Source organism: Aythya ferina, assembly GCF_964211825.1.
Source record: "Aythya ferina genome assembly, chromosome: 21".
Taxonomy (NCBI): Eukaryota; Metazoa; Chordata; class Aves; order Anseriformes; family Anatidae; genus Aythya; species Aythya ferina.
In genome coordinates this window covers 4959003-5200643 of record NC_140319.1, presented here as the reverse complement: position 1 = coordinate 5200643, position 241641 = coordinate 4959003, and the positions used below count along the sequence as shown (strand labels likewise).

General features: G+C 48.2%; 9 protein-coding genes and 3 long non-coding RNA genes across 25 annotated transcripts; 5 read left to right on the top strand and 7 right to left on the bottom strand.

Annotated features, from left to right (window-relative positions):
- Positions 1-1254: 1254 nt before the first annotated feature.
- On the bottom strand, positions 1255-9902 carry UBE2J2 (ubiquitin conjugating enzyme E2 J2). Its single transcript, XM_084494981.1, has 7 exons — positions 9702-9902; positions 8097-8227; positions 7836-7876; positions 6887-6989; positions 6638-6776; positions 6071-6151; positions 1255-4617 (listed from the first exon to the last, which is right to left on the bottom strand). The coding sequence occupies exons 2-7, from the start codon at positions 8225-8227 to the stop codon at positions 4333-4335; spliced, it is 780 nt and encodes a 259-aa protein (XP_084351107.1). The 5' UTR covers positions 9702-9902; the 3' UTR covers positions 1255-4332.
- An 11381-nt stretch (positions 9903-21283) lies between these two features.
- SCNN1D (sodium channel epithelial 1 subunit delta) lies at positions 21284-44248 on the top strand. Of its 3 annotated transcripts, none has more exons than XM_084494973.1 (13): positions 21284-22108; positions 28555-28889; positions 29718-29970; positions 31402-31595; positions 32738-32841; positions 33258-33421; positions 33935-34033; positions 34619-34736; positions 34898-34976; positions 35304-35361; positions 36131-36186; positions 36486-36561; positions 36800-44248. In XM_084494973.1, exons 2-13 carry the CDS (start codon positions 28570-28572, stop codon positions 37211-37213), a joined length of 1935 nt encoding a protein of 644 aa, XP_084351099.1. In that variant the 5' UTR covers positions 21284-22108; positions 28555-28569; the 3' UTR covers positions 37214-44248. The 3 variants fall into 3 exon arrangements, with proteins under 3 accessions (XP_084351099.1, XP_084351100.1, XP_084351101.1); XM_084494974.1 differs by lacking the exon at positions 21284-22108 and adding an exon at positions 25038-25418; XM_084494975.1 differs by lacking the exon at positions 21284-22108 and adding an exon at positions 27602-27709.
- LOC311422189 lies at positions 22907-30281 on the bottom strand. Of its 2 annotated transcripts, none has more exons than XR_014685213.1 (3): positions 30084-30281; positions 27551-27631; positions 22907-23885 (listed from the first exon to the last, which is right to left on the bottom strand). It is a non-coding gene; the product is annotated as an uncharacterized lncRNA (long non-coding RNA). The 2 variants fall into 2 exon arrangements; XR_014685214.1 differs by having other exon boundaries at positions 22907-23800.
- ACAP3 (ArfGAP with coiled-coil, ankyrin repeat and PH domains 3) lies at positions 40331-108220 on the bottom strand. 4 transcript variants are annotated; one of them, XM_084494969.1, is made up of 24 exons: positions 108075-108220; positions 80988-81045; positions 78559-78678; positions 78015-78068; positions 69682-69740; positions 67802-67985; positions 66535-66579; positions 66002-66097; positions 65586-65660; positions 57335-57447; positions 54652-54703; positions 54120-54220; positions 53599-53710; positions 53045-53253; positions 52062-52131; positions 51853-51947; positions 51229-51443; positions 50424-50528; positions 49873-49974; positions 47042-47134; positions 46654-46874; positions 46409-46518; positions 46059-46169; positions 40331-45969 (listed from the first exon to the last, which is right to left on the bottom strand). In XM_084494969.1, the coding sequence occupies exons 1-24, from the start codon at positions 108119-108121 to the stop codon at positions 45822-45824; spliced, it is 2595 nt and encodes an 864-aa protein (XP_084351095.1). In that variant the 5' UTR covers positions 108122-108220; the 3' UTR covers positions 40331-45821. The 4 variants fall into 4 exon arrangements, with proteins under 4 accessions (XP_084351095.1, XP_084351096.1, XP_084351097.1 ...); XM_084494970.1 differs by lacking the exon at positions 49873-49974 and having other exon boundaries at positions 47042-47146; XM_084494971.1 differs by lacking the exon at positions 49873-49974 and having other exon boundaries at positions 47042-47143.
- A 2869-nt stretch (positions 108221-111089) lies between these two features.
- Positions 111090-134486, top strand: PUSL1 (pseudouridine synthase like 1). 2 transcript variants are annotated; one of them, XM_084494966.1, is made up of 8 exons: positions 111094-111298; positions 112520-112577; positions 117511-117698; positions 125464-125613; positions 126675-126848; positions 131637-131691; positions 133888-134050; positions 134345-134486. In XM_084494966.1, exons 1-8 carry the CDS (start codon positions 111240-111242, stop codon positions 134374-134376), a joined length of 879 nt encoding a protein of 292 aa, XP_084351092.1. In that variant the 5' UTR covers positions 111094-111239; the 3' UTR covers positions 134377-134486. The 2 variants fall into 2 exon arrangements, with proteins under 2 accessions (XP_084351093.1, XP_084351092.1); XM_084494967.1 differs by lacking the exon at positions 126675-126848 and having other exon boundaries at positions 111090-111298.
- On the bottom strand, positions 113215-115668 carry LOC311422184. Its single transcript, XR_014685212.1, has 2 exons — positions 114254-115668; positions 113215-114118 (listed from the first exon to the last, which is right to left on the bottom strand). It is a non-coding gene; the product is annotated as an uncharacterized lncRNA (long non-coding RNA).
- LOC311422183 lies at positions 125564-128302 on the bottom strand. The gene is made up of 2 exons (XR_014685211.1): positions 128232-128302; positions 125564-127851 (listed from the first exon to the last, which is right to left on the bottom strand). It is a non-coding gene; the product is annotated as an uncharacterized lncRNA (long non-coding RNA).
- On the top strand, positions 134426-142551 carry LOC311422179 (lysophosphatidic acid receptor 6-like). Of its 5 annotated transcripts, none has more exons than XM_084494963.1 (6): positions 134426-134560; positions 135378-135580; positions 135751-135843; positions 136298-136442; positions 138812-140089; positions 140875-142551. In XM_084494963.1, exon 5 carries the CDS (start codon positions 139018-139020, stop codon positions 140077-140079), a length of 1062 nt encoding a protein of 353 aa, XP_084351089.1. In that variant the 5' UTR covers positions 134426-134560; positions 135378-135580; positions 135751-135843; positions 136298-136442; positions 138812-139017; the 3' UTR covers positions 140080-140089; positions 140875-142551. The 5 variants fall into 5 exon arrangements, with proteins under 5 accessions (XP_084351089.1, XP_084351090.1, XP_084351087.1 ...); XM_084494964.1 differs by lacking the exon at positions 134426-134560 and adding an exon at positions 134586-134826; XM_084494961.1 differs by lacking the exon at positions 134426-134560 and adding an exon at positions 134586-134826 and having other exon boundaries at positions 134972-135580.
- INTS11 (integrator complex subunit 11) lies at positions 142458-150977 on the bottom strand. The gene is made up of 17 exons (XM_084494959.1): positions 150807-150977; positions 150375-150472; positions 149732-149805; positions 149246-149474; positions 149031-149129; positions 148898-148932; positions 148057-148195; positions 147102-147166; positions 146353-146542; positions 145957-146040; positions 145764-145853; positions 145025-145187; positions 144750-144857; positions 144043-144104; positions 143813-143955; positions 143149-143278; positions 142458-142644 (listed from the first exon to the last, which is right to left on the bottom strand). Exons 1-17 carry the CDS (start codon positions 150832-150834, stop codon positions 142579-142581), a joined length of 1803 nt encoding a protein of 600 aa, XP_084351085.1. The 5' UTR covers positions 150835-150977; the 3' UTR covers positions 142458-142578.
- On the top strand, positions 150976-152884 carry CPTP (ceramide-1-phosphate transfer protein). Its single transcript, XM_084494968.1, has 2 exons — positions 150976-151286; positions 151382-152884. The coding sequence occupies exons 1-2, from the start codon at positions 151165-151167 to the stop codon at positions 151902-151904; spliced, it is 645 nt and encodes a 214-aa protein (XP_084351094.1). The 5' UTR covers positions 150976-151164; the 3' UTR covers positions 151905-152884.
- A 2206-nt stretch (positions 152885-155090) lies between these two features.
- Positions 155091-161831, top strand: TAS1R3 (taste 1 receptor member 3). Its single transcript, XM_084494955.1, has 5 exons — positions 155091-155718; positions 156474-157253; positions 157497-157700; positions 157997-158117; positions 158641-161831. Exons 1-5 carry the CDS (start codon positions 155452-155454, stop codon positions 159564-159566), a joined length of 2298 nt encoding a protein of 765 aa, XP_084351081.1. The 5' UTR covers positions 155091-155451; the 3' UTR covers positions 159567-161831.
- Positions 161832-163111: 1280 nt separating this feature from the next.
- On the bottom strand, positions 163112-239560 carry DVL1 (dishevelled segment polarity protein 1). Of its 3 annotated transcripts, XM_084494958.1 has the most exons (16): positions 239074-239560; positions 210000-210069; positions 203256-203377; positions 198055-198167; positions 187816-187954; positions 182315-182408; positions 181220-181289; positions 180241-180380; positions 179829-179905; positions 179276-179343; positions 177513-177662; positions 172792-172923; positions 172396-172563; positions 171666-171872; positions 170332-170378; positions 167739-167871 (listed from the first exon to the last, which is right to left on the bottom strand). In XM_084494958.1, the coding sequence occupies exons 1-15, from the start codon at positions 239241-239243 to the stop codon at positions 170368-170370; spliced, it is 1731 nt and encodes a 576-aa protein (XP_084351084.1). In that variant the 5' UTR covers positions 239244-239560; the 3' UTR covers positions 167739-167871; positions 170332-170367. The 3 variants fall into 3 exon arrangements, with proteins under 3 accessions (XP_084351082.1, XP_084351083.1, XP_084351084.1); XM_084494956.1 differs by lacking the exon at positions 170332-170378 and having other exon boundaries at positions 163112-167871; XM_084494957.1 differs by lacking the exon at positions 170332-170378 and having other exon boundaries at positions 163112-167871; positions 177585-177662.
- Positions 239561-241641: the final 2081 nt, after the last annotated feature.

Sequence of the window (241641 nt, the reverse complement as noted above, 5' to 3'; positions counted from 1 at the left end):
GGAAAGGAAACTGAACAGTCAGGCAAGAAACTTGTGACTAGCGCTTCCAATCTCTACTTATGCAATTTGCCTTTTACTCAAAATAGTTCCACCTTCCCTAACTATGCTAAGAATAATATCCAAAAGGCAAAAGCTGGGATTTTCCCTGAATTGCCTGTTATAGATAAGGAACAATGCCTACGCCTTGGTGCAGAGATTTTGTTTTAAGGCAGTGCAGTAGTAGGCACATTACCATTCATCGACACACACAACGGCTTGATAAGCAGATAAAGCCTAGAGTACTCCTGTGATAGATCCCTTAGATATAAATTTGGCTTCCCAACCTGTTATAAACCCAAGCTGTCGATTGGGGTAATATACAACAGCTGCTAGAACAAACCTAAATACAACAGCAGGCAAAAGAGCAGTTTGGAATCAAAGAGCTCATGGGCACTTCAGTTGCCTTCTGCAAAACACTCGAGCTGAGCTGACTGGATGCTGTTTCAGCTCTTCATTAGGATCTTTCGTGCTCTCCCCACCAAACACACTCGCTCACAGCCATCCAGCCGCCTCTTACTCAAGGCGAAGATGGAATTACTGCCCCATCTTGTGGCAAAGCCATGGAAACGACAGGAGGATAGAAAAGTCAATAATACCCAACATTTCTTGGGGGTTCTTCAGAGTGACCCATGTGTGAAATAAGGTTGCTGGTGCAAGGTTTTATATTCCACAAATAAAAGGATCCTAATAAACCCTAACAAATCATCTTTGTTGCCCAGAAAACATGCCCCACAAGACTTTTTGATAACATGGGTGCTTTACTTTCAATAGTCTCCCTTCTGTGTGTGTGTTTGCCTCTGTGCAGGTGATCTTTCCACTGAAAACACAATTTTTCTACTTTAAAAAGAAAGATCTAGCTTCTGCGGGACAACAATTAAAAACAAAAAAGTGGAAAAGCATTTTAAAGAGTAGCTCCTACATACTTCAGAGTAGCTTCTGAAAACAGGTACAGCATCAGTAACAGCTGTGATGTATTACAGGACAAATACCTATCTGCAGAAGAACTGCACTACCCAACACAAGAGCAAAAAAGTTGCTACCTGTCGGTCTTTTTGTAGGTGTTTTACTACAGATACAATGGGTACCAAGGAAAAGAATCTGGAGGTAGGGGAGGAGCAGTTTTACCACAGTTTTTTTTGCTTTTTATTCCACGTATATCCAGTTCGATTCTTCAAATGATCCCTTTGCCAAGAACAGTCCCACAAAAACTTCACATTTTGTCATGAATGTTTATTATGAACAAACAACTTTACAATGCAGTCATTTCTACTCCTCAGTACATGCTTGAAGTGAGGTAATTCCTGTGACCTTGACATCTTGAGGGGGAAAAAGTTAAGACTACACACAAATCCAGGATTTTTAGAGTCATGAGATCTTTAAAGGCTACCGTTGAGATGTCTTACGATTCAAGTTGCAAAAATTCCCTATCGTCTGTGTAGAACAATCTTACAGGAATCTATGAAATTGCAGCATGAAAGTGAAGGGCCAGACATTTGTTCCAATATCATATACTGAGGGACAGCTTTTAGTTTCTTTATATTAATTAATGCACTGCTTCAGGGCATGATAACATTTTTGCATGGCAAAGAATGGTTTACTCCATCTACTGACTTTGGTAACAAAAAGATCAGATACTGCATACTATTAGAAACGCTTTAAAAAAAAAAAAAAAAAACACAAAACATTATAAACTACACAAAAGGGAATAAATCTTCTGTTACCAAAGGCAAGGAGCAAGGACATGTATTGAAATCTTGTAAAGCCATAGGTGCAAGGGGGCAGTCAGCTGTTGGGTGCCGTTTGTTGAAAGCCAGGAACCGTCAAGTCTCTCTCTGAATCCAGGGTACTGAAGAGAAACTGCATTTGGAAGGTAAAGTTCAGGTTTTCTGTAGTTGTTTTTAAATACAGCCAATTCTCATAAAAAAAATGCAGCATCTCCAGGGTTTGACCAAAGTTTTTGTTTCCAATTGTGGCACTTATTAAAGAGACCCACCTTCAGATGCTCAGGTGTAGTTTAAGGCCAACTTCTTGCCGCATAATGAGCTGTGTTGTAAGAAATCAACCTCTCATTTTACTAGTTCTTTTACCTTGGCTAAGTACTCTTAACAAAAGATGCAAAGACACCATGCCCAAGGTCTCCTTGCCTTTGTCTTCAGTTATGTGGACAAAAGACCTTCCGTAAGATAAACACAGATAACCATTTATAAGCTTTTGTCTATAGGCGACGTCAACGGTTAAAAAAAGGCATTGTGAGAACACAAACATGTTTGACTGATACTAGGATCTATGAGACAGAACAGCCTCAGCTAAAGGTCCGTATGCTTTGAGGGAAAAAAAAATAAAATCACTCCAACAAGCTGTCTTGAAAGTCCTATCACTGCAGGAAAGACATGACATTCCCCCTTCCTTCACAGCACGCCCCCAGACTGACAGAACATTATTGTTTCTACAGACACATACAGTTGGTGCTTCTCTTTTAACAAGAGCTGATTAAGCACATACAAGAGGCAAATTAAAGAATAGTTATAAATAAGATCTGGTAAAACCACAAAATCAAAGATTTATAAATACATTTTAAAAATCAACCTTTTCCACATTCCATCCTCTCCTTCCCTTCCTTACCTCAGTAAGATCTGCTTTAAGATTTCTTTAGTATAAAGCTGTTCTGCTAGCTCTGATAATTCCTACCTATTGCAGAGAATTGGTCACATTTATTGATGCTCTAAGCTGCATGGCTCATGGGTTTACCATATGTTTTTGCTTACAGTTCAAGATACCAAGGAGAAGCAGAGAGAGAACAAGTCTGAAAGGGAAAATAAAAGTTTCAAAAATTCTTAAATACATGAGGTAATATTTATTGGGCTCTTCACAATATCTAGAAGACTACACGGTTAGAGGCAGAGCTTTTTACCCTATCACTTTTGACAGTTTGCTGTACCATGAACAGTGAGTGCACTCTTCCCAGATGACTAGACATCGCTGCCAATTTTTAAAGGCACAGTATGTTTGCCTCTGATAAATCAAAGCACTTCGATAAAACTAAGCAGGAGAAAAAAAAAAAAGCAAACTAAGTTGAAGTAACTTCAGACTTTCAAACTACACTTGCAGCTTCAGTGTTTACGCACAACCCTGTATTCTCATGAACAAACATCAATGTTGCAATCATCTGAAGGGGAACGGAGAGGAACTTGGATCTACAAGCCAAAAGCTTCTAGAAACTTAGATAAATTAGTAGGGTTTGGACTTTGTGGGTTTTTGTTTGTTTTGCTTTTTTTTGGCCAATTTTCAACTAAGCAAGCAGAACTACTGCTAAGGGTTTACTTCAGCTAATGACACTTTAGGCTAATTCAGCTTGTGCTGAAGAAGCTCATTTGTTATTCAGACACATTTGACTTTGTAACTTCACAAGGGCTAGGTTTACTCCATTTACCAAAACCCAGGAATTCCAGAGATTTTCTCAATACACAATCAGCTCTCCATTGGTCTGTGCATTTTTATTATTTTTTCAACAGTGGCACCTTGTGATCAAAACAAAGTATTACAGTTTTAAAATATAATATCTCCCAGAATGGAAATCCCTAAGTGAACAAATACAAAACAGTACTGGACATCTGTATTCCCACTAAAGACTGATTCAAACACTTTTTCTGGCTATTCATTCCTAAAGTCTGATAACTGCACTTCTTGTAGCCCAAATAAAACCTTCAATTACACTGTGATAATTTAGACGACAAATTTAACACACATGGTGTTATTTTCCCACTCATCTAATCACTACTGACTAGATATGCAATGATGTCCGTCCTATTAAAAAAAAAGAAACCAGCCATCTTCTGTAGTAAATGTTCACATTAACCAAATCCTTACCGAGTCCATGTTTTCTCCACTTGACTCATTTTGCATCCTGTACAGACTCTTTGCTAACGAAACTAAAATGATATGCATCAAGTGTTAAATTTTAAAAATTGTTCAATGAAGTAAAAAGCCTTATTTGCTTAAGATTTTCAAATCTCAAATAACAGATGGAGAAGTGCTAGAAAAATCAAAGCACTAGAAATGTTAGTGTTTCATCAATAATGCTTTGACTTAACAGGATCTGTGAGCAGAACGTCTTTTAGTTTTCTGACTAACTGAACGTACTCCATTTCCCAAACAGAACCCATGAGCCAACCAAGGTTTCACCTGCAACTTGGTAACACAAATGTTTATCCCAGTGTCAAAAGTCAGATGCCCAAAGAGTCCCACTCACTCTGCAACTACCTCTAATTTGGTCTTGGATTTCTTTTATTCTCCTCATTCTTGCGCTATGCTTCTCAGTACATACTTGACTGTGTAGGCAAAGGCTGCAAAACCAACTATAACAAACAAGTTCGCCAAAGCTCCACCTAAGAGTCCATGGTTACGATTGGCCTGCTGGAGGCCTGGATGATTGGCAGGTGCCAGCGGAACGTGCCCGTTAAGAAGGGGTATTCCATTCTGACCATAGTGTGCTTCCCCGTCAGGGACAACATCTGGTAAAGGGAGGGATGGAGGTCTGTTGTTGAGCTCTTCTTGTGCTTTCTGTTTTTGTTTAATCTCCTGGAGGGGAAAAAAAAAAAAAAAGTCTGCAAATTAAAGTAGTGAAACTTTTAGGTGTTTTGAACAGATTACAGTAGCCAAGTTCTTACATAACTTTAGGAAAAGGATATGGTACATTTCCTCATATTGTAGATCTTTCAAGCTAAATTAACTGCGCTACATTTGTACAGTCTCCTCAACTTCCTCCAAAATGACCTACTTCAGTAATTGACGCTAGCGATCATTTGTCCAAGTTTATTTTTAGTCCACCTGTACATCTGCTAGAAGCTTTTTTCAGAAAAGAGAAATTCTTGCATCAACAGCCTTGCATGTCCAGCTTATTCTGAACACAAGATACTAAAAAATTGAAGAAGGAAATCATAGAGGTTTAGTAAAATTAAGACTATAAGTATTATATGTTAAAAATCTGCCTGTACTTGGAACAGCAGTTATCGATGAACATCACATTAAAAAAAAATTAAAAAAACAATCTTTCTGATGATTTAGGTTCTACCAAAACATGACCTCATGACTTCAGGTATCTCCAACAAAAACACATCTCTCCCCCACTTAAGAAAACGTCTGGAAAAGGGTCTTCTACATCTTTTCCTCGTTTTTAGAGTATGTATTCTTTGTACAGTAATTAAGACTTGCAATTTGACAGAATTTGTACCACACAACAGAGTTTGCCTGACATAATACATTTTATCCTCAGAATTCCAAGCGACAGTGAGCATCAGCATTTTTATAGTTTAATGGTGGGCTCATGAAACAGTCTCTCACAGGACCTGTTCCCTTCATGTGGTATCCAGAAAGTTAACCTTCAAAGTCTGAACAGTAGGCTGAAAGAACTGAATTCCCTCACTAAGAAGTTACATGAAGGAATCACGTTGAGACAGGAGAGAACAAAGGAAGACCCTTCATTCTTAACAGATAAGACCTTTCAAAACCAAGAACCACGAGTGGAAATTAGCTAGTGAATCCAAAAGGTGTCAATGAAGTAAGACTTCTTCTACACACTTCAGTTGTTACCTGTAGCTGAAGATACAAACTGCCCATCAATATACCCAGAGGGTTAGTGTTGTGCAAGGAAGATACACGTCCTGATAAGATGTCACTCATTCTCAGAACTTGAACAGGAAGAACATAATGACCTCTGATTGTAAAGGTCTATTAAAAAAAAACATCTGGGACAATGAGGGACCAAGTCCAGATATACAAAGATCAGTCCTACCTCAATTCAACATAGTGTATAATTCTAAAATATTGGCAACACAACCCTACCTGCTGTGTGTGCAGCTCAGTCAACATTCAAGCTTTTAATTCTTAGACCTTGCAAAAGTGCCTTTTAAAAGGCTTCCAAGGTTGACAAATGTAGCCAGTGTCTTGGAAGAGTCCTAAACAACTAGTTAGATTTTCAACTTCTGTGTAGATTTATCGAAAAACAAATTACTGCATGAATGGATTTCCTTACCTCCACCACTTCAGGGAAGAGCTCACAGAAGACTTTATCTTTTAAATTAAATGCTAAGCTTTGTGCAGCGAGTTGTCTTTTCTGTGGAGGAAAACAAGAGTTAGCAGCAGTACCATACAAGCAAAGTTAACACACTTTAATGCTGCACCTGGTTACTTCCCACAAGAATGGTGCAAACCACTAGTCAACTAGTTTCTAACATTTACAACTTTATACCTGTCAGTATTATTCACTGTAACACACATTTCTAAACTCAACCCGCGTTCTCATGCCTTCATTTTATGGGATTAGTGTTCTGTACTGGTGTGCCTGCTTGGCAGATATTTCTAACGGAGAATTTAAAGCATACTTTTTAGCAAAAAGGACTTGAAATTTTCTTCAAAACCCTCCCCCCGTCCTCACACTTCCTAAAACTGACTTGATTCGACTGCCCATCACCTGTAGCTGACCACAATATATTTCTTCCATAGACATCAAAACATCAGCTATCGCTGTTGTGGTAACTTCGAGGTCACGTTCAACCTTTCCTCAACTGGCAGAAGGTACATGACACAATCTGGAGCTTACTGTGAACTCTGAAGTCTCTATGCTGCCCAGTGTGGGGCCCTTTTCCACCATAAAACTAAGAAGGCCCGTCAAGATCGTTGAGACTGACCAAGCTGGATTCCATGTATCAGGGTGGAAATCAGTGATTGAAAGACATAACCTTCAAAAATATAAGACAGAATGTGTTTATTTTTGCCATTAAAATGATTACACGTTATACGTATTGCTAAAACAGTGTTAATTGCTTAAGTGTTAGAAGAAAATCCTTACCTTGTATTACACTTAAACCTTCCATTAGGTGTAATCATATAAATACTAGGAGGTTTAAAAGGAAATTCTCTGGGGAATATTAGTTTCCCATGATAATAGCCACCTGCATTACATAAAGAGATGAATTACTTATTTTGCATGAAGATGAAGCCCTAAGCTACTCAACCTGGGCCAAATACAACCCTTTACCTTACTCCTTCACCCCCTCTCACTAGAGACCGAGTTCATTATCCTGTGCCTCTAAACACAGGAATACTGATCCACACCTGCAGTAAATTTACTTTGAAGGCTATTCCCTGACATGCATATCACAATCAGTACTTTCTCTTTTCAGGTCCCTAATATGTTTAAGGAATATCAGCCCAAGTGTATTTAATACAATATAAATGCATCAGTTTCCCACCAACATAACCAACCACAAATGAAGCCCTGTCAAGAATCTGACTTTTGAAAGCGTTTTGCAAAAGGCTGCAGAAGTTAATTAATGCAGCTTTTTTTGTTCCCCACTTTCTCTAGAAAAATTCATAGAGAATACAAGCCTCAGCTCAGTAAGAGCTGCTTGTATGGTAGCAGACAAATAAATCCCATTCAAAAAATTCCATTCTTGTTTCATTTCTTAGGATTTTTTAAAATTATTTTGACTATCATGATACCTAAAGCAAGCTATCTGCTCCAAGACCTTAGTAATTACTTAACAGAAACTCATCTCCCTTCAATTTAACACAAACATGGTTTCGCTAGCACCCTCAACAACTGAAAAATTAAGTCAGTTGTATCCCTAACTCTTTTCAACAACCTATCATGCACGTCAGATAGATTTGAAACTGTATTTACAGTTTTAGAGCTATTAACCATAGTTATACTTTGCCCATTCAAAACAGCCATGCAATTACTCAAACACGCCAATCACAGCGTAAACTACACGCGCGTTTTCACGACGTGCTTTTACCTTCATAGGGAGTCATTTCAGGTCCCCGGACAACATAGTGCCTAAGAGAAAAAGAAATTAAAGCAGGGTGAGAGCCAGCATACAATCAGCCATCCATTTCTCTAGAGAAATGAAGAGCTGTATCACTTCAAAACAGTTTCATGCGCCACCTCCCAAAACCAAGATTCCCATACAATCTGGAGGAGTAAGGGAGTCAGACTTGACGACCTGGAAAGTCTTGTTCTCTCCACAAGTGTGTGAACAGTTCATTCTAGTTCTTACCATTCAAGGATATTAGATGGGAGGGGTTCTGCACATATATAAGGCACTGGATCTTTCTTAATTCGAAGGTAATCTTGTTTAAGTCTCTGTGTTGCTGTCGTTGGTGCTCTCTTATTACTGTTGTTGCTCATCTAGTTTTCAAAAAAAAATAAAAAAATAAACACAGTCTTAATAGGTGTAGAGCTATTACGTTTCACTGAAGCTCCAGATTTCTGGAAAATCTAGAGTATTTTTAAATATAATTACCATAACTGTTAAGTAGCAGCTTAACCAACTAACACATTCCCAAAAGACTCCATACATCATCCAAGCTGGAAGATGCTCCTTCCAGGAAACTGCTGCGTAAATGTATAAGCAGCAAACAGCCACCAAGAGAACAAGCTGCCCCACAGAACGCACGTGCACTGTTAATAACCATTTCTGTGTTTAGGCTGACCATGCGCCATTAAGATAATTTTTTTAAAGGGCTTAGTCCTTTGGACTAATTCATTTTCCAATTTAGTTTGAGTATCTATTATGTGAAACTATTCACGGTTTAAATTCATTTGCTCTTTCTACCACATCCAGTTATTTAAAATAATAACAAACAAGAAAACACCATAATTGCATTAATGACTTTGGGGTGAGGAAATTTAAGTTAAACCTGCTCAGGATTCAGTTAAATTTACAGAAGGGAACTTCAGGCACAGGTTATTCTCTTCCAGACAAAAACCTCACCCAAAATCAGACAAGTCAGTGTGAAGAATGGAAACTCCATGCTGTTTTCAAAACAAAGAAAGTATTACCCCTTACAGGGCATCTACAGAACACACAGCAATTAATAACTGCCATTTAGCTTGCTTTCCCTCAGAGAACAAGTGACTTCTTTACACGTCGAAATTCAGAAGAAAATGAAAGATTTTAGAAGCAGTTTGTACAAAAAGACAATGCTCACGTGATAGCAGCATCTGACTCCAAAAGTATGTGAAATGCCTTTGAACCTTCTTATTCCTTCACTTCAATAAGATAGCCAAATACATTTCTTGAGAAGTGGTATTTATGTCACTAGCAACAACCACATGTGGTCAAATACGCAGACCTTCCTCAAAATAACCCCGCTTAACCCATTTTTTGTTAAAATCATTGTACACCATTTAAACACACGGTAGCTTTCCTTGAAAGAAGTTGCACGTGCTTTTAAGTCACCTGCCTTTAAATCAAAATATTAATTCTTCTCTAAAGAAGTTTACTTCAGAAGTTTACGGTTCACTTTGTATTTTTTTAACTGAAGGAAAAAAATCATTCTGCAGCCTTGCAACAGTGCCCCTCGCTACGGACTGCGAGAAAACACACTGAAACCTCTCCTGACACAGAGTTATCGAGGTTTTGATAACCCTCAGGGGATTATCTAAGAGAATATTTATATTTAAAACGCGAAACCGAACAGGAACGCTTACAGCAGCCAGAAATCTCCCCGAGGAAGAGGAGAAGGAGGAAGGGGACCCCCGGGCTGCCCTCAGCGTGCTGCCCACAGCCCCCGCGGCCCAGCTGGGGGCCGGGCAGGGGGCGAGGGGCGAGGCCCGGGGACAGGGGGCGGCCGGGCCCCTCTCTCAGGCCCCCACTCACCTCTCCTCGCTACGGCAGCCCCCTCCAGCGCCCGGACGCGGCCCGGCGGCCAAGCGAGGGAGGCCGGGAGCGGCTGGGGGGCGGCGGGCAGGGCCGGGCAGGGCCGGGCAGGGCCGGGCAGGAGGGGCCGGGCAGGGCCGCGACCCCCGCGCCTCCCGCTGCGGAGCGACCGCGGCTCCCAGCCAAGATGGCGGCCCGGCGCAGTGCTGCCGGCCGCTTCCGGGAAGGAGCCGCCCTGCTTCCGGGGTGAACGGACGTCACGTCCGGGCGGCTGGCTGCCCTCACCACCTCCCTCCCGCCCCGTCATGGCGGCCGCGGGGGTGCAGGCGGGGGCGTGCTGGGCTCTGCGTTGCCCTCTGGGTTCTCTCCCGGCCAAAATCACCTCTAAGCGGTCATGGAAGTTGACTGCAGCGGAAAGAACCGTGGCAAAAGCACTGCAGTGTATTATGACATGGACGTTCAGCCTTTATGGCTTCATGTGAAATTGTGTTTAGGGGGAAACTCGGGGTTGTCTCGACTTTTGTTGCCTGCGCTGCTTGTGTTGTGCCACACGGCTCCCAAATCGCAGAATCACTAAAGTTGGAAAAGCCTTCCAAGGTCGTCTGATCCAACCATCCCCTACCAGCAATGTCACCACTACCCCATGTCCCCAAGCACCACGTCCAACCTTTCCTTAAACACCCCCAGGGACGGTTCCAGTGCCTGACTGCTCTTTAGTATCTTCACTATTTTAATCTTCTTTAAATCCATCAAATGTGTAAGTGCCAACTCATTAGTGGCCAGTCGGTACACAGCCAGTATTTCTGTTCCAAGACTACCCACGGCCCCATAAAAACAGCAAAACGTTTTATATCATACTGTATATAATCATTTGTTGCCTCAATAATGTTTAAGAAGAGCAAAACAAATAATTCCTTTATAGTTAGGCCAAATGTGATAAAAACTGAATGGGTATTACCTCTTTGTTAATTTAGGATCACACATCCAGGTCATCTCATGTGTAATCACAGAAGTCTTGCTCCACTGGAGTAAATGCAGAGCTCTTTTGGGTCTTCAGCCCTTACTTAGCTCGCTGTCCGCTGTCAGATTTGATGGTTTAAAAAAAAAAAAAAAAGAAAAAAAAAGAAAAAGAAAAAAAGAATTAACAGCAGTGATTTGAATCCAGCTCTAAACTGAGTTTCAGATATATTGAATTGGAATACTTGTAATTCCTATTGTATTTGTTCACACACAAAAACCTCCATGCAAATAAAAATAACTCTTAAAAATAAGAAATGACCTACTTTGGGTTAACATTTAATGTTACAGCACACTAGTTGTCACCGATACACTGAATTGTATCTCAATGTAGAGGAATTTTCTGCTCAATCCACTGCTTTTCTTTCAAGGCTTTTGAAATTTTACACCCAGATAATGTTTCTGAAAGGGAATTCATAGGCAAAACCCCATGATTGCAATAAAGGCCAGAATTTTTCCTTATGTTCCAGGAGATGCAGGCATCTTCCACATGGATAGAAACTGGAGTTTCCAGTTCTCTGTACCTGAGAATTTCTCATCCGTACCCAACAGAGGGCAGTGGTAGCCCACACTTTTTTTAAGCTCTTAGTTCCTTTTTATTGTATGAGCTGTTTTCTAGGGTTGCACTCTACATATGGGTGTGTGGAGGTTAGTCAACAGCAAGAAGGAAAAATACAAACAAATGGCTGTGATGTCAGTACCGATGGCTGAAAACCAAATTTGGAACCATCTATACATGTTAAACTTAACTTTGTTTGTACAGACTGGGGATTGCAAAATATTGTGTCCTTGTGAAATATCTCACTTGAGTATATCTGCCCTTGTTTAGTGGGAGTACTTGGTTTTCATTTATTTTCTACGCATTGAGGCAGAGCTGTTGTGCCAAGTGACTGTCGTATTAGACCCCAGAGACAGCTACAATCGTGCAGCAAACTGGAGTGGTGTATGGACGCACAGGGCCACACACAGAGATGTAGCAATTCTTGTTATTTAAACATCAAACATCAAGAACAAATATTTTTTCCACAATAAGGAAAAGAGACCTTTGGGGAAAAAAGTAAAATAAAATCTGAAATCTGAAAATCATAAAGAGAGAAACTAACCAAGGAAAAGTATTTTCTGTTTGCTGGGAGGAAACAAAATTTTCATTTCACAGTAGTTTCATTTGAACTGTATAGTATGTCCCATGATTAGCTCATATTCCATCCACAATAAACAGATTTTTTTATACGTGAACTGTTCACATGTCCCACCTATGGCCTTGTCAAAACTTTCTGGGAGTCTTTTAGTTAAGTTTATCAGAGTGTACCCTTTTCTTTGAACTTGATTTAGGTACACTGAAATGCTTCATGGAAAAAAAAAAAAAAGTCTTTCTTCAAATGAGGTAATATTTGATCTGCTTTGTTTTAATTTCTTACACTAACTCATTGTTATATCTAATCTGAGCTCAGAGTTTACAAATGTTTAAAGGTTTTTGAAGAACAGAAGGAACTCTATTATAAACTATTAAAGATGAAAAACACTGTATAATTGCAAGGTATTATTAGAATACAGTATTAGCCTAAACATATTCAACCTAATAAATTCCCCATGGCAACTCATTCAGTATAATATGTACCTAGCTTTATACCTTCTGACCTGGAGATAATCACCTTTTTTTTTTCCTTCCCTCTGTCACACCATTTTATCTTTTTTAAGATTTCACAGAACTATTACTAAGTCATTTAAGTCTAGAGATGTGAGAAACATGAACCTGAAGACTGTAAGAAAGGCTCCAGGATGCTGGGGGATTTGAAATGATGTGTTTATTTCTCTGTCATTCTCTCTAATGTTTCCCAGCCCAAAAGTATTTCATGCATAAGTCTGTTGTCATTAACATTCCATTCATCTGCCTGGTATGTTATTCTCAGCACTAATGATAGCATAGAATGAGACTTCTCTCTCAGAGTAGTTTCATTCTTTCTTCCCAGTTGTTTTCGAAAATGCAAATGAATCACATCCTAGAATTTCTGCAAAGCAACTTTGGTGCACTGCTGTCATGTCTTGAAGGCATGTTTTAAAGCTAGGCTGGGAAAGTCAGGTTTAAAATACCGTTCCAAGATTCTGTTTTTAAATCAGTAAGTGCGCCAAATAAGTACATACTGCTAAATTAACTTTGAAAGTGATTAAGTCAAGTTGAGATTGTTGATAGAAAATACCGTGTATTTGTATTTTTGTAGAAATACACTATCTCGTGAAGGCTGGAATCAAGCAAAAACGCATGGGCTGTTAAAGGACATGAAAACATCTTCATGTGCTTGTGATAGATTCTCTCTTTATACCTATTGATGTCTTCAAGGGCCCAAGTCTAGATGGGTCTGAGGTGGGATACGTCCAGCTGGGGCTGTATGTGTTCCTGGTGTTGTAGCAGCCAGATATGGACTTTCAGAGTCTGCTGCAACTTCAGAACAAATTGTTGTTCAAAATATGTTTTTAACTTGTTACCATCTGAATCTTCTGTCATGGGTCTTTTCCTCTTAATGTCAATTTTTAGATTAGTTAGTATTATGCTATTCCCACTTCCCCCATTGCCATTCATTGATATGGCAACTGATTGAAGTTTCTGAGAGCACAGACCTTTTGCATTAGTCTTTTAAAATATGGAGCTGTCTGATTTTCTCACTGCAGAAAAAAAAAAAATCCTTTTGTTGTAATCAGAAGAAAAGCATTGCAAATTTTCAGGTCAGATAGAAATTCAGAAGTCAGAATTCAGAGAACTGATCTCTGTTCTATTCGTAGGTGCTTTTGGGCATGCAGGCTCTCTAAGCGTCACTTTCTTGTCCTGTCTCACATGGGCTGAGCTATGTTTCCTCACGATAATGTGTGTGTGTGTGTGCGATGGTGGATTTAGAACATTCCCCAGGAAAGTTACAAGGCTGAACAATTTTGAATTGCAGAATTTTGAGGAGCTGCTGTCTTCAGATGATTTCTGAGCAGTTCAATGAGTAATGAAAATAATTACCTTACCACCATCACCACCAAGCCCCCATATCACTTTATACCAATTTTCTGGGAATAGGTGTAAAAGATTCATCTCTAGTAGATGACATTAAATGTACAATTCAAAGTGTACCCAAACTCTTTTGTGTGAAAAAGGAAACTTCTGACATTTCTCAATCTCATATAAACATGGAAATTCACCAAAAAAAAAAAAAAAAAGACACCACACCTATTTGAAATTGTCATCATCTTCTTCTGCCATCAGCTTGGAGCAAGCACTAACTAAGCTCAGCCCAAACCACCATAGACACAATAATGAAGAATGACATCAGAGGATTCTAAGTCCTGTTGCTCGCCCTCTTCCAGATCTATTTCTTAAGTCACTTTAAGTACTCCTTTAAGGTTCACATTTACAGTAGAAAGTTTCTGCTTTACTAGCTAATCACGTTCCAGAAGAAGAAATACAGTTGTGGGAAGAAAGATTTCAATTCCAGTGGTGTTTCATCACTGAGCTGTGTGACCTGAAGCAAATTGCTTCAGTTCTGGTTTTGATTCCTGTCACCCTGCATCTTGCGTGGTCATTTGTACTAGAACATTAACCTTGTAGGACTGCAGAGAGTAAGTCCTTTGCCTCATTTTCTCCCTCACATGAAAGTACTTTGTGCACTACTGCATGCTTGCAGTCAAATGAGTATTTGGAGGCTGACTTTGGTGGATGAAGAAATAATTTGAAAAAGAAAAGGCACCCAGAGGAATGCAGTGAGGGGTGATTAATGTTCACATGTACTCAAATGCAGTCTTGCCCAGTAAACGTGGCAACGCTGTGGCTGCTGACCCTCTCTCTGTTCAGATTATCTGCAAAGACGGAGAAGGCTTGGAACAACAGCCATGTCTCAAGGCTGCTCAGAACTGAGGATGCTGATGAGACAGAAAGTCTAGTGTCTCAGAAAGATGTTTGCTACATCCACAGAGAAGCAGTTTCCCCAAGTCCTGTTACCAACAGCTATGTTACAGTGGGGTCAGGAGAGGTCCTAACTGCATAACTCATATGTACTCAGTGGGCAGATTTTTCCTTTACATACCACAAGGGTTGACCATTGAACCCACTGCTGCTTCAGAAAACCAAGATAGGTCTCTTTGGTTGAGCAGGGAAAAAGCCAGGAGCCTTTACTTCTGCCCTGAACACAAAGAACAACCCCCCAGGCCCTTTACTGGTTTTGCCCTCTCTATGGCCCATGGAACTGAAAGATCAGCCAGTTATAATGTGCTTTTTTACCCTACACATTTGTGTAATGAGTTCCCTTACTTGTATCACAGTGACACCCCGAATCTATGCATTTTGTTTGCTGTATAAAGCGACTGCTAAATAACACCACATAAATATTTTAGAGCTACAAAGGCAGAGTTTGCTAACCGCGAGGACCTTACTGCCTACCGGCAGGAGATGCATTGAAGAAATCATTGCCCAGTGAATCACTGGAAGGGTGTGGTGGCCTCTCATTCCTCCCAGGACAGGGGGCCTCAGGGAACAGAAGGTGCTGGGCAGACCCTGGCAGGTTGCTCCATAGTGAAAGGTAGGGCCAAGATTCAGAGCAAGCCGAAGTCACAGAGATCAGTGAAGAAGGCAGCTCAGGAGTGGTATGTCCAAGCAGGAGAGGTTTGGGTTTGGGCAGAGAGGCAAGGAGCCTGGATGGACTGCAGAAGAAGAGGAAAAAAAAAATGGGGAAAAACACTGTCATCTGAAGCATCTTAGAGTTTTGGGTTTGTACTGTTTAAGCACTAATAAATATTGCTGAACTGTACATAATCTTGACTTTTTAAACTTTCTTCTTTCTTGGGTAATGCAGAAATTTTACATGTCTTTTTTTCTTTTTTTTTTTGGCTTTCACAAAATAAATTTGGAATTCTGCCTGTTAAAGGCAGAGAATATTTGCTGTTCAATCTGAAGTCTACACCACTCCATCAACTCCAACTGCAGTTGTAACTACCCGCGTACAGATGGGAACTATGATATTGAGAAACTAAATCACTAGCCCAGGGTCACATCTGTAACAAAGCACTAACCTATCATGTTTTGCACAATCTGAGCTTGCATTTAAACCAAGAGATATCCTTAAGGAAGGATCCATCACGTCTTTTTTTGTAAGAGTACAGGATGTTAATGCAAACGTCTTGGCCAGATTCCGTTCAAGTAATTGCGTTCTACCTTCCTGAATTCCCCTCTAATTTCAAGTGCATATGAGATGCCTCACTTCCAGGTCTAAGCTATGACCAATGTCATTTGCATCAAAACATCTTGCTGCTGTCCCATCTAAATGTGGTTCCACTTCATTGATGGAAGAAATTATGTCTGTAGGGGTTTTTGGTTTGGCTTCCTCATAAAGTGCTGCCAAGTTGACACTGTTAATCTTTGGTCCAAAGGCAATTTAGAGGTGTTGAGTGTTTATTTGTTTTTCTTGTTTTAGTCCTTTGTCCTCTGAGGGATTTTATTGCTTTAACTACCATACTTGCATTTACTGAACGAAGTTGTCCTATTTACTTTAGCTACGGGTAATTCCTTGGTTATAAAGGGGTAACTTTCCTTCAGTGAATGTTTTGTCACTATAGGTAGTGCATTCTGCTTCATAGTATTACAGAAGTACAGTGTATTATTATCTGCTAGACTATCATTTTGTAGAATTGCCAGAATCTTTTGATTCCCTAGGAAACTGATCCCCATCATTTTCTTTTGACAGGGAACTGATAACTTGTCCATAAATAACTTCAACATGAATAATTATCTTGAGCTTCAGATAAGGGCTGTGATGGTTCCCGGGTATCACTGATGCATTGTTGATCATGTGGCAATTGTTCTATTACTTTGAAGCTCCATTTTTCTTCTACAAAGAAAGGTTAAGTTTATTTATCTGCCTTTAGTGGAAGCATGCATGCTTAATCATTTGGTGAGTGTCACACATTTCGAGCTGTCTGGATTAAAGGTTCTGCATCAGCAAGTGCCAAATGTGAATCATAATCTTTGTTTTCCATAATCACTGCTGTTATGATAATGATCGACGTTGTTCATTTATAGGTCAGATGAATATTTCCAGGCATCATACTTCTGTTGGCTTTTGCTTCTTTTTCTACAGGCTAAATTTGAGAGGCAGCAGGCAATCAGATGGCCTTAGCTGACCCAAATAAAATAACAAGCAATTTAGCCTGAGCACCACTGTTGGAATCCCCGATAAACTTGCTGAACCCAGAGCTTTTTTTCCTTTTGATTTCCTCTCCTGCCTGGCTAAGGCCAGGAGTGACCTCCTTCCTGATGATTGGCATGGAATTATTTCTACTTGGAAAATAATTCTGGCATGTTTCTGAGTCAGAAAGAGGAAAGGTCAGTCCTCTTCCTTGTTTATTCCCCTGATAAGGAGTCCCATCACCAGAATTCTCTTCCCGTTTACCTCCCTACCCTGTGCTTCCCCAGTAATTGGCACACAGCTATCAGTGGCCATATGCGTGGCCTTGTAATGACATCACCCGTAGACACACAGACAAACACTGCGACATACCAGTTTCTCCTTACTGTTCATCACTTTCACTCCAAGCCTTTCACTGCTTCTGCGTGCTCCTCTTTGGCATTTGACATTTGTATGATTGCACTGCTCTTTGTATCCAAAGCACAGCATGCCTAGTATTAGAATTAGAATTATGTTATTAAGCTATTACCTTGCAAGATGGATGTATGCCTTCAAAAGCCATTATAATGGCTGTGGTTTCATTACTGCTGAACTTCCTTTAAAGTTAGGTAACCTGTACAGATAACTATTCTTCAGAGATGGTTTGGAATTGTGTAGCAAGTTTTTGTGTCTAAACATTTTTCCTTACTCATTTAAAATAGTAATTTACTCCTACAGGAAGGATTCTGGCTGAGCTGCCAGGGTTTTGTTTTCCTCGTTAGACACATAATGAGCCTCATTGAACGGTTTGATTTGCTAAATTTCTTCAGCAAATATGCCTCTGCCTTGACCTAGAGGAATTGCCTCCAGTGCCATCAGGCCTTTTAATAAGGAAGTGTCCCCTGCTTTGTACAGCTTGCTAAGCAGCACAGACCACCTGGTAAACGTGGAGAAGCCAATTCAGTGTAGATAAACAGCTCACTTACTGATGCAAGCTTTGGTAGATGCAGCAGCATTGTAAGAAGGCATCTCTGAAGAGGAGAGAATCTGTTTAGAACTGCTGGTACAAACCATGCTTAGGATTTATGTCTGCCAGCATGGACTCAGGGCAACTTAAAAATAAGTATACGTAAGGCATTATCAGAAATAAGATAGCAAGGCAGCATGATTTCCTGTAGCACACAGAATAACAGAATGTCATCCCATCTCACAGTCTACACTGAATATTCATGACAAAGTGTCCTAGGGAGTCTTCCCCTGAGGGGTGCTCAGGGCATATTCTGAAGTCTGTGACAGATCAAAGTTAACCTGCCCTTGCTCATCATAGCAGCAAAAAATACAATCTTACCCTCTTTGTAGTCCAATATTGCATTTCATGTGTAACAGATATATATAGCATATGATATTCTTGAACAAAGAACTGACCTAACTGCAGTAGGGAAGCAGGGGATGCCTTGAACAGAGTTTCACAGGTAACTGCTGCTGATCTATCAAGTCAAAGACAATGTTTAGACTATTGATGGAACAGAATATGAAGCTGATGTTTGTTGCCAAAACCTGCTGGAAGACACCAGACAAAAGTGCCAGAGGTAACGAAGAGAATCGGGGTATTTTATCTTCAGACACTTTTCAAAATTAAGTAATAAAAAAGGCATTACTTACATTGTTGGCCTCACTGTCAGTCCTTGTGTGATGAGTGAATGATTGTGTCCTGTCAAAGGGGAGAGAGAATTTGAGAAAAAGTTATTATGTAAAGGAGATAAGCCCACACAATGTACATTCACTTCTGTTCTTGATCTGTAGATCTCAGTGCTACAAATGGGTCTAGAAGTGAAGATAATCTCTGGATCTCGATCCATCTCGCTGATGAAGTGAGAAGAAAGTGTATTAAGCAACGAGCACTGCATGGAGCTCATCAATGAGGCTGGAAGCTAAAGGCCCAGAGATATGGGGTCTGATGCAGGGAGCACCCCTTGCACATTTTCAGAAAATATCTGCAGGACCACTAAATGCACAAAGATTTTTTTGGCCTTTTGTCTAATACAGAAGTAAAGATTTTCTTAAAACACTGGATGAGATCTAGGAATACATCTTAAAAAACATGTTTAAATACTCCAGCATGACTACTACCCATCCTGTTGCAATTAACAAGCAGTATCAAAGCAATAGTCATCCCCATGCTTACATGGCAGCTTACATCACCAAAGCTTTATACAAACACCAATTAGCGCTCTAAACAATGCTGCCAAGTGTCATTACGTTTGTTGCAGAGGTGAGGCAATCCAAGAGGCAAAAAGATTTGCCCACGACTGCCCAGAGAAGAGAAAAGTTCAAAAGTTTAAGGCTTTCAGATCGGTATTTCTTTATCATGCTGTGGCAGACTCTGCCCTCGTCTGTGGGTGGAGTGACATCTTCACAGCCATTATTTTTTGCAGTCCTGGTAGTTAAAGAAATAAATAACTTCTTGTTGCATTTGTTTTATTAGTATTTTCTGAAAGCATGCTGGATACTGGACAGAACACCCTTGGCAAGCAAAGAGCCTCCACGAAAATTTAGTTTTTGAGCAAATGGTTGTGAAGTGTCTGGAGGCTTCTGCCTTTAGGTGGGTTTTGTACAGAGCTGCTGGGGTAAACTCCATGCCAGTTTAGCTCCTTTTGGTTTCAAAAGACTCCTGGTCTGACTTTTGGGGGCTGTCTGTGGACTTCTCCGGAGGTTTTCTGTTAGCACTGACCAGACAGGTCAGACCAGGAGTATTTGGGCTGTTCAGGTGGACTGTTCGCTCCGCATTACTCACGGTTACGTACGGGCTGTCAGAGTCACGTGGCAGCATTTCTACTCCTTGATTGGCAGGTAAAGCTTTCCTGAGCATGAAAAAAATGAAAAACAAATGATTAATAGCAAATCTTCGGGCTTACCAGTTAAATACAGTGCTTTCCATATGAATAAGCACACCCTAAGCATGGCAGCAAACAGAGCCAGGGCGCACAGACATTCACGGCTCACCCCATCTTCTGCAAGTCTCAATGAATCAAAAATAAGTCATCTACGTGACCTTTACATTAATCTAGCGTTTTGTGTTGCTTTTGACATCATTGTAAGGTTAGAAAATTATCTGGTTTTCAAAGCTGTGTCTTCTCTTCATCCGTAACGCCTCCTGAGAGGATTTTGCCTGAATTCTGAGGGTTGTTATTGAGCTTTTTAAAGTTTTCAGTGCCCGTAGCCTGTTTGTACATTTGCCACTGGGGCACCAGCTCTATGACATTGCAGCAACTCAGGCACAGCCAGACCTGTTCTTTAGGAGGCTGAAGGAATCCGTCGGAGGCTGCTGCTGGAAAATACAGTATTTAACCCAAAAGCAGCCATCTGCAGAGGTATGACAGCTGCCACAGCCACTTATGTAATAGCTAGTTTCAGTTACTGATTTGCTAATGACTGTTTTGCCCTTGCGCAGTTTGTTCCAAGTTTCTTCATTCCCCTCCTTCCTAGCTGCCATACTGTGGTGCCTCTTCTTCTTGTCCACATCGCTTCCAGCTCCCAGTAGGAAAGCCTGAATTTGCTGGATGGAATAACCCCCAGGAACTGCTAACGCATTGCATTGCAGTCTCTGTCCTCGGTACCAAGAGGAATAGGGACCACGGGGGGAGATCTGCATTCCCGTTCCCAGAAGACAGGAGCCAGAGGTGCCATCTGCCACCCTCTCCAGGAGCTTGGACAACTGCTCAGGGAGATTTGGCGTTTGGGTGTGATGGAGATACGGGGTCTGTGATTGCAAGGCGGCTGCATCGCTTATGTCCTCAGAGCAAGAAGTTCTTACTGATGTCCTACAGCCTCTGCCAGTCCTAATTGCCTCAGCATTCCTACAGATCCTGCGTCTGAGCTGGAGGAGGATAAAAAGTCCACCGGCAAGCAGGATTTCACCGGCCTGTCAACCTTCGAAATGGCTGAGGGGTAGGCAGGTCCCAACAGGTGGAACAGCATCTCTGAAGGCCTGTGACTAAAGAACGAGGAGAGCAGAGAACAGGAAGGAAAAGAAAGAGCAGGTACTATCCCAGAGGGATGACAGGAGCAGCTACAGACATCTTACTCAGACAGGTGAGTGAGTAGAAATGAATGCTTGGTCATACTGGGAGCGAGCAGGATTTTGCTTCTGAAGCTGCATTTTTGACTGTAAGCGCCTCTGGTGGAGGCTTAATGAAAAGCAAGGTTTACGTGGGGCCTTTTCATAACGAGGGGTGTAATTAGGGAACGTTTAAATGGCTGGTGACTAGCAGAACACGCATGTGCTCGCTGCTCTGACTTCTGGGTTTTGTAGGGATGTTCCAGCTAGCTTCAGCCTTGCTAACTCAGGCACTACTGGTGACAAAACCGGAGCACCAGGGAGCTCAGCACAGGTTAAGGAGCACTCACCTACTGCCTTGAGCAGGTTTGGCAGCCTCTGCAGCACTTGACGCTGCCTTGGCTGGATGCAAACCAGCGCAGAAGGGAAGCTGAGGTACGCCAATGCTATTCTGTTCCTGCAGGCAGAGCTCACTGTGGTTTCGAGATATAGATCCCCTCAGCCACTGCTCAAAGCATCACACAGGTAAAACAATGAACACTGGGGTTCTCTGAAGAGATTTTGGTGAATAGAGAGCTTCAGTTGAAATACCCAGAGGTGAGGAAAGCATCTGAAAAACAGGGTCAGTATGGGAACATTCGGGGCAGGATCAGGAGACATTAAGCAATATTCAAAAGCTCTCCAGGGCAGGGACTGCCATTGTTCTGCCTCTTGCGTGGGGCTGGACAAGCTGTCAGCACTCCCATAATATCTCCGAGCACTGCTCCCTTATCCAGGAGGGCAGCAGAGACCAATTTTGTGTCCAGAAAGGAAGACAACGTGCTTCTGCCTAGGAAGAGCCAGGAGCAAAGGCAGGAGGCAGAGCCCAGTGCGTGCCAGCTCAAGCCCATACGCGGCGCAGCCAACCAAGAAGACAAGGAGGAAATGCTGGGAGTTTCCTTCTGCTAGAGTTGCCCACAGGAGTTTGTCCGCCCGTGAGTGGGAGGAGGAATAGACTGGCTCGTCCAGTGGCCATGAAGAAAGCCTTCTGAGGGAGTTTCCACAAAACAGGAGGAGGCAAGTCACACTGATCCCGGCGTGGGGAAAGCCGGGTTGGTATGCCGGGTCCTCTGCAATGAGGGAAAATGTGGGAAGATGGCTTGAGAGAGTACCTGGGGCACTCCAGGATATCAAACACCACCCATGCAGGAGCAAGTGACGTGAGTAAAGCCTGATTCTCTAAAAAAATCAAGATGAACTTTAGACTTACAAAGCCTGCTGGAGGCAGGAGGGTGCAGGATCTGCTCTGGCACCCTCCTGCTCCCAGAGGACACGGGTGCCAGGGGCTGCTTTGCTCAGCTGAGGCTGAAGATTGGGGCAGGGAAAGCAGTGGGAATCTCTGCCAGACACAGGCGAGTTCAGGAAAAAGAACAGAAAGTAATGAAACACTTAAGTGTGAGAGAGCACAGTAATATGAAACAAGTGCAGCAAGGGAGAAAGTTAATAACTGAAGGACGGTTTGTGCAGTTAGTGGACAGCAAATTACAGTGAAGTTTGCAGCATGGTGTGGCAGCAAGGAGAGCTGCTAGGAGCAGGGGGGTTGGATCCATCATTTCAGTTTGCTGGTTTATTTTATGCCTCTCAGCTCAAGCAGCTTTCGGCCAACTGGGGAAGTCCGTGACCAAGCTGTTGGAGTGTCCTCAGGTTCCTATGGGAGGACAGCTCCAGGTTGGCTTCTCTGAGCTGTGGGGTCACAGCAAAGTACCTTGGGGAGGGATCAAGGGGGGGTCATTTCCATGATTAAGGAAAGCACTCACACCCGTGTGCTCAGACCTCACTGCAACTCCTTGCTCTTACAAGTTCAGACACTGTGGCATGTCATTCCAGATATTTAAAGTGAAGGTGGACAGTGCTATTTGAGCTCTGGAGGGCCGGCCAGACACAGCAGGAGGGACTCAAGCTAGAGATCATTACTACACTCCCCTGTTCAATCTCTGAGACTTTACTATTAATATATATATATTTTAATCTTTTATTTATTTTTACAACTCCGGCCTGTAACAGCACATCTAGTAAGGGGCAGTTTCCCCCCCAAAATGCTCTGCATGCTGGCTGCTAGCTGCACAGTTCATCTGCTTGTATCTAACAAGGGCAATGAGAGGGGTTTACTCGACAGAGAACAAAAATTCCAGCACCAGCTGTCAGGAAATATTCAAAAATAAACAAAAAAATCATCCAAGTGTAGATTTCTGTAAGTGCCTAAGTCCATTCCACAAGGACCATCAATTCACTGATTATCTCCCCTGTCCACGTGAAATAGCTGCAGTCTCTCTCTGCCTGCAGGACATTCTTTGTACCTCTTGTGTTACTCCGAGCGGGTGCTGATACGGAGATAGGCACGTATTCAAGGGCTCCTTCTGTGTGGTCTCATTTTCACTCCTGTTTCAGCAATCCACGAGATGGGTGCAGAACCAAGGGTTGGGAGCATGGAGTTGGGCAGTAGCTATAACACCTCAAGCAAAGCCCAACCTCGCAAAGGGGTGGTGAGCACACACGTTCTCCTTCCCTCTTACAGCATACAAGCACTAACAGATTTTCTGTCCCACTGGAAGTAATTACAGCATAGTCTTTCTCTGCAGCACTAAAGGACTGCGTCACGAGTGTTATTTACAGTATCTATTTCTGGATTTCGGATAGAAACACCAACTTTGAACCAGCCCAAGAATTTTCTTCCCTTCTGCCTGCAGTGCAGGTCATGGGATGACAAATGAGTGAGGGCAAACAGAAAGGGCCTCTTGCTCGAGGGACAGCCGTGTCTGCACATCCAGTTCTTCGTTTCCTGCAGGAAAATCTCATGGCTGGCTCAGAAGGCATTGTTCGGATGTGCGGCCAGGCAATCCCTACACCGAGGCCTGCAGCCATAATGAAGCAACAGAATTTGCCTTGTGCGCTCGTTGTGCAATAATTTCATTGTCAAGGATTTATTGTTGCCTTTTGCTATTACACAATATAAAAGGAGAGAAAGAAGGGTGGGGGACGAATAAATGAAGATGACAGAAGTAGGTTTTCAGTGTTCAGAGATTTTTAACGAGAATTTAACGGCTTCATCAATCAGTGACAAGTGGCTCTATTGTAACTGTTAACTTCAGAGCCAACTAGATTTCTTTTTAATTTCAAGTTTGCTTTTTACACCCTAAAGTACTGGCTTTTTCAAAATCTAAAACATTTTCCAAATGGTTTTGCGAAATTTCCTTTTAGTACGGAAGAGGGCAAAGACATTAATAGCAGCTGTTTAATTCTTTTAGAACATTCTCTTAACATTGAGATGAATGTTTTTAATGTTATGTTTTTCTAAAATCGAACCCACACAAAACAATTGTTAAAAATGTAAAGAGACCATACAAGGATTTAAATTAATCAAAAACAGGAGTATTTTCTCAGTCTTTCCTGATCCTTGTCTCCCTTTTTGAATTCAATTTCACAAGAAATTTCAAATTATCTTTTATTTTGCAGCTAAAAGTATCTCACAATTTCCAATGTAACAGAAAACCCATTTACTAGGTGATTTTGAAAGGCAGGCAGAAGCTCCGCAGGTCAAATTTGGAGCTCTAAACATTATCCATATCCAGAGTATTTGATATTTTATAACAAGCTCCTTGCAAAACCAACCCAGAGCTGTCTTCCAGCTGGGCAGATGTCAGTATTAATTATGCAAGTAAATCAAGGGGTTTTGTTTGTTTTAGGAAGTTTCAGAATACCAAATAATTTTACTAAAGACTTTTACAAGTCTTAACTAAGCGGTATTACAAAAGCAGGTGTCCTGTTTTAAATCAATTATCATGATTGATAGCTCAGATTGAGTCCATTCAAGTCCCACCATCCAAAGAGCTGAGTTTTTGACAGATGTGGGAGAACCCACTACAGGTGAGCAATAGTTTTGGAGAAGCAGGAAGAAATCCACTGCCACGTGCGCCTTACACAGACCGGGTAGCTGATCATTTCAGATTACACCTAGGTATGTAATTCCTGAAGCACACATATAGAAACCCTAATGGCTTCAATTACTAGTGATCATGCAAGCCTCCGGAAACCATGGAAAGAAGGCAGAAAGCTCATTCCTTGATAGGGAAGCTCAGAGCAGGAAGAACCTTCCAGCTTCCATGACTACTTCACTAGATATTTATAGAAATTATGGCTAAAAAACTGTTCTGGCCATTAAAAAAAAGGATCACCCCCATCCCCCCCAGTCATACCAACCTTAACTCAAGTGTAACCTTAATGTTAACTTGTTTGTCCAGTTCATTCACTTCCTATTATTCCCTGGATCATGCTTTGAATAATTCCCATGATTTGTTTTTTAAGACCTGCCCCTTTTGATGTCATCAATTTGATCCATATAGGCTGGATAGCTCCAGCATATCTTCAGTTAGAAAAGGCAGCCAAAGCTTGGGACCGAGACTTGTCTTCTGTCCAGGAAAAAGCTGAAGGCCGAGTTTAGTGCCTACTCTGAAACATAGAGCTCCTGCCAAGGTACAGTAGAGATGTTTTTGGAATTTGGACTTTGTTGTTTTACTCTGTTTCTGTATAGATGTATGATTTATTTATAGATACAGATATATACAAGGTTAAATGTTTGACTACATGATGTGCGTGTAGGTGTTTAATGTGCTGAGCATTGCGTTGCTGTGATAACAGATGAACATATACCTGTCTGCCATTGCTTTCTCACTTCCACAGGCTCTATAACCTGCAGCCACTCTCCAGGCACTTACCACAGACAAGACAGTCAACTGTTCACTGTTTTGTTAAGTCCTTGACTGCAATTGCAATGGTAAATGAATTAGTGGTAGGCTCGCCTGGGAAACCGGTGGAGAGAGGATGTTCTGTTGCCTGTACATGTGCATTTTGAAAGATTGCCATAAGGTTTTCCACTTTAGCTACTTTAAGAATGTTTTCAAATGGTATGAACTAGCTAGCCATAGCCTCAAGAGCCAAATCAGAATCTGTAGGAACTGCACTGCCCCTGAAAGCTATGGTTTGAAAGCTTACAGTTTGGTTTTTGTTTGTTTGTTTGTTTTGTTTTTTTAAGATTCCAAGTTATACATAGAAAAAGTGACAGATTTACCATTCATTTTTGGTAAATATTACCTTTAATTCTTTTTCTCATTAGAGCAAAGATTAGTAGTAAGATTATTACAGTAACAAATTTAATTTTCCCATTTTAGTCTCACAGTTTTCATTTCCACCTTAAACCACGGTAAGTATTCAAGGGCTCATCCAATATATTTCTTAAAATACACTGTAGACTTGTTTTCATTTATTTTTATTCAAATAAAATTAGAAAGAAAATATTGAATAAGATAAAGGTTGAACGCATAATTTAGCCTAAAAATTTCATCTAACAAAAAACGTGTAGCAATTAGTGGTAGCAAGACTACCATGGATTCATTTCTAGTTTGCCACAGATAATCCTTTTGACCAAAGAAGCACTCAGATGGAAGCCTTCAGCTGTAATTCTGGCTGGTAAAATTTGTAGCTAGTGACTCAAAACTATGGCTCTGGGTAGTCTATGGGGGAATAGCAGATCAACCATATCAGCACAATGCAAAAACACAGTATTTCCCTGTAGCAAAAGGGGAAATTCTCATCTCCCACTTCAGTTCTTTATAACGCATTCTTTTAATTGTTCATGCCTTTTATATTTATATATGTCACTTTGCTTGAGCTTTCTGTATTTGTTCACAAGTATTTTAAGAAAACTGAAAAATAATGTCATGATTAATTTTAACGCATACAGCAGATTCATATGCCCTTGAGTGAATTTTGTGTTATTATTGTGAAATGATAGCTCAGAAAATACAAACATGGATCTGTCACGGTCTTTGGGGAAAATAACTGGTAATAAGCAGGGTTTCCTTGTCAGATAATACACTTGTGTGCTGTTTGTCATAAAGCTGATCTGATGCACAGCTTTCTGAAGTGCAATCCAGTATTACATGATTATTCCTAATCTTTCTGACGTGAAAAATACACAGAAGGGACTTTCTTAACAGCTTAAGATGGTATTTCATTTGAAGCATCCTAGTCCAAGAACCTTTGAGATAAAACTGTGTTTTGAAACGGAGAGGTCTACTTGAGGATGAAGGCACTGAAGGTCAGGGCATCAGCGTTTATCAGCAGACCTGGGGTACTCTCACTGGCTCCTCAGGCTGAGACAACCCCAAACACTTCGGACCCTTCACTGAGATCTTGGGTCTTGAGTATTTGTTTCACTATTGCAGAGCCCACTTTGAACCATGCTTTAGTTATTTGTGTGCGCATTTCTTGACTTCAAACTCTGTTAACAGTGTACTTAACAGATTGTTATTTGGAGTTAAGGTTGGAGCGAAGTGTTGCAATCAGCAAAAACTTCTCTTAATAGCATAATAAGCAGGGTGATTCATAGTGTGCTGTCATGTTGGAAACTCACATATTACAGGACTTGATGTCATGTTCACTAAGTGGAAGTATGTCAACATAAATCCTATGTCCAAGCCGGTACTGAAACCTGGGAAGATTCCATCAGTCCATGCTGACTAAAGCACACGAGCATAAATAACATTCACTTTCATCAGCAGAAATTCTGAGATAATCTAGCGTAGCATAACAGACTTTTTACTTACCATGACGAAGCAGATGTGGATTTTGATTTCCAGTTATGCCACTCTTGGATGATGTTCAATTTCTGTTCCTCATTTTCACACCTGTAAAATAGAGATAAAGAGAAGACCCCCTTTATGAAGAGATTTGTAGATTCTTGGAAGAAAGTATTTATGTAAGAGGTAATGGCAAAATTTCTAATGGCAGTAATTAATGTTACTGTGGTCTTCAGAAACAACCGAAGAGCATTTAATTTTAAGTAGGAGCTGCAATGCTCTATCCACATCCCAATTTGGTTAATTCCCTCTGTGGTTTCAGCTGAGGAGTTTCCCTCCACTTCCTTTCCTGAAGATCTGATTGTACTCATTTGAACTATGAAATACGTACTGTATTTCATCTCGGAAGTGGCTGTATTTCAGGAATAGCAGACATTAATCCCATTCACTTCCACTCTACAGAATGTCAGACCATGCAATAGTTCAAAACCAGTCCTAATTTCTCCCTTCCACACACTTGAAAGCTGGATTTATCCTTTGATTCCCTGACATAAGGATGAAGCCATACTGCTCATTCTGAGACAATTTCAAGCTTCCTAGCCCAGCATGTTTCACCAGCAATTTACTTATATTAAGGAATTAGTTGCATGTCAATTAATAAATGGGAGTAGATTTTTCAGAATTAAGTGTTGGTCCTCAGTATTCTTAGAAAGAAGCAAGCTGCACACTGCTTTGGCTGAAGACTTCTCAGCAGCTTGGGTATTAGTCACATTAACTTTGCATATCCACACTAACAGAGATGTCATAGTGCGTGTGATAAAATCACTTGAAGGTACTTAGGCAGCAGCATGCAGAACATTTGAGTTTTGCTACTCCCTGATATTCAAACTCGGTGAAGAGGGACAAAGGCCAGCTCATAGCTGTTTTCAGCTTTTTGCTAATAAACTCATTCACACCCTGTTTGAACAGGTCCACAGATCAACCGTGGTCTTTCTCACAAGCTATTATTTTCTTTCCTTCTTGTTGAACAGAAACAGACCTAAAGGATGGAGCAGGAAGTGGCAAGAGAGGAGGAAGAGAGAAAAGAAGGCTTGATCGAGTTCTATGATTCCTTCAAGGACATGTTTGAGTTCTTCTGCAAGAACACCACAATCCATGGCACCATCCGCCTTGTGTGCTCGGACAGCAACAAGATGAAAACAGCTTTTTGGACTCTGCTTTTACTTGCCAGCTTCGGCATGTTGTACTGGCAATTTGCACTTATGTTCAGTCAGTACTGGGCCTACCCGGTTGTCCTGACCATGTCCATGCATTCCGAGCCCAAGATGTTTCCAGCAATCACTATCTGCAATCTGGACCCATACAGGTAACGTGTTTTTTCCCCTTGGCTATAACCCTGTCTTTAGTTACAAGGGCCTAGAAGGTGACTGAGTGAAGCCTGGAGGAGCTTTGCTGCTGATCCAGGCAGGGTGGGCAGTAGAAAGGCCCCGTGAGATGCAGAAGGATTTATTTCCAAACTGGTTTTCAGACCAGATCTTGTTTGGAATTGGGCAACAGTACGTAGCTGTTTATCTGATGCACTGATTCAGGATCAGGAGAACTCTGCCTTGACACCTGGTTCGAGTGCTAACTGATTTCATGCTTTGATAAAAATAGTCCTTCCCCAAAATACATAGTTACTGCATGTATTTATTCATAGCTAAATCACAGATCACTAGAGTGACGCACACTAATGCTGACTCTGCCCCTTTTTTTTGTTCAGACGAAGGACTTTAACGAAACAATAAACCTTCCGTTGAAGTCTTTCGGAGTATGTTTGTCAAACAAGGCTCATACAGTAGTGGCAATTTATCAAGATGTTGAAGGAATTGTGTAATTTCCTCAGAAACAATTAAGTAATTGGCTGACAGGAGGGCCTGTTTGTGCAGCTGATGTTGCACGACAGCAAACTTTGAGGTTTTCAGTGGAGGACCCAGAAACTGGAAATGCAGCTGCTGGAGTTCCTAATAAATTAACTCAATGAAATTAGACATGCTGAGCACAGCAGCACAACTGATACCTTTTCTCAGGCAGACATCAAGGTCTGCAGAGACCAGGAGAACAGCATTTTATAGTTACTATGAGGCACATTAAGTGCTTTTGTCTCAAAGCAGCATAAATATTCACACCTAGCAAATGTTTCTGGTCCTCACAGATTTGAGCTGGTCAGTGAACACTTGGTTCAGTTGGATCGCATGGCAGAGGAATCTATTGCTTTTCTATATGGCATCAACACAACAGCCAGCTTGTTCCACATGAACGAGAAAAACATCCACATGAGAGACTTGTCAAGCACAGGAAACCTCAGCAGATCCAGCTTCAAACTGAGCCAAAACTTCTCACTACTGAGAACAACTGAGCTCAACAATAAGACAGGAAAGAGACAGTCCCACGTGGGCTTCAGGCTGGTAAGTGTATGTCATCTTAAAGATATGAATCTGTTCCCAAAAAGGGCAGATTTAGAGAGAAGCCAAGGCCAGCAGGGCAGGGACATCTCTTACAGGGCCCCATCACACCTTACCTGAGTGAGAAGAGCGCAAAGACGATGGCCAGCTTTGACCAAAATCCAGCTCATGGCTGAGATCCCAGTGATGAGGCAGGTTCGAGGTCAGGAGGCTTGTCCACAGGTCAGGGTCTGGGTCAACAAGGCCCGTGATGAGTCAGGGACATAGCTGTGGTCTCAATAGAGACCAGCAGTCCTATAGCATCCCCCAAAAAGGGCCTGAAGGCCCCAAGCTGAGCTTAAATGGGCTCCTGGCCCCAGGTGGAGGCCCCAGGTGAGGCTGCTCAGGGCTGTTAAAGTCTATAGGGACATTCAGGGCCCTGACAGAGATCTCACCAGGTACATTCAACAAGTCAGTGAAAAAAATAAGTAGTTTTAGTGCTGTGTAATGACAGCTTGGAGGATATTTGAGGAGGAGTCCATCCCTATATCATCATCATTTTGTGCTGATTGCCATGGTTCTTGTCAAGTGAAGCAATAAAAACTTCAGTGGCCTTACACAACTCACCCACCTGTAAAATCCCTCTGGCAGAAATGAATTTAGTACAGAAAGGTAGCAGTAGGCTGTGGGAATCATTGTACCCCTTTCTAAAATGATACAAAACATCTACACTTAGCAGGTGAGCCCAGAAATAACAGAGAATGAAGAGCCCATCTAAAACAACAAGAATTTCCTCAGTGTCTAAATGCTGTGGTACTGGGGCACTAGAATTGTCACGGATAACACAAGACATGACAATAAATAATCAAGACAATGAATACCATAAATGGGTATTTGTTACTTTGGTGAATAACATGAATGCTTCAACTCCTTCATCTCATGAACAGAATTAGCACAGACCTAAGAGCAACAGCTCTGAGAGAGAAATTGATGTGGCTTGAAAGGCCAGCAATTTTTGCCTGATGATTATCGCCCTGCCCTCTCCTGAGGTCCTTCACCAAGCACACTTTCACCAGAACCTGTGGGTGTTCACCTGTCTAAGGCCTGAGTAAGAACAAAGAAAGCGTCTCAGGACTTGGTCCATGATTCATGGGTTGTAAAGAATTCCTACCACCCCTCTCCTTCTTTCTCCTGACGTACTTGAGTTTGCTCCTCTGCTCTCATCTGTCTCTTTTCCCCACTGAGACCACTGAGATGAAGGAGCACACCTAATCTAGTCTCAGGGAGAGAAGGTGCTTATCACATAACTAAAGTGCTCAGACACTTCATTTTCTGGAAAAATAGGGGTTCCCCACAAAGGCAATGTGTGGCATTGCCTTTGCCCCCTGATCTCTGTCACCCTCAAGCTGTCATGGCCTGGTTATGCTGAATGGTTCCTCTCTTCTTTTTTCCCAGTGCAATGCCACAGGTGGGAACTGCTTTTACAAGACCTATTCATCTGGGATGGATGCAATTCTTGAATGGTACAGGTTTCACTACATGAATATCATGTCCCAGCTGCCGGTTATAATCAACATCTCTGATCACGAGGAGCAGATAGAAGATATGGTCTACTCCTGCCAGTATGATGGGGAGCCCTGCAGGCCCAGGTATGTTGCTTCCTGAGGTGCTGACTGCGATTTCAGCAAAACTCAAGGACTTGAAACTGAGCCTGTAGGGTGAGGCATCGCATCTCGTGGCAAACTGCCAGACTCAGCTCTTGGTGGAGACCTGACTCAAAGAAAGAGCCGCCTCTCGTGATGAAAGAACAGAGCTAGGAACCTAGAAACTGGCGTTGCCCCATGAGTTGCCTCTATGATTGGTAGTGAGTGTATTAGGCTGTCAAAAAAGCCTAAGGGAAATTCAGCAGGAACTGAGACTTCACTACTACAGGGATGTGCTGACTGTATTGGATGATAATATATAGTGAATGATTGCCTGCATGGGTGGAAAGGAGCGTAAAAGTGGGGACTGTTTTTACTGGAACAACAAAAAGTGGGGAGAGAAGGGGAAGAATAAGGCTCTCATTGCTCTTACCATGTGACTTGGCCCTTGAGCACAAGGATTGCTCTTAACCTTTATGCCAGGAGGACTCAGGTAATGCCAACAGGGTCAGATGGTCTTTCTGCACCCAAAGTGGGCCTGCTGCCTAGCACAAAAGCGAAGTTATAGTTTCTAATTTCTTCATGCCTATGGCTGACTTGGCCACGGAAGTTCATCATGACCCTAAGTGGTATAAGTTTTGAGTGTACAAGGAGAGAGAAGCTCTTTGTCTTAGTGATTGGATGCCCCATCCCCGGGAGTTTTTAAGGACAGGTTGGATGGGGCTTTGAGCAACCTGATCTAGTGGGAGGTGTCCCTGCCCATGGCAGGGGAGTTGGAATTAGATAAACTTTAAGGTGCCTTCCCACCCAAACCATTCTGTGATTCTGTGTTCAGAACACAGAATTGGTCTCGTGTTTCAGCCTGCCTGGATTTTGGGACAGGCAGGAAACAACTGAAACTGTCTGGTAGAAGGAAACACAGGTCAGATCTCTGAATTTGACTCCTGTATTTGCCACTCTGGCTGTAACCTGCAAGCAGTGAATCTCTGAGCAGCTAATTTTTCCTGTTTTTTTGGTGAATTAGTAATTCTTTCCTATAAGCACCCCTGTACATACACACACACCCTATACACAAAACACATGCTTTGTAGAAATAAAGGCATTCTTACACTTGTAATAACACCTATCAAAATCTCTCTTGGTTTCAGTGACTATGTTCACTTTCACCACCCAGTCTTCGGAAGCTGCTACACTTTTAACAGCAAGGGAACAGACTCCTTTTGGACAGCAACAAAACCAGGAATTCCTTATGGTATGTTACTTGACAAAGGGTGGGATGAGGTAAAGTGAACGTAATTTGACTATGGATTAAATATCTGTCTTCTATAAATGTCTTACTGATACATAGCCCTCCCTTCTAGTCTGGTAGCACGAATTATGTGCTGTATTTGGTGCTTCACTAGCCACAAGTATATGATGGCCGTATCAGCTAGTTACATAACTATAGCACACAGAATGATGTCCCAGGTTTCAGGCAGAACATTATTACAGTTTTGGAGTAGGCTGGTGCAACAGCTACCCGACCATTCACCAGGTCTCTAAGGAAAACCAGTGCATCTTCTGTGAGCTAAGAGCAATTTCATCAGTGCTGAGAATTCAAGACGTGGTGACGTTCCTATTTCAACCCCAAATAAATTGTTACAAGCTTCCCTTTTCTGTGGTTTACAGGACTTTCCCTTATCCTGCGAGCAGAGCAGAAGGATCACATCCCACTCCTGTCTACAGTAGCAGGTGTGAAAGTGATGATACACAACCACAATCAGACACCATTCCTTGAGCACGAAGGCTTTGACATCAGACCAGGCATTGCAACCACCATAGGCATTCAGCAGGTTAGTCACTTGCTCAAGAGCATTATTTCTTTTCCTTCTGATGGCAGAAAGTTGCGAGGAGACGAACTCTGACTGACTCACACAATGGGCTTGTGAGGCTCTGTTGTTCACTTCTTTGACTCTACATGTAAGCCCATTTTCTTTCTTCACTGTGCTCAGGTTCCCATAGGTAAAACAAAATTATTCCAACTGTACTAGTGACCTTTTGGTCCTCAGTACATTGGGAAGACTGAATTGTTTTTACACTGAGGCTCCTACACCTTGGTGTACCTCCACACAAGGGGCTTCATGTGCCTATAAGAATGAGAACAAACATCCAAAAGTGATTGGGTTATGTTGATGTGATGAGTTACTGCTTGTCAGCTGAGCCATAGTGACTGACCAAATATATATATATATAAGCTTACTTTCTGTCCTTGATATATATGGTGCTCCATACAGTTAAGTTTAGATGGTAATGGCTAGGGCCAATTAAAGCTTCTAATCACTCAGGCCTCTTTTCTGTGTCCACAGGATGAGGTGAATCGCCTGGGTGGCAATTATGGGAAATGCACGACTGATGGCAGTGATGTGAATGTTAAACTCCTGTACAACAACTCCTACACCCTGCAGGTATTGTCAGAGTGGCTGGCTGAGGCCCCAGCTTACTCAGAGCAGATAAATACCAAAAAATCCATAACTTACTCTCCAGAGAGCTTTTACAAATCAGTAGGATCACTGCTGGAGATAACAGTGATTTATGCCATCCAAAAGTAGCTCACAAACATGGTGTTAGAGCTGGGAATGTGTTTCACTGAGCAGGGGATACTGGGGCTCTCCCCTCCTTGTGGCACAGGGGAGATGAGGCAGTGAACCAGCCAAGGCTGGGAGGTCCTGTTCAGGGAGGATGTTCTTGGGCCATCAGGTTTTTGATTTTGTAAGTAGTTGCTCCTGGCTGTGGATGCTTGGGCTGTTTAACTGAGATGTTACAGGACATAATCAGAAAGAGATCTGTCTCACTGGGTTCCATGATGTTCTCAGAAGGAAAGTCGTGGAGTGAAAAGTGAAAAAAAACCTTTTGCCTCAGCTTGCCCTAGTAATGGCTGGCATCTTTTTTGCAGTCATGAAATCTGTACATCTCCTAGCAGCTGCACACAATGGTCTGAAGGTTTGGGGAATTTCTGTCTTACCCATTTTTTTATAATTATTTTTTTCCAGGCTTGTCTGCATTCCTGCTTTCAGCACATAATGGTTCGAAAATGTGGCTGTGGCTATTACTACTACCCACTGCCTCCCGGTGCTGAGTACTGTAACTACAACAAGCAACCTGCGTGGGGTAAGAGCAAAACACTTCTGTCCTGTCCTTGCCAGCAGGGAACGCCTCCCTGGCACAGTCACAGCTTACACGGCTCCTTAGATTGCTGCCCTTCCACTCTGTAGATGCCTTCCATTTCCTGAGGAAATGTCTGAGTGTGTTTCTCTCATTTTTTCCACCAGGTCACTGCTTTTACCAGCTTTACAACAGACTCAGAAATCATCACCTGAATTGTTTTGACCAGTGCCCCAAGCCTTGCCGGTAGGTCACAAGAGCAGAGCACAATAAGTGCCAGCATTCAAAATAGAAAGAGAGAATTTTAAAGCAAAATATCAAATACCTTGGTTTTGACCACATCAAAGAGGAGTTCCGGGATTTTCAAACTGTTCTAGTTTTTTTTTCCCAATCCAAACAGTTCTCAGCCAACCTCTGGTTTTGTTTTCTAAGCTGATTTACAAAGCTTTTTCCAGGGTCCTCAAGATCAGCTCCTAGTATTTCTGCTTTGGGCAAGCAGTTGGCTTGTTGAACTCCTTCACTTTTAAACGCCAAGAGTTGTAGTGATTATAATCTCCATTTTTATCTTAACAGGGAATCGCTGTACAAGGTGTCTGCTGGGACAGCTAAATGGCCATCAGCAAAGTCTCAGGTAACCCATACAGACAATGGCTTAGTTTAGAGGTGAAGCTGTATCTAGTATGTTTGCGGACACATTAAGGATGAACACAAAGACCTGGGCAGCAGCAAAGGAAGAGGCAAATAAAGCAAAGTAGTCCAAGACCTGAGCACAGTGTAATGCCTCCATAGCTGAGATGTCAGACTGAGAGTCTGGAGAGGCAAATTCAGCTCCAGTTCTGATCCAAATTTCCTTGTGACCTGAAAAAAATTCAGCTCACTGCCTGAGTTCCCACCTCCAAAACGGTGATAAGGACTTTCTGCTTCCAGTGGGTGTTGTGGTATAATCACTCACGCGTTGCTGTTTGTGAGATCCTGCAGGCTGCAATGGAAACTCTGTGAGTCAGTAGATGACCTCTTGCTATTTCTTATGCTCTAATGCTAAATGGGCATTCAGGCTGTATGACCAGGTAATTAATTCATGTGAAATAGATTACAATCAGGTGTAAATGCAGCCAATACATTTTTAAAAAGGAAGTGATTTAGTGGGGTTGCCATTAAAGGCGGAATTTAAGAATCAAAATATTAAATACACCTAAAATATCAGTGTGTATCCCCTTGCTGTCTGGTAAATATAGATAGCTATTACTCCACAGCTACTACCATATGCCATTAACCAATTAACTACATCCTTTTTCATTATTAGCAATACCCATTTTATTGCTTATGAAATCTACCTTTACACAATATTAAACACACCAAAATTCAGAAGATTGCCAGTAACATACATGTATCTGTTGCAGGACTGGATCCGCCAAGCTCTAAGGCATCAGAATGGATATAACTCTACTAGCAACAGGTTAGTTACTGAGAAAGGTATTATTAAAATTGTGGATTATCTTCATCCTTAGAGAACTCTAGAGGACAAGAGAAAAATGCACAGGTTCCTCCGATAAATATGCCATCTTTCCTCACAACACTGTAAGACAGTCATTTCTGTAACCTTTTTCTAACCTGATTTCCCAAGCTAATGTTAAACTCAGGAGGAAAGCTTGAGCAAGTGGGGAAACTTACAGTTAGCCCACTAACTAACTTAGCCCACTAACTAACTTAGCTAGGTGTGGGCACCTTGCTAACTGTTCCTTTTCTCCAACGCAGGAAGGACATCGCCAAGGTGACTATCTTCTACAAGCAGCTCTACTACCAGTCTGTGAACGAGTCTCCTTTACTCTCAGTAGGTTGCACTAGATCAGCTCAAAACATTTTTACCTCTTATTAATTATCGTGTGCTGTGTATGGTTGGAGGGAGGATTATTTACAGCCCCCAGGATGGGTGGGATTTCTTCTTGAGGAATAAACTTGAAAATTTCATAGTTTACACAGTCACACAGATGACAAATAGCTGACAGATCTGCTGGTAACATGCAATAATTCCGTGTTTGGTAAATGTGGTCTTTTGATCCTTTCCACAGGATAATTTGCTTCTGTCCAGCATGGGAAGCCAATGGAGTCTCTGGTTTGGATCCTCAGTGTTATCTGTAGTGGAAATGTTTGAGCTGCTCATAGACACACTGGTCTTGTCTCTCCTCTTCTGCTATCAGAGGGTCTGGTCAAGGAAGACATTAGAAGTAGCTCGCACTCCTTCCATCCCTAACATGAGCTTGACCCTAGAAAACTACCGTGTTGTGCAAGAAGAAGCTGGCAAAGGGGCTGATCCTGCTCATACTCACCCTTCTGGAGTGACTATTGCCATGGACAGCAACAGTGACCTGCATCTTCACCCCCTCTCCAGCAAAGTGGAGATGCCAGAGAGCCACCCAGATGTGGTGCTTAATGGATTTAGATATATGAAGGACAGCTCTTTGGAAACGGAGCTAAATCACTAAGGCTTGTGTGCCCAGAGGAGTGGGAGACGTGGAGCTCCCTAATGCTCAGGTGCCATCAGAAAGGCTGCAAACAGAAATGTTCTGGATCCACCATCTGTGAGCACCGAAACACCACACTGGGAGCTTAGGAATCTTCCAGCTGCTACGGGTTCGTTATTAAACCATCCGTGTGTCCTGGATACAGGCATCATGCGATGTTCTTTTGTTCTTAATGAGTATCTGGGGAGGGGAGAACTCTACTTCTGCTCTCTGGGCAGTCATCCTGTCCTCATAAAAGCCTATTCATAGCTTCTAACTTTTAAACCCTTATGAGGAAATCAGCCTGTGGCATTAGACAAGCCCATCTGCATTTCACAAATATACTCAAGAGGAAAGTCAGCCTGCCTTCTAATGGACAGACTTCCAGTGGAGGCTAAGGAGTGTGTGCTCTTACCAGCCAGCAGTGCCTTGAGGATGGCAGAGGATGCAGTAACAAGAGCCTGCCCTGATCACAGCTTCGCCTTCAAGACACCTCTGTCCTTGTCCTACTGCTGTTGCATTTTGAGCACCATGCACAGAATGCTTTCAGACTGAGCCCGGATTATTTCAAGCGAGACTCGCTGTCATAGAGGAGAGGAATTAGAAGAAACGGGGTCAATGACTTTTTTCTGTCACAGAAGAAGCATCTGAATTATTTAGAAGATCAAAACAATGCTGCATTTTTACTGCAGCCAATTTGTAAACAGAGCTGTTTTAATGTTAATATTTGACAGTAACTTATGTGTACATAAAATAACATATTTATTTTTGATGATGACATTTGCACAGAAGCGTTTTAGTCTGTTACAATCTTGTTATGACTTTCTGCAGAAGACAAGAATTGACAAACAATCAACGAGCTTTGTTTTGTAACTTTTTTTTTTTTTTTTTTTTTTTTACATAATAAAGTGCTCTGAGTACAGACCATGACTGGAGATTTAGTTTGGTTTTCTTTTTGCTGCTCTGAAATGCGAAGGTCTCTCGTTGTGCCACAGCGCAGCGTCCTGTGACTGGGGCCAACGGGCTTGGTGCTGGCTTTCTGGAGAAGCCAGGGTGAACATGAGGGGATTTACTCATTGTCTTTGGCTTCTGCTTTGGCAGCCAGACCTCTGAGTGCCTGTTTGGGGCCGGTACAACACCAGTCCCCCTGTCCTGGAACAAAACACCCACCCGCTGAAGGGCACTATCAGGTAATAACAACTCCCCGTGGCAGCTGATGCAAGGCCCAGCCCAAAGCCTCAGGGAAGGCAAAGGGTTCAGGTGTCCCAGCCGTGGCTCTGTGACCAAACCTCCCTTGATGCAGGAAAGGTTTCAGATTTACCCTGCAATTCCAGAGATAATTAGGCACCCGCATCCCATTAGTGACATCTGTGCTCGTACATTGGCTGCCCGATGTTCTAGGACAATTTCTGCCACCGTTTCTGAGCTCGTTTTCACCTGGCGATGAACCCCTGTAGCCGCAGGGGACAAGATAAGGGAGAGATCCAGAGATCCCAGGCACTCACCTCCAGCGGTGTGGCCACCTGGAGGCTCTCAGAGATCTTTTGTGCCTCTGGCTGCCAGCAGACATGGCCTGGAGAGCGCCTGGGAGGGCAGGCCCAGGGCTGCTAGGAGCTGCATAGCTCCGAGGCACGGCGTCTGTCATCAGCACAGCGATGCAGAAAGTGTTTCTGCAGCCGTGTCCTTGCTGCAGGAGGAGAGGACGGGTCCCTCTGTGGGTCAGGAACTCCTTCCCCACACCGGTGTCCTCCCCAGCTCCTGGGTGGGCACTGCAGGCCATGAGGGTTGGCTCCTTCACCGTATGGAAAGTGCAGGCCCAAAGGGCCTCAAGAATGACTCCCTTCAGGCTTCTGCCATGGCCATTACCACCAGCCAGGCTGTAACCAGGGCCTGTTGATTTTCAGGCACAGAAATGCTGAGGAAAGGCCCGATTTTGTGCCTGCCACGCAGCCATCTTGGCCAACCTGGGCCTTCCGATTCCTTCTGTTCCCCCTAAGCAAAAGCGGACTCCTGTGTGCTCCCTTCCTGGGGAAGGAAAGCTCTTCTTCTCGAGTTATGAGGAGAAAATTGTCACTGTAAAGGCTCACTGAGGCTCCTCTCTCCCAGCACATGGCAACACTCAGACCTGACTCCACTTATATGAATCCTGCTACAGGGTGAAGTATTAGCCCTGGATTTTTAAGATACTTGAGCATTTAATCCACAGTCAGTAACGAAGGAGAAAGGCAGTCTTTTGCAGCTCTGGACTTCAGTAATTACCTTTTGGTCTTCCGTGTATTTATCCTTGTGAGGCTTGTATCTCTGTACAGTGTCCATTTTAGACAAGAAAGAGAAATGCAGTAAGAAAAAAAGGATGGCACAAGAAAAGGGCAGGCAGCGGGCCAAGTCTCTCTAAACCCCTGTGCTTATAATTTTGCTGCAAGACCATGCAGCTCTTCCATAAGTGCCTTAAATGACTGCAGTGCTCCTGGTTTCAAGGTGTCCTTCCTATTTAAGTCCTTTATCAAGTTCATGAGCCTACCCTGATCCATTAATTTCTATTTATAGGGATCTGATTGTCCCTCCACAGGAAAACACGAAGCTCTTAACAGCACTTCTTTATTCTGTACCTGTTTTCCATGCTTGGTATAATAGAAATCATGAGGCCAGGCCACTCTTTCTTTTCTTTTTATTTTTCTGCCACAGGCACATGGGATAAGAGAAACCCAGAGGGAAGGATTGCAGTGATACAGGGGAACGAGCAGTCCATGTGCAGAATGCAGATTTTTCACCTAGTGCAAGGTCTCCTTTCACAGGGCAGTCAGCAGCAGAGCTCGTAGCACAGCGAGCAGCGACCGACCCAGGTACTCGGAAGAGAATTAGGGGTGATGTGAGCCTGTCACCTTCCCCCAGTCTTCTTCCCAAGCATCCTGAAATCACATTAAAACGTGGAAACCCAACAAAAAGCAGAGCAGTTACACGGCATTCTCTTCACTGACATAAGATTCAAGCTGTGGGGTGCAGTGGGAAAGGAAAACAGGTTAAAAGAGATGGTGTTCTAGGTCCAGTTAATACGGGCAACAAGGCAAGAAACCGTACATAAATAAATCAAGCCAGAAGAAGAGGAGGGAAAGAGTTCATCTAGATTTTTATTAACAGTGTTTCAAGAGACAATAGAAGAGAAGGGAGGAAAAAAAGGCAGACACCACAGCAACAGTTTTAAAATTGTACAAAGGTAATAACATACAGAATATCTGGTTCCATAGTTACAGTCAGTACAGGCTGTGTAGGGAAAGGGGGACTTAAAAAACGTGTTACAAAGTTGTACTGAAAGCAGGCAAGTGAAGGAGGTTAATAGGTTACAGCGTATTTACAGCAAGTGCCAGTCCCTGGTGCAGCAGCCCAGCCGTTCGGCGTGTATAGGAGCCGTGTTAATCAACCACACGTAGCAGCTTTCACTTGGCTGAAGAACTTTCTCTCCGTGCTGTTTAGATAGGAAGGTACGGGAGCCTCGGCCAGCAAGAGGCTGGCTGGGCTGTCTCGTCCCAAAGGCTCCCAGCCCAGGCTGTGTCACCCTGCCCTAGGAAAAGGCTCGCTCGCCCTCTGTGATCCAGCAGCCCCAGGTGTCACACCGAGGGCTCCAAGGGTGGGGAACTCACCCTGATGTTCCTGTGCTGATGGAGGGATGGGATGGATGGAAGCGACTGAGACAGGTCTACAGCTCCACGGACAACCTGAAGGCAACCCCCTGGCCGCTTCCAGCGTGTCTGCAAGTGGAGCAGGAGGACACAAACTCAATGTGCTCCTCCACGGCCATCGCTGCGAGCCAGGATGGTTGTGGAGGGATGCTCCTGCTTCAGCCTCTCCAGCCATCTCAGCTCCTGCACTAGGAACACACAAGGTCCTCCTCGTGCCCTGAAAACCATCATGGCTCCCACCTCTACCCCTCTTTCCCTCCCCGTAACTATTTGCCTGCCCTTTCCTCCCACTACCACGTGCGAGGTACATACCCCAGTCCAAATTCCCTACAAGGCAGAGGAGCCAGCAGGCAGACTGCGATATGAATCACATTCCTATGGAAACAGCACTGTATATTTTGGAATCTCAAAAAAAAAATAATAAATAAAGTTCTTTCAAACTCCCACTCTCCCTTCTGCTCGGTCCCTCCTTGCCCACCCTTCTCCACACATCAGCACCAAATGCTCTCGCACGCAGGCACACTCACACCGACGTTTGTCATCAGCAAACCAAGTGTTTAAAAATCACATCGAGTCCCTTTGCTCTGTTTTGTCTTTGGTTGAAAGCAATAATGCTCGGGCAGCGAGGAGAGAGGAGCAGGGGCAGGGGCAGCCCAGCAGCAGCAGAGGACAGCCGCGGTAGGGCCGCTGGACCATCGCTTAGCAGTGCATTTCTTTTGGAGGTCCTGGTTTTCTCTTGCATAAATAATGGCCATTTGTGCTGGTCTGAGATGTTATTGATCTATTTTATGCTGATCACAGCCTCAGCTTGGCTTTAAACAAAAAGGGTTTGACACCAGGTGATCCAATTCCAAAGAGTTTCACAGTGCAGAGAGCATCTCAGAGACCACAACATTAAAAACACCCAAGGCACCCCTCGATGGCACGGGGGGATCATTTCAACTTGCCAGCAACTTTTAGTTGTCCCATGGGGAATCAGAGACAGGTGCCTCTAAGACTCAAACCCAGCCTACCTGTCCAGGCACTCGGTTACAGGGTTTGGGTCAACTCAAACAAAAGCTAGTACAGGCATGGAAATATTCACCCAGGTCTCAAAAACTCAAAAGATGACAGAATCTGCAGGGCTGGGGTAAGGGTTTGGGTCCTTTTGCGTTTGGACAATGCCTGGCATGTTGCTTTCGAGACAAAGGCAAAGCCTCTCACCTTATCCGTGGTTGCAGCCAAGTTACTGGCACAGTTACAACCTTTGCACGCTTTGAAAAAGAAAGAAGGAGGAGTTTTGGCATTCGGTATTTCAAATGAGATTGTACAACACAAATCCAGCTGTACTAGGAGAAAAAAAAAAAATGAGTGTTCAGATCTAGCCTTCCCTGTAGCCCAGCTGGCCATTTATTTTGCTGAAAACAAAGTTTATGTCCAACTTCCCCACTCCCCCCCTCCAAAGCTCTAGGCACGCACACACACACGCCCCCATCTAATAAATCAAACACAAACCAGTGAGAAGTGCCTCTCCTTAGCATTTTTTCCTGGAGAACCTTTTTTTTTGTTGTTTTAGAAACTGCAGGATGTACTAAAGTGGTTGATTATATTACAAACTTGAGGCATTTCATGCCTCGTCATCTGTATAATGAAAAGAGAAGAGAAAAAGGGGGGGTGGGGAAGGGGGAAGAGGAGAGCTGTGGGGGAAAAAAAAGGCAGGTTTTGAAAAATATTCCCTAACAATGCTACAAAAAAATCCTGACATTAAATACAGACAAACTGTATTGAATAAAAATTGCACTAGTCCTCTGGGCACATCAATAATAAATTAAATACTTAACAATTCCACTGATTAAAAAAGACAGCACAAAATCCATAACAAAAGAACATAAAACCCCCCAATACTGTATGTAGGAAAAGTGCACAAAGTTGCTTTATACATTGAATCTAAATAAAGTACCAATACATGTTAAATAAATTGTCTTGCAAGACACTGCTTTTTGCATCAGTATTTACACACGCTTCAACTTCATGTACTTCAGCAGTAAGTCTGAGCTTCACTGGACCTGTCTGTACCCGGTTCTTGTTTTGTTCTCATCAGTCACTCATGCCGACTGTGAAATAAAATGACCCGAAGTGGAAGCCACGTCTCCAGTCCTCCTTGGCTTACAGAAAGGATCAGGCCTATTCCTAACTTCCCCTAGAAGCTGGGAAACCGACTGGGGTGTTTTAAGTTGCTGTGCATGTGAAAAATGTTGCTAGATGATGATCGTGCTGAAGATCCTTAACAGAGCAGGACCGTGGTGGTGGTGAGACATCTGCTCCACTGCCACGATCTCTGAAGTACCCTGGAAGATTGAGAACTCAAGGGGAACCACATCAGCTCTGACAAATGTCTCAACAGATGCAGGAAGCATAAAATGGGCTGGGATTATCGAAGAGAATTCATCGCAGAGGGTCTCCCAGTTCCTGACCCAGGCGGCAAAGCTGCTTCTTGGCTGCATGCTGGTCCCTGTCCTGTCCTGAGCGCTCAAGCACTGATCTGGATGCCAGGGGGTGATCTAACCATGCACGGTGCTGCCCTGCTGAAGGGCTCAGCCAGGCACTGATTGCAGAGCAAGCAGGCTCAGCTCACGAGGAGGGCGGCCAACAAAGCAGTGACAGCAGCAAAAGGCAGCACTGCTCCGAGGAGGAGCCCCTGTAACCTCGGGGTGACTTGGACCAGGAAGAAAAGCAGCGCAAAGGATGAAAGTTTCAGAGCAGGCATTGAGCAGCTGAGAAAGGAGAAAGCCAGTTTGCTGGGTACAGAGCCTGGTCCTCGAGGCAGGACGGGTGGAATGATGGAGAAGATGCAGCGAAAGGCATTGCCAGGGGTGAAAAGGCTGATAGGGCCAATAATATAATCATTAATTCTTTAAACAGTGGTGGAAGGAGATGGTTTGTGGCTTAGGGAAGAAAGGAAGGCCCTGGGACTGGATTCTGCACCGCCACTGAGCTGCAGCACTTCCAGCACGGTCACTGGGACTATTTCGGGCTCACAGCAGACACCTGGAACTGAGCTCAGAACTTGGCACTGGGCATCCCGCAGCTTCAGGAGAAAACAGGAATGAGAAAGCCACAAGAGAAAGATGGGATTCAAGCCCCAGAGTGCAGAGACTGAACTCTGTGATCTGTCTGCAGCAGGACGTGGGGCAGCACTTCCCGAGGGAAGCAGGGACGCTCCCTGGAACCGAGGGGACAACTACCAGAGCCCAAGGGGAGCTTCTTTTTCGTTCCACTTGCAGACACACGGGTGTACTCTGAGCGCTGTAGGATCAGTCTGAGGGCACTATCTCAAGCGAGGAGCTGGGTTGTGCTGGCAACTGAGGACAGAAGTAAACCCGCAAAGGTTTGACCCCCCCCAAGGGCTGCAGCAAGACACCAGCCCGTTTACAAAGAAAGGAAGTCAAAGAGTGGATGAAAAAGAGCATGATTGTGTCTCACTGCCGATGTAATGCAGGAGGACGGGGAGCTCTGCCTGGTATTTGTGTTCCTCGTGAGATCCCGACCCCTTCAGGACTATCTGTAAGGCACGATGGCCCAAGCCCAGAGCCAGCAGCTGAATACCAGCTGTGGGCTGCCGCCCACGAGTCCTGAAAACTTCTGATGCCAACAGCAGTCTGAGGGCGTTCTGAAGTGGCTCTTGCAGGAGCACATCTCAGCGTGGCACCCAAGTTCCCAATCATCTCTGCAGGGCTACTGTAGCAGGACCCCATAACAGACCATAAACACCAGCAACAAAGTGCTCTGAGTAGAAACACATTCCCCCGCTCCAGCAAAGAATAATACCAGAAAAAGGAAAGAAAAAAAATAAGGTTCTGCTGGTCGTTGGAACTGGGAAACGCCGAAGTCCCCGGGTCAGCTGCTGAGATGCCCTACTCACATGCTTCAGCATGCGGGGTGAGCACAGAGGGATACACATGCAGGTAGGAGTCTCCTTCACAGAGACACTGAGTCAGAAATACGGTGACCAGGAACCAAACCAAATTGCATCGTGCAGCCAGCCAGCTTGGCAGTGGCAGTTGGACTTGGCTTTTCTTCCCTGACAGAAAAGCCCATCGCCAGCGACAAGCTTCTCCCAGCCTCAAAAAAAAGTTAGCATTGCTGCTTCACACCACGGGCAGAGCACATCCCGGCCCAGGAAGCAGGTGAGCTATGGCTTTGACCAGCTAACCACCAAGGCCAAAAAAAGGGGAGCGTGGCTGGTAATAGTCCTGAGAGCAAGTGAGGTGGGTAGCCATGGCTCTCAATTCTACCCCTTCTGTTGTGCAGCGAAGCATCTGCCCCACGAAACAGCCTGTTCCCGACTTAGAGGTTGCATTTGAGTTTTCTAAACTGGCCCCAGCAGCTCCCAGATGCTGCAGAGTCCCAGGAGAGAGCAGGCTGCTGGTCGCACTGCCAGGAGAGGGCTCCCCATCAGAATCCCTTCCAAACGGCTCAGACGAGAATTCAGCGCGTGGTGACTGCACCGAAACAGAGACAAGAGAGGTTCGTCTGATCCTAGTGTTGGCGGGCTTCTCCTGGTGATAGAGGGTTTCCTTTTCTTCTTTCTCTTTTTTTTTTTTTTTTTTAATTTTTTTTTCTTTTTGTTTTGTTTTGTTTAATGCTAAACTCTTCTCCCATACTTTTCACTCACTCGAGTCCACACGCCATGGTCTGTGGTTATGCCCTAAGAATCTCCTACACAAAACCAACCATCCAGTAGTCAAGCATGAGAACTTGATGCTAGCAGGAAAGATCCCTCCTCCTTCCTGCATGCATCTCAACCTATAGGCGCAGGCATCAAAAACAGACCAATCTGCAAGAAACACCAATATACCAAGGATGGGGCTCTCGGGGCTTCCAGGAATCCGGCCCCACTTCAAGACTGCAAAGGGGAGGTGGGGGAGTTGTCACTAACACTCATCTATGTTAAGGCTGATGAACTCTTGTATACACTTCCTGTACTGGAGCTCAGTAGGGCTGTTGCTGGGATATTGACCTGGTTGTCCGAAGGGGCCCTCTGCTTCTCGCATTTCCTCATTCATTCGAGCCAAACGCAGCCTAGAGCGAAACAGAGAAAGCAAAGGGGGAGAGGTTTGGCTTCCTTCCTGCTACTTGCAGGCAGAAAGGAGGGTCCTTGCGGCACTTACAAGGTAACGATGTCTGCGTTGGCCGCCTGGACTGCGATACTTAGCGGGTCCTGCCCGTCACTGTCCACTGCGTGCTGGTTCGCCCCTCGCTTGAGGAACAAGCAGACCTGGCTGCAGAAGAGGAGAAAAGGCCATCAGCAGAAATCCCAGCTCCACGCTGGAGTGGGCACAGAGCACAGTCCCCCCACGGGCAGTCACAGCTCTCCTTGCTTGGGCAGATTCCCCTCTGAACTGCTGTTTGGGATGGAAATCCACCCAAAAACCAGCTCCCCTTCCCATCCCATGACTTTGTGGCAACTCAGAAGCTTCAGCCCAGGGTGATGGAGCAAGCTGGCATGCAAAGGACTTACCCAGTGTGCCCCAGGTACGTGGCATGGTGCAAGGGAGCCCGGCCTCGGCTGTCTCTTTGGTTAACATCTGCCCCGTTCTGCAGCAGGAATTCACAGGCTATCAAGGAGCCCTGGCAAAGCAAAGAGGAATTTTATTTTCAAACTCACCCTGCCGTACCAAGCACATACCTGCCTGCGAGCTGCCTATTGTCAGCGTGCTCCAAACTGGAGTCAAGGCCACCCATTCCCAAACAAGCACAACATACCCCCATCACGGCTTGAATCAGAGGAGTTTTGTTTTCATCTTCATCGTTCACCCAGTTGACTTCAGCACCATGAGCCAGGGCTTCTGCCATGAGCGGCAGGTTTCGGGCTTGTGCCGCCTTGTAGACCAACAAGCCAGGGTGCAGCTCCCGCAGGTCCTCCAAATCTGATGCCTCCTGCTCAATCTCTGCTTCACCGCTGGACTCCTCTGATACCTCGCACTCTGAGGGGGAAAAAGGGATGCCGAAACATGACCCAAAAGCTCGGCATTTCCATTTTTCTATATTTCCCATTGGTTTTGGTACACAAAATAGTCTTGGCCATCCCTCCTGCCTTGGCTCTAGCTGCTCCCCATGCCACCTCCATCACCAGCCTCTCTGTGGCACCCACCTTCCTCCGTCACGCTGTCCACCACGGAGCCAAACACCAGGATATCCGTGCTGCCGTCCGTGCTTCCCCCGAGCCCGCTGTCACTGCTCAGACCTGCAGGGCCAACAGAAGACAAACCAAGGCCATTTTAATACCCGGGCACTCCGGTACCAGGCACAGCTGAGACCACAAGGGAAAAAGGGCTGCGCAGAACGTCACACACACATTGCACCGGGCGCTGCTGGCAAGGGAGAGGGCGCTGCTACCCCATTTAGCCCCACTCAGTAAAACTGCCCAAGGAAAAACTGCAAAGCCTTATGGTGTCCATGTCCCCACGCTGCCCTTCATGCAGGGATACTCCAACATTGCCATGGCACTTTGGGCTGTTGAGGACAGCACTTGCTGCAATCCATGAGGGACGCCGTGACGTAGACTGGAGCAGAGCAGCAGCAGAGACAGCTTTGCAGCAGGTTACGCAGTGTCGTTAGCAAATAGAGACACCCCTCTGCTTTTACCACTAATAAGCTTAATTTCCACTCTCATCTGAGCTTTCTCCAAAGTTTTTCTGTTGTCACTGGGGCATTTGCAAAATGCATTGCCCTTGGAGTAGATTATTGACCACGAATGGGCCAAATAATATCAATAATATTTATCTCAAGCCAAACTCTTAAAGCATCTGTTCACTTATTCACCTTTTTTCCTCTTTATAGTCCTTCCCACCTTCCCTGGTGAATGTTACAAGGCAGCTGATTACATGTAAGTGGAGTCAGAAGACAGGAGACAACTTGTCCAAGGACACACTGTGCAAAGTGACTGAGCAATTCTACAGTTTGGATCCAAAAGCAGTCAAGAAAATGACGGAAGGGAAGGAAAAAGCAGTGTTGGCAGTGCCCCTGCAGAAGGTGTTGGGACATCACCTTCATCCTGAGGGATGCCTTGTCCTTGGGAACACTGGCTGGGCTCTACATCCAGCCAGTCACTGCTCCTACCTTTAAGCAAAATCCTTTCTAAATCCTTTTTTGGTTAAAACTGGTGGAAAAAAAAACAGCAAAGAAAAAAATCTCAGTCAAATCATAACAAACATTTGGGGCCAGATTCTTATACAATGCATTAGTGTAGATCCACTTTTGTAATCAGATCTACACTCCCACCTTCTGGGTATCCACCCCCACACAAGAACAGGCTGGTGGCTGAATCTGCAGCCTCCAATATTTTGTTAGTGCTCTTTGCGTGGTGTCATTATTACACTGATTGACAATTAACTATAGGTCGTTTTTCAGAGTAACTGCTGTGTTTTGCATAGAGCGATGAGTAATTTCCTTAGCACGCCTCAGGAAGCTGTGCCTTCTGATCTCCTGCTTGTTTAAGAGAAAGAATGAGTTATTTGGAGCGGTGTGTTAATTACTGTCAATCCACCGTTGATTATCTTATCATGCACTCACGCTCAGGGTACACGAGGTGTCCTAATCACCTCCAAAAAGGAGCCCAAATTCTCTTCTGGCATAAAAAACAAAACATTCATAATACTAATGGCAATAGCATCATCCAGAGCCGGGCTTGGACGCAGACGAGCAGCCAGCCTTTACCCTGCTAGTATATTTGCTCATGCCATGGACAAACACATGTTCCTGTCCCAGTTAATTACTGGGCAAAAGCTTTCAATGTCACTGATCTGTACAAAGCTGCTTGGCAGAACTATACAAGAAACTAGAGAGCAGACTCAAGACAGAGTCCCTTGGCCACGGATCAAGCAGCAAAGAAACTCCTGTCACATGAATTTGATGGATTTTTCTGGACTTATGCTTTCTGTTATTCAGATTCATTCACTCAGGAATTTTGGAGACTGTCCAGTTTTGAAACAGCTTTTGCAAGTAGTGAGTAATCACCAGATTAGTTTTACAGATAGGACTGAGGAACTTCTTGGCTTGGTGAATGCAGCTCCCAGGAAAGGCTTAGAGCAGCACACATCATGCCTGTCCTTTTTGGATTTGCTGATGTTATTCCCAAAATAATTTGGGAAAATTATTGCTGTTTTTTTGTAGATAGCAAACAATCCTTGGTGAGACCATGCTTTCCACTACAGCAGCACAAGTGAAGAGTGATTCCAATGAGTTACATGGCACTACACTAGATTTACATCAAAGCAAGAACGGAGGATCTGGCTCATAGCACATGAACATTAATGTGTCAAATTGCCAGTGCTGCTCCCACTGAATCAGTGCTAAAGCTCCTATTTTCTTCCACAGGCCCCAGATAAGGCTGCTGAACTCTGAAGTCCTACACTCAAACTATTGTTTCTGCTTGACTAATAGTGCTGAATTCCTTGAAACTGGGACAGCCTGTAAGGCACTGACTCAGACAAGCATTAAAGCACCTGTTTCATTGACTTCAAGAGGTAAAATGCACTTGTACAAAGGGCTGCGATTTTCTGCTGGGCTGACACAGGACCTTCAACTATCGTACGAGCTTCTGAATAACGTGAAGTGGCTGAGTTGTTTTAAAAAGTTACTACTCCTCATCAGAGTATAACAGGCCATGCTCCTGGTCTGTGACAGATGCAGGGCGTTTGAGGTCAACACCTCTTACATCCCATTTGCCACGTGCTGCCCACATGTGCAGGCTTGGATCCTTCATCTGAGAGAGTTGTTCCTTTCAGATGCAGCAACTTGACTGCAGGAAGCCTCACGATGCTTTTTAGCCTTTCAAAAGCCTGCCCGCCTGCCTTCCCCGGGTCATTTACGTGCTCCAGTTGTTTGGCTGCAAGAAAATACAGAGCTGCCTCTGATGTTTGGTTTGGAACAAGTAAAATTTGGGCGTCTCTTTTGCTGCTAGCTGCCAGAGCGTCACCTTACCTCCGTCCAGGAGGAACGGCGTACCGCTCCCACCGGGACCAATGCCACTGCCACTCCATGGGCCACCTGTTAGCGGATGCTGCATAGAGATGTGGCTGGCACCTAGAGGAAGGTGGACGGAATATGAGGGGAGTTCATCGTCACAAAACACAAAAAGAAAAATTGTCCGCAGTAACGCTTGCTAAAAAAAAGGGGGGAAAAAAAAGGAAAAGCCGAAACTCAACCCAGAAAAGGACGATGGGACGCACAGTCTGGGAGTAAAAGATGTGGGGAAAAAAATCCCATCCACCAGAATACAAACACCGGGGACTGACTGATAGGATATTAAAATAATAAGTGCAATAAAAAGAGTGATGGGTTGGAGTTGGTGCAAGTAACTCCCCATCACTCTTCTGAGACATTTACCCAAGGTGTGTGTGGTTTGGTCAGCTGCCTGCCTCTCTAGGGAGGCCGATACCTTGCCTCAAGTCTGATGCCATGCACACGCCCTAGAACAGCTGGGAGGTAAAGGGTGCCAGAAGCAGGGGCACTTTGTCTTTCTTTGTACTTACTGCGTGGGCCAGAGCCAGCACCAGTGTCGAAGTAGGAGAAGAGAGAGTCCAGTTCATCAGGGCAGAAGAGGGAATCTCGACGGAACTTCCTCTCCAGCGTGGCTGCTGTTTTACAGAGAGATTTTGAAGTCCATGGTCAATAACAGGCAGATGAACAACTGCAAAGTCCCACAGCTGTATTTACCCGGGCTGAACTTGCATATCCCAGAGTTTTTCAGTGCCATAACCATGCTCACATACAGCACCAAAACACAACCACCATAGCTGGTGCTAACACTGCAGACCAAGTCATACAAGAGCATTTTGAGCAGCCAGAAGCCTTCATAAATGTGGCCTCCATTACAGACCAGGTAGGTAAAATTAAACGGATTTGCGTCTTTCTTTTGTTAAAAAGCAGGAAGTTGGAATACAAAGGAAGGCAAAGACAGCTTAGAAGTTGCTAGATCACCCTGATAGAAAAGATCATAGAACCATAGCATGGCTTGTTTTGGAAAGGACCTTAAAAATCACGTTTCAAACCCGCTGACATGGGATACCTTCCATTAGCTCAGGTTGCCCAAAGCCCCATCCAACCTGGCCTTGAAAGATCACTTCCGTTAGTCAGAAGAACTTCCTCAAACACATGGGAAGTGTTAGGAAATGACTAAAGATCTGCATCAAGGTTTGTGCAAAAGCACTTTTGCTTATACCCCCAGCAGGCTGCAGAGCCCGGAGATGCAGGGCCACGTGTTATGGCAGCTGTGCCCACACCTACGGAGTGGTGGCCAGGCCAACACAGCTCTGTCTGGGGCAGGGAAGTTCCCACCTGATGACAACATGGCTGGCGACGCGTTGCCTGCTTCGTGGCGGTACTTCCTACGAGCTGTGGGTGCTTTCGTGGCACTGTTGTGCCTCTGGCACTTCTTCACACACCAGCGTCGAGGTTTCCGCTCGTTTTCTGCCAGAGCCTCCCCGTTTGGCAGCTTCTTCAGGAATTTCTTTTCCACGTACTTCACCTTGATCCAGGCTTCTTTGTCCTGCCTAAGAGAAGAACAGCATAAAGCTGTGCACAGGGCCACAAAATTCACCTAAAGCAAACAGCCACAAGAAGATAAGGCTGCTACGGGTCGTTTTCTCAACCTGGCTTTGAGTCCTAAAAGCCACCGAGGCCTGAATGGAGCAGAAAAATGTTCTCAAATCTAAAAATATTTCAAAATTTTCAAAGCATAGCTGAGGAACGCAGCATGTGGCTAAGAGTGGAAAGGGATGTTCAGCCCCAGCCCACATCACATGCCAGCCTTCCCCAAGCCATTTGCACCACAAGGAAGAGAGTTTGGGCCCCACTGAATGCCAGACCCACTCAGTCTGACTTTCCAGAGAGCTGAGGGGCTGGTGTAGGTGGATACCTCCCCACGGGGCTGTAAGGACCAGGGCACGCGCTCAGACTCACCTGGAGCTCCCTGCTGTGGGTTTCTTAAGTCCCAGCTCTTCACACTGCGCCTCGTAAATCTGGTTCATGGTGCTGTTCCCCAGCTCACACATCAGCTGCAATACAACAGGGAGGGAATGAAATGCTCAGGTGAGGAGTTACCTCTGCCACCAAGAGGCCCTCCACGCCCACCATTTGTCCAAGTCCTGGTGTCAGAAGCCACCACTCACTTTCAGTAACTCTGGCTCCCAGGAGTCCAGCGTGAGAGATCGGACTTTGGAGCAGTGAACGCCCAGACTCCTATTTATCCAAAAGAAAGAAAAACAAAATGGTTACATGCCTCAAAACAGATCACTTATCACAAGATGAGCAATATAAATCCAATTCCTATGTATTCATCTACACAGACATAACTGTAGCACAAAAGCTTGATAAAAAAATCCCCTGCCACAACATTATTCACATTAAAAAGGTATTCTTCTGTACTATTTGTTTCTGAAACATTCTGTTTCACTTTCCTTGTCTTTAGACCCCTAACGAGAAGGGTTTCCCTACTTGAGGTGCACACTACTAGTGTGTCTGATGGCTCAATACTAATAGAAACAGGTCAGTTTGCTGGTGGAAGCATTGCTCAGGGTTGCAGTTATGTGCGTGTTCATGGGTGCAGCTATCTGTCATTTTAGGCTCAGGAAACAGGTGGAATTGCAACGCATGGGAAGTGAAGAATGAGAGAGTGTGGCAGTTAATTTCTCAGCTCTATAACACAAATGCAGTACAGCAGGAAAAAACAGCCAGGCTTCCTGTTTCAACAGCTCAATTTTTCACAAGTGCTAAAAGTGGACTGTGTAAATTAATCTTTTTTTCTGCCTTCTAAAGCTGTGTGAACTTAATTAGCTGACGTCTGTGAAATGCTTTGCAAGCAAGAGCTAAATATCACTACAGCCGAATTATTCAGGCTGTTTCCTGATGTACTTCGAGCTAGACTCTGCACTTTTGCTACGTGGGCTGCCAACCTCAACTACAGCAGCTGTGTGGGAAGTACAGGGCTTGGGCTGCACACAGAGCTGTACCTGCACACGAGCACTGCAGCAAGCAACTGTCTGAATCCATCTGTACCAACATCATTCAGTTATAACCCGTGCTCCACCTTTATTCTAGGAGCTTGAAATCTATGCCCCTGGCTGGTGCCACAGAGCACACGCGTGCACAGTACCTGTGGATGCCAGAGCACTCGATGCACAGCAGGATGCCCAGGTTGATGCTGGCCCAGCGGGGATCTGGCTGACCGCAGTCACAGCACTGGTCGTTCCCAGGGATGCTCTGCACCCTCTGCAAGATGGTCTCCCCTTTCACATTGCGCTCCCGCGAGTCGGTAGCGGAATCAATGCTGCTCGTTGATGGGGAAGCAGTCCGGTCCAGTCTCTGCAGGGAACAAAAAGGGGTCTAGGGTCTGCAAGGAAGGAATTGGAGCTTTGCAGTGCGTCCTCTCAATGCCTCTGCAATATCTGAAGGGGAATGAGCTGGTGCTAGTCCAGGAAAGGAAAGGATAGGGCCTCATTAATCGCTTAGTGCTACGAGAGAGTGCTTCACCCCATCCCTGCTCTGGGAATGCAGCTCATTATCATTGTTGCCTATCAGTTAGGACAGCCAGCAGCTTGCTGCCATGGTCCAAATGTTCACTCACCCACACTGGACCTGTCACAGCCCAAAAGCCCACTGCTAGGGCCCTGAGACACCATTAGGGACCTTCCTTGACCCCTCACTCACTTCAATGTAGTAGCTGTCAGGACTCTCCCGGTATGCAGAAGCAATGCTGGCTTGAACAGCCTGAATCCAGGCCTGACGCAGCTTCTCTGAGTCAGCCTGCAACATGCAGCTCCTGCAAGAGAAAGGAAAGAGTTGGAAGAACAAAAAGAGTGCGTGTTTTGGTCAAAACTGTCCTGCTTCATCCACAGCACAACCTTTCCAATGGGGTCAGCACCTTAATTTGGCAGACACAGTGGCAAAAATTAATCCTACACGCTCGCACTGTCAGAGGTGCTCCCTCTTCCAAGTCTCCAGGCAGTTTTGGAAAGCTGAGCATTGCCACTTTCACAGTCTGTATATACATTAGGTCTGTGTGTCCCACATCTGGCTTGTGCTGGTATCTGATAAGCTTCATGGGGACTCTGGAGAATCCCAGCCAACACTGAATAACTCAGGGCAGCATTTGCTCAAATCGAATCTCCTGCAGTTCCACGCACACTCCAGCTGCCATAAGGATGACCCAGGGAATCCACCAAACTTACTTGGTAGGTGAGACGACCTCAAAGCAAAACCTCCTCTCTATGTCTTCACATGGCTTGACAGTACAAAGCCGCAGGTCTTCCACCACTACCGTGAGGACATCCTGAAAGGGAGAGAACAAGCAGCTTCGTCAGCTCCCTGAATCTGTCAGAATCGGGCTTCTCAGAACACTCCTCCCCAAACCCTGCTGGCTACCACATGCTGGGGCCAGAAAGAACTGAGCCAGCCCACCATGGGGAAGCTCCAGGACAACAGGAAGGGGCTGCACAGCACCAACGACTGGGACAACAAATGCATGCAGGGGCCAGCTGACTGGGGACGTCAACCTTCCTCCGTCGATCAGGGAGATTTAGACCACTGCAAACACCATCTGCTGCCACTTCGTTCTCAGCACCATCTAACTCTGGAGCATAACAGTGCCTGAATGGGCTTGCCATCCCTCTGAGCCAACCCCACGCTCCCCACCGTGGTGCAGAAGTCCCCAGGACACAAGGTGGCCAATCTGCCAGGGTCACCTGGGGAAGCCTCACTGACCTTTAGCTTTTTCTGGTACACCAGCTGGCTGTTTTGTATGGAGAACCACCTCCTGCAGGAAGACAGACAACAGGAGAAATGAACGGCAGAGCTCTACACGGGTGGTTTGTTCTGCAGCAGAACAAGATCTCTGCATTTAAGTCTGATTTATTCAAAGCAGCTGAAAACTAATGTCATAAACCCTTGCTTCTCCCGGTGCCCTCCCTCAGAGGATAAACAAAGGGTTTACAGCCTTAGGGAATGACTCCTGGCATCGAGATGCTGTGCCCTAGATATGTCAGTGTATATGAAGGAGGAAGCAAGGGCAGGAATAGGGCAGTCCATCTTGCTGCCTAGGATTACCGGGGCAGAAGCCTGTGTGTGCCCATCGACCCTGGTGCAGGCAGTAAATGCAGTGCCTGTGGGACACGGTGTGCTGCTTGGGGCTGGATGGACCTGGCACACTTGGTGTTTATCTTAAAGGCTGCACACCTGGCTGTTGGTATAGGATATGCTGAGTTCTCTGTAGCCACAACAGACTATGGGATGTCAAACTGGACGCCAAAGCTCCTGCTTGCTGCAGCTAGAGTAAGGACACGTGTGTTGGGAGGGAGCCTGCCTCCTTAGGGCCAGCTTTCCACTAAAATATAAGTGAGAGAAGGTCCATGTGATGCTGATAGCAGGGGTAAGTCCCTGGTGGCTTAATCTCCAGTGCTAAATCCAACCCCCCGAGCCATTTCCTCATCCCAAAACACAGCCTAAGGTTTAGCAACCTGATCCTCATCCCGGAGGGCAACGAAAACCATGGCCACCACCACCAGACCTCAGGAAGAAACATCTGAGTACAAAAAGCCAAAGAGCTTGCAGCAGGCTGTCATTTGAGCCTGTATCACGCTCGCTTTGCAAAGGAACTGGGTTCCCTAGGAAAATGAGATGAGACAGGATTCTCTTTCTTTCGTCACTGCTGAAACATTAAAGGGGGAGATAAAAGGCAACAGCAATAAAGGACTTGACATGTCTGCGGAGAAACGGGAAAATACAGGTAACTGGAGGCCATCCCACCTACGTGGGAGCCCCGTTTGACGAGCTCGTGTGGTTCTGCATCTCTGAGCTGCTGTGACAGTAACGATCTGTGCGCCAGGAGCAATGCTGCTGTCACACAAAGCAGAGCAGAAAGCTTCTCTTGGTTCTGCTCTCTGCTCTGCCACCCCAGGGCACACATTGCTGCCTCCTAACCTCAGCTGAACCGTGGATTTTGTTGTTTTCTGCCTGCCCCCTGCTCACGAGGGGGAGGCAGCACCGGTAAGCGGTGGAGTGACAGCAGGAGGGCGATGAGTAAGCGCCAGGAGCTGTGGCTAAGAGTGGGTGGGATGGAGGAGGCTGTGGGGAAGATACAGGCTGTGTATCACCAGGGTGTAGGAGGATACGGGGGAGGACAGCTCGGATTTGGGGGGCCTGGGAAAACTTGGAGCCCTTGCCACTAGCTGTACTTCAGACACCAAGAAAATTTGGAAGCCTCAGAGGATCACGTTCCCTCCAGGGTAAATGCCTTAGGGGGTGCCCCTTGAATTCACAGCCAGGTGGAGAAGAGAGCTGGGCAGAACTCTTCACCTCTTCCACAAGAACCAAGCTCTCGATGTACAGGTTGTGACACGAACCTGACACATTTCAGGATGACCTCCTCTGCACAGACACATGGCATGCAGTGAAAGCAACCGTGCACATCTAGGGACAGAGGCTGTAGTCTGCTTATGAAACACCAAGCAGGAAAATCCTAAAAGGCTGCTAAGATTTCACCTGCAATACCTTCCAGGCAAGCACTGAAATCAAACAGATGATGCACCAGGCCAGAGCTGCTGTTGTTGTTTCTGGTTCTTCCAACTGCAAGCTTAGTGCCGAAATGTCAGGGGATAAGAGCCTGAGAGGCAAAACCATACTGCTAAAATGTGACTGGACTCTCCTTAGTACTAGGGCAAGGCTTAGAGAGGACTCCCTGGTCTAACCAAGTCAGAGATCTCCAGTAATTGCAGATCTTTTCCCTGTGCAAACACAGGCAGTTTCTGCGCATCCCACAGACTGTTCGCTGAATCACTCGGTGTTTATTTATTCCAAAGTCTAATGACAGCATATTTCAAGCCTGCTGTGGCACATACTCTGAGTGTATCCCACAGCCAAGTTACCAGGTCTCATAATATTATATCATTTCTCTGTTAAGTGAGAGGAGGAAACGTGGGCCAAAAAGGCATCGATTTCTTGCATTAGAAACTCACTGGAAGGGTTGCACAACCCAATATGAAACCCAAAGACACTCTCGAGGGACACTAAACACATAAATATCGAACAAGGCAAGAACATGAAACCTTTGCTTCCACTTTCCCAAGGTCTCTGGCAGCTGTAGAGACTCCTAACTACTGAAGGAGCCATATGAGACTGGCATTCCTGGTGATCTATCAGATGAAATATTTATGAGCAATTAAGAGCAGGGCCAGTGCACAAAAAGCCATCTCAGCAGCACAGCTGATGTTCCCACTCTCATATCTCCCCCTCCCACAACTGACAGGTTTGATACTTGTGGCTCTTGAAAACCAGACACGTCCTGCTGTTCGATGTTCCTCTGAATTGTGATGAATTTAGTTTTCCTCTGGTATTAGCTGTCTTCAGAGCCTTGGCCCAGATATCAGGTGGACTACGAGTCGTTACTCACCGATTCCATGTTTTGAACGCATTGCTGGCTCTCTTGAAGAGGTAGCCTTCCATTACCACTCCATTTGGGGCATCGACGTTGAACTCCACCTTTGAGTCATCGTAGGAGAAGTCCTGCAAATAGAAAGAGACAGACTCTGTCCTGATCCAGACTCTTTCAAGACCCTGACATCCAGGCAGGGCTGTCTCTCACAGCACATCCTGGTGCCTCAGGGGGCTGCAGGTAGGAATTGTCCTCATTGCCCTAAGCTTATCTGTCCCGATTGCTTGGAGAACGTCCTATATGTGCTGTGTTTCCCACTCTAGTAGCTGGCAAGTAGAAAGGCAGGTAGCTTGTAATTGTGAGGATTAAAAGTTCCCAACCTTTTGGGGCAGCCTGCAATGGGAAGGTGATGGATGTGCTTTTCACCTGGCCACGCAACTCAGCGGTGCTGCTGTTGTACCTCTACGTGCAGGGGGCCAGAACAGAGCAAATCCCAACCTTCTCACACAAGGCAAGGCAGCACGATGGTTTCCAGAGAGTAAAGAAGACGGATCAATCCCATTTTCATTAGCTATCATCATCTGCCATCTCCAATCTGCACTCGCACGAGTCTCTCCGGTATGCCACCAGTCAGCGGCGATTTGTCAGGGCTGGCCCTGATTCACCACAGCCCTCGTGGACTCTGACAGCTGGCGAGCACGACACGGAGCAGGGAGCACAGCAGCTGCTCCCGCAGAACATGGGATTACCCTCCCTGGGCATCAATCTGCCTCCTTCCCCTGAGAAACCGGGTCGTGAAACCTGACTGCCCCCTAACCTGGGGAGCTGCGGCGCGTTTCTCTTCCCCCACCCATTTCCCGATGCATCCCACCCACACTTCCCTTTCTCTTGAGTTCAAGTATTTTTCCCTGTGTGGCTCGGTTCAAATACCAAGCAGAGCAAAGAGCAGCCCCATTAATGTGCATGCCTTCGAGCTCTGCAGACGAAGACCCCGGTGATGCTGCGTCGCTTGGCAACGCGCGCTCGGCCCTCATTAGGATGAGTTATTTGCACGTTCGTAGATGCCAGCTCGCCCGGGAGGTGTCATCAGAATAATACTGATGCAGGAGGAGGGGATGTAATGGGACAGGGCTGAGTCATGCCTCGGAAAGCCAGCGTGATGCCCAATTAGCACCGGGAACGCAGCTGGAAGGCACCCAATTAAACGAGCCTGCCCTGCCCCAAATTTTCTTGCTGTAAGAGGGTGATTCCCACGGGGGGGCTCTTCCACAGACGCCTTTCATGTTCGTATTGCGAACAAAGGCTAGAGGAAATCTGCCTCTAACCCGCGGCCGTTTGAGTGCGTGATTTCCATAGAGCTGCTCCAAAGCGAGACTTGCTAAATTTGGTGAGAATCTGCACAGGTCAATGATAAATCGTGCAAATACCCCCAAATAAGGACTTTGCTGGGAAGCACACAGCACAAAAACCCTTCCAAGGGCTTCTTAGAAATGACACCTGGTGGAAGGGATTTGTAAAAGCAGGGGTGAGGGTCTGAACACCTCCTGTGATCTCAGCTGCCCTTATGTAAGGGTGCTGCGTGGTGAGAGCAGGGGGAACAGATGGGCCACGTGCGTCAGAGTAAATCCACTGCAAGCCAGCGGAGTCCAGCCAGGTGTGGGTTTAACCTCGTGGAGCCTGCGTTGTGTTACCCCTCTCCACAGCCCATAGGGCTGAAGCAGAGGAGCTGAAGGCACGTGGAGCCATTCCTTGCCTTTGAGGGAACTCTGACCTGCACCAAACCCAGTTTTAGAAGGAATTAACCCCAAAACACCAAGCACACCCGCAGCTCATAGGAGGCAGAGCTATCTGGATGGTGCCCAAACCTAGCACCACATTGCTAGAAAGGCTGACTGGTGCTACATTACTTGGATGCTATTTCTCTCTCCCTTTTCCTCGTTGGTTAGGAAACATCCCCAGGCCAAATCCTGCACGTGTTTCTGCTGCTGCAATCCCTGAGCAACTCCGCTGAGGTCAACGCAGCCACTGCAGGGCAGCTGAGGGCAGGATGCCCGCCAGAGCTGTAAGCTGGATTTGTAAAGTAGGCTGAAGTCAAGGGAGAGCTGAGGAATAAGGAGCAGCCTGCCTCTTGTCCCTGGGCATCCTCAGGGGCAGTTTGCTCCAGTTCACTGCTCTCTGCTGAGGTCTTTGCTACCAGCTTATGCAGTGAAGGGCAAACTAAAGGAAAAGGGAAGGAAAAAAAATAAATCCAGCAATGATCCCCGATCAGTATTGGTTTTGCTTTCTCAGCCGGGCAAAGACTGAAAGCACAAGGTGCAGGAACAGCTCATATAGCCAAGAGGTAAAACCAAGGAGAAACTTCACAGCCTCTCGAGCCTTCCCAGCTGTGTCTGGGAGCTGCTGGTGAAGGAACGTGTCGCCCATTCCACAACAGCCAGCAACTTTCTGGGTTCAAACCTCACTTTAAAAGGCCTGACAAGCAGGGTAAGGGCACACAGGAAAGCTTTTTCTTGTGCCCCCTTTCCCTTCCCTGCTACGTGTGACACTAACACATGGTTTTCACAGACCTCCTTTCACCAATTTCTTCCCATCACCGCTGTGTGCACGGATCGGACGAGTCTGCTCTCAGTGGGTTTGGACCCATTTATTCAGTCTGCAATTAGCAGCTCATTGTCTCTGCTGCATGAAAAATGCTCGACATGGAAAAGGCTTCCTAGGACTGGGGTCTGCATGGCTTGGGTTACAACTGTGCGTGCGATTAGAAACAGCAGTGACACGTTGGATCCCACATTGGTTAAATAAATCCTTTCTCTCCCAAAACAAGAAACCGAATCTCTGCCATCATCTGCTTCCCCGTGTCATCCATTTCCAGTAAATCAAACCGGCCTGGCCTCGCTGGCCCTGTCACCCTGAGGTTGCACACACGGCTGCCCAGGAGCTGATATTCTTTTAGAAAGGATGCCACCACGGTTTCCACGGGAGCACGCCGACTGCTGCCGAAATGACAATGAATTAACAAATTCCAAGAGACACGGCCATAGGGATGTGAAAAAGGAATTAAGGGGGACACTCGAACCAGAAAACAAAATGAAAAACCCAACGCAGGCACAGCCACAAACGGATCCAGGAAAGAAAAAAAGAAAACCCTATTTAGAGGGCATCTCTTGCCCTTTTTTGCTGCAAACTCCCTCGTCCATCTGCACGCAGCATGCGCAGGGACTGCACGCTGCAGAGGGCAGCCAAGCTCTGCCCCTTGCTCCTGTGAAGCCAGCACTTCACGCAGAGAGATGCCTGGTCAGACTAAATACAGCTTCAGTGAGCAGCCTTACCACGAGGGGTGAAGATGCCCTCATCCCCCAGATATTTTTGGCAGGGGGATGTTTGCCAGGCAAGGAGCCCTGCCTCTGAGGCACCTGCTGCAGTAGGGAGGTCTCGTTTCTGCCCACCTGGTGCAGGTTTGCTCCAGTCCCAAAGGGCACAACACCTAGCTGAGAACAGAGAGAAGCTTTCTGTGAAACATCAGCTTCGTTACAGTTCTTTAAAATATTCTTATCATGGCAGTGGCCTTCCCTGAGGAGCCAGAGCATTAACACCTCACTGTACCACTTTGATGTAGACATCGTGACTGCGCTTCTCTGCATGTTTTGATTTTTAGTGATAGAAAAGCTCCCCAAACCAGGCAATCCCAACCAGTGGATCATCTCAGTACAGTAGAAGATACCCAGAGGAACACAGAGAAATAAACTCCACGGGATTTTATTTCCAATCAATACCATTGAAGACAACAGACAGCACGCGTGACAACTGCTCGCCTTCAGAGAAAACAAAGGCTTTACCCCAAAGTGCTTTCCTTCACTTGTTAGGTAACCAACGATGCTCACCATTTACCATTATGCACACCCGAGCGCAGAGAAGAGCTTCTCCCGAGGTAAGTGCAACGCTGCGTGCCTAGTTTGGCTCCCATGCTGAGCAGAACCTAATTCAGAGGAATATTCCCATTCCCCACGGAGGCACACGCCCCCTTCCACACAAACACTGCTGCACGCACATTCTGTTCTCTTCTGGTGCCTGACTGGATTTCAAGCCTCTCTCTATCTGGCTATTTTTACCCCTGTGTATACACAGCACAGCCCAAGGCACCCTCCGAAGCAGATGGAATTCGGAGGAGGGCTCCCCCACATGCATTCCCATTCTGCACAGCTTTTGTTCATTCCAGCAAAATCCCATTTACAGACCTTTTGTTTCTGGAGTTCCCTGATGCCAAACGATCCCCCTGCTCTGCAGCTTGCCAGCAGATGATGCTCAGAGATCCATGCCCTGCCCTTTTCCATCCCGCCAACAAAACCAAACACGTTTGCTCTCCTACAGCAACAAAGCTGTACTTGCTTTAGGGTCACATCAGCAAACACGCTCCTACAGGCAACCCTCCTTGCTCCCCCAAGGCAAAGCGCCCCCTAAACTTTCTCCCCAAGAACCAACCCTGTAGGAACCATCTCCTTACCAGGAGGTATTCAAGCCTGCTGAAAATCTTCATGATGCCAGCTGCCGGGGAGGTTCTGCAGGGAGCAGCTCTGTCCTCTCTCTCTCTCTCCTCTCTCTGCTCGCTCTCTAGAGTAGCATCTCTGCTAAGCACCGTGGGCTGGCAGGGAAGGAGGGATTTCTTTTTCAGCCCCTTCTCCTTTACCCCTCCTACTCCTTTTCGGGAGGCTGCGAGCTCTGCCGCTGGCTCCTGTCAAAGCGAGGGGCAGCAGGCGAAGGAAGCTGGCTGGCCCCTGGGGACCACCTGCTTGCCCCCTCCCCATGCCTCCTATTCACAGGCAATCAGCTTAGAGCAAGGGCTAATTACCATACAGCTGTCAGGGAGGCACAGGAGGGAGTGGGAGAAGCCAGGCAGCACAGAGCGGGGTTGACAGGAAGATGCTCCCCGCCTGTCCCCTGACCTTACCATGCTCCTCTGCCTTCAGCAGGGGCTGCTCCTGGGAGCAGGGCCACCTTTTGGGCCAGCAATTCCAGCCCTGCTCCGCTGCAGCCGTGAACTCGGGGTGCTGAAGTGCCAGATGGCCCCCGGGTTGTTATTTACCAGCTGGGCTAAATGAGGCAGAGAGCTCTGCCTTGGCACTCCTTCCTCCCTTGCCATGCAAACAGGCAGCAGAAGCACAATTGCTTTCTCTGCCAGGGATCGGGGAATAGGTATGAGGCTGCAAAGCAGCTTCTGTACAGCCCTGTGTTGTTCCACTTCCAGAGACCGGCAGTTTTGTTTAAGTGCCACCATTTCTTCCCCCTTTTCCCATCAGAAAAGCTTCCCAGGCTTGCGCTCTGGTGGTGTTTCACCTACATGGTCCAACCTGGACCAGCCCACGTGCCTTTGGGCATCCATCAGCTGAGCCCACGTGCAAACAAATGCATTATGTGTGTGATTTCAGACAGATCATCTCAATGCACAAGAAACACGGCCAATAACAGGACTCTCTCTACAGCCTTTTGCACAAATGTCTTCCAAAAAGCACTCCTTTCACACAAGCAGCCCATGCACACAGGAGAGAGGCACCCCTACCCTTCCCACTAAGCCTCTCTTCTCTTTGCACACCAGAAGGATAACTCAAATATTTATTGTAGCCCATAAAAATAGACTCATCCTTCCGCTAGTTTCATTGGCACCCTTTTTGTACAAGGGAGTGTTATTTTGCTATGCAGCGTGAAGCTGCAAGTGGAGCTCTTGAAGGCTTTGGAGCTGGAAAGGCAGAGAGGGCAGCAGTTAAAATGACAGCCAGAAGTGATAGCTGCCCTAGGAATCGACACAAAAGGAGGCAGATGCTGCATGCAGGAAGGTGGGGGAGAGGGAGGCATAAGAAAAGGCACCTGAATTCTGGTATCAAAGAAAATAGTTGAGATTGATGCTGTTTCCCTCCTTTTTTTTTGATTAAAAAAATAGAAGAGACCACTTTGTTAGGAATGTGGCTCTTAGCAGGCTGCCCTCACAAAGCTACCCGAAGGCAATTCAATGAGAAAAACTGTGCCATCAGACCCCAAGGAACACTCCAAACTGCATTTTTTACACTGGATTCCCTCCCTTTCTGCTGTACCTTGGCAGGCTGTTCAGGAAGACACCGGTTTGATTAAAAAAAGATGTTTCCCCCATTCCTCTATAGTTAAGTGCTACTAAATCCTTTTTTTTTTTTTTTTCCAAAGACCAGAGGATATCCCTGGGTTTGGACAGGCTGAGCAGGAAGACATGAATTCAGACGTGTGCTGTGCTCCCTTTGGAGATGGCGAGATGCTCAGCAGATGCAGGGTGCCACGCTCCACGGTGAGGAGCGACACCAGTGCAGCCAGAAAGCAGCCTCAAAACACATCCAGGCAGGAAGCTTTAAACCCTAAACTGCAGTAGGGATGTTCAGCTCTCTTGCAAGCCTATGCACACGGGGAGCCACAGCTCTACGCATACCTTATCTCGGTGAAAAATGATTGCTCCTTCTCCCTCTTGGAGCCCGACCCCGGCTTCATCTGCTGCTAGCCCATTGAAAGCCATGCAGTGGAAAGAGATTTAACCGAAATGCACGGCACCAGAGAGACCTTCCGCAGTCCCTCGAATGAAGTCATCACTCCTGCAGAGTCCCCAGGGGAAGGGAGAGGTCACAGATGGGTCTTCCCCTCCCTCAGAACACTTAACCGCAGGGAGCACATGCACAGGACGCTTCCCAGGGAATGCCTGTCATTAACTTTCAAATCCAGTTACGTTTCCATTTCATGCGTTATGACACTTTTGAGAGAGCATTAGAAGGGGAAAAATGGCCAGTTGCTTCCTTCCTGTTAAGGAGTATTGATCCACACAAGTACCTGCCCTGTACATTCATCGTTCCAGTAACAAGCCAGGTTTTAATTCATCCTGTCAGCTATCTACAGGCAGCTTGAATCTTTCGCCGTTCTTTGGCTTTGCTCTACCTCTCTAGCTCTTATTTCACTGCTAAAGGATTCTTTGCGAGTTAAAACCCTGGTAGGGCTTAAACTCTGGGTCTGAAAACGACAGCAAGCCATCAACGCCTTGGCAAGCATTTTTGTATTCCCCGAGGACGGCTTGGCTTCCCTTGGCTTCCCCAGCATTGCTGCTGTCATCTCCTGCGGGACAGCTTTTAAACAGACTTGAATGGAAAAGCTGCTGCAGCCCATCTCTCTCTGCAGAGGTTATGTTACATGATGCTGGCTAATGGACCAGGGAGCACACACGGGAGAAAGCAAATGCACAGCACGGAAAGCATCGCACACTTGTCATCCATCCACCACGACAAGTCAAACCCTTCCTACCCACACAGGACACAACGCCCCCCCTGCACAGTGCTCTGTGGGCTGGGGACCATCATTTTGTATTTTTACAAACGTTTGCATGTGTTGAAAGCCCGCCACTGCCCTCAGTTCGAAGCCTGTACAGCCAATTCTCCTCCCACCAGACCCACGGTCTTCAAAGATCCTAAGCACCAAAAATAAAGCCAAAAATGTGGCAGCCAAGCACGGCTGCCACGACTCTGAGTCAAGACCGACCATCACAGAGAACAGAGGAAACTGAAATCTTATTTCAGCACAGGATGGAAAACAACTTTGGTGAGAATGAAACCAAATTCACTTGAAACTGGGCTTTAAAATTACATTTCTAGTGTTTATGTTGCAGCACTATGTTGCAAGGTTTCTTTTTTTTTTTGGGTTTCAAAGGCTGGACTTTGTAAATATCCAGAGAAACAAAGTGCTAATTCTGAAAAATGAAGGTGCTGGAGGAAGGAAATTTGTGGTACTCACCTGCAGGAGGGTCTGCACGGGCAGGTCAGCAATCCATTAAGAGAAGGAAAATAAGAAAATCAATGTTACTACAAGGATTTGGGATCATTGCCTAGATGAATGGTCTGGAAAATCAGAGCCCACATTAGCCAAAGTTACCTCTCTTCTGAAAGCTACGACTTGTCTGATAATAGATCCTAGCAGCTTGCCAGATCATGGTGGTTATTCCCAATTATAGCAGCTGAATCACTTAGCAAGCAGTTAGGAGCAGACTTGCATAAAAGTTCGCTGCAGCGTGCTCCTCTCCCAGTAGCAGCACCGAGTCCTGCCCCCTCTCTCCCACAACCCTCCGCATCATTTCGGTGCAGCGTGAGCTTCGCTGTGAATGAAGAAAGGGCCCTGCAGCAAGCCCTGTCCGTGTGTGCCAAGGGAATGCAGCCGTGCATTTGTCTCCTGGGTGATTTAGGAGGGACTCTGGCCAGGACTCAGCCGCAGGACTCACCCTCTGCTGTATCAGCGCGTGCTTATGCTCCATCTCCCTCTTCTCCACTGCAGAGTCAATCACCAGCTGGTCGAGCTAAAGGTGGGGAGGAGGACACCAGGAAGTCAGGAAGGAGATTTACAAGCTGATGAATCCATTTCTGCTTCCCTGCTCTAGCGTTACACCAACCTTCCCCTTGTTGCAAGTCCCCACGAGAGGAGAAAAGTGTGTTGGGCTTCGTTTGGGTGCGCACTGCAAATAACTGCAGCTGTTGGCTGCTAACCACAGTGCTCAGCCCAGGGCACAGCTCAAACAAGCACAAGGCTTAGCACGATGCTCTGACCACACTCCCTGATTACCAGGTTCAGTAGCTGAACAGGAACAAGGACATCCTCTCAGGGCAGAGGGGAGAAAAGCCACAATTCCCTGCCTCTCACCTCTGTGGCAAGCTTCTTCATGTAGGGATCCAGTTCATGGAGAAGGCTGTAGCCCTGCTGGAAGAAGGTGTACTGGGCGTGCATGAAGGACAGCATCTGGAGAGAGGAACAAAAGCAAGGTCAGAACAGGCTCTGGGACAGTGTGAAGAGTCCTTATCCTTTATTTTCCATAAAACAGCCCCTCAAGGCACAGCTCTACCACTTTCCTATAGCAGCCTATCCCCTAGGTGACTCTCCCTCTTTCTTCCTCTCACAAATCCTTCCACAAGGCCATGCTTCCACTTGTTCTGAGCAGAAAGCACTACAAGCAGCATCCTTCCCCCCTGAAAGTCCCTTCCAGTTCTGGCCTGGGGAGTTCTGCTCTGCTCCTTCACCCTCCCCTCTCGTTAGCATCCCTGCAGCCTCCAAAACTGCCCCAGACAGCATCTCCGTGGCAGACCAAGGAGCTGGGATGCTGACCCGTGCAGCCTGGAATGGAGAGGGCTGCCTTTCCCTGAGACACTGAGAGCAGCCCCAGAAAACAGAGTCCTTACCGCATCCAGGATTTCAAACTTCTTCTTGGCCTGCAGGACGTTGATCTGTGAAGGGATCAAGATAAGACTCTCAGCATCAGCAGCATTAGGCAGTCCAACACGGGGATTTAAGCAGGAGCAACTTGTTGCAATGCCCCTAGCAGCAAACCGGACTAGTCAAGTACAGTTACAGAAAATTAGCTCCTGAAAAGGCAGTTCTTGCAAGCTCCAGGTGGAATGAAAAGTAAAAGAGCAGAGACATTTTCTGTTGGAGGCTCCTACTGACTGAGGTTCCTGCTGGCCCCATGGCTGTACACAGGCTGAAACCAGTGACCCCAGCGTGCCATTTGGCATCACACGGAGATGTTTAATCCACCAGGACACTGCTTTGATTTCCCTTAGCAGGCTGAGAGGCAGCGCTGTAGCACCCTGGGCTGATCCAATAACTATTGTGGAACCAGCCATGAAATTGTGGTACTCGTGGTGGGCCTATGTTCAGTGTGTGCACACCCTTTCCACACCCATTTTTCAGACAAAAGTGCCTGGCTGACTGCCAGAGCGTCTGTGCCATCAGGCACTGCCTGATGATCACACAGAGCCTGTTGGCAGATGGTCTCTGCTTGGTGCTGCGGGAGTGACAGCTAGTGGAGACACACACGGATCAATATTAACACAGTTTGGCTGCTCAATACGCCCACTGCCTGGAAGGACAGACCTGACACGAAGCCTGTGAATGATACAGAGAAAAATCCTTCACCATTTCAGGCGCAGCAAATCTCCCACTGGGAAGAGGAATTCAGTCTAGGGCAGTCTGTTTAATTCCTCTCACTGAAAAGTGAGGGAGATTTCCCTTCTCATCTATGCTGTAGCATTTTTAGGAAGGAGAACATCGACCTGTGGAGTCAGGTCAGTGCCGTGCAAAGGCAGAAACATGTATAAACACATTTCAGCATGGACTCGTAGCATAATATAGGTTGGAAGAGATCTCCAACAGAAGTTATCTGCACCCTGTGCACAGACAACTCCACCAGTGCCTGCAACTGGAGCAAACCTTGATGGCTTCACACTCCCTCACACACCAGTCCCATAGACTCTCTGGCCCCTGAGGACAGAGGGCGAAACGTCCCATGAATTAGCAACCCCAAACCCTTCTGAATGCAGATGTGAGACCCTTTTTGTCTCCTTCCACCTGTCAATGTCTTCGTTCCCTACAGCAGATTTAGCAGTTTGCCTGTGAGGTCTTGTTCTGCACTGCGAGGCGCAGACAGAGCCGTGGGCAGACACCAACCTGCAACACGTAGTCCAGGGCCAGGTGCCGAAAGCACTTTCTGGTTATGGTCAGGGTGCCCGTTGCCTCCTCCACTTCATGGGGCTTGTGCCGAGGTGCCTGGGCGTTCTTCACCAGCGAAATCTCCATGTCTTCTCGTACCTTGTCAAACTGCTTCTTGGTTTCCTTGAATTTCCGGACGTCACTGGAACCCAGAGAAGAGGAGATGGTGGGAATCATCGTTACAGAGCAGCCACAACACTGCTGGGACAGCAGAGCAGGGAGAGGCGAAGCCAGGTTCACTGCCATCACTCAGAGATCTTGCTTCAAGTGTCACTGGCATGTTAACGACCCCTCCAAGTGCCACTGTGTCTAGCTGGACTGACTCCAGACTAATTCTAGACAGTCTTCAGAGAAACTTGGCCAGGAAAGACACTGGGCTCTCCATGCTGCCTTCAAATCTTTAAGGAAATCCTCCAAGGACAGCATCCAGAAAGCCAGGCAAGACCACATCCAGCCCTACAGACAGCCCACGACTGCCCTTGGAATAAGCAGTGAACAGAATGGTTCAGAGCCTGCCTGTAAAAACTTCCTATTCCATGATGTGAAACAGAAGGAAACCGGCTACTTTTCAAATTCAGGGCGTTCAACAAGGGCAACCAGGCCATCCATGAGCATCTCTAGCTGATTCTGTCTTGTCTGACAAATTCCAGACATTGGACTTTTCCTTTTCCCCTTGTTTACTAGGCTCATTTAATAATATTTGCATATTATTTATAAAAATATAATTATAATTATAATTATATATAAAAATACATATAAATATATTGCTATAAATAATTTGCAAATATTATTAAACAATATTTCATATTTATGTATCGCCACACAAGGGAACAGTTCCCATTCTTCCTTTATTGCCATCAAAACGGTTCCAGGTGCCAAAATTATTTCCCCAACCCAGGGCAGGAGCAGTGCAGAGATCCAGGCGCCAGGCCTTGCAAGTGCAGAGGCTCAGGGGCACAAGTAGGGGAAAAAGTAAGTTGTAAAGATGCTAAAAGGATGGCAGCCCCAAACCGAAGGTGAAATTCCCCCTTCCGACTGCCAGCCTTAAGCAGATTAAATCTGAGCTCATCAGAGAAATGATTATAGAGAAAGCGGGGGCAGGGGGAGGGCTAGGGAAGAAGATGGGGCTGGGGAGCTGGGGGGTCAGCTGGGGGCCCCCCTGCACCAAACCAGCCAGCTGTGAGGGATTCGGTCAGTTCCCAGTTCCCATGGAAACCAGCTCCTGCTTAGCTGGAGGCCTGGGCTGCCTCTGACCTACATTCAGCTGATTTGGGATCCCTGCACGTGGCACCTGCCCCGGGGAGGAGATGCTCGCAGAGGAAGCGTTTAACGCAGTGCCGGTGAGGAAAGCTGAGACCCCATCAAAGGTCCAGGCTGTCCCCATCCCAACTGGGAGCACGCACTGGGTTAAGCCGCAGAGAAAATCCTGCATTTAACCTAAGGGAACAGATGCAGAGCTGGCCCTGCTCCGCACGGATCTGAGCTCTGGGAGGTGTTTCACCTCTAGGCTCAGGGAGGGGAAGCAGAGATGAGCTCTGCAGCTGAATTCTGCCAGGTTTTGGGATGCTGCTCTGATCTGCAGGTATCCTTCACGTCCTGCTTTAAATAGGACTTGGGAACAGGATAAATCCATCTGGTTGACAGCAGAGCAACCAAATTATATCACAGTGAGATGACAGCAACAGCCACCCCACCAAGAGGTCCTGTACTCTGCCCCTCCGTGTCTCTTTTGCCCCAAGCAGAGCCCTGGGGAGCTGGGCAGAGGTTGTGTTCGCTCCAGTGCACGCAGGAGAGGTGCGATAGAAGCTGCAGACCGAGCTGATAGGACTCATACTCACTCTTTCACAAAGTTGTGCAGCTGCTGCCGGACAGACCTCTGAGCCTGGTCAAACAGGATCTAAAAAAAAAGATTAAAAAAAAAAGGAAAAGTGAGTGTTTGTAGGAGCAGCTGCCTTCAGTCCGTTCTGAAGTCTCTCCCAAGCCCCAGATTTCTCAATTTGCCAGAGGAGGGCACTGTCACCCCTGGGAAGGAGACAGGAGCCACCTCTGAAGGTCCATCAGACCACACGCTGACGAGCATGGGTAAGAAGTCCAAGTATAAGGCACTAAAAGGGTTAGTTCCTACAAATCTTTTAAATTTTGTCTACCCCTCACCAAAAAAACGTGGGACCATTTCTCTACACCCTCTGCCCTTACCATCTCCAGACCTTCACGAGAAGTTCCCCGTTAGATGCCACAACAGCGGGCTCTGCTCAGCTCCCCCCTCTCCACGTCTCTGCTGGCCATGACTACAAGCAACTCCCTATTTCAGACCGGGCTTGGGATGCACAGCGTTTTGGCTAATTGGGAACAGAGGGCCAGGCTCCCAGACCACACACAGGGAGGGCACAGCATCCCAGGGTGACACGGAGAAGCCTTTGGGGCAGGCTGCAGCTAGCAAAAGTGGCCCACGGAGCGACAGGGACCCCGTTTCATCCCCCCAGCAGGAGCACAAGACCTGGGCACTGGCCCAAACCTGAAGGAAGCCCTGAAATATCAGTGCTGGGGTCTGGCATCGCAGCTGTTTGGCACGAGTAACCCTGGCTCCAGCTTAGCATCGTGTCCTGAGCAGCAGCTGAAGGGAGGACACACAGCAATGATTGTGCCTTTCTCATGAAAGGAGCGGCGCTTCCCAACCCAGCATTCGGCCTCGCTTCCTCTCCTTAAATGCCCAGAGCCCTAACATCCTCCATCCATCAGAGGCACCGGGAGGATGGTTCTGTCCATCCTTATTCTGTAGTTTGAGAAACTGTGACGGTTTCCTTGGGGAAGGGCTTTTTTTCCTGCCTTCACCCACTGGAGCACGGTCCATGCTCTCAGCCTGAGCAGTCTCCGCCCGTGACACCAGGACCTTACGAAACCACCAGGCTCATTCCTTCATCCATCCACAGATGCCCTCCCACCTAACATCTCCCACCAGGAGACGAGCAGGCCATGCTTTTGATGCTGTCCAGGTGTACCACTCCAGCACCGCCAGGGCTCAGCGGCTGCAGAGCCTCACGCGGATTCATCCCATGCAGCGCCGCAGCCAAGGACAAAGCAAGAAACACGCCAGGGCTGGCTGAGCATAAACAGCCAGGAACGGCCTCTAAATACGAACAGATGCAAAGCAAGGGGGAAAGAAAGGAAACCCAGAGACCACCCAGCTTTGCGTTTTTACACCAGTGTAAGTTATTCGCTCCTCTTGGCACCCGTTTGCCCTCCCAGGGTGCGCTCCAAGAGCCCTTGGCCCGCAACATTTCCCATGGAGCAGCTTCCCCGAGTGCCGTTTGTGCATCCACAACATTTCCCTCTGACCTGTTAACACCACAAAGGAATGGACAAACTGCAGGAAAACCTCCTGGCCTCCACCAGCACCTCCAGCTGGAGGCCTGCTGTCACTGGTTTCCACCAGGGTGAGCAGGGACAGAAGCATCCCGCGATACCAGCGCCCCTCTTATCGCTCCTTTCATTTCCCCAGGGGAATATCTGCAAGCAGGTCCTCCACCTGATTTCCAAGGCCAAACAGACGGGGCTTTAAGACCTAGAATTTCAAATATAAAACCACTCCTTGGCTGATTCTCCTCTCCCAGACGTACTTGGAACGAATCGTTTGGGTTAAGATTTTCCAGACCAAAAACCACCCCACCCTCTCTCGCAGCTTGCGGCAGGACACGAGAAGTCCAGCCCGTGACTCACGCACAGCTGGGCTCGGGGAGGGTCAGCACAGAAGAGGGGAGGTAACACAGCTCTCGCCCAGCACCGAGGGGCTGGGTCTTGCATTTCACTCCCCCAGCGTGAGCTTCTCAGGCAAGGGGATAAGAAATCCCATATTTGCAACTTCTTTTCCCCCGCCAAAATGACAGCAAGCTCAGGGGGCCAGGCTCGTGTTCCTGGAATTGCAAGCCTAAATCACGACACACAAGATGAGACACCCAAAGGGATGCTATTGCTATTTCCACGTTAATCCCAGCAGAGCCCACGAGAGGAGCTCCCAGCAGGCTCCAAGGCAAAGCAGGAGCTAAAAAGAAGGTGGGGGCACCGGGCTGGGGGCTGCTTCTCTCAGCACTTACAGCCCCGAAGCAGGACATCGCGGCTGCACAAGGGAATAGGGCTGTGGCAGAGAATGAAGCCATGCATTTATGGCAAGAATTGCCAAAGAGAAACATAAGCAGCAGGTCCGAGGCTAAGCTGGGAAGTCAGCCCGTACCTCAGGAGCTGGTGGCTGGGGAACCAGAGCCTGATCCTTTGGTCTGGTCTCAGGGCTGCTGACCCCAAAAGCGTCCCGCAAAACGGGGGCACTGCAGCGAGCAAGAGAAGGGTGGCAGCCGTGGCCGGGCTGGCAGAGCTCAGGGGGTTGTGGAGGGGGCTGTGGTTGTTGTCTGGCTCTCAGCATCTCCTGGGGAATGAACGTGACCCCATGCCACAGAAGCTGATCACCCAGAGTCCTTACAACAGCCTCCGACATCCCGATTCGGTGCTGCGATGGGAATAGCTTAAAGAGGCTGCATGCTCTGCTGCTGGGGGAACATCCCCTTCTCTTCCACCACCTCGCCTGCTGAAGAACTGCACAGAGGTTTTCCAGGCCCCAGGTGCTAACTCGGTCTGTCCTGAGTCCAGGGTGTGCCTGAGAGAGCTTTGGAAAAAGCACGTAACCAGCACTGCAGCTGCCTGAATCAAGCTCAGCGATGACATCTGCATTTTTCCCTGATTTCACATTCCCATAGTTTAATTCTCTTTCACTGCAGCTCTCGCAGCTGAATGTAGTAACCTACGGGGCAGATTTTGAGCATCCTCTGCCTGCCAAGGGATGCCTCAGTGCCTTTTATCCCAGGCTGGCTGTGTGGCTTGGTCCTACGCCTCCCGAGCGATGGCACACCCGATAAATGCCACCCGGGAAGAGCTTCCACCTGTGATGCCTCTGTAACACGGCTCGCTGGAGGCCGTGTGCTCTGGAAAACAACCACCAGCACCACCTCCGTCACGCCTGTGGGATGTCAACACAGCCTGCGCCCAGCTTCCCATCCAAGCTAAAGCTGAGTTGCTCTCAAAACAAGCTCAAAATGTCCAAGTTTTTCAGTTCAAAGGCTGCCAGGGATTCTGCAGCCACAAATGACTTCCCTTAGCGGGTAGCCTGATGCACCCGGCCCCTTCCCAAGTGTTATCCAAGTGCAGGTGGTGCTCTCCCAGCCCTGGGGAGCACGGGCAGGCTGGGAGCACTCTGCTTTCGCTTCCCCCATCCTTCCCCTGCCCTCCACCCACCTCTGCCTCCCTGACTCATCACAGCCTGGGTGGCTTTCCTTCTCGGCAGCAGGAAACACCTCCTGCACAGCCCGATCCCCCCTGCAAGCTGCTCCTGCTCCTGCTGGAGGATCCCCGTGCCCGGTGCTTTGGGGCAGGCAGGGATGCTCAGGTCTCAGCGGGGCTGCCTGGAGCGGTACCGGCGAGGGCAGCGCTCACATCGCATCTCCTGAGCTAAAAAAATACCTGGTGCTGCTGGAGAAGCGCTTCAGGGGCTCAGCCGGAGCCGTTTCACAACACCTTCACCCACCTCCTTTTGCTTTTCTTATCTGGCTGATCAGACAGAGAGGGGGAGCCGCATGGGAAGGAGCAAGAAGAAAGCGCGGGCAGGGAGGGATGGCAGGAAGCAGGCGCGGAGGCTGGCAGAGCCCTGCTGCCGGAGAGATTAAAGGGAAGGAGGCTTTGTAGGTGGGAGCTGCTGGAGGATTTTCAGTGTTTTGATTCCCACTGACTTATTTTTTCAGTGAAAAGTTTACTTTTTCCCCCTCTTTTTCCACTTTTTTTTGTTTTTAACCGACTCTAACGGCAAGGCATAACCCCGTCCCCACACGCGGCTCCCGTGTCCCACACGCTCTGTTTATCCCGCAGCGAGCCGTGTCAGTGCAGCCAGCCACATTACTTCATGCCCCTGATATGAAGACTGCTTTGGAATGTGGGCTGTTAACACAGAACGCCCCGAGATGCTTTTGCAAGGCCTTGAAATGGCCCAAGAGGCTTCACGGTATGAAACTGCTCTTGTGAATGGAGATGTGGCTGGGAGGATCCTGTTCGGGAGGCTCCTTCCACGTTTGCCTGCAATTCTGGCAGCGATTCCCTCAGTAAATCTTTCTCCCTGGTTCTGGTGACTCAGGCCTTTCCCCTGGGCTTGGGCTGCCCCTAGGAATTCCCCAGGACAACCTAGTCCAGAGGTATCCAGCGAGCATCTCCTCCCTGCTCCACGGGCTAGACGGCTGCCTCGAGGACAAAGACTCCACAAAAGACTCCCAACTCAGCACGGGAGTCCCACGTTCCTGAAATAGAAAGGAATTTTTCCCGTGTAAATAGCCAGGAGACCCTCAGGAAGGAAACGTGCCCCCTAAAGGAAGGCAAAACAACACCCCGAGACATCTGCTCCCGTTCCTTTCCGCCCCGAGGTGCTTTCATCCGAGGATGTGAGTAGAAAATCCTCCAGCTCACCAGCACACAGCCCCCAGCTCCTCCCTCCACGTAACAGCAATCAGGAATTAGCAGTAAAAACCCTCACGCCATCCCATTTCACATCGGATTTCACCTCCCCGGGGAAAGCCATTCCCCCAGGGCTGACCTGATGTGCCCAGGCTGTGCTGCAGACCCCAGTATTTCCTTCCAAGGCTCGTGCAGGGCGATGGGTTGGTGGCAAAGCTCCCTCTGTGGGGCAGAGCCACGCTTTGGTGCATCCCCACACTCCTGCCCGTGCATCACCTGCAGCCTCCTCTTCCTCAGCTCCTTGCAAGTGGGTGCTGACAGCTCTGAGTTACCCTTGTTGGGTCTCTCTCATCTCTCTTAATCCGGACAGCAAGCAGCAATCCACTCCAAGCCTATGGTTTAACACTTTTTGGCCATGGGGTGGAAACCCCCAGGGGTTTCTGCACTGCTGGAATTACAAACACCCCCAGCTGGCCTCACAAGAGAAGTCCAGGAGCCCAAAATTATAAGGGATTGCTCTGGACCTGGTGGCAATTTCAAGCTGCTTTACCTCCGGGGAGATCTCGTTAGGCTCAGCTACTTAATGACATCCATCAAACTCTGTAGGAAGAGGGAAAGCTGTTCTCTCCCAGCTAATAGCCTGGCAGATTATAAAGCTCTTCTGGGTTTTGGGGAGGGTGATAAGGAAGAAGGAGGCAAGCCCACAAACACACAGGGTTCGGAGCTGCGAGCACAGCGTCTGTCTGTAGACAAGCAAGGAGCTTTTCCAGCACGGGAGAGCTTGGCAAAGGCACAGTCACAATTTATTGACTGCCATGTGGTATGAAGCGAGGAGGAGGGCTCACGTGGGAGACCTCAGGCCCTGGAGCGAAATTCCAGTCCGTGCCACTCAGGCTCCTGAAAAAGGCCACGCTTCGCTCCGTGTGGGAATGATGCTGCGAGGCTCTGGCACCGCCGTCTGCCACCCACCGCTCCCACATCTCACCCGGGGAGCTGGGAAGGTGTTGCCTGTCACAGATCACCTCCAGCCCACGTGGGGAAGCTCTCCCGGCGGGGTGATGCGTTCCTGCATCCTTCAGCAGCCCAGCTGGGCCCCGTGCTGCACGGACCGTGCTTGGCGGCGAGTGCGGGGGAGTTGCTGCTCCGTGTCAGCTCCTCTCGTGTGGCTGAGCACAGCCTGAACCCCAGCACCTCTAATCTCAGGATTAAACCCGTCCTCTTCACCCTCCGTCTGCCTGCTTTCCTTGCTTTCACCCCTTTCTGTTTTTTTGGGGCAAAAAATCCACTACCTGAGGTGTTGTTTCACCTTTGGCAATCCTGGTATTTCCCTGGCACGTGTCAGCAGAGCCTCTGCGCGTCCTCCCAGCAGCTCCTCAGGGGCAGGCAAGCACCTGAAATGCTTTTTTGCACTGAGGCCCAAAGGTACAACAGCCCAGCTGAGCTTTCTGATTCCTGTACGTGCCTCGACGTGGCTCAGAGCACAAAAAAGGCACAGGACATCAACTCCAGCCCCTCTGAACTCAACCCGCTCTTTTGTCATTTGTCTCCAAAGGCTGCTTTGATGTTTTTCCCCTCTGTGCATTAAAAGAAAGGTGGAAATGTTGTGTGGGTTCATCCGCTGTGCTCAAGAGGATTTCATGCTTGGATTTTGCTGAACTGGAAGCAGGATATCTCCTGGCCCAGCGCTCTAGCAATAAAATTATAGAACAAGCTCTTTTTTTTTTTTTTTCAACCGATTTTTTGGGACATTTTCCCTTCTTTTTAACTTGTTCCAGTGGTACATACTGCCCTGGCCACGTGCCTAGATGAAGCACTGACAACTGCTTCAGAGCTGAGCTCCTCAGACACGGATGAGCCAAGACACACACACGCACACACACACACACAAAGGAGACGGCAGAAGGCCCTAAAAATAACTCTGCTAATTGAGCAGCCGTGGTCTGAGAGGGCGGAAGATGCAGCAGTCACTCCAAAGCCATTTCCTGGAGAGGGACTGACAGGAGATGCTCTCCAAAAGCTGGGGGAGGGAGGGTTGGAGCACGTTTCCCCTTCTCCCTGCAGCTGGTGGCAGGGAAATATCGCCTCTTACAGCCTTGCAGCGGGGAGCTCACCCCTTTGGAGCAGGGTGGGGTGCATGGGAAGGTTTACACGGCGTCAGCTGGGGATTTGGCAGCCCCGGGAAGAGTCCTTCTGCTTCTTAGTTGGCTGAGGCAAGAGCAATCCCCAAAGTGCCACTCTTGGCAGCGAGCAGGGATCCAGGGGAAGCCGCGCAGCTGGCGGCATCCAGAGCCTGCTGGCTGGGGCCGCTGCCTCCAGGCTGGGCCTTGCAGCTCCAAAACGATCCCGGGAACGGAGGGGTAAATGCTGGGGGGCTCACGTTCTCCGTGGTGGAAAGGCCTTACCTCTTCAGAGGGAAATTTAGAGAATTCAGGGAAGCAGGGTTTGACTTTTTCTGCTTGGGCATAATCAGCCCTTTGTGCTGATGCTCACTCTGGTTTCTTCAACCTCTCCTCCCCACCAGCACTGCTGTACAGCTCTTTGTTCCCACCTCTGACAATCCTAAGAGAGCCGCGTGTGCAGCACCTCTTCTCCCCTGGCATTTTTCACTAGGAGCCTGTCTTCCCACCTGCTGCAGGAAATAATTACGTGGGCTTGCTGCAGCTTCTCCTCCAGCTGCGCGGGGTTAGCCGGCATCCCAAACGCGAGCACCGTGCCTGATGCACTGCGACAGGGCTATCGTGGTGTGAAAGTGGGTCAGGCCAGCGCTGGCACCCTGAAGCTTCCTCGGCTTTAAAGCACTTGTGCTTTAAATTCTGACCGAGTTACAGCCTTAAAAACGGTGGTTCTGGCACGGAGCCACCACGGATGAAGAACCTTCCTCTTCCACGAGGCTTACAGATGCCGCGGCTGGACGGCTGGGGGGGGCAGCTTCTAACTCAGCCATTGTCTGGACGTTTCCTTCCTTTCATTTTACTGTGGCATTAATCTGTCCCATGCTGTCCTTAAGCACAGAGCTGCACACAGCTCCCCAAGTCTGCTCACGGCACCAGCTAACAAAGCAGCCCTTCACTTCCAGCCCATTCACAGCCTTGCCGGTGTCCAAGTGGCACAGATCTGAATGCCAGGCTCCAGAGCGTGTTCCACACCTGCAGCCAGCAGGCTGTGTGTGCAAGCTGTTCGTAGCTGAAGCCCTGAGTTACCAGAGCTCCTCAGGACCCTGCCTCATTACAAACCCTTGTGCTATCCTCAAAGAACAAGTCACCTGCGCTGCAGGACCTTGCGAGCTCGCACTTTCCTTCGATGCAGGGGTCTCCAGCCTCACCCCTCCATTACTGGCTGCACATCCTTGATCTGCAATGAACCAAAAGGCTCCCGTGCAAAACTGCACGTGTCCTTTCATTAAGCACCACCTGCTCTGCAAGCCTGTGGAAATCCAGTTTCCTAGAGCACAGGATGCACCGGTGTTGATCACCCATGAGCTCTGACAGGCTCACAGCTCATCCCTTTCAACACTGCTGCAAGAGGCAACATCTCCTGGCCCTCTGCAGCTCTCTTGGCTACCCAACGTGGCAAACACTGCCTTCACGGATCCCACCTTGGAAAGCCAACCACAGGAGAAAGCTCAGCAGGGCCTGGAGTGAGAGGCTGCCATCAGCACACAGAGAGATAAGAGGAGGTGCTGACTTACCATGTGGTAGTTGATCATTTCCTGCAGGCTGTCTCCAAATTTGTCCAGGCACTCCTGCAAAAGAAAGGTAAAGAGAACTGTCAGGGAACAGAAGCAGCTGCCCTGCATCCCCAGGGGCTCAGGGGGCTGTGAGGGACTCGCATGAAGCCGCTGAAGAGCCGCTCTGGCACTTGGCAAGGTGCTTCAATAAACAGCTGGCATGGAAGCCACAGGCTCCCCGTCCTTTCCAGGTTAGTGCTCAAACCACCACGCCAGTTGTTTCTTCCACAGGCTGGTTCCCTGTGCTTCCCAAATAACCGATGCTTACTGACCTAGATTGCAATTACTTTGCCAGCACTGCGGCTTCTTAAAAGCTCAGCTCTCCCTGCAGATGCTGAATGTCACCCTGAGCCTCAACACTGCACTGTCAGAGGACAACCTACTTTCCTCCTAATATAAAATCTCACGCCAAATGGCTTTTTAAACAGCACAAAGGTCTTGGACATACAGTCCAGGCACAGCACCACGAAGCTCAATACTCGCTCCATCCCGCAGGACGACTCACCGAGATCATTTCATCCTTCTTGCACTGCTGCGACAAGTCCCGGACTCCGCTGACAAAGTGCTTGTTTGTGGTGATGTAGGCCTTGCCTGCTTCAATCATCCCACTGCATAGCTTCACCAGCTGCACGAGGAGAGAGCAGAGAGGGAGGTGACACAAACCGCAGCCAGGCTGGGCTTCGTCTGCACCAGCACCGTGGCGCAGGACCTTCAGGACAAGATGCTGCTCACGTTACTGCTGTGGCTCCACAAGCAGCCCCGACGGCACGGGGCAGAAATGGGGATGTACATCTCATTTCTCAGGGTCTGTTGTGCTGTCAGACAGTCCTAGAAGGGGCCATGTTCTCAGGACATGGTGTTAACAGCAAGCCACGCGCTCCAGTTCCCATCACCACCCGTGTTATGACCCCAGTGAAGCTCCCTGGACCAAAACGGGGCAGCTTCCTCATTTTGGAAGGGCATGGGCATACGTCTCCAGAGAGCCCCGATTAACTTGTGATAATTTAACAGCTGCTGGGAACATTCCCAGACATCCTGGCCACCAAACTGCCTCCGCGGGCCTGGAACTGGCTGGAAAGGCTGCGGCACCCTGGCCTTTGGCACATCTCCGTTCAGCCAAAGCTGCTTGTAAAAGGTTAAGTGAAACAAGAGAAATCCATAAACCAAAGGCCCGAGAGACTTGCAACAATAAAGGATGACCACAGAGCTTTTTTTTTTTTTTAAATCATCACGGTTCCAGGCTTTTTATCCAAGCGAAAAACTTCAGCTACTGACAGGGACCAACACTTGGAACTGGAGTTTCCCATTCTCACAACCCAGGAGCTTGTAGGGCCGTTCATCTTACTAGGGATCGATGGCTTTAGGAATCTCCCCCTGGCAGCCAGCCTCACCCCAGGCTGGCGGTGAGGAGCGCTCAGGTTTGCCTTGACCTGATTTGGGCTCGGTGCTCTTTCCACGCAGCCACCAGGCTCTGGGGTGCGTGCTGAGTCACGTTTATACACGTGCATTGCAGAAGGAGCCTGTTGGCCTCTCCCTGCAGTCCCAGAAGGATTTAACTGAATGTATAAACACACACAAAGCCACGCAGGGTACGGCTGTGTACACGCAGGGTGTGCAGACCTGGCTCTTTCACACTCGCAGGCTCCCCTGTCCACGCAGCTTGACAGCAGAGCTCTGGCAGGCAGCAGACTCGCACTATCCCGTCCAAGCCCAGAGGAAGAGAGCGAATAGAGGCAGCTCCTGTCACATCTGGAGCCCAGATGGACACTAGGGGTTTGGACGGATCCTCTGGAAAGGAAATCCAGCTGATTCTGCAACGTGGCGGTTTCTACACTACCTCTGTGCAGCCACTTTGTGGCCAAGGCTGTGTTGCCGGTAGCTGAAGGCCACTCGGCACAAGCCCGCCTTGCAGTCGCGTTTCCTAGCTCTCGAAAAACTCCTGGAACATCAGAGAGCTGGGACAGCACCGCTAGGAAACGTGTCGGTGACATGGTAGGAAAAGCTGAAGTCACTCTAGCTGAGGAATAAATGGGTTTTATAGGACAGAGCTTGTGACTTCAACAGAGCCCGTTTTTCTGTCAGACACGGGATTTTTTCTCCCTTGCTAGCTTTGGGAAAGCTCACAGAGAAAAAGCCAGCAGCCCTTCTGGCTCCTCCTCCTCATTTCTCTGCTCTCATTGAGAAACGACTTGGCTGATGCCTCGGATGTCAGGACGAGCGGGGGCGGAGAAGCCACCAAAAAGCCTCCGGCTCCGATCCACGCCACCCCAGCACTCCCTGCCCTGCTGTCCCCTCGTCCTCAAAACCTTCGAAGCAAGGGACGCCCTTTGCCCAGCTCCCTGCAACATCTGCAGGATCCACCCTCACTGCGTCCCTCGCCACCGACGCCAGTCCCAGCAGCCAGAGGCTGAACACCGAGCCCACCCCACCTTCAGAGGATCTGTAATTAGCATTTCAGCCCAGCGCCCTTTCGTTATCTGCAGACCATAATTACGGATGTGCAGTCACACAGCAACAAGCCAGCACTGGGCACGATGGGCTAGAAAAGGAGGCAGGGAAAGGAGGGCAATACGATGTCAGGGAGGGCAACGAGGCCAGGAAACCAGGATGGGATTTCAGAGGCCAGGATTAAAATCTAATCACATCCAGTTGCAGTGATATTGTAATAAAATGAAGGGTTGGGCTGGGCAGTAGCAGTGTTAGGAGCCCAAGTCTTGGACCTCCTGTCCTGACAGCTTCGGCTATCACGAAGGAGCCCTGACAGGTGCCAGGCAGTAGAGGGAGACATGGTCCTGTGCACAAGCTCAGTGTGTTTCACATCAGTTTCCTGGCAGCCTGTGTTGGGCTCCCTTCTTCAGAGGAGGCTTTTGGGGCCATATTCCCAAGCAGGAACCCATCAGCCCCACTTCAAACCACCGTGGAGCTCCGTCTTACCTTGTCAAGCTTTGCTTCTATCTCCACCACATCTGTTTCCACTTCATCGATGGTCGCCCTGCAACGAGAGCAGCAAAAAGAAGTAATTAATTGCTTGCTTGTCATGACTGGGAGAGAAGCCAAGAAAAGGAAAGATCCGAGGGCCTGAGATGTGTGTTGGTGGCTGACGGGAGGAGGGGTTCACACGTCCCACTTTGTTTTTTTCCTGCTGCCCCGTAAGCTTGGGACTTACTCCTAGGAAGCAGGACCCCACCTGATGGAGAATGAATTCCTCGGGGCTGACACCAGGGATGGTGATGCTGTCTTCTGCCAGCGTCACGGAGGCATTCAGGTGTGCTGCAATAGCCTCCTTCTGATTCTGCAGGCACTGTTAATTGGCAGTAATTTGCCAGCCATTCATGGCAGGCCCAAACTGCTTGCCTCCCTACCACCAGAACAGATTTTCTGGGCTCTGATCATGCCTGAAGTGCAGCCACGCAGCAAGTTTTGTCCTCTGGGCCTCAGGAGCCACCACTCGGGCACAAACCCATCTCGGTCCTGCTGGCACTGAGCACCCCAAGCCCCTCTCCCACCCGTGGCTCTCCGGGCGCACACAGACAAATCTCCCCCACGATTATCCGCTCGGTTCTCCTTCCACATCACCGGGCAGCTGTGACAGCAAGAGGCTGGAGGGCTCCAGCTGCAAAGGTCACCGGCCTCCCTCCCCGAGTGAAATGTGGCCATCAGGCATCAAAAAAAACATTCCCGGCCTGAGCCGTGTGTCCGAAATGAGTTTCTTTGAGGCCAGCATCCAGAGCTGCTCGCTGCTGGGCAGCTCTTGCTTTAACCACCCAGCTGGTGATGTGGCGAGCCTCACAGCACCCCCTGCACCAAGGGTGTACAAACCCAATTCCTTAAGAATTAAGAGCAGCTTCTCAAGCTTGTGGGCTCGTAACTTTAAGTGTTGGTTCCCGAAATCTCACGCTCAGGCTTTGAAAAAATCCGGCACTGAGCGTTTGCCAGGTGAAAGGAGAGAGAGAGGGGAGAGAGGTGGTTTAGAGCCACGTGAATCAGTGCTGCTAGAGCAGCGAAAGGATAGGATGGTCACACACCAAAGGGAACAGCAAAAAGTCCCGGGGAGACACCGGAGGACACAGGAACCCCGCGCCTGGCGGTGTCTGCAGTCAGTAAGGGAGCGGGGAAGGCAGTGACTGTCCTCACTAAGCGATGTGCTTCCAAGAGAAAGGAGGAGAAGTCTGAGAAGAAAGCCCCAAAGGTCCCAAAGCTGGGGAAAAAAAAAAATCCTAAGTGGAAACTTGAAGCTGAGGGAGGGTTGAGGCCAGCAGCATGGCAGCTGCACACCCCTCACAAGCTTACACCTAAACCAGACCCGCACAGCACACTCAGCAACATCCACCCCAAGCACTCCTCAACAGGAAACGTTCCTAATACCTTCCACAGGTGAGTGCAGTCCCCATCTGCCAGCTACGAGGCAGCCGACGTTTCCTACGGGCCCGTGTAATCCGGGGGGCAGCGGGCAGCCAGCCTGTCCTCGCGCAGGAGCGGTGTGGAGCTCCTTCCCTAGCACCCGCGAGATCTTTGGCATTTTCAGACCAACGCCGCGTGAGAGAGCGGCTCTTCCACCCGTGAGCACCCTCCTGAGCTTCATGTGGCTCGTGAGCAGCTAGCTGACTGGGCTGTCCTGCGTCACGCACTAATTAGTGACAGCAGAGGCCGGCTGATGTCACGCGGCCACGGGCAGCGCGCTCCCTGCGCGCCTCGCAGCGACAGCACCACGGGAGCAGAGCCTCGCTGCTCCTCACCAGGAGGCTGAAGAGGAAGGCAGGGAGCTGTGCTGCTCCTAAATTACCTGGGATGTACCTCAGGGAGAGCACCAAAGCCCTGCCAGAGATGTGCAAGGAGAGGCTGGGGCTCTGCTCCCTGCGTCCAGGATTCATCTCGCCGAAGGCTGCTCGCTGCGGCTCAGCCCAAGCCAAGCAGCGGATCCAGCGCAAGCAGGCGAGGTTATCGATCACCGCTGAGTATCACAGAAGACAGCCCGGGATCTGCTTTCGTTCAGAAGTGCCGGATAGAAGAAATCCGGCTGCTGCCTACCAGCGGCTCCTCTGCTTCCTCTGGGTCTCTGAAGCCGCAGCGATACCACGGTGCTGGCCAGGAGCTGCCCCCCGGCCTGCTGTAGCTCTGAGGAAGCTGGCAAGAAAAGAAAAAGCCCCTCGAATGGTTCGGAAAAGGGCACTGCGGTCTGTGTATGCAGCAGAGGTCTTCTCGTTAGCTTGCAAATTGCAGCTGATTGATTATTGGTGGTGAGACGACTCTTTCGTTTTCAGTCCTGCTGCAGAATTCCTTCGAGCTGCACCCCAGCCTGCAGGGAGGTTCGCAGGACGACTGCCAGCTAATCCTAAAGAAAGATGTTTGACCGAGTACCTGCTCCCTCCGGAGGGAAGGCTGGGATGCCAGCGTGGCCCCAGCACAACCAATGCCCCCGGGATTTATCCCCAGAGTTCCTCACAGGCATAAAAGTGGCAGCTGGAGAGTGCTGGACAAAGAGGGGAGGACGTGAAGGGCACAGGAGGGAATGGGTTCTCCTGCAGACTGAAAAAGTAAGCAAAAAAATTAAAAAACCACCCTCTGCTTTTCCCCAGCTCTTCTCCCAAACTCTCTCCCAGGAGCAGCCTCCAGCCCCCCGGCAGGGAGCTGAGCGCCCTCCCTCGCATCAGCTGGGCCAAAACCGAAATCCTGGTGGCTCATTACGGGAGCACAGCCTCCCTCTTGCCCTCCCCGTGCCCAGGGCTCTGGCTACAATCGATCTGCTACCAGCTCTTTGAAAGCCCAGCCGAAAAAGCTGGGCTTTCTCTCTCCTAATGCGGTGCTCGAGCTTTATTGCCACACATATGGTTGCCCTATAGGAACGGCAGCTTGGCTGTGCCAGGGGCAAAGCTTTGGAGAGAAATGGAATAATTAAAGAGCTTCTTTCAGGCTTTTTTTTTTTCTTTCCCCCCCCCCCTTTCAGCTATTTTTGTTCTCTGGGTTTGGAAGTCGTGTGCCTTCATGCATCACCCTCTTACTGCCAGATTCAATTTTTCCACTCGGTTTCTCCTTGCTCCTTATAGCTGGACACAATAACCAGCAAAAAAAAAAAAGAGAGGAAGAGAGAAGAGAGAGAGAGATGGGTTTTCTGGGGTTGCTTTTCTTTCCAGGAAAGCAACAGCAGCCATTGTTTAATCTGCAGACATCAGCTCGAAGCTAATACAGCGAGGCAGCCTGGCAGCATGCTTCCTGCCAGAAGGTGGAGAGAGCATCTATAATTTACTCCCCATTTTTATCGGGCCCTAAGAAAAGGAGCGGCTATATTTGGCCTCCGTGTGGAGGAGGAAGGCATTTTGGGGTCTGGAATCCACGAAGGTACGAGCACAGTTGGCTGGGGCTAGGAGAGCGTGAAACTCGAGCTTTGTGTTTGCGGCGCGGGCTTGCTATAAAAGGTCCCGGGTGGCTGATGGCAAGGGCAGCGATCTCAGGGTCTGCACAGCTCCAGGGCTCTGACGGGGATCCAGAGGCATCACAGGAGGCACGGGGGGGCATTTGGCCATCCTTCCAGGGACGTGGTGGGAATGAAGGCCTTGGGGAGATGAGTTGTGAGGCAGATGAGCTGTTACGTGCAAGACAAGAGGGGCTCAGCCCTCAACCAAGAGCCCAATTCCCACCCTGCAGCGTCTCCTCTGCTGCACCTCCTCTTCTTGCCCTTGGACTTGAATTTGTGAGAAGCCAGGGTGGCAAAATCTGCCGCAGGTAACAGGTCTGGTTCCTTTGCACACCAACTCACCGAACTCCCCCCCCCCAAAAAAAAAAGCAACGTCCCCAGCACTGGGGCAGCTAAAAGCTGTGTGCAGTCACCTCCTGGCCGCGCGCCCTTGGCGTTTCCTGGTGCTGCGCTCCTCCTGCTGATGCTTTTCCAGGCCCTGGGCTATTTCCATCCTGCGGGAAGGGCAAACAACCCGCCAGCTCCTCTGCGAGCTGCCGAGTGCAAGCCCTTGCAGCTGCGGGGCCGAGGCTCGAGTTTCCTTGCTCCGAGAAAGCCGCGATCCCGATGCCCCCACCGCCCTGCGGGGTTTCCACGGGGGATTTTCCTTTGTGCTTTAGAGAAGCCGTTGGGGAGCGTGGTTTGCAGGCGACAAAAACCTCCCCCAGAAGCATTTGGGCATCCCCTAGGGAAAGGGATGCAAAATAATAATGATAATAGTACTAATAAACCTATCTGGCTAGAGAACAGGGTCGGAGGCCTGCCGACTCTGTTATTATCATTAGCTGCCACCTAAGGCAGCCCTTGGCTTCCCCATTGTGTGTGTGCACGTTGTGTGTGTGTGCACAACAAGAAGGACTCTCAAGACGGGGAAAAGAGCTAAAATGTAACTCTAAATCAGGCTGCAAGGCCCTACGCTGTGTGTCACCCGGTGCTGCTCAACACGGGCTCTCCAGAGCTCAGGACAGGCAAGGGGAACTCCTCGATGCCCTTCCCGATGGCCCCAGCATCGATGGAGGCCCCTTATCACCGACTCCACGCCCCCAGATCGCTAATCAGAGGCCGAGAAACAAATCCTTCCCTCCCTCCCGGGAGTGTTTGGAGGATTGATTGCATGGCGGTGGCGTAACGCTCAGAGCCAGGAGCTGTAGGTGTGCGGAGCAGCTATTAGTATTCATTAAATCTGACCGGGTTCTGCTTGAAATGCAGGGAAAGCGGTGTTTGCCTTGATGGGATTAGCTCTGCCCCTACCTAGACGAGGCTGGCTGGCACAGCCTCAAGCCTTTCTCCTTCAACTCCTTCCTCCAGGACCATCAGCAGCCTGGCAGGGTCACCAAGAGCTGCCAAGCTTCCCTCCAGAGGAGCACTGATTTTAAAACGAGTTTAAAACAAGCTGAGCGCGTGCCTCCAAGGAAAGGGGGCCCGCAGGAGAAGATGGGATGTTATGCTCCACCTCCACATCCTTGCCTTCTTGCAAGCCTTATTTCTGGAGGTTTAAACTGAGGTGAGGTAAAAGCCACGCACTGCTTACGGTGGGCACTCTTTGGGTTTATTTATTTGGGACGTGCTGCAGCCGTCGCGTGGCGAAATGCTGCTGTGGGTGACCCTGCAGCGAGGGCGTCGGTCTGGCTTCCTTTTGCTGGCTGGTACCTTAAGATGCAGAAAGGATAAAATAAGGAACCTGACAAAGACAGACAGCAGAGCTAGCCCAGCTCTAAAGCCAAGTCATTATCAGCCTCTTTAAACACCTCTCGGAAAGCTTCCGTGCTGCTGTGCCCTCTGGTACCCGCTGCTTTTCTGCCTTGCTTCAAAAAAAAGACGAATGCTTTGCATCTCCCAGCAGTGGGAGCAGCCAGCACCATGGCAACAGCTCCACGGTGACTGTGTCCATAGGAACCCTGCAACCGCACGGCTTCCAGCACAAAATGCAAGCTCCGTTTGCACGGCTTTGTGCATTCGCTCCTGGGACCGGTTGGGAGATAGATAAGAGGAGCCAAAGGGTTCTTAGGAATTGAGCAGAGCATGCAGGAAATGTGGGAGAGGCAAGGACCACGGAGCACTGAGGGTGGGTGGTGGCATTAAAAGGCAGCGCAGGGTCCCACCTCTGCTGGAGCGGGGGCTGGAGAAGGAGGAGAGTCTAGGGGAGATGCTTCCTCTAGGTGAGGTGCTTCTTCCAGGGTTGAGATGCTTCCTTGAGGTCAGATGCTTCCTCTAGGTGAGATGTTTCTTCAAGGTGAGGTGCTTCTTCTAGGTGAGAGGGGTCGATGAGCACGGTGCTGCCGGAGCCCGTCCCAGAGGGGTCTCTGCAGGGGCCGCAGAGCTGCCCCGGGTGAGCTCGAATGCTCCAGCAGTGCCAGCCCATCCTGAACCAACCCTGAAGACACAAACGGAGCCTCATGTGCTTCCCTGAACCTTATGGCTCGGCTGGGAACATCGAGGCACAGAACGGAGCTCAGCGTGCTGAACCCCACCAGGCAAACGAGCACAGTGCCCGCTGCGTGCTGGTCCCAGTCTGAAACTGGACTCGTGTGGGAAGTCAGCCTAGCCCTGGGCTGGGAATGGCAGGGACAATAATTTGGGGTCAAGTCGTACCTGAGGCTTTAGAGGCTCAGCGGGTGATGGCCGGGCTAGTGAGTGCTGCTGCCATCTGCTTCTCCTTGCTCCTTCTCCGTTAGCTCTCCAAACCAGCCCTCGGCCCCAGCTGGGCACACGTGGGCCAGGCACAGCCCCGTTGTGCTCTGCGTTTCGAAATCAGCAGCCACACGGCTTCCCAGCCCCGCTGAGTACCGATTTCCAATCAAACCACCCTGCGTGTGCCAATCCTCAGCTCCTGCTCTTCCACCCCTGCAGCCACCCTCATCAAAACCCCAGGCTCTGATGAGGGGGAGCCCAGGAGGAGCAGCGTGGATAACTGGAAGCTCTGCGTGCATCTGAGAGCGGGACCCACTGTGTTATTCTCCAGTTGCTGCCTGGGTTTCAGGTGGTGGAAAGGAGCCGATGTGCACAGCTCTGTCTCAGCGCACGGACAGGGCTGTCCTCAGCTGTCCCACCGGTCCCTCTTTCCTTCCAGAGAGGAGCCAACGCAGCTGATGTCCAGTCCCTCGGCCCTCAGAGTCTGTTTTCTTTCCTTTTGCAAGATCAGGACACGCTTTTGACCAAACTCTGCTGGGTGGAAGGAAGATCGATGACTTCAGAAACGTGTAACTTCTAGTTCAGAGCAGCGGCTCCTAAAGGAAAATGTTCATTTTTCTTCCTGCGGATCAACGGCGAAACTGCCTTCAGCAGCAGGATGGAGGCCGTGCAGATCCCATCCCTCTCATCCCTGGGGGGTTTCTGTTTCTCCTGGTGGTGGTTTGGACCCGGAGAAAGTGACAGTGAGGGAAATGCTCCTCCCTCAGCCCCAGAGCCTGCTGCTACTGCTCTTACCCATCCTTACCAAGCTTCTGAGCAGCCTCATTTCCTTCCCTGGGGGCTTCAGATGCTTGGGCAATGCAGTTTGTTCCCTACCCGCGTTGTGCACCACCCTTCCAGCGTCACGGCGAGCTCTTCCTGAAGCTGGAGCCGCGTGTCTGGGGAGATCACAGCACGAGGCTGGGCGTGAGGAGGCTGGGGACTGGGAGCAGGAGCCGGGGAGCCGGCACTCCTGGGTCACATCCTTACCTCCGGCAGTGCCTCGGCCCTCTCAGCACAAACAACTCGCTCCTTCCCTCGCTTGTCCCGTTTGGAAGAGGGTTCCAAAAAGCTTCCACAAGGAACTTCCCTTAATGACAGCTGCGCCCAAAGACCTTCAGATCAAAGATGCTGCGAGCAGATCGCTGATAACGTTTGCCGGAGATTTATTAACGCACCCCCAGCGACGGCAAGTCAATCGCCCTGCCGAGCAGAAATGCTTGCTACAGTGCAAACGCTGACCTAGATTTTGAGTAATTACGCTGGAAACTGGCACATGTGATGCTTCTGCTCTCTGGCTTTTAAGTCAGCAGCACTCAGGAGAATCAAGAGCTGCCTTTATTCAGAGCTCTCCCCTTCCCACGGCCACTCTGTGTTTCGTAGCGTCAGCAAGGCGAGCCCACAGATTTCTTTCTCTTATTCCACCCCAAACTGAGGTCTGCTGCTCGAGTGAAAGCAGATTGCTTGCTCCACGCAGAATGAGGTCTGAGACACCTGACAGACCTTCAGTTTCCACTGAACAACACACACCAGCAGCATCTTACCAGCTTGAGGGAGTCGCAGCGAGCAGCAGGATGTGAGATTCAGCGCCTGGATTCACTAACGGGCTGGCCTGTGAGCACCACTTGTCTTTTTACGTCCTTTACGTCCTTGTCTTTGGTCCACAGCTCCTGAGAAACCAGGGTTCTGCTCCCCAGAAGGGAGCCAAGCAGCAAGAGCTGCCCACCGAGCAAGCCACCGAGGCGGGTTAACATCAGGGCCTCCACTGACAAGGGCTTGGAGGCAAAATGCACCCCAGCTCCGACTTAAAGGTCACGCATACGCAAAGCCCTCGGGCAGGGGCTTGATTTTAGAGCTGCCTCTCACCCCCACCAAACTCAATGGGAGTTCAGGAGTGCTGAGCACACGCCGTGCCCCGCTTGGTGAGCTGGAGCAGCTTGCAGGAGTGAGGAAATGCCTTCGTGGAGCCAGTTGTGCTGGTACAGCCAGCAGGGCGAGCCAGGGCCGGAGATATGCCCAGCAAGGAGTTAAAGCGGGGAGGAAACGCTCGGGGCTGCCTCAGTGTCCCCAGCGGGGAGATGAAAGGGCTGGGGAGCCTCCTTCTGACATAGCAGGGATTAATCAAGGTTTTGGTTAGAAAACAAATCTGTCCTACACAAAATAACGCAGCCTTGCACCTGGCTGGTGGCTGTCTGGGCGGCAGGTAGACTCGGGGCTCACCATTTGCTAGAATTTCACAGAAAAAATGTTTTTGGGGAAAAAAAACACACCGCTGACAGATGTTAGTTAGGTGGATGCTGCTACGCCGCACGAGCCTTCTGCCTCGACCCAGAAATGGCCGGGCTGCAGATGCGTGCAAGATTTTGTTTAGTCTATCTCGGTTATTGCCGCGGAGCAAACTTGGTGTTACCCCTCCATATCCGCGCTCCCCCCCGCAGGCACGGCCTGGCCCTGCAGCCTCCTTGTCCCTCGCCGGGCTCAGAAGTGCTTAATAAGAGAGAGAAAAGGAGGGACGGTGGCAAGAGAGCCGCACGGAGCAACTCAAACATTGCATTTCAGCAGCAGCGGGTGTCCCCTCGCTGTGGTGGCAGTGACAGACAGCCCCCGACCCCCAAGCTCGAGCACCACGCACACTTTGGCCCTTGTTCCCACCGAGCTCAGGGCAGAGGAGCACACAGGAGTCATTCTCCCCCCTGCTCGCCGCGATGTCCCCAGCCCGCACCGAGGCTGAGCCTCGCCGCCCAGCTCCTCGCCCCGGCCTCGCTTTGCGCTGCTGGGCACGGCACCGGTTGTGCGAGGCCACGTCCCTTCCTGAGCCCCAAATCACCCCAAAATGCCCCGATTTCACAGCAGCACAGCCACGAGGGCACACGCCACGGCCCCGTGGCAGACGGGGCTCCAGCCAAACCCACCCTCGTGCCAGGGTCGCCTCGTGCCAGGCTGTGCCCCTGCCCCGTCGCACGGCACCGATTTGCTCGAGGCGCGACAGCGAGCTGCATGGAGAGGCCACGAAGGTCTCAGCTCGCCTTGTAGGAGCACACACGCCTCAAAACCACGGCTGGATGACGGCTGCTTTTCCAGAAACATTGCTACCGAGGCATGAAGACAGAGAAGGAAATAATCGCTCTGCTTATCCAGCGGTTTTGGGCCTCGGGGATATCAGCCCCGAAGCATTAAGGACCGAACCCTCCTCGCGGCCTCCATCAGCACAGAAATTGGGGCGACTTTCTGCCATTTCTGCCCTGCAGAGCACGCAGGGCTGCAGGAAATCAAACTGTTGCATGGCACAGAGCTTTTAGGGCTGAGAAACAAAACCTGCCCTTTGTGCTGGGGTAGCTGCTGTTCCTCCTCCTTGCTCGCTCTCCGTGCGTACGTATTTCCGTGTGCCTGCCTTTGGAACTGCAAGAGCTGAGCGGTTCTGGGAGGACAATGTCTGGAAAGGTTTCCTCCTAGTGCCAGAAGAAACAAACGTCTTACACGGGAGATATTGGCCGGGGGGCGTGGGGTTGCTTTTGGACTGGGTTCTGAATATCTTTTCGTTCCCCTCCTCCCACTCCCTTTTTCTTCTCTGATTCACAAGGAAACCACAAAGCAAACTCAGGCCTGAATGAGACTTGTTTTTGTGAATGTTCTGGCTTTCTGTTAGGACATTCGCTTCCACCCCCACTCTCCCAAACCCTCTCATTTCTACCAGCCCAATAAATTCAGCAAGCTTCCACCAGCGTGAACGCAACCAGAACCTGGCCTGGGGTTTAAGGACCACTGCAGGAGCCCCGGGAGTCACACCGACACCTGAAGGCAAACACAAATCCTCTCCTTTGGTCCGATGCTGCTTAACTTGGTTTAACTTAACCTCCACACATTCTTTCAACACCCTGACCTCGATGTGAGGACAGAGACATGACCACGAGCCCGGAGTCCGTCTGTTCACACCCTAATTAATTCCCTAACTGACAAAGACCGTAGGAAGAGCTCTGTCAGTCCCCATTTACAAGGTGTGAGCATTCGGCGTTGCAATAATCAGCAGGAAAGCCTGGAGAAACTTCTGACAAGCTCTGGATATAGCTGATGAGTTACCAAACGCTTCCTTTCCCTGCGAAGCAGGTTCTCCTGCTCGGGGCTGCGTAGGAGTGATCGCACATCAAAGCCTGCCGGCTGCGTTGCTTATGCAATCAGTAGGGCCAAGAGTTACCACGCTGCACCGCCGCCTTCCTGAAGCCTTCCATTAAACGTAGAGTTTTCTGGAGAAAAACGTCTTTTCTGAACGAACACCTTAGCATTACAGAGTGCTGATTTATCAGAGCAAAGCGTTTCGTGGGACAGTGTTGGGACCAGGAGCAGTCCATCGTGGAGGGAAGAGCTGCACTGACCTTTGCTGCCTCCGCGCCTTTGCAATCCAGCTCTGCTGCCTCTGAAGTTCCACGACGGGATCTGAACCCGGCTGGAAACGCAGTGATGGCTTCCAAATGACCAAAAAAAAAAGCCTTTGGAGATGCATGTCACAGGAGGGCTGCCCCGTGAATTGGCTCCGCGCTGCAGACCCACCTGGCGCACAAACAGGGCTGGCGACCGATTCCTGGAACAGGAGCTGGCAAGCACGAGGAGGATTTCACACCCTTCCTCCCGTGAATGGGGAAGAAGCATTCAATTAGGAGCCCTGCCTATTCCTTAATCATTTCCTTTGTGTGCGTGGTTATTAATATCTTCACATGCCGAGTCAGGCCACGGGCTATGTTTTTCTGCAGGCATTTTGGCTACTCCTTAATGCTTGCAAAACACACGCGGATGCCACACCCTCTGCAAAGCAGGGGAAGAGAAGGACACTCTGGTTGGCATTCCTTGCAGCAGCACCTGCATTCTGCAGGCACACAGAAACCCCTTGATATTTGAGGTTATACAATGCCATAGAAAAGAGCCCTTCATACCTGCAGTGAGTTTTAATAGGTGAGGCAGGTAAAGAGCAAGGGAAGGAAACCGAGGCACGGGAGCAGGAACGTGACCCAAGGAAGTCAAAGCAAAAGCACGGTGCCCAAACCAACAGCAGAATGAATCCTCCCGATCCCTCAGCACTCTGCACTGCCTGCCGGATACTTCCAAATCTCTGTAAAAAAATAAAAGGTGATGAACGAAAGCAAGTTAGAAGTAATATGTCTTGCCACGAAATTTGGGAAGGAAGCCAGATGTTCTCAAGCTGGTACATCATGGTCCCAGCAAGGAGCTTGCACACGCAGGGTGGCAAAATGATTCAGGCAACGCTGGGAAGAACCAAATTCCCTGCCTACCTTGCACCTACCACGTCTGGATTTGGGCCTGTAAGAAGGAAACGGGTGGAGAAATGATGGGTCTGAGGCCTCTGAGAGCAGGCAGGCTGTGTTCAGAGAGCCTGACCTACGCACAGCTCGTGGGGGAGCCTACAAAGATCCCCTTGGAAGTGTTCCCCGCACTGCCTCGAAAGGCCCAACGGGTCTGACAGATGAGGGCACGTCACGGTGAGATTGTGGGGTCCTGGATGAGCTGTCCCGGCCAGAGGCAGGCCCAGGAGCCAGGGTTCACGTGGGGAGGAGTGCCTGGCTTTCATTTGAGGCTGAGTCAAGGCCAAGCCACAGCCCTGGATTCTCAATCCCTGAGATCACGCAGGGCTGAGCTGCAAAACAACCGACAGAAACCTCGTCGAACCCGGTGACTGTGACACACCAACCGACCCAAACGACGCTCCGTTCGTCCTTCCATCTGACCCCGAACCAAAGGGGCTCTAATTCAGCACTTTGTGCCCCAAACCATCTCACCTCACCACCTAATGCTCCACCAGGGCTTTGGCCTCCACCTCAGACACCGGGACGAGCCAAGGGCGCTACGAAAACACCACGTGTTCCTGGAGGATGTGCAGCAATAACAGGCGCTATCCCGGTTTCTGTGTCCTTTATCTTTGTATTTCGGAGGCTCCCTTTGTGCGGTGAGTGCTTTGTTTGCAGCAGAAGGGCAGGTTGGTGCTGCTCGCTGGCCAAGTCTTCGCTGTGGCCTTTGCTCTATTTCGCAGCGGGTTTCTGCGCATTCAGACCGTCTAAAATAAAAAATCCTCTGCACGGAGAAAGGGATGGCTGCTCGTTGGGTTTGATGGCACAGACCCGGGGCTGTGCTCTTGCACAGACCACGAAAAGCTCCACGAAACCCAAGACCTGATGCTGCTGATCTGCGTTTCCCTTTCTGCTCACGAGTGACAGGGCAGAACGCCGCTCCTGCCTCGCATTCCTCCGAGCCCACAGGAAGCCGTAAATCAGACGAAAAGCATAACAGCCAGGGAGGACTCGCAAAAGGCCAGACACTAGGATGGGCCGAGGGGCTGGGGAAAGGGAGCAGGGAACCTGTCAAAGCGGCCCCAAAGCTAGTACTACCCCACGTCTCCACCTCAGCTGCTCCAAGGCATGGGATTGAGGGGAAATTGAGAGTCAGGGCACCTGAAGGTCTTCCCCTCCTTCAAGGAATACATCCATTTGTCTGTATTTATATCCTCCGTTGCTTTCCAACCCCTCTGTTGCTTCTCCTGTAATTGCAGAATAAGAACTAAAAACCTCTTACCAGGAGAGGGCTAAACCCTGCCAAGTGTCACCCTGAAGGGGAGCCGTGGGCTGGGACAAAAGGCTGAGAAGAGCCGGGGTTTGGAGGCAGTGAGCGGGTAGCACTGGGTCTGGGAGGCACAACTTGCTTTAGCTGTCGGTGTTTGCAGTCTGGGGTGCTCCGTGCAAAGCCACTGCGACCTTCAGGGACACGAGCACGATGGCTGTTGGCCTCCAAGAAGCCTGGCTCTGCTGGGAGCAGGACCACAGCGCTGCTGCCTGCCCCTCAGGGCAAGCAGAGACTTCTCCTGGCAGTGAAACAAGAAAAAAACAAAACAAAACCACCCCTGTTAAGCACAGCGAAACAATGCAGCCTCGGTGTCCTTTGCTGGCTTGTTGTGGGACTTTGGATGACACAGGAAACTGTGGTTGGCTCGGTTTAGCTTTGCAAAGAGCCTGCTACAGCTCTGCATCCTCGCTGAGCGACCTGGTGCGCAGCCAGGTCACGGGAAGCAAATTGCCTGGGACGCGTCCCCGGCTCCGCGATGGGACCAGGTGGGATGCTAATTCCACGCTCGGGTCTGATCCATTTGTGCAGTGCTGGCTGCTACCTGTTCCTGTAGCCACTTCGGTGCAGCCTGCAGCTGTTTTGCTCTCGGATCACCAGCTCCTGCCACACGCTAGCTGTGTTCTTCCTCTTGCTTCCCTCTTTGGCGAACCAGAGGGGTTTATTTCCTGCAGCCCTGCACATCTCCCTCTGGAAATCGCTGGCTCAGGGTGAGGTTTAAGCAGTGCCTTGAACAAGTGAGAGAAAACCTGGGTAAAAACAGATTATGCAAGGCACTCACATTTAAGTCGTTTTAAACGAACTGAATTGCTTTCATTACCTTATCCGAGGCTCGCGTTATGTTTTGTAAATAGCAATTCGTTTGCTGTCACTCGTGTGAACTGAGGAGCGTGGAGGGGATTTTGTTCAGCGTTCAAACGCATCTGTCTTCGGGATAAACTGTACCAATTGCTTAATGGAGAAAATGGCAAGAGAAGGGCTGTTTTTAGCGGGTTGAGTCTCCTATTTTTGTTCCGGGATAATGGAATAAGCTGTATTTCTAATCTTGAGTAAAATCTCTCTGCAGATGGCTTGAAGCATGATGCAGATGTGGAAGACCAGGGCAATGCCCTTTGATCCCAGGAGCAGGAGAGAGTTTTCTGCCCTAAAAAACAGAGGTAGGGCAGCAGAAGCTGTGCTGCTGTAAGTGAAACTGAAATGCTTACGAGATGCAGGCTCCTCGTCCCTCTCCTCCTTGCTTTACTCACACTTGGTTTACCCAAAGGCTCCACTGAAAAAATTCTTTGCCTTTTTGGGCTCAACGTCTGCTCCAACCCTTGAACTTGTCATCAAATCCACCAGCTCCAGCTCCTTTCTGCTGGAGAGCTGCAAGAAGCCGACTCAGCTCTGAGCTCCTTGCTGCACGGTGGGGTTTGTTGTACCCTCTGCTAAGAGCCAGCTCCTGCAGCCAGCACGTGCCACCAGCCCGCGGAGAAGAGCAGCCCGAGGTGGTCTCAGCCCAGCTTTCGAACGCTACAAGAACCTCTGAGAAATAAACAATTAAAATATGCATTAAGACGTGAAGAACAGCTTGCTCACATTTGGTTTTCACTGGGATGTGAGCACAAAGCACTGCCTGGCAGGGGGGATGTCGGGGCAGGCAGTTCCCATCAGAGTCAGATGGGGAGCACGGACAACAACAGCTCACTGTAAGCATTTTTCGGTCCTACACTTGAAAACCATGCAGTCACAGCATCCCAAATTCCCGATTTTGCCTGCTGGCGAACATAAATATTACTTGCAAATAAACACAGCGGAGAGCCAGAGCTGAGCCCTCACTTAAAGCTTTTCCCGTTAGTCTAAACTTCTTTTTTTTTTTTTTGTGCAGCCTTCCCTGCAGTTTTCTCGCTACAAACCTCCTGCAAAGAAAAAAAAAAAAAGATGTGGTGAAGATGGTGATGTACAGTTAAACGTGCTCGGTCACGACTCTTTACGCTTTGCTATGTTCAGGGCAACTGCAGCAGAGCGTGGCTTCATTCTCGTGTGGGGAATGGGATGGCTTTAACGGGACAAAGCTGTCAGTCCTCAGTTAGTTCTGCCGCCCCGTGAGTCGCTGGCATTAGGCACAGGTGGAAAAACGATCGGATATTCGCTGATGATGTTCCCTTTGATCTGGGGACGATTTCATTTCTGACTCATCTGGTATTCCCTGAAAATCTTGGCATTGATATGAAGAGTGCTGTGTCATCTCAGGCGAGCGTGACGCTTCTCTTCTGCTTTGGAGCTCGGGGGGGAATTTGTCACGAACATTTTTTGAGCTTGGTTCGCTCCCCGACCGTGGAAGGTTTGCCCTGCCTGGTAAGCGGGGAAACCAAAGGGGAATTTGTACCTTAATTACTTCCCAGCTTGGGCATTTGGTGGTGGCTGGGGATGTGTTTGGTGCTCTTGAGTGCACGGAATCCACCAGTATGTTCTGTTGCTTGCCTTTGACATGCCAACATGCAAGAAAAAAGGATGAACGCGTCGTTTTCCTGCACGTCTGCTGCCAACCCTCTGTCGTCGAAGCCCTCCTTTGGTTTACATTTATGTAAGATGTTTTCCTGGTATTCCGTGCTTTATTTTGGTGTCTTTTCAAGGAGGCTAGATGTGGATACCCAGTCCCTTCAAGCAGTTTCCAGTACGTCTCCTCATGGGTTCAGTGCCACTTAGCTGAGCTCTAGCTTTGGCAGTCATGCTCATCATGTTTTGTACATGTTTTGCACGACCAGCAAAGCATCCCATTCTTCATCTGAACCATGCAAAATGTCAGTTTATGGCTCTTATCCTTCCGCGGAGCGGCTGGAGGTGTATGTTTAGACAGAGTTTTGAAGCCAGATGAATAAGACTTCATATTTTGGTTGCACGGTGCTCCGCAAACTCGAAATTAGTGCAGTAATGTTTAGCAAAAACTGGCACTGTCTGTCTTCGAGAGCCAGACAATGACAGATGTGGCTTTAATGCACTCTGCTACGTATACACAAGGACAGGCTTCTTCCAGCACTGCTTCTCCTTCACGTTCAAAGGACCAAAATGCCTCTTAGTATTTAGGAACGTACCTGAGTTTATTGAGTACTTCTCCATTCATTGAATAACTGCTTCCTGGCAGCTGGTCTGAGCTCCTGGAGAACCGAGGCACTAAGCAACGCGATCTATCGGACCTGCTCTGAGAAGGGCATCAGATTAGATGACCTCCAGAGGTCTCTTCCAACCTAAATTACTCTGGGATTTAATGGCTTAAGGACGAAATCTCCCCTTAGCTCCTTTAATGCACTCCTTATGTAATGTATCTCATGATAATAGGTTTCCCCCTCAGCTTCCTTCCCTTTTGTAACCCGCAGCCAAGGGTTGGAGGAGACGGCAGCACCTTGAGCATCTGTCTCTCTTGCTCCAGCATCTGGCTTTTCCCCGTCCAGCCCTGCCTGATGTGCAGATGAGAACTCACACGTGAAGCAGAGAGGAAGCGCGGTGCAGGCGGCAGCTTTCTGCTCACCACTCGTCGTTCCCCCCCTGGGGGGGAAATGCTGGCTGCCGTTGCAGCAGCCCGTTTCCTACCTCTGCCCACAGTGCTCGGGCAGCTTCTGAAATGCTGAAACCAAAGGGAAGCAGCCCTGAGATGGCCCAGCACCTCCTTCCGATCCCGCTAGCAGCCCGCAGATGTCTGCTCAACCTCTGGTAAAACCCCCGGGGAACAGCTACTTCTCCGGGGCTCCACAGGCTGACAGTAAATCAAAAAAAAATAAATAAATAAATAAAAGCCACCACCCTACAGGCACAGGGGGTTCTCAGCTAACCTGGTTTGTTATCGGACACCTCCGTCCTGAGCTTGGTCGGTCACAAAGGAAGCCGTGTGGCTGCAGGGACAGGTAAGCACCTTCCCCTCATCACTTCTTACTAAAACAAGCACAAAAATTCCTTCCAGCTCGGACCTGGCACTTTCTGTCGCACAACTTGCCAACTCTGAGAGGCATCGACACCACCTTGAGCTCATGCTACAAAATTCTGCTCCTTTTCAGAGCACTGAGCACTCCCTGGCCAGTTCCCAGCCAGCAGGACAGGCGCTCATCCCAAGGATGGCAGAGGCCACGTAGGAGGCAGCCAAGCAGAGCCCCAGGTCATTTTTAGTGCCCACTCTCTCTGCAGCATCCTCCCTCCTTCTTAATTAGTCACCGAGGGGCTCTCACCAGGCATGAATGCAAGGAGAAATACCCCAGCCATGGAAGAATCCAAAGGTGGAAGCTGCTCTGTGGCAGTTACCTGAGGCTCTCTGTTTTGCAGCTTTGTTCTTCGTGCTGATGAGAGCTCAGCACCATTTCTGCTGACAGCCAGCAATGCTTCTGGCTGCCAGACGGAAGGATCTCTCCCTTTCTGTTCCGAATATTTGCTTTGCAGAAGCTGTCAGCTGCAAAACTGGTGAATATTCTTCTTCTTCAGCGTGCAGTAGATCGTAGCACCCGGTCTCTAATGCACTTTAGGAAAAGTAGAGGAAGAGAGACAACTTTTTGCACTGCCATCGGCACGGACAGCTGCCCTCCTGCAGGCCAGCGCTCTCCAGGCCCCTGCGAGCCTCTGGAGCTAGTTCTTCCATCTGGCAAGCTCCAGGAGCAGGACCCGAGTGAGATGCGTGCCCAGGGCCAGGCATGGTGATGACCAAGCGTCGGCCACCCTCAAGAAATCGTCAGGTCGGGCGTTTGCACTTCCCCATGAGGGATGGTTTCTGTCCTCACGCTTCGACTCAGCTCGCTGAGTGACTTCAGAGCAGCAGCGCCTTGTAATGCTCACCAGGAACCATTTCCGAGCGCATGGGTTAAGCTTTTGCAGTGCCAACATGGGAATTGCAGCACGACTGCGTACGGCATCCCGCCCTCCCCCAGCACTGCCCGCTCCTTGTTCCTTTTCTCTCCCCCTCCCCAGGGCCTTGGCTCTCCACGGAGCTCCCCAGCCCCTCCGCTCCCTTTGTCCCTGCCTGAAAGGCTTTTCCTGTGCTGCTGCCTGCCAAAGGCACCAGAGGTCTCGCCCTGGCTGGCAGCAGAATTGCTGGGGGCACCGAGGGAGGGTCCTCGCCCCTTGCTTCGCCCCGGAGAGCTGGGTGCTGCTGGCACCCACCAAATCTTTCCCGATGGCAGGACTTTTACCAGCTGCAGATTGCTTATCAGCTCCCCATGGACAATCCCACGTCCATGGGGTTTCAGCTAACAAATCGTCCTTGCAGGGAGGATCTCATCATCCTGCTGCGCACCCGATGCCGTCTTGGGCCATGCCCCGGAGATAAGGGAGGAAATTCCCCAGCCCACACAAAAAAAAAAACAAGCGTTGGGGGTGGAGGGAACCACCGGGCAGGAAATGGGGACCCAATGCTGCTTGGAGCAAAAAATTAATAGGTTCTCTGTGCCGGATCATGTGGTCCAGGCAAGGGAGAACAAAGTTGGCATTGTAGGGTCCAGGGCTCAGCAGCAGAAAAAGGATCGAGGCACAAAGTCAAGGGTCAGAACAACAGCGGGCAGCCCTGCAGGGCTCCCAGATACCCGTCCTCCATCCTTTCCCTCCGTGGGGACTGGAAATCCAGCTAGAAACCTCAAACCCCTCTTGGTTTCACCTTGCACATCCCATCTCATCCCATCAGCACTGCAGGTAGGGCAGAAATGTGGAGCACCAGAAGCGCAGGGAGAGGCCAGGCACCTTTTCAAAGGGCACTTCCCCAAATCCCATCTCCCCCGGGTGGGACAGAAACTGCTCTTTTACTGTCACCTTCCCAGGCTGCCCTATTAAAGCAGGAATAATCGCGGTGAGCACCAGCGAAGATTAAAGAGGAACCCAGAGGCAGCTTGGGTTGAGAGGAGCCTTTCCCAGCCACCACCTGACACGATTTATCGGCTTGGAGCCTGCCGGTGTCTCGGTGCCGTCGACTTTGCTGCTGTCCCGTGGCTTTTTTGTGCGTTATCTCTGCATGTGGGTGAGTCAGTGGGACAGCAAGAGCCAGTGTTTGTAGTCCCAGCTCCTCAGCTCCGCCTGGCCGCACTGCTTTCATGGTTTCATGATGCCCCAGGAGCACTCCAGGCAGGTGTCGCTCTCCAAATCCAGCTTGTTGCCTTCTCCTTTCCAGTGCTGGGCTCCGAAATGAGGGCAGCCTGCAGCCCCCGCAAGGAGGGGAGCCGGGAAGGGTGTGGGAAGGGGAAGGGGAAAGGGAAAGGGAAGAGGAAGGGGCCTTCTGCTGTGTCAGCGCTGTCCCCGCGGCCGTTTCCGACATCCTGGGGCTAGGTCGCGGGGTGGGGACAAATCCACATTTCCTGCCAAAATCTGGGTTTAGCGGGGAGGACAAAAGGGTGGCGTCCTGCAAAGAAACCGAGCGGTGGGAACCACATTGTCTCGGGGGTGCTGGAAGGGAGAGGGAACGGCCACGTCCTGCAAGGAGCTGCGGGAAGCCCACCTGAGCCCAGCAGGGCCGCAGCGATGCCCCGCGGGCATTCCCCTCACGTGCGTGGGCATAAAGGGACCTCAAAGCAAGCCCCGAGGGCATCCACTCGCATAATTCCCTTTGTCCTAGGAGCACCGACAGCCCCCCTTCAGCTGCTCCCCGTGCCCGTGGAGCCGCGCTTTGGGGAGCTATAAATATCTGTCGGATCTGCACGCGGAGGGAACTGTATTTTCGGCCCGCCGCTCGGCGATTCAGCAGACACAACCATATGTCTGTCTCCTCTGCGTGGCGTTAAATAAAGGCTGCCACAGCTGCTCGGATGCTGACAAAGGACTGCAAGCTGTAGATTTGGCTCCACGTGGCTCTGAGCGCCCGTCCGTGGCGGCCATTCAGCTCCGTTTCCCCCCCATAAAACATCCTCCTAGCAATGCACCCAGCCCCTGGACACGCTGTGCGTGCGCTCACAGCCGTGTTCATTTGTGTTGTTCCTCCTAACGAAGAGCAAGAAGCTCATTAAGCCTTGCTGCCGGGTGATGAAGCAGGGCGGGCACGCAGAGGAGGGGTCATCTCCCTCCCCGATATTGGATAATCCGTTTAGCCTGCGCCACTTCGTGCTTATTTAGGGGATGAACGAGCGCTGCGCTGCGGGGCGGGCCACCCGTGAGCTCTGACATCAGGCCACGAACGTGCTGCTTCGCCCCCGCGCCATCCCCCCCCATCGCTCATTTCACCCCAAAAAATTAAGCGTTGGCTAACCGCGTCGGGGCACGAGGTCGGAGCTGGGGCAATTTGGTATTTTCCTCGTTTGGGAGCTCGGGGGAGCGCTCGGCTCCTGCAGCAACACGTGCAGATTACTCACGGCTTCTTCGACCTGCGCCGGCGTTGGCTCACCTGGTTTGTCGGGGCAGATGCCTGCATGCCTGGGCTCTGCTCACCCGCACGGGGCCAGCGGCACAGCCAGTTTCCCCACCGCCTAGCTGCCATTGCAAAACCGATCGGGGATGATCAGCCCCGGCACAAACAGCCCCGAAAAGAGCCTTTTCTGAGCCCTCTGGAGGAGCACGGGCTCCAGCAGACCCTTCCCTCTTTCTGATGCCGGAGCAGAGGCAGGAACACCTTTTCCCTCTCTGCCAGCAGCCCGCACAAGGGGCAGAACATTACACACGATGCTTTTCCCATGGCTGGCCACGATGGGAGCTGTGCCTGGACGCGGTGAGGCTGCAGGAAATCAGCCTCCACCCTCCCGGGCCACAGGAATAATTATTATTCAGCATCCCAGCCCTGCTCCCAGCCCTCTGGGGTCCTCCAGGGAGCGGGGCTGGCAGCTCACACCGCAGCTGCTGTGCACACAATTCACCTCCAGGCAGATACACCACCCCCCGGGGCTGTGGTTAAGCCGTGGCCTCCATCCCCTTGGCCTGGGACCGAGACACATTTGCCCAGTGCTCTGACACCCAGGGCGTGCTGCAGCTCAAACTCCTGGCCTTGCTTCCAAGATCTTAACAGAGCAGGCTCGGCAGTGCCTCAAAGAAGAGGAAGAAGCAATTAGAGAGCTACTGGCAGGTAAAAACCCCAACCTTTTGTGCTGGCCAGGGTGCCTGCTTCCCCCTCGCCCTCCAAGCCCACAGTTGCAGGTCAAAGAGCTCGTGCTTCCTCTTCCTTCCCGCACAGAAGTTTGCACGGCGTGGAGTCAGCACCGAGCTGATTCTGCCTTCTTTTTTTTTTCCTGCTTTTTCTCCACCCAGTTTTGAAACAAGCCTTGCAGCAGGCAGGAACCCCCCGATCGTTCCGGGAGGAGCTAGCAACCTGTGCGTGCACCAAGCACTTGGGAGCCAAGAATCTCTACAAACGTCTGAAATCAGCACACAGCCCTGAGAGCTGCAAGCAAGCAGCACCTCGGCTCCAGGGATATACGACCTGTCCCCAAAATTTAACCACACGTGGACTGCAGGGCTGTTTCTAGGGCTCTTTTCTTCATCCCAGCTACCCGGACTCCCCAAGCCAGCAGCAGTCTGCTTTTTTAAGCAAAGCCAGTGCTGGGAAGCCAGAAAACCTCATGGTTGCATTGGCTTTCCTGCTGCAACAAATTAATGCTGTGGCTGAAATTTCAGTGTTATGAAAGCAGGGTTTAAAGAGACCGCCGCCTGCTCAGAAGAGCTTGGGATTGCAAAGCTCTTGGGCTCGCTTTACTTTCCTCCCTCCCTGTCCCTGCTCTTCCAGTGCCCCTGGAGAACAGGGCAGTGTAGGTGGCTTCGCGTCGTGATGTGTTTGGGAATTTTGGGCACCTCGAGGTGCAGCAATTAACGCTATCTTGTCCTACAAAGGCTCCAGGAAGACGCAAGCTGGTGGGGAAACCAGCTGTGGCAGCAGCCCCACGGATCTGCAGGAGGGCAGCCAGGCTGTGCACCACATACCCCAGCACCTCAGCTTCCTTCTCAGCTTCCCCAGCTTCAGCGGTGTGCGAGGCAAAGGACACGGAGCTATCCCTTGGCGCTGCAGCTCGCCGGCTGTGCACTCACACTCGTTCCAGCAGGAGCCACGCGGCCGTCCTTCGAGGGCCAGGACTGGAAGCTGGAGGCGCTGCGTGGTGCCAAGGCGACCTGCAAAGCTCGGCTCCTGACACGTGTGGCACTCTGCGAGGACGAAGGGATGGCTCTCCCACGGATCGGCCCAAGCGCACGGATTAGCTGGCATCAGCACCTCTCCGCCGCGTTACCTCTGGGGCTAATTCCCCCCTTCCACCACAGGCTGATTGCTCTTTTGTTTTGACCCCCTGTAGCAAGCTCTGCCAACCAACTTGCAGCCCTCTCATATTCCTTGTTACAGCCAGAGAGCTAGCAGCTGGGGAAACTCTGACCTCGGCTTTCTCGGTGGCTTTTGGCCATCCCAGGAGGCAAAGCCACTCTCAGCATGTGAGAGACAGAGCTCGCACCCGGCCAAACTTCCGTGGGATCACTCAGAGCTTGCTCCTCACACTTATCTCACGGCAAGCAGAAGGGCTGGGGAGAGAGAAAAATGTCAGAAGAGTGACTGCAGAGGTGATTTGCATTCCCCTGCAAAGCCACGCGCATCCCAGGCAGCAGAAGGACACGGAGAGGAACAGCTACCGAAAAGGAAAGCAACTTCCAGCTCCCACGCTGGTCTGTCAGACAACCAGAAACATTTCAGTTTGCAAACGTCCTCTCTAGGCACAGTCACACAGCAAAGCACGCTCCACGGGGGTCATTAAGCTAATAAAGACAATTTGCCAAATTATGGAATACCAAAATTCCCCTCGTCTGTGTGCTACACCATGAAATTTGTGAGCCCTATCTCCCAAGAGCAGGCTCAGATACCACATTTCAGACTCTAATGCTATCCACTGCAAGCTCCCAGCTTCTATCTTCTGCCAATTTTATCCTGGCAACCACACAAAAAAAAAAATTCCCTCGCTGATTTGGGGCGTTGGGATGAAGCCGTGGGGTTCCAGCTTCAGACCCTTGGCCCTTTGGGATACTCTGCTCGTGCCGTTCACAAGTCAAAGCTGCTCAGGAAACTGCCTGCCAAAAATCTGGCACGAAATACCACTTAGGACGCCAACCCAGATCTCAATTGAGTTCTCACCCCGGCAATTCTCCGCTCCCTGGGGATTCTCCCTGGCGATGACTGAATAAATGAATAACCACCTTCAGATCTGCCCGCACTAACGCCGGCTGGACTGCAGCTTTTCCTTAGCACTTCAGGATTCCCAAGGCAGCTGTGATGTCAGGGGGCCTCAAATCAAGGGAATTTTGCTCCCATATGCTACCACGAAGTCTCGCTGCGAGTGGAAAGCACCAGGCTGAGGCACAGATACTCGGGGGCTGGCCAGACACACGGACGGGTGAAACGGGGAGCGCATCTCACGGCTGCGAGAGGAAGCAACTCGACGCTGCCACCTCTGCTGTGACTCTTCCCTGCGCGTACTTCAGGCCCTGCGACTTCAGAAACGCAATGGCAAAGAGTGAGAAATGGAGTAAACAGATAAAGGCAGGAGTGATGATGGATACAGATTGATAGTATCTGCTCTCTCGTGCATGTAAGGCAGCGCTGATGGTAATTGTACTCATTAGGCTCCGATTCAAAGAGAAGCTCTCTGTGGGCGTTATCTTCTTGCAACTGCAGTCGGTAGCAGGGCTCTTGCTTACATAAGGAGCCTTGTGTAACAAAAAACAAGTCCAAATCAATGCCTGTGCTCTTTTTGCTCACCTGGGTTTAGTTAAGCAGAGGAAGTCTTTCAGTGGCCACTCTGGGTGTGATTTCAATTTGCGTTTAGGTGACTTCAACCAGTAAGGCTGGCTGCCATCAAGCTGCATGTCAGGGGTGTGCAGAGGCAATTAACACCAGCCGAAAATCACACAAGCTCTGAAGATCTTTCTGCAGAGGCCTTCACTGCCACATGCTCACACAGCACGGACGCCTTCAAACTGGTTACGCCAGCTCTAAGCTCCTCTAACTCAATCTGTTACCAGAGCCAGCAAGAACACTTTGAATAAGTGCTCTTAATTCTTCCCATTCTGTTTGAAACACCCTGGTGGGAGTTAGGAAGCCTTTTCTCAGTGCACTTGCTTTTCTTTCACTTTCTTTTCCTCTGGCACCTTTCAAGGAGCTGGAATTCCTTGCCTGAATTTCCCCCTGCCTACCGAGAGCCATGAGATCATGCAGGCAGTGCCCTCAGCCAGGGCATGGACCTGCTCTGGTGGAGCTTCTGCCTCACTGCCAGGTTTTCTGTCCCTCCCAAGAGGCACAGAGGTCCCTCGGTGGCCTGGCTGGATGCCCACGGGGTGCTGCTGCTGCTGGCTGGCCCCTCGGGTCACGGCAGCCACAGGAGGTCCTCACGAGAAGACGCCAGCGGCTGAGAGCACACGGAGCCCGCTGGATCCCCTGCCCTTGCAGCAATTAATAGTGTTGGTTAATAGCAACGGCACCGGCGGCGCTCGGTGAGGACATAACCGCTTATTTCCCTCCCCCGTGGGAATTACCACAGAGACATTTGGGGTTTCCTACCCGCAGAGCGCTGCAGCCAGGCCTGACCCCTGCGATTTGTTCCTCCCCTACCCTCATCCTCCCGAGTGCTCCTCGCACCCGGGTCCGGCGTCGATGTCCCCGGCTGTCCCCGAGCACCACGAGCATCTTTTCAGAGCCAGGAGGGGACAAAGCTGGGGGCACAGCTCAGGACCTTGCCCAAGGCCATCCGTTTCGCAAAATGTGCTCGTGGTAGCACAGCAAATCCACTCAGCACGGGGCTGGGCAGCAATGGGGTCATCGCTGCATCACCCCGAGGGCTGGAGCCAGGCAGAAACGGGTTCCTAGATTTCCCAGGCTACTGCTGCTAACCTGAGGGCTCCGGGGAGATGAAAGCCACGGCACGGCCGGGTTGCATTCAGATGTGCTGGAACTGGTCTTACAAGGTACTTACATTTGTTTACTGGAACAGCATCTACGTGTCTCTACAAGATGCCCAAGAGACGTCAGGTTCCCTGCCAGCCTGCAGACCTGCACGCAGCAAAGGGGTGGAAAAGGAAAGTTCCCTTCGCAGCAACTGGGCCCTGCGAAGTAGGAGGCTGGGCTGGATCGCTGCATGGCGACTGCTGCGTTGGGTGTTTTGAGGTGTGACTGGATCCGATTGCTAACGTAGACTTAGTTTGGTCACCTTATTATGGGATGCCTGATACAGAGTGTGTTTATTCTGTGTAATCGTTTGGTGTTTCTTTCTTTCCCCTCTGTACAACGACCCGGTCATCCCCAGGGCTCAGCACTGAGGGGAACGAGGCTCTTGCAAACCATGACACAAACTCTCCCGGCTGAGGACCGCGATGGGAAACCCGTTTCAGTTCTTGCCTCATCCCCAGAGCCTTCTCCTGGCAAGGGACAGGTCACTTTACCTGCTGCTGTCTCAGTCTCTGCTGAGGAGGTGGGCAATGTGCTACCTTTTCTCACCTCATTTCTATCTACATTTTTATATGGTGCTCATTTTGCATGGTATTTTAGGTTTTGATAGTTGTAAGCTTTTAGGGATGCATTAGTAAGCATCTCTGCCCTGCACTGGGAAGAGAGCCTGTCCCTGACACATCAACAAATAATTGTAACAGAACTAATTAAAGACTTGGGAGGAAGAAAAGTACAGCAGGAGACTAAACCCTGTACCCCTTGAGAAAGTCTGAAGAGCTGTATTTTGGTTTTGGTTTTGCTACAGGCCTGCAAATGTCAGTACTTTGTCACTGTTTCAAGTGGTAGTGGTTACAAATTCCCCTGCTACACACACTGCAGCCCTCCTGAACCCTCCAGGCTTCCTTCTGCAGCCTAATCTCTTGTTCTCCCTGTAGCAGGCAGACTGTGTCTAGCCATTGGGGAAATAGTTCATAATTCCGGGCTTAAATAACTGCCTTTTGATAAAGGTCCAGCGCAGCGCTCTGAGGGCTGGTTTGTTTTTACGGATGGAGCAGACAGAGCAGAATGATGCTGCCTGCATACTAAGAAACTTGGCCCCGAGCCCACGCGCGCGCACCAAAGGCAAAATAAATAAATAAACATCTCAATCAATCCTGACGTCAGCGGGAAAAGGGTCACTGCCATGTGGAACCAGACATCTGGACAGTGAAGTCACCGCGCTGGAAGGATGCCACCGAGCAGTTCACATGCTCGGCAGCACAATGGGGTAAGATGACAGTTAAAAAAAAAAAAAAAAGGAATAAATTCTGATTGATGCTGAGCGAGCACGGGTTTAAAGACGGAGCTTCATACCTCCTGCAAACCTGTCCGTGCGTCTCACTTCTTCCCCAGAAAAAGCTCCCAGGACAGCCGAATAAGACCAGCCCGTCACCTCCCACGGCACTGGCCTTTACACCTTCACAAACAGCTCTGGAGCAAGCAAGAGCAGGCTCTCAGCACTCAATTAAAATTAAAACGCGGGGAGGACCCTTCTCCCAGCCCTGCAGATCCCATAGCAGGGGGGAAATTCGCCCCACAGGCGGCACTTGCCCAGGTATTTGCGTTACCTGCAGCTGCACACAGCCACACGCAGGGCGATTGCTGGGAGTCGCCCCGGCACCAGGCCACCGCAGCCTTTTGTACGGAGCTCGCATTCCAGGAAATTATTTTTAAACGGGAGGAAAATGCAAAACCTTCCGCTTAATAAACAAAAGCGTTCGGAGAGGCTGCAACGAGACGCGGTCTGCGGAGAAGGGGAGCTCCCTTGGTACCTCTTACCCCTGCCCACACGTCCAAGCAACTTGCTTCTGCCGGCTATTGTCTCTTCCCTTCTGTCCCCAGCCAAGCAGGGGATGGGAAGCAGCAGATCTCCAGCTGTGGAAGCTGCCAGCTCCCTTTCCTAGCAGCAGCACACCCTGCCCCATCCCGACACCTCGCCAGGATGCTCCTGGCATCCGCACCCAGGCCGTGGAGGCTCCTCTCCAGCCGGGGGCATCGTTGTGAGCAGCCGATTTGAAGGCAGCGCTGCCAGGCTGGGGTCTTTGTGTTGGCAGAGCCCGGATCCCTCCTTCCAACCCGCTACAAAACCCCCCCACCCTCCGAGAGCTGCGGCTGGGAGCGCTCGGAAAATGTCCGCGGCTCCCCGGGCTCTCCTTGGGTGCTCGCTGGCTGCTCGCTGGGTGCTCCTTGGGTGCTCCCTGGCTGCTCCCAGGGGGGAGATGCCTCCAGCCGAGCTCCCCAGCGCTGTCCCCCGGCAGAAACCCGCTCCTCGGAGCGGCCCCGGCGGCGGCTCCGCATCCCCGGCGCGCCGAGCGCAGGGGTCCCCCCCCCTCTCCTTAATTTCATTTTTAGGGCGACGCCGCCTTCTCCCTCTCCACCAAACCCAAATCCTCGGGCTTACCGGAACCGGGGCGAGTCCTTGATGCACTCCTCGAACTCCACCGTCATCCTGGCTGCTCGGAGCTCAGCGGAGGAAGCGCATCGCCCGGCGGCGGCGCAGCAAGGCGCGGCTCAGCGCCCGCCCCCCCGCCGCCACCGGGAAGGGCCGGCCGGGGGGCTCCCGGGCAGCTCTACCAAAAGCCGGTCCCGGCTTTTTTGCAAAGCTCCCGGGGGTTTGCTCAACCCCAGGGGGGTTTGGCTACCTCCTAGGGGTTTGGCTACCGCCGGGGGGTTGCGCAGCTTGCGGGGGTTGCCCGCTTCCAGGGGGGTTGCGCAGCGCCCGGCTGCCAAACGCTTGGTTTCTCCCCGCTAAAGCCTTCCCAAAATCCCAGCCCCAAAAGGATTGGAGCCCTTCGCCAAGTTCGGCAGGCTCAGGGCTTGCCCATGTCCCTGGGCACCCCCTTGGGCCACCCTCTGGGTGAAAAATCTGTGCCTGCCACCCAGCCCGAGCCTCCCCTGCGGCAGCTGCACGCCCGCTCCCTCGGGTCCTACTGCTGGCCACCGAGTCGTGCTAATTCAGTGCTTAAACATCATTTCTGTCCAGAATGATCTTGATTTTTTACAAAAACATTCTGCTGAATCTCAAGAAATCCCCTATTTAAAATATCAGCTACCAAAGGGAACGTTTTCTCAGCTGAAGACTATACAAGCTGTAAGTCTTCCTATTTTTTTTCAAGGTTTCCTTATTTTTTCCCCAGCTTGGGACTCCAAACATATGCTGGAGATCTCCAAAGGACCAAATAGGCAGAAAACTACTAAAAAACTAAACAGCCAGCCAGAGGTGCAGCCCCCCAGCTGCACATAGGGTTTGCCACCACGTTGTGGGTGCTGCAGAAACAGATCGACCTGCACAGGATGCACGCAGCAATCCCGTACCAGGAGTGTCAAAAGGATTGGCACCGATCCTGTTACAGCTTAATCTAGTTTTTAATTTTCTGCACACCGTGGATTTGCTGCTGCCATCAGCCATGCAGGAAATCTGCAGCAACTCCGCCGAAGCCAATGTAATCACGCAACATCTGGGCTTGTGGGTCCATGGGAACAGATGACATTTGCTGCAGGACATGGCAATGTAATGTGGCATGGATAAATGAGACTAATTACAATGAGCTTAGTTTGGATCCTCCACCCATCGAGCACCGCACAGAGAACAGCATAAACTGCACCAGTCACTGCAAGTCTTGTAGGAATTTAAGGCTGGGAAGTCCCCAGAGTGCAAATCCCCGTGTTTTATGAAAATGCCTTCTGCGTAATATGGACCTGAGCTAAAACCAGAAGTGAAATGAACACTGTGGCCAGGCGTATCTGTCACAAAATGTCACATCGAGGCCTTACCTCAGCCACGGGCAGCGCCAGGATGAAATGAGATGAAGGAAGATGCTCAGTGCCATTTCCATACAGACTGCAGCTAAGACTCACCTCTAGGCCAGGCTCTCGTTCCTGTCTGAGCTCCCAGACCTGCTTGATTTGCCAGCCCCAGTCCGGAGTATTGGTGTGCGAATAAACGTCTGACATAGTTTAACACAAACCGGAGGGATCTGAGGAGCACAGAAGGCATCTGCTCGGCCGATCAGCTCGGTCCAGCATGGGCAAGGTGACCTCTTGTGGCCTCTGCTTTACCTTGTTTTCCATGAACGTCCACTCAATTCATTTTTTCTCTTCTCTGGCTCTTCCAGCACAGACGAAGGCATGTGGACATTTCTGCCCCTGTGTGCACGCACAGGCTCGGGGATTGGGAATTGCCATCCTCTTCAAAGCTGAGATTCATCAGTTTTGTTACAATGGAGCCTGGATGCCATTGTGAGAACTGAAAGCGCGCTGGATTTTTCCATTCAAAACAGATCGCGGATTTGTGCGAGGTGCCAGGGATTTTTCTGTCGCGCTGTTTTGCTCTTTCTTTATACTGCTAGGGTATTTACTGTGCATGCAGATGTCGCACCTCAGTATTTTATAAAGATGAATAAACATTTTAAAATACACAACACAGTCACGAAGAACATCTGCAGCCCCTGTTTATCACTGTCTTCCCCTATTTTTGTCACTGTAGCTGTAATTTACCCAAAGCAATGGTATCCTGAACACATCTTTTCATAGGCAGGCTGAAAAAGACAAACGCAGGCCTACCTGAAATGTCTGCATGGTTTTTTTTTTTTTTTTTTTTTTTTTTTTTTTTTTTTATGGGGATTTTGACACAGATATTGGCAGATTCGGGAACGGCTTCACACAGGGTGGGTTCAGAACATCAGAGCCATGGAGTCAACAATCCCACCCCAAAAATAACGCAGGGAAGGAGAGCATTGAGGACCAGTCACCAGGCCTCACCTTGTACACTTCTTGCCCCCTAAACCTTTCATTTTTCTGTGGGGGCTATTCCTTTTCTGGCACTTTTTTGACGTGCTTTGCTGACTCCTGGGGTGACCAAACCCCCCTGAACTATGCTCGGGAATAGCCCCAAGGGCTCAGCTTCCATCATCAGGCAACGAAAAGGAGACAAATAAATAAATAAAGTTCAGAAGGTTTCTAAAAAAGAAGCAAATAAATAAGAGAAGCTCTCTCAGACGGCTTCTGACAGCGAATGCTGAGGCAAACGAAGCCACTTAAGAAACGGCAGTCACTCTGTCCAAGCTGGAGAGCAGCTGAGCAGCCAAGGCGGAGGATTTCCGAGGGTTTATTCCCTCACCATCACCGCCTGGGCCCTCAGGGAGCCGCTCAGGGACTGAATTTCTCTGAATTTCTCTGAATTTCTCTGAATTTCCCCCTCGCTGCAGGGGGACGCGGGGCTGCAGCGCCCTGTGATGGCGGCCGCCTCCCGCCACAGCCTCGCTGAGGCGGCGCCGGGCGGCGGCGGCGGAGCATTGCCGAGCCCCGGCCGCTTTTCCCCGGCCCCTCGGCCGCTTTCGAGCAGCTCCGAGGCCTCAGCAAGGCCCGGGGCCGTTCCCTCAAGGCCCCGGTGGCGGAAGCGGGCGGTGCTGGGCGGGCCTGCCGGGGGGAAGCCGGCCGAGGAGGGGCGGTGAGGCCGGGCAGGGCGCCGGGGGAGCCCCCGGGGTCGCCTCGGTGCTGTGGCGGCGGCGGCGCCCCCCCCGGAGCCGGGAGCGGAGGGGAGAGCTTTTCCGGTGGCCCAGCGAGGATGGTTTCTCCCCCAACGCGATATTTAGTGTTTTTTCAGTACTTTGGCACTAAATATAGGTAGGTGCGGGCGCTGCCCCCGCGTGCTGCACGTGAAGCGGTGCCCGGGGAGCCCCGGGTGGGGATGGGGAGGCTGCAGGGAGGCGACTGAGGGGAAAAAAAAAAAAAAAGAGAGAATGAAAAAGAAAAAATAAAAAGAGTGCAAGAGTTTGGGGGAGCACTGAGGACATTTGGGGGAGTGCAGAGGTTTGGGGGAGAACAGTGAACTGGGGGAGAGCTGCTACACGTGCCAAGTCGGTGAGCATGGGCAGGGAATTGGGCTGCGCTTTTCTACTGCCACAGGTAAATATTAGAGGATGTTTCGGACAGGAAAAGCAGAAAATGGGCAAAGGGCAAACGTGAAAGGGCAGAGAGGAAGGTGAACGTGGGTACAAGTTGGTGGGAGTGCAGGTAATTACGTTTCCTGCGGTGTGGTTTGGGAGAGCCAGCGGTGTGGGGAGCTGGTTGCCCGCGCTGCCCTGGAGATGCAGGTGGAAAGCTCCTTGGTGGAGAAAGGGAGCTGGGACTGCCTTTCCCCAGGCCTTAAACATCCCACATACGTCGTTAGGCTTGTTTACATAAAAAAGAGTGTGTGGGAGAATTATTGCAGCCCCAGCTTGTGGAGTCGTGCCTATCTACATGAGGGTTTTCCAGAATAACACCACCATAAGCCAAAACCCACACTTCCCTTGCACAGCAGAGTTTGTCTCGTTGTGGGTACTGGCCTAAATTACCCTGCGTGGTTGCAGGTAGGCCAAGTTTGGCCTCAGGACATCTCTCTGCACTTCAGTGCCTTCTGTGAGTGGTTGTGACTCCTGCAACAGAGAAGGAAGCTCACCCCAAATCGTGTCTTCACATCCACAGGGCCTGCAAGAAAGGGTCCTACAACTCAGACCCTGAAAAATCTTTCCCTGCTGCAAACCCTTCTCTAGTGGAATTTGCCTGCCTCATCTTCTCAACCCATCAGAAGGACCAGTGCAGGAGGTAGCACTGGCAGGATGATTTTTGTGTCCAGTCACCTTTCCAGAATGCCACCGTTGCTCCTGTTTTCGTGTCCATTTTTCAAAGTGTTTTGTCCCTGCAAGTTGTGTAAAAAGATCTAGGTTGCTCGGCAGCAAGCAATTTGATAGTGAGTGCCCAGCATTAACTTCTGGATGTGGTGGACTCTGTGTTAAGGCATGGTGTAGAAAATGCAGGGTCGTGATATGTATCATTAACTATTGTATTTGTTTTGCTCTGCAGTGGGGTGATGGAAACTTCAGCTAACCAGTCAGGGATTGGAGTCCAGAACTGCTTGGAGGTATGTCCTTGTTAATCATATTGTCATTAAAATGAAACATGGTGTTGCCCAGGTCACGTTTGGGGCAACATTTGGCAGGCCAGGCCATGCCTGTGTATTAATAGCCAACATTTTCATGATTCTGTTCTCATTACCAGTCAGACTCTGTGGTCACAAACTGGAGCAGTGCTCCGTGCTGTGCCTGACTTTACTGGGTGATGGTTCTTGCATCGCCTCGCCAAGCAGCCCACAGAAGGAAAGTGTGATGAGTTAATAGCTTGAAGAGGAGTTCTCAGGATGTATTTGAATGGCTCCTTGCCTGAGACCATTGTGGAGAAAGTGTATAAATATTGTGCAGATCTTGAAAGAAGAGCCCCAAAGGACTTTCTATCTCATTTATCTAATCCTCTGAACCATCCAGCGTCTCAGCCCCAGGCGCCGGACTTTGGGTGAGCCCAGCAGTTGTTTTGCATTACCCAAGTCACTTTGTTTTAACAAGCAAATGGGTAGGATGGGTGATTAAAGGGGAAGAAAAAGAAAAAGATAAACTTATTTGGTGTTGTCTTTTCACAGTATCAGCATTTTGCTGGCCAGTTCTGGGATATGTGCTTTGCTTTCATGTGGTGGTATTGATGCTGGGCACTGCTGAGCAGGGCTGTGTCTATTAGAACCACATGAGATGTCTTAAAGCAAGTTTAATAGAAAACTTCTGGGGCCTGTAGGAATTTATCTTCCTTCCTCCATTTCTGTGCAGCCTTGAACTTCATAACACTCGTTTCCAAAGCCAGGAAGGCAACTGAAGGGAAGGGCAAGATTAAATCTGTAATGAGATCCTTATTCCATTCTATGTATGTTCAGACATTTGTTTTGTTTGCCATTAGAGGCAAGCAAATAACCTGTGAAGTGTAGGCTGTGTGTACCAACAGCTGGTGTCATTAGAAGTGGAGAGGACTGGTTTGTGAGGGTGTTCTGCAGTCCTCCAAGTGCCAAGGTAGAGCTGCTGAACCGTGGCTGATCCGGAGGCCTGTCTGTAACCCTCTGTCACCGTGTCTGTATCATACAGGACGTGCAGATGCCTGAAGGAGCTTTTTAATATCTCTTCGAGGCAGGCTTTGCAGCCAAATATATTTGGAGACAATATATTTGACTTGAAATACTTGGAAACCCAGCTTGCTTGCGGTGGGTCCAGAGCGGAATTCCAGACCTTGCTTTCCCAAATCAGGATGTTGGAGACCTGTGATTTGTCCCCCTGCAACGAGGAGGGCAGTGCACGTGCTGCAGGGCTCCGTGTTCTAGTCCCAATTCTTACAGATGCCCCTCCTGGAAAGGAAAATCTCCTGTGCAGCACCTTTTGCTGAAGTGAGCAGCTGCTGCTTGTGCTCACAGGCACCGTGTGTGAGGCCTGCTCGGATCTACAGAATGAAGTTCCTTTTCGTGTTGGGTTTGAAGCATCTCCTGAGCGTGCTGTTTCCCATTGTGCTGGTGAATGCTGCCCAAAACTAATCCTCCCACATGAAGCACTGCTTTGGCCAGCAGCCTTGTGCTAAGTCCAGATATTATTCCTCATGAAAGGAAGAGAGGGAGAACGAGAACATAGATGAACTCTGTGCTATGCAAAGCAGCTTTGGTACAACTTCCCTCTCTCAGTTAAGAAAAAAGGAGGAGGAAAGAAAGGAAAACTGACTCAGAAGTGTTACCTTCATTGCCTGTTTGCATAATCATTCCAGCAGCATGGAAGATTGCTTTGGAAACCTTTCCTTGCAGCAGGAGCCACTTTCTCAGCCTTTTCTTCTTGGCTTTCACTACATTTCTCTCTTCCTGTGAGAATGAATTAGGCTCTTAATTAGTTTCAGTTGACATAGCACCCCTTGAGTCAGCAGGGCTGCGATGACTTGCAACCAGAAGCTTGCACATTATTATTTATTAGAACCCAACAACTTATAAATTGTGCAGCATCCCTGGCAGTGCAATGCGATTCCTGTGTCTGTGCAGCTAAAACCACCGTGGATGTCTTCCACCGACGAAACCAATAAGCAATCCAGCTGCTGGGAAAGAGCAACACACACACATTTTTTCCAAAACATTCCTAACGCACGTCTTTCTCTCGAGCACACCCATCCTCAACTGATCTGTCAGGTTCCTTTCGTGGTTCCCAGATGCTCTGCAGGGGTCTTTGGTGGCTGAGCATCTTGAGCAGTTTTTTATTTAGACTTCAGGGAGAGAAGTGGGTGAACTTTTGCTTCCCAGCCATCGCCGGTGTATGTTAACAGGCCTGTTCTTCATCTCCCCTCTCCAGCATTTGTACGGGGGGGGGGGAAGAGAACAGAGCTGTGAATAATAATAGCAATCTGGAATGCGGATTTGTATCGTTCTGGCACACAACAATGGAAATTTCAGTAGGATTCAAAATATGGAAGTGCTTAGTGAATGAATCTGGTTAGCAGAACAGGCCTGCTAAATGCAAGTAATGCTTTCCCCTGCACCACTGCTGTGCAGGGCAGTACAGGTACAGAGGGACACCCAGGGATGCTTGTTGCTGCCCCAGGAACATGGTTGTCTGGAACAGTTCTGGCTCAGGAAGTAAAGGCAGGATGGAAGTGGGTGCAATCCAGCTCAGCAGGTGCCCAGCCAAGATTTCCGTGCCTGTCACCAAGCACCTGCTGAAGAGAAGGACACTTGCGTGCTGTCTGGCCTAAGGAAGGAAGCAGAGACCTGTGAATTTTGAGAAAACGAGAGGAGAACCCAGTTTCTTGATTCCTGCATCTCCTCTCCTGCCTTTTAGCATCCCTGGGATAAAATTGCTTAACTTCTGCCTCAGCTTCCCCCGCTGGAATCCAGAGCTGATGGATGGGACCTGAATTAACAGCAGCAATTTTTGAGTTCCTCAGGTGACAACCCTGCTGGTTTTAGCCATTTTATTTATTTTTTTTTTAAGGGCAGGAAAACCTGGTTGCCGTTCAAGCAGTTACTAAATGTAAATAACACACCTTCTTTTTGCAGCTCAGCGTGGGTTACATTGGCAGCTCAGGGCACACAGGAACCAGCAGAGGACCGTACCAGCTGCCTCCAGGCGCCCAGGCCCTCTGGATGGCACAGAGAGCAGACATACGTAGGTGAGGGGTCAGAAGGGAATTGCCTGTGACGAAATTCAGCAAGAAGTTTGCTCTGTAAGGAGATTATTTCTCTCTGTAAGGAGAAAAGCGTGCAGGAGAAGGGCAGCTGTGAAAGCACCCCACCATGGAGCTGCCTCTGTGGGTTCTGTTGCCAGAGCAGAGAAGCAACCAGATTCACCTCGGAGCCTGCAATCCTCTCCTCCTTCCCAGTCTGCTCTCCAAAAAGGCCCAACCCTTGCAGGCAGAGGAGAGATCCAGGGTTTTTGGTGTTCCCGTTACCCAGCTCTGTCTGGATGCAGTGCGGGGATCCAGAGTGCTGCATCCAAACTTCCCCGAGGCCATAGCAGGAAGAAAGGAGGATGTTCTCCCCTCTTCTCTCTTCCTCTGCCTCCTCTCAGCTCTCTTCCCACTGGCACTTTTGTGCCTGGCAGCAAAGGAGGGGGAGGCGAGGCCAGGGGAAGAGGAGCCTGCAAAACCCAAACATATCTGTGCAGAAACTTTGCTCTTAAAAGCAGCTTCTGCTCGAAGACAAATTGCTGAGGCACAAGCCAAGGTCTGCTGCAGAAAACTATTTGATTTCTGTCTGCTTCTCTCTGCTTAAGGGCGATAAATAAAGATTTTCATTGTTAATTGTAACCACATGTGAACTCCAAATAGAAGGATTAGGAAGGGGAAGAGGCTGGGGTCGTTTCTGTTCTGTTTCCCAGGCCTTCCTCTGCCGCTCAGTTACGTTTTTCCTTGCCTCCCTGTGCTTGTTAATGGTGTGTTTCTGAGAGCCCAGAATCCTGTCTGCTCAACTCGTAGGAATCTGGAAGGCATTTGTGAGTCAGCAATTCAAGCTTTATTGACTCTTGGTACCAAATTGAAATCTAATAAAGACCACTGCTGGGTTCACTGCTCAGGAGGGGAGATGGAAGAGCAGGAAATTTCTAGCCATTCATCTGCTTTTCTGCTTTTCTTTGTTTTCTGTTTTTCCCAGTCTTGCAGATATGCTTCATTCATAGACCCTAATAAATCACATCGGGTTTTCTGTCTCAGGGCCTGTCGTCGCAAAGACAAAAACTCTTTTGCAGCTCTGGTAACCTACTTCCCAACCTTGCTGTGTGCAAGACCTGCTGTGGTTTTAACGTTGTTTTAGGAAGTTACTGCAGTCCCAAGGTTTCTGACCCACCAGAGTTTGCCTTTGCCCCTTACCAAAACCCACCCTGCCTTTGCTAAATGTAGACCTGTCTGGGAAGACCCTGAAATATTTGGCAGCCGATTAACTGTTTAACTCCATTTTGTGTGCATTTTCTGACCATCTTAATTAGAAGACACTCTCTTAGGGACTGTAGAAGCAGGGAGTATCAGGAAGCTCTGTCCCGTGACCGCTGGTGGCGTGTGGTTGTCCTGTGGTTCTTTACACCTGCTGGGATGGCTCAGCATCAGCTCCTCCACTGCTGCTGTGTTTTATGAGAGCCGTGCCTTGATTCTTAGATCCATTTATATATCTCAGTGGGACGAATAACCGCGTCACATCAGTGCTGTGCTGCTTCTCGCCTGGTCCCCGGCTCCTCCTCCGCTCGTAACAACTAATGGAAGCGTGTTGCCTCCTGCAGCCCTGCTCCTGTCGGGGATGGAAAAGAAATCCTGCCTGCAGCAATAGCTGCACTATTTTACACCTTTCTGCTTAGCTGTGGGTTGCAGGGGTTGTGTCTGGGTGTGAATGGGTAACTCTCTGTCCTCTTTTCTACTCACCTAATGATATAAAGCAAAGGATGTGGAGATCCTGAGGACTGTGGTTAGCAAGGGGGAGGGCACTGCTTCTCCTGTTCATGGTCCTGTCTCACGTTGACTTGCAGAAGGCAGCACAGAACCTGAAGCCCGTTGTTCCCATCAAGTTCCACATCTCCAGCCGAACAGACAGTGGCGTTCATGCTCTCTGCAACGCTGCTCACCTCGACATCCAGCGGGCACCGGGGAAGCCAGCTTTTCAAGAGAGAGAGCTCATCCGTGGTCTAAATCACCACCTGAAGTCTGAACCAATCCGGTGAGTTAGTGGCAAGTCAAAGCCTTTTATTTCACCCTTGCTGGAGAAGAGGGAAATGCAGCAGTGATCTCCCATCTTCACTCACAAGATGTATTTTTTCCTGTTTTGTGTTGGCAAATCACTCCCATGCACGTCTCTCCGCTACTGCCAGACCGCTCGTACATTCAAGACTGCTGCTGTTATACTGTTGCTCTTAGGAGATCATCTATGCTGGCACCACTAAAACAAAAAATCCTGTGAGAGACGAGGGTCACCATGCGAGCAGTGAACCCACTGGGGTGACTTTCATTTTCCATGAGCCATACTTGAACTTTCGGTGATGCTTTATTCCCCAAACTCATTTTCTTTGCTTGCTGAACTAGCACCTAACAAAAGCTTGGCTGCAGCATCGCATCTGACTCATATCTGTGCAAAACGATGAAAAACAGACAAAACTGCTTTTAGTGTCAGCATTCTGCTCCTCCTTTCCATCGCCATCAACTTCTTTTCTTCCCAGCTAGACCACAGCCACCACATGACATGATTTAAAGAAGTTGCATGACAAGCTCCAGTTTAATATTTTTATAACAAAATTGGATTGGTTTTGCTCAATGGGATAGATAACCAGTCCTCCTTATCCTGTACCCAGCTGTAAATGACTCGGGAGAGCTGCATGTGAATTTAGTAAGGGGGTTGGCACAACAATTTACAGAGAACAGAACAGCTGCCATTTCTTTTTCCTATTTTCTTTTTTTTTTTTTCTTTCTTTCTGTTGGAGTTATTGCTTCTTCTTGCAAAATCTCAGAATGGACTTATTCTGCGTGAGACCCAGGTCTAAATGCCCACCCTCAAAGGCAAAGAATCAGCAGTTTTTGCCAGGAGCTTGCATCAATTAGATAAGCAATTGCTCTGCCTTGTGAATTTTTCAAAAGGTGGATTGAATTTAATTTTCTTTGCTTTCCTTTCCAAGCTGTCGTGCAGTTTCTCTGTCAGCTGCCAAACAGTTGCTGCATTCTTCCCCAAGCACGGGTGCGTTTTTATGGTTAAAGTGTAAATCGAATGGAATATTGGGGTTTTTAGGCTGAAAACCAAATCTGGGCTGGTGTTGTACAATCAACGTGCCATTTACTAGCAGCTGCTTTGCTGCTCTCTACTCTTTCTTGTGCTACTTTGTCTTATTTGCATGAACTGAAAACTGTTCCAGGCATGGACTGTCCCTTATGAGGAGTGTGGCAGGGAACTTCAGAGTGTTGTACGAGGAGGTGGGTGTTTTACAGGGACTCTTTGGGTGAGCAGCAGATGCAAGATGCCAGGTGGTAATTACTCAGAGGACCTGGCTGCTCCGTTTCACGTTACTGCTCTCTGGTGCCATCAACGTAAAGGAAGATTATGGAGACAAATTCCCCATGCCAGAACAAGAACCCAGGACAAAAAAGCAAATCCCTCCCCACCCCAGCGATGGGATTGCTGTAAGAGTAGTGGCATGACTGAAGCACCCTCCCCCTTCCCACTTCACCCAGCCTGCTTTATTTTCTAATCTCCTCTTTGTGAAACAGGGCCTGACCCAAATGCCAACGCAGCAAGGCCTGGGATTTGAGGGCTGACATCATACTTGCATCTGTCCTTCGTTTTGCAAGGGAGGGTTCCAGTTCTCCGTGGCCTGTGGAGCAGGGAACCCAGCTCTAGGTGTGCAGGCACTCAGACAATTTGGGGTCTGAGGGTAGGAGAGATGAATGATGATGTTTGTTTTCTCCCAGGAGGTCCTTCATGCGTGTCCCCCATGGCAGAGTGCGATGGTTTGGTTGGTTGAAGCTGTGTGCTCTCTGCAGAAGGTGTCGATCTGCAATTTAATCAGCTTCTGACTTTTTCAGAGCGTATTGCAAGCGCTCAAACCTTCACCTGAGGTAGGAGCCTGAGGAAAGCAATCCCAAGTTGCAGTCTTCTCTAACCTTGACTGCTCAGGTGGGTGTTCAGGCACCTCTGCAAGGCGTGTGCCTCTGCTTTTGGAAGCAGGGAATCAGATTGCCTGCCAGAGGTAGGCAGCTCACCCACGGATGTGACAGCAGCGAGGCATTGCAGCATCCCCTGAGGTACCACGGCGCTGCCGTGCTGGGCAGGCTCCAGTTAGGTTGCAGAAATGCTGCGTCTGCATCAGCAGCGTTAAGCAGCGCTTATCCCCCACCTCCAGACTTCTGCTGTGTCATGTCTAGAGGGCACATTAACCCCAGGGAAGGAATTCCAACGTATGCTGATGGTCACGAGTGCCTGAGATGGTGGTGACTCGGTACAAGATCCCACCTTGGTGCCCTCTGCCTGTGCCTGCAGCTCTCGTGGCCTCAGGACCGAGCTTTGCACCCTTTTCCTGCAGGGTTCCTGGAGGTGTGTGGCAGTGACGCTTTGCATTTATTTAGAAGTGGGACCTTTTCTCCGGGGGCTCTCAGCTCAGGGTGCCAGGAGCAGAAGCTGCAGCAGCTGGCTCGGAGCCTGCTGCCTTCCTTCAGCCCTGAACAAGCATCAGGGGAGCCATTGGAGGGTAAAGGGGAATTGTCAGTAAAATCCTTGGAATCTGAGCTCAGGAAGGAGGGGAGGAAGGCGCTGTAAAGGCCTCGTTGCTGGAGGCACGGAATTCCTGTTGGTGGCTGGGCGTTTCTTTGTTGTTGTTGCTTTAACCGAACTTTTCCCCCGAATACTTCCAGCTCCTCTCCAACCCCTTCAGAAGGGGTTTTGGGAGCAGCGTAAGGACCTCACCACTTGACAGTCCTACACCTACAAATCGAGTTACTTCTCCGGCCCCTTGAAGTAGCAGCTAGATTCCCTTGCATTGTGAGGACAAAAAAAAAAAAACAACAAAGGAAAATTTTGACAGAATACAAAGGAACATAAATGGTACAAAAGAAAACACAGGGCTGTGTGTGAACTACACTGCCCATTTGGAGGTGTCTCATTTGTTGGGATGAGTAAACACCTTTTTGCAACTTTGGTGGTTTGTCCATCCATTCAGACAGATTTGTGTTCTGGCCTCTCACTTGCCTGAATTGCCAAGCAAGTCTCTCTCACACGCTAGCCACGTTGCATGTTTAAATAATGCCTAGGAGGTACTATCCCTTGACAGCTTTCACCTTTGACATATATACAAAGAGTTTAATGCAGCTGCTGTGTAGGAGAGCTGGAGATGAATTCTTTTCAGACTGCAGCGTCTATTAAAAGATTCTGAAATAGAATTTGACTTCTGTGAGGTTTTGGGTATTATTTTTGCTCAGGCTGAAAACTAGGTCAGCATTTGCACACCCTGGGAGCTGAACACTTTATAGATGCCCTAGCAGTAAGAAGGAGCCTGAAGTAGGTCACGGTCCTGATGACCTTCCTTAAAACACTCAAACAATTGTTTGGGAGTCAAAGCTGGCTGATTTTCCAGCCAGAGGCTACCACTACCATAGGCTGTGCCGTGTGTCACCGGCTGCAGAATCTCAGCCTCTCTCCCCTGAGTTTAGGCTTGTAGCTTGTGGCTTGTCACATCCTCGAACCTTCTCGTCCTACCAGACCGTGGCACGTGTGTAGGGTTGCAGCTGAGGAGAAAATTTTTTAGCTGGCATCTTCAGAAGGAGGCAGCGGTGGGATCTCACAGATGGAAGAAGAGCTAACACCTGGCAGGGACATGCCAAGAGGTGGTGTCTCCTGCTAAATCCAGGCCAGCCCCTGTCAGGTAGGCAGGCTGAGGTTATCAGGGTGCAGGCAGCTCTGACTTCTCCCTCCTCCCTTGGGCTGAACCTCTTCAAAACCGTTCAGCTGCTTTCCATTAAGGAGCTTGGTGCCGGGCATGAGTCTTAAGTGCATGCAGCAGCCAGCCCCTCCCTCTGTAAATATTACTCTGCCAAGAAGAATTCTCTCCTAATGCTGGGGAGAAAGCTCAGCACTTTTATGTGGTTGCAAGCAGGGGGTGATGGAGAGAGACGTCTTTGTGAGAACTCGTTATTGTCGATAGAGCTTGGAAGGGAAACCAGATTCCAAGCCGGCTGGCGGTATCGTCAGCAGTAATGACCTTCTTTGTAGCCTTGCTGCAGACGGGGCTCCTCTATCAGCTGATCTGCCTTTAGATCTGTGCAGCGTATCTGAAAGGCTCTTGTCCACGGAGATCAGAGCGTATTCCGCAGGTGGGGCGACCTGAGGAGGATTTGCTATCACCTGGGCAGGATGGAGTGGCAGATTCACACCTTCTATTTCTGGTTCCAGTTCTGTAAGTACACCATCAAAGCTGTCTGGGTGGCAGCAAGACAGAGCTGGGATTCCTCCTACCTCCTGCAAAGAGACATTCACCTTCTGTTGTCAGAGGAGAGGGAGGGATGTCCTGCTGGAGGACACCTTTGTATTTCACACGTTGGTGTTTCTCCTGAGATGTCTTTGGTTGTGTTTTTTTTTTCCTTCTGACCCTTCTGCAATGTAGGCTCTGTCAAAAAAGCTGAAGAATGCTAAGAGTGTTTATTCACCAGCAGCCTTGCAAAAATTGGGATGTTAACAAGGCCTGAAACGTGGTATGCCTGAAGAACGGGTGGAATAAATACTGGGAAAACACTCCTAGCTTGAAAGAGCCTATGGTAGGAACTGCATCTGCTGGGAGAGTCAGGAGAGGATGCCTGCAGTGAGGAATCATGTGAGCATAAATGGGTTTTTCTGAAGGAAGCACTCTATCAGAGGGTATAAAAGGGCGCTTATTTAATAAAAATCACATAAGCGTTAACACGAGAAGCTCAAGGGAGATGAAATGCTTGTGGAGACATGTAGACAGAGGAAAATAAATGGAATACTTAATTATATTACTGTGTTTAGAAGAGGCTGGAGGTCCTAGGTTCAAACTCCATTACAGGCCTGGAGGATGTAGTTTGCATTTCTTCTGGGAGTTTATAGCAGTGGAGAGGTCTTTGGGCTTGTTATTGCAAATCTGTGTGCAGGCCTGCAGCTCAGCTTTAATTTCTTCTTCTGTGGCCTGAGCCTCTGCAGTCAAGGGGTATGAGCCAGAGGCACTTAGGCTGGCAGAAATCCCTGAAGCCCCAGCCTTTTGAAAGCAAATAAATAGGTTTGTCTGCTGCTTGCTCCCAAATGGTATCAATTTTTTTTTTTTGTCTGTTTTGGATCCCTTCTTCTCCACAGAGCCAGCTCCAAAACCAGGAGGGCACACGGCAGGAGAGCAGCCACCTTCTCACAAGGGGCATCCTCTAAAGGATGTCCCTGTTCGATGCTAATAGTGGTGTTGCCTTAGGGAAACCAGGTGATTTCTCCCAGTTTCTTTTAAAGAGGAGTCCAGCAGCCTTGCAAGCTCCTTTGATTAAATGCCCAGGGTCGCTGGAAAATGAGCAGACAGAACCATTCCCCAAAGCCATCTTTTCGTGTGAGATGTGAGGGTCCCCAGGAGCTCTCCTGCCTGCAGCATCCTGCTCTTTGCAGGCTTGCTGGTGCTGGGATGCTCCTTTCTTTTTGCTTTTGCAGCAAAGTCCTGTTTGTCTTGGAGGTTGTGGGGGGAGGCAGGAGGGAAGTGACCTACTTTCAACTATTTCCACCTGCTACAGTGAGCCGTGAAGCTGCCTTAAGAGGGAGCACAGAGGGTGCTGCTTCGGGCGTGCAGGTATCTGCTGTTGGGGTGTCCTTCCCACATGTGTGGGGTGCCACGGCTCTGCAAAAGGCTTGGGCTTTATCCTTGTGAGGGGTCACTCCCTGATGGCTGTTTTTGGGGTTTTAGTGCCATCCAAGTCCTGTCCATCTGGGTGTTGTGCACCACGAGAGCGATGCCAGCCCTGCTCGTGGGTAGCACAGCTAATGGGAAATGCAGAGGAAGCCCCAAGGATGTCAGATTGTGTTTTAGTGTTTGCAGATAGCCACTTGGCCCAAGAAAGGGATTCATTAGTGAGAAAAACAACAGTACCTGGGCCGTAAGTTCTCTCTTACGGGCTCATTAAGGCTGCCTGATTTCACATCTCCTCTTACCCACGTATCTTATAGGACTGGATCAGCTGCCAGTAGAAGTGGTTCCAGCCTGATGTCCCTTGATGTGTTTTTGCGATGGGTTTGACGAGCAAAACAGGAAGGTGGCTGTTTGCTCTCACCTCTCAGGGCACGAACATCCTTGTCACAAAGAAAAGCTGAAAACCTTTTGACTTTCTTCTACTTCTCTCTCTAGCAAAACTGGGGTTGAAATGTGCTCTGAGTATGCGCTGGTTTTTTGCCCCCAGGAAGATGCTGAAGCATCTGGATGAAATACAGCTCAGGTGATCTCAGCTCTCCCCAGTTTTCCTTGAAGGGATAATGGTTTGTGAGCCAGAGCACTATCAACGAATGATGAAATGCCGAGGGAGTGTGTGTTAAAATGCCTCTTGTATGGGACAAGGCTGCTGGGAGCTCCACGTGTGCCAGGGCAGAAAGAGGCAGGAAGGTCAGAGGGAGACATTTAGCTGAAAGGAAGCAATTTTGGAGAGGGAAGAGACATTTCTTGGTGGTAGCTGTGGCTGGGACATCTGGTTTTATCATCTACAAAGCTTCTCTTCCAGCTAAGTTGATGCTGTCCTGGAGACTTGAGGGCTAGACTCAGAGGGCTTTGGAAATATTACTGTTATGGTAAGCAGCCTTTTGAAGGCAGGCACAAACACACTGCCTGTCCTTTGAGTCAGTGCTTCACAGCTGCACGAGGGCAGTTCTGAGCCAAGCAAAGAGGTCTGGAAGAGCTCAGCAGCTTGGGAACGATGCTGCATTAATTAGTTCCTAGCTTGCCAGCCTAGAGCAGGGACAGAAGAAGCATTTCTTCGCCTGTCAGATTCGGCGTAGCAAATTCCCTTTATGGCTGTGCATTAAGGCAGTGAAATCTTTGAAAAAATGTTAGGTTTGAGCATGGCTGGGCGAGGGCCACAGGCACGGAGATGTTTTCTTCCAGGGCTTTAAGGAGACCGGCACTCTCCTTCTGTTTTGGTTGGCCTGGTAGGGAAGGTAGGGGATGAAAAGTCCAAAGGGAATGATTTCCACAGCTGCTTTGGTGCAGAGGATTAATTACGATTTTCTTTGTTCTTCTAGCGTAGTGGGGATACGGAAAAATTGGTAGGGGTTCTTGTGAAATACACACTTGACATTTGGAACAGCCACTGAAAGGCTCCCGACCTGTTGTGGTCGTGGTACAGCACAGCATAATGTCCTCCATATGTGAGATAGATTTCATCCCCAGGATCTTGGGAAACCTCAACCGTTGCCCTGCTTGTTTGTTTTCGGAGAACTTTCCCCCGAGTGATTCACATTCGTGCACGCAGATGAATGCCTCCAAAGAGCCAGCACGCACACGTGTGCCTTCAGCACCTAACGGGGTGGGAACAACGCGGCCCCCTCACCGTGCCATCCCCGAGAACAGGAACCCAAACGTGACATTCAGCTGAAGGGAAAAACTGTTGGCAGCTGAACTCGATTATTGGCTGGAAATTCAGGCCAGGATGCTCGGAGTCACACCGGTGAGATCGCTAGGAAGCGTGTGGGTTTCCAACAGCAGCAGCGTCTCCTGCAAAGACGACTCCCACAGCGTGCCAGCATTTATTTCAGGAGCTGTTGGGGTGTGTTAGAAGGGCACGGTGTCGGCAGACACCTGGGGCAGCCTCCGCTTGCACTTCTTGGGTAGCAGTCAGCTCTGTGATATTTGATCTTGTAAGTGCAGTTCCTCAAAGCATCCATTGCATGTCTCAATTCCAAACACGTGGAGACCAGCACAAGTTTGTGTGTTGGTTCGTGACGTTTCTGTCCATCCCTTTCTCTTTTCCACCAGCATTTTGAGTGCCCACCGAGTGACCAGTGACTTCCACGCACGCTTCTCGGCGCTGTCAAGAACCTACATCTACCGGCTGCTGTTGGGCTGCGCTCACTGGTCTGAAGTACCCGTGTTCGAAAGGGACCTGTGCTGGGCTCCTCCGGGGGGGTAAGTGGCTCCAGAAACCCTCCCCGGGCAGCTGCCCCAGCATTTGGGGAGGAGGTGATGTCCACGTGTAAGACCAGACCCCCAGTTCACACTGGAAAGGATTCTCTGTTGAAATCAGTGGAACTGCACTGAGTTACGGGTGGTGAGACCTGGGACTCAGAGCTCTTTTTGTGTTTTTTTTCTAATTCTTGGCCTGCTCCTGGTGATGGCTGCCTGTAGGCCAGCTTTCTCCTTCCCAATCTGGGCGCTTGTGTGTTTGAATAGTAAGTGAGAGCCCATGACTCTGAGCAGCCCTACGATAACAAACCGGTGTGTCTGGCTCAGCACTCGTGGAGTAGCCACTGAGTCATAACAAATTAGGGCTTGTATATGGAAGGGAAGAAAAACAAGTTCAGTGCCATTTAAAAACACTTAGGACACGATAAACAGCGGGCAAGGAAATAACAAACAAACCCCAGAAGAAAATTTGTAATTGTCTTTTAGATGAGGTTGTACTGAGACACATAAAAGTTCAAGAAAACTGGACTTTTTCACAACATTCTGGTTTCATTCACATCCAGTTTGCACACCCATTCCACTCCTATTATTTCCTAATTTCATCTTTTCAAAGGTTTGGAAAACCATCACAGTGTTTGACACTCTCTTTCCTGCCACCTTCCTTTTGAATTTGTAGGATACTGCAAAGGATTTTGGTTCTCTTGTCCTCCACTCTAGCCAACAGTTTGGACAGAGCTATTTTTAATTCAGTTGTTATTGAATTAAATTAAAGATCCTGCAGCACATCAGGATAAAGGTTTAGGAAGAAGTTTGGGCCTGCCAGCCCCTGACCTAGCCTGGGGTTTTTTTGAACACCATCAGACCTCCGGTCATTTGGCATCTTGCTTTGTGGTTTGGGCTGTTCCTGGAGAAACTCCTCTTGCAAAATGTCTTTCCTCAGTTCTGCAACATTAAATCTGCATGCTAGGTTTAAGCCTCTCATCAATTAATTAGACTTTGACGCACACAACGTACTTGGTCCCACTCAACGCTCCTCTCTCTTTGCTCTGCATGTTTAATTTCAGCTACCTGGATGTGCCTGCCATGCAGGATGCAGCACGGTTCCTGCTGGGAACCCACGACTTCAGCACTTTTCGCTCGCTGAACTCTGAAACACCCTTTCAGTCTCCGATCAGAACCATCCTCCAGGCAGAAATCCAACCCTCTTCTGGCTTCCTGGCTCACCACTATGAATCCAGGTGAGAACAGGGCCCCTGGCTGGGGGATTGCTCTGCCCAGCTGGTGCTTGCTTTGTCCCAAAAGCTGCTTTCCAGCTTTGTGTTGAGAACTGACCTCCTCCTCCTCCTGCATCACCTTCCCAGCCCTGGGTGGTGTCAGCAGGGCTCTGCCTGGTGACGGTATGGAAAGGACATTTCTTTCCCTCTCCTGCCCAATGTCCTCATGGAGAAAGCTGAGCAGGGCTGAGGGTGGAGGAGCTGGGCCAGTTGTTTGTGCAGGAAGGCAGGATGTTGTAAACTGATGTACAGAGCCAGGCACGGAGCAATCCTATGAGGTGCTTCCAGCATTTACGCTCGTTTTGGTTGCTAAAAGCCAGCCCAGCCAGGGGACAGGATTATTTTTTTCCTGTTTCTATCCTAGCTTTGCCTACGGGCTGCAAATAGGAGGGAATAAAAAAAAAAACACCACCTAACACCGAGGTCACAGCTGTAGCTCTGCAGATCCACGCAGTTCACACCAGCAGCTCCTGCCTCCTTCCCAGGGGATGTTGATGAAGGAAAACCAATATTTCTCAGTCAATACATAAACAACAGATTGTTGCGTGTCAGGTTCTTTCAGGACCAGGTCTTGCAAGTATTGAAATGAAGTGGCTGCATGTATTCTCTCTCTCCCTAGCAGAAAGTGAAGTTTTTTTCCCAGGAAGATCACGGGTACTTAGCATCTGAGCATGGCCCCTGCTTTCATGCCTCTTTCTTTCGGAGAAGTGCGGCCGTTGTGCTTCAGCTTGAGAGCAAAAGTTGCTATTGTCTGCCTCCAAACCACGTTTTCCTTGTTTCTGAGTAGAAAACCCTTTTCTTCATAGTTTTCCCTCCGGTAAATTTGAATACCTCCTGAGCCGGCTGCAACAGTGAGTGCCATGCTTCAAGCTTCAGCTGGGCCTCGCTGCAGTTTGCAAATAGCCCGCTCTTGTCTTCGACTGGCGTGTTTTGCCAGCAGCAGTGTGGGACAAAACCCAAAAGGGAGCTGCAAAAAACAGAGAGAGCTGTATGCTCCGAGCCTTTCAGTTCCTCCCAGTCTCCCTATTCAGGGTCAGGAAGAAAAAGGCATTTTGTCTGCTCCCTGCTTTCCCTGCTCGGTGCTGCTGCCTCTCAATACACAGCCGTGTTAAGGGGCACCCAGTTGGGTACAGCTCCCGCTGGTGCTCCCTGCTGGACAGGCACACGGGCAGCCAGCAGCAGCTCCTTCCTGCCTCCTTGAAGCACTGTCCCCAGGGGAAAAGGAGGGGAAGGCAGAAAAAGTAGGGGAAAATGGGGGCTGTCACCTGGCTGCGTTCCTGCTGCTCATTATTGGGTTGCCACTGCGGGATGGGGAACGTGGCCTCCATCCCTCTGGGGTGGTCATACCTAGGGGCACGAGTAACAGCCCAGGGCTTCACCCCCAGGCTCATCTTGTCCCTTGTGATGAGGAGCAGTGTGAGTGGCAGAGAAAACAAGGTGAGTATTAAGTAAAATAAGTTGTTAAGTCTCACCAAGGCCACCTGTGATTGCATAAGGGCCAGGTTACTTCCCCAATCCCGACCTGCTGTTGTCAATTGGCCAGTCAATGAGATTTGGCTCAGATCACCTTTTTTGTGCCTTCAATTTTCATGTAAAAAAATGAATTTGCCACTCCTTGCATAACTTGCTGCAGAAATCCATCCCACACAAGGCCAAAAACAACTCACGAGAGAGAAAGCAACCCTAAAAATTGGTTGAAAAGCAGCAAAGCTGTTGCTGATAGGGTATTTTTGCTTGGTGACACACGCAGCCGAGCTTGTGTTTTGTAACAAGGCGTTTTTATAGAAGTGTCGATATTGATTGATTTAACGAATGTTTAGGCTGACGAGGGTGGCTTCGAGAAGCCTCATTTCAACGTGTTTAAGTAGCACTTAATTAACAAAGCGTTACAAAGGAGGTATTAAACAATATAAACCAGTTTTCTGACCTCGAGAAAAATGCTCTGGGGTCAGCGTGGTTGCGGCAGGCTGGGTGGGTGGTTTTGGTCGGGTTGGGGTTTTTTACAGCATCCCAGTTCCTTCTGATCTGTAAAACACTCCCTGGGGGGACAGTTGCAGCCGTGGAGCTCGGAGTTTCTCTGCCCACTCTGCAAATAAGACAGCAAACGTGCCCGAGGTGCGTGTGTATTTCTCCCTGCAGGAGCAGCATGAGCCATCCCCGCAGTGAAAGGCTCTGATAGCATTAAAAGCTTATAAATAGATTTTTTTTCAAAGCCTAATCTGAGGAGCTTTATTTTCTCCTTCGGAGGGGAGAATCCGCAGCACGATAAACCACGGTCTCTTAGCGAAATAATGCAGCTTTTCATTGCCATTCTTCCTTTCCTTTCTGAACTTCACCCAATCTTCTGAATTGAGCGCTTGTCCGCCTAAAAGGCCGACTGTTCAAATGATTCCTTCCGTCAACCTCAGTTGCTCAGCAACAGTGGAAGTGGAGTCGCTGTTCCTGCCCTACAGAATGCCTCTGAATGCTAAGGATGTGCTGGGAGCCTTAGCCCCGTTCCTGGGCAGTGACTGCTGTCACCTGTTCGCGAGCTGAGCATGCATTATTCATGGCAAGGTGCTGCCTTCTGCTGCCAAGTGGAAAAGGCAGCCCGAGGTTTGGCTGGTAAGCAAAATTATCAGCCAGATTGACAAGGAAAAGAAAGTTTCCCTCCTAAAGAAAACCCCCTTGTTCTCTTTCACAGCCTCCGTGGTGTTTTTCCTGAGTATCTCGAGCTGCCTCTCACAGCTTGGTGGCCGCCAAGTGAGGAGAACCCTGGCTAGAGGCTGTGGGTGCAGTTTGGAGGGGGGGCTTTGCCCCTCTTTGGAAAAAAAACTGCCTCTTGTGCCTTGCTGGGGCTGAGCAGCACCGTGACCTCCACGTGCTGGGTCTGTGTGCACGTGCCTCGCGCCGCACGTGTCCGTGTGCCGCATACATCGTGCTGGAGGGAGAGCAAACCGCACGGAGGTGACACAGCATTGTCATTCCCCGACGTACAGAGGGAGCCGGGGGCAGAAGCCGCCTTTGCATTTGCCAACACACACAGCAGGGAGGGCGAAAAGCAGCGATTTATCTGTGAATCCTGAAAAAACAGCTCCTGGCCGCTCCCTACGGCGACAATTTCAGGATTTCTCTTCCTGCCAGCCCCGCTCCGACACCTCCCATCCCGTTGTCCCCGCTTCATCCTCCTCCTGCCCTTCCCAGAGCTCTCTCCCCTCCCAGGCCACGGGCAGCCCATGATGCCCAGGTGTCCCTAGTAAGCCCAGCCTGTCCTTGTGACCCCCCCAGGCAAATACCGTGTGGCTGTGCCCTCCCCGCAGCTGTGCCCAATTTTGCTGCCCCGTGGCGCAGGTACCGGGCTCACTGCGAGGAGGAGAGGAGAGTTCTGGGGTGCACAAGGTAAACTTGTGTCTTTTTGGTTTAGGAGTGCTGTGGGATGTAAGGAGGGCTTAAAAACTGTTCGTTAACTTAGCTTTTGTTGTCATTTTATTGTACTTCGATCCAAGTGGCTCCTGGTATTGCTTGATAGCGTGGAAGATTGGGAGTGCAGCTTCTGAAGCCCAAACCTGCTCGTTTTGGGGCTCCATTGGTACATCTGACATGTGGGGAAGTTCCTACGTGGCTGCCTAATGCCTGTATCAGATTTTTTTGTGTGTGTGTGAAGGAAGGAAATGTCAATGAAGCGTTGGGCTCGTTGGCTTTGGGAGAGTCCTCGCAGGGAGGTGTTTGCAGCAGCCCAAGGGCCCATCTGGCAGGCTGGGCCTTCAAATGCTGGAGCAGAAGTCGCGCTTACCAGCTTCTCCTTCATCTGAAGGCTTCAGATTTGTAGCTGAATTGTTGCTCCTTAATCTCCTTTTCCATCCTGGAGGTGTTCTTATCGATAACTGCCTTTTGTTCCAAATCCTGTTAGTTTAAACTGATTATTTTTTTTTATCGCGGGGAGCTTGGGTGCAGCTTAGCGGTGGCACTAAGCCATCACTTGCTGCTCTTAAACTCCCCTTTTAAATGCTTGAAATTCGGGTGAGGAAAATGTGATTTGTGCCCAGAGCATCCGGGGGCCTGAGTATGTTGCCGTGCTCCTGTCAAAGCTTCTCTCCCCACACAGCGTTGAGCAAAGACGGGGCCTCTGCCACGAGCAGGGCTGTTGGGACTTGAAGTTTTGGGGTGTTGGGGCCATGGGGTCATCCTGCCCGCCTTGGGGTATGCGGTGGGCTGGCCCTGACAGGCAGATTTGCCTACAGCAGCTGAATCCTGGCTGTCCCAGCAGGGCAGGAGCGAGCCTGAGGAAATGAATGACTGCCCCTGGCTTCCTGCAGCGCCTGCTTCACGTGGCCCTCTTCACCCTTGGGACAGCAAATCTGCTTTTCTCATCCGCTTGCATTGTTCCCTCTCTGACAAAGGTTTCTGCCTCCTTTATTTCTCACTATTGTTACTTCTCCCTTTCAGAACAATGATTTATTTTTTCCCCATTTCAGCCATAGCTGCCCTACGCAGTCGTCCCCAGCAGAGAAGCACGGCAGCCTTGGGGCTGGATGAGTTGTGCATCGAGTTGCTGGCTGCTTGCAATTTCAGCTTGGTTCTGCAGTTGAATTTTGCAAAGGAAGCTGCCTGCGGGTGGTTTTGCAGGTTCCTGATCTTTGAAGCAGGCCTGGAAGATCTCAGCTTCTTACTCACTCTGCTCGCTTGCATTCCGCTGCGGTTTGTACTTTTCTCGTGAGAAGGTCTCACGTCTGAGATGTGATTTTAAATGCTTGTTTTTGTTTCTTCCTTCAGGGGACTGGAGTTCTGGGAGTTGAAGTTCAAGAGCAAATCGTTTCTTTACCGGCAGGTACTGTTCAGCTCCGTGTTTGCCTCCAACATCCACAGGATCACTCTCGCTGTACCTTGGTCGTTTTTTTAGTGTCACATCCCTGTTCAGTGCCAGTTCTGTCAGGGCTTCGTGCCATACAGGGACCTGGCCTCAGAGAGGCGAGGCTCCACGTTTGCTGTTTGCCCCAGCAGAACCAGAACATCTCAGGCCTGTGTCTGAAAGGAGCAAAGTCACAGAACCGTGTGGGAGGGTGGAAAGTTTTTTTGTTTTCCACAACCTCCGTCCTTGCAGGCTGAGTGGTAAAACCAAGAGCCATATGTTCCTGCTCTGCCGCGTGGCACCGGGCCCAGCAAAGACCGCCTGGAATTTTACTTTCTGGCTTCAGAGCATGAAGCAGCCCTCGACGTAGCACAAAGGAGAGCTGGGCAGACCTGCTGCAGCGACGCAGGCACGGCTGCAGGATCTCTGTCATGCTGACTGGCCTCCCCTGGGATTCCTTTGAAATAACTCCCGTGGGGTTTTCGCTGCTGTCCTCAGGGGAGGTGGCTGTCCCCGCAGCTTCGTGGATCAGGAGCTGGCTGTTCCTGGCCTGGCCACGGTCACACTCTGGAGACAGAGTAGGCAAGAGGAGGACTTGTTTTTGGAGGAGAGAGGGGGTGTTTTGTGGGAACAGCGAGCAGCTATTTTTTATTCTGTTTTGACAAACCAAGTTCGTTTTTATCCTGTGCCAAGCGCTGCTCTGTAGGCTCTCTGACAGTGGGTGTCTGGATCTGAGCAGGGGAAGGACGACAACATGCTTGAGAAGGCTGGGTGTGCAGCAGGGATTTGCTTCATCAGATGCTCTGGTGACAAGGAGAAAAGGCTGCTAACCCATTTAATGCATTAGACTGGAAATGCAGCTTCGTGATGCTGTGCAGAAGGAAACAGCTACCAGCAGCACGGAGCCTGATGCCCTCTGCGAGCACAGCAGCAGCCTCGGTGCCAGCTGGCAGCCTGTCGGGGCAGCAGGAACAGGCTGTGCTTGGTGAGCTCGCCCTCTTCTACCTGGGCATCTGCTTCTGCGCTCTGTCACCGAGGGGGAACGAGGCTGGTTGTGTAGCTGCTGCCTGACGTGGTGCCATCCGGAGGCTTTTGTAAAAAGAAAAGGGTTAAAGAGCCTCAGGACCTGTGGGTGTTGCTTTTCCCTGCACGCAGGGCTAGCCGAGCCCGTGGTCATTTCAGCTGCCTGCCCTTAGTCTGCGTGTAGCTCACTGAGACATCAAAGCTGAAGGCACAGCATGCAATGACCTCTAGTGAGGGGTGGGTAAAACAACACATCAGGGATCTGTGCTGCTTCCCTGTGCCACCAGAACGGCCCAAAGGTGCGCTCCTGGCACAACCCCGTGCAGCAGGTGAGCAGGTGCCAAGTTTGTGCTAAGCCAAGGCTTGGAACTGCTGCAGGGAAGGGAAGCTGGGACATGCAGAGGTGTTCAGAACCCCACCTCGATGCCTTGGGGGCGTCGGGTGGGTTGTCTCACTCGGGGTGTTGGTTTTTTTTTCTTCTTTTACATTTTCGGCTTTTTTTTTTCTTTCCACGGTCCCCCCCACCTGGAAAGAGTTACGTATGTGTTAAGGAGCTGTGAACCCAGCAGGCATGTGTGAGCTTCCTGCCTCGGCCGGCCGCGTGGGTGCTGCTGCTGGCTCTGAAAGCAGCCGGCCCCTGCTCAGCTCTTCCCACGTGCGATGCGAGCGAGCCTCCCTCCCGGGCAGAGCAGTGGTGCTGGAGGTTGTGTTCCAGGCCCTCATCCCATCCTTTACAATGCCCACAGCTGTAGGGAGGGAAGAATTACAACAAGCAGAGTCATTTTGCCTGTTGTTTACCTTCCCTGCCACCAGCTTTGTCCCCAGAAGATGCTGTGGCAGCGCCCACTGCAGGCACAGGACCCGAGCTGCCTGTGCGATCCCTGCTCAGAGTGGAAAGAAATCCACCCCTGCGGGGTGACCACAGCTGCTGGGGCGTGCTCAGGGACTAGGAGCGTGGTGATTGGGATCCTGTGCTGTGATTGGGATCCACCAGTGGCATCTAAAAGAAGGGCCAAAGCATCCTTCGTGTGTCCTTAACGTCCATCTGGAGCAGGAGCAAAGCAGTGGCACTGGGAACAGCTGCCCATGGGGGGACAGTTGAGGAACCCCAGCAGAGGAAGGAACCTTCTCAGCCACGTTTTGTCTTTCCAGGTCCGCAGGATGGTTGGGGCTCTAGTGGCAGTCGGCCAGGGGAAGCTAACGCCTCGCCAGATAAAGGAGTTGCTGGAGCTAAGAGATGCACGGGCTCTTCCACCGCACGCCATGGCTCCGCCGGCTGGACTCTTCCTAAAATGCGTGGACTACAATGAAGCCGGTGGGTGACGTCCGGGAACGGCAGGTGGGGACTTTGTGGGAGGCAGGCCTGATGCCCAAGGGAGCAGAAATGCCCCCGTCCCCCTGGGGCTGACATCCCGTTTCTCTGCTGCTTGCTTTGTCGTAGCAGTGACCCTTCCTGCCGTCCCCCTTCCCCCTGCACATCCCCACAAACACCTCGCCAGCGGTGTGGAGGGAGCCCAGGCAGGGAAAGACCACAGATTTGAAGTGCTTCCCGTGCCATGTTTTCCCCTAAATCAATGGTTTTTATTTATTCTTTCATTTTTTTTCTCAGATTTGCACACAACAAGGGCCCCAGGAGAGTAGGAGCTGTGTCGGATACAAGTGTCTGAAGGACTGTCGGTGTGGAGGTGGCGCTGAGGTCTGCAGGGCACACAGTGTGGTGGTGGCTCAATAAACATCCCTGACTGCCCGCAGCCATCTGCCATCGTTTGTTCTCACTCTCCGAGACTGCCAAGGGGAAAGGAAGGACAACTTGGTTCTGCTTTCAGTTAACTGCTTTTTTGTCTTTTTTTTTTTTTTTTCCCTGTAATTCTGGTGCAGGCCCAGCGCTCAAACATGTGGGAGGAGCGGGGCTGCTCCCTGTCATTTGTTTTCTTCTGCGGTGTGTGTGCGGGGAGGATGCAGGCTGAGGACGGAGGCGGACGTCGCGTTTCCTTTCTGCCCCTCACCTCTGTCACCCTGCCTCTGAGCAGCACAGTGGAAGGGCCGAGGGCTGCTGCTTCACACAGTGCCTTACAGAAACCACCTCCGAAAGTACGAGCCGTTTCCTCCCCTCAGCTGTCACTCTTTCCTTGAACCACGGCGGCTTTCACAGCGCCCCACTACACTCAGTCACGTCTGCGCGGTTCGGATGTGACGGGCTTCAGAGGTCACCTCAAGCCAGTTTTGTCTGTAGCAGGAACGGAGCTGTCTCACCAAGGGAAATAGTCACAGCTGGGGCTGCAGGGCCTGGGGCAGTCATCGGGGTGGCTCGGCCCCATCGGGGGCTAACAGTAGCCAGAAGGTGGCTGCTGGAGCCCCGCTGGGCTCCGTTTGCTGGTTGCCACTCTTGAGTCTTCCCCAGCTGGTGCAGAGCATCCCGCGGTGCCCTGCGGGCTGTGGGGCCTCGTGCAGGGCAGGGGCAGAGGGAGCTGGTTTGTGAGTGGGCTGTGTCCTTTTCTGTTTGTTCTTTGGTTTTGTTGTGTTTGGGTGGTTTTTTTTTTGTGCCCAAGCAACAAAATGTGCGTTGGGTAATGTGCTTTGTGTTTTTTTTTAATCGTGAATGACACCAGAATTCTGTCTGTTTGGGTTCTAAAATGACTCAGAGTGGTGGGTTCCAGGAAAGAGGATGAAAGTCTTGACTTGTGAAGTTTCCAGAAGAAACGATACCTGATTCAAACACTGCCCTGCAGTGGAAGCAACGCACAGCTCGGATGCCTGGCACCACTATAATTAGTCTCTGCTTCATCCACGAGAGGAGAACTAGAGAAAGCCGAGCAGTTTGTCAGAGCAGACGGCCCTGTTAGTGGTAAGAGGACGTTTCTTTGTGTGGCAATTCAAAGTGATGCAGGCTCCTGCACTCGGGGAAATAAAGGAGGGAGAAATGCTGACAACTGAGTGAAAGATGACAGAGCCTCCATGCAGTTTTCACTCCCTCCCTGTGGAGGATGCTGACTCTTTGCTGATTTATTTGCTCAGGGACCGAGCCTCTGAAGTTCTGGCATCTTTGGGAAATCCGGGGTCTCTGCCACAGAGAGCTGAGGCTGCCCTGCTGCTGGTGTGCCCGTTCTGGTAAGGCCTCGCCAGGGGTCGGGGTGGGGTAACGTGCTGCAGGGCTTCTCACCACAAGCCGTGGAGCTCGCCCAGCTGCGCTCCAAACCCTGACGTGTGCCCACGTTTTCAGAACCCAGTTTGCCTGAAAGGGAATGGCAACTCACTCTTGTTCTTCTTCCCGGCGAGGGGAAGTGAGAGCACAGCCACCGGCCTGCGTCAGGGCCTCGCCTGGGCTGCAGCTCTGGTACCTGCTCCGGGGGGCAGGGAGTGACCGGGGGTGGCTTTGGGGCGCAGCTTGGGGCCCTAAATCCCCCTGCAGCAGGTAGGTGGAGAGAACCCCAGCACGCACCAGCGCTGGCCCCGTGCTGTGCCCTCAGCCCCGCTGTGTGTGGGAACGCTTTGCTAGAGGGATGACTGCCCGGGATGTCAGTGACGGCTTCTCATCTGCGCTTCCTGTGGTTTCTCTCTGCAGCTCCGCCGTGTGCCGGGCAGGGCAGGTTGCTCTGGTGTTAAAATTACACCGAAGAGCTGCGCGGTGACCTCGGAGCTGCAACTCTGGAGAAGCTTCACTCAACTGCAGCTTTTGCACAAGAGACGATGGCCTGAGCTGAGCGCTGGTAAGTTGCCTTTGCAGTTAAATTGATTGTGAGGCTTTACAGGGCAGAAGGCTGAAGCAGCCTTCACATTTCAGGTGTTAGGTGAGCTGCCTCCTACTGCAGGCTCAGGCACCACGGCGTTTTTTTAAGCTGCAGAAGAAAAGTACCTGCTGTTGAGTTTTCTGCAAATGTTTCCCATCTTTTGGTTCTGTTAAAAACCTGTTGTGCCCATGGGCTTATTTATCTAAGCCGGTTAAGTGAGCAACCCAGGCACAGCCTCCAGGCAGCAGGCTGGAGGTGGTGGTCACTGGCTGGCCCTGCAGTTAGCACAAAGAACAGCAGTGTTTTTTTGCTTCTTTTTTTCCTTAAATCCCAGAGCAACTGTTAAAAAAACAATCCAGAAGACTTTTAATTGAAATTAACATCGTAAAATGCAGTCCGTAGATACGTCTGTACAAACTGGAATGCTGAATCAGTTCTTTAGGGTCCATTGTTAATACTTGAGCGTTATGATCAGGGGTGTTTTGTGTTTTTTTTCCTTTTGTTGTTGTATTACCAATTGTTTTCAGTTGATTGGGTTTGGCCACACAATACAGGGTTAGTTCTGTCTTTCTGTTTGTTTGGCAGCGACACTTTAAAGCCAAACTCAGAAAAACTGTACTTGACTCAGAGTTGAAAGGGAAGAAAAGCTTTGTTTTTATAAGAATAATAGTCAAGGCAATGCACCCAAAATCCAGTGTAAACTTTCATGTATGCTTTGCTGTATTTCTGTAAATCAAGTAACTTTGTAGAGGAGCAGAGGTGCTTCTGGGTTGTCTAGAAGAAATATCAGAAGTAAAACAGGGAAAAAAAAATAATTTTTTTCAGGTGAAGCAAAGTTGGCATTGGAATTTGGTCAGACTCCTGGTTTTTAAAATTGTAGGTAAGGAAGTGGTACGGTGCTGTAAGAGATGAAATTGGCTCCATGCCTGCAAAACGCATGGGTACCCTGAGACTGTGTCACGTCTTTAACCTTTCTCATGGGAAATATTTTCAACCAGACGGATGTGCAGGGTGGTGTCCTGCAGTGCCTACTTGTTTAGCAATGGGTAGAAGACCAACTTGTGAAGTATTTTATGTCAGTGATTTTCTTCTCCCCCTCTTTCTTTCCCTTTTCCTGACTCCAGGTGCAGTTAAGCTCAAACGGGTGCTTGTTACCTGATGGGCTGCATCCAGGTGCAGTGGGTACTGGGGGGTACGGGTGTTTTCATACAGGCTTCCCTGTTACTTCCCTGCAGCTGAGGTATCAGAGTTGCTGACTAGCACATAAGGCAGGAGCTTTAGGGGATTTAGTGAGGGTACAGATGCTGAAAGGAAGCATATTAATGCTGTATCACTGTGCAAACACGTTCTTTGTGAGGCCGTGTGACTGCTCTGCAGGGGATGCGAGCGGCTCTGGGTTTTGGCAGTCCTTCTGCAATCTGATGTTGCCATCCTCCAGCACTTGGTCAGTACAAAGCATGCAAAAACTCATTTTGCCTGGCTTCTAGAGAATCTTGTGACGTATCTCCATAATGCCAGCAGGTGCTAGTTGGAAAAAAAGTCCTGTTTGTTTGTTTTGGAGTTGCTGGCTGATAATGCCTAGGGCTGTCCTCGTCTTGTAAGAAGCAGTCAGTCAGGCCCCTCTGCCCATTTTACAGGCTTCTGCCTTATCTTTCCCCAATTGCAACACTTTCCTTTGAACCTATAAAAGGTAGATGTCTGGGGGCTTTTGCTCTGGAAAAAATGAGAAAAAAGCTGTTCCAAGTTCTGTGCCTGATGTGGTGGCTTAGTGTTTGCCTGGCTTTATATTAGTTTTCCTTTGTATGCAAATCCCTTTCTATTTGGTGAAAGACCATGGAGGAAGATGCATAGGGTTGCCTACCTGAAGTGAAACTGTTTTTTGCCTTTCTAACCTTCCAGTTACAGTGTCTGGTGCTTCTGACTGCACTACATAAACAAGTATTGGGAGGAAGTGCAATTTCAGCATTTCCTTTGGAAAGCACCTAACGACCTTTGTGTTCATCTTTAATGGCTCACCCTTAGACACTTCTTGGGTATTGGAGCTGGGATTAATTTTTTCCACTCCCTTTAAGGGCTTCTATTAAGTTGTCTATCTCTTGATTAGTTGCTCGGATTATTTTTAAATACATGACCAAAAAAAACACACTGCTGGAGTAGAGGTCTTGGGTTTGTGATGCGAGTGACCTGGCTGAGAGGCGCCCTACTGGTAACACACACACAAACCTGGCAGGGGCTCCCTTGTGTTCATTCAGCATTTCCATCTTCTGCTGATTTTAAATGCCAGTAAATAATTGGGCTACTTTGTAATTTTAAATGCTTATGTTTTTAAAAAATATTCTTTCTTTCAGCAACACCGCTTTCCATCTGACTTCACCAAGCACAGCTGCTTAAAACCAAGATTTCCCCAGCCTCACCATCTCTGCTTTGATTAGTGTTATTGCTTAACCACGTGAGATGAAATAAAGCCTCAAACTCAAGAACCTCGTGAGGTAAGGGATGGCTTAAGATTTTATCTGGTGTTGGATATTCTTACACCCCTTCTCCAACAGAAATCATGGCAGATATTGCCTGGACTGAAGGAATCTCCAATGAGACAGCTGGCAACAGCAGTTCCAAATTCAGCTTGGAAGCAGACTTCCAGTATCCCTTGTTTGTTGTCATCTACAGCGTTGTGTTTGTGCTGGGACTGGTAGAAAATGTCTTAGCTCTGTACCTCCTCTCTTGCAAAGTGAAGCACACCTCTCCTTCCTACATATACATGATTAACCTAGCCCTGGTAGACACCTTGTTTGTTTGCGTGCTGCCTTTTAAAATTAATTACCATCTGCATCGGAACGACTGGATCTTTGGCGATGTGGCTTGTAGGGTAACGGGCACGTTGTACTACATCAACATCTGCCTAAGCATCGCCTTGTTCACCTGCATCTGCATCGATCGGTACGTGGCGGTGCTGCACCCCTTCACCTACATCCAGATCAAGGCCGCCCACTACGTGGTGGTGGTCACAGTCCTGTGGCTGGTGGCTGTGAGCATCATGGTGCCGCTCGTCCTCGGCGGGCCCCTGCATAACAGGGGTGCAGGGAATGTGACAGCGTGCTTTGAGAACTTCACGACCAGCAGCTGGACTCAGCGCATGGCGCCTTACAACATCCTGGCCTTAGTTTTTGGATTCGTGATCCCCTTTTCCATCATTCTGATCTGCTACCCCCTGATCGCGAGGAGGATCTCCCGGATCAAGCACAGCATTCGCAAGAGGAAGGCGCTGAGGACCATCTACATCATCCTGTTCATTTGTGTTTTGTGTTTCCTCCCGTATCACCTCACCCACTTGCTCCACTTCTTGATGAGAATCCAGCTCATCCAGAACGAGGCGCTCACCATCCTGATCTACAAAATGCGGCGGGTCACCTTAGCCCTGGTGAGTTTCAACTGCTGCCTCAACCCCTTCCTGTACTACTTCACCTCCTCCAGCAAGCACTGGCGCTTCAACTTCAGGCTCAGATTCAGGACTAAAATGGTGTACACCATCTACGACCAGAAACTGGGGGAGTACTCCTACGTTTACAAACTGCACGAGACACAGGGAAATAAAAACCCCAGAACTGCTGTCAACTGACCTACTTAAGGTAAGTAGAGCATTTGTCTTTCCAATTGTTTTCAAGCCAAACCTGTGAAACCTGCCATTCTGTCAGGGTAGCACTGGAGGGAAGTGCCTCGCAGCTGTGTTTTTGTTATCCAGCTAGGACAGTACTGAGAGGAGCTGTGTTTGCCTGTAGTCCTAGACTGGATGTGGTGAGACGTACTGTGGTCATGTACGTTGGAGTTGGGGCCTCCTTTTGTTTCACTTTGGGGTTGGTAGAACACAGGGAAATGGTTACATAAAGGAAACCAGCCTCCTGCCTGGTGCTAACCCTGAAAGCTGAGAGGGTTCCTGCAGGCCTCCTTGGCTTTTCCCTTTTTTGGAGGGATCCTGTGATTTCGCCCTGGCTGCACACTGCAGTCAGCTGTGTTCACAAATGCCTACATTCCACAGCCAAATAAGGGCCTCTTCTTCCCTTCTTGTGAATAAGTTGATTGGCTTCCTGAGTGTTTGAGGACAGGGTTTCTAGCGTCACGTGCCTGTGGAGTCAGGCAGGACCTCTCTTCACACAATTTTAGAAGATGATAGACAAGTATTTAGCAGCGAAGCCTGTGCAGGACCACTGGTAAACAGGCTCCTCTCTCCCTAAAAACTCGATGAGGAAAGTTAACACAGGAGCTGGCCAAACTCCTTATGCCATGCAATTCTGGTTAAAGGTCAAAGCTTTTTTTTTTTTTTTTTTCTTTTTTCTTTTTTTTTTTTTTAAAGTGATTGTGTTGTATCATGAAATGATACACCTCACCTGTTTCTCCCTTTCTCATTTATTAACAGCATCACCCAACTTCAGAGAACAGCAGTTTTCCACCCTGTGAAGGATGAGACTTCATCATGACTGGAAAGAATTCATCATCTGGGGGTTATCAGTCACCAGAAAGCCACCGGCCTGGCCCAACAGCCAATGGTTGACTTGAAAGGATGCGATTTTGGTACCAGCCACACAGACTCACTGCTCTATTCCTTCCCATGCTGTGCCCAGACATTACCACAGTACGTATGCGTTACTGGCCTACAGGCACACAAGACTGCTGAGCAGATATGAGTGGAATGGAAATGGTTCTAGGCCTTGTTTCACAGCAGCGTGCTTAACCTCAGCACTGCTACAGCCATGTTTCACTTCAGTGCAAAATGCACACGATGTTGCACAGTGCCCTGGCACACTGCACAGCTTGGGTTGCCAACTTACGCTGTGCTGCTGGACGTGGAATAAGAAATGGCACAGACCTCAAAAGAGGTAGGGAGTAGGGTTGGTGTGGCAGAATGGCAGCAAGGAGAGTGGTCTCTGATGGCGTAATGTTGTAATAGGGCTAGAGCTTTGTCATTGATTGCTTTGTGTGTGCAGTATTACCTTTGTTACACTAAGGCTGGCTTGCTTTGCTTATTGCCACGTGCAGTTTGAGTCCAGGTCGCACACACACCCGTTAGTGGTGGGCCAGCCACTGCCCATCAACATGCAGCAACAACTGATCTAGAGCAAGGCCTCTCCCTCTCTGGATTTTGCTCGTCTTGGAGAATTTTTTTTAAAATATCATCAAGAAAACATGCTCAAACTTTTAAATTATCACCCATAATGATTTTTGTATTCATCTGCTTGGCAAGGCTTGGTAAGACTGCTACTAAATCCTTGCTCTTGAGCATTTTGATAAATTATCTTGTATTTTTCATGAGAGACTATTAGTTTTGTCCCATTCATAGGCTTGGGAGAACTTCCTAGCACTAAGGGAAGTTCTCTAAGTACAAATTTTATGGTATTGGGAGAGGAGGAGAATTTATTAGACTGCATCTAGGAAGTGCAGTTTTCTTTAAGGCCTAGCAGCCATTATTATCCATACTTCCCGCAATGAAAGTAAAGCTGCTCGGTAAAAAGCACATTTAGAGCTTTATTACTCTTGTCTATATTAAACTTGTGCTTTGCATTGCAGTTGTGAAGCTCTGAAAGCTCCATTTGTTGACCTCTCAGGCCTACTCAAGTTCTGGGTTTGTATTATTCCCCTATCAGGGAGGTGTAGGGCTGCCTGATGATAACCCTGTGTGGCACATCAGGGACTCCCTGCCCACAAAGCTGCAAGCTGAGGGAGCTGTTTTGTCCTGTGTACACGGTCCAGGATTTAGTTGAGTGCAGGAGTGGGGTCAGTGCGTGGCTGTTGTTTCCACTTATTTTTGTGATCCCAGTGGGAGCAGCATTGCTGAGGTTTTAAAGAACATGAGCTGTGGGAGTAAAGAATGCTGAATATCTCTTACCTTACTGTGTAAGCAGCACCAAGCTTGTTCCTCAGGACTCCGAAAGAGGTTGCAGCGACGTCCGGGACAGGTTTCTTGGGAGGACTGCAGCACTGATGAACACTGTACACACTCACTGCAGCTATAAACAATCACTGTAATTCCTTTATTAAAACAAAACCAGAAAAACATTTTATAATGTAAACAAAATAAAATCTGAATTTCTCTGAAGCATCACTCTGCCTGCTGCTCTGTTGCTCAGGATGTACTCTGTGGCAGTCCCTTTTTCAGAAGGGATGTGAGGTAGCTGCCTAGTTCTTCATCCTAAAGGAAAGAAAAAACAGAATGAAAGACATCTTCCAGTTGACTCTTTCCTATCTGGGGCAATAAATTAGAATCTGCTACCTAGAAATAGACTAAAATAATTTCTGGACCCAGCAACATCAGTGTTTGAAAATGGAAATGCATTTCAAGGTGTTCTTTCAAACTTATCACTGTAAAGTCTCCCCTCGTCAAAGAGAACCTCTTCGAGATCTCTTTTCAGAATAAATTTTTCATGAAAGCAAAGAATAAAGAACCACTGAAAACACTTAAAATTCAGCCATAGAAATTCTGCTTTTAAAGAAAACACGATGTCTAATTTTACCATGAATTAGTGCTAGCTGGCTTTCTGCCTGTTGTTTACATTTTATACCTGCATTATAACGCACCCACACACTGCATCGCACTACCTTTGCAGTAGCAACCTACCTTTTAGGCCAGTTTTGGCCTGTAAGACATTAAGACTAGTCAGAGTTGCTGGAACAGTGTGTTCGTGGGTGTTCCTACCTGGTATGTCCAGGATACGAGCAGAACTTTGGTTCCTTGATCCTCAGAGTGTGCTGTAGCTTGGATAAGAATGGACTCGACTGTTATCGAACCGTCAGGGAGATGCTGCACTGAGTAATCCTTCAGGACCCTGGTAAGATAAAAGGGATTCCATTTATTTTGGAGGGGATGTGCACACACGCTGAACACCCCTGTGTGTTAAATCCCCCAAAGCAGCATGGTGTTACTGCTTTTAGCTGCATTTCTGAGCATCACCCCCACCCAAACAAGACAGAAGGGGCTAATTTAGTTGTCTTGATCCTGTGCTTACTGGTCTCCCTGCAAAAGCAGGGCTAACTCCAGCTACACAAGCAGCAGTGACAGCAGCAAATCAACAGAAACAAACATTTCCAGCGGACTGCACTAGTTTGGCGAAGACCATGAATGCATATGCTGATTACCCGCCTCTGCTACTGACAGGTAACCTCTGTTCTGGTTATATTTGTTAAACAGGCTGAAATCTACAGCAGTTAAGGCTTCTGGGCTGCAAAAAAACTTTCTCTTAACTCTATATGGCACAGCTGACAGGGCAGAAAGAAGGACGCACTCATTCTGCCTGTTAAGAATGATAAAATCATTCATCCCTAGAGGAAAAAAAGCCAAGCACAGCGAAGAAGGGCCTTACCCTTTGAGATGGTTATATACACGAAGCACTGTCTCATGTTCTTTCCGTGGATCCTGAATGTGAACGCGGCAGGTGAAACGCAGCTGATGTTCTGCAAGACCCAGCTCCTTCAGAGCCTGCTCGGAAGAAACCAGCCGGAAGCTCTGCAGAGGAAGAGCACAAATCCACTGTCAGATACTTCTCTGTGCATGCTGTGGTTTTATTCTCCCCTTGCGGTCCATGTTACTTACGTTATCCTTCATAATTAACGTGCCATGCATGAGCTTTGGCTTCTTGACATCTGGTAAGAGCCCTAAACCAAGGCCAATGGAAGAGAAAGACAACAGGGTTAATCATTTGTGCTTGCTTTTCACACATTTTAGACAACTGCTATGGGACTTAATGGATCAGATCTCCAAGTCCCTGCTGAGGTTCACAGACTAAGACTTCACATCTTCATTCTCCTGTTCTTTGTAAAACAAAGCACACGGTGCTTACATCACTGTCAGTGCTCCAGCTAGAGGTAAGAAACAACGTCCAGTAATACAGATCAGCTGCCTCTCCCCACGTCACTTCCTGGTAAGAGAGGCTTTAAGAATTTTCTTACACTGGATTTATGAAAGGAATTCCAGTTTTCACAGACCTAGCTAGTAAAAGCATACCTGGACTTTGTTTTCATAACAAACGAACAAACAGCAAACAAGGCAGTTCCATTAGTTTTGTGCTGTCTTTTCAGGTGTTTTTTTTTTGGCATTTTTTACAGATGTGCACAGCAGCCCTTTCATTTCCCAGAAAGCCCTTCTCAACCACCAAGCACTGGTAAAACGTTCTTACAAAGAAGCTGTTAATCACCACTGCTCCTGCATCACCATTTCCACCTAACACAAGTACTATACAAACACACTGCAGTGCAGTGGCTGGGCACGAAAGCTGGAATTCCTGGCCGAAAATGCGTTACCTATCGCTGTTTCTCTCTTCAGGAGTCCCAGGGATATGTCTACTGGAATGCTTGGATTGGTGAATATTGTCGTGGTCTCTCCATTTGCAGGCATGTAACAGCTGACATCTGCAACATAAACAATGTCAGAAGGGCTGCAGCAGCGTTTCCCATCCCAGCCTGTCCTGTACACTGCACTATTCCTAACTCTGCTGAGGTCCCTTGGGTTAATTATGGGAATTTAAAGCTCTCATTCTTCTTCTTTCTACTCTTTTCAGCACCAATGCTGTACGTACGAAATTCCTGTTCTATTTTCTGCTTCAGAAACTCCATTTTCTTTGCTTCACCATGGACCAGCAGAACATTGCGCGGCTCAGCCTGGCGAATCAGCTGCATTATTCCCTTGGCATCTGCATGGGCGCTGAAGGACATGTACTCCACCTGCATCTTTACCTCCAGCTGCAAGAGAAAGAGGTGGGGAGCACAGGCTTTGAGAATCAGCAACCACTTTGGCTTGTCACAGCTCGTATACCCCACATGAACAGACACAGACCATATTTATTTTAAAGAAGGAAGCAGATCAGCTGCACTGGGAAATGATGTTGGAGAAACCTGCTTATCAGCAGCCTGAATACCATACAGAAAAGTTCTCAATAAGTTTTAAAGCTAAACTGCAGAGTTCCAAAGCAAAACACTTGTTGCACATTTGCCAGAAGAAATCAATACTGAAGTACACTTGGGATCAGTTTCAAAATCCCCTTCTGCATGAAAGCGTATCATTGCCGTCTATCTGACTAATCAAGCCTACTATAAATACTCCCCTGGCAAAATGTTGAGGCCAGTGAATTCTGAAGCAATAAAGTGGTAGGAAGAACAAAGAGAAGAAATCCTAGTTCCACTCTGATCAAAATGTTACTCAGGTATTTCCCATGTTGCATGCAGCATGTTCCCATTACAAGTATCTGCTGTCTAACTACCACCTCAAGTTCCTAAAAGCTTTCCCCAGTGATCTGCCTCCTTGGGAGCAAAACTTACTATTTGTCTTCCCTCCATTTCCAGCTTGCGCTGTCCGCTCAGAATCTTATGGCCCACGGTTCCCTGCACACAGTAGCCTGGCATAATGACCTGAGAGGGAAACCAGAAAAACAACGCTGATAGAAGTTTCTGTTCTTACCATCTTATGTATGACATCAACGCAAAACCTTACGTGTTAAACTGAATTTCTTACCATATTCTTTTCGTTCCCTGCCCATTTCCTGAAGATCTGAAGGGATTGTCCTGCATGAAGCATACCAGGAGTTGCAAACACAACCTGGAATTCAAAGATGTGTCATGAATCACCACAGAAAAGTTGCCTTTTTTTTTTTTTTAATAAAAATAAAAAAAATACCATTACTTATATAAATATCCTAGAACTGCAGAGAGAACTCACTAATACCCATTATAGCACGCTTACTACAGCAAGGCTCCAACAGAGCTTTTTGCTATTTTATTGTATTAATGGGGTAGAAGATGCTTAGACTTTCATAGATTGCTTGGTTTGCCTAAACCAGGAACAGAGAGGTATAAAAACAGCTCCCTGACACCACAGATCTGCTCTACCCCCTCATTAATGCCCACCTACCATAGGTCCTGGGTTATCTGCGAAGGCCCGATCAAATGCTTTGATGTGCTTGAACTCAAACATGTTCCTCTGCACAAATGTTTTCCTAATTTTCTGATTAGTCCACGTGATGAAGAGCTTGTAATAATGGTTAGCCTTCTCTGTCAGTCCCGTGGAAAAATAAATTGGAGCCTTTAAATTCATTCTTTCCCTGTAGAAAGAAGAGATCCAGATCCACGAGAACCACATTAGAATCCTGGCTCTTCATGCTTAAGTCCATAAACCCACATAGCCACCAAAGATTTCTGCACAGAACATACTCCCAACAAACTAAGTCAGTATCAGGACAACGCTGTATCACTGGGCATTAACTTACCGTGGAGTCACCTTTAACCCGTTTCCACACATTGCTTATAAGAAAGTTTAATACTTCACTTGTTCATCCCATCTCCCTCCCATAAAAACAGTTTTACAATGTGGCAAAGCTGCAATCAAATTATTTGAAGGACAGTTGGGACCGAGTGTTTGGGGACAGAGCAGGGAATGATCCTTGTAAAGACAATGTTTAATTTACTGCTTAGAATCAGAAGCATTGGGAATAAGTGATACATGGAAAGAAACAGTTCTGCAACCACCACCATGAGCCAACATGAAGAGGAAAACTAAGGAGAGTATTTGTACCAAACAGATATGAAAGAATCATAGAAACCTGTCAGGACCACAGCATGAGGACACAAAAGAGGAACACACACTGAACAGCCTGCACTCACCAGAAAGTTTCCAGTAAAATGCAAAGCTCCTGGGCACGTCCAAGGGCAAATACTGGGATAAGAACCTGCAATTGAGATATGATTTAGTCTGTGAAACCGGTGAATTAGTTACACTTAAACTGGTAAAACTTTCCTGTGTTGCAAACTCCCATTCCTATTTGCAGATTGTGAAGGATTAAAATGACTTTTTCAAATGTCCTTTACTAGGCATGCTCTAAATGGGGTGGCAATGAAAAAGAGAATCCCAGACATTTTCTTTATGTTAGCAAAGACAGGGGCTAAGCTCTGAGAAACAGAAAAGTCTGACAAATCCTAAAACAATAACGGGACCTATGCAACTCACATCCATGTTGCAATGCTTTCATTATCTGTTCCATGTGCTTTGTGACTAGCTAAAGTTGTTCACATCAAATCACACGAGGCTGGAACAGGCTTACCCAGACAAAACAGCCACATGCAAGGCACTGAAGCATCATTTACTGCGTGGTAATTGCACTTGGAGGACTTCTATGGTAACAGGCAGCGTAACGCTGAACAGCACAAAGGAGAATACTGAACAGACAGACCTGACTGACTACATGGGAAATCAGTTTTGATTAAGCTTAAAAGCAGTAATTTGAGCAGTCATTCTCAATTACTTAGTTTATATGACTAAGAGGATGCTTCAGATACAAGAGACAAATAAAGTTAATTTTGCCTTCATCCTCCGTATCTGGAAACTGTAAGCAGAGCATTTCCCTTACTGCCTTATTCGTGCAGTTTGGTTTCCTTCTTGACACAGTTTAAGTGTTTAATACCCTCTCTTTTAAATTACTGATGGAGCAATATAAAAACTCCTTCAGTTTTTCACTGTGGTCATGCACAGATGCCCGAGTTGGTTAAACAGTTACACAGCGCTACAGAGATGAGAAGCTTCACAGAGAAAAAACACATCACTTGTATCAAAATGCTGTACCTTTCCTCCTCTTTCTACAGTCTCGTGAACTTTCTTCAAGAAGTCTCTTTCTCTGCAACGTTTGGAGTCTCTGATAGTTGTGGCATAGGTGGACTCAGTTATTAATAAATCTGGGCGACACTTATCAATCCAGGCGGCACTAAAACAAAAGGGATTTTTAAAAAGCCAATCAAATTAAGGGATAGTATCTAAATTCTCATCTGCAGGTCTCCAACCTGGGTGCAGAATATCACTAACTCCACTTGAACAAAGGAACACCAATGTGCATTGGCTTGGCCAAAGTCACCTCCGAGTTCCATGGCAGCACCAGGACTCCTCTTTACAGGCTGTGCTTTCTTTAAATTAATACAGCTCAGAATAGACACCGACTCCAGATTTTGAAAAACAAATTTTCCAGTCTATTATTTATTTTAAATGCATTAAAATATTATTCTAAATATCACAAATATGAAAATCTATCATACATGCCAGTAAAAATAAAATGAATGTTAAAGGTTGTGACTGGCACTTTCTTAAAAAGTAAACACATTAGAGAATACCACAGCAATAAGGCATTTCAAACACCTAAATCCAATTATTACGCAGCCTTAAAAATGGATTAATATGAGTACAATGGAGAAGATTACATTAAGGTCTATCCTGAGGAATCAATTTAAATCCGTTCATTCTCAGAATTCAAAATTGCATTTATCTTTCCAGCAAAGACACCAGTTAGTGTTCCAGTCTCCCATCAAACAACAAAGAATCAATGCTGATAAGCCCCTACGTACTAACAGAAGCTATGGTAAAACTGTCCTGTCTGAAAGAGATACAATTCATAGAAACCCAGCTTCCTACTTACCCTAAATGTCTGTCTGGTGTCATGTTGTAATCACCCTAACGAAAGAAGAGAAATCCATTTATATTCTCAAGGTAAGAGAGCAGGCTATTAAAAGGAGATGTGAGCATCCACAAATGCTGTTGCACATACTTACAGTGTATACAACTGACTCGCATCCAACCTTAATCTGGAACATGGCTGCTCCTAGCACATGGCCTGCATAGTACGCCTTGATCTCCAACTCCTCATCCACCTGTACAAGCAAGCAAACACTGCTGTAGTGCAAAACCCTTTAAAAAATAAAATTACTCTGCCTTCCACAACGATTCGGTTGGTCTGATCCAAGACTATGCAGAAATGGTCATTTACCTGAACTGTCTGGTGAAGATGCACAGCAACCACTTTTTTCATACAGTCTTTAATCATTTGGGAAGTGAAGAAGTTAGTTTCCCCCTTCTTATCTACAGTTATTTTCCTATAGTCCTCCAGGAGAATAGGACAGATGGCCTTAGTGGGGTGCGTCATATAAATGGGCCCATCGTATCCGACCATTTCACTGAAATATGGCAAAGCTCCACAATGGTCCAAATGGAAGTGGCTGCAAAAAGACAGAAAGGATAAAAGAAATGTTACATGGGAATTTAGCTTGCCTGGTTCTCACATCTTGCTTCAGAATTTCAAAGCACTGCACAACACAGAGGAACTGACCAGAATATGAATGATGGAACTGCAACATGTTGTTTTTTTCCCTTCTTTGAAAAACAAAGAAACACACACACACACAAAACCAAAAACAAACAAACAAAAAAAACTTTCCTGTTTCCCATTTCAGTTGTGGTAAGGAAGCTTTCTCACCTGATGATCACACAGTCTAGGAAGTCAGTCAGCCTTCCATTCTGAGTGATGTAAGAAAAGTCAGGAAAACGCCTCTGCAAAGAGAAAAAAAGCAGGTTATCCACTACTAAACAAGGACAGTTAATATTAAATTATTAATTCACCAGAACAATAGCATAAACCATCTGCAGTACTGAACACATGCTGTAATCCATCTCAAGACAAAACTGCAACAGGTCGGAGACTACATTAGTGTACCTGATAGACACCCTACCCGTATGGAAGACCAAAAGCACCAGGAATGGAATGTTCACAGCTTGCTTAATATATATATTTTTTTCCTTCAGAGTCCACAACCCATGGAAAGAAGAGGGTTGGCTGGATGGGGGAACTTCCTATACCAGGAATACTTGAGGGGATGTACCTCTTGCACAAGAAAGCAAGATTCTGAAGGGGTGACACTTGTTCATTCTCAGCAACAGCTGACATATGTGCCCAATAACGTACACCCTGCTAACACTACCTACATATCATATAAGATGAATCAGGTCATGTTCAAATAATAATGAAGAGAGCAGGACAACAAAACAGGAGCCCTGCTGAGCGAGGACAGGCACCCCGCAGGTATCCCTGTACAACATTCAGGCTTCCCCATCATACTCACATCATCGTTGTAGCCCATGTGCATCCCACAGTCAAGCATAACATTCTTCCCCGCAATAGACACGAGGATACAGCTGCGCCCCACATCCTGGCCAGCCCCTGGACCAACAGAAAGACAGATCAGACACCTCTGAGAACATTTGGTCACTTCAAAGGACAAGCATTTAAAGGTCTGTACATGCTGTACAAAATCCTCTGCCCACTTCTGATGCGGGAAAAGGATTACAGCCTTCCTTCCAAGCAAGCAGGTCTGTCAGCAGATGGGAGCTGACTTGGCCTTGAGCTTAGGGGAGGGCACTGAATGTGTCTCTAGTGGCCTAGGACGTGTTATTTCTAATTATGAATGCTAACACCGATCCCCTTCCTTAAGAAAAGCACGGCACCCAGCGTCTCTCAGTTCTGATATTTCAGGCCTATTTCAGATTGGACTTACCCAAGGGCGTGACCTTTATCTCAGGCATTTTAACCACCTCTAGATCCCAAATTATGCAGGAATTATACTGCCGACAACAGGATCCGCACAGCAAGGAGAAGCCGCAGCGAGCCTCAGCGCCGCCATTTCCCCCCGCCTCTCACCCAGGAGGCTGAAGCGGGGGCCGGCCTTCACCCTAGAGGGTAAAAATAAATAAATAAATAAATAAAATCGGAAAGCACGAAGCGAACTGAAGGCGAAATCACCCCTCCTTCAGCAGGGGGCGGCCGGGCAGGGCCGGGGCTCGGCGCCTCAGCAGCTCCGCGCACGCCCGGCGGAGCCCAGCCCATGGCGGCGGCGGCGGCGCCCGGCCGAGAAAATGGCGGCAGCCGCGGGCGCCTTCAGCCTGAGGGAGGTGCTGAGCGCCTTCCAGGCGGCCGTGACGGAGCGCAGGGAGGTGCTGCTCGGACCCTACCTGCGGGGCTGGAGGGGGCTCGTCCGGTGAGTTAGGAGGTGGGGAAGGGCTGGGGGGAGCCGCTCGCTGATGACCCCGTGGTTTTTGTTTTGTTTTGTTTTGTTTTACCCCCCGCCGGCAGGTTCCTCAACAGCCTGGGCGCCATCTTCTCCTTCATCTCCAAGGACGCCGTGGCTAAAATACAGATCATGGAGAGCTACTGCGGCGGAGAGAGGCAGGAGGAGTACCGCACGCTGCAGTCCATGGTGGCCTACGAGCTGGCCAGCGGGCTGGTGGACATCCAGAGGCGGTCGGAGCATCCCGACTCGGGCTGCCGGACCGTGCTGCGCCTGCACCGGGCCCTGCGGTGGCTGCAGCTGTTCCTGGAGGGGCTGAGGACTGCCCAGGAGGACTCCAAGACGTCCACCATCTGCACGGACTCCTACAACGCCTCCCTGGCCGCCTACCACCCCTGGGTCGTTCGCAAGGCCGCCACGGTGGCCTTCTGCGCGCTGCCCTCGCGCAACGCCTTCCTGGAGATCATGAACGTGGGCACCCCCGAGGAAGCCGTCGTCATGCTGGGCGATGCCTTGCCCCACATCTCCAGCGTCTACGGGATCACCGAGGAGCTCTACGCCCAGCACAAGCTGCTCAACCTCCCTTGACAGGAGGAGGTTAAACAGCAATGCCATGTCCTGACAGATGAACCAACTAAAAACTGTGTTTTCCTGTGCACAGAATGTGTTTTCCTGTGCACAGAAACATCAGAATCTCTGTCCCTTGGTCACTCTCCCTTTCCTCTTCCCCCAGGGAGCTGACAAAGCTATTCAGGATGCCTCATGCTATAACAAGACAAAAATGCACTAAGAAATACATACATAAGTATATATGTCATTGCTTCAGCTCTACAGGGAGGGGGAGAAAAGGTCTATGCACATGCTTGAGAGAGTTCTCTTTTCTCCCTGGATTCACCTTCAGCTCTCCAGCTAGGCTGGAATGCGGGGCTTTAATTTATTTGTAAGCTAAACCAACAGCCTCTGAGCAGCTACAGCCTTTGGTGCTCTCACAATTATTGGTGTAACTTCCTAATAGGATATCCAAACACATTCACACTACATGTGACCTCACATCCGAAAGGGAGGTTTAGTTGCTATGTTGTGAAAATTCCTCTTCTGCTAAAACCACCTTAAAATGATTACATGTTTACATAGGATAAATTCATGCATTAAAATGGAGCGATTCCATGTTGTAAACTACAGAATACCTCTTGCTGGGCTTTCCGTACTTTCTGATAAAGATGGAGCTGGTATTTCATCTGTGTAATGTGTTAAATGCCATAAATTATGTCAAATAGTGTTATGTGTCAAATGAAAAAAAACGTTTGATTTCTCGTGGGTTTAATGCACAAACGGTAGGATGACAATGTGGAAAAATTCCGTTTTCTTCCCTGTCACTTTCGTTCTCGTCTATTCCTCTTGTGAGATAAAAGTTAACATTGAAAATGAACTTAAAATGAACTTGAAATTAAAGAATCAAAAACTTTCTTAGCAGGGAAAAACTGTTGTACATTTATTGCCAGTCATTTTGTGCTAAGTGTGCTTCAAGTAAAATACAGACCTTATCAGTCTGCATGCTCACATTTAAAGAAGGTGTTGACTAATGAAAATTCTGTAAATTCTGAAAATTCCCATCTTTAAATGACAGGAGGCTTTTAAACAGCCCCAGGTAGTCAACACTCAGTAAAATAGGTCCTGCACTTTGCACACGTTCAGAGTCCGTCTGCTTTCACTAATGCAGCCACATCCAGAAGGAGAAAAAAAAAAAGCCAACAAGCACAACACCACACCTTCACTTCCTTCACTTACATTAACTGCTGTACTTGAAAGCTGCAACAACATGCAGATTCACTAGAGGGAGCTTGAATCCCATAATCTCCTACCCCACAGTAAGCATACTTGATTTCACCTGAAAATGTGTGGGGGTGTAAATAACTGCTTATATGCAACACTTACACTATTCAAGCAGCCTGTTTTTTTTTCACTCCATGCAGTTGAATTGCTATTTTAAACTGTTTAAATTAAGTTTTATAATTAAAGCTAACACCTAAATACTCCATTAAGAAGTTAGGGAAACCTGTAAGGTATCTTAAAAAAAAAAAACAAAACAAAACAAAAACGTCAATACAAACTATGTAGCGTAGACACAGATATCTACAACTGTCATTTGCTCAAAACCTGCGTACATATACTTAGCTTTTGATAATGTGCCTGCTTCTCCAAGATACATGAAAAAAATCCTAGCCTTGTAGCAAAAGTAGTACCACTGGTGGTACAAGCAGCTTCTGTGATACAGCACAAATAAGTTATCAAAATGCAGTGAGCTGAACTTTCAATTCAATTGAACTTTTCAATTTGGACCTATCCTGCTTTCTAAAATTCACACTTGACAGAAAAAATGCAAACAATGAACCAACTTAAATTACCATGCTAGGGAACTGATACCTACATCAGCAACCTGAGGTTAACGTCACAGCTCAGTGTGAGAAAAAATTAGACTGGCCAACAACATTTTGCTATATATATCCTGCTATTTTCTGAAAATATGTTCTGAAAATAGCAGGGTAGCTGTGAGTAATAGCTCACCGAAGTGGCAGCCGAGGAATGGTTCACACCTGTTAAGTTCTTGTGGTGTCCTGAGAAAGATTTGGGAATTTCCATGATGAGGTGACCTTGAATTTAAATATATATATAAATTACTGTTGTGTAAGACACTTACCACTACCCTACAGCTCAGGCGACTCAACCTATCATTCTGAAGTTAATTTAAAAATAAACTATGTGACATGCTTTCAGTGCAGGGCACTTCAAAGTTGGGAAGAGAGTCTAAGTAAGACAGAGCTTGCTTTCCCACCGTGAATTGAAAACCATTGAGGGTTAAAGCATGTGTCACTTGCTGGGAGGAATTATTGGATTAAAAGGCTCAAATAAGAATTAGGAAAGTGGAGAATAAAATTTGTACCACAGCAGGAACTTGAAGCACTGTAGAGGGATAGCAAGTCCTAGCGAGAATGAACAGTCCAGAACAGGAAAGAGCATTTGTAACTGGGGAGAAGCACCTGGTAGATCCCTGGAGAAGCAGCTGCATTTAACAGCAGCATTTAATGTCTTCCTTGTCTTTCTAGCAATAATTGTTTTAAGTTCTGCTGCCGCTATTTCACTTCTACTGATCTCAGTCGATCCATACTGTCAAAAGGGACGAGGTGGATGGGAGAATGCACAACAGCGCATGCAGATAGTCTGTGTTTTAAATGTTTTCACTGTAGGGAGCAGTCTTCTGACAAAAGCGAGATGAGTGGAAGGAAGGGAAAATATCTCCTGTTTTTCTAGCATCACACAGGACCTGCACTGAGTAAAGGAAAGCAGGATTAGGCCAGCGGTTTGCAACCAAGGACACGCATTGGGTACTGCTGCCTATTTGACTATTACCCACTGAGCATAGAGTTACACATCTAACGCAGTTTGCTAAGCAAATTTCTCCATGTGATTTTCATCTCTTGGGGTTCTATTTAAAATGATTTCCCAGGACCTACTGAGACTGGATCCCCTGCCCCTATTCCCTCTCCCACATTTTATCACTTCCATGAAACATTTTCTCCAAAATAGCCAAATAATGGTCCCTTACCTGCTCCTGGGTTTGAGCTTTGGTTACGTGGTAGCTCTCAAACCCACATGCCTCTCAACTCAGTTCAGAAGGCCTGGCGATTATATCATAGGAGGCTTGTTCCCTTTTGGAATGGACACCATAAACCTGACGGCACGATCAGAGCCCACATTAGTTGTGTGTGAAAGGTAAGAGGAACATTAGCTTCATTTGTACGTGTTAAGTTTGGTCACTTGGGCTGGGGAGAGGAAGAAGTAGTCCTTTGGATAGCACTTGATGGTCTTGCAGGCTAACATCAGGGACGAGATGGAACCAAAGAGTAGCTCTAAGGTGTGCTGTGCCATCAGCGTGCCATTTCTGATTCTGAAATGGAAAAAGTTCATATGTTTTCTTGATGCAGCCAAACTTCAGATGGAGCCAACGCTACGGACAGGATGCTAAAAAGTCAGAGAATGTGGAACAAGCTGACCACCTCAACAATGGTGGATCATGTAATTCCCTGTCTCCTCTTCTTGCAGGTTATTTGTAGATGGGCTAATATGGGCCCTCGGGATGAAGTTTGCTATTGATCAGATCAACAACTCCACGTCACTTCTGCCGGGAGTAAAGCTGGGCTATGACATTTATGACACCTGCTTTGAGCCCCTGGCAGCCTTACAGCCCAGCTTGCTATTTCTGACCCGAAATGGCACTACAGGCATCGGAGTAGTGTGCAACTACACCAACTACCAGCCTCGCGTGACTGCTGTCATTGGACCACATAAGTCAGATCTCTGCCTGGTGACGGCCAAGCTATTCAGCTTTTTCTTGATCCCACAGGTAAAGAGACTCTGTAAAAACAAGAATTCTTCTTTTTGGTGGGGAAGGGATTGAATAGAATACAATAGTTCAGTCGGAAGGTACCTTCAGAAATCATCTAATCCAACAACAGTGTCTGCCTTTGAACCTGGGCCATTAAAAGTGCAGATTGAAGCCTTTGCCATAGATTTCCTGTGAGATCTTGGGTAGGTCAATAAACTGCCTGCCTGACACACATTTCAGTGTCTCACTTCCCAGAGAAGAGAGGGGTAACTCTCACTGCTCTGTGATCCAGGTAAAATTATAATTAGCAGAGCTCCCAGTGTAAATTGGGAGGATCTCTGGAAAATACATCTGTGGCTGTGAGTACTCAGCTACCACAACAAAGAGCTCTAGCAGGCAGGTAAAATTAGCCCTGAGTTCAGGTATTGCTGAATCCTAGTGAGGTCACTCTTCGTTGGAAGTAGCTAATTACCGTTATCATTAAAGACAAGGGTGCTGTGAGGATGGACACAAAGGGCAGTGGAAGGGGACAGCCCTGCATGACAGCACTACCAGAGGCAGGCGACAGGGCCAGTTTAGAGATCTCTTGGGAAATTCAGCCACAATGGACCCATCCCTTCAGGTGAGTTCTTCCTTCCCACAATCCTGACCCACCTTTCTTGAAAATCTGGAGTACTGAGACTGAACGAGCAAGAGGGAAGAGTGATCTGGACTGGGAACGCTTTCCTCAGCTTTCCTCTTTGCTTCATGTTGTCTGATCCTCCAACCTGCAGGTCAGCTACGGGGCCAGCAGCAAGAAGCTCAGCAACAAGGAGCTGTACCCCTCATTTTACCGAACTGTTCCCAGTGACAAGAAGCTGGTGGAAGCTGTGGTCCTGCTGCTCAACAAGTTTGGATGGAACTGGATTGCCACCATTGGAAGCAACGATGAATATGGCCGAGGAGCCCAGGAGCTCTTCTTGCGCATCGTTGGAAATTACAGCATCTGCGTTGCTTACGAGGGGCTAATTCCCACAGACCTCACAGACCCCAAGGCTAAAATCCAACTGAAAGAGACAATAGAGCTCATTAACAAGACCAAAGTCAACATCATTGTCCTTTTTGCCTACACGCAGCCAGCACAGGCCTTGCTGGAACAAAGCATCAGCATGGGACTAAGCAAAAAAGTCTGGATTGGCACGGAAGCCTGGCTGTTGTCTGACATAGCTTCCTCCACCTCAAACATCCAGAGCATCGGAACGGTTTTAGGCTTCATTATGAAAGCAAGCCCAGTCCCTGGCTTCCAGGAATACGTCGCCGACCTCTTTACCTCAGTCCAGCAGGATGAATTTTGCCAGGAGTCCATGGAATCCTACCACCGCATGGCCTCTGGTGGGCTGGGCACGGCCTGCAACCAGTGCGACCACATCTCTCTGCACGACATCTCGCCCATACTGAGCCGTTCCCAAATCCAACCAGTGCACGTTGCAGTGCACAGCGTGGCCCACGCGCTGCACCGGGCCCTGGGCTGCACCCACCAAAGGTGTCCCAAAGCAACCATCAGGTCGTGGCAGGTGAGTGAGGGTCAGGGGGACGAGGAGCAATTTTTCATCCAGTTTTTCATCCAGTTTATGCCATCAGAGCTGCACACAGCCAGACAGAGAGGGGGGAACGTTCACCAGAAGGCTGATAGCTGTGATCTCAGCCCCTGTAAGGGACAACGATACCAGCCAGCAATTAGGTTCCTGCATTATCATACTCCAAGCAAAAGTATCAGCTGTGCTGGTATCTATTATCATTTTTCATTTTCTCCTCAGCTGCTGCACTTCATGAATACCTTCACGTTCACAGTAAACGGCCAGAGTTTCAGGTTTGATGAATCCCACGGCACAAACACTGGCTACAAGCTTATATTATGGGACTGGAAAAATGGCACCTTTACACATCTGCCTGTGGGAGACTATGAAAAGTCCTTGTACGTCAACAAGTCCCAGATCCATTTTCACACTGCAGATCAAAAGGTAAAGAGGGTGGGCAAAAGCACAAACAATAACAAGATTAAATAAACTTTTTTTTTTTTCCACTTCATCAGAACTGTTAACTAGGAGCTCCTAGCCCGCACGCTACTCTTGCTTCCCTGCAAACGTGTAATCTATCTATCTCCACTATGCCAAACTACAAAAAGGTTTTCCCAGCACCAGTTAGGACTCAAACACAGATGTGACACCAGCAAAGCAGAGCCAAAGTCTTTTAATTTGTTTGGTGATGTGATACTTCTCAAGGTGCCTGGCTGACACTTATTTACCCTTTTGTTTAGGAGCCTACATCGGAGTGCTTTAGAGAGTGTAAACCAGGACAAACCAGACAAATAAAAGGGTTCCACCTCTGCTGCTACGACTGCAGAGACTGTCCAGAAAACACCTTCTGCAGCTCTAAAGGTGAGGTCTGCGAACGGCCCTGGCTTTACCTGTATTATGTCTTCCTACCGCTTGAGGTCACACAGGCTCACAGAGCTCAACAGGGCCAGTTGTGGGCTCCTCCTCCACAAAGCAGTGCCAGGGCACAATTTGTGTCTCCCTTCTGTTCTGACCTTGCTCTGCTCTTCCGTGTGGGACCTTCCTCTGTTGATCCCAAAGAGAATATGTAAGGATGTGTATGTTTTATCTCAGAGGTATAGGAGAGAAGGGTATGATGAAATTCTGGGGTCTTAGCCAGTAGAGAAGCACATGATGAAATTCTGGGGTCTTTTGGAAGGCAGTGATCCTTCTTGGGGAAAGGAAACAAAGACAAGAAATACGTGGATCCTTTTGTGGGGAGGGTGGGGAAGTAGAGAGAAAAGGAGATGGAAAAAATCACAAGCTTTGGAGATCTGATCCACTCAGGAAGGGGGGAAGTAGGCATAGCTGAGCCTTCCTCCCGGACCGCCTGCACGGCCATCACCTCCTCACTGCCACTTTGCAGACAGCTCCACCTGCACCCCCTGCCTGGAGCATCAGTGGTCTCCCGTGCGGAGCACGCGGTGTTACGACCGCAGCGAGAGGTACCTCTTCTGGAACGAGCCGCTCACCGTCGCCTTGCTGACGCTGACGTCCATCACCCTATGCCTGACGTGCCTGACAGCGGTGCTCTTTTTTAAGAACCTCGAGACGCCCGTCGTGCAGGCTTCTGGAGGCGATCGGAACCTCCTCGCCTTGTCCGCGCTCGCGCTGCTGTGCCTCAGCTCCTGCCTCTACATCGGGAAGCCCAGCGACAGGCTCTGTACGACGCAGCAGGTTGTCTACGCCCTGTGCCTCAACGCCTGCTTCTCCACCTTCCTCACCAAGTCCCTCGAGATCACCCTCCTGACCGAGTTCCCTCGCTGGGCCCCCACCTTCTTGCCCTGGGTGACGCAGAGGAGGGCCTGGCTCGTCGTCGCCTTGTGCCTCCTCACCGAGTGCTTGTTCTGTTTCTCCTACCTCCACCTGGGCCCTGACGGCCTGCGGTCCGACTACAAGTCGCTGCGCAGCGAGGTTCTGCTGGTGTGTGACACCAGGTCCTGGCTGGCCTTTGCCTTGATGCACGGCTACAACAGCTGCCTGGCCATCGTCTGCTTCCTCTGCACCTTCATGGTGGATACTCCTGGTAAGAAGTACAACGTCGCCAGGGGGATCACGTTTGCCTTCCTCATCTACTTCATCATCTGGATCTTCTTCGTCGCTATTTTTGCCACCCTGAAGACAGTTCTCAGGGCTGTTACACAGATCAGCACCATCCTGATGCTCACCCTGGGTATCCTGGGGACCTACTACATCCCTAAGTGCTACATCATCTTGCTCAAGCCTGACTTGAATACCGTGAATTATTTCCAGAATTCCATCAAAGAGGAGACTGAGGGAGACTCCCAATGACCAGACAATAAACCAGACACCCACTGTAGCCTCAACAGGAGCTGTCTATATTTCAACAAGATGGTTCTGTTTAAATTTCATATTGTACGAGTCATCTTAATGTCGTTGTGAAACAAAAAGCTAAACCTTCCAAAATAAATGTTTAAATTTCTGTTAAGTAATGTTTAACATGGAAAAAAAAATCTTTTGGAATTTTGTCACAAAATCTGTAGAAACCATTCTGAGACGTAAGAGCAGCTGTACGTGTGATATGGAAAGTATATTACCTATTCAAATACCAATTCACTCATTTGTATGGCATTAATGTGTTTGCAAAGAACATGGAAATGAGGACAAGACACACTGGAGTGCAAATCACAGTATCCAAAATCATAGCAAAAAGTTCCTCCTATCTCAAAAAACACACATCACCAGGGAGAAACATTTCTTACCCAGGGGGACATTCTGCAAAGGGGACAAAGTCAGTCAAACACTTGGAGTAATAAGAAATATCCCTAACTTCTGTTCATATATGTAGCACATCCCCAGTTCACTGGACAGCAGGAGAATTCTCATATCCAGAACGGCTAGCAGCTTACCCATTCAGTATCAAATTTACCAGAACAGGTAGTAATGATAGTTTTACATGACAAATAAATACTTCTAAAGGAAAAACTGCTCTGCACTGGTCCTAGTACGGGGGCTGGTTTGTCTCCTGTGATGGGAAGTGTAAGATAGCTTTCGAGTACGCTGTAAATACACAAGGCCAAAACCTTGTGGTAAAAGGGTGCAGATAATGCAGAAGCAGGGCATGCAGGTGTTGCAGAAATGTGTGCATGCCAGAAAATGAAACCTGTGAGAGCAGAGGCTCAAGACAGCAGGACTCGCCCCTCACTTCCCTTCTCTTGCTCCTCAGAAATACACAAGTGCCAAAGCTGCAGACAACGTAAGTGCCTGGGCATAAGACAAGAAATAGATGAAGGATCTGCCAGTATCACATAATAGGGAGCTTTTTTAGACCTCCTGCTCCATGCACAGGGTATAAAGAACTTCATAATACAGGAAAATTGCATAAAGCCTCACCTTCCTCCTGCTAGGAGAATACGTTTGTACCGAAACCTTTTACAGGCCAGTAGGACTGGTTCACATACAGGTGTTATTCCTGTCTGTTCTTGTACGTGTGCAAACTCCCCTGGCCTACAGGTCCACCCTGCCAGCTCCAAGGCATTGCAAAATCAACGCTGCAGCACCTTTGGCGTGACAGAGCTGACTCGGCAGCTTCAGGGATCACCACAAACGCTGAAGTCTCCAGACAAGCAGCTTAGAACTGCAGACCCTGACACAGCTGAGAGGAAGGCCTGCCCTCTCCTCAGCGTGCCTGCTGTGTTTTACCTCTCCTGTTACTGTGGGGTGGTTAGATAGATATCCTGCACTATCAACTGTCAGCCAATAATTATTAAATATTACCCACTCAGTCTCTTTCTCCGAAAAGTCAAGAAAAGCGGCAGCTCTCACTCTGGTGCTATTTTCCCTAAAGTTTTAATGCAATGCAGTAGAGACATTGATATTCTACTGTGCCATATCACAGCATCTCTACTTCAATTCAAAAGCAAAGGATACAACTCCATCTAACATCTTTAACCAATGCTACCATACCTACCTGTTCATAAACCTGGCAAAATTGCAACTGGACTCTAATGCAATTGTTAAAAAGCTAATTTAATGTTACTGAAGTTAAGCAACTATTCTAGTTTGTGCTTTTCAAAGTAAAAGTGCTTTTTCAAAGTAAAACCCAGGATTTTAGTAAAGGCTGTATGTGGTGGGGTTTTGTATCCTTTAAACAACCTTTATTCTACATTCATTTGCAATAAATTGCATCAGTGTAGAGGTGGCGAACCACGAGAAGTGAAAACGGAACAAATTTATCATTAATTGATATTATTACCAAACAGGAGAGTAAAATTTCTCTAGGATTTTTTCCCCCATCTACTTTGACAAGCAACTACACTGCTCTTTTACTCCCCATTTTAGACATAAAGCTTTTCCACCTATCCATTAAGTGTTATTAGAAGTTAACTCATCAATTCAGCTCAATTAAAGAATCAAATGAATCTAAACCAGAGAATATTTTCAGTCTTTAAAAAAAAAATAAACGGGTGCATTGCAAACCTAGCTGTCCTGCATTTCTGTGGCTACCTGCACAAAAAATTTTCCTGGTGTACCTGAAAAACGTGAAACATTGCACAAAACCATTCCTCAGCATTATTAAAGACAGTAAAAATCTGACCTGGAGACTGGAAGTCCTTGTGTCTGGAGACCACAGCAAGTCTTCGTAAGCATCTTGTAGCACCTGAGGATCGCAGCAGCATTCCTCACTTCAGTGCTGCGATTTTTTTGTAGCAGAGCAGCAGTAACTTTTGATCACCATTCCAGAGATAAAGAAGGAAAAAACTGATCTACCTTTACCACTTCTCTTTCTGGCAACAGAGCTAGAGCCACAATAGCCTGATTTTTCTTTTTGTTTTTTGAGGGGAGTAGGAGGAAAAGGGAAAAGTACCTGATTAAAGTGTTCAGCCAGTGCCAGTCACCTGCAGCAATTCAGACTAGGTCAGCTGGAGTCCATCAGGCTCCTGCAGTAACAGGCTGCAAGCACATGTGCAAATTCTGATCATTTAACATTTATCTAACTGGGAAAATGCTGGCTAGATCATTTGATGTCCTATGCAAACAAACATGGCTTGGAAAGGAGAATATGGGAAATTCTGCAAGATCATTTCATAGGCTCTTATATATCTCTGTTACAGGATTGTGCTATTTGTAATAGGTGTCTCCTTCTTTGTATCTTCTCCATCAGCTGGATCTCTACCAGCTAAAAAGAGGGAGTCTGCCTCGCAACAAGCCGTGGTGGCTCTTTGTACGTGAATCCCTCTGACTTTACAGGGAGGCTGAGTGTCCTTATGCTGTAAATACACCACAGTGTAAATACACCTTTACCAGTTAGTCTGCAAGAGGTGTCCTAACGATCCTAGCTTGTCTCTGCTGCAGTTTGCGTGCAGAGTGCTGAAGAAGGGGAATAGTCCCACGAACCAGCTGAATACACTGCTGGGATCTGCCAGCAGATTCCTCTCCTGGGTTTGCAGGCAGAAAAACTTGTTCCAGCTTTTACTTCCACAAACTTTCTGCAGCCTTTCCTGCATACCTAGTCCTGCCAAACTGAGAGAGGGAAAAGCCCGGTAATTAAGAGGAGGGGGAATTAATGAAGTGAGCATTATTTTTGCACTGATGTATTAGTCATTACCTCAAAGCTACAGCACCTCTGATGAATGGCAGGGTCTTGTATTTCCAGTCAGATGTCATTAGAAGTAAGACCTCTGCATTTCAATCGGCTGTGACCCAGTTTAGCTGTGAACATTTACAGGGCTCCCGTCATATCCTGAACTGTCAGCACTTCTGAAGCACCATCAAAACACAGAATCCTGCTCCCTATCATTAGCTCCTGAGCAACCTTCTTCTGCAGAGAGGACGAAACTTCAGTGAGGGCAGGGGAAAGAAAAAACAAAAGAGTAAGATTGAACCAGTAATTCATTCTTGAATTAAAGTAGTGCAAAGAACTGAAGACATACACTGCAGTTATCACATAAAATTAAAAGCTTTTTAGTGTTTAAAATAGCATTTACACATAAGCAGCTATATATTAACTATACAGACACTTGGGTTTTAATACAATATCTACAAAAAAGAATTCAATTATGCAATAGACATTTAACAGGAACAGTGCAGTCCATGCTAGTAAGAGGTCACTCTTTGAGTAGAACCAATTCTAGAATAGGTGATAGTCTGGGTTTTCATTATTTAAAATCATGTAACTTTGTTCCTCTACTGTACATAAAATTCTTTACATGTATTTCTAATCACTGATTAGAATTAATAATTTTAAGTCAATCTTATTACAATCCAGTTAAATGCAAAACAAAAACAATTACATCAACTCATGAGCTGTCAAGTCTCACGATGGGACTGCCCATTTGAACAGAACAAAAATAATATCAAAAGTCAATGTCTGTGCATCATTGCTTGCCATCCAATATACCTTTGGATAAAGTGTCAAGGGGACTGTTACCTTTGAAAAGGAAATTTATTAACGGGAGGTAAAAGACAATAGCAGTGCTTTTAAGACTATTTGCCAAAAAACCCTTACTCCTCGGAGTTAATACATCGGGTGGGTACATCGCCCCCACAGATACTACCTCCTTTGGACAGGAGACGTCATCCCAAACTATTTGCTCAAAGTTTTCTCCGATCTTCCAAACATACCTGGCAGTCCTTGCTAAAAGCCGCCGGCAGGTATGCGTGAACATTAAGCCCAGCTGCAGGGCACGGGCAGATGCTGAAGGTCTCATTTGCAGAATCAGAAAAATGTCAGCTATTTAAGGCTCCTGTCGGGAGGTTGTCTCAGCACCCCGTGTAACAAACCCACTGCTTCTCAGTATAGCTGGAAGGGCAGGCCATACATTCTAGAGCCCAGTCAGTGCCAGTTACTTGACAATTAAAATCAGAGACAAATTTCAGGCCCTGATAAGAGAAAAAGACAGTTCCGTGGGACTGCAGCCTCCACAATTTCCTCCACCTGGCACAGTACTTCCTACTGCAAGTAGCTTCCTCGGCACCAGCAGCACTTCTTTCTGCACCTTGTACTGTACCCAGCAGGAGAAACTTGCACAGATCGGCCCCAGCCCCTCGCTATTACAAAGAGAAATGCACATGCAGCAAAAGCCAAGGGTGGGATTCGGGACATCTTCCGTCTTCATTCACTTGTGAAAATTAAGTGCTAGCAATGGTTCAGGCCCAACTTTCCATGAAGTCAAGCCAGCCCCTCTACTGTACGCTACGGGGGGACACACTTAAGATTTTTTTTTAATTTTTTTTTCCACGCAGTGGCCACTATGTATTGCACTGTTCACAACATGGTCATTTACATTCTCCTACCGCTCTGTCAATAGCAGGCTCTACGCACTCTGCAGCATCAAGCAACTCGCAGACCTGGCAGTACGCTCGGAGCAATTCCTATTTGCCTGAAATGGATGCCTGGGCTCGGGTGAAGCTAACTCAGGCGGATTTAGCAGCCTCGTTTCCTCAGCAGACGAATGCTTCCCCACACCTATGTTCCGGACTGTCAGCCTTGTTCCAGAGTTACCCACAAACACAGAAGTATTTAACACGGGCAGTTCAACAGCGCAGCCAAGACCAGCAAGACACAGAACAGTTTCTGCCAACAGCACAACAACAAGACAAAAAAAAAAACAAAACACAGCGAGTGTGTAAACTGCAACTCCTGAAAAAACATGAGGAAATTAAACATGTTTCTTCCATGGGCAAAAGCTCAGCCCCCCGTTTTTATCCCTTTTGGAATTATCTTATTACAATGAGAGTCTTTTCCTCTGGCCCTGCAAGTTCTGCCTTAAGACAAAGCGGGCCAGAAAAACCATAATATATAAGAGACCAGGAAAGTTAAAATTGATTTAAAAGTAGAACCACTAGTGATTGTCAGGAAAGTCACAGACTCCTTCGCAGTGTCTCCTGGAGACATAGCAGAAGTACAGATTTTTTTTTTACCCTGATTTATTTCATTGCTTCCAATGTCGATCTTTCAAAATGGTTTTCTCCATTTAGTTAGTGTCTTTGCTGTGTTGCTGGGAGGAGGAAAGGAAAGGAAAGGAAAGGATTCTCTTGCACAGTCAAGCTTCAGGTAGTGCCATTCTTTTGAACAAGTCATCACCAAGTCTGCAATCTACACTAGCCCATCAGATAGATTATGAAGAAAGCACCACTGTCAGAAATGTTATACGGGTTTGGGGGAGATTTTTGGAAAGAAAGCAGTCCAAAAGCACTCAGGTAGTTCAGAAGCCCAGTAATTTGGGTACCTACTCTGAGTGACACAGCTTCCTAACTGCCTAGCTCCCTTTTGAAAGTGAGACTTAAGTCTCTGATTAGCACAGACATTTGTAAATGTTACTTGACTTCTGTATAAGGGATGTGTTTACACACAGAGCTGTCGTAAGAAAAGAAGTAGTGACAAAAAAATCTATCAGAATGAACAATATAAAAATGGCATTTGAAGAGCAATTTTTCAAGGTGACAAAGGAACGTGAACTACATGTATTTAGTGAGAAAGCCACGTTCTCTTTTAACATTCATCTTGGGTAGTCACACTACCCATAAAGCATGGAACGTAACAAAAAGCTTCTTATCAGTGAGGAAAATGCTTATATACAGTAAAGACTGATTTTAAAGCACCTGTCCTAAAGCCTGCCAGAAACAGGTAGCTAACAAAGGATTTAACTGAGGCATGGCCCCATGGTCAAATGCCACTGAGTGACTGCAGATTAACACCCATTTCCCATTACATGAGCCCCCCTAAGTGAGTGTGGGTGTGCTCTTCCCATCTCCTCATTCAGATACTTTTTAAAAAGCTTCTTAAACATCAGAGAAGGTTCCTGAACACACTTACGAAGTGTCCGTAGCCTAAGAGCGAAGAATGCACAGTCATGAAATCTTGGGGATACACAGCAGCAAAGTTAAAGCTCCCCAGCAGGAGTTTTAGCTCAGGTCCCACTCCGTGTCAGGTGTATGGTGTACTCATTGTACCATTTATGAGCTGCTCTCCAAACACCCTCTGGCCTCTCTGCTGACAACTAGCCCCCAGCTTTGCTTAGAACATTTTCCTTTGTGCCACACTGCAGTTGGGATTTGGTATATCCGGGTTTCTATTTCAAAGCAGAGATTAAGCTGGGGAAAAAAAGAGGAAGATACTGCTCAGAAATGAGGAATGGAAAAAGAGGTGATCGAGATGAACAGCCACGTCCCAGTGGGAGCCAGGATTTACCTCTGTCTCTGATAGAACGGGATAAATCTCCCTTCAGTAGGGAATAGCTGCAGCTACACTAACAATTGCATAGCAGCAATCATCCTATTTCTGTGGGAACAACTTGTAAAACCAGTAAGCAAGTGCGTGTTATAACCAGAAAGAACAGACATGTCTGTCAGCAGGGATGTGACGGAAATGCCCAGGAACAGACTGCAGCTACAAAGTCACTACCGTGATACCAAATGAAATAACACTACACGTTTTGCACGAGGAACACATAACAGCAGCAAGACTCCACCACTTCCTGGACAGGATAATACCTAAAGAAAAAAAACGAAGATCGATTTGCACTCCCTAATCAGTAGAAGAAGGTAGTCACAACTTTGCTTTCTGCTGGGAACTGGTTTGAGCCTGCTCCTTTCCAAGCACGTGTTGTCTGTACACTCGCAGGTGCCACGGCTGCTGAGCTCGCTGGCTGATGCATCCAGGAAACAGCGTTACGAGGCAGTATCACAGATACCAGCCAACAATCTCTTTTTTTTTTTTCCTTGTAGGGCAAAAAGCAGAGGAAAATAAAAGTGCTACTATGCATTACTGGGAATCCAGGAGTTATGTGAAATAATAGTCCTTGAATCAGCCAAAAAGATACACTAATTGCACTGAAAGTAGGTGCCACAGTTACCAAAGCTCATTAAGATGTGAATATACACCAGCCAACCACAATCAAAAACAAGAGGGGAAGAAAGAAAAATAAAAGGATAAAAAAAAAAAAAAAGATGCCATCAGTTTGCTGATATTTAGCAATCCCAGGAGGTTTTTTTTGTTCATCGTTTCTGTCTCTTTTTTTTTGTTGTTGTTTTTTGTTTGTTTGTTTGTTTTGTCGGTTTTTCTGCAACACACAATTGCAAACCAGGAAGGCGTGACATGCAAGACAGCCGAGTTTCTTCTGGTGAGCATTCGGCAACGACCAGATTTCCCACCCGCACCCCAAAACAACCCACCCCGGCCCTCCCCCGAGCAGAGTCTGAAGGCACTTCCTCTCTCACATGATGTCGACGAAGAATTCACAAGGGTTGCCCATAGCCTTCTGGAAGGACTGCCGGCTCCCCGTCAGCTCCGGAGGCACGGAGCTCAGTTCTCTCACCGGGGGCCCTCCGGGGGGGCCGCTCGTCCCGTAGACTTTGGAGCCCAGCTTGGGGAGGTTGTAGAGGGGTGGCACTCCCGGAGGCCCGTACGAATGATGGCTGTGGTGGCTTCTCTCGCTGTGGGTGGCGGAGACGTGGCTCCGGTGGCTGAGCTGGCTGACGGGCCGCTCGCGACGCACGACGCTGGCGCCACCCCCGCTGCGGGCGGTGTGGTCAGACTCGCTGCCGCTGCCCGCCGACTTGCGGTCCTTCTCCCTGCCAAGAGCTCTCCTGCTGTTCTCGCTGTTGCTTCGGTTCGAGCCGCTGCTTTTGCTTCCTAAAGCCCGCGAGGCGGGGAGGAAAGGACAGAGAGAAAAGCAGAGTTAGCTCCGTTTCACTGCCCGCTCCAGCACCAGCTCCTCCCACAGCACCCAGGGATCCGGGTACGACCGCTGGAATGGCGACAATGCTGACACAACCAGGCCTGAACGTGCTGTCGGTGGCTCATGGCATTTCGCGGTGACAAATGGTGGAATGAAGCTGACGAGGTTGTGCCATGCACAGGGACACGGAGACACCTTCAGAGCTCGCACAGTGAAAGCAGCAGCTGGCTTACACCTAGGGGCTGAAGGCACCTGCTCCACTGCCTCGCTGCCTGAGAGGGCAACAGCAAAAATGGAAGGAAGGAGCAGGCATTTGGGTTCTGACTCATAAGCAAACAAAGTTCAAGCTAATTATGACTGTCTGCGCCTTTGCTATCTTCTGTTGGCAGACATTTTTCTAAAGGAAACTCCTTTTGGCTTCTCCTGTATGGTCACACCGGGCAGATGCTCACTCAAGGCTAAATCACCTGAGGCCACCAGATGTCCTTTTGTTGGTCTCAGTAGACAGATCCTTCTAAAATCCATCACTACAGTGCTTTGTTGTTGGAGAGCTCTTCAAAACCAGTTATTTATGGAACGAATCAGTACCATGCAGGATATTCCCAGCAGAGGCCACTAAACCAACTCAGAAAACCAGAGGACTGCTGCTGGTACATAAACTGAGTTCACTGAACTGTGGAACTGATTTTACGTGAAAGTTGAAGGTCATGCTCTGTTACCATCAGGGATAGGATAGATGGCAGGAGATGTTCCCAAGTTAATCATTCTTTTAAAAACAGAACAAAGAACCCTACATAATATCTCATTAAGTTTCTGCCCTTTGGAACCGAGTAATGACTTAAGCCAAAGCCCCTAGTGCAAGATTGCTTTCTTGCCAGCAAGGATCCCCAACCTGTGGAATACGGGACCAGCTTTTGACTCTGGATGAGCCACCAAGTCTCTAGGGCCACTGAAACAGGAGAAGCAGAATGATTCAGAGCTGCTCCAACCCTGAACTACAGATGTTCACGACCTTCTGTCTGCCACAGCTGATGCTTAGGGCAGGCAAACAGAAAGAAGAGAGAAACCATCTCTACTACAACAGTCTGAGAACCAGCAGCATAGCTGTTATCTTCTGGTTATGCTAAGGTTCACTCTCTCCCTGACATGCCTTTAAAGCCTGTCACAGAAGAATCAAGAAATCCTTCTAGAATCAAGAAATCCTTCTAGTTCTTGATTCTAAAGTCAATCTAACATCACCTTCTTGGCATCTGGGGACTGGCCTGTCTTGGAGGGCGAATTTAAAATGAATTTTAAAAATCTGCATTTGAGGTGCCTAGCAAAGCTGTGCTCAGCACTGCCCCAACACACTGCCATCAGCCTTCCTTCTGTTACTGCCAGATACAAATTCCAGCCATCGCTCCAGCCCCTAAACCAAGAGACTCGAGCTGCCTCAGCCTTCATTTCATGGCAACAACCTGGAGCTTGACCAAATCCATCTTTACTACTTCTTCCATCTCTTCAGACTGTAACCTGATGATCTCTCACTATCCTTCCACACAGTGAGCTCCTACCTGACCAGGGATGTGACCTTGTCCTAAACACTGTGGTGACAGCAGTGACCTTTTGCAGAGGAGCCGGTCCTCACATGAGTGCTGTTCCAGCAGCAAGCCTGCCTGTGACTTTCTAAATACCCTAAGCCCTGGGTACCACCAGCAGAGTCAGATGAAATAAGCAGCAACCTAAATTAGAACAGAACCTTGAACACTTTGCTAGATCTTCCCCCCCAGCTTCCCAAAACACCTTGTTCTGTCCCTTGACCCAAATCTTCATCTTTTGTCTGGAATTATCACCAAAGGCACTGCATTCATCTCAGAAACGTGGCATTTTCTGGGCTCTGGAGCAGCACCCTCATTCACCAGGTGAATTCAGCACATAACAGAGAGAACACGTGAAACCCAATTCTAACTCTACACTGAGAGTGACCAGTGCGATCTTGTGTCCCAAAGCTCTTTGTACCTGCCTGAAACATCTGGACAATGCTCAAATGTCTTTGAGTAAACCCGCACTGGAAGGACACTGGCAGATATGTCCAATCCAGACTGATGACATCAGACTAATAAATTAGGAGCTAGGCTTCATTTATTTTTATGAAGGGCAGTGAAGAGACCGGTGATGGGATTTTCCCATTTCAGCTGACAGCGAGCTATCTGATGCCATTCTCTCTGTGGCTGCTGCAGCACAGTCACACAGGGGGCAGGCAGCTTGATATGCTAATGTCACACTACTGGGCTACTGTGCATCGAGACAGGCTGAGCGTCCAAGACAATTCAAAAGAAAAGAAAAGAAAAAAATACAGCTAAACATTTGGGTCACAAGAGTCTAAATGGTCATGCTGTGAAGTCATTATTATCATGGAGGCGTTTGAAGCTTACCAATCCCCTAGAGTCAGCCATTCCTCTATGAATCCTTCAGTCTAATGCTTGCTCAGAACAAAACAAGGGAATAACGGTTACAAAACAAGAAACAACACAGCAGTGTAGTTTCCAAATGAAGAACAGGGAAAGAGTTGGAACTCTTCAAAGTGAAACACTCTTGCTGTCTTTTGTAAGGCTCTCTGCCAGTAACACGTGCTGCATGGATAAAATACCATACCTTTCCTATTCCTGGGGCAGAGATCTAATGGCCTGCTACCCACAGAACCAGCTGCCAAAATAAAACAAATGCCCACATTCTTTCCAGCACAATCAGCTTGCAGTTCTAAAATCTCTGGATACCACTGCGAGCACCCTCGCAGACACTTATTTTGAGATAAGGTGAGAAGCCGTAGTGTTAAAATCTGATGAGCGAGTTCCTGTTCTGAAATCCTTCCGTGCAATTTTGCAAAATCTAACTGGCTGTGATAAACAGGATGAAGATGCATCCAAGTTTACTGGTTGTTTATCATAAAAATGCAGGGAATCCTCACCTTTTCTTTACTGGCAGCATTTCCAAAAGCAAAATTCACTTTGGAAGTGATTAAAAAAGCACAAAAACAGAAAGCAGTAGGGCCTTGTCTGTACAGCCATAAAATACGTAATTTTTACTTACTAAGGTTTAAAAATGAATGACAAAACGAACCTACAGCAGGAAAGGAGGAGGTCAGGTTTTTAATCCATGCAGTATTATCTTTTTTTCCCCTATCATGTATTCTAAAATAGACTCTCCTCCCTGTGAGCAGTGTTTCAGCCCTGTAAACCTGCTGGCTGGCCACCTGACACTTGTCTCACACAAGCAAAAGGAATGATTATACTGAGCTTTAACAAAAAGCCAAGAGCACTACGGTTCTAATCCCTGTTCCATCCGCAACCCAGTGGCCTAATTTCTAGCGATACCAAGCAGCTGCAGCCCCCACTGCTGGTAGTGGCTCCAACCTCTAAATAGGGTCAAAACTTGTATTTTTGTTTTAATTTAACAGGGTGGACAATTGAGTCCTTAAGGTTGGTTGCTCCCAGTTGGCACTTTGCATGGGGTCCAGAACTACAGCACAACTACAAAGAGGATGCAGCACTGACTCACTTAAAACACAGCTGGCAGCTTGAATACAGAGCTGAAAGGCTAACCCACCCCATCACACACACAAACGCTTTCGATTAAGTGCAGTCACACCAAATCCATGCAAGTAGCGCACAGAACCACAAGACTGGAACACAAAGGATACTAAGGAAGTCAAGCAAATGGTCAGGGATAATGGCAGCCGCAGAAATATACACCCGATTAACCAGCTTACCTTCACTTTGCTGGCTCCCTGCACTGCCACTACCATAGCTAAAGCCTGGGTCTTGGTATGCTGGTGGGAAACACGGAGGGGGCAGAGGATACTGATACGGGTATCCTTGGCCTAACGGCCAGGGAGCAGCAGGATGTGGAAGTGGAGCGAGGGTATCTTGATCTGAGGCTCCGCTGGAACCATTGTTGAGGTTCAGTGCAGCCATATCTGGGAAAAAAAAAACAAAAACAAAACAGAAGGTGAAAGCTGTGCTCCTCCCTAGCAGCTGATTCCTGAATGTTACTAATGGCTTACACAGCACTTAGGGTGCCTACGAGGGGCTCAGTCTCCAGAGTTCACTCACGATATCACACATGGTAGGAACAGACATTAATATTCACCACTGAGCACCAAGGTACCTTTGTAGCATTTCTGTAAGTCAGGGAGCAATGATCCCTGCTTTACAGATCAGAAACTGAGTGTGACTGACAAGCAGGAGGCTGGCATCACCAGAAATAAAGTCAGCTTCCTTGAGCCCCAGTGCAACGTGCTATTCGATGAGTCCATCATTTTTCAAATGGCCTAACTGCCGGCCTAGCAGGAAATGTCAACCACTTGTCATGCAGCTTCCGAATAATGGCTTGTTCTGAAACGTTCACTTGTGAGATCCTGTAGGACTCCTCTGTGCACCCTGAGAGCACAGAAGAGACAACACACCCGCAGCTTTGCCCTTCACAGATGGTGAACTTACTGCCACAGAGGTCTCCAAAGACATAATAGCACTGCTCCGAGAAGGTGATTTTGTTCACAGTGTGCCTGAGGTAGCCGTGTTTTAACATGCTGCTGGCATATTTTCTAGCCTCCCGTCGGTCTTTGAAGCCTTCCACATGCGTGTAAAGCCAGTCAACCACATCTGCTCCTAAAATGAGAGAAAGGAAGAGGAGACCCGGGAACATCCAAAACCAAGTTAATCTTTATTGAATTGTAACCTTCACATTACCTAATTCACTCATAAGCAGGATTAAAATCCAGATCATAACAGGATTTAAAAAAAAATAAAATAAAAGGTTGTATAGTTTCTGCATCTGACTTCTAAAAAGCCTTTTTTTTTTTTTTTTTATCCCCAGCATCCCCTTGATCTGCTTACCTATCACTGCGTTGGAGATGGTAATTTTTAACCACATCCTGTCCCGGATTTCAAGGCCTGAGTCTGGTAGCTGCATAACCTTGACAATAGTAGCCATGTCACTCTTCACAGTTAAGGGAGATTCTTCTAATTCTAGAAGCAAAAAGGTTACACGCTTCTTTGAAATGAACGGTTTGAAAAGAACTTCTCAGTTCCCAGCCTGGATGAAACATTTCAAGATACAGCTTCACCAACAGATGCAAAAACACAAAGGTTCCCAAATGCACCCCTATCAATGGCATAAATTACAGCTTTTACCAGTGTTTCAGAGACTGAATTGTCAGGAATGATGCCCTTCTGCATGGAGAAAGATGATGACCATGTCTTCATCATGGATATCAGCCTCCACTTGTCTTTTTAAGGTCTGGACATCAGCGCAATTGGGGAGGATTGACATTAAAAAAGAAAGCTTCCATCATCAAGATTAGGCTAGAGGTTTCTTTAAAAAATAAATAAATAAAACTTTCCAGGATTCTGATGATGGCAGCCTTGTGATCTACGAAGTCCCTTAGCCCAGCAGAAGCATTACTTTGCCCTGCATTTTTTTGGAACAACACTTAAAAATAAATAAATAAAATGCTGCTCCCCAGTGCCTCAGCAGCTGTCACAGCTCCATTCTTATTTCACACATTCTTATGGGCAGAGCTGACTTACCAGAGGCTTCATAATTTCCTGAGCAATTTTTATACTAAAACTAGACTTAGGAGTCTAGTTGCTTTAGAAGCTCCTTTCTACCATACATGGAGACAAACTGACATCTAATAATGAAAGCTCAGGGGAGTGATTCTGGCTCTAAGAGTTTACCAGCCTTGTGCTAAACATGTGGAATTCCATCACCCTTTCTATACACAGTAAGATATCCTGTTATCACTGGATACAGCACTCAGCCCGCCTTCCTGCTCCCATCTTCTCGGTCCTAGCAAATTCATATCCAGCTTTTGTGCTCTGTGTTTGCAGTTCAAACCCTCCAACAGGACTCCAGAGCCCTTCTTCCCTCCCTTCTCCCAGCTCCCCGTATCACCCACCTTTCAAAAGCACAAGGGAACCAAGTTTGCTCTTTTCCAGCAAGTCAAAATATTGATAACAAGTACAAGCATGAAACAATGAAAACTGAAAATGCTTCCTTCAGTGCGTGCACTGCTAATATGCATGAAAATACCCCATGCCATCCATGCATGCAGTTTCAATACTTATCAAGTGAACAAACACTAACATTTTGCTTTTGCTTTAAGTTAGTTTGGTTAGTGGCAAAAAGCAACATGTTCATTTGGAAAAAAAAAATCAATATTCAATCAATATTCAAGTATGTGGGGAGCAATAAATCTTTTTTTTTTCTTGAAAACCTGTGAACTGCATACAAACAACACTAGCCAAATACTCATCAATATTTTCTAGCCTGCTAGCTGCTGTCCAAATGTGAAAATTTCTTGGATGCATCTAAAAATGTACCCACTTTGGTCTGAACTTTGTCAGTCAACTGTGGGCCTGGCTACAGTGAAAATCAGAGGAACAGCACAGACTCCTTCCAGGGGGGGCAGATCTACTACAGAACTCTCTCTCAGGGCTTTGGTTACTGATTTGAAGTGGCATCTTTTCCCATTGGCAGATCCTGTTAAGAAAAGAGGTGTATGCTCCAGGAAAATGCAGTCCTACCACGTGCAGCAGCACCCCTGGTTTGTATCCTTATTCAAGTGGGGACTTCCCACTTTGGGCACACATCTGCCCAAACCAAAAGGCCCCAGGAAATTCACAGCACCTCGGGCTGAACACCATTAAGCAGAAATAGTTTAAGGAATTTGGGGTTGTGGCTTCAAAGTCCATGCAAGAGAAACAGAACACTTCCCAACAACGTCAGTGGGCTTCATTCAAAACAGCAGGACTTTCAAAGAACGCTGCAGCACTTGAAGTTAATCTCCTGGAAAGGAACAGCACTTCTTTGCAGGAACGGATCCTGCAGTAGCAGAACTGGGGCTGGAAAGTTCTATCTTTAGCAGAGCAAACAAGGACCAGGGCTTGCCCTGAGCAGCGTACCAAGTCCAACACTCACAAACCACTGTGAGACAACATTCTCCTGCATCAGCCAGAACACTGCTGGAGAACAAGATGCTTCTTAAGGCAATAATTACTGTGAAAAAACTCAGTCTGCCTTGGCTCGGTTATCCCTGTTTTTGAAGGAATATGCCTGAGAAAAGAGTTAACAGAGTAATTCCTACTGTGTGGTGGTGATTTGTATGGCCCCAAAATCTTGGATACTTTAATAACTAGCACTGACGTGATGGTGGCTGTGCAAATGCTTCAGATATCGGAATTTCACTTTTGATCCAGAGGACAGAGAACAAAGGAATGCTAATCAGAAGAAAAGCGGAGTTATTCAATCCATTTAGAATTACCCAGTCCTGGCCTTGCTATATAAACAGAGTAAAACAGCAGGCATTCACAGGACTTAAAACAAGGAAACAGCTTTGTCTAAGACAATTCCATTAATTCACTGCTTCCACTTCTACAGCCAGATTCTGTAGAACAGACACTAAATTCGCTTCTAATACCAGTGACTCTAGCCTCAGAGGAACTGAAATAGAGGATCTTGGACTAGAACTTGAGAAGTGAGAAAGCCCCATCATGCACAAGGCTCTCCGAGATGTAAATGCACAGCCTCTTTCTCTCTCTCTTTCTCTCTTCCTCCCTTCTTCCCCAGCTTTGTTTTTCCTGGCAAGGAGGTTCAGGGGACAGGTGCTCCCTGTACTTAGGGCCCTGAGGTGTTGCCTGCTGTGCTCAGAGGGGTTCACAGGACTGAACTGAGGCCAGCAGTGTTAAACAGGTCACAGTAAAGCTCATGGGTACTCCCCGATTTTTTGCATTCGGGAAAGTCACTGACATAGAAATGAGAAGCTGTCTCCAGAAACATGGTTCTGCTCCCAAATAACCTTTATTTTAGAAGTATGATTGAGAGGGTGTCTACATTCCATACTTCCCAATCCCATTACTATATACCAAGGCACACGATACAGGAATATTTCAAGAGGAATGTAAATAGAGTAACAGGCTCTTGTTTGACAGCAGTCAGTAGATACATTTGATTCCAGCAATCTTTAGTACCTGTAAGGCTGAAAACACATCTCAAGATAAAGCAGTCATCATCTACGTGGTTCACTTGCTTTCTACTGCAGATGTATTTTCCCTCCAGTGGTGCTGCCTACTGCCTGAAGAGGAACTGAGGAACTGCTACTACACCTACAGAAAGGATAACCCCCTTTTCAGTTCATGGTGAGGCACAATCCCAGGAACAATCCACTTGTAAAATAACAGAGAGAGTAAGAGAAAAAGAGGCAGACACTTATGTACTCTGTTAGGACTTAACTGGGGCCTGCAAATGCAACTTTCATGCTTCAGCCATGCCTTTGTCCAGGAAAGGTTCTGTCCCTAACCATCCATACCACACTGGTCTTTAAAGTATTCAGAGGGTTGTTGTTTTTCGTTTGGTTTGGTTTGGTTTTTGTTCTTTTTAATGATACCCTCCCTTTCTCTCTGGCAAAAATCTTACCAACTGAAAAAATCAGTCTTCCTGGTTTAGACTCCAGATCTGGCAAACACTCAAGTATCCCTTCCTTGATAAACACACAACTATTTAGATGGCTTTCAGTGAACGCATACTGAATGAGCTTTATTCCACAAATGAGATAATCTCCTGGGAAGTTTAAGGCCACTTCAAGTTTTGCATGTATCTATAAATAAAACAAATTTCCTTGCTAGAGATGAAAAATCTGATAGAAAGGCTGCATCTCTAGATAAACTCTTCCATATTAATATTACAGGAAACTAACACATATTATTGAGGTATAAAGTGCCTCAGTGCTTTCCTGTCAAGTAACAAAGCTTAAAAGCTGTTTTAAGTACGAACACTTAACACATACACTTAAATATGAACTAGGATTTCAGTGGACAGTTTTCTCAGGGATGTGTGATCCTCATCTATTCGCCTTGCCTTGGTGCCATGCATTTCAAACCAAATGCTACCTTTTATCCCACATTCATATCAGAAAGCAAAGGAAAAGTAAAAGAAAGGAAGAGTTTATATTCTTTAAACAGGAGTTTCCAAGATAAGGAGTCATGACAACTTGTTGGTTACATGGGTATGACTATTTTGGAGGCTGCCACAGATAGACAAACCAGGAGAGAAGGCTGAACTCTAACCTTAATTTCACATGGGACATTTGCTTTTTCTCTGTTCATTAAATCCTAAAAGTATAAAAGCATAAAAGAAGGCTATGCAAATATCACTTAAGACTTCCTAAATGATACACTAACATCGTTATCCAGTGACATTCATCTGAAGCGAATGATTTCAATTTCTAAAAAAGCAGCCCAATGCAAGGAGGAAGCCCTCACATTCCTCTGAGGGGGTAAAGTTGGAGGCCTGACTTGTAACTTTAAAAGGGACCAGAAGCCACCTTGCCCTGCACGTAAACCCTGGCAAAACACCACTGCATTAACTTCTGACCTTTCGAAAAAGGCTTTATGCTCCCCTTAGGAATTACAAATGTAAAAAAAAAAAAGCATTCAAGAGTTCTGTGACGGCTGTCGTTTTCATCGTGCTCGTGGCTGGGGTCGTTTTTGCACACAGCTCTGCACTGCTGGCCCCGAGCAGAAGACGCCTGCCCTGTGCTGGCCGCAGTGTGACTTACTTTCCGAATCGGGAATTGAGCTTGTTAGTGAGGAGCTGGTAGATGTGGTGATGCTCATGGAGGGGCTCATACCGTAACGGGGGTACGCTCCCGTCATGGCTGTGGTATGAGAGATCCACGCTGCAGGGTCAATTGGCCTCACTGGTTCAGCTGCAAAACAGGGGAAAAAAGGCAAATTGAATCAGATTTGCACTAAGCAGCACAATCCTAGTAAGAGCAAATGCTTTTTGAGAGCCCAAGTCCTTGCCATTCAGTTCTCACAACAGAGACAGCCCCAGCTGAAGGGAACAGAAAACATCTTGACAGCAGTGGAAGTTTCACCTAGGAATTGCTGCACCAGCCTCCCAGGACACAACCACGCTATGCTCCTGCAACTGCTGTATTTTTACATGCAGGAAATATTTTTACTTGTAGGAAAGAAGCTATCAGTCCACTCATAATATTTCACTGTTATTCTGCACGGTGAGAGATTCTCATTTTGCTATGATGTGAAACACTACCAAGTGTTCTGCCCCAGCAGACAAGAAGGTCTCTGCCTACTTCTAAGAGCTTTGGACCCAAAATAACCACTCAGAGAATTTTCTGTTGTAAGTGAAATAGAATGGTAACTTCAGAGCTCTGTTTGTGCAGAAATAAGGCATCATGGAATTCCTCTCTCAGTGTTTTCAGGAGCCATAATGAAATTTGCCAGGGCTAGAATAATCTTGCAAAATAAATAGAAAAGAGCATTCAAAGAGACTGGAATCAGAGAGGAATGAAAATTACACCCAGACCTTAAGAACATCCACAAAGCAAGACATTTTTAAAGCTGAGAACAGAACTGAATTTTCCCCTTATCCTGGATTACTTTTCTTCTAAATTACAGTAGCTGTTGTTCCATTGCCTTGTAAGATAATTCTTAAAACCAGAAATGATAAACAAGCTCTGCTTATGGCGAGTATTTCCTCAACATATCCCACACGTTAATGCAACCAGTTTAGCTTATTTGCCTTGGGTCACAATGGGTATATCTTCAATAAACAAAGGGCCAAGTGAAACACAAGCTCGCCCTGTAGCAAATCTGAAATATGTGATTTGTGGGTTTTTCTTTTGTTGATGCTGGTTTTCCTGAAGACTTCACCAAGGGAGTTCCTGTAGTCTGCAGGAGTCTGTTGTACTCTTTCAATAGATTATGCTATCCACAGCATCTCAGGAGTGGTAACAAGCTGGCTTCAGGATCTTGAGCACAGCACTCACCAGCAGGAGGCAGCTGTGTTTGTCACATGAGCACAGATCTTTTGCAACTCCTGAACTATTTATTAAATCAGAACTTTCCAATTAGATAATTTTCAAGAGTGTTTATGCATATTAGACAATGTTGTTTGCCTCAAATTTTGAAAATACTCCATTTATATTCTTTCTTACAAGTGCATGCATGACAAAATGAGGCTTTTTAACACCTAAGTATATTTTTCCTCTAAAACTTCTATCAATAAAAAGGTTAAGTTCAGACGGATACAGACACCAAAAGTTTAAGAGCTTGACCCAAAGCCACATGAATCAAAACAAAAACTCCCATGTATTCAGTGGCCACAGCAGTCTCAGAAAGCATATCTTAAACCTCTGCTTCCTAACACAAAAAGCAACCAAACAACATATCCAAACTTCAAATTAGAAGCAAGGAACTTGCAGGAAAAGGAAATCAGATGCTAAAATTGCTGCAAAATGTTCTAGAGCTTCCTGGCTCCACAGGAACTCAGCACGGAGCATAAATATGTACTCACCCCTGGGGATGGTGAAATAACTCCTGGGAGTAGGGTCCCAACATTTGGCTACCGTTAGGCTGATAGGTCTAGGAATAGAGAAAACAGGTAGGGGTGACTCTCAACTCTCCCAAAGAAGTTGTGACTACCACAGTGAATTCTCTCAAACAAACTTAGTCCCATCAGAGAGTTGTCAGGTACATTCTGAGAAGGCTTTTGAGATGCTTGTCAAAGGATTGTCAGCACAGACCAGTATCAGATCAGTTTCTGTTTTTCCATGTATCATGAGCGCTACGGGTGAAATCTGTCAAATGATCAGCTCCTGAGACATTAAAACTCTCATCATATAAACAAATGGTGCTACTGAAACCAGACAACTCCCATTTTGTGTTGGTTTTGGCTGGCACATTGAAACCAGTTTCATCTACCCATCACTTACACTGAGAAGTTCAGAGTTGAAATCAGCAGTCACATTGGCTGCTTATTCAGATCAAAACATTGATTTGTGAGGTTTGCCCAACACCAATAACTGTGTACGGAGTATAAGTAGCGAGAGATTTTGTAATATGCTCACCCTGGCTTGGAGACTATTTCCCGTAAAACCCGTACTGCATCGTCATTGCTCATGTTCTCAAAATTGACATCATTCACCTGAAAGGTTGCAAAAAGCAGAGGTCAGGCTTAGCAACAGGAACCCTAAAGACATGCTAGTTATTTGTTTCCAAATTTATTTGCCTTCTAACTGTTTCCATTCCCTTGAGCAGGTGCTTCACAGCAGAATCATCTGCTTCTCAGATGTTGCTTCTCAGAGAACATCAACTATCCAACAGGGTTCGCTAAGATTTATACATTTAAGTGGGAACAGTCTTTGCGACACATTTCTCTGAGCATGGATGAATTCTGGTTAACTAAACCCATGGTGGGATGACAGAGCTGAAGCCACCAACGTACAAGAGAGCAGCACATATTTCTGGACACAGACCAACCTGCAGAAGCATGTCTCCTGGTTCAATTCGGCCGTCTGCTGCCACAGCCCCTCCTTTCATAATAGAGCCAATGTATATGCCACCATCACCCCGGTCATTGCTTTGTCCTACAATGCTGATTCCCAGGAAGTTATACTTTTCTATACAGGCAAAAAGGGGAGGATGGGGGGAAGAAAAGCAAACAAGGTGACTGAAACAGTAGTGAAGAGCTAACACCAGGTTACTTCAGTCCTGAAAAATCAGTTCATTGCTTTCTCTCAACACAACAGCTGGGCTGCATTTGGTTTACAATACCTCAGTTTGCCCTACTGGGATAATTCTGCCTGGCATGTTCAGGGGAAGGTTGCTAAACCCATCATTTTTTCTTGCATGTTCAGGGAAAAGGTGCTAAACCCATCATTTTTTCTTACAAGACAAAAAGTGAAAAGTTACATTCAAAAAATTAGCAAGAGAAGCAACATTGAAAAGATGTGTCTACACCTAGGAATTAGGCAGCTGATCAGCATCAGGCAATGTTTTTCCACACCTCAGAGAGGAAGGAAAAATTTGGTGCTACTGAAGGGTGCTGAACTGACAGTCCTGCACTTTTCTACCTGGCTAAACAACGAAACTTGTGAGCTGCAGAAATGCAAACCTTCAGTGTTAGGAGCAAGAACAGAAGGGCGATATCTGACCCCTTACCATTCCTAGAAATAAAAGCAGAACTCCAAATCCTGGATCCGCATTTCCAGCTCCTTCCCTGGGCTTTTTGGGAAGAAAACTGATCTGCTTGTGCAAACAGCTCCCAATTATCCAGTACGGGACTAGGAACTCAGGCACAGTCAACAGTCAGCAACTCCCAGCTGCCATTCCCTTTAGTTCAGCTGGAGTTCTTTCAAATCAAGGAACTTTCTATGTGCTCCAAAGGCTACTACACCATGACAAAATACATCAGTATCACTTGAAATTTATCATAAAAAAACACTGCTCATCCTCTTACCCATGTTGAGTGTGACAGTGATGATATTTAGGGACATGGTAGAATCAGTGATGCTGCTGAACGAGGATGACTGCAAAATATAACAGAAAATTCTCAAGGTTTTAAATGGCTCAAAATAAGGCAATAAAAGTAACTACTGAGGACTAATTAATCAGGAACTGATTAATAGCATTCCATATGGAAGGCACCCAGAAACCTCTATGGACTCCTCAAAATTATTCTTCATTTAGAATCTGGAAGGAAAAAAAATCTGAACACAATCCACACTTTCTGCAAAGGGTTCTCTACAAAACACAGAACGCAAGTTCCTAGACTGAGGTTCCTCAGCTGAAATTCACGCTGAATCATTTCTGCATCCTGACTACACAACTGACAGGCAGACATTCAAACATTAAGTGCCCGCTGTAGTGTGAATTATTACGTCCATGGGCTCCTCCCTAAAGAGTGAGCAACACATGATCCTTCAGAGTGAGCAAGACAAATACCTCCTCCCCCCAAGAAAATACAAATGTGCTTATCTTGTTTTCTACCACACTTTTTCCTTATTACTACTCCAGTTCTAGCGATAAAATACATACTCGTTCTCTAATCTGTGAAGACTGCTATTTACAGGAGAATGAAACAACTACTTTAAGAACTATGTCGTGTGGATCACCCTTGTCCTGTTATCAGGGAACTAGCACAGGAAAGATTTGGCATTTCCCATAAACTTGGGTTTCTCCTTTCAGCAGGGTGCCAGGCTCAGCACTTTGTGCATCAGCCTAGGACAGGACCGCAGACACCTTTACATTAACCCCTCGCCCACACCAGCCAGAAGCAGAAGGAAGTTGTCCTGCACAGGATGGGCTTGGAAGAGACAACAAGCAACGTGACCACACCACAGTAAAAGGAGGAAGGGGGAGGAGAAAAAGACTTTGAACCTAGTGCTGCAGAATTTCAAACCTTAGAGATTTAGTCCAGGGCAGACTGGAGCCAAAGCGATTCTTTCCAGTGCCTTCAACTGGGCACAGCTCTGTTCTGAATCCCTTCCTAATTCACACTCTGCACTCAAAATCCTGGTTCACCTTCTTTGGAAAATGATGATGCCAGCCTTACCCTGTCAATCTGCCGCATCCTTTGTTTCCTCCTCCTGCGTTTATGCTTCCGTATGAGCCGCGACGAAGTGCTTTGCTCAGTGGAGCTACTCAACCTGAGGGAAATTCAGAGCAAATGTCAACTCTGTAAGGCTGAGCCATTTGCGATCCTCTGCCCCCTGCCAAAACCAGGCAGACTCCCACAAACACAGAAGAGATTAATAATTGAGACACCGACAGCTAGCTTACAAGGCACTGCTCTGCTTGCTGCTCAATTGCTGCTCAATCCCAGCATGTGCTGTATCTTAGCCTCTTCCTAGGAGCACAGAGAAGTTACCAGCTATCTAAACATGGATTAGGGAGTGTAATTTACCAGCTTTCTTCCTTCTGGCAGCAAGACTGAATGCAACGGGCATAAATCACCCTGATTTGACCACCCAAAGGACAGAGGTGGCCATCTTCTGCTACTTTAGTGGTGGTCCTGACTCCATGTCCTTCGTGTCTTTTTATCCCCCCAAGGTTTTTCAGATGTGTAGAGCCTAAATGGATCACATCCTACACATATATCCTTAAGCTCTCTCTCCCTGTGAGTTCGGCAAGTTAATTATTCTCATTTTATAGATAGTCGACTGAGGCACAGAACGAGATAAATGGATTTGCCCAAATTAATTCCAGAAGCCTGGAACAAAGCCTAGCTTTCAGAGGTGCACCACCACAGATCCCTCTCTCCCCTGTTTATTGTGTTAAGAATGGCAGAAGAGACAAAGTAATGCTCCACCACGAACCAAGATTAAAAAAATCCAACCCTACACAACGTAAGTAATTGAACTGGCACTGGCACAAAGAAAACAGTGCCAGTCTTTTTCCCCCTTTCCACGTCCCTGTCTTCAAAGCCCTAGCTGCATGCAGGAATGCTGCAACACCCCGAGCAAAACCCGATAGCAGCAACCTCACAAAGGAGCTTGCTGTCTTGAGACGACAACCCCAACACACTGGGAAACCCAGCCTGCATGAAGTAGGTATGTTTTAGTCAAACATGCTCAGCTGAGTGTTACAGGCTGCTTGGAGGGCGTGAATATCTTGACATTCCCTTTGAGTTCACAAAAGTATTTCAGGCATGTTAACCTCACACTCCTTTTTCCCCTCCCAGCAAGGCAAAATAATGTAAGGAGCCAAGAGGTGGGATTTTCAAAAGAGATCAAAGATTTGGTAATTCTCCATCCATGGAAACAGCTCACAGCACCTGGTTTCTAAGACCTACCCCTTTCAACAGGGAAAATAAAGAGGTCTCTCAGATGCTGGGCTCCCAAAATCAGACTTGTTCAATATTCACCACTGTTTTTGAAAGGACTGGCAAAGACTGACACAAAACCCTCTTATATTTTACTGTCAATATTCTCCCTCTTCCTATCTCCTCTCTGATTTTGTTCTCCTCCTCTTCTCTCCCAGGTCCTCTCATTATCAGTAGGATTCAGCTACAATTTTCCAGCACACACCAGTTATGGAGAACGTGAAGAAAGGCAACGCGCGCTGCCCTCATCCCAGTGAAGCTGCTTGCTCTTTGAGAAGGGCAGCAAAAACCAAAGAGTCACAAGGCTGGGGGAGCTTTGCTGCCTGAACACAAGCCAGGCACCAAGATGTCTTCAAAGGCTGTAAGGGAGATGGGAGTGCCAGCCCTCCACCGATTCGAGCATGAATTCAGTGCTCCCACCTGCAAACAAACCCTCTGCTCGCACTCTGTTCCCTCTGCAGACAGGAGCGTGAAAGCCCTGCTCTTTCCCCTAACACAGCAGGACTTGCCACTCGTTTCAGAAACAGCTGGGCTAGCTCGTAACAGAAAGGACAAAGCCATAAAATTTTATTTGTCCTTCTGGCTACTATAATCACGCTTCAGAGTCACTCACAGCAGCCTTGGCTGTTGTTGCTTACACACGTGTTTCGCCTACTGCTGTATCGTATTTTATGGGGTTTATCCCAGTGGGTGTCACCTAAAGAGTGTGCAGTACTGCCTGTCCCCAGCTTTGCCAAAACGGAACCCTCTCCTGCTTACTGTGGATAAAGAGAATTCATTAAAATTCATACACATCTTTTCATTTATTCAGTTTCTCATTACCGCGTCCCTGAAAGGGGTAATGCCTCTGGCTAACAGGGCCTATTGTAAAAAGCAATTTTCAGTTTGCAATTTCCATAGTGTAGAGAAGGAAAATGGAGAGAAAACCTGTACTGAAAGTCACACCTGCCCGCAGCAGGAGATCACAAAATTCACCCAGTGGCAAAGTTCTCCCTCTACTTTCCAGAGGATGAGTTTTATCCGGATAGCACGTTACGGAAATGAGGGATAGGAAGGGATAGGAACAGCAGAGCTTCAGCAAATGGTTCACTGAATAATTACTACAAACTGATGAGTGAAGAAGGACATACTTGAGCTTTTTGGGGAAAAAAAAAAAAAAGATGAAAAAAATCTGGAATCATAACCACCAATTTCCTCCTCTAGCTGGCCAAAACCCCAACTACACTTCTAACACAAAGGCTAATAAGTCCCGCAGGAAAGATTTAAAACAGAAAAAATGACTATTGCTTATGATTATTGAAAATAATTCCAAAGGAAGGCAAAAATGTAAAAAAATAACTTGTTCAAAAGTTTATCCACACAGCTTTAAAAGAACTAACGTTAATCTCTGAAATGAGAAATAAATGCAATCAATTTTTTTCACAGTTAATTCCATTAGTTACATTGAACTGAGAACACTAATTGCAAGTTGCTGACAATAATCCTCCTGCCTCGCACTTCACATTCGCTAGACATTTATTTGCTTAACAGAAGACAGAAATGGGACTGAAAAGTTTAAGCTCTCTACATCAATCTGTATTCAAAATACCACCCAGTGCCTGCAAATAAGACTAACATTCAATTACTGCATATTCTGACGACAAAGGAATTAAAATTATTGCAATCATGTTCCTTGGATGATTCCTTTCAAGAAGAAACATTTTGTTTCTTTTCCTACATCCCAAAAGAAAAGATTAATCAAAACACCCAGTTTCTGTTCCCACAATTAGAGAAGACAATTAAACTGCCACTGTACTTAGAGGATTTCTGACAAGAGATTTGCCTGTATTGTAAGTAGGATGTCTCATGCCATACAGGTAAAATGTGTCAAACAAATCTTGTTAAAAACAACTCAGCTTAAAAGTAGAAATTTAACAGAGAAGCAAGAGGAACGTGAAGAGCTGTATTGTCCTGTAATCTTTGTGAGTAAATTGACTCAGTGGAACAAAAAATTGTTCTTTCTCTCTGAGAAAACGAATGAGAGAATTGTTTAGGTTGGAGAGCACCTTCAGGATCATAAAGTCCAACCATCACCCTGAGTCCCATCACCAAAACATGTCCCTTAGTGCACGCAGGGCTTCTTGGACAAGAATTTAACCCACTCAGCTGCACTGCTCCAAGTTAAAAATAAAACATAACAACGACAAACACACACTATTAGAAAAGCATCCTCAAGCTTGTTGCTTCTATGGCATTAACATCCTTCACAGCTACCTTCTCTCAGTGACCTCCCCTGCGTACAGCCTCCTTTACAACGCAGGTCCTGACCCTAAAGTTCACCAGCTGTTAGTAAACAGACTTACCCCCTTCAACCTTGTTTCCCCAGGCCTCCGTGTCTCCAGCAGATCTGGAGCATGCCCGATTTTCTATTTGGCTGGATTTGCCTCTAAAGAAAACTTCTCCCTGCCAGCACAATCTCTCATCTGCTCGGGAACATCATCGGTGTAACACAACAGCATACCTCGGAGCATTCCATTTAGCTGCTCTTCCTGACTAGCTGGCCTGGCAGCTCTTCTGGGTGCCAAGAGCTTCTGCCCTAGCCTAGAAAGGAAAAGGCCTCCGCAGCAGCTTCGAAGAGTCTCCTTCTTCACAGGTCAGACGCAGGAAGCTTTTCGTTATTCATACAGACAGAAGGATTTAGCTGGGTCTAGGACGATGCAATTCAGTGGCCACCCTGACTGTGCTAACCCTGCCCTGCTGCATATCTTGCTGCCACGGAAATGATTAATTTATTGATAAAAAAGCAAAATCACCTGCAGGGCTGTTGTTGGTTTTGTGCTGTTTTGTGTTTTGCTTTTTTTTTTTTTTTTCAAAACAGGGGGAGTTAAAAGCCCTAAAGGCTTTGGGAAGGCTCTGAGTGCATTCACATTCATTACTGATCTTGCCAACCCTTTATGCATATAAATATCCACGTGAACTACAAAGCATGCAGATAACTGCCTTTCTGTGTCTTCAAGTGTTGGCAACTTCACCGTAACTACAAAATAAGTTCTGAAACCTAATTCTGAACCAAACCTTAAACATTCATTTAGTTACCCTTTCAACCCTTCGGAAACACCCACCCTTGGAGCAGAGGTTGAAGGAACTGCTGTTCCTCAACAGGTATTTAAGCTATGACTAAGTGCAAGACCAAGTAGATCCACCGAGTTCAATAAGCCACTCAGCTGTTTGTAAACAAGGCAAATGTTTAAATATCTCCAGGACTAGTTGCTCTTTGCTGTTTATTTCCCTTCTACCTAAAATTTAAGAATATCGTGTTGCACCTTTTTTGTTCATAGACATCTGTAGTTAAAGCCACCAGATCTGTAATCTGTTTGACAGCTCATAGAGATCTCTAAGGGGTTTTCATAGCCCACCTGGCTGAATGGGACGCTTTAACAACTCTAAGGACAGTGTTTAGAGAATGCTGTCACTGAGGCCAGGAAAATGAGCAACCTTAGTTTTGACTGATTTTGCATTTTTAAAAAGTTGTATTTTGGATCTGAGAAACGTATCGGCCCACAAACGTTTTAAAGAACAAAAGTATTCTTTAAAAATTAACAAGGATGTCTTAAAATGCGGAGGATTTTTCTTGGAAAAAAACAAGGAATAATTTGCCTCACTATTTGTCTGCATGAAAAGAAAAACTTAATTAAGAAGTCGTAAATATGTGGCATCACAACCTGCCTCTGCAATAGCATTAGCTTTGATGAATTCCTCTACAGCTCACAGATCTCAGACTATGCAATTATATAGGAATTCCTCTACATTTCTGCTTTAGTTCAGTGCATACTTATTCAGAATCCACGATGAAGGTATTTTGTTACAATACTCACATCATTATTTCACAAATAGGGAGACAGTTGCATATTGCTTTGATTTTAAAATGTAATCGTTCTTGCTATTAAAAAGAAAGAAAAGGAAGAACAGAACTTTTCTCTTAATTGGAACAGCACCTGTTGGCAGCTTGGATAGGGATCCCAGTAAGTTAGCTTTTTTTCTTGGAGCAGTGATTATATTCAACATGCTACTGATGAATTACCAGTCCTCAAATCATACCTAGCAGGAAAATAAAATTTAAAAATGGGAAAAAATACGTAATTCTTTTCATCTTGCCAGTCAGCATGTTCAGAAAGGCCCAGATACACGGTCTAGTGGCTGGGAAACAGACGCAAACAGTATTTAAGAGCTCAGTCACTATGGCAATGCCCTACCTGCTCGTGTTGTCATCATCATCGGAGTCAATGAAGCTGCTGGATTCCAGCTCACTACTCATCATGGTAGAAGAGCTGTCATAACCAGGAGGATGTTCGCGATGTCTGTCCAGTTTGGGATGGCCATTGATCCGAGGGACTGTGAAAAGGAAATAAATGGAGTGTTACCAGGCAAAGAGGAAGAGCAAGGAAGAAACGGCACTGCGAGTAGCACTGAAGTCATACTGTGAGTTGCAGCCAACTCTGCAGGAGGATCCTGATGCAGAAACCAAGCTCTTTGCAGCACCTGATTTCATTCAACTACCAGAAAACCTAGCACCCTGGCCTGCCTGCCTACCTCCCCTTTTCCTAACTTTTTCCTTTGCCTATGGCTCAGTTCGTGGGCATGCCATAAACAGATAAAGGCAGAAGTAGCAGGCACGAACGAGTACTCTAATAGTGCTAGAAAATGAATTAGATTGGCCTCGAGCACTTGATGTCAAAAGAAAGGTACACACAAAGATCCTGGAAAAGCAGCAGACAACACAATTTGAGCTTGGTATGAGCAGGCCAAGCAGCACAGAAACCATTCCACGTGCATATGGTACTTCAGAACAATTTCTTAGGCAGCATGCCTTTATTTATATTTGGCTTTGATCATTATCAGGCATGCAACCCAGAAAGAAAGTTGCCAGCATATTTGTAATTTTTGTCCACAAAACTATTCTCTACTGATGCAGCAGCGGGGTACTGGGGGCACCTCTGCTCATCAGCAGTTGTCTCAAGGGCCCACTGGAAATGGCCAGTGCTGTCTCCCCCATCACAGATGTCCAAACTAGGACATCCCTCAATGTGTCACATCTCACACCTCGTGGGTCACCGTAACAGGATTTTTTTTGTCCTTAACATAAGCAGATTGCTGCTGTATTGAATTTGCAATTCAGAGTGAATTGCCAAATACATCCAGTAGATGAAATTCTGTCTGTAAGTCAGATGATTTGCACAGGAGATTTGTTTTCCATGTTCCAAACCACTGGACACCTGCTGTCTGGTGTTTCACTATGAGTAAGAAGCTTCCGAACCCCAAATCTGAATTTATTTCCTGGTAGCATCCCCAAAAGACTATTCTCATGCTGTCTCTAAGCAAACTTTATTCAAAATTTAACTTTATATTTATGCCACTGAGGAATAAAGTAATTTAGCTGTCACCCAGCTCTGACTGCCTAGTACTGGGCTCGCATATAAGCTTTCTGACTGTATTGTATTGTTTTAATCACCATTTCTTCTAAGAAGTAAGAGCTGGAATAGAGCTCTTGGAGCTCTGACTTGTGTTCCTATCAGTCGGACTGGGACTGCTGATCCCATGTCTCATATGGAGACTCAAACACCTTCCTCATTCACTACCAGGCATATCATTTATCCCAGACACAAACGTGATCTGTTCGCACCACTATGAAGAATTCATGGTCCACACACTCATCAACATTCCACGCCTGTTAGTTCTCAAGGGGGAATTTTCATGCAGAATACAATTTTTGACCAGACAGAGTTTTTAACCAGCTGACTGCTGCCTCAAACACACTGTGCAAACACCCGAAGTGTTTTCCTTAGCACATCACCTTCCAGTGAATAGCAATACCTCTGTAGGGCAGTGTTGCTCTGCTAGATAACCTACATCTGGCAGTGAAAATATCGATCTTTCATTCTTTTGCTTTTCAACTAAAGTAACAGAGAAAATTTAAGGCAAGCAATACTTAGTGCGTAATGAGGATTTTCCAGCATCAAAAGAACAGTCATGAATACCAAGAGAGCCAGGGCGTGGAAATGGCATCCATGGGTATGTTCCCCTCAGCCTGCACATTTCCTGTGTCAGGCAAACAACACCGAAATTGCAGTCTGAAACAAGGCCATGGCCTGTGTATCGGGTATGTCTGAATGCCTGGCCGTCCCCAAAGGATGCACTATTAACTCTGAGGACTCACATGGCTGGAATGCTGAAAAGGTTGCCTCAAAATTCGCTCAGCAGTAAATGCCAGCACCAGTCCTGAGAGCCTCAGGCAACAGTGGTGCAAGGTCCCATTTCTGTGCAAAGGTTGTGCCCGAGAGGTCAAGGATGGAGGCAGTGCTGCAGCCTATGAATCCCAGGGAAGGCTCAAGTGCAGCAGGATCCAAATTCAAGAGACTGGGAAGCATCCATCTGGGGATCTTATCAATGCTGCAATACATTAATATGGACATAAACTCCCCAAACGTAGTAATAACCACCCAAACTTTCACGTTGTTTAGATCCAGTGTGCATTAGCTCATTTTTATACCGAGTTCCTCAGTTTCACCACACAAAATAAGGGCACTGGCTGCTTAGGAACTTCAGCTGAGCTGAATGTGAACACCTCCAGCAAAGACACACAGGGCTGTGCTGCTGGATAGCATCTGACTCGTTCCAGCAGTGTCAATCACATTCTTTGTGACATTCGCATTCTTTGACTGGATTTACAGAACAAGCACAGATAAAATGCAGTATGGTATTAATTTATGAAGATGGGACACTTAAAAGGATGGTCCTTGTAAGGGATATTGTGATTTTGTCACACACCTTTTTCACTGCCCTCTCCCTGGGCTCTTCTGCCAGCCCGTCTCACCAGGTGCTCCTCACAAGCCCAGGGAACTCAGACAAAGGTATGATGATGGTATTAGTGCTTGCTTCTAGCATCATTAATGGCAGAGAGGTTTAATACTACAGTGTTCTCAACATTCCTGTGTGGTCTTACTACACAGCACCTCAGATGCTAAATTTAAAACATATTTACCAAACTATTCCAAGGTTTTGATCCAAGCTTGTCAGAGAGTAAGAACTCACTAACTTCACCCGGGATGTTTTTGCCACACGATCAGACTCTCCTGGGGTCACAGACTGCTTTCTTCCTCAGGGAAGAACGAAGCAGTGCTTTTTAACAAGTCTCCACAAAGTTTAAATGCCTTGTATGGAATAACAAGTTGAAAGCATATCTTCTCTCCTGAGAAAAATCCCCATCTAACGTCAAAGCAATCTTCTTTCCCTTGTTTTTCCCTCAGACCGTGACCCGTCTACAGCAACACTCTCATCCTCCCCTCACCGTCAGAGCACTTCCTCCAGTTTTTGGGCAGCAGCAGCCCTGTTTCTGCCCTGCAGCTCCTAGCTCAGCCCTCAAGGCCCCTTGATGGCAGCCGCCTCTCACCCTCCCTTTAAGGGATCTCCCTCAGGGCAAGGGGCAGCATGGGCTCCGCCAGCCCAAGCCAAAGGTGGCTGCCAGCGGCAAAGCAGGCCGCGGGGGTGCTGCTGTGGTGGTGCCTGGGGTCACCTCAGCACCGTGCAGGCATTTATCGAGCGGTGGCCGGTTCAGAGGTCTGCTGGAAAACCATCCCTGGAGACAAAACGCCCCTGCAGGGGATGAATTCCTCTGGGGCTTGGGCAGGCTGCAGCTGCTCCTGGAGTAGCTTGTGACAAATTGCTTCTAGCAGAAGTGATTGTAGAATGACAGAATATCCCCAGCTGGAAGGGAGCCACAAGGAGCATCGAGTCCAACTCCTGGCTCCTCACAGGACCCCGCAAAAATCAAACCATGTGTCTGAGAGCACTGTCCAAACACTTCTTGAACTCTGGCAAGCTCAGGGCCATGACCACATCCCTGGGGAGCCAGCTTAAGTGTCCGACCACCCTCTGGGTGCAGAACCTTTCCCTAACCCCCAGCCTGACCCTCCCCTGTCCCAGCTCCAAGCTGTTCCCTCGGGTCCTGTCACAGTCCCCAGAGAGAAGAGCTCAGAGCCTGCCCCTCCGCTCCCCTCGTGAGGGAGCTGCAGGCCGCCATGAGGCCATTTCACACAGTCCTCACAAGCACCGGTACAAAGACAGTGAAAGGCACAGACAGGCTGCACTGGATGGATGAAGGTGGTAACATATGCATCTTGACTGCCTGCCATGACTGGATCTGAAATGTGATTTTGCTGCTGGCAGCAGGGCAGCACCTGAAGGGCAGCAGTCAGATCCGAACGCTGCATCAGCAGAAGCTCACTGGTACCTTCAAGTCCTTTCCAAACAGCAAAAGCAACAGCCAAAACTGCTAACAGAATGAGATGTTGAAGGACCTTCAATCCCTAATTTTTGGCTAAGGGAAGCAAGGTGTCAGTTCCCAATTATCTGCATGTGCAAACTCTTTCGTAGATGCCACATCCAGGCAGCCAAAACATGTCCCACTACAGAGGTTCAAAGGAAAGGCCTGTAACTAAACACAGTTTCCCTCCCTTTTCCCTGTTTAACACTTAAACTTCCTGTAGTGATTTCTTTTATCAAATATAAATTTACTATATTGGTAGTATGTTATTATAATTATTAAATACATTCATAATATAAACGTATACCTTTAAAAGCTTCTGATTAGCATCGTGTTGGCCTGCCTGGGTAAATTAAAACTTCAGTTCATGACTCGTCTCGTTATCATCTGCTATAAACCAAAAATAGAAGGGAATTGTTCTCTGAGCACCCTCCAAGGTTCACTCCCTTGCCTCCCTAAAAGCCAGTGCCCAGCTGGATGCAGCTGGAACTGGAAGGGGCGAACAGCTGCGATGTGCAGAGAAGGGCTTTTAGCCTCATTCTGCACATCTGAAGGGGCACTGAGAGTTGAGAACAACATCCACACTTCTAGATATTCAAACTAAAACACCCCTGGTTTTATTATTAGATCAGACGATTTCAGTGTACTGTTTACATTTTCCCATTTCCTTTTTCCAGCTCTATCTTCTCTGTTAAATGTTCAACAAAACAAAACAGAAGGGTTCGTCTTCACCTATTTCCTGTTTGACCTGCAATTTCTTGTATAGAGAAGCTCCTATACGCAGCTCCAATAGATGAAAGTGGCTTTAGCAGTATGCAAACACTTCAGTTTCAACATTTTACACCTCCCCAACAGCACCAGATAGTTTTGAATTCACAGGAAAGGTTTTCCTGAAATCTCTCTAGCTAATAAAAAAAATCCCTTTTCTATTTTTTTTTTTCTAATTTAGCTGTTTGGGGTGTGGGGGTCAGTTATACTTGAATAGCTACTTTCATGAACCACGATCGTGTGTTTTATTCACAAAGTACTCCCAGGTATCCACGCCCTTAGTCTAAACAAGACTCACTCTCTGCTCTGGTTCGATGCCTGTCCCACTAATAACCAGGGACTTTCTGCCCTGTTGACCCCCTGCTCCTGTTTCTTCATTAGGGGATGACAGAGTCCATTGAGACTGTCTGACAAAGGCCTTTCAATGTGTCACAGAGATTAGAATAAAGCATAGCCTAGGAGGTTAAAGTATGTCCTCCTTGACTTTTATCAACAGCAGAGATGGTCCTGCCTGAGGGACAAAAGCACATCAAAGTACAAAATCAAATAAGCTTTGAAAGCGGGAAACAGTGGAGCAGCATCTGCTCAAGGAAGCTGTAAAGAGGGCTCCGTAACCCTGCGAAGAACAAAGGTGAGAGTGTTTCAGGAGGAAGTCACAGCCAAGCTCGCAGTTAAGATAAAAAACAACAGAGCTTCCGATCCTCACCAATACAGAGAGTCTTTACCAATTATTAACATGAAACATGTTACCGCTTTGTTAACGAAGACTTGCAACCCCATCCGTGCAAAGTCTTTACGGAGAAACAACTTCTGAGAAATCCCTATTTTGTGCTAGCACCGTTCAAGTTCCCATTGCACCTGTTTGGTAGCTGCAGTCCTTTACCATGGTATGGTACATCCATACTATAGCAGGAACTGCTTCTCCTCCCCAACATTTGGGGATCCACACATCAGGAGCTTCCCAAAGCTCAGGTCCCTGCCCAGCATCTTTCAGCTGGCTGCACAGGAGTTCAGTTCACCACACAGCAAGCTCGGTGTTGAAACACCAGTGTCAACACTTGACATCTGCAGACTTGTCAAAAAAAAAATAAAAAATGAGCAGTAACTATAAAACATCCTCCGATGCCAAAGAAAATTTGTCCCTTAATTACCCCCATAATTAGAACTTTCATGGTCCCTTTTCCCACTCCTCGTCAGGAAATGGTTGGGGGGGCTTTGCTGCAATCAGCGAGGGGTCCCCAGAACATGTGCCAGACCTCCCATGTTCCTAATTAAGATCCTCACTCTCCTTTCACTTAATAGGACATTGTCAACTTTCCAAAGCAACACGGACTCTTGTTGTTTTAAGAGAGAAAGTGGAGCCCTGACATATTGACAGCTCAGCCCTTTCAGACTAATTTTATTTGAAGCTAATGCCAAGGATTGTTTTGCTACTAATTAATGTGAAAGGTGATCAGGAAAAGACATATTCCCAACTTGGACAACAGCTGCTTTGGATACAAAGTTGTCTCCAAAAAAAAAAATCATTTCTCTGCACATGTAGCCTCCACAGCTTAATCACCATTCTGCCTTAAAATATATATACATACATATATATAGACACACACAGGGTAACTTTGTCCATGCTCACCTGACAGAGCTCATCCTTCTCAGCTAGTTTGCATTATTAACCTCGTTAAGAATAGAACAGTAGGATCAGAGCTAAAACTCTTTCCTCTTGCACACCTGGGGAGAAACCTCATGCTTGAAAAATGAGAATAATACAGCAAATTAAAATGTAGGCAATTCACTGGGAAAAAAAATACACCTCTGCTTGCTGATCCTTCATTGTTTCCCCAGCCTTACTGAACACCCATGGATAAGTGTGTGCTCTGCATACACAACCTCATTAACCATTTGTGTTCCCATTAGCAGAGAAAAATTTATTAAAATTTACAGAAAAGGAGATGAACAAGTGGGTTTGCTACCAGTAACATGCCGAGGAAACTCAGCATCTACTCCTGACGGAGCTGCGCAGTGGATGGGGAATTGTTTGTTGTTCCCTTCACACCACTAACGAGCTCAGTTAGGAACACGACATGGGGCTGTAGCTGACAGCACTGTACATACGTCTTGGCTACTCTGCATAATTAATAGCCTTAGAACAAACCCATGAGTAATGCAGTGCCCCAGTGAAGATCACTCAACTCATCCTACCTCTCTATGAATTATTAGAGCTGTAATTTTGGTGTTACTTCAGCAAGCCTCTACAGGACGAGATCAAACAGCCAAACTGCATTTCCTTCTTTCTGCAGGGAAAGGAGGATTTACACTATTGCATAACGACAAGTGATGCATGCAGCTCCTGCCCCCGAAACTGGCCGTGAACCAGGTGTCACAGCCTTGCTGCCCCCCCTCCGCCTTTGTCCCCCTTTTCCTATCGCTGTTTTCCCATTTTACATCCAACTTGCTCCGTGCAAAGATGAAATGAAGGCTCACAAAAAGAACAACTCTGCTATTAATGACCTTTGTTATAACGAGGCCTTAAACTCCTTCTCCGTGATAAGGGTCTCCCACTTCTAATTTTATTGAAGTAGCAGTCAGGATACAAGTGCTGAACTATGCATTCTGGAGATGTGCTTTCAACTGAAAATAACACACTGGTTGGGTTTGCTTTTTAAATAAAATCTTATTACAACCACAGAAATATTATGGACATTAAAAATATATATTTCATGGGACCAAAACGATACAGTTGTCCTTGCTTCATGCATGCTAACAAAGCTCATATGGACAGCTTGCTTCAGATTAGAGGCTTAAATTGTTCTGAGAACAGGTAATGTTTGCATAACTGAGTGACATGTTCTTGCCTGAGCACTGCTTAGACTGACAGGAAAAGGAGGAAATTTTATCCCATTTGTAGCTAAAGGGAAAAGTATGCACTAGTTTCAGGCTGCTGGAAGCCACAAACTCCCGTGCCACAACAATGCCATAAAAGCAATCAAGATTATGGCCCTCCTGCCATCCAAAACCAGCTCTGCTGCCATAAATGTCCATGGTAGAACATGCATTAGCTTGAGCGGGATAAAAACCTAACATAAACTCCATACCATCAGTAAACCAGGCAGATTTTCCAATCCATCCGTCTCCTAAGGGGTTGGCAATGACCATTTAGTAACCAGTTAAGATCGCCCAAACCCTCTCAAGATGCAAGCCCCTATTTCAGCACGAATTATCACTGAATAAGTTGGTGTGAAATATGAGTCTTGCTAAAGAAGAGCATGGGTTGAAGTCCCAGCGTGCAGGTCTCACTGAGACCAAAAAGCACACACGTGGATTGAGGTGGAGCAGAAACTGCCCAGAGCCTCACAAACCCAGACAGGTTCCTTGCAGCTCCCCTCCACTCAGAGACCCACACAGGCAAACGAGATGTTGATTAAGTCCACGCGACGTTCCTTAGAGCAGGAGAAAGGAGCAGCATCTCCCAAAACCGAGCAGAGGAGGTGCATGATCTCTCAGCTGCCTCACCCAAAGCTGAAGTTTCAGCTGTAATAACACAGAGCCACCCACCGAAGCCAAAGGCAGCCTTCAACACGTGCTCTGGCCACATTAAGCTAGCAAGGGAGGGAGGGACACATACGAATGCAAAGGATAATGCACTTCAGACAGGTAGGCAGATGTGAAGACGAGCGTATTTTTAGCTCTGTGGTGAGCAGCCCTCGGGGCTTCGCGCTGCCATCCACCGAATGAGCACGGAAGAGCTGGAGCAGGAACGAAGGGCGAACAGCAACGTCAAGTGTAACTCAGCACCTTAAAGGATTAAGCCTCTACCAAAAGAAACCCTGCAGAGAGAGCAAGAAATTAACCGTAACAACTTCTAAGACAGCCTATAGCAAACGTGGCCAATGGTCTTGAGGTAAATTGACATAACCTTGATCCTACAATGGGATCACGTTCTGGAGAAACTTCAATATATTTTTTATATTTCCATATATTTCTGAGCATAACACACAGAAATCATAATGCACAGGAGGTCAAGACAAGAGCATCCTTGCATGGGGACGTTTGGCTGAGTCGCTTTCTTTTCAACGTCATGAGCTACAGAACCTACGAGATCAAAGTGTACAGGAATATATCCAAAAATCCTGCATTTTAGACAGACAGATAAAAAAGAAAAAAGAAAAGGAGGCAGACAACCTAGGGAGGATCCCAGCACTTTCCTTCTCTTCTTCTGGAATGCAGAATGAGGGAGAACAACCAGGGGTAGAGGGAAGAAAAAACGAGACCAAGAAGTCTGTCTGGCTACGCTTCCCTTTTATCAGGCTCACAAAGGCACTTCTAAGAAGAGTGGGAGGAAGCGAGAAAGGAGGCAGGCAACAAACCAATGTTCAAAAAAAATTCACCTTTTAACATTCTTCCAGTAACAAGCTTTTGCCACAACACTATGAAAAGATTCTCCCTCTTTTTGTGATTCCCACAGGAATCTGCAGTCAGTACCATGCAGGCAGCTCTCTGCTCCACCCACTGTTTGAGTAATTCTCATTCACCCGGAGTCACTTACAGGCTGCAAGGGTTAAAGGAGCAGAAAGACACCTGCTTCTAGCACACAGCACACAGGCGACTTCTGCTTTTCTAACTGGAGGCAAATACTTCAGTGGGTGGAGCTGTGAATAAAGGCTGTGATGGCATCTCTTGGGCCCAAGTATTCCATATTCTGGACCGTTTTAGACTCACTGGGTGGCATCTATTAATTCTTAATTAAGCCTGGAAATTCTTGTCTGGCAACAAATGAACAAACAAGCTTACTTTGATGTACAGACTAGAGGCAAGAGATGAAGTTCTGCAGTTTATGTGTGTGCTTTGGCTGCACATATGTTTAAAAAATGGATCTCCAGCCAATGTGCTGCAGTTATACAAGCAAAAACACTACTGCTGATCCAAGCCTCGAGAAATCGACAGAAATTATTTCTGAGGATTTGGGCTCAGATCTTGCAATTCTAAAATACTACGACTAAGACCCTCCAGCTCCCAACACATCGTACAGGTGCTGTGTTCTTCCTTTAAGTGAGCAAACCTGGATAAGGCTGTCAAGCCATGGCAGTATGCAGCTCAGCACCAGCTACATTGTTTTTCTTCTCCAGGCTAATTGTCTTCTAACACTACAGAAAGCTCTGTGTTATATTGTCAAAAAGAACCTCCCTGCCACTTTACTGCAGGTTATCCAGACCTCTTAGAAAATGCTGAACTTCAAAGTGTCTCAAAGCAATTACCACATTCTTCCATTACAATAATAATAATGGTCCCTGAAAGTATGCAGGAATGTATACACACTTCTCTTCTGCGGTACCCATGCAGAAGTAGTTGTTGATCTGAAAGCTTAACACACAAAAAGTAATGGAAAAGGGGAAAATGCTACAGGACTCACCATCCTCGTGCCCTTCTCTGTTCCTCCGTCGATGTCTGTCTCGCCGGTGGCTAATAACTGACTCTGTTCCTGTTTCGTTGTCCAGTCCATCCCGGCTGCTGGCAGCATTTGGGCTGTTAGAAAACACATAGGAAGAAAACAATGGAGTCATCTCTTTATTTCTTGTTTCTTTTTGATTTTTGTTTTTTGAAAAAACAGTTGCATTTGTGAGCATATTGGTTTAGAAGCCAGAAAACTGTTCTGAGGATCAGCTGCAGCCTGCCACAGGCCTGTTGCATGGCATTTCCACAGGAAAAAAAGCCTGCTGGTGGGCTAAGAAAAGGGATCATTTCAGCAGGCTTTGAGATGACAAGGACAAAACAGCTTTAGCTGCTGGTACTCTCGCAGGACATGGGAATTCAGCAGCCCCATCATGACAATTTTAGCATCACACACCTGCAGCATACCTGCCTAACAAGGACAAACCCACAACACTGTTTTTTGGAAGAAGAAGACTTGCCAATGTTAAAACTCAGCCTCCAAACCCCCCCAGGTTCCTACGCCTCTCTCAAATCCTCCCATGGGCTTTCCAAAGATCACAATCCAAGAAACACGTGGGAATATGCATGAACTCCTCCGGCAGAGGACATGATCTACCAGGGGCTTATTATTTTTTTTAAGCCAATCCTTGTGTTTCAGCACACTTCCTGAAGTGCTTGTTCACCTCAGCCAGGCTTGTTTCCCTGACCATAACCTGAGCTGCCCCTGTGGCTTGCTGTCAGCCAAAGGGCAGAAGCCTTACCTTACTGCAGCCACGTTTAATACTGAGCGCTGACCTTGAAGGCTCAAGTGTTGCAAGTCACGGCAAAGCTCGAAATAATTAAGTGTGTGTCTGTGAAACACTCAAAGAGACCCTGATCCTTTCCTCGTGTTCTCAGCTGTCTGAAAGCTCCACAGCTCTGCCAGTGCTGCAGAAAGCTTAACCTAACAAGTCCCTGTGAAGGGCCATTGGGATCTGACATAGGCTAATGCCCTGCTGTGAAGGATTTCTCTTCAAAAGTTGCTGTGGATGCTCATCCTCTCTCTCCTGCAAGCAGCACCCACCCAAAAGCAGTCCGTGATCACATCTGCCCTTCACGTCTGTAATTTACACCCGACAGGCCCTCCTTGTGCACACCCGCTGCCCAGGATCCAACCAACTGGCCCCATGGTTCTTTTTTTTGTGGAAGAGTTAAAAAAAAAAAACAGCCTTCCTAGCATACACCCCAAGAACTTGCAGCTTCTTTTCCCCCCGTCAGGTGGAGTGAGAACCCAGCCCTTCTGAACTCGGTTTCGAGAAACTGAGAAAGCAGGAACGTTGGCACCAAACGCAGAAGAGACTCCTGGAGCGTGTGAGCCCCAGCCAAGTGGGTATGGTGAGTCTCCAGGGCCTGACAGTGGCACCAGACAGAGGTTCCTGGTTCAGGTCCTGGCTCGCTGCCGGCTGCGATGTGTCAACCGAGTGACAGTCGAGATGAAAGATTAAGGGATTTGGGCAGCACGCTAATTCATTAAGAGCTTCTGTACTTCATTTTTGCTCTTAAGCATGAAACTAGAAGAGGTTAGGCAAGAGGCTTTCTTTCCCCCGAATTATTTGCTTGTATCTACAAATTGCAGCCTCATTGCTCAGGCACAGGAACGGTGTAAAGCACGCGGGGAACTCACATGAACCTTGGCGGCTTTCTTCACTGATGAAACCAGAGCACAGCACCTCTGAGACCTCGTACAAGGATGTTCTCACCAAGAAGCTGGCTGCTAGCACATCTTTCTGCTGCTATCCCTGCCCTCTTCCCTTTCAGCTCCACCAGAACATCACCGTGCTGACCAACAGTCTTTTATTTAAGGCTAATCCTGGGCATTTCCTTACTGCACACCCTGATGGCTGGGCAGGCACTGAGAGATCATCCAAGACAAGTGAACATCGGCTGGAACAGAGCAAGCACATGTGCACAGCGTTGCATCGAAGAGGATTGTTGAAAAGCCTTCTGCAACTGCACACCCACACGCTTGCCTTGTCTGAATGAGGTGTGCTGACATGCCCACCACAGCAGTTAGGAAATAGAGGCTGTTAGTCAAGAAGACGTTTGACTGCACGCTTTAAGCCCTGATGAGGCTACTGACATGTGAGCAGGTATGGAAGTGTTGTCACAAGTACCTCTGCATGTCTCCTGCCAGCAAAACTGAAAGGGAAAGGGGCTGACCGTTTCCTAAGGCAGTGTTGCACACAAAGAAGGGAGCTGGGAGCTGTGCTAGCCGGTCGGCGAGGCTCCCAGCCATCTCAGCAGCACCATCTCGTGACTACTGCTGTTACTATCCAGCCCTAAACCATTCCCCAGGCTAAACCCGCTTCCAGAAGGTGGTGTACAGCCTGACAAAGGGCCCGGAAAGAGCCTTGGTTTGTTTCTCTCTCATTGCCGAGTGAATTCAGTTCAATTCAATTTCCAAAACGCATGCCCAAGTGCTGGGGGCCGGGGGCAGTAAGGGAGCTCTGAGGTCACTGCTCAGCTCAGTCCTGCACCTCCAGCACTAACCCGGGAGCTGCCTCACCCATTCAGACCAACGCAGATTTGGCAACCGCTGAGCAGAAGTGGCGGAGCACGAAATACAGGCTGAGCTTCAGAACCCTCACCGGGGAGGGAAAAAGTAAATTTTCTTTGCATTGAAGCAATGCTGGAGCGAAGCATCAGCGCTGTCAGACAGCTTAGCTGAGATTACCTCTTCGCATCTGGTAATTATCTCGTTCCCTGGGATGGCTGTGCCTGCCTGCCTGTCTGCTCCATCCATTTCTTGTAGGCTTTGTAGACCAGGAACATTTTTGTTTGTACAGTTACACAACGCCTAGCTTGGTCGGGGCTTCTTATATAAATAAGGCCTCAGTCATCAGTGAAGAAGGAAGACAGGAGACGACAGATCTGCTGGGTTTAATTGCATTTAAAATCCCCTCAGGGATTTAGGAGCCAGGAAGGTGAGTCTCTCTCAGAAAGGAACGTGATAGGTGAACAAACAGCGATATTCAGGTTTGGGCCGTGCAAGCTACAGGGTTGCACTCATCATCTCTTACCAGGAAACGCTTTCCAAGCACACCGCATGCAGAAATGGCTCTAAACACACTATTGCAGAATCGCCACACCACAAGCCCAGGATCCAGCGTTTAGAAGAATGCTGAAGAATTGTGAGTAAGGAGTGAACTAGAGTTATGATGCAAGCTCTGGAAACCACGCTTTGCAATGAAAAACTTGAGCAGCTCAACTTAATTTATCCAAGAGAAACAAACCATTTCAAAATACGGTGAATTCATTATCACTTGGAATCTTTACATCTCGAATAGCTGTCTTTTTAGATGAAATGCTAATAGCTGAACAGAATGAAGTGGCTTCGTGCCAGATAACCGAGTGAGACACTCTGCCCTGTGCTATGGAAATAAGGTTAGAGCATCGTTAGCCTCATTTCTGGACTGAAAAAAAAAATCCCAAGAACAGAAAACACTGCAAAATGTTAAGAGATTCAAGTGGGAAGAGAAGAATCAAAAACAGTGTTGAGGGAGAACAAGTTTCTGACCAGAAGGCTGACCCACCAGCTGGATTCTGTCCTGCATTTTGAAACAAGAAAAGATGGAGGGGTGGAGGAGAGAGGAAGAAGGAAGGCGGTTCATTTGGGAACGAGAACATGAGCCAGGAAACACGACCTCCTGTGCTGCTACTCCTGACTCAGCACGACCTGTGTAAGTTACTTCACCTCTCTGAGGCCTCCCACGTTTGCTGTGTAACGTGCGAGTGCAGCAGGTGCACCACACCTCAGCTTAAACTTCTCCGCTCTGAAACACACAATTATTAGCAGTGGGGTTCTGCAAGCACACTCCCGTGCCTGACTTACAATATAACTATGTTTTTTTTACAAAAGATCTTGCAGTTTTTACCTTTAGGTACAGGTCAGGAAGACAAAGAACTACTTATGCTTGCAAGCCATGTGACTACGCTCACTGAAGCCTTCCCTGGCCAACACAAAGCAATTCCTGGACGCACGAGGGCAGTAAAACCCTTGCAAAAAGCCCGGTGTCAGGCAGGGTTTGTATTTCTTTCTTGTCAAGATTTCTCGTCCCCCATAGAAACCATTTATCTGCAAAAGACTCGCCGAGAACACTCAGGGCTCTTCCAGGCACAAGATATCTCAGAAAGCAGTGGAAACATGCGACGAGGGGCACATCAAGGCTGGGTTTCCTTCTCAAAACATGCGAACCACTGCCTCGCTAGCACCGGGGCTGTGCTCCCTGCATCAGCCCATCCTCCTGGCTGTTTGTTCATGTTAGCGATTCAGAGCGAAACGCAAGGTGCCAGCCAAGATTGGAAAATGCAGCAGATGTTAATCCCTACATCCTAGGGCTGCCTGACACTCTGATCCCCGCAGCAAAAAGGGCTCAAAAGAGAGCGTCAGCACTCACAGATGTGACGAGCACGAGAAACTCTGCCAAGCTGAAGCCCAGAGAGGCCCCAAAAGCTCAGTTTAGCTCAGCAAACGCCACTTTTTATGCCGCAGGAAAGACGGGGCAGATTTATTTACTATACATAGAGAAAGAGGGCTTCTGGACATTAGCGCCAAATTTACAACAGATGCACAAAAGCCTCAGAGAATACCACCATCTGGTTATCCGTGGAGAAAAAAAAATAAGCAGAGCTTTCTGGCAGCTAGCACAGGAGACAGGAAGGTTGGTTTCAGCTCTGATGTGGGCGCTCCAGCGCTGTACCAGCCCTTGCAGAAGCTTGAATATCCATCACTTCTACTCGCTGTGCATCAGCTCACGTTATTTTCTGTTGCTTGATTCCCAGTTCGAAGTTTCTCTCCACGTTCACCACGTTTTGAAATGATGGTAAGTGGTGAAATTCAGAACTTGGACTGCTTGAAGTCTAGCAATGTATAGGCTTGGTGTGTGTGAGGTTTAAGAACACAGAAGACACGTAGGATACACATTTCTTTCTAACACTGACAGATTCCTTTTTTTCCCCTCTCCCTTTTAACTCCTCAGCTCTAGCAAGCAGACTATTTTTCTAACAGTCCCAATAAATGGTAGTGTTAGAAAACCTGTACAAGGTCACCTTGCAGAGGGAAGGAGGAATGTGGGGAAGAGACAACCAGGAACTGCGTTTTTTGGTTTAAATAAGAGAAAAAAAAAGTCAACTTGCTCTTACTGGAAGGATGGAGGCCGGGAGTCTCCGATGCCACCTGTTCTCTCGATGGGAGGCGGGAGGTCTGCGTGGCTCTCGGTGCACTGCGAGCCTGTGTCAGAGTGGGAGCTTTCAGCCAGGACCAGCTGTCAGGAGAAAAAAAAAGAGAATTACCCACATTTGTATGAGTTTCTCCACTCCGACAGGTGTCGGCCACTGCTTTGCTGTGCGCTCTGCGATTATCTAAGAGAGGAGAGGAAGTGCTTAGTGCCTGCTTGCACAGATTCCTGCCAGTCTTTCACAAAATCAGGTTGCATTCAGCCTCAGCACGAGAACTCCATCAGCCAGGACACGCAGGGAACACCCCCAGAAGTTTCCTCCCCTCGGAACAAGCGAGCACTCGGGGCAGGGAGTGCACGTGTGCGTGTCGCTTGTCATTACAGCACGCTCGGAGTTTCCTAAGCTTGCAAATCGTCAGCATTCCTTGCAAAATGCACGCACGTTGCAATGCCGTGCTTTCAGCCTGGTTTTGTCCTGACAACAAATAAAAACCCAGACCCAAAACTTGACAGCACGATGCCCCAGTACTGCAACTTCCTCCACAAGGACCCTCAAATGGAGAAAAATTCAAAATTTGGTCTGGACCAAGCACCGTATCTCAGAGCTGCCCCCACCCCTATGAGGAATCTGCACTAAAAACAAAATCCACCCGTCTCAAGAGCCATGGGTGGACATGGCACATGAGAGGTTTTCTAGGCTCAGTCTCGCTTCCAATAAACGCAGGACAGCAAGGCCATCTCCATGCCTGTTGTGACATCTTTAATTAGCAGATAAATAGACGAGAGAAAGAAGAACGAGTCTGTCTCCCTATCCCCACCCTCCTCATTTGTAGCTCATAATAATACCCTGATTGACAGTGGCTCTTACATTTTAGTAAGACCTGACTCTATCCACTTCATTTATTATTTTTCTGATATTTTTTTTTTTTAAAAAAAGGACAGAGATGCTTTGTGTTGAAGGATCCTTTTACACGCCTGGGTGAAAGTGGCTTTCTGCATCAATTTTGTCAAAATCCTACTAACGCTGGAAAAAAATCCTAGACTTTGCTGTCCATATTTCAGTAAATTTCTGATAGGAAAACAGCATCTATGCCTCAGCTTCCTCTAGAAAGGCAGGACACTATCAGTGTTGCAAAATGTAGATCAGAAGAATTAACCTGCATAAACGCAATCTGAACCCTGGGGCAGAAGGACCAAACACTGCAGAAAGCATCGACGCAGAAAACCCACCAAGGTGTGCCGGTCGTAGATTCCTTGTAATTGCTCTCTGCAAACAAAATGTGGTAATTCTGTTCCACTTCTAACTCAGCTTCACCTCCTAGAAGCGTAGCTCCTTTGTTGTTATTACAACCCTAACGAGCTGTCCTCTCCTACCCAAATGGTGAGGGCAGATGCCCAACACGAGGGTTTGGCCTGAAGTGAAAGCAGAACTCCCCCACCTGGGAGACTCAGTACTTGAAATTTTGGGATGAAAATGAGTGTTGCATTAAGATGGGCACCCTGTGTAAGGAAGACTGCCGAGGACTGTCCAGGCCTCAAACAGGAGGGCAAGGAGGCAGTGAGGACGGGGAAGCAGCGCTGGTGGTACCTCTGCACCGGGACAGATGGAGGCTGAAGGAAGCAACTTGTTCACCTCGCTCAGGAGGAATCCTAAAATCAAATGCAGACTGCACATCCTCATCTAGTTCCTTCTGTCGATGTATGTTAAATGTTTTGGTAAGAATGGGGGGAAAAACCCTGCAAAGCAGAAGGGAAGCTAAAAGCGATTTGTTTGTTCGTTCTCAGCCCGCACCCCTCGCTGTCCACAGCCACCAGAACCAGCCCTGAACTCGTGGCCTGGAGGTGGGAAGGTTCCCATCCAATTACCGTCCCCTGAGCCACCTCATCCCTTTGCTGAGCCGCTCTAAACAATATGATTATAAGGCCTTTAATTAAGTAAATGCTCAAGGACCGATGCAGATCATTACCTTTGACTACGAGGCAGCGAGGTCTGGGCTTCCCTCCCTTTTTAGCCACGAAGAGCTAGCCCTGTGCGAGGGATTCCGGTTGTGATCAGTTCATTTATCAAAGATTGATTATAGACAGATGCTAGCTGTTAAAGGAGGGGATGGAGGAGGAGAGGGAAGGCTACAGGAGGGGACCGGTGCATTATTCCTATGACGACATGCCATAAACGTGGAATCTCTGGGCAAATGCTTTCAGGAACAAAATCAAACCAGGGGATAAAAAGAAGCAAAGAAACGGAGCGTAGGCAAGATCTAAACTGCATCCATCCCTGCAGGCCAGGCTGGGCTGCGATTCCCAAGGACACACCACCACAAAGGGAAGAGATGCATCCTTTGGCTGCGCTCTGGGAACACCCCACCTCAGACCTGAATCCGCTGACTGCGATCCAGCCGCATCCTCCGGGGTGAGAACTTGCCCCCGAGGAATGAAAGCAAACAAACAAACAAAGAAAAAGCAAAACAAACAGGAGCCGAACGGTGAGATGGGTTCCCCGCCGTGATCCTGCCCGTGATAACGGGATCTGGGAGGTCCCGCAGGAGGACCTGACTTCAGAGACTTAAGCAGGAGATCTGGAAGCAATTAAGTTGTTAAAGCCAAACACGGGCTGGCCAGATCTAGGGCAGGTGACAGCCGGAGCACTCATCCTTCATCACAGCTCCCGGTCCTGACTCACCGAGCTGTGCTCAACAGCACTGGGCTAAAAATGCAGAGCTGGAAGGCTGCAGAGCAGACTAATGAAGACACTGCAACAAGCATTAGGAATGCTTTTGTTGTGCTAGAAAAGAAAACATGCAGTGGAAGACAGGACGTGCAGCCCAATTATTCAGCTTGCACTACCCAGCTGATTTTCCCCAAACACTCCAGCAACCAGGAAGGCAGCGCAGCACCAAACCCAGCAGGAACTGGACTCAGCTGGAGCCCTTGTAGCGAGGCAGCAGCCCTGCCCCTTTCCGGGCTGCAAAATGCCTTGGATTTGATGAATCTGACGGTGCCTGCAGGAGGGGAGGGATTTGAGGGGGTGCAGCCTCCTTCCCTGAACTCACCTCGCTGCAAGGGCCCTGGCTGCATGCACGGGATTCTCAATGCATTTCCCCAAGAAAAGCGGCGTTATCCCCAGCTCCCTGGGCAGAAGCCAGCCCTGGTAACTATTTCCCCCACCGAGCTTCCCCCGAAGCTCTGAGCAGCAGTAGCATTTTCTTGCGCTCCTTTTCCTACGCCGTGCAGCTCGGGAGCACGCCAGCGGGCTGTGCACCAGCTGCACCCCAAAGCACCAAAATCGGTTCAGAGGGAAATGCGGATGTCTTCTGTGCGGCTCACCTGGAGGGAGTTAACAAGGAAATGTGGAACTCATTGTGGCGGCCGATTCAGTTCATTCCATCATCCCAAGTGCTGGCTGCTTTTTCAGCCACCATCACACCGGCTGCTAAATCTTGCCCAGGAAGCAGCGAAGGCTGTAGCTAATAACTCCTGGATGAAGGACTGGGACATAGAACTAATGACAGTCTCTGTATTTTGGAGAATCTTAATGGTCCACCACCAAAAAGGCAAACTATAAACCTAGTAAGCAGCAGCCCTCCACCCCAAATCAGTGATTCAAAAACAAAACACCCCAAAATCAAAAGGACAACGTGTAAGGAAACCAAGGACAGAGGAGGGCTGGGGAGGAGGTCCTGATGTCTCCGTGGGAGCAGTGACTCCAACCCAGAGCTAATCTAAGTGTGCGTTGAGTTCCCAGGGCAGCCAAAGTCAGCAGCAGCTAAAGACTTGCAGATCCTCCCTTGAACATTTTCCCCTATGAAAATCAGGCCTGCCTATGACACCGAGATCAAAGTTGCGAGCTATGACAAATAGAAGGATTCAAATGTTATTAAAAAAGATGAAACTCAGATTTCCAAACGTCAGTCATCTTGTAAACTTCAAAGCAGTCACTGCATCAGTGCCGAGAGGAGCCGGGGGGGAGGAGAGAGCTGAGCTGCAGCGGGTGCGCCTCATGTTCCAATTTTAAATATGTTGTCTGGAAGTGAAATACATACACACATCGCAGCGATCTGCAGCGAGGATGACAATTAGCACAGATGGCTTGGAGAAAGAATCCAAGCTGTCTGCTACCAGCTTGGATCCTTGCACGACGGCTGCAGGTTTTCTAGCAAGGAAGATGACGAAGGCTCAGGTCCCTGGGGTTGGAAACCGAAGAAGGAAGCCCAAAATATGGTCTTTTTCCAAGAGGTAAAAACCAACTTTGCTTGTCCTGCAATATATGGCCGCAATTAACTGTTAAGTTCCACTGCATAGGATATGAAAGGGATCCAAACTGCCAACAATTAACTTCCAGCAAGATTTACAGAAAACTCCCCCAATAATTAGCAGCAAATAGAGGCAGATAAGCACCACAATTTTATGGGTTTTAGCGTGGAAGAAGTAATTTGTGATTGGTAATGCAGGTCAGACACAGATGTTAGCTGATTGTTGAGCAGAGGGAACATCATCTTGTCAACATCATCTGCAAAAGGTGCTCCAAACGAGCTCTGGGAAGGGAGCTGCAACCTGAATCCCTGCTACTGGGGCACGCATTTAAATTTAGAAACAAGCTGATGGATGGAAAAGGAGGGAAGAGAAGTCTTTTGAAGCAGTTTATCCATCCCTACTACCTGCACACAAGGAGGAGGATTTTAAGATTAAGTCATCAGACTCTGCGAGAGCTGCTGTCAGCTGCAGAAGACTTCCTACATGACCTTGCAGGGAAAGAAACGAAAAAAAACACAGAAAAGCTGTGTGTCTCGGTTCCTACCTGTAGGGTGGAAATAGCAAACAGGCAAGAAATACAAGGAAAATGGAAGGCTGAGGTCTCCGGAGCAGCAGCTGTGTCTCCCACCACGCACATGCACGTGGCATGAGGAGAAAGAAACACAGACAGCGATCCCAGATGTGGCCTCCGAGCAAACCTGCAGCATAAAAACCAGACAGCAGCAGCCCGAATTTCACACAAGAATGGGGGGAAAGATACGAAACAAGGGGCAAGCCCTATGAGCAAGGATTACGTGTTTTTTTTTAACGTTTGGCAAGCAGCCAGTAACCTAGGCTGGAACGGGAACCACAATCAGAAAATTGAATTGAATTTCAGAAATTGTAACGTTTCTCTGAACCTAAGACAGTAACAACCGCAGAATTAGAACATAACATTTGGTGCTTGCATATATTTTCCCTGTGTTCTGATCCTACTGTTCTTTATTCCCTCCTGCTTTTCAGGCGGAAAACAGAGAAAAAGGCAGACATTTTCATACTTTGAGTTATTTAAGAATCTGGGAAAAGAATTCATCTCTCAACGTGAGATCAAATGCCCTCGGGCTGTGGCTCACGTCGGGTTTCTGGTTGGAAGGGGAGGAGGAAGGAGGAAGAAGTGAAACAATCGGGATGTAAAAGAGGATGAAATAATCCGCATCCTTATTCATGTGGAATAGTTTGGGGTTAGGGTTTGTTTTTCCTCAAACTCCAGAAGCGCTGTCCCTTGCTGGAACAACCCGAGGCCTGTTTTGCTGCAGAGAAGAGCCACCACCATGGGGTAGAGGAGCTCAGGCTGAATCATCAGGGTGCTGAATCACCAGGGCAAAAGAGCCAGCCTTTAACCAGCCTGCGCCGAGGAAAACAAACAGAGCTGGGCCTCCGAGTGTGCTGGGGGAAAGGGAGACCCAGCTGAGGCACGCAGAAGGCACCAGCCTGCTGTTTGTATTTGGTGCTTCCCAGGTGAAAGTGTGGGAGAAAGGGGAAGAAGCACGAGGGGAATGACACCGAGGAGTCATACAGCCCAAGAGTTGCACACTGAGGAGAAGATGAGGGCTTCTCAGGATCAATTTGCTCCCGATACAAGCCACTGCTTCATTTCCATCCTTTTGCTTTTAAATCAGGTGCTGCTCTCACACTACAGCGACATAAATGGTATCTTTGTGGCCTTTTTCTACCTGGAGCTATCGGGATGCTCCCTTCAGCTTGTTATTCCACACAAAACCTGTTCCCACACAGCCCCAACACCTCGCTACAGCACCCAGCGGTCCTCCCCCGGGACTCCACCAGGACCACCAGGTCTCAAGACAAGAGCTGTTTTTTTATTTAAACACTACCCTTATTCCTTAATACCAATGACTTTATTCCAGAGAATGCAGATTCCTTCCAACACCTGATTTACTGCTCCATGGGGCACAGCACGTGGGGATCTCCCCTTCCTCGTAAGGGCAAGCAGACAGATCCCCTGTGCTCATTTACACCAGCAAGACAATTGGTTTGAAACATTCATTGATTTTTCAACCAAGGCACTTGGCTGGGTGGCGATACGTGGTCAGATCTACGAGCACACTGGTTATCAGTCAGCTGTGCTGCTGAGTCAAATCGTTGGAGCACGGAAGCAAAAAAATAAAGGTATGCAGGTCCTACAGAAAAAAGGGAGCTGTTCCTCTGGATGCATTTCTCAGCAACAACTGCCTTTCAAGAGGGTACAGGCTGAAGGGAGAACGGTCTCCCGGTTTTTAGGATCTCAGCTGAATACAAAATCTAAGTGCTGAACACTCGGCACACATTGGGGTGCGCAGGAGGGCTCAAGTTAAGCTCGTGCATTAGAAAATAAGATGCCTCTGACCATTGGGATCCATGTACCAGCTGCCCTGCTGCTGTGTCAGACACCACACACACACACAGACACAAAGCAACGTACCCAGGACACCACTCTTCCGTTGAAGCAAGGCAGCCTTGCATTGTCGTCTGAGATCTCCTCCTTCACCACCCTGAAAAAAAGGACAGAAAGAAAGTCAAGAGGTTGAAACGGAATCAGATCAGCAAGGTTTCTTAGATGGGTCCAGGAAAAACATGGACTTTTATTAAACATTGGTGCCAGCAAGTCTTGAACAGCTAAGGGACTATTAGAGCAAAGGAAGCAAGCAAAAATAAAGGGTGGAGGAGTAGCTTTCCAATAACCATCCCAAATCGGATGGCACAGAAGTCACTTCCATCATTTTTTCCACCTTTTAAAGCTCTGAAGGTGATGAAAACAGCACTGTGCTAAGCAGCCCCTCTGTCGGAGCTGAGAGCCATCAGGTTAGGCCTGATGAAACCTTAATCCAGAGCTCACCCCCGTATAATTAAGGGCAACAAAGCAGTGATTTGCCTGGCCAGCAGCAGGTTTTTGGTAAGGGTTTCAGCTCTGCAGCCCCTTCCTGTGGTCACTGCCTCAGGCCTGGCGTTTGTGCCACAGCCTGAGGTTGGGCACGGCCGGGGCTGACCCACCAGGTACAGGTGACTACCAAGGGAACAGGGACGTTCCCATCTTATCTGGCTTAATTCTGAGCCTCCACACCAGCAGCTGAAGCTCCGTGGGATGCTCCTGTTCCCCAAACCAGCGCAGGAACCAGCACGGCCCGCGTTTAACAGCCTCGGCTCCAGTCCCTCAGCCAGGCCTATTTATAGCCCCGACGAGATATTCTGAATTCTTCCAGCAATTCACTGCTCGCTCATCCTCTCAGGAAGCAATCAGGTTTCCAGCCTGCGAGATCTCTATCTTGCTGGAGGCCACGGGAGCCCACAGCTCTCCTGCACCCGGCTGCAGGGGCTCCAAAGCCCGTCCAGGACACGGTTGACCCTCTGGAAGCAGCCAGATGAAAAGAGCAGGTTCAAACCCTGGGTGCTACGGGCAGTGAGGAGCTGCTGCCTTCGCAGCAAGCCCCCCAGAGCCAGCTTCTGCCTCGGAAACAATCACAAACGTCAGCTCTCAGCAGGGCTCCTCAAGCTGTGGTTTTTCCGACTGCTGCTTTGGGCTGGAGAGGTCCCACTCCGAGCTACAGAGATTAAGATTAAGAAAACCCCGCGTTTGCATCAGCTTCCTTAACAAACTTCCCTCGATTATCCAAGGCCATGAGCCCTCTGAAAGTGTTTTTTGTGTTTAGAGAAAAAGCAGACGCTGACGGAGGTTTCTGCAGAGCCCATCAGAAGGGGAGATTTTAAGAGTTTCGGAAACCAGCCTGCTGCTTTCGACGCGTGTTTCACGATTGCGTTTCAACTCCGAACTCCTGAAGGCGGCTAATTCGGAAATTCTGACACCAGGACTCGGTACAACAGCTGGGCTGCTTCGTTGTCACAGCCCAGCCGTTTCGTTTCCCATTTGCTTCACAGCTGAGAAACCGAGAGGGGAGCTCGGGGCCAGCTGCACGGGGTGACTCACGGAGCCACGGCCGGGTCACTGCCATGTGTCGCTGCTGACCCACGAGGCCAGGAATGGTCCAGGGTGCTGGTTACAACATTTCGGGAGCTGGCAAGGAGACAGAGATGAGTCGTGGGGCAGTCAGCTCCCGTTTGGCTTCTCCAGGGCGCAGACATCACCCTTTATAATATCGGCACAGAGTCACTGTCGCGCTGGGCTCCGTTCTCATCCCTCCTCTCACCCAGCCCAATATCACTTCTGCCTCAAAAGCTACAAGGGGAGTTTTGGAGGAGCTTTTGGAGCAGAAAAGCCGAAGCAACACGCTCACGTGGAGCCAAACAGCAGCCTGGTAGCAGATACAAACCTCTGCCCTCGAGTCCCTGCCCGGGGACAGCTGGGTTTTGATGTCTCTAAGCTTGAGAAAAGCCAACCTGAAGCCCAGGCGAGCTCAGTGAAAAGCTGTGGTTCCATAACCACATTTTCCTTTATTTATGTTTTTGTCTTTCTTGTTGCTGTGTAAGAAAACCGCAGCAGCCACAAAGCAGCCGACTGCGCATGGAACGGTGTCGTGTTAGGAGAAAGGGAAAAAAAAAAACAACAAATAGGAAGGAGGAGAGAGGAGAGCAAACGGACGGCTTCCTTTCAGCTTACTTCTGGCAAATTAGGGACAAACAACCCCATTTTCACTTTTTTTTCAAGTAGGAAAGAATGTTCTCCTCTCTCTCCACGTGTATTTGCAGTGTTCATGGCTAGCAGGTCAGCAGCAGGCTTCACCCTGGTCCTAGGATTGGGAAAAAATCATTTAACCCCTACCTCATCTCTCCTGCCTTCACCTTTTGGCAACAGGGAACAGCTCACAAACGGCAGTACTATTTATCACTCATTTATACCTAGACTCTAAAGAGGCAATTAAGAGTAACTCCACTGAAACCAGCAGATATCCGGGGCTTTAAAAACCTCTGGGAACGCACCGAAGCTCTCAGACCTGTAATTCTGGAGCTGCAAGCTCGGCGTGCGGGCAGAGGACTCCAGCACTGCACACATCTCCAGCCCCAGCGCCCTGCCTTGAGCTCAGCCGTTCCCTTCTGTCCTTCACAGTCCTGGGGAGAGAATGGGAATCAGAGGATGAAGATGCTGCGATAATTTTACCTTGACAGCTGCATGTTTTGAACGACTGCATCTCCTTTTGCTAAGGAGATCAGGAGATGCCGCTTGCTGCGCCCCAGGAACCTCACGCAGAAGTTTTGCATCAAGCTCAAGAACCAGGAAAAAGTCCCGGACTGAGGGTGCAGTGCTTGTGGGGTTCTCTCCAGGGGAAAGGCCTGGGGAGCTTTTTAAGTCAGACCGATGCTGTGGCAGTCAGGATACCCCTGAAACATCGCATCGAGCGGTTCAGGTGGCATCCTGAAGGAACAGAGGGGAGCGACTCCAGATCTGTTGCAACCTGAACTCCTAAAGATAGCCCCGGGCTATGAGGCAAGAGAGCGACAGGCTGTAATTCCCTGCTTGCTCTGGGGAGCAAGGAGCAGTGCCAAGAACATCAAATGTGGCAGCAGCCACGCATTTCAGATATCGCTGTCCTATAAATCATGGGTCCTAAAGGGGCAGCCCCTTCCAACGATCAATATCTCGATTCCTGAGGAGACGGAGGGATTTTGGCCAACCTCTTTTCAGTGTCTCTGGGGATGGCCACAAAAGGGAGCCCAAAAGTCTGTCTGGATGCCTCCCTGGGCAGCCTGCTCTAGGGAACTTGCTTTGGCAGGGGGGTTGGACCCGATGATCCCTGGAGGTCCCTTCCAAGCCCTTCAATTTTGGGATTCCTGAGCCCCCAGGCACCTGCTGTGCACCACCAGCGAGATCCCCGCTGTCAAATCCCCCGCGGACACAGCCTGCACTCGAGGAGAAAGAGCTAAAAAGGGTGGGGATGTGCGGGGAAGGGGAGGAGGGAGCAGTTCTCAGCAGCTCACATCCTCTGCTTTATTTGCCTTAGAGGAGATTTAAGCACTAATTACTAAATGAAACAATCCCGGCTGGTAGCAGCCCCTCCTTCCTCTCGCTTCCTGGAATTGTGTCTGGATTCTCCGAGGCTGCTCCCACCCTCCCCTGCACAAATCGGTGCCTGAGCCTTTACCAGCCCCACTCTGGATCCCCTGCTGATCCCCCACCTGGCCCTGGGACAGGTTTACACCCCTGTCACTCTCCCAGGACCCTCGCCAAGCTCTTTGCTGCCTCAGAATAAACACCAACTCCACCGTAGGCACACGAACCAAACCCCACAAACCTCTGATGAGTCTCTGCTTCACAAGCGTTCAGACCCCTGGGTATTAAACACTGGGGTTTAGCATTGCACACGCTGGCATTTTGCTTGCATCGACAGGAGACAAGCTCCAGCATTTTCTAGGTGACTTTGGCTCCCTGCTTTTTCTCCAAACGAGGACTGGAAGCGAGCAGCTTCGTTCACTTCTTTTCGTGGCTCGCTGGGAGATCCTCCGGGAGCAGGTGAGGCAATTAAGGCATTTGTTCTGGGTGTACGCTCAGTGACTCCAGCCACCACAAAGGAGGGTTAGGGGATGATTCAGACATTAGTTTTGATTCCTAGCATCGCAGAATCTTGTAGGCTGGGAGAGAAATCCAGAGGTCACCTCGTCCCACCTCCTGCCCAAAGCAGCTCCAGTTGCCCAGGGCCACGTCTAGTCCATTTCTGAGGATCTCCAAGCAACTTGGTCCCATTTATCCAGCAGCATTTTTCCAAAGGAGCTGTCTGAATTAGTAAAACCATAAGTAACCAGAAGTCCACATCTGCAATGAGTTAATGCTGAGGGAAGCTGTAACACTAAGGGAAGCTACTTGTAGGATTCTGCTCACGGCTTTGGCTCACCTGGATCCTAAGCTCACTCAAGAGCAACTCTTCCTTTGGAAGCTCCCGGCTTCTAACGTGGTTTGATTGTTAAGAAAACGTAAGTAAAATAAATAAAAAGCCTGCAGCTCCTTCAAGGACAGTGCAAAGTGCAGAACGCACACAGCGAGCCCAGCAGCAGACAGCTGACCCGCACGCTTTGTTTGGTGCTGGAAAAAAAAAAACAAAAACCCCTCTCCCCCTTCTGATCACATGAAACTGCGACTACTCAACTGGAATCTGAGGCTGCAGCTCTAAAAATAGATTAACATTTGGGTTTGAGCCCTTAATGCAGAATTAAAACTTTAGCTGAGGTCACCGGCAGCGCCACGGCGCGAGATCGGCACTCTCCTTTTTGGGTTGTCACTCCCCAACCAGCGCCGCCAGCTCCTTGCCTCCTGCACGTGCACTGCTGCGTGCCAGCTCCCACGAAAGCTGACAAAAATGAAGGTGGACACTCTACTCACACATTATAGCACCAACGATGCAGCCAGACGTGGAATAAAACCCTCTTCCAAACGCTACAGCACTCGCCGTCCCTCCTGCACGACGGCAGGGTTAAATCAGCTCTCGGGGCCTGCCCAGCCGGAGGCCAAGTTTCTGTCCTTCTGTCATGCACAAAACTCCTGCTTATCGGTTCCAGGGAAACCAGAGGGCTGAGCCATCAGATCTCAGGATTCTGGCAAGCCTTTGGTGCTTGGGTCCTGCACCAAATACTGACCTGAGCTCAAGGAGTCTCCGTGGCAGAGGAGGATGAGGGGTAAGGCTTAAAAGCCTTGCGAGGCTCTGGGCCGCAGCTACGTGGTGCAGGTGTATTCAGGGCAAAATCCAGCGGCTGTAGAAAGAAACTTGGCTTTTTGCTGAACCTTTGGGCACTGCTCCAGCTCAGAAACCAGGGGCATGATTAAAAATGAATTTCTCATCACTCTGCCTTCAGCCATTAGCGAAGAGCGTGACTGGGAGGGGATGCAACCATGTAATGGGTAAGGAAACGTACCGAGGCTAGGCCAGCAGAGCATCCCCTAAAATTCAGGGATCTGTGACTGCCTGTGGAAGCTGTGGAAGTACCAAATGCCCAGGAAGATGTCAGGCTTTGCTTCCAGCTTGGGGAAACTGCTCGGCTTCCGATTTTCACAGCTTAGCACCAGAATTGAAATCAAGGTCAGGGAACAGGGCCTAGAAGCGCAGCTTGCAGAGCATCATTTATTCATCAGCTTGCATCCTCACACAGATGCTTTGGAAAGCCTCCGCTGAATGCAGTAAGGACTACCAGATGATCTAGAAGAGAGCTGGCTTGAACCTGCCCTTCAGCCGACACATTTCCAGCACAAAGCTGCTCTTTTTGGGCCTGAAGGGCAGCTAGATTTGTGCAGGCACATCAGGGGACCCTGAGGAGGCCACTTGGCCTCCTGTGTTCCCTCCTACCACAACCAAATTCAGGTCCTTCACGTTTACAGGTTCCTTGACGACGATTTAAGACAAACCATCGAGCGGTGGGAAGCCTCCTGGGTTGGTTAGAGAAGTCCAGAGTCCTGCCCGAAGCCAGGTCCCTGCACATCACCCAGAAAAAAGCAGCCGGAGAGCGAGAGGGAGGGAGGGACATGGACAGGAGTCGTGCTGCAGCACGTGGTGAAGGTGTTCAGGGTGTTCAAGTCCCACTAAAACGCAAGCACTTCTGCTATTAGGGGCTATTATCTATAGAAATTAATCCGTTTTGATTTCAGCACCTGATTGCACCGCCCCCTCGTTAGCTAAGCCAGCAGACACAAGTTACACGGAGGGCCTTGCACCTCCAGACAAGAAAACAAAAACCTGGGGGCACAGAAAGCCATTCGCACAAAAACATGCCCCGAACCATCAGCACAGCATGGAAAAAATTCCTCTAAGCTGCTTACAGCTCCCACATCTCCCCACAGGAGCGGGTCATTCTTCAGAGTATTTTTCATCAAAGTTCTGGGCCGCAGTTAATCCACATTTCAAGAAGTTTTTCGTACAGCCTTCCTCAGAAACGTAACATTGCCTTCAGCCTTAAAAACCTCTCCTTCTTTAAGCAATCCCCCGCAGCACTGCAGGAACAGAGAGCAACACGCTGCAAACACACGCAAATCGCAGCGCACCTCTCACAAGGCAGAGGGACGAAGCCAGCTGCTTTCATTTCACCGTGCAAAGGCAAAAATCAAATGAAATGAAGCGGGTGGCTGTGTTCTGCGGGCCATGCCAGATCGGATGAGAGCCACGGGAGGGACAATGACACCTTGCACAGGTTCTGTTTGGGGCTGCAAAGATGCCAGCCCATAAAGGCCTGGCGTAGATGGATCACGGCTTATTTTCCCGAGCCAGAAATGCCCCCGAGGTCACCTGGCAGAAATAACACACGTTATTTGCTCTGCTCCCTCTACTACAGGATGCTGCACAGCGCTGGGTTACACCAGGGGCTGAGAATCTGGTGGGGAATCCTCGTTTTTGAGCAGCCTTATACATCGTAAAACATCCCTTTACGTATGGCAAAAAGCCAACCCATTTGTCAGCTGCTGAGCACATTACCTGTATATAGATATATTTGAAGATAATAAAGAAAAATGTGAGGAGTCACCGTGCCCTGCCTTCCACTCCTCACTCCGTACCAGAAGGGCTGATCTGAAGGCACCCAACGTACCGAGGAGCAGCACAAGCCACAGCAGCCACCACCTCCACCGAGGTTCTCCTGCATCCCCAGGCTGCAGCAGGGCTCAAACTGTGTGTTTTGGGGGGAGAGTTTTCAATTTATCCCGTGTCACAACTTGAAAAGTTTCCAAGAGCTGTAACCAGCGGTGCCGCGACCAGGCAGCGCTGTCCAGCAGCGGTCCCTGCCCCTCACCTCCCACCCTCCTTGCACCACGCGAGCCCGGGGGCTGGGGAACCGATTCTTCTTCTCGAGCATCCCACCCCGAAAGCCTTCTGGCTTCTCCGTGATTTCCCTTTTCCCTCTCGCCCTTCACATTATTTGATAAATGATTTTCGTGACTCTATTACCACCTCACTGGCGTCAATGAATCTATTCTTGCAGCCATCCCAAACGCCAGGCACACCTCATCGGCTCTGCCATAAAGACAAGGAAATCACGATACCAAGGAACAAGTCAGCAGAATTATGATCTGACCCCAGATTTCCAAGTGCCAGCCCAATGCCTCAGCTACCAATAAAAGAACATTAAAAATCCCCTACCAAATTAAATAGTTCTTGACAACACGCTAGGAAAAACCCCGTTAAAGACACGAGCCGCTTGTGGAGTGCCCATCCGAAACAGCTGGCTTGGATTTTGCTTTCCCCAGGGTGCAATTAGCTTCCAAAGTGCAGAGCGGAGAGCTCCCAAAACAGCACAGCATCCCGGGGAATTTGGATGCAAGGTCACGACCTGCCTTCAGCCTGCAGGGGCTCGGGTTTTCAGCAGGCTGCATCCCCGCCGTGGCGTGGAGCTCCTTGGGAAGCGTTGGGAGCTCCAGGGACATCCCAGATGTCTGGGATTTTATTCTCAGACCTCAAGCCCGAAGTGCAGACCCCTCGGCCTGGCAGCACGCACCAGCTCCAGCACAGGGCTGCTCCCACCCCACGGCCTGTCAAAGGGCGATAAGCAGCCCGTGGAGGTGTAAGCCCTTCCCCAGGACCCCAGAAGCCCACCAAGCACCAGCCCCGTTATTCCTATTCCAAATATTGATCACCAACAAAACCCGAGCTCCTGAGAGCCCTCCACAATGGCCAGATGCCCTCGCACGAGCACTCCATGTTCAAAGGCCTTCCCACCCCGGTGTATTTGTAACCTTACGAATCTACTGCCTGTCTTAAAGAGAAAAAAATCTCTACATAAATGCACAGAAAGACGGTGCTTTGGTCTCAGCACCACCCCACGGGTGTTACTTGGCAACGTGTCCTCCTGCCTTCGGAGTCAGAACAACTTCCAGCCCTTCAGACGAAGAAAAAACCAAGTTAAGCACAGCCTCAGAAAGCAAAGCTTTCTTCCTGATCAGCGACAAGTAAAGAGTCGGTGCCTGTTCAGAGTAACCACGGGACGTGCTGGCAGCTCCAGAGCCCTCGTTCCAGCTCTTCAATTCATTTTCACCCCAGGTGCCACCGAGCGGTGACAGAGAGGTGCCAGCTGCCACAGCTCAAGGCAGGAAACCCACAACATCCAGGAGAGCAGCCGGGGTAAGAATCAGCTCTTACTCAGCTGTGACATGCTCCTTTTGTGCTCCGGTGGAAGCAGCTCATTACAATAAGAAAGCTGGGTTAAAAAAAAACAAAAACAAAAAGCATCCACAAGCGCTCATCAATACGGCACAGAAATATTCCTCACAGGCAGCTTACAATAATTGCTCCCAAGGAAACGAATGCCAAGCTGCTTACACCAGGAACAACCCCGGTGTCCACACGAGGCTGTGGCACTCCCAGGCTCCAGATATTCGGGACAGAAAGCAGCCGGCCATGGGTTTTGCTGGGTACGGTCCCTCTGCGGAAAGCTCAAACGCTCGGCGCCGATAGCATCTCTCTCCCCCGGGGTTATTTGTCTAGACGTGTTTTAATTAAATGGCATAATTCGGGTCACTGATGTGGTGAAAAGCATTTTGTTTATTTTAATCAGGTCCCCGGGTCTGCGCTGCTGCAGCTTCCCGAGGTGTCACGGCCCTGGCAGCTCAGCAGCAGGCTTCGGGCAGCTCCACGGGCTCGCGGTGTCTGTGGAGGAAGCATTTTGGAAACCCCGGCACCAGACCACGCCGCCCATGTCCTCACCCCCTCGAAGCCCATCTCCCCTTAGGAACAGGGTGATGGTGCTGTGGGGAATAAGGAACGGGCTCCTGCCCTGCTGGATGGCTGGGGCCGAGCTCTGCCCTTCCAGCTTGCACCCCCAGCCCGGCTTCAGAGGACCCACAGGTTTGGGGAAGGACGGCAAAGAGACCTGCAGCTTGGCACAAAACCCAGCACGTGCCCTTACAGGATGGCAACAGCTCCTCAAGGGTTTTCACCAGGATAAACCAAAACCTTTTTAACCCCATAGCCACCTTTGGGAGGCATTTCAGCGCCGGATAAAAGGATTTCGGATTTTATGCATCGTGGGGGGACACCTGAGCCTCCTCCACCCGCAGAAGGGAGAGCCAGCAAACTGCAAGGCTTCCCCTCCAACCTGCCCAAGTACATTTGACTTCTAAATGAGCCCTTGGAGCTTTGAACACAGAACCCAACAGAAGCTCTGTCTTAATTCACCGGTAAATAAAGCTCGGAGCATTAGCGTGGAAGAAAGGGGGGAAACACAGGGCCCAATTGCTTTTTTTTTATTTTATTGTTATTTATTTTTTAAGCAGCATTTGAAGCCCTCTGAAAGGGAAAGGAGACTCTCATTAGCCTGGCACCATACAGGATGAGATAAAGTCTTCTGCAGGGAAAACTCTCATCTGAAGCAGGAGATGAAAGGCTCGCAGAAGGCAGGAGGAGGCAGAGCAGGGCTGCCAACCACCACGGGGGCTTTGCAGGGCCAGGAAATCACCAGCAGCTCTCTGACGAGTCAATGAGCGTGGAATTTCACCAGGAACTAAGAAAAAGAAGACATAAAAACGCACGAAATATCCATCCATAGGAAATTCACCTTCGCAGTCCGTAAGGAGAAGGCCCTCTTGCCTTTATGGTCTTCATTTTAAGAGCTTCACCGAGAAGACTGCCGGGGAAGTGCATTTGGCCGCTCCGTTGGCTTCTGGCTTCAGTGGTTGATTTGTCCAGCCCGGAGGACAGGCACCCGTACAGCCCAACAGCCACAAAGCACGACCACGAGACTTCTTCCAAATCCTATCAGAGAGGCACAGGCTGCCTGCTGTAGGGGGTTCAAACCAAGGAGAGGAGCCCAAATTCACAGCACAAGCACCGAAATCCCCCACGGCAGCTGAGCACGATCCCTAAATCGAAGCAGTTTTCCACAAAACGTTGAGTTTTGACTCAACGCCAACCAACTCGATCACCCCGGGACAGGTAAGCTGCGAGGCTTGGTTTTGTCGCTGCTTTTGGCACAAACTGAGCAAAAAGCCCCTGAACAGCTCCAAATCGGCCAACCCACACCATACCACTTGAAAAGCTCCTTGGGCTTCCCCAGCCCTCTTGCTGCCGAGGGATATGGAGAGCATCTCTCCAGAGCAAAGCTCCACTTGGCCACTTCCTCGCTCGGATTTCATTGAGACTCATCTCCTGCTGCTTGGCAGGGCCACAATAGGAGAGACCCAATGCTGGTGGTTTTGTAATCTGCAGATTTCCCCAAAACCTTTCTCCCTGGACCCCTGTACGGCCAGGGAGGAGCTACAGCCCGCCCGTGGCACCTCTAATGATGCATTGAGTCGTCACAGCACTCGTGGGGGCTGCAGGCATCCTCTGGAAGAAGCACAAGCAAGCAAAATGCAGGTAGGGTCACCAGAAAGCCCCAGGACCTTGCTACAAGAACAAATGAATCAAACTCTGCCTCGTCACCCGATGCAAATTCTGCTCGCTGCTAGCCTGAACTTTACCTGCAGTCCAACAAAGGATTCATCATTTTGAGACCCAAAATTTGTCCCGCGTTCCCACACAACAATCCTCGACCCAGGGGCTGTGCCAGGGCTGCCTGCACCTACTGGCAGCCCCCCCGGCCTTCCAGGTGCTTTGGGCCCTGCAGTTTTCTGCTCCAGCTCCAGCTGCTGCAGCCCCTGCCCAGCCGGTGTCCTCCAACAGCACGCCACCGAAACCCTCTGCTTTATTTTGCAGGCAGATTTAATTAGCCCTGGGAGCCAGTCACCGCAGAGTCATTCACATCATTCGTCAAAACTCATCGTTGCGCCTATAAATATCTTTAGGCTGGCAATTCCGTCTGAATACAATAAAAATTCAATTAATTGGGCAGAGCTTTCCATAAGCCAGTATAGCTGGAACGTCTTCATGCCCTTCCTCTCTGCACAGCGTGCTCCTTTTGCTCTCAGAGGGTACCAAAAGCCGTGGCCCACAGTTGCAGCACCTTCATGGCATCCTAAAAGCCACCGGGGGAAGAGGAGAAAGGAGCAACGAGAGCCACGAGCTTCTGATAACTGTAAGAAGGAAGAAAAGATCTCATTTTGCTTAAATCGAGGCAACGCCTCTTATTGGAATGGGAGTGATGGACCCAGGGTGGTCACAAACAATTGAGCCCAGAAGCAGTCGCTGGAAGCAACCTTTAATTAGTTTGCCAGGCTGGGCTAGGTAATTACGCCATGAATTTGTTCTTGGAGCCCGTCTATTCCAGGCCGTGGCCCCAGACCTGGGCACTGTCCCTGTAATTTCCTATTACTTCTTTTATTTTAGTTGAAGACAAAAAGCAGGAGTTTGGCTTTAAAAGCTGAGACGTTCCACCCTCATGGATTTCTCCCCTTTCTGACAATTTGATGTCTTGTGTGTGCAAGGGGAGGATGTTCTCCTGTTCACTGCATCAGGATTTAGCTAATTATGAAAATCTTTCTACTCCAGCCAGCTGAATCTTTACCCACCGGGTGAAATACCTGCAGTGTTTACTCCCTCCGACCGCTCCACTCCGTGCTCACACCTATCCCATCAGTGTCACCACGCTAATTACGGCAGTCTGAGAAAGCTCCCAGTAAATAGGGGCCAATTAAGCAGCAGGCAGAGGGAACAGGTTCTCCCTGGCACTTCCCTTTCCCCCTGGCTGCCAGCAGAGGGGCCGATGCCGAGCCGAAAGTGGAGATGGACCAACCCTGCTGCAAGACACGCGTGCTGCTGAGGCCTCTGCACGAAGCACGGGCTGCAGAACCTGCAACCATGTGGTTCTTCGAAGGAAAGCTGGCATTGTATAGTAGGATATAAAAAAAAAAAACTGACCTGGGAAAGCTCTCCAGCAGGTAAAATTTAAGCCTAGTATCCAGGAGACGAGATGTCCATTCGCAGTCCTGCCAACAAGCTCCTGGTGAACCTGAGAAAATCCTTTCCGTGTGCCAACCTCTGGTGATGCCCGTCCTTGCTCCTTTCTTTTTGCCCAGCTGCAGTGGAAGCTCTCCAGAGCAAGGCCCACGTTCTTGCTAGGAGCTGACATCGTGCCCCATGAGACGTGCTGCCCACCTGGGGCAGATCTTGCTGCCTTTTTTCAAGCACAAAGAGCCAAGTGCAATTCATGCAGCAACTCGCCGGATGAGGAGAAGCCAAACCAGCCAAAGGTGTTCCCAAAAAAGCTGTTCCCATCGAGGAGATGTCTCCTAGTTCCCAGTCCCTACCCTGCAGCACCCAGGAGCCCCTCCTGCCTCGAGGAAAATCCCGGTTCCTCCTGCACCGCCTGCTTTGAGTCGCACAAACGAAAGTCAGCCTGGCACTAAAAATGCAAAGCTGCCCCGCAGCAAAGGATAATTCACAGCAGCATTACCTTCAGTTCGCTGGCTTACTGTTAATTTGGGCTGAACGGCGGAGGGGGGGGGAGCGTTAGCAAAGACAAGAATAAGCAGATGACAAATTTGCTTATTAACCGCATTGAACAAGAGATGCGTTAAAAAAAAAACACAACGTATGGAGGGAGGGGGGATGAAGAGCGGGATGTGAAAGAAGCAGGCGCTGCAGCAGCACGGCTAATGTCAACCATGAAATGCAACCCCTGCTGGGACGGTTTGAAAGACAGAAGAGGCAGGCTTTTTAGCATTAACTGTTTGATTGCTCCGCTTCGGATGCATCTATCTGGTATCACACGAGGACCAGGACTTCCATTTACCCTGCAGATCATTCTCACAAGCTCCAGACTTGAACGAGCACCGAGGACAACAAATAAATTCACTCTGCTCTGGAAACTACTCCGTTGACTCCAAGTTGATCAAGAGACACCAGGAAACAAATAATATACCCGAGAGCCCTTAACAATGCTCCAGCTAGGCATTTACACAAGCTTTCAGGCCATTATTTGGTTTACCTTTATTCCAAATACTCCAAGCTCTGCGGCAGGCACGTTCTGTCCCATTTGGGGATTAGTTTCTAGTCCCACTAAAGCCAGCGAGGATTTTTGCATAGGCTGAAACAAGGAACTCGTCAAGCACGTCTGCAAGCGCTGCACTTGCCCAACAACCTGCAATGACAACTCGTCCCCGTGACATCAGAAATCCAGCCTCTCCCTCGGCTCCACCAGCTTCGCACCCCTGGTTAGAAACTGGTTGGTACTGGTGTTCTCTGGGACCCCCGTGTGCTGCCATCGTTTCGTTTTGTTCCACTTGCTGCTCCTTTCTTCGGGTTTTTCAGAGAATTAAGGTTGGAAATGACCTCCGCGATCTTCACTTTGGGTCTAGAGCTGAAACAGGCCATGAGCTACAAAAGTAGAAATAAACATTTAAAGGGCAGCCCCCAAAAGCCTCGCAAACCCACTCTTTCAGTAGCTCCATTCTTTCTGCATGGGCAGATTATTTCTGTTTATATAATTTCAAGAATTGCATCGCAGCAGTCCATTCAGTGGGATTAGTGCCCAGGTAGAAGTGGAACGATCCCCGAAGAAGATCCTGGGGAAGAGCTGCTGTTGCAACAATTGCCAGAAAGCCATGGGCGGGGATGGGAGAAAGAGGCTCTGCCTCTCAGCAGGGCAGAAGGGAAGAAATCGGATCAGATATTGGGGTTTGCCCTGCTGTGCTTCCCCACGTGCACGCTCCTGGGGTTTGTTACTTCGCAGCAAGCCGGAGTTCACCGCGATTCAGAAGCTCTTGCAAATGGGAACTGAAACCCCAAAGATAAAACCCGGTGTTTACGAGATTCCTAGGCATGTAATTTCACCATGCCTACAGTCTCCTCCAAAGGCACAACTCATGTACATAAATTAAGCCGGGCACAAGTTTAACTGGTTGTAATATCAGGGGCTAGATCACTTACTCAAGGTCACATTCAGAGTAGCTGGAAGAGATAAAAATGGAAATGGGACCTCAAATCCCAAACCAATGCCTTAACCGTGCGGCCGTTCTTTTCCTCACACTGCAAAGAGAAGAAGTCATTTTCAAGACCACAGGTTTCAAGTGGGATTTAAATAACAAAACTCTTTGAGACCATTTTCAAATCTGCCTGTTCCCTTCCAACTTTATGCAATGAATGCTTGGTTTTAGAAGCTGTTACACACAAGCTGTTGTCTCAGTTCCCCACAGTAAGACAGTCAGCAGCCAACGACAGGTTTTGTGCACTCACTCGCTGAGGATTTCCCAAATGCACCTACTTCTACACCTCAGAACTCAGCACTGCAGAGGCAGGATAAATATATGATTATATATAAATATATATATATATTGCTGAATGACTTCCAGAGGATGCTTCTTCCAAAATCTGAGATATCCTAAAAAAGTGGCATTATGCAAACCTAGCAGCTCTCCAGAACAGTGGATGGAGCCCCACAGCACACGGATTTATGGAAATTAAGATTTAGTTACAGGGCTGCACAGCTCCTAGGTCCTCAGCAGGCAGAGAAGTCGAGGCTCTCTGCTACGAACAGCTCGAGCCCCTGACTGACAGCCGGAGATTCGCACAGTTTGTCCCAACACCGCCTGGCTCTGTGCAGGAGCAGCACGTCTTCTTTGTCTCCTCCTTTCCTAATCAGCTGGATAATTGCTACTGAAACGAACAGGAAATATTTCAAGGGACACGTGGAATCAAAACATTTTTCTTCGTGCCACCGAGCTTTCCGTACAGCCAAGAGGTTTCGTTGTAAGCAAGTTCTGATCGACGCGGTTACCAGCACCATTTCCATTTTCTGTTTCTAATCAACCTGGCAATTGATTAGTGATCATTAGCGCCCCTTTGCAGGCATCCCAATAATTAATGTCGTACCTCAGGCACCTCATTATGGTCACACTGTGCTAATTCATAGTTGTGTGGGTGAGGACTGCCCTCGGACACTTGTTAGGACGGATGCTGACTTTATTTTGCTGTCGTGGGGGAACGCTGTCGTTGCAGCAAGGTATCTAACAGCAACCTCTGCCTTCGTTGGGAAGAACACTCCCTCGAGTTCAAACAAAACACAATCAGCAACCAAGCAGATGTAGCTCGGATGCCAGAACCGGCAATCAGGAAGAGAAAAAGCAAAGTGGGAGAGGAAGGGGAAAGAAATGTCACTTCTCCCCCCCGTGCGCACATGAAAGAGGTTTGATTAGATTAGCTGCAGTGTGCATTTGCTAATTGCCTCTCCGCGTAAGATTAGCTGCAGCCAAATTTTGTTATCCTAGGTAATCACGAGGTGATGCGCACAGTGACGAGTTACCCGGGTCTTTGTAGGCCGCTCACACCAAACAGCAAACACAAACACCCCAAACACCCCGTGTCCTCAGAAAATCCCCCTTGCAGGAAGCCAAGGTATGGACTTCTGCAGGAAGACCCAAAATTGCACTCTTTGGGATCACGGAATTGTAGCAGCAAGACCATGAGGACAAGAGGGAATGGCCTCATGAAGATCTCATGGATCCCAGACGTACACTTACCCCTTAATTCCCTAGACCAGCTTGGGAAAGGAGCTTTCCCTTCGAGCATTTTCTTAATAACACTCCCCAGCAGTCAGCAAGGAAGTGGATTTAATGGCAGCCGCAGAGCAGCTCTGCAAAACTTTCCCTCTGACCTGATTCACTGCAGTGGGACATGGCCAGACCTAGGTCTATGTCCACCCCAAGCAGGCCAGGGACACTTTTCTAGTCCAGCATCCTTTTTTTTCTTCCCTTAATTTCCATGCAAAGATATTAACAGTTCCCAAGCAGAAAGCATTTACCCCAACTCCAACCTCAGCTATTGGGTTAAACCCGAAGAAGTTCGGTGACATCCCCAAAATTACCTCCTCCTGGAGGCCAGCTGAAGCACCCCGTGTCTGCCACAGATCAGGCGGCGTGCCCTCAGGACAGCAGAGACAGAGCACATTTTTGCAACAGACAACTAGAAGAGGTGACAGCTGGACTCTTCTCACCTCTCAAGTAAAATTTTCCATCTCTAAATTGGTGCCAAAAGGCATTAACCTCATCAAATAAACATATAGTGTAGGATAGAGAGATTACACGATGAATCCCAGGAGACACAGAGAGACAGGCACGAAGGGAGACGACACCACGAGCTCTCCAAGCCTGCACAGAAAGATGTGTGTGCACACAACTCCTCCCAGACAAAATCAGCATGGATGCACTGGACAGACAGAGCTGAATTAAGACTGATTTGTCAACTGGAAGGGGCAAAATAAATCCGACACGTAGCAAGGCTGAAGGGGAAGGGGTTCTCCTGTTCCCTCAGGTGTTTCGCCCCAGCAGCTGAAGCGCTGCCTTTCTCCCCGGGCTCGGTGGTGTATTGTAACCTTAGTGGAATTTCCTCCCCAAAGGTTTGCACAATGCTGCGTCTCACCAAGGCCACAGGAACAACCGAAAGCCGTCATTATTCCCTCAAGCAAACCCCATCCCAGTGACTTCCATTGAACGTGGAGATAAGCCACAACGCCACCACGGGCAAATATTTAGGTCATTCCTTCCTCCAGCGCTGTAAATTCCTCTGTATTTGCTCAGCAGCTTGTCTCAGCTGATTACAGTCCCAGCAGAAATTGGAGGACAAGCCTCCAATACTCGGTGCTGAGCCCTGGGACCCTAGAGCAGCATCAGCAAAATCACCGGGGCACATCCTCCCCTTGCCCAACGTGCTCATTAAACCATGAGCTGGCGCTTAATTAATCTAGAAAATGCCATTCTAGCGGCAGGCCAAGCCAGACATTTGGATTTTTGCTTTCCCTTCTCTAAAAAGCAAGCAGTAACCAGATGGGAAAAGCACAGCCCATACACATATACCTATATATATTGAAGCCTTTACATCGCAGGCATGCTTAAAACCTTCTCTTGGCTCAAAAACTGAACAGAGCTGAAGGGCAGAGGAAGACCAGCGACCTGCGTGCCCACACCATACCCCCCTGCCCTGATATTCCTGAGGCTCATTCAGCATTTTTCAGCTCAGAGAAAGTTTCAGCCCCAGGGGTAACTCCCACCTTGAGGTTATTATCATAGAACAAGAAAAAAATAATATCTAAAAGGGTCTTCTCGGGAGCTACCCGGATGCAGCCGCTGAATTCACCAATTTTCTGGAGAGCAGACTCGGCCTCTTCGTGTTTTTCTCCAGGAGGTTCCTCCATCTGCCAATTTTTGGAGGGTGTGTAAGGAGAGGCATTTTTGTGCTCGTGTATTCTCAAAGTAAAAGGGGGCCAGAAAACAGTGGGAGCTGCCATGAACTCAGAGGGGAAAAAAAAAAACATGTTACTACCACCAGATGCTCCTTCCTTGAGAATCCCTCGTAGGAATTTGTCTTGAACACGGTTAAGGTAACACGCAGAGGTAAAGCCTTGGGCTTACAAGCACGCTGCCACTGCATGCTTTAAAAGCAGGCTTTCTCAGCTCTGTTTTTTTAACAGGGTCACTGAAAAAGGCCCAGATATGGTTTGAGAAGCGAAGATGAGGCTGAGCGTTGTTCTACTGGGAAGGGACATTTTTACACCTCCAAATATTTTATTATCACGCTCTTCAGCGGATATTTTGATTCAATTACCATTCGGCTTCTAATTGCTCTAATAGCTTTGTGAGCTGAACAAACAGCGCAGACGGATTTGGAAGCACCACTGCCTGCATTCGCTGCTAAACCTGTGAACAAAAGGAAAAGGAGGCACAGAAGCTGGCCTGAAACTCTCAAATAAGCAAGCAAGACTGCATTTCTGGACATTAATGGTGAGCTGCTGGGGACTGCTTCTCCTCTGACTTCCCGGGAAGCAGCCAGACCTACCCTGAATGGTTATGAAAAAAACAACACGCTCTGCTGGGACAGGAAAAACAGACAAGTTGAATCATCTGCCCAGATTCAGCACCCCAGCCAAGTGAATAAAAGCAAACAGAGATTAAGCAAACAGTAAAACTGATATTAGAGATTGTCAAGAAAACTTTCCTCCCCCTTTTCATTTTCCTCATCCACCTACTCAGTGTATCTGCTCCGAAAACACTTCTTTGGAACTGGGGTCACACAGACTGCAACCTTGCAAAATCCTTCACAAACGGCTGTGCTTAAACCAAATCTAAATATGTTTTTCTCATTAGCTACATGGAGAGGGATTTCAAAATGCTGCCTAGCGAGGGCCGCAGTGCTCTGATATTTACTCAAGACTACCAGAGCAGAGGATTCACTTACAGACGAATCCCTTCTCGCCAGGCTATCTTAATTACTTACCCCAGTGGTATCCTGTAATATCACAATTAGAGCACATAAAGCAGGCATTTAGCAAAAGGTGAGGCTGTTTTCTTCACAAATAACGCAGCCAAAGAAAAGATGGGACCCTGGATATTGTAAGGAACTGCCCGATGAACTGCATGAGGAAAGATTTCTGCTGGGTACAATATAGTAGTTTACAGACTTCAGCTTTAGGAAACCACAGGGGAAAAAAAGCAAAAAATGCAAAAAAAGAAACTGTGGGGCATAAGAAATCTTAAAAAATAATATTATAGGACCAAGCGATATGAATGTGTTTAATTTCTGTGCCGTGTCCTGTTTCACCAGAGGCCATTCACCTCATCTCCATTATTCAGCACAGCCAAGCCACCCAAAACAATCACACAAAGGATGGGAAACAGCCCCACACGCTCCGCACACAACAGGCTGAGCCCTGTCAGGAGCAGGGCAAAGCTAGATTTCAAGGAACAACGGGCAAATTAAGTCTATCTGCAGCCATCAGCTGCTGAAAGGACGCTATCGCTGTTGGTGCCTTCTCAGGTTCTCCTTGGGTGTTTCAGCGCGTGGTGCTCAGCGTTGCTCTGCTTTGGACAGATGTCAAAGCAAAAGAATCCCTCCAAGCTTACTCGCTGGCCTCAGGATCACCTGGTGCAGAAAGAACAAAGCTGGCTTTACCTCCAGCACGAGCAGAAGAGGTGCTCAAGTCACTCAAATCTCGGTCGAGCCATCTCCACTCCCCCACTAAGACAGAAAATGGGGGTGAAGCTCTTCAAGATCCTGACTTCACTCAGGAAGTTTCATACTCGCCACGTAGCTTCCTCTCTCTGCCTTTCTTCCCAAACAGACCCCAGAAATCTCTGCAGAATGACCTGTGTGAAGGGCTGCATCGGGCGAGCCAGCACCATCATTTTGGGTTCTCTTCCAGTGACGTGGGGCACGTTAAGGGTAGGAGCCTGCTAGGAAAGGGGCTCAGGGCTTAATGGCTTTAAGATATTTGACCTGAATTGATTTTGTACAGGACTGGACACCAACACCTCTTATGCTGCTCGGGGTCTCAAGGATAACGCTGCTCCTTTTCAGCTTAGCACAAACACAGAGAGAAAGCACCCACCTCTGTGCTGCACGAGTTTTAAGTAAATCTAGACCAAAAAAGCTTGCCATGTCGCAAACACGATCTGAGAAAGCCATTTCCTACAAAAGGAGATGCTTCCTTTAGAATACAAGCTTCAACCTTCCTTGTTTCAAAGACGGGTGACCAGGCTGTAGACACAGCTCATTGCTGAAATCAAAAATAATCGTCCCACGCAGGTTAAAATTGCACCAAGCAGCATTAAAGGCAGCGCAATGGGGAGACTGCAAAATGCTGGGAGTTACCTGAGCTCTAGCACGTTCTCAAGGCAATTATCAGCAGAATGGGTACTCTTTCTGATGGATACTCTTTCTCCATGTTTATTTGCAATGAAAGAATTACAGTAAAACAGAGAGAATGTGAGAATTAGCCAGAACTTAGGGGGTAAAAAAAAAAATCATCATTTGGAAGAATTTACATTGAGATTAAGGTTGAAAATCTACTGTTGATCATATCAAGCACAACAACAACGTGGCTAATGAGCCAAACACCCCAACCACTGTGGAAAATAAAGGGAAAGGAAGTAATTTTAATTATCAGGGCTTCTAAATTGATACAACCATCGTGATTGCTAAGGGAGAATTCTAGCAGTGAGGCCATGCATGGAAAAATCACAACCCGTGGTTCACAAACACCCCCTGGACAACCGTCCCACCCAGCACAAGAGTTGAAATCAATGGTTGGGGCTCCGGACTGATCCTCTGGAGGTACTAATCAGAAGGATAATTGCCCAGGTTGCACAGAGGCACGGCAACACCTCTCAGCCTGCACTTCAAGCGCCATCTCACATGCAAGCAGGCATGAGGCTATTTTCCGAAACGCCAGACATGTGCTTGAAGGCAGGCAGAATTCAAGGGGAAGGAGCCTGCTGGACTCAGCTCAGCTCTGCCATGGAAATCTTTACAGGTTTTAATGCTGAGTGTAAATTAATTCCTTAATTCAAAATTTTCATCTATTTTGTTGGTATTTATGGTTGATTCCTAAGAGCTGGATGTGGACCTCCTCCTGGTGCCTAGCTGCCTGCTCACTCTCCTGTGCCAGCCTAGAACGGTGATAATCTTTCAAAAAACATTATTATTAGCAAATCCCATTAATCCAAGCCACTTTGCAGACCAATTTGCATTGCAAGATCATAGATACGTTGCTGAACTTGCATCCTATCGAGATGGTTAATGCTCCCAGCAGCCGGACAGGCTGGCTGTATGCTGAAGCCTGAGCACTGGGAGAAAAAAAAAAGGGAAAAAAAAAAAACAAACCCTGTGCACACAGTATGGGGAGGGGTTCATTAAATGAACAGTAGCAAACTTGTTTTTCTAACTTGTCCCACTGCAGATCACCAGCCACAGGAAGCAGCCCAAACCTGATGTATCCCTTTAGCGTGTTTTCACAGCGTTAGCTTTTAATAAATAGAACATGCTCCACCCTCGCAGCAGAGCAGTCCTCAGGTTCCAGCAGAAAAAGTGGTTGTTTTAAGTATTTAGATTACATTACAGTAGGGACTTGAAAATAAGCAGCGACTTGTACTGTAGCCAGCTATCAGAATCAGCCTGGCAAAATGCGTGTGAGGTAACCGAGCGTGGTTACAACGCCGGGGCTTTGGGGGCTGTGAGCCTGCTGTCCCTGGATGTCTTGCTGTTATTTGCGCTCCAATAACGCTTTCTGATGGCAGCAAACAGGGCAGCACCGCAGCACCGGCTGCTGCAGAAATACACGCAGCAAGAAGCACGGCCTCTTTGTGAACAAAAAGCTCTATAAATTTCAGCAGAGAGAAAAAAGGGGAAAAGCTCGGAGAATGAAGCCTGTTCTCATCAGGCAAGCGGCGAGCACAGGCCCCGGTTCAGGGCTGCCCTTCGGCACCTCCCAGCACTCTGCTGAGCCCAAGCCTACAGCTGTGGCTCGGTGCAATTCTTTTTCTATTTCCCAATTTCAGCTCAGTGCTACCCATTTTCTTCCCCCAGTAGCAGTGCTCTGCAGCTTTCCGCAGGTCTTGAAAAATCCCAGCGTCTTCTGAACAAAACCTCTCCACCTGTTTATTTTTTGGGGGCGAAAACCTTTATCAAAAAGGTTTATTCTTCTGCTGCACGCATCGCAAGCTTCACGTTCACGCCAGCATTGCTCACGGGACAGAATAATTCAGGAAACTGGTGAAAATTCAGCGACACGCTGAGGTTTGGTGACTCCAGCAGGCTCAGTGCCAGGCAGAGCTGCCACTTACCTCGCCACACAGCCTCGGCACGAAAGCAGCGGCAGGAGAGGAGGTCACAAAGCTGGGCCCCGGGCCCTAACGTGCCTTGCGTTCAGCTCTGGGTCAGCCGTGCCCCTTTCCATCACACGGAGCAGCTGTCCGAGCGTGACCTTAAGGCAACTCTGCCTATTATGCAATCCTTCCCTCCTAGCCTACAGACCAGCAAACGTGGCCAAAAAGGGCACAGGGAAAAAAAAAAACAAACCTCTTTCAAAGGATCCCATTTGTTGCTCCATCTGTTCAAACACACTCGCCGTCCAAAAGACATTTTCAGTAAATATGCCATGGGCATTTGCAGACCCGCGTATGGCACGTTACGTGACAGTGGAAGCCCTGATCCTTTTTAACCTCGTGTCCTATTAAACTGCTGCCTTTTTTTCAGGCTAACTGTACCTCAGATGCCTCCGAACATCTAGGAGCTGACAAAGCCATGAGATAAGGGATGGGGGAGGCGCAGAGGGTTAGTGCTGAAAGGACAGATCTTCAGGGAGCCCGGCTTTGTTGGTTCTCCCTTCGTGGAACTGCTTCCAAAGCTTGGATCATCGCATTTGCCTTGACATCCCTTGTCCAGCTCTTGTCCACATGCTCACCCTGCAGGTAGCAATCCCTCTGCCACCGAGCTGCCAGAATCGTTCTCTATTTTTAGCCATTGCCCCCGCTGCACGTTAGGCCACTGGCTCTGTATTTATTAATGCAAATGTGAAGCACTTGCCTTCGTTTTCTTCTGTTTTAAGGATGATCTCCTACCTGTAACCAACCTAGGATACCATCCTGTCACCTCTACAGAGGCGGGCATCTGCTCGTGCTGCTCTTTAGTCTTGAGAGGATCTCCGTAAAAACACCAGCAAAAATACCTCTTTAAACTCTCTGCTGCAATACCTGTCAAAAAAACTCCACAAAACCTACACCCTGACTCCTATATAGCATGGCAGAGTCCTACCTGCAAGCCACTTTTGCCCCGAGTGCTGCCCTGGCCCTGAAGGAGCACAAACAGCCCCAAGGGTTGGGGTTTGCTAGCATGGAGCCTACAACTGCTGCAGCATCTGATGGACGGAGAACAGGCAGAAATGCAGCTTCCACGTTTTTGTCCAATGTTCTTTTGTTTGTGGGATTTTTACTGCTGCTTTCCTAAATTCCACGAGAGCAGAGTTCTGTGAATGTGCCATGTTTTCTAGGTGATGCACATCCCATGTCCAAACAGCACTCTGAGCACTGTAAGCCTCATCTATAAATAGGCAACTCTTACCTCACTTCTCCCCACAAAAAATATGCTGAGAGGGGTGGGATTTTTAATGCCTCGTCTCTAAAAGCCTTCCCAGTGATTAAGCTGCTCTGGATCTCCATAACCAGACACAGCTCCATCAGGACTCCTGCTTCTCAGCTCAGACTCTTTTAAGGGTAAAAACAGAGATTTTAATTCCAAACCTGAGCCAGATTCCTCCTGCTTCAAATCACAACTGCTTGCTAATTTGCAATGCACCGAATTTTCAACTGAGTCCCAAGAAAAGCAATTTCTGTGCAAGAAACAGCTGCACCTAAAAGCACAGTTTAAAAGGAAGTTCTTTTGCTGATACCAAAGGAATGCCTAAAAAGCCACTCCTCAAAGTACTCCCTGAAGAAGGATCACGAACAGAGTATCAGCCCGCACAACGGAAAGAATGAGGGCTTGAACCTCACCCAGGAGGGTGGCAGAACAGACGTCCTCCTTTGGTATGGAGCTGTCTTGCCTTCAAGTCTCACGCCGGAGTCGTGGCACCCTGCATCGGTCACAGAACGAAATCTCAGAGCTAAAAAAACTGAATTACATTTCTGGGAATGCCTGGCTAACAGGCGCTCAGAATCTTGTGTTTTTCGACTTAATGACAGTGCCTTACAGCGCAATAAAGAAAAGCTCGGAAAATACTAAATATTTACGAGCAGACAGATAAGCTCATCTATTATGGGCTGTGTCACACGGATTCATTATGAATCACTTGGATCCTACACAGTTTATGCAGCTGTCAGAGTTTCAGTCATGAGAGCCCAGGCGTCACAACCCATAGCCTTATTTTTAGCTGCGTTCATTATCTGTCATTTTTCAATCATCAAAGAATCAACCAAATTGCGTTATACATCACGGCAGGGACACGCAGCTGTAACCCTAGAAGCAGCAGCTTCAGCGGTAGGAAGTAACCCCCGCTCTCCTCCCCGGAGAGGAAAGAATCAGTCGCTGCAAGCAACGAGGGCAGCTGATGACACAGCTCCCTGTCAATACCCACCCAACACAAACAGCCCCTTCTCCCAATTTCGGTGTTGGCAGATCCTCCCGCGTTAGCGAGCCCGGTCCTGTAACGTCCCAGCTTAACTTCCCGGCGATGGGAATAAAAACAGAGCTACAAAGCACTTCCATGGGTCGAGTCCAAGCGGGAGCGGAGTTAAGCAGGCTGCATCCTACAGATGACATCATTCCTGCACAAAACAGAGGCCACGGGGAAGCCTGGGCTTGCAGAACACGGACAGGTCCAGCCCAGCAAGAGTCAGTGCAGAAATCGAACGAGATGGCACGGGAAGATGGTTTGCTGGCAAAGGGACGCTGCCAGGAAAATCGAGGTGAAAGTTGCACATTAGAGCTATTTCCTACCGCTTTGCTGATAGTGAAATATTAACGCTGCAAGGCACGGTGGCAAATTAAAATGTAACTGAAGGCAGAAGGAAATTCACCGCTCCTGCAGCTTTCCTCTCCGGCCCGTTGCAAGAAGGCGAGCTGAAGGCAGGCCGGGAACCCAGCGCAGGGACACGAGCACACAACGGCTCCGCGTTCACAACACAGCTTGGGAGGGCTCCGGGTGCACCCCCAGCTCCGTCCGATGGCAGGCAGCTCTGTCCTTCAAGGCTGGAAACAATTCAACACATCCACTGGTTCTGAGCACCATTATTTATTGCATTATTTCAGGATCCAGGAAAGGCCGGGCCTTAATTACAACAACATGTGCAGCACTGCTGCGTCGGTTCCCGATCGCTGCCTTCTCAAGGAGGCTCCACTTCTCCAGGAAAACATTCGCTTTCCTAACACCAGAAGTGCTTTTTGCTCTGTATTGGGCTTTTTGAGCCACCCTGCCTTGCAGCAGCCAGTGTGCAGCCCCCAAGCAGCAAGGCGAGGATCCAGGGAAGGGCACAACGCTGCATTTAAACCCCAAACGTTACCCTGGTCCACATCTAAACACCATTTACAGAACACACCAGGAAAAAAAAAAGCTGCTTTGGAGGACGTTTGCAGGCACAGAAGGTAGAAATTAGATATACAATTCTCTTCTGGTTCGTGGCAACTGCAGCTGTAATTACCTATTCGTAACGAGAAGGAAGTCAGTTGGTAGACAAGATTATGAAAAAAAGCCTGTATTTATTACTAATGCTTGCTGAGACAGCCAGGATTGATATTAGATTTCTTCTAATTCCCTGATTTTCTGGAGTAATTGTCACAGAGAAACAAAAGTTTGCTTGACAAGTGAAACAGGAACAGAAAGCTGACTGACAGCTTGCAAGAGCCACCCTCCAGGGAGCTACTCCCACAAAAACAAAATACCGAGGCTGGCAAGATGTGAGCTTAAAAAATGATCCTGTGGAGAGCATGGAGCAGGAGAGGCTGTGTGCATCAGAGGACATGCAGAGAAGGTCCTCACGCCAACACCGCCCCAGCTGCCAGGAGGCCAGAAGAAGGAGATGGTCCTTGCTAACAAATTGCACGCAGGGACAAACACTGAGCTGCAATGAGGTTGTTCCAATTCATATCATCGCTTTTCTTCCTCAAGTTATGCCACGTCCAGAATTGTTACCTAAAGCTTCAGTCTACGAAGACCTCTTCTGGCTCCTGCAATTATTCTCTGACGTGCCACCAAGCACACAGACGCTTCACAAAGCCATCAGCGTACAGTGGCCACCGTACCTGCCCAGAAAACTTCCAGCCAAATTCACATTCACCTCTGAATTCAGCTCAGAAAAAAAAAACCTCCTACAAGACAGGGTTGTGAAGAAGTCCACGTGATTTGTTTGGAAAATCACCGTGCCCTCTCCAAGCTGGATTGTGGCATAAATTGAAAGTCGATCGAAATATTTGTGAAGATGCCCTCGCAAGAGCCATGGGTATCAATCGCACCTTCAGTCTGAGCACAGAGAGGACATTTGTCATTGGAATTAGAGACAAACCTATCACAAGATGATGATTTATAACGTTGGAAAGGTAAAAGATGCCAGGAACACCCCGAACACATCCAACAGCCGTGGAAGGAGAACGAACTGCGATGTGGTTGTGCTGCTGTCAGCGCTGTGAAATAGTGCATCAGCTTTTTTATTAGAAATCTCATTTTATTGTGGCTCGTAGCTCAGCTGTAAAAGTTTTATTGGAAGCCAAAAGCTAGTCGGAGAAGCTTGTATGTCAGTGAGGTTTACGCACAGGCCCCAGTCTTACAACCCACTCTGCCTAGACCTGGACCTCTGCTGCCAGAGAGCCACTGGTGAAGTTTGTGCTGAATTTTTGGAGGCCTTCAGCAAAAGGGTTTAAAAGACAAGCTTGGAATTTTCACCTCTGCAAGTCCCGCTCGTGCAATACAGCTCTCATAAAAAATACAAATAATAATAAAATAAAACAGATGGCGACCACCTATCATCAGCAGTTGGAGGCCTTGGCTCTATCAGAAGATTAAAGCAAGAGAAAACAATCAAATAAATAGCGGAGTTCTGACAGCCAGAATAAATGCTTGGGGAGAAAAAGCAGGGCTTTATTTACTTTTACAGTTTAGTGAACATTTTATAGTGATATCAGGTCACGCACTGAGGCTAATTTTCTTTTGAAGCTTGTACTCCTATGGTGAGCCATGAAGTCCAGCACAAAGCTCGCAATTGGAAGTTATAAATGTTTGTACGTAGGCATGTCACAGGTAACATGCCAGGTGAGGTACACAAACAGCACCAGAGCTACGTTCCTATTAAGTACAACTAAGGGTAAAGCAGAGCCATAACTCCCTTTAGCTCTTATTTCACCAGACATACCTATTTACAGCTTTTTATGACAAGGGAGACCTCCCATATATCACAGGCTGCAGCATCCCTTCCAGTGATCCCTTTTTTAAGGCCAGCAGTAACACAACTTCCAGTGCTATCGAAAAAAAAAATGGTTTGGGTTACCATTTTCTTGGATCCTGCAGTTACTGCTACCATGCACCCTTGCCCAAAGCTTGTCCATTAGTACTTTTGAGAGGATGGACATCAAAATTAGGTGAGATCTATATGACCAGGCAAGCTCAACATCAATTTACAGAGCATCCCCCAAGCTCCACCTACCCTATGGTTATTCATTCACCTGCCAGCATCCTACAAGGTCCTCTCCAGAGCTTGCCTGTTCTCAGTCTAATGGTTACAAATTTCTGGTTGCTGCTCAATCAGTCCACATTTGGTTCCACATCATCCAACTGCAGATCTGGACTGAGCACAGAGTCGCCCTCCTCACAATCAGCAACTTGTTTGTGGAGTCATATTCGAGATCTCTGTTTAAATCAGAGAAGCAGAATTTCCACGTCCTAAACCTAATCACCCATTTGCAGCGCTTTATCTTCCACCATCTCCATTTCCACGACAAGGCAAGGACAAATCGTTTTTCCTTCAGGTCTGAGACTAAGAGAATCCATGGCAGGATTTACATTACAAACTCTGCTACCTGGTCAAAGATCAAGAACAGCCCAAACGTCTTAGAGATGCCCCCAGCACATTCAGCACGCCTCAGCAGTTACGTTCTTGCTCGTACCAAGTGTCTGCAGCAGTGGGAAGGAAGGCATACACTGCCTCAACAAATCCATCATCCTTTATTGAGGCTGCACCACAAAAACGCGGAGCTAGAATTTCTAAGCCCGCTGTAGGGTATGTGTCCCTGTCACTTGAGGGTGAAGGAGAAAAATTTATGAATAGACATTTTCAAAGGCCTTATTTTGAAAACAAACAGTTTGTATGGTTGTTTCCCAAACTGTGTTTTCACAATCCCCAACGACAACAAGTCAACGCATGAACATTCCTACAGCAGCATGCCAATACTAACAAATTGCCACATCAGAAATCCGCGTCAACAAACAATATCCACATTCCATCGTGGGTAAAACACAACGGCAAGGCCCCAGGTCTCACGGATAAGGAGAAGTCGACATGGCGTGTGAGGGGACGCTCGGGATGACGACGGATTTGACCAAACGCGACGCTGGCACCTCAATGGCAGCGTTATTTTAGGGTCAGGTCCGTATTAGTATTCCACGGACCCGCTCTCTTCTCCTGGCAAGGCGCTTAAATACGTAAAAATTGTCTTGCCGGTGACAGATGTGAGTACAAAGAGAAGCAATTTACTACAAAGGGATTAATACATTTTTGAAAGTTACTGTCTGGCAAGCTGTCAAACGCCTCTTTATTGGTTTATTTCCTTACGACCGTAGATAAGCCTGGTGGCACGCAAACCCACGCTCGTGTGGGGACCACGGCGAGGCGAAGGAACCCGGGGACCCCCAAAAAAAACCATCCCGAGGCCGGTCTCGGGGGGTCGGGGCTGTTTTAGGGGGCTCCGTCCCTCCGTGAAGCCTCTCCTCAGCTCCTCGCCGGGAGGCCGCGGGCCGGGCCCGGCTGGGTGGCACCGCTCGGGGAGAAGCCAGAACCTCGGTGGGGCTGAGGAAAGGCGAGGAGGAGGAGGAGGAAGATGAGGAGGAGGAGGAGAAGGAGGCGACCCTAGCACCGGGCCGGCCGGGCCGCCATGTTAGCGGCCCCCCCCCCGGGGCCTAGCGCCGCAGTGCGCGGCATGGGGCGGCCGGGCCGGGCTGAGCCGAGCCGGGCTGAGCCGGGGCAGCCCCAACACAACCGGGGCTCGGCTCCCACCCCATGGCCCCAAGCTGAAGCCCCGCAGAGGAGGAGCCCTCCCGAGCAGGTGCTCGCTCCCTCTCTCCCCCCCCACAACCCCGGGGGTTTAAAGCCCCGGCTGTCAGCGGCGAAATAGGGGAAGAAAAGGGAGGAAAGGCGGAGTAGAAATCGCCTGTCGCGACATGCGACACACGTATACACCCCCCACACACACACACACGCACACCCCAAACAGGCCTTCCCCTCGCTGCCCGCTCACCCGAAATCCTGGTCCATGGATTTGAAGAAGAATTTGTAGCTGTGCACCGGCCGGTTGCTGAGGACATTTTTAAAATCGGCCAAAGTGACTTTTTCCGGAGGGACGGGCAGCTTCACCAGATAAGGGGTTTCCTCTTCGTCTATGTGGTAGATTATTTTAGTCTCCGCCATGGGGAGAGGGACAGGAGGAGGAGGAGGAAGAGGAGGAGGAGGAGGAGGAGGAGGGCTGCGGGGAGCCGGCCGGGGGGGGCCCCGCCGCCTCTCGGCTCCTCTCAGCGCCTGCAGCCGGCGGACAGGAAGGGAGCTGCGAGCTCCGGGGCCGGGGTTTGGCTCCCTGCACTGCTCTCTAGCTGCCCGAGCCGGGAACGGCAGCCCTCGGCCGCCCGCCCCGCCGGCATCCTCCCCGCCGGCCGCCGCTCGCCGCGCCGGGCAAGCGAGGGCCGGGGGTGGCGGCGGGGGGCTGCGGGCAAGCCGCCTTCCTCCTCCTCTTCTTCCTCCTCCTCTTCTTCCTCTTCCTTCCTCCTCTTCTTCTTCTTCCCCCTCTTCTCCTTCCTCCTCTTCTTCTTCCTCCTCCTTCTCCTTCTCCTGCCCTCCAGCAGCCCGGCTCTCGCACGCCGCCCCCCGGCAGCTCGCCGCCCCCCTCAGCCCTCATGTTAATGTCCCTCAGCCCTCGCGGGGCTTTTTATTTATATTTTTTATTCCCCCCTTCTTTTATATATATATATATATTTATTTATTTTCCCCGAATACAAGCTGCCTGCGTGCCGGTTTTGGGGGATTTTTGATGCTGGTGGGGGTTTGTCAGAGTACGACGCAGACACGAGAGCCCCTGTGTAGGGCCTTTGGCCTCATAGAAGCACACGGTGGCCTTGTAAGTGCCCCCTAAGAACTATATAAACACCTCTTTCCTTATTTTTTGCCTCTAGGAGTTAGTAAATGCTCTCCAGGTACATCCTCTAGCCAAGGTGGCCAGTACCATCACCCACATGGCAGCGCGAAAGTTGAGCTACGTTACCACATAGCCATACACACACATTACCACACGTACATGCAGCACTAAAGCTTTGTCTTCTAACTCAGCACTCGTTACAAGATGCGATGGGCTTCTTTCCATTGCATTTGTGAGAGATGGGCAAGATTTATACGGCTGACACTACTCGCAGCAGGCAGACTCCCCTGTTTGAGGTATCTCAAAAGCTGGGCTCCCTTCGCATTTCGTCAGAGCCGAGCTGGGTTCTGTTTAAGCGATGAGCTCATGGATTCTCTGCAGATCACAAAATTTTCCAGTGCAGTTGGCGTCTCTGGAGCTTATGCTAATGAGAAAGCAGAGACACATTCGTGGCTCAGGAAAAAAATTGCTTTTAATAGCTGCTTCAACAGAAGCCTGTTGGGCACACAGCCCGTTGAGGTGCTTGGCATGGAGCAAGGTTTAGACCTATCATCTCCTAAATTTCACAGAATAGCGAAAGAGTCACCATTCACTGCTGCCATATGAAATATATGTGCTTTGGAGCACATGGTCCAGAGACAAATTTTTTGAGAGCCATGTTTTGCAGTTGATGTGTTTGAGACGAGCCTACCTTTCTTTCCAGAAATCCCCAAAAATGACAGCCAGGAAACGAAGATTTCAGAACAGCAGGCTCAGATTTCAAGAAATCTGCTCATCACAAAATACTTTTTCAGGAAAATCCCAAGCTAATTACATTCCCTCTTTTTCCCTTTCAGAGAAAGAGGACATCCACTTCTCAGAATATCCAGCTGCTTTCTGTGAAGGGGTAAATCACAGCTCAGTGATTGAATTACCGGTGGCACTGGAATGGTTTTCTGCCAGCATAAGACAGAAGAGCCAAATGCATCAGAGGTGCCAAAAGGTCCGTTAGCATTGTTGCTGCCTAATATTTTCAAGTTTCTGAATGTTTAATCACTACCAGTTCCTGGCTCTCACCAACTTCAAGCAAGAATGATGTGTCCCATTGCCTTGCAAATTCTCCCCTTTATCTCACATTACACCTGTTGTTCAGCAGGGTTTTAAAAGGAAAGGGCCCTATTCTGGCAATATGAGAATAAAACAATTGCTATTTAAACAATTGTGGGTGGTTTGCTCAGGCCACATTTACACAACTGTGGGTATTGAAATGTGGCTACCATGGGGCTGACGGAGAACCAAACAGCAGAGGGCACAACAGTGATCAAGGACGAAAGATTGCATGTACTTGTTTTCTGTGTGCATAATTATTCCTGACCATACTTGTCAAAAACAAAATGATGCTCTTAAAGGTTTGGAGATCAGCAAAGAAACACCCTGATTTCCTGTGTTCCTGTTTAAAAAGTTATTTAAGTGGAAACACACGTATTGTAGACATTAAAAAATGAACATGGTGTTTGGATTCAAATAATCAACACAGCGTTTCTGTAATGTGTACTGTCAACTCTTATCTAGACTAATGGGGGATGGTGGAATTATCTGGATAAAGCAAAAACAGACTTAAAGCATTTATAAATGAAGCTGTAAGAATCTATATCAAGAATAATAAAGGAGGAAAAATAAAAATAAAAATAAAAATAAAAA

Excerpts from the sequence above, each read along its gene's own strand:
- UBE2J2 (XM_084494981.1), bottom strand. The coding sequence starts at position 8,227 with ATGAGCAACAACAGTAATAAGAGAGCACCAACGACAGCAACACAGAGA. Across the intron at positions 6,990-7,835 it reads TGAAATGACTCCCTATGAAG|GTGGCTATTATCATGGGAAA; the intron begins GTAAAAGCACGT and ends TATGTAATGCAG. Across the intron at positions 4,618-6,070 it reads TCTTCCCTGAAGTGGTGGAG|GAGATTAAACAAAAACAGAA; the intron begins GTAAGGAAATCC and ends TTTCCCCTCCAG.
- SCNN1D (XM_084494973.1), top strand. The coding sequence starts at position 28,570 with ATGGAGCAGGAAGTGGCAAGAGAGGAGGAAGAGAGAAAAGAAGGCTTG. Across the intron at positions 33,422-33,934 it reads CCACCATAGGCATTCAGCAG|GATGAGGTGAATCGCCTGGG; the intron begins GTTAGTCACTTG and ends CTGTGTCCACAG. Across the intron at positions 34,737-34,897 it reads CAACAAGCAACCTGCGTGGG|GTCACTGCTTTTACCAGCTT; the intron begins GTAAGAGCAAAA and ends TTTTTCCACCAG.
- ACAP3 (XM_084494969.1), bottom strand. The coding sequence starts at position 108,121 with ATGACGGTGGAGTTCGAGGAGTGCATCAAGGACTCGCCCCGGTTCCG. Across the intron at positions 51,444-51,852 it reads CCCACAGCAGGGAGCTCCAG|GCAGGACAAAGAAGCCTGGA; the intron begins GTGAGTCTGAGC and ends TTCTTCTCTTAG. Across the intron at positions 50,529-51,228 it reads GCCAGCCATGTTGTCATCAG|CAGCCACGCTGGAGAGGAAG; the intron begins GTGGGAACTTCC and ends TCTGTAAAACAG.
- PUSL1 (XM_084494966.1), top strand. The coding sequence starts at position 111,240 with ATGGTTTCTCCCCCAACGCGATATTTAGTGTTTTTTCAGTACTTTGGC. Across the intron at positions 125,614-126,674 it reads TGCTGGGCTCCTCCGGGGGG|CTACCTGGATGTGCCTGCCA; the intron begins GTAAGTGGCTCC and ends GTTTAATTTCAG. Across the intron at positions 126,849-131,636 it reads GCTCACCACTATGAATCCAG|GGGACTGGAGTTCTGGGAGT; the intron begins GTGAGAACAGGG and ends TTCTTCCTTCAG.
- LOC311422179 (XM_084494963.1), top strand. The coding sequence starts at position 139,018 with ATGGCAGATATTGCCTGGACTGAAGGAATCTCCAATGAGACAGCTGGC.
- INTS11 (XM_084494959.1), bottom strand. The coding sequence starts at position 150,834 with ATGCCTGAGATAAAGGTCACGCCCTTGG. Across the intron at positions 144,105-144,749 it reads GAAGAGAGAAACAGCGATAG|GGCTCTTACCAGATGTCAAG; the intron begins GTAACGCATTTT and ends GCCTTGGTTTAG. Across the intron at positions 143,279-143,812 it reads GTATATAACCATCTCAAAGG|GGTCCTGAAGGATTACTCAG; the intron begins GTAAGGCCCTTC and ends TTATCTTACCAG.
- CPTP (XM_084494968.1), top strand. The coding sequence starts at position 151,165 with ATGGCGGCAGCCGCGGGCGCCTTCAGCCTGAGGGAGGTGCTGAGCGCC. Across the intron at positions 151,287-151,381 it reads GGCTGGAGGGGGCTCGTCCG|GTTCCTCAACAGCCTGGGCG; the intron begins GTGAGTTAGGAG and ends CCCCGCCGGCAG.
- TAS1R3 (XM_084494955.1), top strand. The coding sequence starts at position 155,452 with ATGAAGTTTGCTATTGATCAGATCAACAACTCCACGTCACTTCTGCCG. Across the intron at positions 157,701-157,996 it reads TTCACACTGCAGATCAAAAG|GAGCCTACATCGGAGTGCTT; the intron begins GTAAAGAGGGTG and ends CCTTTTGTTTAG. Across the intron at positions 158,118-158,640 it reads CACCTTCTGCAGCTCTAAAG|ACAGCTCCACCTGCACCCCC; the intron begins GTGAGGTCTGCG and ends GCCACTTTGCAG.
- DVL1 (XM_084494956.1), bottom strand. The coding sequence starts at position 239,243 with ATGGCGGAGACTAAAATAATCTACCACATAGACGAAGAGGAAACCCCT. Across the intron at positions 182,409-187,815 it reads GATGATGACAACACGAGCAG|GTTGAGTAGCTCCACTGAGC; the intron begins GTAGGGCATTGC and ends AATTTCCCTCAG. Across the intron at positions 177,663-179,275 it reads TTATTTCACCATCCCCAGGG|CTGAACCAGTGAGGCCAATT; the intron begins GTGAGTACATAT and ends CCTGTTTTGCAG.